Here is a 262,314-nt window from a genome sequence, read left to right on the forward strand (position 1 = left end):
GTACCTAAAAATGACAGTTTTATTATCTGCTTTTGTCTCTTAAGTAATATTTTCTCGTCACTTTAAGATTCTTTATTATCATAATTTGAAATGAGGCATCATATTATCTTATGTATACACTGCCACTTATATAACTTTTAAGAGATGATATAACAATGCTAGACTTTCCCAGGAAATTTAGTGCTGCAAGATAAAGTAATAAAAGGCAAGCAACATTTGTTTGAGGACCTATTATTTGTACTCTTCTGAGTGCATCACATGTATTAACTTAATCCTCACATAGCTCTACGAAGTAGGTGCTATTATTATCCCCATGTGATATAAACACAACCTGGGGCCCACAAGAGAAGAGTAACTAGCTAAGAGGAACACAGGTAGTGAGTGGCAAAGCTGAACTTTGAACCCAGGCATTATAGCTCTAGAGTCTGTGCTCATAACTACTGTAAACTAGCCAGTCCAGATAAAATGCAACCATTAACACACTTTATAATCTATTATACTATATACAATAACATTTTTCAGCCAAGGGAAGTGTCCTTGGGATCTAATACATGCCTTGTAGTTGGTTTACACCCCATGCTCATAACACTGTATCAGCCATAAATAACAGAACTTCCCCAAGGATGTGAAGAATCTTATGGGAAAGAGGATAACAGAAAAAGGCATTTTTGCTTCTCTAGTGTTACTCTGTACATACCAATTATACTGGAACTACTGCTTGTAAATTTACAACTTAATTAGGAGAGAAATTGTCCAACAAGAAAGTAATTGCAATATTAAACACGACTTATTTTCTCTTCTGTATCTTAAAAACCTCCCCACTTCCCCATCCAGATGGTTTCAGATTCAGCATTTTTCAGCTCTGGCTCAGCATTCCCATCATCAAAATACTGATGTGGGTGTGGGCTTTGGTCAGGGTCAAGTATCCATCCTCTCTTGTGTGCAGAACTCCCTCCAATAACAGCAGTTGACATGCCTAGATAAATTCATCACTGTGCATTCCCAGAAGTTCTGATCCCCTGGATATCACTCTGGTGTCTCCAACCATGATAGTGTTTTACAATTTTCTCTGTACTGCTCTGCACTTGTTCATCATCTCCCACCTTAGGCCTCTTCCGGGTCTGGCTCACCTTGGAAAGTACGTCTTTCAAGAGAAGGATCTTCCTCAGAGGGAGCCTGCCGTGGAGCTTTTGCTGAGGAGGGGGCACTAGCCTGAATCCTCACACGCCAAGGAAGAATGGGATTTTTTTCTTTCTCACTTTTCTTCAGTTGAGGATGCCTATTTTTCCCCACATTTCTTCCCATACTTGCAGCAGAAGAGTTGCCCTGAACGCCAGTCTGAACTGGACCTGTGGTTGTAAACGATGCCCATGCTTGTACTGTCAGAGGCCAAGGGCCAGCAAAGTCGCTCTTCTCTGTTCTATTTCTACTATTGCAACTACTTTCCTGCCCTATGTTTCTCTCACTGTTAGCAGTGAGGGGAGCACCCTCCAATGTAGCTTGGCTCAGAGCCACAGCTGATCTTGGGACACCAGCCTGGGTGCTCTGACATGAAGTAACAGTGAACTTGTCATTTGTCTCACACTTCTGACTCCTGCGTCTCTGCCACACGTTGGCTTTATTGATAGAAGACGGTGAAGCCCTTGCAAAAGGTGTCTGTACCTTAGCTGGGCCTGTGAAAGATACCCAAGCCTGTACTGTCAGGGGCCAAGGACTATCCACAATCTTTTTGTCCTTTTGGTTTCTCTCTTTATGGCTGCTTGTCTGCCCTCCTATTATCTCCTCATTGGCTGCTGGAGAGGACCCCTCAGAAGAGGGCTGAAATGGGCTTGGTGCTAGCCCAAGAGCACAAGCAGGTGCCAAGCAAGGCTTACTGAAAATTGATATATTTCCCTTCTCATCATGCCCCACATTGACTCCAGTAACACAAGAGCAATCCAGAACAGGGGCTGCAGAAGATGCCCGAGTCCGGAGTGTCAGAGGCCAAGGAACATGCACATTTTCTTTCTCTTTTACATTCCTCCTTTTGCGACTGTCTTTATTTCTTACATTTCTCTTGCTGTCAGCCCCCTGCAATGCAGCATGAATGGGAGTCACACGTGGGCATAGGGCATCAGCCTCTGCACTCAGACACAAACTAAGAACAGATGTTTCTTCCACCTCATCACTCCCTGCTTGACCCACGCTTTTCTGCCCCATATTTTCCCCATTATTTTCAGGGAGAATAGCATCTTTAGGTGGAGTCTGAACTGCAGGTGGGGGTCCCGTGGGTGCTGCAGCTGAATCTGCATCACTTGCCTGGGTCGTCAGAGCCTCCATGTCAGCTAAAATGTCTTTTTCCATGTTGCTTTTCCCCCCTCCAACTTTTCTTGGCTTTTGTTTCTGGATCGGGTATTTACCTGCAGCAAAGAGAACAGAAGTAATCCAAGAGGCAAATGTAAACCAAGACTGAAAAAACGTTCCTTCTGGAAAGAGAGTATAAGGCTTCAGGCCTGGGACTAAAATTGAGATAGACCCTAAGGATACTTGAAACAATTTAGGAACAGAGCAGATAGAAGAAGTGATGAACAAGGTTCAGGTGTCCTCAAACACCTGATCTCATTGGCAGCTGGCTCATTCATGCAGTGCTAGATTCATCACAACCTCCCACTAAATGCTCAACGCCTAGTATAGTACATCTACAGGTGACAATGACCCTGGATGTCCACCGTATATTGATAGGTGGAACAATTTCCGGTTTTCATCAGCCTTTGATATCAGCCTTATTTTCTTTGAAAGCAGAGAACAACACTGAAATACAAAACAAAACCCAACACAAAGATATTTGGATAAATGTTTCCGTGTGCACTTAAGGAGTGTAGTGACATCTGTTAATGGTCAGGTATAGACATTATTATTGTTGGTGTTACCTTTTGAAACTTTAGAGAGCCTCAAGTGTTCAAAGTCCTAGGAAAGAACTCTGAGGTTGAGTCTATAAAATCAAAGAAAGAAAGCATCATCAAAGTCAGCCTAACCAAGTGCCCCTGCCTGCCAGTCTGAGCAGACTCTTACCTGGCAATCCTAGAAATGTTCTGTCAGAGTTTCTTCTTAAGCTCTTCTTTTTTTGGTCCAAGGTGGAAAAAAATTGGTATCCACACCAATAACTCAGAGAGTCCACCTAATTTTGTAACATAACATCTTTATCAACTGATGAAGGGATTCTGTTCAGTAAAGTATTAGCATTTTGTTCTTCTTTACTGATTTCCGATTCTTTGCAAATTGAAAATTCAGATCTGGGCTGAGGCTCTCATTCCATTAGCCAGTACAACTCACTCTTCATGCATTTTAGATAAGCAGAGCTAAAGAGACAGTTCCTATTTCTCAAATTTATAAACTTTCCAGTTCTGTTGCAAATCCCAGTTCTTTTAAAGCTTTCTCCTGTACTATATGTGTGTGTGACATAATCTTGGAATGGGCTAATTATTTACATAATATCCTTTCTCTCTGAGCAAACTTTTTTTGTTGATCTTTTGACCAAAAAAAATAAATAAATAAGAAAAAATTAAGGAGGGATCAAATTCCCTTTCTCTAGTTATGACTGACACAGAGAGCTCAATGCAGCCCCTGTGTTTTCCTTTGATAAGAAAGTGTGATCACACAACAGAACAAAATGAGGTCTGGCATTGATCTAGTAGGGTTAGAAATGGGAAACTTGTTTTTATTTTTTATCTGGAATATGTTTTTATCTAGAACAAGAGATGTGCCAGTTTCTGTGTGAATGCAGTGTTCCCAGTGGAGATGGGGGAGTGCCCTCTGGACCTTCATTTGGGTGCTACAGAAGGCCTAGAACTATTTTTGCCTACACAATATTTGCACTCAATTCCCTTTCCCCCAATGTAAGATCGTAAAAAAAAAAAAAAAAAAGGAATGACACAGCAAAAATGCCATACACAGATTATCTGGTGTGGTTTCTACTCTTTAAACATCTGCCCCGATGCAAAGGTTGTCTTTTTCACAGCTCAGTACATAGGTTAAACTAGTTGCAATGTGAAGGCTAGCTTAGTGCATGACAAATGCAAACATTTTCACTAGATGAAAGCAAGCTGTGGCTGCCAAGATGCCCTAGAAGGTGAAATTTACCTTGTTCAATGAGTAGAGTCCAAGGTCAAGAGCCCACACTGGGATTGGGTCTGTATTCCAGCGGTGGATGTACATTAACCAAGCACACAGAGCCAGGTCTCTACACCTCTGTTGTCTCCACTGGCACATCTGTTTTCCTAACTTTGCCTTTATCAATGTAAGATAACCTGTTCCTTGAACCTCGTGTGCAGGATGACCACCTATGTCAACCTCCTTAGATTTCCCTCTGGCATGTTGACCCCTCTGTTCACACATTAATTCATTCATTCAGCCATATTTACTGACACTGTTATGTGTCAAGCATGAGGCTAGACTAGGTGCAGGAGGGCACTGTATATATTTAGCTTTCAGGTTACTTAATTACAATCACATTCCTTTTTGGTTTTTCTGCATTGACTACCTTGATTGGAATTTTACATGTTTCCAAACCTTAAGTCACATATTCACAGCATTCTCTTGCTTGGCTCTCATAAACAGCTAATGACATTCCTTGTGTGGGTATTGAACTAGTTTAATTATAAAAGGCCAACATAATTATTTACCCCTTTTCCAGGTTATTGTAGCCTCCACAACTTTTGCCCCCTTACCGTTAATAAATATCTCTGGCTTTTGGATAGCAAGAGAATAACTTCCAGTACCATACTTCTGCATTGTATAATTGTCACTTTGTTTTCAACTTTTCAGTTAAGGGGCAACAACTGTTTGATACCTGTTTAGCTGTGTGTTACATAAAAGTCCAATTTACACATGTTGTGGTATAACAATTGTCGGATGTCCCTACTTTGATTTGCAGAAACTGATCACAGTAAGGACGCTGTGAGGGGACGTGCAGAACTCAGGTCGTGTCTTTGCAACTTTGATTCCCTTTTCTCAGCCTACAGTTATTTCAAAGTTAAAAGTGTTTTATGTAGTATGTAAACGTGCAGCTGAATAGGGTGGTCCTGGTTGCAGGTTATATCTTTGTTTGCTGGACTTCCATGCACTTTGATTTTCTGGAACTTATGGTTGTTTCTAGTTTTGAGGTAATTGTATTCCTTCTCAGTTGTGGAGGGAGACGCCGCATGTCTGTCTATGCCTCCATCTTGGCCAGAAGTCCTCCTAGTGAATATTTTAATTGAATTATTATATTCTTCAATTCCTGAAGTTCTGTTTTTTAAGATACTTTCATTTTGTTCATGCATCATTTTCCTGATTTTCCTTAGTTGTCTGTTTTCTCTCGAAGTTCATTGAACTTATTTAAGATGGTCGTTTTTATTTTTGTCTCATAATTATTAGGTCTTCATTTCTTTAAGGTTGTTTCTGTGCTGGCTTAGGGGAGGGGCTCTCATGGGTGAAATAATTTTTTTAACCATTTTAATGTAGCTGGTTTTGGCTTTGCACTTTTCTGGGATATTATGACTTTTTAACTGGTTTCTGGAGTTCTCTTAAAGCGTTTTTAGACAGTATATTGTTAAGTTCGTGTCTCTGTGGAAGAACAAAGTGTGGGGCTTCCTATTTTTCTAAAGGATTGGGCTGGCCTGGCAGAGGGTCTCTGGTTTATTCTTTGGGTGTTCTAGAGGGAACAGGCTATGAGGCAGAAGCCTGTCATTCTTCCAAAGTTGTGTAGTTTTTATATTTTATGCTGTTTTAGTTTGTAACTAGCCCTATAGAAATAAGGTGATTAAAACAGGGGGAAATGATAGCAGGGCCCAGGTGTTAGAGTTTAGCCTTAATTGATAGGCTTAAGTAATTGAAGCTGTGACTGGATAGACTTTCTTTATCACCAAACCTTTGCTTCTGGAATTTTGCCTAGAGGGTGGCGGCAGGCAGCAGGACCCCAAATTGCTTTTCGGTAGCATAACTACTATTGAATCAAGATTAAAGCATTTCCATCTCCCTAAAAATTATCCTGTGTCTTGTTGTATCATCCTTTCCTCTAGCCCCATAGCCCAAGGCAACCAGTGATCTACTTTCTGTCTCTATAATTTTGCATTTTCTAGAACTTCATGTAGACTTTTATGCTTTGCTTCTTTCACTTAGCGTAATGCTTTTTGAGATTCATTTGTGTTGTTTTGTGTATCAGTATTTTGATCTTTTTATTGCTGTGGATGTCTGTGACGTGATATTCTAGCGTCCGCATCGTTTAGAGCTGCGACTCAGAACATGGCGCGTTCCTAGAAGCCGCTTTCGGCATCAGTGGGCGGCGGCGCGTGGACTTGCAAGCGTGGGGCGCGGGACCAACCGACGCCACTTCGTGTTGGACAGTGGAAGCTGGAGAACCGGGCTATTCGGACTGAGCCAATTGGTTTCCATGGATCTCAATAGTGCCAGCACTATTGTTCTTCAAGTCTTAACTCAGGCCACCAGTCAGGATACTGCTGTGTTAAAGCCAGCTGAGGAGCAGTTGAAACAGTGGGAAACACAGCCAGGTTTTTATTCAGTGTTGCTGGTAAGTTGCTTAAAAATAGTTATTATTTTTAATAAAATGAGACACTATTCTATTGTTTTAAAAACCTACTTGTGTTGGTGGTTTACTTAGTGAAACTGATCCAAATGTTTGGCTGCCATTGCACTGCCATTTACTAATTCGAGGCATGGCACTTGGAGGACATTTAAGAGATGTTTATTGTTGGGTGAGTATACCCAAGCAGGGTATTGGTAGTATCTGCTTAAAAGGTTACACTGCCAGTTTTCTATTTTAGCCTGTAAATGCTGCCCTCAAGACTGTAAAGGAGGAAAGAGGAAGGGCATCTCTAAAATCAGAGAAGGAAAACTCTGATTCCAAAAAACCTCCGCTGCCTTGCGGCATACCTCTTCAGGGGAAAGGCTAAGGGAGTAAACCCCGACAGAAAATCCGGAGCCGGAGTCCCTAAGGCGGTTTGACATTGTAGTCAACACCGGCAACTCCTGCGGCGCACCTGAAGCCAAGCTGTATTGACTTTGTCTTTCCCTTGGACCCTTCAGCTGCGAAGAGAGGGGGGGTCTGCTGCATGGGCAACAGCAGACCCTCCATATCACCCTGCCCAGGCTCTGTAGCTTCAGTTTCACTGGAGAGGACACTCCAGCGTCATCGCAAGATGTCGATTCAACACGGGAGGAGACAGATACCGGTTATAAGCTCATCCGATTGGCGAAGGAAACGAGCGCCAGGGGTCTCCTCTGACGGTGGGAGAGGTCATCGCACCTCACTGGACAGCTACCGTCTCGCCATGGCTCGCCTGCCCCACTGGGTGCGTGGGGATCAGAGAGGCGCCTCTCGAAAAGTGGGCCACAAAACACCCGCACCAGTTAATTCCAAGCAAACAACAAGAAAGAAGCCTCCGGCTCTTCGCCTCGCTAGCTGGAACATCAGGACCATGTGCCCCGGACTTACTGCAGACCTTCCGTGGATCAAGGGTGCCAGGAAAACTGCTGTCATCGATAGGGAACTGGCACGACTAAACATCGACATTGCGGCTCTACAGGAGACCCGGTTGGCCGACAACGGAACTATCAGAGAAACCAACTACACCTTCTACTGGCAAGGGAAGTCTCCGGACCAACCAAGACAGCACGGTGTTGGGTTCGCTGTGAAGAACACGCTTGTTAACTCCATAGAGCCACCCACAGGAGGCACAGAGAGATTACTTACCCTCCGACTGTCAACAATTTTCGGCCCAGTCAGCATTCTTAGCGCGTACGCCCCAACCCTCTGCGCCACCACCGAAGAGAAAGAACAGTTCTACCATGCACTGGACGAAGCGTTATCCAAGATTCCCAGAAGTAACGCTCTCTATCTCCTTGGAGACTTCAACGCAAGAGTAGGAGCCGACCACATGGCCTGGCCCACCTGCCTTGGAAACTTTGGGAGAGGAAAGATCAATGAGAATGGTCAGCGACTGCTTGAGCTTTTGTGTCACCACGGCCTGTGCGTGACAAACACATTCTTCAAGTGCAAAGAGATCCACCAGGTGTCATGGAGGCACCCCCGCTCCCGTCATTGGCACCAGCTTGACCTCGTCATCACCAGAAGAACGGATATTGGCAGCACCCTCCTCACCCGCAGCTACCACAGTGCAGACTGCGACATGGACCATGCCCTCGTGGTAAGCAAGGTGCGCATAATGCCGAAGAGGTTGCACCACTCCAAGATGAAGGGTCGCCCACGCATCAACACCAGTTGTGCCAGCAACCCAGTTAAGACCCAGCAATTCATCAACAAGATGGAAGATGCACTCGGCGAGGGAGTGGCGGCAGATGACATTATCGAATCCAATTGGCCACGTCTCCGCGACGCCATATACAACTCCGCCATTATTGCTTACGGGAAGAAAGAGCGGAAGAACGCTGACTGGTACGAGGCTCACTGGGAAGAAATGGAACCCGTAATCGAGGCTAAGAGGAAGGCCCTACTGGCTTACAAGGCCACGCCCACTCCCAGTACACTTCAAGCTCTACGGGCTGCCAGGAACAAAGTCCAGAAGACCGCCCGCCACTGTGCCAACACCTATTGGCTAAACCTGTGCAGAAGCATTCAGGAAGCCGCCGATATAGGCAACGCATGAGGAAGGTATGAGGGTATCAAGAAGGCAACAGGCCCAATCCCCTCCAAGATCGCCCCCCTTAAGTCCAAGACAGGTGAGGTCATCACTGACCAGGAACAGCAAATGCGGCGGTGGACCGACCACTACCTCGAGCTGTACGCAACGAAGAACACCGTAACAGACACTGCTCTTAAAGCCATCCCAGACCTACCAGTCATGGAGGAGCTAGACACCCCACCTACTGCGGCAGAGCTCGGCAAAGCCATCGACCGCCTTGCTTGCGGGAAAGCACCAGGAAGCGACGGAATCCCTCCAGAAATCCTAAAGAGCGGGAAACCAGTCCTGCTACAGCCGCTCCACCATCTACTCTGTCTCTGCTGGAAGGAGGGTTACATCCCCCAGGATATGAGAGACGCCAACATTATCACCATGTACAAGAACAAAGGAGACCGCAGCGACTGCAACAACTACCGGGGCATCTCTCTCCTCAGCGTCGTTGGCAAAGTATTCGCCCGGGTCGCTCTTGCCCGCCTGCAGACCCTTGCTTCCCGCGTCTACCCAGAGTCCCAGTGTGGCTTCAGAGCTGGCCGATCAACAGTGGACATGATCTTCTCCCTACGCCAGCTGCAGGAGAAGTGTCACGAGCAGCATAAACCACTCTACCTCGCCTTTATTGACCTCACGAAGGCGTTTGATCTGGTCAGTCGAAGCGGACTCTTCAGCTTGCTACGGAAGATTGGCTGTCCACCACATCTGCTTGCTGTGGTCATGTCCTTTCACGACAACATGCACAGCACGGTGTCCTACAACGGCACAACCTCTGAGGCCTTCCCAGTCAGCAGCGGAGTAAAGCAGGGCTGCGTCCTCGCGCCTACGCTGTTCGGAATCTTCTTCTCCATGCTCCTCCAATACGCCTTTAAGGACTGCAGCGAGGGTGTCTTCATTCACACCAGATCCGATGGCAAGCTCTACAACCTGGCCCGTCTACGAGCCAAGACCAAAGTCAAAGAGGTGCTCATCCGTGAGATGCTCTTCGCCGACGACGCAGCTTTGACATCACACTCCAAAGAGGGACTCCAGCAGCTAGTCACTTGCCTTTCCCACGCATGCAAGGAGTTCGGACTAGCCATCAGCCTGACGAAGACGAATGTTATGGCTCAAGGCACGGGGACTCCCCCATGCATCACCATCGACGGATACACCCTGGAGGTTGTCAACGACTTCACTTACCTCGGGTCCACCATCTCGAGCTCTCTGTCAGTCGACTTGGAGGTCAACCGGAGAATCGCCAGGGCAGCCACAGTTATGGCCAGACTGAACTGGCGAGCGTGGAACAATTCCAGCCTCACTGAGAAAACCAGACTGCGCATCTACCAAGCCTGCGTACTCAGCACTCTCCTCTATGGCAGCGAGACGTGGACCACCTATGCAAGGCACGAAAGGAAACTCAACAGCTTCCACATGAGGTGCCTGCGACGCGTCCTGCATGTCGCCTGGCAGGATAAGGTCCCCAACACCGAGGTGCTGAAGCGAGCCAATATGAGCAGTTTGCATGCAGTTCTTAGCAAGAGATGCCTCAGGTGGCTCGGCCATGTCAAAAGAATGGATGCAGGCCGTATCCCCAAAGACCTCCTCTACGGCGAGCTAGCAGAAGGCAAGAGGATGACAGGGCGCCCAAAACTGCGGTTCAAAGACATCTGCAAAAAGGACATGACACAATGCTCCATCAATCTCAACACATGGGAAGTTCAAGCAGATGACCGCCTAGCCTGGAGGCTCGCGGTCAGGCAAGGTACGTCACGCGCGGAGGCTGCGCGCAACGAGGAGGAGGTCCAGAAAAGATCGAGGCGGAAGCAGCGTCAGCAGCAGCAAAAACAGCCATCTGCCTTCACCTGTACCAAGTGCGGCAGGGATTGTCACTCCCGAATCGGACTGCACAGCCATTCTCGGCGGTGCAGATAGACTCTCAGGAAGCTACGCCATCGTCTCTCGAGACGGACGGCTGCCGACGACGACGACGACGATCACAGTAGGCCTAACAGTCAGGGTCCTGTGAGGGACAAAGATTTGAAATCATATCCTAAGGGGGTCGAGGCCAGGAAAAACACACATATCATTTATGATTCTTTCATTCCAAGCATAAAAAGAAAAGATCCAAACTGGCAATTTATAGCTCACTATAAGATTCAATGTTCAGTGGTAGGGTCAACATCATGCATGGCTTAATCCAAAACGCAAATTATTTCACCAAGAGCCATCAAGAGATCATTCCGCTGAGTTGAGTTTTCCTTTACAGGATCTTTCTGGAAACCCTGGTACCTTCAGTCTCATAATGTTTAATTCAGCAGTAGCATTTGCTTTCCTGGTAGAACAATAGAAGCCCCTAAATTAAGTCTTATTTGTACTAATTGGCCTGAAATGGGTCATGTGTCCATCACTGAACTAATTGTGGATTAATGTCCAAATACTGGGTCTCATCAAAGTGCAGAGGGGAGCTGGAAAGTAAGAATGAAGTACATAATTAGAGATGGTTGAGAAGACAGGGAAGGTAAAGAATCAAGCACAGGGAAGTAAAACAAAACAAACAAAACAAACCTAAAGCAGTTTCTGAGTAGGAATTTAGGCACATACATTGACTTTTTAAAAATAGGTTTATCGCTCACTGGATTGATCACCGACCTGTGAACCAAAGAGCCACCAGTTCAATTCCCAGTCAGGGCACATGCCTGGGTTGCAGACCAGGTCCCCAGCGAGGGGCGCACAAGAGGCAACCACACATTGATGTTTCTCTTCCTCTCTTTCTCCCTTTCCCTTTCTCTAAAAATAAATAAATAAAATCTTTTAAATAACTTAAAAATAGGTTTATTGATATATATTTCACATACCACAAAATCGATCTTTTAAAGTGTTTTCTACTATATTCATAGAGTTGTGCACTGATCATCACTACCTAATACGGGAACGTATCCATCATCCCAAAAAGAAACCCCATGTCTATTAGCAGTCATGCCCTATTATCCCCCCTCTCCTCACCTCAGCCTCTGGCAACCACTCATCTCTTCTGTTTTTATAGATTTGCCTATTCTGGACATTTTATATAAATAAAATCATATAATATGTGCCATTTTATATCTGGCTTTTTTTCACATAGCAAACCATTTTCAAGGTTCACCTACATTGTAACATGTATCAGTACTTCATTCTTTTCTATGGTCAATTAATATTCTGTTATATGAATGTATCACATTTTGTTTATCAATTCATTAGTTTATGGACATTTGGCTTATTCTGACTTTTGGCTTTTACGAATAGTGCTGCTATAAAGATTTGTGTACAGGGTTTTGGATGGGCTTATGATTTTGATTCTGTTGGGTATATATTTGTCATGAAATGGCTGAGTTATATGATAACTTGATGTTTAACCATTTGTGTGGTTGTGCATGGGAGAGGCTGGAGTGTGTTCCAAGGCCAGTTTCCACCAGCACTGTGCCCAAGGGTAGGTCAGCAGAAGGCCCAAGTCACCCCATGATCTGCTTCCACCCACCTCTGCCTGTTGAATTCCTGTTAGGCCCACTGAGAAAGCCTCCAGTTGTAGGTGAGTTCCATGAGGAAAGTTCTCAGTGAGTCACTAGGTAGGTGCTAATGGTGTTCACTAGACTGATGAATATTCAAAATCAGTGCCAATGTTGGGTCTGAGGCAACTCATAAAGATTCCCAGTGTACACCAGGGATGCTGCCACCCACTGGGTGCCCTCTGGCCTTTGTTGTGAAGTGGGGTCTTAGGGAGTTGTCAGGGTGAGGACAAGAGAATTCATTAGTCCCAAACGGACCAAGATTTCTCTGTGTGAAGGGAGGTCTCTGCACAAGAACAGTGGTACCAGTCAGGTATGCAAAGGAAAAATGGCCCCCTCCCTAAAGCCACACAACTCAGTCTGTTCACAATTCTGGCCAGACCCCCGTCACAGCCCTAGCTTGGCAGGGCAGGGTCAGGCCACCAAGAGTCAGGAAGTTAGGGCTAGAGGATCTCATGGAGGGCTGTGCTAGTAAGGATTGTAGGAAGGAAGAAATGGCCCATGTTCCAGAACCACACAGCTAAGTCTCTGACACCCCCTGAGCCTGCCCAGACCTTTTCACCAGAGAACCAGCCAGCTGATTCATCCTTAGTATGTGAATTTGGCAGGATGGGGCAACAGGGAGATGATAATGTGGGGCTATTACATTCCCCCAGGCTGATGCTGTATGGAAGGGAGTGCTTGACCCAAGAAAGATGGCATCTGTGGTGTGGAGAGAGACTCAGCACAAGGTCCCTGGCAGTTGTCTCTTTTGCTCTCTCCCTATAGCTACACAACCTAGTCTCTCCTCAGACCACTCTAGTCTGCTCCAAGCTGCCCTCCCTCTGTGAGAGGCCGGGCTGAGTGACTGTGAACAATTTATGTGCATTGGCCTTTTAAGAGTGCTCCTGGATTTCTAGCAGACTCCTGTCTTTCCATGGCACACAGATTTCCTGATGACTTTCACAGCCAGATGTTATGTGTGCTCCTTTTCCTGGCTCTAGTGATCTGGGGTGGGGAGTCCAGGATGGGGCTGAGACCCCCATGTATCTCAGGCTGGCACACATGGGTGAAGAGCCAGCCCTTTTTGCATCTCTACCTTTCCTACCAGTCTCAATGTGGCTTCTTCTGTAAATTCTATCATAAGGCTTCTTCTGTTCAGCTAGTCTTCAGTTGGTTACTCAGGTTGACTCTTTTATATTTCAGTTGTAATTCCAGTTAGGTCCTGGTAGGAGGTGAGTGTATTTTCCACCTATTCCACCACTATTTGGACCCTCTCCTGCATGTCTTCTTAAGAGAAATGTCTATTCAAATTCTTTTCCAATTTTTAAATTGAGTTTTCTATCTTGTTATTATTAAATTGTAAGAATACATTGTATATTCTGGATATAAGTCATTATGAGATATGTGGTTTGTAAATATTTTCTCCCATTCTGTGGGTTGTCTGTTCACTTTCTTAAGTGTTCTTTGAAGTTTAAATATTTTTAATATTGATAAAGGACAATATATCTACTTTTTTTTCATTTTCGTGCTTTTATTGTCATATATAAGGAGGGATTACCTAATTCAAAGTCAAGAAAATTCATCCCGATGTTTTCTTTTTTTTTAAGTATATTTTATTGATTATGTTGTTACAGAGGTTCCAATTTTTCCCCTTTTACTCCCCTCCACCCAGTACCCCCTTCCCTCCAGCAATCCCATCCCCCTTAGTTCATGTCCATGGGTCGTGCATATAAGTTCTTTGGCTTCACCCTTTCCTATATTATTTTATTTAATTAATTTATTTGTTTGTTCATTTATTTATTTATTTTTAGAGAGAGGGGAAAGGAAAAAGAGAGGAAGAGAAACATCACTGTGTGGTTGTCTCTCACTCGAGCCCCCAACTGGGGACCTGACGTGCAACCTAGTCATGTGCTCTGACCGGGAATCGAACCAGCGACACTTGGCTCGCAGGCTGACACTCAATCCACTGAGCCACAGCAGCCAGGTTCCTATATTATTCTTAACTTCCCCCTGTCTATTTTGTACCAACAGATTATGCTTCTTACTCCTGCACCATATCTCCATTTCTCCCCTTACTCCCTCCCAGCTGATAACCCTCCAAATGATCCCCATACCTATGATTCTGTTCCTATTCTGGTTTGCTTAGTTGGATTTTGATTTTATTTTTAAGATTCAGTTGTCGGTAATTGCGAGCTTTTTGGTCATTTTAGTGTTCATAGTTTTGATCTTCTTTTTCTTAAATAAGTCCCTTTGACATTTCATATAATAATGGCTTGGTGATGTTGAACTCCTTTAGCTTTACCTTGTCTGGGAAGCACTTCATCTGCCCTTCCATTCCAAATAATGCTGCCTGTCCAGCACTCGCCCCTTTTCCAGGCAATTCTCCCACTTCCGTATAGGACTGGTGCCCCTCTAGCTGTTGCCCTGGCTGTCGTTCCCAGAGTGGGTGGGTCTGCGGACGTTCTAGGACTGTGGGGGCCCTTTAAACAAGTGGACTCTGCTGAGAGATCAGCAGTTTCTGCCTTCACCCCAACCCCCACTGGTCTGCACAGTCAGAAAGAATAAGGCTTGATTTTCCCTGGTGCTGGGACCATGAGCTTCGAGGTCCCGTGAGGAGCTGGGAACGCTCCCCAGGTGTCCCTCCTGATCTTTAAAAACGTGTGACTGTGCTTTCCACTGGCCTGTTGCTGCTGCCGCTGCTGCTGCCACCACTACTGCCACCACACCACGTCCTCTCCACCCCCGCTCCATATCTCCTACCTGTCTGGCTGAGTGTTCCTTCTTTATATTTTTGTTTTCTGGACTTCCATGTAGTTTGATTTTCTGGAACTTCTGGTTGTTCCTAGTTTTGAGGTAGTTGTATTCCTTCTTAGTTGTGGAGGGAGACACAGCGCATCTATGCCTCCATCTTGGCCAGAAGTCTCTTCCCAATGTTTTCTTCTAAGAGTTGCAATTTTAGCTCTTACATTTGGGATTCTGATGCATTTTGTGTTAATTGTTGTATGTGGTGTGAGGTAGGAGTTCCAATTTTATCTTTTTGCATGTGAATGTTGCATTGTCTTAGCACCATGTATAGAAAAGTTTATTCTTTCTTCGGTGAATTGTCTTGTCACCCCTACTAGTAGTTAATGTTCTTGATATATTTAATGGGCTGAAAAAGATTTAACAAAAATGTATATAGTCATGGGATGACTTTCAAGCCAGACATAACATACTTCATGAATTCCCTTCAAAATAATCATTTTGTGAGTAACAGTAATATATGGAGAATAAAGGTGAAAAATCAAAGTGAACTCTAAGTCCAGGATGGGACAAAAGTAGGTTTACAGTTGTTTGTATGGAAAATAATACAATAATACAAGAATAAACTCTGTGTTCTGAGTACTCACAACTGTAAACCTACATTTGCTCTACACTTTATATGACTAGCAAACTGAACTTAGGTGGTATTTCCAAAGAGAGAACTCTAGGAGGCAAAAGTATCAATTAATGAGTATATAACCCTTCAAGAAGACTTTTTAAAGAAAACACTGATTTAGAAGAACAGATTCTGTTCTCAAGAACAGAAGAAAATTGCAAATTTGTGAAAATATGAGATCTGTCCAGAAGGTATCCAGCCATGTAACATGAAAAAAAAAGACATTTATTGAAGAAATTTATACAAGAAACATTGTACATAGGACAATTACACCTCAGTCCCCTTCAAAGTGGACACCTTGGAACTTCACATAGTTCTCCCAATCACCATCAGCTGCCCCATTATACTTTTCTGAATTTCATTGATGGTCTGAAATCTCTTCCCTTTCAAAGGTAATTTTAGTTTTGGGAAAAGCCAGAAGTCACAAGAAACCAAATCTGGGCTGTATGGGGGCTGAGTCACCTGGATGATTTGATGTTTCACCAAAAATCTCTGCAGATGTTCTGCATAAGCAGGTGCGTTGTCATGATGAAACTACCAATCACCAGTTGCCCATAGCTGCAGCCTTCTGAATCATCCAAATAGTTTCTGCAGAGGAATGTTCGAACTTAATGCAAAATTAGATGCAGGTTCATTGCTCACTAGCTCATTCATTTTGAATGCAACAGCCATACAGTACACATGCTCACTCAATAACATCTACTGCCTGCACTGACTAGTACAGTGAAGTCATCATTGCTCATGCATGTGCATTCCAGTCTACTCTTCTTGGCTACCAGGTTACATTGATGTCCCAGAAGCCATTCTCATTATGTTAACAATGGCTGGAGTTTTGAGATAGACCCCATATACCCCAATAGTTATGAGCCTGAGCTTTGGAATCAGGCAACAATGGGTTTGAATCTAGATTCAAAGTTCCTAATTGTGTAAATTAGCTTTCTGATCCTCACTCTCCTCATCTGTAACATAGGATAATAATAGTACCTATCTCATTCTGTAAGTTTTGCTTTGATATACTTTCAAACATATAATTGCTTATATTGTACCCAATCAACTTCATTTACTTTATTTTTTATTTTTATAGCCAGAAAACTTTTTAAAGTATATTTTATTGATTATATTGTTATAATAGTTCCAATTTTTTCCCCTTTGTTCCCCTCGGCCCAGTACCACTCCCCCCCCCAGCAATCCAACCCCCCCCATCCATGCGCATGGATCATACGTACAAGTTTTCTGGTTTCACTCTTTCCTATATTATTCTTTAAAAAAATAATTAATTAATTAATTTTTATAACAATAAAAAATAAAAATCCCTCTCAGATATTAAGACACTTTATAATCTTATAAAGGACAGTGGGCGAAGGTCTCGTGCTCCTCTAACTGCTTCAAGCTGGGCATGGTCGTCATCCTACCTATCCTTGGGTCCAGAAATCCCTAATAAGAGTGGGGGTGTAGCAGGGAGGGTGGCCTTCCTATATGGGGAAGGATCTTGCAGACGCCAGGTCACTTGGCTGTCTCCAGACAACGGCGTGCTTGGTTTAACAGGCTGGCATCCTTGTTGTTGTATTCTGGGGGCAACAGATTTGCAACAGGGTTAAAAGACATCATTCAATCCATAAACACTAGCTGACAAAAGGCAGGTATCAATTTTTCAATGCCCCACATTAGAGAAAAAAGGGGTTTCTTTGGAGAAAGGTGTGCCAGGCACGTCATACCTGTCCAAAACCATTTTGCCCACTATACTTAGTTTGGGCTGAGGGAAATATTTGAGGTTTCCACCTTCTCAGACCTCTGAGCCCTTTCTGTCCAAGCCATTATGATAGAAAAGAGAAACCAGTTCTAAAGTGAAGCTCACACACCACCCCATTCTTCACCAACCCAGCCACTTAGTTCAGCCAAACCGTTGAGTCTCAGGAGGCAGTGATGCAGACAGGATTAAGTGAGGCCTATGCGTACAGACAGTCACTCAGGTAATGAGATCCTAGTCTTATGCCCTTTGAAAACAAAACACACATGTTAATTTATACAACATAACCCACAAACAAGTCTCTAAATCTGTAAGACTGTCTTATTGGAAAGACATCCAGTTGCAAGGCATTGGACATTCTTCATGCCTGTAAATTAAACACCTTTGATGATGTCACAGACATAGTTTAACATTCAAATGAAAACAAACTTTAAATGAAAAAGAAAACTTTAAAGACGGTTAGCTGCATTACTTTATGGTCTACCACTGAGCATTGTGACTTTCCTTGAATCACGATTTTCCTCCTTAAGATTACCCTCCTTGTCATTAAAGGGACTGCATTAAGTCCATTTTTAACTTATCTTGTTTGTTTGCATAAACACAATAAGGGCAGCAAATGATCACTTATTATCTTTAGTTCTACTTTGCTGGAACTTATACAAGGAACATTTAGGGTGACCTTCAGTCTGCCCCTCAGGGCACAGAAGCTGAGCCACATACCTGCCATTAAGCCTTACCTGTCTTTTCCAAGTCCTTCAGGTTTTCCATTGTGCCTTAAGGTCCCTTCCAGCCATCTTTCAGGAAAGCAACCTTCATTCCTTCCCTGGAAAGATTGCCATAGACTGTAAAACAAATCAAGGTACCAAACCTTTTTCTCATGGGATTTTATTACCTTCGAAAGTCAATCCTAGTTCCTCAGGGTTTTTGGGGAACACCAGAGCCCAAGCATGTCCCCTTTAGGCACGACATTCCAGTCAAAGTCTTGGTCAATAAAACCTCTATTAACAATTGTTCTTATTAGTTTTATGCAAAGAAACTTATGTCATTACTTACTTCTTCAGAATGTCAAATTCTGGAAGGATCAGATACAGAGAGAAAATATACACTGTGAAGAAAAATCCTTGTCATTCTAATATTCACTAGAATTGCATTTCCATTTTTTATATGTTCTTTTTTCCCCCAACTAAAAATTTCTCGTTTGTTTTTCTATTACAGTTCTCCCACTTTTTTTCCTATTGCTTCCCCACACCCTGCCCACCCCTTCCCCCACAGTCAGTCCTCACCCAGTGGTCCATGTCTGTGGGTCATTTATACATGTTCTTTGACTAGACCCTTCCTCTTCTTACTCCTTTCTCTCCCTCCCCCCTTGTAACTGTTAGTCTATTTCTTGTTTACATACCTCTGGTTCAATTTTGCTCATTTGTTTGTGTTGTTCATTAGTTTCCTGTAATAGGTGATAGCATAAGGTATTTTTCTTTCATTCCCTGGCTTATTTTGCTAAGAATAATTCTCTCTAGTTCCATTCATGTTGTTGCAAATGGTAGAAGTTTCTTCTTTCTTTCTACTACATAGTATTCCATTGTGTAAATGTACCACAGTTTTTTGGTCCACTCATCTACAGATGGGCACTTAGGCTGTTTCCAGCACTTGGCTATTGTACATAGTGCTGCTATGAACATAGTGGGGCATAGGTTCTTTTGAATTGGTGTTTCAGGACTTTTTGGATACAATCCTGGCAATGGAATTGCTGTTTCAAAAGGCAGTTTCATTTTTAGTTTTTTGAGGAAATTCCAAACAGTTTTCCATAGTGGCTGCACCAGTCTGCATTATCACCAGCAGTGCACCAGGGTTCCCTTTTCTCCGCATCTTCACCAGCACAAGTTGTTTATTGATTTGTTGATGATGGCTATTCTGACTGGTGTGAGGTGGTATCTCATTATGGTTTTTATTTGCATCTCTCTGATGGCTAGTGATGTTGAGCATTCTTTGATATGTCTATGGACCCTCTGTATGTCCTCTTTGGAGAAGTGTTTGTTCAGGTCCTTTGCCCATCTTTTAATTGGGTTGTCTGTCTTCTTGGTATTGCGTTGTATAAGTTCTTTATATATTTTGGAGATCAATCCCTTGTCTGAGGTATCATTGGCAAGTATATTTTCCCATATGGTTGGTTCCCTTTTCATCTTGCTGATGTTTTCTTTTGCTCAGCAGAAACTCTTTAGTTTGATGTAGTCCCATTTCTTTTTTCTTTCCTTTATTTCCCTTGCCTTAGGAGATATATCAGTGAAAATGTTGCTACATGGGATATCTGAAATTTTTTTACCTATGTTTTCCTCTAGGACTTTCATGGTGCCACGGCTTACATTTAAGTCTTTGATCCATCTTGAGTTTACTTTGGTGTATGGTGTAAGTTGGTGGTCTAGTTTCATTTTTTTGCATGTCCCTGTCCAGTTATCCCAACACCATTTGTTGAAGAGGCTCTTTTCACTTCATTTTATGTTCCTTCCCTCTTTGTCAAATAGTAGTTGAGCATATAGACCTTGGTTTATTTCTGGGCTCTCTATTCTGTTCCATTGATCTATATGTCTCTTTTTATGCCAGTACCAGACTGTTTTGATTACCGTGGCCTTGTAGTATACTTTGATATCAGGTATTGTGTTTCCTGCTACTGTGTTCTTCTGTCTCAAGATTGTTGTGGCTATTCAGACTCTTTTTTGGTTCCATATAAATTTTTGAAGTATTTGTTCTAGGTCTGAGAAATATGTCATTGGTATTTTAATAGGGATTTCATTGAATCTATAAATTTTGGGGGGTAGTATAGACATTTTAATGACGTTGATTCTTCCCATTCATGAACATGGTATATGCTTCCATTTATTTGTATCTTCCTTAATTTCTTTCTTCAGTGTTATGTAGTTTTCTGAGTATAGGTCTTTTACCTCCTTGGTTAAGTTTATTCCTAGGTACTTTATCTTCTTTTTTTTATGGCAAAGAGGATTTTTCTTTTAGTTTCTATCTCTGAAATTTTATTGTTGGTGTACAAAAATGCCTTCGATTTCTGAATGTTGAATTTGTACCCTGCTATTTTGCCAAATTCACTTATTAGGTCGAGTAGTTTCATGTCGTCTACAAATAATGACAGTTTTACTTTCTCTTTTCCATCTGGATGCCTTTTATTTCTCTTTCTTGTCTGATTGCTGTGGCTAGAACTTCCAAAACTATGTTGAATAGGAGTGGAGAGAGTGGACATCCTTTGTCTTGTTCCTGACTTCAGGGGTAATGCTCTCAGTTTTTGCCCATTGAGTATGATGTTAGCTTCAGTTTTCTTGTATATGGCCTTTATTATGTTGAGGAATGCCCTTTCCGTTCCCATTTTGCTGAGAGTTTTCATCATAAATGGGTGTTTTACTTCATCAAATGCTTTTTCTGCATCTATTGATATGAACATGTGGTTTTTGTCTTTCGTTTTGTTTATGTGTTGTACTACGTTTACTGATTTGTGAATACTAAACCATCCTTGCATCCCTGAGATGAATCCCACTTAAGCGTGGTGTATGATCTTTCTAATGTTTTTCATTATTTTGTTGAGGATTTTAGGATCTATGTTCATCAGCAATATTGGCCTGTGTTTTTCTTTCTTTGTTGTGTCTTGACCTTGTTTTGGAATTAGGGTAATACTGGCTTCATAGAAGGAGTTTGGGAGTCTTCCCTGTTCTTGGAATTTTTGGAATAGTCTGAGAAGGCTAGAAGTTAGTTCCTCCCTAAATGTTTTGTACAATTCTGTTGTGACGTCATCTGGTCCTGGACTTTTGTGTGCTGGGAGTTTTTTGAATACTGCTTCAATTTTGCTAGTTGTTATTGGTGTGTTCAGGCTTTCTGCTTCTTCTTAATTCAGTTTAGGAAAATTATATGTTTCCAGAAATTTCTCCATTTCATCTAGGTTGTCAAATTTCTTGTGATATAGTTGTTTGTAATAATTTCTTACAATCCTTTGTATTTCTATAGTATCAGTTGTGATTTCTCCTCTTTCATTTCTGATTTTATTTATTTGGGTCCTCTCTCTTTTTTTCTTGATGAGCCTAGTTAAAGGCTTCTCCATTTTGTTTATCTTTTCAAAGAATCAGCTCCCACTTATGTTGATTTTTTGAGTTATTTGATTGGTCTCTATGTCATCCAGTTCTGCTCTGATCTTGATGATTTCCTTCCTTCTACTCTGTGCTTTGCTTGTTCTTCCTCTAGTTCTTCGACCTGTAGGATTAAATTTTATAATTTGAGATTCTTCTGTTTTTGTTAGGTAGGCTTGTATTGCTATGAACTTTCCTCTCATGATGGCTTTTGCTGTATCCCATAGGTTTTGGGTTGTTGTGTGTTCATTATCATTCGTTTCCAGAAACTTTTTGATTTCCTCCTTGATGTCATTGTTAACCCATTCATCACTTAATAGCATGTTATTCATTCTCCATGAGTTTGAATGTTTTTGAGTTTTTTCCTTGAGGTTGATTTCGAATTCTAAGCCATTGTGATCTGGAAAGACGCTTGATGTAAGTTCAATTTTCTTGAGTTTCTTGAGGCTTGTTTTGTGTTCTACCATGTGGTCTATCTTTGAAAATGTTTCATGTGCACTTGAAAAGAATGTATATTTTGTGTCTTTGGTGTGAAAATTTCTATATATATCAACTAAGTCCCTTTGATCTATAGTGTTGTTCAATGACTCAATACCTTTGGTGTTTCTTTGTTTAGAAAATCTGTCCATCGTTGACAATGGGGTGTTAAAACCCCCTACTATGAGTGTGTTGCTGTCTATATCCTTTCTGAAGTCTTTCAAAATTTTTATTACATATTTGCTTGCTCCTAAGTTGGGTGCATATATGTTTATAAGGGTCATATCTTCTTGATGGATTTTTCCCTTAACTATTATGAAATGTCCTTCTGTGTCTCTTTTTATGGCCTTTGCTGTGAAATCTGTTTTGTCTGATATAAGTATTGTTACCCCAGACTTTTTTTCATGTCCATTTGCTTGAAATACTTTTTTCCATTTCTTTACTTTCAGTCTGTGTAGATCGTTTGTTCTAAGGTGCGTCTCTTGTAGACAGCGTAAATGTGGGTCATGTTTTCTAATCCATTCAGCTACCCTATGTCTTTTGATTGGTGCATTTAATCCATTTACATTTAAGGTTATTATTGATAGGTATTTATTCATTGTCATTTCCCCCCTTTGTATTTGTGTTCCTCTCTGTCACTCTCTGTTTCTTCATCTTCTTAAAGTAGACCCTTTAGCAGCTCTTGCAATGCTGGTTTGGTGGAGATGTATCCTTTTGGCCTTTTTATGTCTTGGAAACTCCTTACTTCACCTTCCATTTCGAATGAGAGCCCTGCTGAGTAGAGTATTCTAGGTTGTAGGCCTTTGTTTTTCATTGCTAGGAGTATTTTTCACCTTTCCCTTCTGACTTGTAGTGTTTCTGCTGGGAAATCTGAGGATAGCCTTATTGGAGCTCCCTTGTATGTTATTAGTTGTTTCTTATTTGCTGCTTTTAGGGTTCTCTCTTTGTTTTTGAATGTTGTCATTTTAATTATGATGTGCCTTGAAGTAGGCCTGTTGGGGTTCATCTTCAATGGGACCCTCTGTGCTTCCTGGACTTGTGTGACTCTTTCTCTCCTCATGTTAGGGAATTTTCCTGTCATTAGTTTTTCAAACAGGTTTTTTCTATCCCTTGCTCCTCTTCTTCTCCTTCTGGAATTCCTATGATACGGATATTATTATGTTTCATGCTGTCCTGCAGCTGTCTTAAAACCTCTTTATTCTTGTTCAGTGTTTTTCCATTTTGTTGCACTGTGTGGGAATTTTTTTCTACGTTGTCGTCCAGCTCACTGATATGAACTTCTGCTTCCTCTAGCCTGCTTTTAATTCCTTCTACTGTGTTATTCAATTCAGAAATTGTGTTCTTCATTTCCTCCTGGCTCTTATTGATAGCTTCGATGTCCTTTTTTATGCTGGTGTAATTCTCAGTATGTTCCTTGTCGTTTCCATGGCGTTATTTGTAGTTTTCCTTGAGCTCGTTGAGCTCATTGAACTTCCCCATAATCCGTATTTTGAATTCCATGTCTGATAGTTTGCTTCCCTCTATTTCATTTAGCACTCTTTATGGGGATTCTTCCTTTTCTTTCGATGGGGAGTTGTTTCTCTGTCTGCCCATTTTTTTTACTCTTATTGTTTGTTGCTGCTTCTTAAATTGATCCGCACTTCCTGGATCTGCCCCTGGTGGCATCAGATCATGTACCAGTCTGGGCCTAGGCAGCCTTTTGGAGACTACCAGAGATCTAGCGCCTTTGTCTGTCTCCTTTAGTTGTTAATCTATTCAATTTGTGATTAGCCGTCAGGCTTAAGGACTGAGGGTGGGGCAGCTTAATTCCTGTAGGTGGGGCTTTTGCTTCACCTCAGGCTGACACCACTTGGAGGGGAATGGTCTGCCTGCAGTATTGGAAATGAGTCAGCGCTGGGACCTGGTTGGCTGCTCGCCCAGTTCTCCCCTCAAAGCCACTGCCCCAAATTCTCCCCAAGCATCTGTAGTCCTCTCTGCCTTCCCTCTGCTTGAGCCCAGGGTAAGTGGTGACCAAAATATTTTTATACATGATCTGCTTAAGAGCTCTTTTTCTCCAGCTGTTTCTCTCAGGCTAGTAGAAAACCCTGTGGCTTTTCACTTTTCACAGCTGGATACTATTTTAATTTCCACTCAGTTGCTGTAGGCTGGAAAGCACAGCTGGGCGTTTAGACCCTGCCCTTCTCAGGGGGAACTTCCAGCTACTGAGCTGTTTCTCAGTCCCTTCAGCTGCCACTCATGGGAGCCCAGCCAGCTCTTTCGCATCTCCACCCTTCCTACTGGTCACTTTGTGATGTAGCGGCCTTTTCTGTGTCTTTGTGGTTATAAGACTTCTCTCCAGCTAGTGTTCAGTTGGTTATTCCAGATGATTTCTCCACAATTAAGTTGTAAATCCAGACTAGCCCTGGAAGGAGGTTAGTGTAGCTTCCACTTACTCCTCCACCATCTTGGATCTCCCAGCAAACTTTTTAAAATGTCACATACATTATTCTCAAGGCACATCTGATGATATATTTTATAACACAGTAAGTGCCAAAGTATACTTAACATATTTCTTCAGGATCCCTCCCTTTTCTGAATTCCAAATGGAAGAACTGAAAGTGCAATGTAAAGAGTGGAGAGCCATATTCTCTTTGGCAAGCTTGTACCAGCGATGTTGTAAAATATAATGTTAAAATCTGTAAACTAAGAACTTCTTTAGTTTATGTAACAGCATTCAGGACTGCTGCTTCTTGAGTGTTTTCTTCTTTTAAGGCAATCCTCTTTTCTTCTCCTGGAGTACACTCTAGCTTAAAATTTTTATTGCCAGAAGCACTAGTTGAGCCATTTATTGCCTTTTCTGAAGAATCATGGTTTTCAATTACATGTTTTGCCTAGCCCATTTTCATTAACTGAAGCTCTATCAGGTTCAGTTACTCTGTCCATCAGAACAGCATCTTCATTAGTCCTTCTCTAAGAGATCACCTTCACTAGTTATTACTGTGATGAGTTCTGTTGACATCAGTGTCTGCAATCTGATCTGATTCTATATTATCAAGTAAGCTGTATGGATTGCTATCTGGATCTTTGAGCACAAAACCAATGGAGGATTCAGCACCACAAGGCCTACCATGACCTTGACCCCCTGAAATTCTTCTGCCTCTTCCTCCTGGACATCTCCTACTGTCATGCTGATGTCAGCTTTGTCAATTGTCTTCTGCCAATGACCAATCACTCAGCTCATCTTTACACTCGGATTCTGTTTCAGAGGGGTTAGACAGCTCAGATTTTGTACCATAATCAGAAGTGTTATAGGGTCTTGATGACCTCTGCCTCTTCCACTGTAAGACCTAGAACCGTTCTATCATAGCTGTTTATCAATCTGTAGGGGTTCTATTTTTAGTTGTTCTGCTTCCTTTAGATCAGTTATATAATACTCTAAAAATGTGCACATTTCTGATGCTTTCTTTAGTGTCAACAAATACAAAGGGAACCATCCCATCTTCTCTAGGTATTTTATTTTCTTATCTCCTTCAATTCTCACCTGAATCACACCAGGTTTGTCCACTATTTCTTGAATAACTTTGTCATTTTTCCCAATTACTTTTGCAACAAGGTTCCTAGGAACTTGAATAAAGTCCTCCACAAATTCCAAGAAACATCTAGCCTTTTTTTTACAGCATCAGCACTCTCTCCATAGATTCTAAATGTTCCAGTATCTTCATCTAGTTTAATAGCTGTAATTCTAGGAACCTTATTAACTTGCTGTGTGTTACTACCGTGTTTTCCTATTGCCAAGCCCATTAAATCTTCTCTCACAACAAATTCTTTTTTTTAAAAGTATATTGTATTGATTATGTTGTCAAGGTAGTTCCAATTCTTTTCCCCTTTGCTCCCGTCTGCCCACTACCCGCCTTCCCTCCAGAAATCCCACCTCACTTAGTTCATGTCCACAGGTCATGCATATAAGTTCTTTGACCTCACCCTTTCCTAGATTATTCTTAATTTCCCCACGTCTATTTTGTACCAACAGATTATGCTTCTTAATCCCTTCACCATTTCCCCATTTCTCCCCCTCCCCACTCCCAGCTGATAACCCTCCAAATGATCCTCATACCTATGATACTGTTCCTATTCTGGTTTGCTTAGTTGGATTTTGTTTTTATTTTTTAGATTCAGTTGTTGATAGTTGTGAGTTTGTTGTCATTTTAGTGTTCATAGTTTTGATCTTCTTTTCCTTAAGTAAGTCCCTTTGACATTTCATATAATAATGGCTTGGTGATGCTGAACTCTTTTAGCTTTACATTGTCTGGGAAGCCCTTCATCCACCTTCCATTCTAAATGATAGCTTTGCTGGATAGAGTAATCTTGGTTGTAGGTTGCTTTTCATCACATTGAATACTGCTTGCCAGTCCCTTCTTGCCTGAAAATTGTCTTTTGAGAAATTAGCTGGTAGTCTTATAGGCACCCCTTTGTAGGCAATTCTCCGCTTCTCTCTTGCTGCTTTTAGGATTCTCTCTTTATCTTTCATCTTGGGCATTTTAATCATGATATGTCTTGGTGTGGCCCCCTCTGGGTCCAGCTCGCCTGGGACTCTCCGTGCTTCCTGTACTTGTATGTCTATTTCCTTCACCAAATTTGGGAAGTTTTCTTCCATTATTTTTTCACATAAGTCTTCAATTTCTTGCTCTTCCTCTTCTCCTTCTGGCACCCCCATGATTCAGATGTTGGCATGTTTAAAGTTGTCCCAGAGGTTCCTAAGCCTCTCCTCATTTTTTTTCAATTCTTGTTTCCTCATTCTGTAATGGTTGACTGTTGTTTTCTTCCTTATGTTCCAAATAATTGATTTGGACCCTGGTTTCCTTCCCTTCACCATTGGTTTTGTGTGGATTTTCCTTTGTTTCACTTAGCATAGCCTTCACTTCTTCTCTTATATGTTTGCCATACTCAAGCATACCTGTCAAGCCTGTGAGCATCTTTATCACCAGTGTTTTGAATTCTGCATCTGTTAGGTTGGCTATCTCCTTGCCACTTAGTTCTCCCACTGGAACCTGGATCCATTCCCCTTTTGGGGGCATACTTCTCTGTCTCTTCATCATTACAGGCTCCTGTGTTTATTTGCCTCTGTGTCTTAGGTAGAGCTGTTACTCCTGTTATGTCATAAGGGGCAGAGCCTTAGGGATTAGTCAGTACAGGGTGACCTGTTTCACCACGTTGTGGCTCTGCTGTGGGGGAAGGGTCTGAGAGGCAACAATGCCGCTTGCTCGGCACTCGCCCCTCTCCCAGGCACTCCTCCCACTTCTGTATGGGACTTGTGTCTCTTTAGCTGTTGCCCTGACTGGCATTCCCAGAGCAGGTGAGTATGGGGACATTCTAGGACCGTGGGGGCCCTTTAAACAAGTGGACTCTGCCAAGAGACCAGTAATCTCTGCCTCCACCACAACCCCCACTGGTTTGCACAGTCAGAAGCAATGAGACTCGATCTTCCCCAATGCTGGGACCATGAGCTGCACTATCTGTTGAGGAGCTTGGAATGCTCCCCAGGTGTCCCTCCTGACCTTTTAAAACATGTGACTGTGCTTTCTGCTGGTCTGCTGCTGCTGCTGCTACCACCACAGTGAATCCTCTTTGCTCTGGCTCTACCCCTACTACCCGTCTGGATGAGTATTTCTTCTTTATATCTTTGTTTGCTGGACTTCCATGCAGTTTGACTTTCTGGAACTTCTGGTTGTTTCTAGTTTTGAGGTAGTTGTATTTCTTCTTAGTTGAGGAGGGAGATGCAGCATGTCTGTCTATGCCTCCATCTTGACCGGAAGTCTACAACAAATTCTCTATGAAAACTGCTGCAACTTGTTTTGTGCATTCTAAATGCTTAGTGGCCTCTTCCTTTTTGGACATAAGCATCAACTTTGTACAAATACTTAGCAAATGCATGTCACTTAATCTTTCCACAGTTGTTTCACTGACAGTATCATTAGGTGTGTGGTTTTCGGATGGTAAAAAACTCTGCATGCTCCTACTGTTTTCTTAAAATATTTTTGTGCATTTTCATTACCACATACCTTTCCCAAATCGTCAGAAACATCCACTGCATATTTAAAGAAGATAATTTTTGACAGCTTTATTTTTTTTTCTTTTATTTTTTGGTGTTTTAATTACAGTTGTCCCATTTTTCCCCCATTGCTCTCCCCCACCCAGGCCACCCTTTCTCCCACAATCATATCCCTCCCCATTGTCCATGTCCATGAGTCATTTATAAACATTCCTTGACTAAACCCTTCCCTTACTTATCCCCTTCTCTCCCTCCCCCCTCCCCCCATTGACTGCTATTCTGCTCTTTGTCCTATTTAGTTCATTTGTTTATGTTATTCTTGACAGCTTTATTTTGATGGACAGACCAAAGTTGTTCAAATGTGACTATTTCATTGTAAGTGGCATCACAAACAGCATATTCAATGACATAAAATTCTCCCCTCATCATTCGAAATTTAGCCAGTCACCATCCACAAGGTTCTAAGTCATTTGTTCATGAATATACCTCTACTTTATCTCCTTTGTTAATTTCTTTTTTTTTTTTTTTTAATTTCAGCTGGTGACAGTAATCTAACTTTATTAAATGGAACCTGATATTCTGGTTGCCAATTGTTAAAAAACTTCAGGAAGTTTCATGAACATCTTTGATAAATCCCCTGTAGAAAGCCATGTTGGAACTCTGAATCTACACCATCAGGTCCATCATGTTGGAATTCGACTTCATTTTCTTCATCATTTTCTGTATTTGTGTATATGCCCCCCCAAAGCATTTAAGAGCAAGTTGTAGACATCATGACTCTATATCCTTAAATCTTTCACTGTATACTTTCTAAGAACAAGGACACTTTCTTGTATAACCACAGTACATATATCTAAATCAGGAAATTTAAAATTAACACACTACTGTTGCCTGATCTATCGTACATTTTCATATTTATAGCTATTTTTCCCAATTCAGGATCCCAAACTAGTTCATACATTGAATTTAGTTATTATGTACTATTAATTACCTATAAATTGTATTAGTTCCTCAGTCTTTGTGTTTCCTGACATTGACATATTTCAAAAGTACAGGTCAGATATTTTGCAAAATGTTTCTCAATTTGGGTTTGTCTGTTATTTTATCATCATCAAATTGAGATTATTTATTTTTGGTAAAAGTTCCACTGAAGTTATCTTGTGTCCTTCTCAGTGCATCATATCAGCAGGCACATAATGTCAGATTATCCCCAAATTGGTAGTGTTAACTTTGATCACTTGATAAAGGTGATGCCTGTCAGATTTTTCCACTATATTACTACTTTCCTTTTGCAACTAAGTCTTTTATAGGGAGCTATCAGTTGGTTTGCCTAGGATCAAATGAAATAATATACACTATGTGTTGGACCCAAAGCTTGGCACTTTTAAATGTACAAAAATGTTAGGCATATCTTTGTTATTATTCCTACTATCATCATTGTTTTAAGACCTGGACTTAGAATTCTTACCTTATGTGATGTGAAAAGAGAAGCTAGGAACAAAAAAACAATATAAGTTAGAGAAATTTTGAGTTCAAATATTTGGTGGCATATTGGACAAGATGACTTCTATGACCATCCAGACTTGGGAATTCTAGGTTCTTTATGTTTCCTGAACTACTGACTGATTACAAGAGCCTTGAGGATGGTGCTGATGCAATGTAATTAATTTTACACCCTCACTCCAGGTCATCTTTACTTCTACTATGTTGTACTCCTAGAAATCACATATATGAGAGGGGACTTAAAAAAACAGATTTATCTTCTGGAGGGCAGGCCCCTTGTAATACAGGATTCCCTTGCTAGGTTAGTGTTCTTGGAACCCATCTGTATCAGTGTACCAACTGGCGTTGTTGTGAGAGGCTGCGTTCGGCTTCAGTGAATTTTTTTGAAGACTATTTCAACATGTTTGCCTATTTCATGATGGGTGATTTACAGGTGTATCTATCTGCCCATACTGCACTGAGTGTTCAGCAGTTTTTGACCAAAAACAGCATGACCCCCATGTTCTACCCTCCCTATTCACCAGATCTTGCCCCTAGTGACTTTTTGTTTGTTTGTTTCCACAAATGAAAAAAATCCTCCAAGTGAAATGTTTTGCCAGTGTGGAGGAGGTGAAACCAAAAGTGGCAGTAGCACCAAAAGGCTTCAAAATCGACACAATCAGAAACTGTATTGAGCAAGGGAAAAAAAGTCTTGATAGGTGTATTGCATCAAGTCAAGAGTACTTTGAAGGTGACTGAAGTGTAAACATGTACAAATAAATACACAATTTTTATAAATAAATTTTGGGTTTTTTGTGTCCTCCTTCATAGAAGGGTCATTATAAAGTAGATTAATGAATTTCTATAAGAACAACATCACAATTAGGTTATATGTTTCTGATTAAGCTTGAACTAAATCTTAACTAAGGTGGGCAAAGAAAATATGGAACAATTATAAACTGTATCACTTTTTTATGTAAAAATATTTGTTTAAGTCAAAGCTATGCCCATGTAGTAACAGACCGAACAGTAGAAAATATAATGAGAAACAACAGTCTCAGTAAGTCACATCTTGACCAAAGATACATTTTGTTTAGCTCACATAGTAGTTTTTTCTGCTCTAAGTAGTTGTTAACATTCTAAAATGTAAAGTTTTCATATAAAACCAAAATTCCAGACTCTCTGGAGGTATCGAAATTCATGAACCTGCATGTGCAGCCTGGGTTGGATAGAATCTGCCCTCTCTAGTCAGGCTATGCACTCTCTAGTTCAATGCCATCCTCACCTAATTAGCTTCACACCTTTGCCACCTCCCTGGGTTTTCCAGGAATTTAATTTTGTCAACATATGCTCTAGTTCTTTGTTATCCAAAACAAAGTTTTTCTATTAGCAGAATGGTCAGTACCTGGAAACTTCTTAGAAATGTAGAAACTTGGGCCCAATCTCAGTCTTGCAGAGTCAGAACTGGGATGTCAATGAAACCCACAGGTGATTCATATCCACATGAAAATTTGAGAAGCCCTGTAATAGAAAATATGCTTATATATAACCCAATTATATGATATAATTATATAATTCAATTTCTGATATATCAATTTTATTTATTTTTTTTTAATTTTATTTTTTTTATTCAATTACAGTTGTCCCATTTTTCCCCCATTGCTCCCCCCTCCAAGCCTATCCCTACTCCCACAATTATATCCCTCCCCGTTATCCATGTCCATGAGTCATTCATATACGTTCCTTGACCTGACCCTTCCCTTACTTATCCCCCTTCTCTCCCTCCCCCCTCCCCCCTACTGACTACTATTCTAGTCTTTGCCTATTTAGTTTGTTTGTTTGTGTTGCTCTTTAGTTTCCTGTATTGGGTGATATCATATGGTATTTTGCTTTCTTTGCCTGGCTTATTTCACTAAGCATAATTCTCTCTAATTCCATCCATGTTGTCGCAAATGGCAGGAGTTCCTTCTTTCTTTCTGCTACATAGTATTCCATTGTGTAGATGTACCACTGTTTTTTGATCCACTCATCCACAGACGGGCACCTAGGCTGTTTCCAGCACTTAGCTATTGTAAACAGGGCTGCTACGAACATAGGGGTGCATAAGTTCTCTTGAATTAGGGTTTCAGGATTTTTCGGGTATAATCCTAGTAGTGGAATCACTGGTTCAAATGGCAGTTCCATTTTTAGTTTTTTGAGGTAATTCCATACTGTTTTCCATAGTGGCTGGACCAGTCTGCATTCCCACCAACAGTGCAGTAGGGTTCCTGTTTCTCCACATCCTTGCCAGCATTTGTTGTCTGTTGATTTGTTGATGGTGGCCATTCTGACAGGTATAAGGTGGTATCTCATTGTGGTTTTTACTTGCATCTCTCTGATGGCCAATGATGTTGAGCATTTTTTCATGTGCCTATGGACCTTCTGTATGTCCTCTTCGGAGAAGTGTTTGTTCAGGACCTTTGCCCATTTTTTAATTGGGTTGTTTGTTTTCTTGATGTTGAGTTGTATAAGCTCTTTATATGTTTTGGAGATCAGTCCCCTGTCTGTGATATCATTGGCAAATATGTTTTCCCATATGGTTGGTTTCCTTTTCATCTTGCTGATGTTTTCTTTTACTGAGCAGAAACTTTTTAGTTTGATGTAGTCCCATTTGTTTCTTTTTTCCTTTATTTCTCCTGCCTTGGGAGATGTATCCGTGAAGATATTGTTATGTGTGATATCTGAAATTTTCCTGCCTATGTTTTCCTCTAGGACTTTTATGGTATCACGGCTTACATTTAAGTCTTTAATCCATCTTGAGTTTATTCTCGTGTGTGGTGTAAGTTGGTGGTCTAGTTTCATTTTTTTGCACGTCCCTGTCCAGTTCTCCCAGCACCAGTTGTTAAAGAGGCTCTTCTCACTCCATTTTATGTTCCTTCCTCCTTTATCAAAGATTAGCTGACCATAGAGGCCTGAGTTTATTTCTGGGCTTTCAATTCTGTTCCACTGATCTATAGGTCTGTTCTTATGCCAGTACCAGACTGTTTTGATCACAGTGGCTTTGTAGTATTGTTTGATGTCTGGTATCGTGATTCCTCCTGCTGTGTTCTTCTGTTTCAAGATTGCTTTTGCTATTCGGGGTCTTTTTTGGTTCCATATGAAATTTTGGAGGATTTGTTCTAGGTCAGTGAAATATGTCATTGGTATTTTAATAGGGATTGCATTGAATTTGTAAATTGCTTTGGGTAGTATGGCCATTTTGATGACGTTGATTCCTCCCATCCAAGAACATGGTATTTGCCTCCATTTATTTGTATCTTCCTTAATTTCTTTCTTCAATGTTGCATAATTTTTAGTGTACAGGTCTTTTATCTCTTTGGTTAAGTTTATTCCTAGGTACTTTATTTTTCTTGTTGCTATAGTAAATGGTATTTTCTTTTTGGCTTCTGTCTCTGAGATTTTATTGTTGGTGTACAGAAATGCCTTAGATTTCTGTATATTTATTTTGTACCCTGCTATTTTGCCAAATTCACTTATTATATCAAGTAGTCTTTTAGTGGAGTTTATAGGGTTTTCTAGGTATACTATCATGTCGTCTGCAAATAGTGATAGTTTTACCTCTTCTTTCCCAATTTGGATGCCTTTTATTTCTTTGTCCTGTCTGATTGCTGTGGCTAGCACTTCCAACACTATGTTGAATAGAAGTGGGGAGAGTGGACATCCATGTCTAGTTCCTGATTTCAGGGGGAATGCTTTCAGTTTTTGTCCATTGAGTATGATGTTGTCTTCAGGCTTCTCATATATAGCCTTAATGATGTTAAGGTATGCTCCCTCTATTCCCATTTTGCTGAGTGTTTTCAACATAATTGGTGTTGTACTTTATCAAATGCTTTTTCTGCATCTATAGATATGATCATGTGATTTTTGTCTTTCATTTAGTTTAGGTGATGTATTATATTTATTGATTTGCGAATACTGAACCACCCTTGCATCCCTGGGATGAATCCCACTTGATCATGGTGTATGATCTTTTTGATGTATTGTTGGATCCTGTTGGCCAAAATTTTATTGAGGATTTTAGCATCTATGTTCATCAGTGATATTGGCCTGTAGTTTTCTTTCTTTGCTGTGTCCTGACCTGGTTTTGGGGTTAGGGTAATACTGGCTTCACAGAAGGAGTTTGGGATTCTTCCCTCTTCTTGGATTTTCTGGAATAGTTTGAGGAGGGTAGCAGTTAGTTCTTCCCTAAATGTTTTGTAAAATTCGCCTGTGAAGCCATCTGGTCCAGGGCTTTTGTGTGCCGGGAGATTTTGGATTACTGTTTCAATTTCCTTCTTTGTTATTGGTCTGTTGAGACTTTCTACTTCTTCTTGATTCAGTTTTGGAAGGTTATATGTTTCTAGAAATCTGTCCATTTCTACTAGGTTGTCAAATTTCTTGCCATAGAGTTGTTTGTAGTAATTTCTTATAATTGTTTGTATTTCTGAGGTATCAGTCGTGATTTCTCCTCTTTCATTTCTGATTTTGTTTATTTGGGTCTTCTCTCTTTTTTTCTTAATGAACCTGGCTAGAGGCTTGTCAATTTTGTTTATTTTTTCAAAGAACCAGCTCCTCATTTTGTTGATTTTTTGGATTGTTTGTTTAGTTTCTATGTCGTTTAATTCTGCTTTGATCTTGATGATTTCCTTTCTTCTTTTTGCCCCAGGCTTTGTTTGTTGTTGTTGTTCTAGTTCTTGTAGCTTTATGGTTAGGTTTTTTATTTGAGATTCTTCTAGCCTTTTCAGATATGCCTGTATTGCTATGAACTTCCCTCTTAGGACTGCTTTTGCTGTGTCCCAGAGGTTTTGGGCTGTTGTGTGTTCATTGTCATTAGTTTCTAGAAATTTCTTGATTTCCTCTTTGATGTCATTGTTAACCCATTCGTTATTTAAGAGCATGTTATTCATTCTCCATGAGTTTGGATGTCTTTGATTTTTTCCCCTGAGGTTGATTTTTAGTTTCAAGGCATTGTGGTCTGAAAAGATGCTTGATATGATTTCAATTTTCTTGAATTTGTCGAGACTTGTTTTGTGTCCTATTATGTGGTCTATCTTTGAGAATGTCCCATGTGCCTTTGAAAAGAATGTATATTTTGCTTCTTTAGGGTGAAAAGTTCTATATATATCAGTTAAGTCCATGTGGTTTAGTGTGTTGTTCAATGCCTGTATCTCCTTGGTGTTTCTTTGCTTGGATCATCTGTCTATTGTTGGTAATGGAATGTTGAAGTCCCCTACGATGAGTGTGTTGTTGTTGATATCCTTTTTGTGGTCTTCTAGTATTTGCTTTATGTATTTGGGTGCTCCTTGTGGGTGCATATATGTTTATCAATGTTATATCTTCTTGATGGATTGTTCCTTTAAGTATTATGAAATGTCCTTCTTTGTCTCTTTTTATTGCCCTTGCTTTGAAATCCGTTTTGTCTGATATGAGGACTGCTACCCTGGCTTTTTTTTCTGGTTCGTTTGCTTGGAATATTTTTTTATATCCCTTTACTTTCAGTCTGTGTCAATCTTTTGTTTTCAGGTGTGTTTCTTGTAGACAGCAAATATGTGGGTCCTGTTTTCTTATCCATTCCGTTACCCTATGTCTTTTAATGGGAGCATTTAATCCATTTACATTTAAGGTTATTATTGACATGTATTTATTCATTTCCCTTTTGTATCTCTGTTCCTCTACTCTTTTTTTGTTTTTTTCTTTTCCTTTTTCTTAGAATGTTCCCTTTAGCATCTCTTGCAATGCTGGTTTTGTGGAGATGTATTCTTTTAGTCTTCCTTTGTCTGAGACACTCCTTATTTCACCTTCTATTTTGAATGAGAGCCTTGCTGGGTAGAGTATTCTTGGTTGTAGGCCTTTGTTTTTCATCGCTTGAAATATTTTTGACCATTCCCTTCTGGCTTGTAATGTTTCTGTTGAGAAATCAGTCGATAGCCTTATCGGAGCTCCCTGGTAAGTTATTTGCTGTTTTTCTCTTGCTGCTTTTGGGATTCTCTCTTTGTCTTGGAATGTTGCCATTTTAACTATGATGTGCCTTGGAGTGGGTTTTGGGGGGTTCCTCTTGATTGGAACTCTCAGTGCTTCTTGGACTTGCATAACTTTTTCTCTCATCAGGTTCGGAAAATTTTCTGTCACTATTTCTCCTATCAGTTTTTCAATTCCATGCTCCTTTTCTTCTCCCTCTCTTATTTCTATGATCCTTAAATTATTTTTCTAATGCTATCTTGTAATTCCCTTACATCTTGTTCATATTTTTTCAATCTTTTTTTCATTTTGCTGTGTCATTTGAGAATTATTACCTACATTATCCTCTAACTCACTAATCCGATCCTCTGCTTCGTTTAGTCTGCTTTTGACTGATTCTACTGTGTTTTTCAGTTCAGAGATTGCATTCTTCATTTCTTCCTGGTTCTTGTTGATAGTTTCTATGTCTTTTTTTATGCTGGTGTAGTTCTCTGCAAGTTCCCTGTAATTTTCTTGGAGCTGTTGGTAACTTCCTTGGAGGTTGTCATAGTTGTTTTTGAGGTTTTCGAGCATATTGAGCTTTTTCACCACCATTGTTTTGAATTCCATGTCTGACATTTGGGCTATGTCTATTCCATCTACCTCTCTTTCTGGGGATTCCTCTTTTCTTTTCATTGAGAGGTTGTTTCTGCGTCTTACCATGTTGGATTCTTCTTGTTTGTTTTTGTCATTTGGATTTGTCTGCTTTGCCTTCCCACCTTAGTGGTATGAGATTTTTTATGGTAGATCTGGGGGTTTCAGTGGTGCAGTCTCTTTGATCTCCTGAGCCTGATGTTCTTGGGGTACCTTTTATACCATTTGTTTATGCTGTCTGATTATATTTCAGTTTTTTTTTTGTTGTTGTTGTTAGGATATTTCTTCTGGCTTGTTGATTGAGAGTCACTCTAACCACTTTATCTCGAATTCTTTTGTGGAGATGTCAGTTCAGCCTTCTTGTGTCGTCTTCTTTTTCTGCGTCTACAGCTGGTCTAATGTGATGGGTCAGAGATTCCTATTCCTTGCAGCAGTGGTGTGTGCGAGGTGGCCAGCAGGGCGCAATGCAAGGCAGCCAAGAGCCCACCTCAGGTCTGCCACGCCGCGCTCCAGGAAAGCAGGCCACGCCGCGCTCTGGGGAAGCTGGCAAGGTGTTTTTTATTTTCACTCAAGCATCAGTGCGCTCCCAAAGTGGCTGGGGAACTAAGCTCATGACTGCCGCGCCGCGCTCCTAGAAAGCTGGCCGTGCCGCGCTCTGAGAAAGTCGGCTGCGCTGCGCTCTGGAAAAGCCCTCGAGGTATTTTTTTGGCTTGAGGACCTGTGGGTGCCCAAGGTGTCTGGGGAACTAAGCTCTGGCCTGCTGCACCGCACTCCTAGAGAGCTGGCTGCGCCTCGTTCCGAGGAAGCCGGCTGCACCTCGTTCCGAGGAAGCCGGCCGCGCCACGCTCCGGGAAAGCCCTTGAGGTGTTTTTTGGCTCCAGTGCCGGTGTGCACCCAAGAGGCTGGGGAGCTAGCCTGGGCAAGTGCTCTGCGCTCTGGATTCCGGCCTGGTACTTTGGCCTGGCATCCACTGGGCTGGCCAGGGGCGACTGCACACAGTCTTCTGCGCGTCCAGTGGGCCCTCCCTGCGCCCGTTGGGTCACTGATTTTATGTCTGTTGGCGTGTGTCTGAAGGGCACCTGGACGCGCAGCCCTGCGCACCTGGGCCAGTGAGTGAGAGCACTTCCCTATGCGCGCCCCCGTGACCCAAGTGGAGGGTTGGGGGTAGATGAGTGCACTACTGCGCCTGCACTCCTCAAGAATGGCCTACCACCTCCAAACTTTCCTCCCCTCTCCACTATCCACTAGAGAAAAATATAAAGGAGAATTATGTTCTCACTTGCACGGCAGCATGCTGTCTCCTGTCCTTCAGCGCCAATGCCACTTGGTCGAGTCTGGTCAGACTCTCCTCCCAACACCTCTCCTGGGTAGCCTGCAGTCGCCAAAAAGCCTTTGTTTACTTCCAGCCACAGCTCCGGCAGCCGTCCCAGTCAGGAATCCCATTTCATCCCCTTTTTCTCTTCTATCCTCACTAAACAGGTTGTTCCCAGATGGATTTTCTCTAATCCAGCAGTGCCTTGGCTCGACACCTGCCAGTGTCCAGCTGCTCATTGAGATGTTCTGTCTGCAATTAGACCAAACTGCAGACGGGTCTCCGGAGCCTGAAACCGCAGCCTCTCCTCACTCCTCCGCCATCTTCCCCCCCCCCATATATCAATTTTAAATTATCTAAATCTCTACTACAGAGCATGGGATATGGGGAAGTATAATTTCAAACTCTTAGTTGATGTACATCTTCAGCTTTATTAGATATAACTTGTGCTTCAAATTAGTTTGTACAGATTTTCACTGCCATCCACAGAGTATGAAGTTTCATTTCTCCTTATCCCTGCTAATTCTTGGTGCTGTGGGTCTTTTTAATTTTTATCTAATCTGATGAGTGGTGAGGCAGAGGTGTCTCATTCACCCTAGGCTTGGTTGGAAACTACTCTGTCTAGCAGAGGCTTCATGACCACGGTGGAACAAATTTACCCAGGACACTTTATTATGTCTGAGGGAAGGAAGATGTTTGCTTTCTCTAGTGGAGAACAACCTTTGTCCCTCATGCCTTTTATTGAGAAGGATACACATGGGAGATACAAGGTCAAAATTCATGAATCATTAATAGCTTTTAGGTGTTTGGATTATAGTTGACAATAACAGATTACATGTATCAGTACAGAGGGCACAGTAATCATCCTATATCAGGATCTATCAAACATCTTAATGCCATACTGGCATTAGGTGCAAGGTTTCATACATTTCTTGCTAGAGATTGTTTATGTTACATTAAAAGATAAGCAGAGCAAGTTCTAAAGCATAATAAGCATTCTTTAAATTCAATTCCCACAGAAACCCTCTGAGTGGGTTTCAGTTATATTCCACACACAGCCTTATGTTGAGACTTAAAGACAAGCATGGCTGGGGTGCCAGCGGCAGGTTATGCTCGGCTGGGGCTACAATCCTCTAAATCACAAGGAACTGTTCCCTACAGAGTGGTATCTCAATGCTTTAGTTTGGATTTCCCTGGTGACTAGTGAGGACAAACAACTTTTCAAATGTTGATTGTCTATTTAAATTTTTAGTTTTGTAAATCAACTGTTTATGTGACTGTCCTCCACCTTCCTCTGGGGTTGTTTTAATTTTTTTACAACTATATAGTTTTTTCTGGATACTAATCTCTTCTTAATTATGTGCATTGTAGTTATCTCCTTCCAAGGATTGTCTTTTTATATTATGATTATTTTATTGTATAACAGTTTTAAAATATAATTAATTAAAATGTATCAAGTATTTCTCTTTGCTTTGTGCTTTTTGTATTTGGTTTAAGAAATCCTTCCCTACCTTGAGATAGTAAAGGTATCCTGATGTCTTGAATATGGTGTGATTTAGGATTATTCTTGGCTCTTTTAACATCCTACATTGAGATTACTATCATAACTGCATTGAATTTGTTGATTCATTTGGCGGTATTGCCATCCTTAATATTAAGCTTTCCCATCCATGAACATGGTATTTTTTTCATTTATTCAGGTCTTCCTTTATGCACTTTACTAATGATTTATTTATAATTTTCGCCATGTTATTGTTATATTTATTTTTTAAACTATTTTATTTATTTTTAGAGAGAGAAGGGAAGGAGAAAGAAAGGGAGAGAAACAGCAATGTGAGAGTAAAATGTTGATCAGTTGCCTTTTGTATGCACCCAGACTGGAGACTGAACTCACAACCCAGGCATGTGCCCTTAGCAGGAATCAAACCAGCAACCTTTAGTTTTGCGGGATGACATCCAACCAACTGAGCCACTCAGGTCAGTGCTGTTTTATTTCTATTGATCTTCTATCCAACATTTGTCCACCTCTCTTTTAAGTTCTAATTGTCTATAAATGTCTTGGATCTTCTACTTTAGCCAATTATATCATCTACAAATAACGGTTTTGTATCACCCTTTCTGATACTTGTACATTATTTCTTTGCTTAACTTATGGCTGCCATCTGAGCATCCACCACCACGTGGAATAGAAGCAAAACTAGCAGTTATCTTTGTCTTATTTTTTATTTTAATGGGAAGGCCTCTAAAATTATACCATTCAGTATGATATTTTCTTTAGGTTATGGATTGATATTCTATATCAAGTTAAATAAAAGTTCACTCCTACACCTAGTTTGCATGAAGTATTTTTAAATCATAAGTAGGTGTTAAACTTTATTAAATATTTTTTCTAAATCTATTGAAATCATCATATATTTATCCTTTATCTGTTAATGTGGTGATTAAGCTGCTATATTTTTTAATATTAAAACAGTCTTAATCCTTGTAAAGAATTCCACTAGCTCATGGTTTCTTAAAATACTCTGCTGAAATAGACATGCCAATATTTTATTTTGGATTTTTACACTTATATTTGGGTGTTTGACCTATAATATTTCTTGTATTGTTCTTTCTTCGTTTTGGTATTGAGACTATAATAGATTCATAAGGTGGGTTTTTGAATCCTTTCATCTTGAACAGTTATGGTAAAATACACACAAAGTTATTGGGGCCTGCAGTATATTTGTTGGGGAGATTGTGATTTGAATTATTTAATGGTTATTGTTTAATTTAAATGTCAGTATTATTTTTAGGTCTATTTTGGTAATTTATATTTTTCTTAAAAAGAGATCATTTATCTGTCTTCATATTTATTTTTACAAACTTATTTATATTTATCTCTTTGTGCATTTTTACCTATTCTACTCTTTTTTCATAAAAATAACAGAAAGCAGAACAGCACTAACTTCACAGCATCAATCCTTGAAACCTGGAGACAATGTAGCAATACCTTCAAATCTCTGAAAGAAAATTATTTTCATCCTCTATTTCTATACTCAGTGTATTTAGACTAAAGTCACTTTCATCATGCCTGCCTATGAAAGTGTAGGGGCACCAAATAGTCCCTGTAAAAAGTTTCAATATGTAAGTACATAAGGGCTTTAAATGTTCTTTGTAAGAAGTAGCAAGGACTTGCTAAAAGGCCTTGGAAAAAGGAATGTAAGAAGGAGTGTTATAGCAATTAGTGATTTACAAGCTAAAAGGACTTCAGCCTCTATCACCTCCCATTTGCTTGCTTGTGTCTGGTTTATAGCATTTGTGAAGGTTGTGCTTTGCAGAATGTCTAGCCCTTTGAAAATAAATTGCTTCACAGGGAGTTCTCCCTGGCTGAAAAGCTGTGTTGCTGTCGAAGATAACCTTTAGCCTTGCGAATTTCTGTTCCTGTTACTGCCAAGACATTCCTGCAGTCCAGCCCAGCCCCCTTTTCCTAAGGCTGTTTCCCGCCCAAGAAGAAACAAAGAGACTGCACCAGTATAAAAACCCAGCGTTTAGACTCCATTGTAGGTTGGAGCATGTTAGAGACCTGCTCAGGGTCTGCCCAACTCCTGGCCATTATTAAAATCCTTTGCTTAACTTTATACACCGCTTCAAAGTGTTCAATCTCGCCTATGTAGCTGTAACAAAAGGACATTATTTTTGCCTCATATTCACCATCTGACTTGAGGCTACAAGGTGTTCTTCAGCAAAATGAGGTAGTAAAACAAGAAAGAAGACATGAGGTCCAGTAATCAATGGCACCAGCACTCTAAGGAAGTGAAGGGAACTCCCAGGATGATCTGTGCAACAGGCCTAGAGAACAATCAGTTCAGTTTAGAGCAGCTAAATGAGAAGAGAGGCAGCTCTGAGAAAGAAATTTCCAGTAAGTGAAATGGAATTGTTATATTATCTGTTACACCTAGGGAATTGTAAAAACAATTAGTAGGCATTTGAGTGATCTGATGAAGCATTTTGATAGGTATATAGAACCTAAGGAAATGGAAAAAACACTAGAAATACTAGGAAGAAAAAAAAGGGTACACAAGAAAGGAAATACAATCATAGAATCTACTTGCTTCAACAACAAAAATGAAAGATATTTACATTGTCATAATAATTAAATATTGAGCTATGATTTAACAGAAATTAGTTGGTAGGGTAGGTGATACATTCAGGTATCAAAATAAGGCAATAGATAGTACAAAAATGATAAACAAATAGCAATATAAATTTACAGATTACATATAGAAGTATGTATGCAAATATAAGAGCCCAGTCACAAATGTTGAAAGTGGTTGTCCCTGAGAAGTGAGACTGGGTGATGAGGAAGAGAAAGAGGTGAGTACTATCTTATTATTTTAATTTCTTTATTGTTTGTTTATATCAGTACCGACTCAGGGCTTCCTATTTTACCCAGAGGTTCTAATCTCTTACTATTATTTATTTATTTTTAAATAAAAGTTTTAATGTTGATATATTTTTAGATTCATATGCAGTTATAAGAAATAATACAGACATTTCTTGCACTCTTTACCCAATTACCCTCAGTGGTAACATCTCGCAAATCTATAATACAATATCACAAGTAGGATATTGACATCAATACAGCAAGATACAGAACACTTCCATTTCCCTCATGTTGCTGGTTTATAGCTTTACTCATTTTCTTCCTGCCCCCAACCCACACTGTAGCCTTTGGCAATCACTAGACTGTTCTTTATTTCTATAATTTTTGTCATTTCAAGAATGTTATTTAAATAGAATTGTATAGCATGTGACCTTTTCAGCAAAACTTTTTTTCATTCAGCATAATTTTCTGGATATTAGTCTAGGTTGTTGTGTGTATTAATAGTTTGTTCCTATAAGTAAGGGAAGGGTCCAGTCAGGGAATGTGTATGAGTGACTCATGGACATGGACAACAGGGAGGGATATGATTGTGAGAGAGGGGATGGGCTGGGAGGGAGGAGCAATGGGGGAAAATGGGACAACTGTAATTGAAAAACCAAAAAATAAAATTAAAAAAAATAGTTTGTTCCTTTTTATTCCTGAGTAGTATTCCATGATATGGACATATCACATTGTTTAACCATTCATTTGTTGAAGGGCATCTGCATTGTTTCCAGCTCTGACTTACTATAAATAAAGCTGCTATAAACATTCACCTATACGTTTTTGTGTGAATGAATATATCTTCATTTATTTGGAATAAATGCCTAGGAGTGCAACTGCTGGGTCATATGGCAGAATTATAATTAGTTTTATAAGAAACTGCTAAAATGTTTTCCAGAGTGCTTTTACCACTTCATTCCCACCAACAATGTATGAGTGATCCATTTTCTCTACTTCCTCACCAGCATTTGATGTTGTCACAATTTATTATAATCATTCTGATAGGTGTGTGGAAATATCTCATTCTGATTTTAATTTTCCCTTGCCTAATGTCTAGTGATGTTAAACATCGTTTCAGGTGTTTATTTATCAATGGTGTATTCTCTGGTGAAGTGTCTGCTCATGATTTAGCCCATTTTTAAATTGGATTGTTTACTTTTTTACTGTTTAGTTTTATAAGCTCTTTATATAGGCTAGACACTGGGTCCTTGTCAAATGTGTGGTTTACATATATTTTCTACTATTCTGTAACTAGTCTTTGATCCTTTTCACAGGGTCTTTTGCAGAGCAAAAGTTTACAGTTTTGATGAACTTAACAATTTTTATGTTTATGGATCATGTTTTTGGTTTCAAGTCCAAGAACTTTTTGTTTGGCCCTATAGCCCAAAGATTTTCTCCTGTTTTCTTCTAAAAGTTTTGTAGGTTTATATTTTGAATTTAAATCTGGTTCCATTTTGAGTTAACTTTTGTGTAGGGTGTGAGACATAGGTTGAGGTTTTTTTTTTTTATATTTAGTTGCTCCAGCACCATTTACTGAAAAGGCTATCTTTTCTCCATTGAATTGTTTTTGCACCTTTGTCAAAAATCAATTTGGGGCATATACTGGGTTCTCTGTTCTGTTTCTTCTCTTTTTATTTTTCAAATAACCAGACACAAAAGTTCTTAAGTTAATTAAGACTCCCATGAAAAATCTGCATAATCAACATAGTCACTGAAGAATCTTTATTCCCTCTGTTGTCCAATCTCCAGATCACTGCCAGACACTTCATTTCTTTTTGCCAGTGCCAACATTGGCCTTTGCAGTCCCCCTGACTTTCTTCATTTTTTCTTGTGTTCCTTTCTCTGTTTTCTTGAGGTCTTCCTCTCATATAGGCTGTGTCTTGCAAGTCTATGTTTGGGTTCACTTTTCTTTGTATAATCCAAGGAAACACAAATGATGCCAAAGCGAGTTGTCTTGCGACCACCACGATGAGTTCCGAATCCAAACACAAAGATGACATTTGGTGTGGTCTTATACATTTTTCCTAGTTTTTCCCAAATTTCTGTCTTGGGTACTGTTGCCTTGCCATGGTGAAGAACATCAATGACCATTTGTTTCTGCTGAAGTAGTCTGTTGGTCATGACCCTCCTAGTCTGGATGGTCACTCTGTCATTCATAATGGCAGCTAATCTTCAAGCAGCAAGGAAGGAAAAAGTGTTCTGTTTCTTTGATGGGTGTCTATCCTTCTACAAATATCATATAGTCTTGAACTACTGTAGTCTATAGGCTGAGTAATGGCCCCTCACAGATGTCTACATCCTAACCTGTGACTATGTTACCTCACATGGTAAAAGGGACTTTGCAGATGTGGTTAAATTAAGGATCTTGAGATGGGAATATTATTTGGGAATATATTCTGGATTATCCTGGTGGCAGGAGGATCAGAGTCAGAAAGAAGAGATTTAGTGATAGAAGCAGAGATGAGAGCAATTGCCATTGTGGTTTCTCAATGACCACAAGCCAAGGAATGTCAGGGGCCCCTAGAAAATTGAAAAGGCAGAGAAATAAATTCTCTTCTAGAACATCTGAAAGGAACACGGTCTGGTTAATGCCTTGGCTTTAACCCACTGAGATCAGTTTATGTCTTCGAATCATGAAAATGATAAAATGATAAATTTGTATTATTTAAAACCACTAAATTATGCTAATCTGTTCCAGCAGCAACAGGAAACTAATACAATAAGTCTTGAAGTTGGATAGAGTGATTCCTCCCATTATATACTTCTTTTTCAAAATTATTTTATCTATTCTAATTCCTTTGCCTTGCTATATAAAATTTAGATTAAACATGCTTATATATATTAAAAAATTTCTGGGGAGACCTAGACAGACATGCTGCATTTCCTTCCACAATTAAGAAGGAATACAACTATCTCAAAACTAGAGACAACCAGAAGTTCCAGAAACTCGAGCTGCATCTAAGTCTAACAAACAAAGATATAAAGAAGAAATACTCATCCAGACAGGTAGGAGGGGTGGAACCAGGATGGAGAGGAAGCAGTGTGGTTGCAGCAGCAGCAGGTTGGCAGAAAGCGCAGTCACATGTTTTAAAAGGTAGGGAAGGACACCTGAGGAGCACTCTCAGCACCAGACCAGACTGCAAATCTCATGGTCCCAGTGCCAGGGAAAATAAAGCCTTATTGCTTCTGACTGTGAAAACCAATGGGGGTTGGGGCAGAGGAAGAAACTGCCAGTTTCTCATCAGAGTCTCTTTGTTTAAAGAGCCCCCATGGTCCTAGAACATCCGCAGATCCATCCACTCTGGGAATGATGGCCAGGGCATCAGCTAAAGGGGTTCCAGTTCTACACAGGAAGCGGGAGAAGTGCCTGGAAAAGGGGCGAGTGCTGAGCAAGCATCATTGTTCCCCCTCAGATCCCTTCCCCACACATAGCACCACAACCAAGTGAAACGTGTCACCCTGTGATGAAAAATACCTAAGGCTCTGCCCCTTACAACTTAACAGGCACAACAGCCCTACCTAAGACAGAGAGGCAGAAAAACACAGGCGCCTGTCAAGATGAGGAGAAAGAGAATTATGGCCCAAAAGAGGGAATGAATTAAGGTTCCAGTGGGAGAACTAAGTGACAAGGAGATAGCCAACCTAACAGACCCAGAGTTCAAAACACTGGTGATAAAGATGCTCACAGACTTGACAGATATGCTTTAGTATGACAAATGCATAAGGGAAGAAGTGAAGGCTATGCTAAATGAAACAAATTGAAATCCACACTAAGCCAATAGTGAAGGGAAGGACACTAGGGTTCAAATCAATGATTTGAAATGTAAGAAAGGAAAAAACAGTCAACCAGTACAAAATGAGGAAGCAAGAATTGAAAAAAAAATGAGGAGAGGCTTAGAAACCTCTGGGACAACTTTAAACACGCCAACATCCGAATCATATGGGGTACCAGAAGGAGAAGAGGAAGAGCAAAAATTTAAAGCTTATGTGAAAAAATAATGAAGGAAAACTTCCCAACTTTGCTAAAGGAAATAGACATACAAGTCCAGGAAGCACAGAGAGTCCCAAACAAGCTAGACCCAAGGAGGACCACACCAAGACACATCATAATTAAAATGCCAAAAGATAAAGATAGAGAGAGAATCTTAAAAGCAGCAAGAGAAGCAGAGAGTTACTTACAAAGGGTTGCCTATAAGACTATCAGCTGATTTCTCAAAAGAGACTTTGCAGGCAAGAATGGATGGGCAAAAAGTATTCAATGTGAAGAAAAGCAAGGACCTACAATCAAGACTACTCTATCCAGCAAAGCTATCATTTACAATGGAAGGGCAGATAAACTGCTTCCCAGACAAGGTAAAGCTAAAGGAGTTCATCATCACCAAGTCCTTATTTTATGAAATGTTAAAGGGACTTATTTAAGAAAAAGAAAATAAAAACTATGAACATTAAAATGGCAACAAACTCACAATTATGAACAACTGAATCTAAAAAAATAAAAACAAAAACAAACTAAGAAAACAACCAGAACAGGAATAGAATCATAGGTATGGGGATCATTTGGAGGGTTACCAGCTTGGGAGGGGGAAGGGGAAGAAATGAGGAAATGCAGGGACTAAGAAGCATAATTAATAGGTACAAAATAGATAGGGGGAAGTTAAGAATAATATAGGAAATGGTGAAGCCAAAGAACTTATATGCACATCCCATGGACATGAACTAAGGTGGGGGGTGGGATTGCTGGAGGGAAGGGGGGTACTGGGAAGAGGGGAGCAAAGAGAAAAGAAATTGGGACAACTGTAACAACAAAATCAATAAAATATACTTTTAAAAGTTTTCTGGGATTTTGATAGGCATTTCATTAAACCTGTATATCAATTTGGGGTGAACTGGCATCTTTACAGTTTTGAGTCTTCCAATCCAAAAATACTGTAGGTCTCTCCATTTATTTAGATTTTATACTTTTGACTTTTTATCCTTTTTATTGCATTTTTCCATTACCATTTAGTCCCTTTATACCCTTCTCCCTTGCAATCACCATACTGTTGTCCATGTCCATGAGTTCTTTTTCCTTTTCCCTGAATGCCTCTACCCCCTCCCCTACCCCTCCCTTAGCTGTCATCCTGCTCTTTATCTATGAGTCTGACTCTATTTTGCTTGTTACTTAGATTTTCTTTTATATCTTTATTGGTGTTGTATAGTTTTAGAATACATGTACTGTACATATTTTATTAGATTAATACCTAAGTTTTTTTCCTAGTGCAATTATAAATGTCATTGTATTTTTAATTTTGTTGTCCATGTGTTTAGTGATAGTACATACAAATAAAATAGATTTTTTTGATATGTGTACTGTATCCTGTATTCTGTGAACTTGTTGAACTCCTCTATTGGTTTTAACAGGTTTTTCTTTTTTTTTGTAGGTTTCTCAGGATTTTCTGTTAGACACCATGCCATCTACAAATACTGGTAGTTTTATTTCTTCCATTCTAATCTGTATGAGTTGTGGTACATTGTGATTTTTAAAGAATTGGTACATTCCATCTAAGTTGTCAAATTTATGTGTGTAGAATTGTTTCTATTATTCCCTTATTATCCCGATGTCTGCAGGGTCTGCAGTAATATCCTCTGTTTGATTTCTGATACTGGTAATTTTTATCTTCTTTTTCTTTGTCATTCTTGCTAGAAGTTTGTCAGTTTTATTGATCTTTTCAAAGAACTGGGTCTTTGTTTCATTGATTTTCTTGACTTTATTTCTGTTTTTAATGTCATTGATTTTTTGCTTTTAACTTCGTTACTTCCTTCTTTGTGATAGTTTCGTGTTTGTTTTGCTTTTATTTTTTCTAGGTTATTGAGGTGGGAATTCAGATCATTGATTTGAGATTTTTCCTCTTTTCAAATGTAAACATGTACTGTTATAAATATCTTTCTCAGGACTGCTTAACCTATGCTCCACAGATTTTAATATATTGTATTTTCATTTTGATTCAATTCCATGTGTTCTTAAAATTTCTTTGAGACTTCTTGTTTGACTCATGGATTGTTTAGAGGTGTGTTGTTTAATTTCTAAGTGTTTGAAAATTTCCCTATTGAATTCTACTTTGTTTCACTGTGATTAGAGAACACTTTCTTTGTGGTTTCAATTCTTTTTAAAATTTGTTGTTTGTTTCACAGTTCAGAATACAGTATATCTTGTTATGTGTCCTGTAGGTACTTGAAAAAAATGCATATTATTGTGTGCAGTGTTCCACAAATGTCAGCTAGATTTTATTGATGGTGTTTTTGAATTCTTTTATATTTTTGCTGATTTTGTCTAATTATTCTATCAGTTGTTGAAGTGGGATGCTGAAGTCTCCAACTATAATTGTGTTTTTATTTCTCCATTAAGTTCTATCACTTTTTGCTTCACATATTTTGGAGCTACTTTTAATGCATGCATATTTTGGATTATTATACTTCTTAGCAGCTGATCTATTATCATTTTATAATTTTCTTTTATATCTCTGACCATTTTATTTGCTCTGAAGTCTACTTAGTCTGATATTAATAGAGTGAATCTTACTTTCCTTAAAGTTTGCATCATATGACTTTTTTCATTCTTTAACTTTCAACCTGCTCATATTGTTATATTTGAAGTGAGGTTATTTTTGATAGCATATCACTGGGTCATATTTTTAATCCATTCTACCAATCTGTGTCTTTTAATTGGTGTATTTAGGCAATATAAATTTCATTATTGATATGGTTTAATTATTGAAATGGCTTAAGTATGTCATTTAATATTTCTACGTGCTTTCTGTTTGTTCTCTTTGTTTTTCCTCTTTCTGCTTTCTGTTTCTATATTCTGGTGGGTTACTTGAACGTTTATTAGAATTCATTTTGATTATCTGTAGTGTGGCATGGTGTATCTTTTTGTGTGTGTGTATATATATATATATATATATATATATATATATATAGTGGTTGGTATAGTTTTTACATTATATGTACATAACATATAATGTCCTCCTGGAGTTGTTATTTTACCAGTCTGAGTGGAGTGTAGAAACTTTGTGTTAAATACTTCCTCTACATCCATTTAGAATCACATCAGATAATATATTTATTTTGTTTCCACTATTAAATGTAATTCAGAAAACTGAAGAGGAGAAAGAAAGTTTATTGTATTTACCCATGTTATTTTGCTTACTCGGTTTTTCCTTCCTGATATATCAAGATTCCTTTCTTCATCATTTCTTTTTTGTTTAGAAAACATCTGATAATCATTATTTTAGGGTAGGGTCTGATAGCAACACATACTCTTACTTTTCTCACATCTAAAAGCATTTTATTTTTTAGATTTTATAATTTTATTAAATTATTTTATCTGAACAACAGATAAATCTATTTGGGTGACATTGATTCACAAAGCCATACAGGTTTCAAGTGTACCACTCAACAAAACATCTTGATTCCCCTTCATTCCTTGAGGATATTTTTTTCTGAATATTGGATTCTGGGTTAACAATTCTATTCTTTCAAAAAATGTGCTGCTTCTCTCTGGCACCCACAGATTCTGATGAGAAATCAGTTGTCATTGAAGTTGTTTTTTCTCATAGGTAAGGAGGGTTTTTTTTTTCTTTTTTCTGGCTGCTTTCAAGAATTATCCTTTGTTTTTAGTTTTCATAAATGTAATGACTACATGTCTTTGCGTGGGTTTCATTTCAGTTTATTTTGTTTGTGTCTGTTCAGCTTCTTGAATCTGATCTGTAGGTTTATGTCTCTAGCAAAATTTTGGGCGTTTTCCATCTTCTTGAGTACATTTTAGCCTTGATTACATTCTAGTCTCTTTCTGGTACTCTGATGGCATGGAGGTTAGATCTTTTGTTATAGGTCCATAGATCATTGTGTGTCTTTTCTTTGTGTTTTAGGTCTATTTTCTCTCTGTTGTTCAGATTGGATAATTTCTTTTGTTGTTTCTTCCAGTTCATAATTTCTCTTTCCCCTGCATTCCACTATTGTACCCATCCACTGAGCTTTGTACCTTGATTTTTGTATTGCTAAGTTCTAAAACATCTATTTGTTTATATAGTTATTTGTGTCCTCTTTTTTCTCCTGATGGCTTCTATTTTTTATTTAAGTGTATTTGTAATTGCTCATTGAAGCATTTTTATTATAGCTGCTTTAAAATATTTGGTAATTCTAACATCCTTTTCATCTTAATGTTAGCATCTATTAATTATCTTTTTTCATTCAATTTGAGCTTATCCTGGTTCTTGAGGAATTATCTTAGATCAAAACCTGGACATGTTTATGTATTATTATACATTACAACTCCTCTAAACATTGTTTTTGTTGACTTTCTCTGATACCCCTCTGGTAGGGCAAGGACTAGGGTGCCTTCATTACTTTCAGGTGGAAGTAGAGAGCCAGGATTTCCATTAGGCTTCTGTTGACACCTGAGGTGGGGGCTCCTCATTACTGCCACATGAGGGTGGAAGTTATGGCACCCCATAATAGTCTCCACTGGATGTTGGAGGAAAGACCTTTACTGGCCAACTAAGATGAAAGTTTGGGCTCCCTATTTCACCTTATTTGACATACCTAGGTGGGAATGTATAACTACCTCATTACAGCCTGGTAAGGAGGTAAGTGTAAGCTTGCCAGTCAACCTTTGTGGCATGAGTGGGAATGAGGGTCACATTTTTTTCTGTGGTGTTTGGCTGGCATAGAGTAGTATTGTTTAAGTTTTCTGTTTTGCTAGGCTGCTTCTTTCCTTGTTTTTTGGCTAAAGAGAAAAGACTTCATCTCTTAGATTTTTTTCTGTACCTATTGGTGTTTCTGGGTTTCCAGCTTCTCTAGCTTCAAGGATGTGAGACAAAGGGAATATTCAGGTAAATCACCATTGTATCATTTCTTGGTTCCTGAAGTCCCTAGTTAATCTATCTGCTTTCTTCTTTTGACATTTCAAAGTCTTCCTATTTTTTTTTTTTTTGCTTCATATATAATATGTAGGGTTTTTAGTTGTACTTAGTGGAAGAAGTAGGAAAATGTATATCAACTCCACTCCAAGAAACAGAGTCTTCTATTTTGTTTTTGTAACTATGACCATACATATTTTTATCTATCTCTATCTATCTATCTATCTATCTATCTATCTATCTATCTATCTATCAATCATCTATCTATTATTTATCCATCTATTTATCTGATGAGAACCACCTAATGGAGCTATAGCTAGTCTTTTTTCCTCCCTTTATGAATTAGAGATATTATATAATAATCAGTGCATTTGCTTTATAGCCGTGCTCAAATCACTAAAGCAGGTGCTCAATATACCTTCGTTTGAGTCTAATGGTGTTTCTACCATTAAATTTACCTTTAAAGCCCTGGCTGCTGTGGCTCAGTGGCTTGAGTGTTGGCCTGCGAGCCAAGTGTTGCTGGTTCAATTCCCAGTCAGGGCACATGACTAGGTTGCACATCAGGTCCCCAGTTTGGGGCACAAGTGAGAGGCAACCACACAATGATGTTTCTCTCCCTCTCTTTCTCCTTTCCCCTCTCCCTAAAAATAAATAAACAAACAAATAAATAATTTTTTAAAAAAGATTTAAAAAATTTACTTTCTAAGATACAAAATGACTAATATTTCTCTCCTACATTTTCTCATGTTGTCAGATGTGGTTGAAGAGAAAAATAACCTAGATGAGGTTGCTATATGGTATCTGCAAAAATACTGGATACATTGGTTAAGTATAATATATGGAGCCCTAATTTGAAAAGACATGATATAGAAAAGTTATGGATAAAATCTCTAGATCTTATTACATTTCACTGGTTATGTGTATTCAAGGTCTGCTATATCATAACGATATGATTTATTTAATTGGAGAAAAAATAGTCATATGTCTCATATTTATATAGTGGACCACAAGCTCAAATGCCAGACTGTCTTTGTCAAAACCAGGTCCCTAGAAATCCCAGAACCTCGCTAGGGGGAACCAGATCCACTGAAACAAAGTAGGAAATCTGGGAGGTTTCCAGAAAGTTAAATTCAGTAAGAATTTATTGTACAGCAAGAGGACATTTGGACCAGATTGATAAAAGTTTAACAACAGGCACCAAGTAAACAAATCATTGGCAACAGAGAGCTCACTACGGACTGTAGGTATGTCCTCCAGTAGCCTGCAAAAGCTCACAGATAGAAACATTTGGCTATAAAAAAACACTGGGATGGACATGGGTATCAGGAAACAAGTAGAGGAGACTGAAGTTGAAGCAGAGATGACAGAGAGAGGAATGGGAGGGCTCCAAGTCTAGAGGAATTAGGATTGTGAAACAACTAGGTCTGGTAAGCAGAAAAAGGAGAGCAAGGTGAAGAGCAGTTAAAAGAAACAAGGCAAGAGTTTAATTATCAAAATCTAGGTACTTGAGCCACTTTACATGAGCCCTTATACCAACTCACTTGAGCTTGTGCTATGATTGCATGAAAAAAAAGTGGAAGGCTTCTCACTCATTTTGTCTCTAGGATTTCTTTATGTTTTATGCCATTCACTCAACTATCCCTTACTTCTTATGTTTTTGTTGCTGTTTGTTTGCATTTATTTAACTTTGTTTTGCCCTTATTGTTACTCCAGACTTGAACACTGGCACTGTATTGAACATATTGGACTGTTGCCTCTGTAGTTCTACATACTGCCTTGGCTTTGATTTATGGCAGTGTCCAGGATACCTGGAAGGCCTGACACTCTCAGGCTTCTCACACTATAGTCACAGGAAACTGTGCTCTGTTCTTGTTCTGTAGCATTTTCAATAATATAGCTAGGACTTGCCTACCATCCCAAGAAGATTTTCAATAGTAAACTCTCCCATATAAGAATACTATCTATATTAATTTTCTACTGGCCCAAACATTGTCCAAGAGGCTGATTCTGACTCAAAGATCTGAAACAAAGTCACAGATGTCCTCCAATGTTTATTGTCTCTTCACTCTGGAGTATTCATAAATATCAGGACTACTTCCCATGACCTACATTTGTGACATAGATGGCATTAGGAAAGGGGTCATTCAAAAGAATGGGACTCAGGAAGGTGAGTCAACACAAAAAATGGATTAGAACTCAAAAGAGGCAAGGTTTGAGAGCTCAATGCGATATACAGATGATATGTTATAGAATTGTATGCCTGAAACATTTATAATTTTATTAACCAATTCCCCCCAATAAATACCACAAAAAAGAGAGAAAATAAGGAAGGGTGCCAAATCTTGAAATAAATTGGAAGAGCAGTGACTATGGGTACCTCATAACCTACATATGCCTCAGTTTTATTACCTGTAAATCAATTGAATTAGATTAGTCAAGTGTTACGTGGTGAACTATTTTCTACAAGAAGATATGTTAAAATCCTAACTACTAGTATCTGAGAACATACCTTTATATGGAAATACAGTCATTGTAGATGTAATTAGCTAATATGAGGTCATACTGGAGTGGGGTGGACCCTTAATTCAATACCACTGGTATCTTCTTAAGAAGAGGACCTCTGGGCAAGATGGAGGCCTAGACTGACATGCTCCATCTCCTTCCACAACTAAGAAGGACTACAACTACTGCAAAACCAGAAATAACCAGAAGTTCCAGAAAATAAAGCTACATGGAAGTACAACATATGAAGTTATAAATAAATGGTGCTTGTCTGGACAGGTAGGAGGGGAGAAGCCAGGGTGGAGAGGTCGAGCTGTGCTGGCGGTGGAAGCAGTGGTAAGCACAGACATTCGTATTTAAGGGGAGGTGAGAGGTGCCTGGGGAGAACTCCTGGCTGCAGACCAAACCCGTCAGCTCGCGATTCCAATGCCAGGGAAGGCAGATCCCCGTTGCCTCGGACTCTGAGGGCTGGAGGGTGTGGGGATGGAGGAGGAGGCTCCTGGTTTCTCAGTGGAGAGTGAATGGCAGAAATCCATCTTGAACCCCCGCCCCCACACAAAGTGCCACAATGTGGTGAGAAGGGTCGCCCAGTAGTGATGAGTGCACAGGGCTTCACCCACTATAGCATAGGAGGTGTGACAGTCCCACCCAGGAAGCAAAGGTAAACACGAAACTGTCAGGATGGCAGGGATCATGATAGAGATCCCAATCATGCAGCTGACCAGACAGCAAATATATGATCTATCGGACCAGCAGATAGAAAATCTTTCTGAGGCTCAGTTCACAGCTCTGGTTCTAAGAAAGCTTACAGACTTAACAGCGGATCTTAAACAAGATGGGGAAGGAGTAAAGGCTAGTCCTGCTGAAATGAACAAAAACACATATGAAGCAAGTGGTGAGGGAAGGAAAACCAGGGATCAAATCAACAAATTAGAACATAGGGAAGGAACTAACAGTCAACCAGTGCAGAAAAGGAAATGAAAAGTGAGGAAAATGGGGAGAGGCTCAGAAACCTATGGGGCAGCTATAAGTGGGCCAGCATCTGAATCATAGCATTGCCAGAAGGTGAAGAAGAACTAAAAATTGAAAAATTATGTGAAAAAATAATGAAGCACAACTTCCCTAACATGGGGAAGGAAATAGACTTACAGGTCCAGGAAGCACAGAGAGTTCCAAAACAACTAGACCCAGGGAGAACCACACCAAGACACATTATAATCAAAATGTGAAAAATTAAAGATAAAGAGAGAATCTTAAAAGCAGCAAGAGAGAAGAAGAGAATTACATACAAAGGGGTCCCAATAAGACTATCAGCTGATTTCTCAAAGGAGACCCTGCAGGCAAGAAGGGACTGGCAAGAAATATTCAAAGTAATGAAAAGAAAAAACCTACAGCCACGATTACTCTATCCAGTGAAGCTGTCATTCAGAATCAAAGGGCAGAGAAAGTGCTTCCAGGACAAAGTAAATCTGAAGGAGTTCATCAGATCCAAACCACTGTTATGTGAAATGTTAAAGGGACTTGTTTAGGAAAAAGAGGATCCGAACTATGAACATTAAAATGAAAACTATATCACAACAACCAACAACAAAAGCTAAGGAATCGAAACAAAGTCAAACTAAGTAGGCAAAGAGAGTGGAAAAAGAATTATAGGTATGGGGAACATATTGGGGGGAAGTCAGTGGGGAGGGGGAAGAAGGGAAAGGGAGGGAGATAGTACAGGAATTAAGAAGCATAGTAGGAGGGAGTGGAGTAGACAGGAAGATGTTGAGAAGAACTATATGCACAACCAATGGGCATGAACTAAGGGGGGCAGACAACTGGAGGGAAGGGAGTCACTGGGTGGAGGGGAACAAAGGAAAAAGCAATTGGGGCAACTGTAACAGCATAATTAATAAAGCATATTTAAAAAAACACAGGGAGCACTCCATGCAAAGATGGAAACAGAGATTAGGATTATGAAGTTACAAGTCAAGCAATGCCTGGGGCTCCCAGAGATAAGGAATATATTTTCCTAGGGGCTTTGGAGAGTTTTTTTAGTTTCCAGCCATTTTACTTTGTGTTACTTTTTTACAGAAGACCTAAGAAATCAATGGTCAACATCTAGGTTATTGTTTCTTGCTGATGCTTTTTGGTTCTGGTAGATATTATAGTTTAATAGTATTAGGCATGTTTAATGTCCAGTGAAATGCAGATGGATGTTCCAGGTTGCCAAGTAAAATTTATGTTGATCATAAGTGTTTAAAGCTCATTTTGGAGAAATCCACATCTTGCCTAAAAAGTGATATTTTATTCAGATCCACATGGAAAAACCAACGCTTCCAGACTTAGATGTTATGCTGGAAGATAACATGCCTGTTACAAGTCCACGAAATTAATGCTTTTCCAAAATGTGGTAAGAAAGGAAATGTAGGGTAAGAAAGGAAAGTAAACATTTGTATGGTGTCTCCAGTTGAAGTCAAATACAAATCAAGAGTGGGAGGAACCTAAGTCTGCAGTCATGAAAAATAAATTGGAAGAGCTAAGAACAGACTCCTTTTTACTTGAGTCATTATGTAATCCCTCAAAAGACCAAAGTCAGGGTCAAGAGTGGCAAGGTATAGTATGGAATGTGTACAGATACAAATAGGGAAAAAAATAAGTCATCATCCTCTATTCTGATTCTTTTTTTTTTTTTTTTTTTTTTTGGAGCCAGGGGAACCAGTTTTATTTACGATGGCAACATACAAGACTCCAAGCTTAGGTTTGCGGGCGAGATAAAGCCTGGGCCCAGGCCTTATGCTTCTCCTCAGGACTCCTGGAGGTGAACTTCTCCTGCAGTTTCTTCCACATGCTTTTTATTCATTTCCTTGAACTCTCCCAGGATATCTGTGGAGAGGATAAATTTGTACTCTTCCAAGGACAGGCCACTGAAGCTGGTGTCTCTGGGGCGAGGGTACTTGTGTTTGTAATAGTTTGAATGGATTCGTGCTAAACTCTGGTACATCTGATCGCAGGCCTCAGGCTCTGCAATCTGGGTGTTCTCTCCCTCCCGAAAGGCCTGTGCTACCCGCTGCCAAAGGTAAGCGCCCCGTTTGGTGTCGTCCACGGGCCATTCCTCACAGAGCTTAAGAAAACGTCGATAGCAGCTGGTGGCCATGTTGAGCCCTGCTTCTCCCCGCTCTATTCTGATTCTTAATAGTAATTGATGATGATGATTTTTTGTGAAAAGTCACCTGCCATAGTCCCTGCACACTCTTGCTGGGTATGCCAATAATGCAAAGCCCTGATTGCTTTTTACCTAGGCCATTTCTCAAAATTGTGTTTTCAACACACAACCGTGAGAGATGAAGCAACAGTTCCTGGCAAAGAGCAAGCTTGTTTACTGCTTCCTGTAAAATCTATGAATTCCCCAAGGTCACTGGTCTTTGACAATGATGCAAACCCACTGTGTGCTCAACATCTCCCTGGGTTCCCAGTTCTCATTCCTGTAGGAATCGAGAGCAAAGGGAACCAATGTACACATGTAGTTGCTCATGTTGCTTGCTGCAAAATTTTCTATGCCTGAACCAGCAGTCTCATGTCTTCTGCCAGCATCCATGTACCTGCAGCAAGCTAGTTTGCTAGCTTGCAAGTAAAATAAAACCCTAGACCCAAACAATGATAAGATAAGCTGTTTCCATCTACTATGGTTAATATAGTAATAGATAATAATAATTTTAAAAATAATAATGATACCATTTATTGAGGACTTACTATGTACTAGGCACTACTTTATGCACTTTATATAAATTATTTCATGTCATGCTTATGACAATATACTAAGAAGTCAAATGGCTGGCCCAAGGTGGCATACTTTCAAGGTGTCCTGACTGTTGTCATTACTGTTCTTTCTTTCTTTCTAACATCCTTCTTTATTCCTTGTTTCTACCTTCTTACTGTAATTTCCATTCTCACAATCAGAAAGACTATCTTATAAAAATAATGCAAAACTAACTTCCCCAGAAAACATTTTCGTATACCACCTTTCTTCTCAGCATGGTTTTACAAGGTCAGACTCCAGAGCTAGTTTTCCTTTGCCAGCTGGGTGACCTTAGGGAAAATTATTTAATCTACCTGTGTCTCAATTTTCTCATTTTTAAAATGGAGGATCCTAACAGTACTTACCTCATAGGGTTATTGTGACTTTCAAGTGGGTTAATATATGTAAAGGGTCTACAATAGTACCAAGCAATAGTAGTAATAGCTTGATTAAAATTAGCCATTTCTTTTCATTCTGTCTTCTTTTCTGAAGGCAGAATACCCCTGTATCATCTTTTCTACCATATAAATTCCTCATTGATAGTGATTATAGTAATCATCTTCAACTGATTGCAAGGTAGATACTATGTTTACATCAGAACAGTATTCCATTTAAATCAAAGAATTTTTCCTATCAGGGACCTAACATTGCTAGATGCGATAGAGACTACAAAACAAGTTTGAGGCAATGCCCTGGGTCTAAAAAACCTTACAATCTCTCTGACCAGTTGAAATTAACACACATGAAATCATTAGATTGGTATGATACTGCTCATAAAACTCATATAAGCACAATCTGAAGTTAGAGAAGGGTGACAACAGTGTGGCTAATGCAGGCAAAGACGCTTTCACGTGGTACAAATGAGAATCGTGTTGAATCTTAAAGTGTGGACATTTACTCCGGCAGAAGGGGAAAAACTGAAGACTATATTTAACACTTTCTAGTTTTCACAGTTCTTTCTCATATATAGACTCATTTTATTGTTGTGGCAAGCCCATAGAGTAAACAGAGGATGCATTCTTACTCTAGCCTATAGGTGGATCCTGATGCACAGAGTGGTAAGTAACTTGCCCAAGGTCTAGATCCAGTAAGTAGAGGTCACTCGCCACTCCAGCTCCTGCAGAACCTCTGCCTACAAAGAGTTTGCACACCTCTTAATCATGACTCTTACACAGATATAAAAAGGACATGTGTTAAATATTTTTATTTAATTAATTGTTAATGAGAGGACTGGTAAGATGCTACAACCAGTTCAAAGGAGTTGTCAAAGAAATACATATTTATATGGAGTAAACAAATATTGAAATAAATTTTAAAATAAATGGGAAACTTGGTTTTTCTGTGGTAGGAGGAGCAAAGTCAATTGATACTCTGCCAGACAGAATTTATTTTCATGTGTATAGACAAGAATTATTTTTTATTGCTACCAATGATCTACAACTTGCAGAGTTTTAAAACACTTCAAAGAAAATGAAGGACTGAAATCAAATAACCCAGAATAATCAGCTCTAAACAGTGCATAGTTTCCATTGGAGACACCCAGTAATATTTTTTGCTTATTATACAAGTTCCCCTATTTACCTGAGTTAGAGACATAAATAGAATAAACATGAAGTAATAGCAAATGGTACAAGGCCACAGGGTTGGAGATGGGGGTTAGGAATACCCTAGCACCATACCTTGACCTCACTCACAGATGGTCTAGAGTTTCTTAGAACCTAATCAAGGGTGAGGAGAGCAGTTCGTGTTAAGAAGAGTTATTCAGAGAAGTCTGCTCTACGTCAAGTTAGTTTTGAGTTCAAGGGAAACTGGAAGGTGGGTTTCTAAGTTGCTAAGTGGCAGATGGTGGTGGGTGTATTCCAAGCTGGCCAATTTTATAGCACCTAGACTCAAAGATGCAGATCGCCATTTAATTAAGTTTATATCTAGCATAGCTTTTTTTTTTTTTAAAGAAAGTAGTAATTAATTTTATGAGATGAACATAGATACACTTTCCTTACTGCCAAAAACTAAGACTACCAGGTGAACAAGGAAGATGTTTTATTGATGTACTAATGAGGGGTTTGCCTAGACATGGACTTATGAAAGTTGATTCATATCCATATATGTGAATATATAGCTCATCCATAAAAATATAATTATGTACTTATACAAGGTGATGCAAATATTAACACATAGCCTTAGACCTATATGGAGAGAGCCACCTACATGGTGTGATCTAAAGGGTGATTAAAAAGTCTCCTTGCTCCCAGATGTCCCCCTAGTGATCTGACTTAATTTATGACATTCCCACAATTGACCTTACCTCTTTGGAGAAAGAGTTACTTTCAGTAGGCACATGTTAAAATGCAACAGGAATTTTCAAAGAGGACTAACAAAAGAGTGGAAAGAAAAAGGTCTAGAACGCAGGCAGACAGGGCATGCCTGAGAAGGATGCCATTAGGGCAGCTCTGGTAAGTGCCACTGGAGGTACTCTGAGATCTCTAGGCCCCCAGACAAGATAAGTGACAAGGAAGGCAGAAAGGAAAAATGAGAAGCATTACATGACAGAATTGACCATACCACAGAGTTGTGATGGCCCTGTAACGCTATCCAACAATACAAACATATGTTGTTGAAAGTATTTGGCTGAGAACTGATATGCTGGGGAAAACTTGCACATCAGGTATTACCAGAAAACAAGAGTGAAAGTGGGAAAACTGGTTTATCATCCAAATGCTTAAATGCAAATTACAAGAGAGATATATTTTTTTAAGATTTTATTTTTTAGAGAGAGGGGAAGGAAGGGAGAAGACAGGGACAGAAATATCGATGTGTAAGTTGCTTTGCATGCCCCCAACTGGGGACCTGGTCCACAACCTAAGCATGTGTCCTTACTGGGAATCAAGCCCATGACTTTTAAGTTTGCAGGCCAGTGATCAGCCCCCTGAGTCACACTAGCCAGAGCCAAGAAAAATATCTTTTCTAAAAATATATATTTTATTGATTATGCTGTTACAGTTGTCCCAATTTCTTTTCCCTCTGCTCCCCTCCTTAGTCCATGCCCATTGGTTGTGCATATAGTTCTTCACAACATCTTCCTGTCTACTCCATTCCCTCCTACTATGCTTCTTAATACCTATACCATCTCCCTTCCTTTTCCCCTTCCCCCTCCCTGCTGACCTCCCCACAATATGTTCCCCACACCTATGATTCCTTTTCCGCTCTCATTGCCTACTTAGTTTGCCTTTGTTTCAGTTCCCTAGCTTCTGTTGTTGGTTGTTGTGATATAGTTTTCATTTTAATGTTTATAGTTTTGATCCTCCTTCTTCTAAACAAGTCCCTTTAACATCTCATATAACAGTGGTTTGGATCTAACGAACTCCTTCAGTTTTACTTTGTCCTGGAAGTACTTTCTCTGCCCTTCTATCCTGAATGACAGCTTCGCTGGATAGAGTAATCGTGGCTGTAGGTTTTTGCTTTTCATTGCTTTGAATATTTCTTGCCAGTCCCTTCTTGCCTGCAGGGTCTCCTTTGAGAAATCAACTGCTAGTCTAATTGGGACCCCTTTGTACATAATTCTCTTCTTCTCTCTTGCTGCTTTTAAGATTCTCTTTATCTTTAATTTTTGACATTTTGACTATAACGTGTCTTGGTGTGGTTCTCCCTGGGTCTAGTTTATCTGGAACTCTTTGTGCTTCCTGGACCTATAAGTCTATTTCCTTACCCACGTTAGGGAAGTTGTGCTTCATTATTTTTTCACATAATTTTTCAATTTCTAGTTCTTCCTCTTCACCCTCTGGCAACCCTATAATTCAAATGTTCATTCACTTATAGCTGTCCCAGAGGTTTCTGAGCCTCTCCTCATATTCCTCACTTTTTGTTTCCTCTTTCTGCACTGGTTGACTGTTAGTTCCTTTCCTATGTTCTGATTTGTTGATTTTATCTCTAGTTTTCCTTTCCTCACCACTTGTCTCATATATATTTTTGTTCATTTCAGCAGGACTAGCATTCATTTCTTCCCTGTCTTGATTAAGTCCTGCTGTTAGGTCTGTAAGCTGCCTTATGACTATAGCTCTGAACTGAGCCTCAGAAAGATTTTCTATTTGTTCATCGGTTAATTCACGTATTTGCTTTTTGGTGAGCTGCGTGATTGGTATTTCAATCATGATTCCTGCCATCCTGACAGTTTTATGTCTACCTTTCCTTCTTGGGTGGGGCTGTCACCCCTCCTATGCCATCAGGGGCAGAGCCCTGTGCACTCATCACTACCGGGTGACCCTTCTCACCACACTGTGGCACTTTGTGTGTGGGCAAGGGTCCAAGATGGATTCCTGCCATTAGCTCTGCATTGAGAGACTGGGAGCCTCCTCCTCTATCCCCACACCCTCTGGGCCTCACAGTCTGAGATAAAGGGGGTCTGCTTTCCCCGGCATTGGAATTGCGAGCTGATGGGTCTGATCTGCAACCAGGGTTGGTTCCCAGGCGCTTCTCTCCTCCCCTTAAATACGGGTGTCTGTGCTTACCAGGTCCCGTCGCTCATTGCCACTGGTGCCGCCACCAGCACAGCTTGATCTCTCCACCGCAGCTTCGCCCCTTCTACCCATCTGGTCGAGCACCACTTGTTTATAACTTCATACGCTGGACTTCCATGTAGCTTTATTTTCTGGAACTTCTGGTTATTTCTGGTTTTGCAGTAGTTGTAGTCCTTCTTAATTGTGGAGGGAGATGGAGCGTGTCAGTCTAGGCCTCCATCTTGGCCAGAAGTCTGAGAAATATCTTTAGGGCCATCTGCATCCTCATCGTCTTTGGCATCAAAGTAGTTGTTAAATACCTATTGGTGCACTAAACTGTTGCAAATGAGTAAGCACATGATCCCCTGGCCTCATGGGATTTATAATAGTGTAAACAACTCCATGGCAGAATTACAGTAAATAAGTTGAGAACTTGAAAAATTAATGACTTAAATTAACTTAACAAATTTTATATTGTCACTGAAAGCAAATAAGAAGGTAAGTGCATTTATCAAACAGTTGTAAAAAGGAGATTAAATTGGGAATTACTGCCTCTTTCTAAAGACTTGTTTGGTGGAGAAAGATTTTCAAAAGCTGTTTAAAGATTTCACTTATTTTTATTTTTTTAGAGAAAGAAGAAACATCAGTATGCAAAAGAAACATTGACTTGGTTGCCTCTCACACACCCCCAATCAGGGACCTGGCCCACAACCCAGGCATGTGCCCTGACCAGGAATCAAACCAGCAATATTTTGGTTGGCAAGCCAGCACTCAATCCACTGAGCCACACCAGCCAGGGCTCAATAGATGTTTACATGATGGGGAAAATGAAGCTCATATAATGGGTTGGGTGCATTTTAGAATATTCTGAGGTTTCAATTAAATGAATGGATAAATGATACATGTTAGGGGAAACTCCATTCCCTTAACTTTAAATTTCCTTGAGGGAATATGTAATACACTAGAAGGACACCCATGGTCTCTCTCCTTGACCCACCATTTTCCCCTAACCAAGTGAATAAAGACTTACCTAAGTAATCAGTTTTTGAGAATAAATCAAGAATGCTCTACTCCCACATTTCCAGGTCTTCCATATAAGGGTTTTAGTGTGGTCTGCTCTCCCTTATTGGAGAAGGCCTGAGCTTGTCCCATTTAACCAGTGACTGGGTGGATGAGACACCCTAATTCAGGGGTGTGGGGAAAGTAATAGAAAACAGTTGAAATCTCACACTTCAGCTCTGTCCTCCAGTCCAGTTTTGTAGCTGGTACTTTGATATCTGACTTTGGTGTCTGTGTCTCAGTAGCTTTTAAATTAGCAAGAGGAAAAAGGTTATTATTGATTGTTCTCTTAAAACCTAGCAGAGAAATAGGTAAATTTATCAGGGAGAAGTGGAGAGGGCTGATAATAAAGACAGAAAATTTTCACAAACTTCATGTAGAAGCTCAAATTTCACTGTCTTCCTTTTTTTTTACAATGGTCATCATGAAGATATGCTATTTAATCCAGTGCTTTTCAAAGTACCTATAGTGAAAGACCAGTGTCTCTTTTCTTTTTAAAACAATTTCAATCACTATGGGGTATTTATACAATATAATACTACTGAGCCATAAAAAAGAAGAAAATTTAACCCTTTGTGACAGCATGCATGGACCTGGAGAGCATTATGCTAAGTGAAATAAGTCAGTCAGAGAAAGACAAACACCATATGATCTCACTCTTATGTGGAATCTAATGAACACACTGAACTAACAAGCAAAATAGAGACAGGCTCATAGATCGAGAGCAGGCTGACAGCTCAGGTGGTGGTGGGGTTAGGGGTGGAGGGATTGAGCAAATAGGAAAAAGGACTCATGGACATGGACAACAGTGTATTGATTGTGGGTGGGGAGGGGGAGTATAAGAAACTGTATAGTAATGGAAAAGAAAACAATTTTAATTTATCATAGGCTGATGCTTTTAAAAAATTCTATAAGAATGAATTGCTGTAAAATGATATTAAATAAAAACCAAAACATCCAAAATACAAGCCCCAATTTTTAAATAATTGGGTTCAAATGACATAAAAATACTGTTACATTGCAATAAATGTTTGTAAAAGCTAAATCTCAATTTGTGACTTATTTCATCACAAACCATTAACAAACAGTTCACAGAGCAGTATTGATCTACAGCCCACACTTTTTAGTAGCATTGATCTAGTTGCCTTCGGTTCACAGAATCCTTATCACCCTCCTTTCAAAATAACATACAGTGTAATGTAGTGGTTAAGAGTGCAGGGTCTTGTAACAGACTTCCAGTTCCCAGTGAATGAGTGGTAGGGTCAGTATTAATACCTTCCACATAAAGTTGGTATGAGAATTAAATGGGAATTTGCATTAAGCACTTAACTGTGTAGAGCGTCTTATAAATGTTCAATAAATATTATTCTTGAACAATATCCATGTTGGATGGTAGACTTCTGCTTAATGATTTGGAAGAGGCCTAAATGGGTATAAATAAATATCCCCACAATTCATTCTTTGAATAAGTCTAACTATATTATCTTCTAATAATTGTGTAATTGGGTCTTTGTATTTTCTTTTGCCCAGAGGCTGACAAAATCTGTGCAAGTGGGTCAAGGTGCTTAAATATTGGCTCTCAAGGCTACATTGGTTCATCCTTGAGATATAAATGTTGTAACAGAGTGAAATGATTGGTCTCTCTGACTTGTCTTGTTTAAGCCTGCTTTGTTCCCATGGGATTCAGACTAATAGATACTGTTGTGTCATATGTATAGACATGCTAATCATTAGAGGAGTTCTGATTGTGGTTTGAGGAGATAAGGGAAGTATGTGTAATCTACCAAAGATTTATAGGAACTTCTTGACTTGACTCACATCAATATACAAAATCATCCTTGGACCACTGTGTGCATGTGGGTGTGCATACGTGTGTGTGTGTGTGTGTTGTTAAAAATTAATTTAAAAACAAATGCTTTTAAGTATTGGGTAGTCTAAGATTCTCAGAACTATAGAAACAAACTCAAAGGGTTCTCATAACCACGTGATCTGAGAAAATAAACTAAAGTTCATTTTGAGTTTGGTTTGGTTGAATAGGTTATGATATTTCTGTTGCAAAATGGGTCAGCAAGAAAAATAAATGTAAGTAGGAAAAAGTTTCTTTTAAGTTGAAAATGGTTTTCTAAATCTCTTTGGTAAATTTGGAACTTTAAAATTTTGTTAGTTAAATTAGATGATGAATATTTGTTGAATAGCTAAGTCACTACCAAATAAGAATCCTGGGAAAGAAAGTTTTATGTTAAGTCAGGGTTATTAAGATAAAAATAAATTTAATAAAGTAACAGAATTTGAATGTCTAAAGTAAGCTGATGCAAAATTAGAATTAGATTTTCTCTCCTGTTAAAAAGATCTATTGGTCTGCTACTGATACTGTAATATTGTCTTAATCAGGTACTTGATTACTTAAGAAAAATGGAATCTCCTCTTTTGGTATATTTTACAAAACTTCCCAAAATTAAAATTATAAATAGAGTCTTGACCTGTAAATAACTGAGGTATTTCAGAGGGGCCCCTGAAACACCTCAAAAGACTTGTTTTCCCTTCTTACAAAAGAGAAATATTAAACTAATTAGACTTATTTTGGAGTGTTGGAATTACATGAGAAGCATTGTTAAATAAAAAATAACATTGAACCGTCTTTATATTGTATTTATACAAGTGTATGTTATAAATGTTCCAGAAATATATGTAAAATTGCTGGAAATCTGAGATATCCTGATATAAGACATCTGTCATCAAAACTTGAGGGACACACTTAAAACGACTGAACCTGAGTATCAGAGTATGGCACATGTGGATCAATCAAGTCCATTCTGTTTTTGCAAAAATGACTTCTTCTTGCCAGACCTTTGCCATCCTGATGTTCTTGTAACATGGCAACAGTCTGTTGCTGAATCAGAGAAATTAAGATGGGTAAACAATGACTATAAATTAAATGAATGTTTGGGGCTATGGGAAACCCACGACGGCTGTTATGTTTTTTCAGGCACCCTGGTATTTTTTCAGTTTTGCATGCCTTCATCCACCATAATACATTTAAGCTGCACTTCATTCAACTTCCACTTATTTTGGGTTATCAACATGTGTTTTGTTTTTATATGTATGTTTTGTGAATGTGTTGAAGCTTTTCTCTTAAGACAAGGCTGATGCCTAGAAAATGTGTTTCCCACTTTGGGTATACCGTCAACAATTCTAGTGACTGGGACACCCACTTCACTGAGAAAATCATGTAAGCCTTGAAAAACAGCCTTGCAAACTGCTTATAATTATTACTGGCCCTATCACCCTCGATTATCAGGCAAAGTCTAGAGAACTAATGAAAAACCTGATTTCAAGTAGAGAAAGTTTAATTACACAGTACTGATGAACTGATGAAAGTGGTTTTAATTTTTATGACTTTTTTGTTTGAGAGCGCTAATTTTCTAATCATTTTGTTTTTCCAGATAAAAGGAAACTGGTTTACCTATGACTTAGTGATTTGGTAAATTATGCCTCCGTAAGCAGAATTGAAACATTTAATTTTTTCTCTAGCAGTGAGTCTTTTTATTTTCATGGCAATGTGATTGTTTGCATAAGTTCAATTAGAATCTGTTTAACTGGTTTATTACCAGGACTTTGACTGGAATGTCATGTTTAAGAGAGACATGCCTAGACTTGGATATGGCCAGAAAGCTCTGAGGAGTTAAGAATTACTTTGGAAGCCAATAAAAGCCCCTTTGATAAAACAGCCTGGTACCTTGCTTACATGGTTCCCAGCAGAATTTGCAGGTAAGGATCAAAGGTTGCTTCCTGGGAGTTCCAAAGAAAACTTCAGGTTATACTGGCGAGCTTGAAAACAGAGAAATTCGCCATCTCCGGATATTCCAGGCAAAGTCTATTGGCAAGTATATGGCTTGGCATCTTAGCCTTGAGAGCCTATTTAAAGTTCAATCTGAATACTTCTTAGGAAAACTCCAGCAATGCAGATATAAAGGTGCCTCTATGGTTAATTGCTATTTTTTCCTGGGCATATACAAATCATCAGGTCAATTCTATTGAAATTAGACATATTTTGCAGATAAATTCATCTTAATTTGCCTATCTTTGGTAAAAATAGAAGTGACTATAGATAGAAAACTATATTTCAATAGGCACTGTAATATACTTTTGTGGATATTAGATTCTAGTGTTATTTGTTATCTTTTGAATTTTGTTGTTTCACATGATATAAATTTCAGAGAAATTAACACAACAGCTCATAGTTAAATAACCTCAGTGACTGATGCTGTATACACCACACAGAAAGTTTACCTGAGCATCTGATACAAACTAAATCTTATGGACTTTAAGCCATATAGTCAGCCATTTGGCCGATTCTACTGTTCAAGATCTAAGACTCCAACAGACCACCTTAGTCCTTGGCACATGAGCCCTTAGACAATATGGTTGTTTCAGATTACCTGTAGGCTGAACAAGCAAGTGTTTGTGCAGTGTCCAGGTCATTGTGGTTTGGGTCCAGGGGTGCATAATAACGAAAGTTACTCTTTATTTTTTGTCTCTGTGAACACCCAGAATACCCCTTCTAAGCCTCAGGGACCATCATGGAAGAAGTGGGTGAATGATATTGTAAGAGTCAGATAAGAGTGAAATAATGGGCAGAGAAATGTGACCCTATCTTAAAAGCTACTCCTCTCTCTTAATTGAATCTATACCTAGTTACCCTATTTTCCTCAAGACTGTGGGATAAACAGCAAAAAGGGAGTAATTATTACAGGGTGGAATGCTTGGCTTCTCTGACTCCTTCTTGATCAAGCCTGCTTTGTTCCCATGGCTTTCAGGCTAATAGCTTCTGCTTAGTCTTGTAGGTAGACATGATCATCACAAGAATTCTGCTTGCAGATTGAGGAGATAAGGGAAGTACGTGCTATTTATCAAAGATTTGCAGGAATCTCATGACTAGACTCACATCAACTAGCACAATTTTCTATGAACTCCTGCTGGCACCCAGATGCCTGTGGTGGTTGATCACCTCTTGTCCCTATCATTTCTCCTTCCTTTGATATAAAAGAAGACTGAATTCTGTGAATTTTTAGGATGGATTTGAGGAACCAGTAAGTCTCCGGTCTTCTCAATTGGCACTTTCTCAATCAATAAACCTGCCCTTACTCTGAGCCCTGAAATTTTGAGTTTTGCCCTTTTCAAGCAACAGGCACATGGACTTTGGATTGGTAACAATGTGGCTTTCTTGGGTAAGTTCTAGATAAATAGTCTTGTCTAAATCATAGTTATAAATGGCTATAAATGGTCATAGTTAAAGATCTAGCCTCAGTGGATCACTGTGAATGTCTGTGGAAACATGTCCAATGTTTGCTAGTGTTGCCCAATGTTGTCCCCTAAAATATTGGTTCTATCGCCTATAAAAAAAAAAAAATAAAAAAAAAAAGCCAGAAAAGGATTCAAGGAACTGGAACAGGAGGGTACAGTTGGGGAGGCCCTGGAGCCTATAATGTACCTGACTGAGTTGGCCTTGTAACAGGGTCACACAGAAACTTATGCTTGTTATACAAGCAGCTGACTGTTCCAATCCCTTCCCCCTTGGCATTTCCTCTTCTAGAGATTTCCGTTGCCAGCTAAATCCTTCATTAGAAAAAAGTAATAACAATGCTACACCTGAATGGCATAGAACATTAACTGATTGTAACCCCATATGAAACAAGCAAATGTGCTTTTTCAGAAAGGTAGAGCTAACGAAAATCTAATTTGTTCTCACTGTTCTGGTCTGTTCAGTCTGTAGGGTCAAATTTGGGGTGTCTGGGGTAATGGGAGCTGTTTAGAGCACGTCTTTGTGATGAAATGTCTCCTGCTCTGTGGTAAAATAAACTGACTTTACTTTTTTCAGTTTGGTAAAAGCTACAAATTTCAAGTTCTAAATTTACTTTGAGGCATCGCAAAGTTGATTCTTGTGTGGTATAAAAGCAATAATATCTATCGAGATAGATAAACCAAAAATCTCAGATTAAATTTGGTTTTCAGCAGAGGAAATAGACTCAATGACAATTCTGGGTGGGACGGTGAGGGGGCATTGTAATTTTAGGGCTTCAGCAGGTCATATGTTGTGTTCATCTCTGAATTTAATGATTATGAAGCCACAGGAATTCTCACTGATGGCAGGGAAAAGGGTCTAAGGACTACCAAAATGGGAGAAAAATATTCACATTGTTATATTAAAGAGAGAGCTGTGTGGTAAGTAAAACACTTACCCCCAGAAACCAGACCATCTGGCAAGTGCTTGGAAAAACCGAAAATAAACAAAGAATGTTAATTATGAAATTCTTTTTCAAAATTAAAAGCAATTCTTGTTCCTTATCTAATGAGTAAAAATGGTGCATATTTACATGAAATATAAACTGCAAATACTTGTCTAACTGTCCTTGAATTTTTTGAAATGAGTAGGCAGAATTGCTATTTTAACAATTAAAATAAACTTACTCTCCTGCTGCTCTCACCCTCTCGCTGGGTGGTTTGTTGTGTATGTACTTAGAACTGGTCACCTTCTTGGTCAGAAGCCTCACCTGGGAAATTGTGCTCTCTGTAGCCACATATTCAAATTCAATTAGGGAGACAATGAGAAATAATAGAAGAGTCATTGAGTCAAGTCAGTCTTTTGATAAGATAGCACTGTAGAGCCTCCCACAGGAGGCCTCACATTTCCTTGTGTCGTTTTCTAAAAAGACATAGTATAAAGCAGCCAGTAAGTGAATGAGAACACCTTGGTTTTCATCCAATGGAGTCCTTGGATGGCTCAAGCCACAGTGGCTAAAAATATCCTTGCAGCCTAGAGCTGCCAAGCACACTATAAATGCCACTAATGTTCCCATGACATTTAGTCCCCACCTACACCCCAAATTCCATATGCCACAAATGATTTATCTAACTGTGTTCCTCCCACCATTTGAACCAATTTTTGTTTCATTGATTTATACTTAATATTAAGTGGCATTTAGTTGTGTGAGAGTCCTCTTTGGTTAACAAGTGATAATCTTCTGAAAACATTCTTGTCTTTATTTCTTTATTTTTGGCTGAGTAAACCTACTCGGCAAGGAAGAGTCACTGGTTTTCACATTCCTCTCTGTTGGCTCTTTTTGGTCTGGACCTCCTGAAGTCCTTTGAATGCTGATTCAGACCTCCAACCAGATTCTTGAATAGTCACTGCTTTTCTTATGTCATTGTTAATGGTGAACCAGATATTAAACCTCAGTCCTTTAGTTCTAAGAAAGAATTCAGAGCCAAGACTCAAAAACAAGTGAAATTTTATTTAGAAAGCCGCAGTGGTAGAAGTGAGCAATGGAAGAAGTGAGCCAACTGGGCTACATGGACTAAGGAAACTACTTACAGAGTCAAAAGTAGGGCCCTTGGAACTTAGGATAGAGAAAGCAAAGGTAGGTGCCTTAAGGAAAGAAAAGGGGAAGAAAAACATGGGTTTGGTCTAGAGAGCCACCTGAGGAAAAAGGGGGTGGGGAAAGGTGAGAGAGAGAGAGAGAGAGAGAGAGAGAGAGAGAGAGAGAGAGAGAGAGAGAGAAGGAGCATGCAGGAGATCTTAGGGGAGGATCGGCTTTTCAGCTGTGTCCTTTCAGGTTCATGGTCTCTACTGATTGGTCAGCACCAAGGCAGGGGTCATTAGTCATTGCAGCTGGACCTGATGTCAGCCATGGAGTCACTTGTCTGGTTTGCTGCTTTCTGGGCCTGGAGCTGAAACACAATTAAGGCCTAGATGTCATCTCCAATTTGACCAAAACTCTGTCTCTGTGATCAACAGACCTGAGGCTTTATTCCTAACATTATCTGATGGGGATCAGAGCCTCACTGACTTGAGGACTTAATGCTGAAGGGAGTGGTCATGCAAGGGCTTGTATGGGAGTACATGAGGCTTTTCTCTGACCCCCCTTGTTCCTCATCTAAGGAGGCCTACCACATGACTATCTATATACCAGGGAGGAAAGGTCAGGGAAGCATTTGAACCACATCAAAATCTGGAAAGTCGACATTCCTGCTATATGTCACTACCAGAATCAATAAGTAGAGACAAAGACTGAATCTTTAGGGGTGGTTTATTCGGATGGTTTGCAATCTGAGAAGATGGTGGGTTATGTACCCTAAAAACCATCTTAATATCTCATCTCAAGCTGACCTTTTTTATAAGGAGAAGAAAAGGGTAGTAGGTAAGTGGTTTGGAATTCAGGGGAAAAGGTTAGTCAGATAAAAGTAGCAGTCCAGCAATATTTCTAGCACCCCAGCAATTCTTTATCTGCATATTGGTCAGTGGACGTTCACTCCCCGAAGCGCAATGGCTCAGATACCATCATGATTGCCTGCAGTCCTCCTGGGGCACAGAGGTTGATTTTCTTGCAGGCCTCTTCGAATCAGGGTAAGTCTGGTCATGCATTCCAGTTCTTCTGAGAACAACAGCTTTCTATATGCATTAGTCACTAAGCCTATTAACTATAACATAAAGTTAACATGTTTTCAGTTCTTGAGTTTCCCCATCATTTTGACTAGTGGTATGAAAGGCCAGGGTGTCTAAATCACAAGCTCAGCAATATACTAGGGGAGAAAAAGTCATCCTGGGGGGCAAGGTCCCACCCTGCAATACTTGCTTTCCCAGTTTGTCTCTGGTGACCTTCTATACCTGTTCTATCATTCCTTCTCTGCTCATGTCTGCCTAACTGCCTACTCTACCATCCTTATGATTCTTGAACTGACAAAATTCAGGGTGAACCCTCTAGATACCATCACTGTTAGAAAGGGTTTCTAATCTTCACTTGACTTTCAGAGGAAATCCAAGTTCCTTTTAAGCCATTCTTAGACCCAAGGATTTGAGATGAGTGTACTTAGTGATCTAAAGATAGTTTTGGGGTATCAAGTCTAACCATCTTGTTATGGGGATATAGAAAGAAGTGTTAATTATACTGAACACTTGTATAATGCTTTTTAGTTTTCGGTGTGTTTTCACATTATTTCATTAAATCCTCCCAACCTATGAGGTCAGGGAGTTGATATTCCCATTAGAAAACTGAAGTCAGAAGGGTAAGTAACTTCCCTAAATACACTCATTCAACTGCGAGGGTAACTTTAGCACAAAAGAGCGTTTATTTGTTCACATAACTGCATGGTACTTGGCAGAATTGAAGGGAGAAAAAGTTGCCAGTATCCAGGCCTCAGAGATTAAAATAAAAACTCAACAATGCCAGAATTTTTTCTCCACTCATCTTCATTTCTTCTTGTCTCTGCTGGGATTCATTCCATAGACAGGATTTCTTTATATTGTGGGAAAGATGGTAAGCAGCAGCCCCAATAATATACCCTACAACTCATGATCAAAGTGAGGACAATCCTTACTTAAGACAACTTTGAGTAAGGATTTCAATTCACACAGCTTAGGTCATGTGCCCTCTCCCTTGGATATGCATTGCTATGATTGTGCTAGGCCTGGATCATGTGCCCACTCTTGTAGGACTACAGTATTTGGTGTGAAGGTGGAGCAGCACTATGATTGACAACTTCACCAGGAAGACAAAAATAATAGGGAGAGAGATCTTGAAAGGGAGGGGATAATGTTACTGGTGAAGAAGAATGGCAAAGTGTGGGGGATAGACAAAAGCCACAACTATAACTGCCTATTTTACCAAAATTCTAGAAAATCTAGGCAACAGGTTCCAAAATACTATTCTAGGAGAGAGTGAAAAGAAATAAACTGGTTGAACACACAGGAAAGTGTTTAAGAAATTTTAGGGTATTTTAGAGTCCTTAGTCTTTATTTCTGAGAAGTCATGAAGTAGAATAGACTTAGAGATATGAAAAAGTCTGCATACAGCCCATAACTGAAGAGGAAACTTTTCTTGATAAGAGTGATGTTTGGAAAGTTAAGAGAGCAGAAGTTCTCAAATATTTTGATCTGAAGTAATTCTTACACTCCTAAACATTATTGAGAACTCCAAAGATCTTTTGTTTATTTGATTTATAGCTTATCTATAGTCATCAAAGTAGAAATTAAAACTAAGACATTTAATTGCATGTTAACAAAGATAGCATTTTAATGAAAACTAAATATAATTTCTACTGCTTCATCAATGACATTCTTAAGCAAAATGGCATTTCTTTTTCTGCAAGTTCATGGTAGTAAAGAATACAATGACTAGTGGTATAATTTGATGTCTCTGCCTTGATTCATGCTTAAGCAACAGTAATTTTACCCACCACTGTTTTTTCACCATAAGCACAAATGTCAACACTCCAAAACAAACAAACAAACAATATTTTTGTATTATTAGAAAAGTAATTTTGACCTCTCCAACACCTTCCAAGGATCATGGGAACCCCCAAACAGTTTTAGACTGTTTTGAAAACCAGAAGTGCTGCAATAGGGGAGATCATCAAATAATCACTCCATTTACTCCTCTAGACTAGCATAAAGTACTGGATATCAAGTCATTCCATGACATTCTAATTCGTCTCTTTTATAGAAAAGTAGGCCAAGGAGTTAAGAGTGAAACAGTATCCTTGTAATGAAATAAATTTGAAACTCCTTAGAAGTCTTGTTAAGTTTTCACAGCCATCAGTTTCAAAAAGCATTTGCTAAGTTTGCAGTTCCCTAGAACAGATCCCTCTTTGTCCTAAGGGTTTAAAATGTAAACTAGAATATATTGACAGAGTTCACCATGGGAATAAATGTATAAGAGAAGCAGGTAGCAAAACTTTTTTATAAGATGAGCTCAGATTTAAACAACTGAATTTATATGTCAAATACTCAGATCTAATTTATTGTCAGTCTTGCCCATGATACCATCCTCAATAGCAAGTCATGAAGACTTTTTCAATATGAACAGCACAAAGGCAATGCCTGTCTGAAAGCCCCTCCCCCAAAGAAAGACTTTTAGTGGCTCCTTATTAACCTGAAAGTTCTGTGAAACATGTTTCACAGGCTGAGTGCTTATGATGATCTATCAAATCAACCTATGATTCCAAAAAGAGACAGACTGAATAATATATTTGCATATAGTTCTAACCACAGAATTTGGTTAAATTGGACTGCATCCTAGAAACAGGCCAGGTAATTTTTTAAAAATGTATCAGCCCACTGGATAGAGTTTTGGGGCATAGAAGTTCTAGAGGCAGAGTTTTGTTATTATAGATTTATTTGTGTTTGTTTAATATCTACTTTTCTCACTACATTTTCCACAGAGCCTGGTGTAATGTTCAATAAATATTTAATGAATAAATAAACAACTGATTGCTACTACGTGGTCCTTCATGGTCTGACCTCTACCCACCTTCCCAGCCCCATTTCCCACCATGCTCCACCAGGCACTTCAGAACTTACATCATACTGACCTTATTTTAATTCCTTGAATGCACCATACTTGCTACCATCAAAGAGCTTATGATATTGTCTCCTTAGAATGGCTTCCCACCCCATTCTGTAATTATTACTCATTTGTCAGATATCAGCTCCAGTTTTAGGTTTAGATTCCTGAAGAAAGCCTACCTTGAGCTCCATAACTACAGCAAACCTCCTCTTATAAGTTTTGGCAGGACCTCGCATAGGTGCATTTCATTTGTCTGTGTGGTTATTTGACTGATGTTGGTCCTTTCCCTACCTGACTGGATAGTAAGTTACATGGAGGATGGCACTAGGTATGTTTTCACTCAGCATTGTATGTCACAGCACAATACCTGGGGCATGGTAAGTGCGTAACCATTATGGGTTAAATGAAGGAGAGAGTAAATGGACCTTGCTGTTTCCCTGTCATGTAAGGCATCTAATACCATTTAGGATTGAGAGGGGACACTGGAGGAGTCATTGCTTATTCTCCAATTACTTCAATTCTTCTTACTCCCTTTATTCCCCTCCCCAGTTTGCTTTTGCTGGTTACTCAGCTGAAGTGGCCATTGGAACCCTGATAGGGTAGGATAATTACAGTATTTAGAGCTGGAGTGGGCAAACTATTGCACTTGGACCAAATCTGGCCTAAAGCCTGCTTTTGTAAATAAAGGTTTATTGGAGCACAGCTATGCCCATTCATTTGTATATTACCTGACTGCTTCTGCTACACAGCAGCAGAGTTGAGAAATTGCAACAGAAACCGTGTGCCCTGCGAAGTCTAAAATACCTTCCATCTGGCCCTTTACAGAGGAAGTTTGCCGACCTTTGTTTTGTTTTTTGTTTGTTTGTTTGTTTGTTTTACAGAAATGCATGTCTTTTTTGAAAGCCTGTATCTTAGTTAAATTTCCCATTGATTGCTGGACTTTCTACTTACACAGTTACAAAGATCACTGTGTATGAGGGCTTGACACAGAAGGGTATTAGGCAACTAATAGTCTTTCCACACAGTCTTTACAAAAGAAGATGTTCTTTTATTTGTAACCAGAGTTACTCCTTTATATAGCCTGCAAATTTTGAGTTCCTTGTACAATAATAGCTAATATTTATTGAACACTCTCAATGAATCAAGCTCAGTTCTAAGCACCTTACATAGGATTATCTTGTTTATTCCTCAAAAAAACTCTATGGTTCACACATCATCATCATCATCATCATCATCATCATCATTTCTGCTTTACAGATGAGAAGAGTAGGGCACAGAGAGATTATGCAACATGCCAATGTCACACAACTTGTGAAAGTACTTGAGCAATAATTTGATGTGGAGGACTCTGACTCCAGATAGAACCTGGGCTTTTAAGCACTTCACCATTCTGCCTCTCTGAATCATTTTCTCCACTCTATTTATGATTTCCAAATATGAAGACAGTTTATATGCTATTGTTTCCAAGTGGAAACAATTAAAATTTTGAGGTTTGGAGAGAAAATATGGAAAGGCTTTTAAAATCCCAAGGCTTAGCAGAGTTCCAGACACATAAAATTCAATCAATAAATCTCCTTATTATTGTTGTTGATGAGATGACGTTGAAGAGGTACAGGAAAAAGATAAAGAATTCTGTACTAGGAGTTTCACTTTAACCTAGGTCATTGCCAGTGAATGAGTAGTTCCAAGTATTGGATTTACTGCTTAGGGGTCTGGTGACTTCTGAGCATGTGAGAGGAAGGAATATCTCAATACTTGGATTATTTCTTCCTTGTAAATGAAAAGGAAGACAGAAGCAATCAGTAATTAATTAACTATAGTATTGAATTAATAAGCCATACTCTATAAGTTTTAAAATTATTAGGACATAGATACAGAGAACATATTGTTGGTTGCCAGAGGGGAAAAGGGAGTAAGCTACATAGGTGAAGGGGGTCAAAGATACAAGCTTCCAGTTATAAAATCAGTAAGTCATGGAGATGTATAGCCTGGTGACTATAGTCAAGAATACAATATTCCATATTTGAAAACTGCCAAGAGCGTACATCTTAAACATTCTCATCACAAGAAAAAAATGTTGTAATTATGTATGGAAATGATGGTAACTAGACTTATTGTGGTGACCATTTGACAGTATATACAAATATCAAATCATCATGTTGTATACTTAAAACTAATCCAATATTATATGTCAATTATACCTCAATTTTTAAAAAATGATAACACATTTCATTAAATGAAATGTGACTACAAAATCTAGCCTATATCATTTAGTTTTCTTTTTAGAAATCAAATCATGTATTTATTCTTTCAGGTAGTTGAGTAATATTTCCAAACTAAAAGAATATTTTTTAGGTATGTCCTTAGCAGCACACCCTATTTTTTAAAATATGTTTTCTTGATCATGCTGTTACAATTGTCCAAATTTCTTTTCCCTCTGCTCCCCTCCACCCGGTGACACCCCCTCCTTCCTGTTGTCCCCCCTCCTTAGTCCATGCCCATTGGTTGTGCATATAGTTCTTCTCAACGTCTTCCTGTCTACTCCATTCTCTCCTACTATGCTTCTTAATTCCTGCATCATCTCCCTCCCTTTTCCCTCTTCCCCCCTTTCTGCTGACCTCCCCACAATATGTTCCCCATACCTATAATTCTTTTCCCACTCTCATTGCCTACTTAGTTTGCCTTTGTTTTGATTCTCTAGCTTCTATTGCTGGTTGTTGTGATACAGTTTTCATCTTAATGTTCATAGTTTTGGTCCTTCTTCTTCTAAACAAGTCCCTTTAACATCTCATATAACAGTGGTTTGGTTCTAATGAACTCCTTCAGTTTTACTTTGTCCTGGAAGCACTTTCTCTGCCCTTCTGTTCTGAATGACAGCTTCACTGGATAGAGTAATCGTGGCTGTAGGTTTTTTATTTTCATTACTTTGAATATTTCTTGCCAGTTGCTTCTTGCCTGCAGAGTTTCTTTTGAGGAATCAGCTGATAGTCCAATGGGGATCCCTTTGTATATAATTCTTTTCTTCTCTCTTGTTGCTTTTAAGATTCTCTCTTTATCTTTAACTTCTGACATTTTGATTATAATGTGTCTTGGTGTGTTTCTCCCTGGGTTCAGTTTTTCTGTATATCTCTATGCTTCCTGGATCTGTAAGTCTATTTCCTTCCCCAAGTTAGGGAAGTTCTGTTTCATTATTTTTTTAACATAATTTTTCAATTTCTAGTTCTTCTTCTTCACCCTCTGGCAATCCTATAACTTGGATGTTCATTCGCTTATAGCTGTCCCAAAGATTTCTGAGCCTCTCCTCATATTCCTCACTTTTTGTTTCCTCTTTCTGCACTGATTGACTGTTCGTTCCTTCTCTATGTTCCGATTTGTTGATTTGATTCTTGGTTTTCCTTTCTTCACCACTTGTCTCATGTGTGTTATCGTTCATTTCAGCATGACTAGCCTTCATTCCTTCCCTGTCTTCTTCAATATCTTTTGTTAATTCTGTTAGCTGCCTTATGACTATAGCTCTGAACTGAGTCTCAGAAAGATTATCTATTTGTTCATCAGTTAATTCATGTATTTGCTTCTTGGTGAGCTGTGTGATTGGTATTTCAATCATGATTCCTGCCATCCTAAGTATTTTCATTTATCTTTTCTTCTTGGGCAGGGCTGTCACCCCTCCTACACTATCGGGGGCAGAGCCCTGTGCACTTGTCACTATCGGGTGACCCTTCTCACCACACTGTGGCACTTTGTGTGGGGGTGGGTGTCTAAGATGGATTCCTGCTGTTACTCTCCGCTGAGATACCGGGACCCTCCTCCTCCATCTCCACGCCCTTTGGGCTTCACAGTCTGAGGCAATGGGGGGTCTGCCTTCCCTGGCGTTGGAATGGCGAGCTGACGGGTCTGGACTGCAGCCAGGGGTGCTCCCCAGGTACTTCTCCTCTCCCCTTAAATATGGGTGTCTGTGCTTATCGCAGCTGCTCGTTGCCACTGCTGCTTCTACCAGCACAGGTTGATCTCTCCACCCCGGCTTCACCCCTCCTACCCTTCCAGACGAGCACCACTTGTTTATAACTTCATACGTTGGACTTCCATGGAGCTTTATTTTCTGGAACGTCTGGTTATTTATGGTTTTGCAGTAGTTGTAGTCCTTCTTAATTGTGGAGGGAGACAGAGCCTGTCAGTCTAAGCCTCCATCTTGGCCGGAAGTCTCATTTACCTTTCTGATATGACTTAACAGACTTCATTAAAACAGTACTGTCATGACTACCATCACAATCAATGCTTGGCTCCTTTTTTTTTTTTTTTTTCCTATATATTGTTCATTGTTCTTATGGAGCTCTGGTTATTTCAGTGATGCACTGTGACAGATCATCCTCTCCTCCCATAAAGTGGTCGTATCATCTCATATATGGACCATTTAAAGAACAGAAGCTCAAATTCCAACAAAAGTGAGATTCCCCTCACCAAAAGATAGGCCATATTGTACTTCAGTTTGTGCATAAAAAAAAAACAAAAAAAAAACTTTGCTTCTGCCTTCTGTGATAATAACTGTGCTATTTGGGGTCAGCAGTAGCAGCAATACATTTTGGTGTCCTCTATTCTCTTGTTGGTGTGGCAACAAATTAACATTGTTTCAATGCCAGTACCCTTGTTGTATTCCAGGACTTGTTTATTGGTGATTCTATCCTGACAGTTAATGCAAATTACAGCTGATAGCTGACCCCAGCACACTTAATTTGGTAAGGTAACAAGTCTCAGAGATACCTAGATGAGATGTCCAATTCCCACTAACAGGCCCATGCTGTTTTGTGTTGGGGAACTCGTGAACCAACTAGAATTTTTAAGGCATCCAGATTTATTCAAAAGTTGCTATAGCCCAGTTCTGTTGAAGGCATTAAGGTCAAAATACCATGTGTGATCTTAACGTTCCTCCCCACATTTTTGCAAAATCAGCCAAATGATCATGCTCAACAGAAGCATCTTGCTGCTTAATATTTCATTCTAATTCATTGAATTCATGGTTTTGAGGTGCTGTATTAGGAAGAATTTTTCCAACCAAAGGAGCAATAGGAATATCTTCTTTCATTCTCCCATTCAACAGCTATTTATTGTTTGCTTACTATGTGCCAGACTACAGTCTAAGTGCTAAGGATACAGCAGTGCAACAAAACAGACCAGAATCCCCTGCTCTCAGGGAGTTCACATTCTTGCTTGGAGGGAAACGGAAAAATTCAGGATGTCAAGTGGTTATAAATGCTATGAAGAATAATAAAATTAAGAGGAAGGCAGGAGGGAGGTAAAAGGGCAGAAAGAGAGAAGTGGGGAAGGGAGAGGAGGAGAGGGAAGGGGAGGAGAGGAGGAAGAGGAAAGGAGAGGAAAGTAGAGGAGAGGAAGTGTTAGGGGTGTGTGCTACTTCAGGTAGGGTAGTTAAATAGGGTAGTTAGGGAATGCTTCCCTATTCATGGAGACCTGACTGAAATGAGGGCTGTAGGAGAGAATTGCATTCTGAGTAGGAGCAATGCAAGGCCTCGGGGCAAGATAGTGCTTGGGTTGATTATTCAAGAGACAGCAAGGAGGCTTTTACTAAAAGGTTAAAAACAGAGTGAGGGAAAAAGGGGAATGGTACAAGCTGAAGTCAAAGAAATAAGAAGTAGATAATGTAAGGTCTACTAGGCTAAGGCAACACTTTAGAGCTCATATTATGATAAAAACTAATGGTTTTACATTTGAAGTTTCCATTTGCAAACTGGACAATTGATTAATATAATGATGCTTTATTTAGATATTTTGATATTTAGTCACAGTGGTAGAAAAAGCCATATCTAAGGGTCGCGGACCTCCGACCAGCAGGGTTCACAGGCATTATGGATGAGATGAATAAATGCACATGGACTGCAAGAATCCTGTGGAGAAGAGGGGACAAAACTTGCCACTCTCTGAAGGAGAAAGGACGGTTTACCCCTGTCTGAACAGGCTTTTATTAACTCTTTAGGTGGATTACATCCAAGAAAGTTATAAATCATTGTGCCAATTATTGCCTTATATGATTATTACTTTTATATAACAGAGAAAAGAATGTTATACATGCATGGATGATAAAGATAACTGATCTAGCCACATCCTGTCCTTGAAAATCAGCTCAGAATAAATCCTAAGAAACTGCTTCAAGGTTACATGCTGAACATCTGTTGTTCTCAGCCCAGGATGCGGGAGCCCTTTAGCAGAAAGCATACATTTAAGCTATTATAGAAACGCAGGCCTGGATCCCCATGGGAAAACCGGTGTGTGGAGTGGGTCCTGTGTTCTTCCACGCTCCCAATGGTTTTCCAAATCTGGGGCTGAGCTACATTTGCCACCACTGAGAACCCCGCCTTCCCATATCTAAGTAGCTCAGAAGCCTTTATTTTCAAATGAAACATAATTTTGAAAAAAGACAACACAGGTATAATGCACCAACACTATGTCTAACTCAAGGCAGTCTAGTTCTTAGTGGATGGCTTACTTTTTGGCATAATAAATGCCTGACATTTTCAAAATGCTTTCAGATCTGTGATCTCATCAGACTCTCATAACCCCAAGAGATAAGGAGGACGGGTGGTATTTACTGATACAGAAATAAAGGAGTTGATATGCTTTACCCCAAGGACACCCAGCATGAGTCAGTATCAGAGATGGAGACTCCTGACTCTGAACATACCACCCCCTCATTGCCTGCTTAAAGGGTCATTGAGTAACTTTCTGACTCAGAGGTCAAAATGTCGAATCAACCAAATTACTAGCTTCTTCCCTTGCAACTCTCAAGGGAATAAAAATATGCACTAGAAAATTGAGTAAGGGAGGGGGAAAACTTCTGTCTCTGTCTTTCTCCCATAGCAAGGTCATTCACCAGAAGCCTATGTACTTTGATAGCATAGCTCTACTTTCGCAGAATGGCTGAGCATGTAGAACCCCACTACCCTGAACGTCACAACAGTACAGGGGCTGTCCTTGTCCTCCTCTGACAGAAAACACTCTGGAAGTGTACAGCAGATATCTCTGAGTCCCATGTGTCTACAAATAAGGCTCAATATTTTACCAACTTAAATTTCTATCATCATATTCTCAATTTAACAGTATATTTACTAGCATGTTACTAATAATATTTGGTAAAAAGTAAAAGTACACCCTCATAAAAAATGGCACAATCCCTTCAACAAGTGGAATGCTGATTTTAAAAGCGGAGAGTTAGTTTTTGAACATTATCAAATAATTGAGTGGCAAGCAAAAAAAGTAATTCAGGATTTCTGAATTCCAGAAGTAAAGAGATAATCCATGTGCTGTCACAGCTATTTTTCATTGCAAAGATTGACTTTTTCTGAAGCCCAGTTATTTCCAATCTCACTCTATACTCTCCTTGGACAAGCTCACCCACATTCACAGAGTAATTAGCACGTGCACGCAAATGAGTTTCCTGGTTTACATTTCCAGCTCAGACCTTTGAGGATCTTCAGACCAGTATATTTAAATGCCTACTGGACCTCTCCTCAAGGATATCCCAAGGGCCCCTCAAACTCAACTTGCTCCTGAAACTTGGTCCTCTTCTAGCCTTCCTCATTTCATGGATTGTCCTACCATTTTATCTAGTTGTACTTAGGGAACTTTTTAAAAATATCATTTTTATTGCTGTACTATTACAGTTGTCCCAATTTTCCCCCGTTGCTCTCCGATGCCCCGCCCCGCCCAATTCCCGCAGTCAATCCCCACCCTGTTGTCCATGTCCATGGGTCATTTATACTAGTTCCTTAATTATAACTTTCCCCTTCTGCCTCCCTGTTCCTCCCCCACTTTGAACTCTGGTTTTCTTGGGGTTTTACGGTCTAATTTTGTTTATTTTACTTCATAGAAGAATCTCCAAAATCCATCCATTTTTTTTTCCATCTCCATTATCACCATTCTACCACCGCTTCTTTCCTAGACTACTGCAATAGCTCCTAATCTACTCATATTCACCCTGGTTCCCCTTTAATCTGCTCCCTTGATTGCGGCCAGAATGGTCTTTGCATAAGAAACTCCATGTTAGCCCTGGCTGGTGTGGCTCAGTGGATTGAGTAATCATCTATGGACTGAAAGGTCGCTGGTTTGATTCCCCATTAGGGCACATGCCTGGGTTGCGAGCCAGGACCCCAGTTAGGGGCGTGCAAAGGGCAACCAGTCAATATTTCTCTCACACATCTTTGTTTCTCTCCTCCTCTTTCTCCCTTATCTCTAAAAATAAATAAATAAAATATTAAAAAAAAATAAATAGGAAGCTATATTTAAAAATAATTCCATATTATTTTCATGCTTAAAAGCTTTATGGCTTCCCATCACTCTTATAATAAAAACAAAATTTCTTAATATAGCCTACAAGGCCCTGCATGATCTGGCACTTACTTATTTCTCCAGCCTCATCTCGAACCCTCTCACTCTCTGCACTACAACCACATTTGTCTTTAAGTTCTTCAAGCCACCATGCTCCCTCCTGCTATGGGGCCTTGGCATATTTTCATTTCTTTGATTCATTTATTGTTCCTTTCTTTGTCTCTTCTTAATCATTCTTCAGCTTTCATTTTGAGTAACTCCCTCAGGGTAGCTTTCTTTAATCCCAGAGTAGGTCAACTACAATTGTTACAAGGTGTCATAGCACTGTGTACTTGTTCGTTCTTTTTGACATCTGATAATGTGAATACTTCATTATTGATTGTTAGTTCCTTGAGAGCAAGAACTTAGTGTTCCTAGTACCTAGCACACACCATGTGTCTGGCACTTAGTAGACACTTAATAAATACTTGCTGAATCAATGACTAAGTGTGTTTAAGTACTTTGGGTCAGTACCTCTTTCCCTGGAGAAAAAAAAATACTAGATCTTTTCAATTTTTTACATTCCTTAAGTTACTGACTGGATTCCATAGCCATGCCCAAGTTTGAATAGTTGCCTGTGTTTTGAAATAGTACATTCAAGGATGGCAAAAATAGCTCTGGTTATGGCTCCCATAAATTTAAATACCAGTGAAATGAAAGGAGTAGAGTTTTGCAAGTGAAATTGCTAATGTAACCATTAAAGAGAATACCACCTTATTAGTACTTCTAGAAAAATTTAATTTTTAAACAATTTATCCATTGAGGGTTTTTTTTACCTTTTAAATAGACTTTATTTTTAGAGCAATTTTAGGTTCATAGCAAAATTGAGCAGAAAGTACTGAGAGTTCCCATATACTCCATGCTCCAACATACTCACTATCTCTCCCACTATCAACATCTTGAACCACAGTGGTACATGTGTTACAATTGATGAACCTACACTGACACAACATTGTCACCCAAAGTCCATAGTTAACATTAGGTCTACTCTTGGTGTTGTACATTCTATGGGTTTTGATAAATGTATAATGACATGTATTCATCATTACAGCATCTTACAGAGTATTTTCACTGCCCTAAAAATACTCTGTCCCTCACTTATTCATCCCCTGCCCACCCTTGGAAACTACTGAACTTTTTACTGTGTTGATAGTTTTATCTTTTCCAGAATATAGTTGGAACCATATAGTATGTAGCCTTTACATTGGTTTCTTTCACTTGGCAATATGCATTTAAGATTCTTCCATATTGTTTAATACCTTGATAGCTCATTTCTTTTTAGCATTGAATAAACTCCATTGTCTGGATGTACCACCATTTATTTGTCTATTCACCCACTGAAGGATCATTGGTTGGTTTCAGGTTTTGGCAACTATAAATAAAGCTGCTATAAGCATTTATGTGCAGATTTTTGTGTAGAGAGGTTTTTAACTCATTTGGATAAATACCAGTGAGTGTGAATGCCCAATCATACATTCAGTGTATGTTCAGTTTTGTAAGAAACTGCCAAACTGTCTTCCAAAGCAACTTACTGTTTTGCATTCCTACCAACAATGACTGAGAGTTACTATTGTTCCACATCCTCACCAGCATTTACTGTTTTCAATGTTCTGTATTTTTGCTATTGAAATAGGTATGTTGTAGTAGCTCATTGCTGTTTTAATTAGCTTTTTCCTGATGATATATGATATGAAGCATCTTTTAATATACTTATTTGCCATCTGTATATCTTTTCTGGTAAGGTATCTGTTCAGGTTCATTTCACTTAGCCTAGCCTTCCCTTTTTCCCTTCTTCCCTTCTCATTTTCTGTACTCAAGCATGTCTGTCAAGTCTGTGAGCATCTTTATCACCAGTGTTTTGAACCATGAATCTGTTAGGTTGGCTATATCCTCGTCCCTTATTTCTTGCACTGGAACCTCAATCTGTTCCCTCTTTCTGGGCCATACTTCTCTGTGTCTTCATCTTGACAGCTTTCTGTGTTTGCCTCTGTGTCTTAGGTAAAGCTGTTGAACCTGTTACATTATAAGGGGCAGAGCCTTAGGTATTTGTCAGTATGGGGTGACCATTTTCACCATGTTTGGCGCTATATGTGGGGAAGGGGTCTGAGAGGGAACAATGCTGATTGCTCAGCATTCACCCCTTTTCCAGGCACCTCTCCTGCTTCCTGTATGGGGCTGGCACCTCTGTAGCTAAAAGTGGGGTTCTGTAGATGTTCTAGGACCATGGGGGCCCTCTAAACAAATGGAAAGAGCAGTAGTTTCTTTCTCTACCCCAACCCCCACTTGTTTTCACAGTCAGAAGCAATGAGGCTTTATTTTTCCTGGCACTGGAACCCTGAGCTGTGCAGTCTGGTCTGGTGCTGGGAGTGAGGAGCACTCAAATCTTGTATGAATTGCATATTAACTGTGAAGCAGACTAGAAGTGTACTCAGAAACTACTTTCCAAGCTCCTTGTTGGGTCATTAGTCCCTGTTGCCAGAAATAAAAATGAACCTACCTTCTTCTACTTCCATAATGATAGAGAATTTTCAGGATACTAATATCAATAATATAAGTGGCTGTATTATTATGAAAACTTAAATGGATCTCATATGAATCCTAGCAACAAGACATGTGGCAAAGATCCAGGAAAAACTGTGCTAAATCTTTTGTCGGTTGATAATATAGTCTAGAAATCTTGGTGTTCACTGATTTTTTTTTTTTGTATCTGTCACAACACAAAGAGCATGAAAGTCTGTTATTTCATGTTGACTGAAAAGTTCAGAGAAAGTGAGAAAAGGAGTAAAATAATGTTATATTTATCCAAGAGTTACAGCAGTCTGGATTTTCAGCCAAGTAATGGCTTGAAGAGACCCACTTTCATGAAACAGAAACATTGGTCATTGAAAAAAAGCAAGTACCCTGGCTGCTGTGGCTCAGTGGATTGACCGTTGGCCTGCGAGCCAAGTGTCGCTGGTTCGATACCCAGTCAGGGCAAATGACTAGGTTGCACGTCAGGTCCCCAGTTGGGGGCACGAGTGAGAGGCAACCACACAGTGATGTTTCTCTCCCTCTCTTTCTCCTTTCCCCTCTCTCTATAAATAAATAAATAAATAAATAAATAAATAAATAAATAAATAAATAAAATTATTTTTTTTTAAAAAGCAAGTTGCTCCCAGTGGGAAGTGTTTGTAAAAGAATATTTAGAGCTTCCCAAGGGAGATAAAATATAAATCAAAATTAGGAGGAGTGTCCTTGTTGATTTAAGAGACTACCTGAAGAAAACTAGTCCTAGGGAATGTACAGAGGATGTGAGCTACAGCCAGTTACTATGATATTAGATGAGATAGCTCCAAGGTCTCTCATGGAAACTGCAACAGAATTCCTTTAGATTTAGGAAGGAAATGATGGCTTAGGCTTGGAGCAGTATTCTTCTACAATGGAGGTTAGCTTAAGAAATTCAGGTTATTATTAGAACTGAGGCCTACACAACAAGAATTAAGTAATGCAAATATCCTGGATTTTTCCATACGATGAAATGAGATATCGTGAACACTATTATCCAAATTTCATCAGCCACAAGGCCCTGCCTGCTCACAGAGGAATTTCATCCTTTTCCAAAGACTCTCCAGTTGTTCTTCAGCAAGGGGAATATGCTTATAACAAGCTCACTCATGTTTTTATAACCCAGACTACTAGTCAAGGAACCTCATCACTACATCTCTTGCTGATTTCCTTTGTGCAAATAGCACTGAACTTCCTTCCAGTCCTTGAGGTACTGAGAACTGGGACCCTCACTCAACTGTATATTAATTTTGTCACTTGGGCCCTAAATAGCATTATTTAACTGCAGAATCATATAAGACCCTTCATGAAATTATTCCTTCAGTTTCTGGCTCTATGTTCCCCAAATGGCCTTGAATCCAAAGGGCTAGTTAGAGCACCAACACTATTTTAACCCCTATTCTTTCCAGCTCTGTCTCTCTCTCTCTCTCTCTCTCTCTCTCTCTCTCTCTCTCTCTCTCTCTCTCTCTCTCCTTCTTCTTCTTCTTCTTCTTCTTCTTCTTCTTCTGTGTGCTCCAGGAAAAAAAAATAACAACAAACAAAAAACCGACTTTTCACTCCTTCTTCAACTCAGACCCCAAAGGCTCCACTCATAGAGAGATACGCTAATAGGTAAAGGAAGGAATAGAAGGGAGCATCACCTGATTTCTTTCAGACACAAGTTCTAGCACAATCTTTAGCCCAGCTAAGATACTTATGCAAATAATAAAAACATAGGCTATGTTTCTATTAGGACCTGGGCGGGAATAGGACAACATATCAGAGGAAAGAAACTGGTATAAAAGGAACTACCACTTTAGAAAGAGAATTAAATCTTGAAAGAGTTGATGACTCTGTTGAGTTTAGCAGCCCTCTTTGCCTTAAATCATTTCTATTTTATATTCAGATCTGAAGCCTTCCATTCCATAAATCAGTGTAGTATTTTTCCAGGCAAAGGATCCTTAATATGAAGATAATATCACTATCAAACTATTGTTACTGTAACAGTAAAGAGATGCAGGTAGACTTTTTTAATTAGTCATCTCGCTATGCTGTAAAAAATAAACAAATAGTTGAAGTATTATCCTATGTCTTGAAGTAGAAGAATTTAAATATTTGACTTGTTAGATACTGTTACCTATGAGATAAATGACAATTAACCCATGTCAACTGGTATGCTATGAATTTCCAGACAAAAGTGAAGAGGAGGAAAGTTCTAGAAGTTGTGTGTGAGGGCTTATGAGACCTTAACATCATAAGAAAAATTCTTATATATCAAGAATTGCTGACAACATAGAGAAGGACTTGGAGTTGCTAAAATATTATAAGGGGTGCAAAGTACTATAAGGAAAACAAGTGATTAGATTGACCTAGAGAAGTGGTTCTCAACTAGGGGGAATTTTGCCCCCTAGGGGACGTTTGGCACTGTCTGCAGTTTGTTTGTTTGTTTTTAAATAAACTTTTAGAGTAACAAAAAAGTTGCAAACATAGTACAGAGACTTCTGAATATCTCTATTTAGTTTCTCCTGTTGTTAACACTTCACATTAGTATGATACATTGTTACAACTAAAGAAACAATTTGACACTTTGTTATTAACTAAAGTCTATACTTTATTTAGATTTCTTTTTTAAAAATATTTTTTACTTATTTAGTTTTTTTAGAGAGAGGGGAATGGAGAGAGAAATAGAGGGAGAGAAACATCAATGTGTGGTTGCCTCTCATGTGCCCCCAACTGGGGACCTGGCCCACAACCCAAGCATGTGCCCTGACTGGGCATCAAACCAGCAACCTTTTGGTTCACAGGCCGGTGCTCAATTTACTGAGTCACACCAGCCAGGGCTATTTAGATTTCTTCAGTTGTTATCTAATACCCCCCCTTTTTTTTGTTTCAGGATCCCATCAAGGAAACCATATTACAATTTAGTTGTCACATCTCCTTAAGCTTCTCTTGACTGTGACAGTTTCTCAGACTTTCCTTGCTTTTAAATTTATTTATTATATGAGAGAGTGGATGGGAGAGAAATAGTAATTTTTTACTCAATAAAGAGCCACTCTGGAAGACAGCGTAGTTGTTTCTTGCAAAATTAAATATACTCTTACCATAAGATCAAACAACCAGGCTCTTTGGAATTTATCAAAAGGAGTTGAAAACATATGTTCACACAAAATCTTGCACACCAGTGTTTTATTTAAAATTTCCAAAACTTGTGAGCAACCAAGATATCCTTCAGTACATGAATGAATAAATAAACTGTGATGTATCCAGACAATGAAATATTATGCAGCATTAAAAAGAAATGAACTATCAAACCATGAAAAGCCATAGAGGACACTTAAATGCATATTACTAAGAGAAAGGAGCCAATCTATAAAAGCTATATACAGTATGATACCAATTATATGATATTCTGTAAAAGACAAAACTATGGAGACAATAAAAGTATCAGTGGTTGTCACAGGTGGGGAGGTAAAAAGGGGTAGTTAAATAGGCAGAGTGGAGGGGATATTTAGGGCAGTGAAAAAACTCTGTATATTATAATAATGGATATATTATTATACTTTTGTCCAAACCCATATACAGTTGGCTCTTGAATAACACAGGTCTGAGCTTTGTATGTGGATTTTTTTTCTTTTGTATAGGTGGGGATTGCATTCACAGAGTCAACCAACCTCTGATCAAAAATGGTACTTTTCCATTCCCAACCACAATTTCACAACCATGAATTACCAACTGAGGAATAAAAGTATTGTTTTTGATTTGTGGTTGGTTGAATCTGTGGATGTGGAGAGCTGACTGTACAGTCATAAGTTATCTGGGACATTCTCCTATGTGATGTTGATGCCACTAACAGCCTGCCGACCCTGTTTTTCAAGGTCCAACTTGTGCAACAGTAAGAGTAAACCCTAAGGTAAAGTATTCTGGTGAGTGATGTTGATAATGAGGGAGGCTATGCATGCAAGGTGGTAGGAGGTATAAGGGAAGTCTCTGTACCTTCCTCTCAGTTGTGTTATAAACCAAAAACTGTTCTAAAAATGTCTTTAAAAAGACAGAACTCAATGGAGACTCACTTCAGTCTTCTGATGCTCTATCCTCCATTTCCCCAGGCTACCTACCTCTTTATCCCTTCACTGTTTTCTCTGGGTCGTTTTAGTGATGCTCCTTAGGCCCCTGAATGCTTTCATTTCATGAATGTCTTTTTTTTTTTTTTTGCCACAATTGCCTTAACACTTCTTAAACTTGAATCAAACCAACCACGTGCTTTCTCCTGGTTGCTGAGGGCCATTGGAAAAGTCTTGGTGTTCTGTTTTGATCCAACTCTAGTATAAATTTGTGATTACATATGTCTGTCTGCTGGTTATATAATGCATTAACTTCTAATAATGCACACCTAATCAGTTCTCTTTTCCATTTTCTAAACTTGTTCCCTTCACTCTTCATGATCCTCAGCCCATCCTACCCTTTTACTTGATCATTGACTTGGCTTTTCACTTTCTGAAAACAAAAACAAAACAAAACTTCCCCAGTTTCTTTCCTTCTACCTTTACACCTTTTTTTCCACTTCAAATTCCCATTAATTCCTTGTTGCCTGTATTTCCTCTAAAACTTTATTGAAATTTCTTCACATTCAACTGTGCCATATTTTCCAAAACCAGTATCTTCAGTTTTCATCCTATGGTATCTCTTTATAACATCTCCTTTGTTCCCCAAATTTTCTTTTCACTTGGTTCCAGGGACTCGACTCCACTGTTTTCCTTTTCCCCCACATTTGCCTGCTTCTTTTCCAATCTTTTACATTGCCCCCTTTTCCTTTTTAAATGTGGGTGCCTTCATGTTCTGTCCTTCCCCCTTGCTCCTAAGGCCATACTTTTATCTTAGATGATTTCATCTATGAAGGTCTGATGGCTCCCAATCTACAGTTCTTGTGACAGAATTCAAGGATCCAACTGACATATTTATTTGGATGTCCAAGACCCTTAAGTACCTAAGCTCAATATGTTTCCAAATGAAATCATTATTCACACTTATTCATTCTCTCTGTTTTTAGCATTGCTATCCATCATGCTACCCAATCTAGATATTTTAGAGTATTCTTCCCTTTCCTCTTTATTGATTTAATTGGCTACTAAGTGTTAGGGTTTTTTAAATCATGTTTTCTGCAGAACTCAACATTTACGAAATCTTTTGATGTTTTTGCAATAGTTTTCTAATACTTTGGCTCTACCTATTCCCTCCTAGTCATTGTCCTCTTCTTCCAGAATGATTTATCTAAAATAACGCCCTGGTCATATTATCTCCCTGTGCTGGCTTGAAAAATTTTTATGATTTTCTATGGCCCATTGGATGGAGTCTCAAGTCTTTAGCATGCCTTTACTAATTTTCCTCCAATCTACCTTTCTCTTTTCATCCATCACCTTCTATTTGTGGCTCCCTTTCTCTAGAATGCTCTTCTATACTTTAAAAAAATGCCACTAATCTTTCATGGAAGGAACAGCTCTTTTCTTTGTTATCTTGATGCATTTCTTCACACTGTTAGCATAGTACTTAGTTGCAAATATGTTTTTTGCTAATAGATTCAGAACCTAAGGGCCATAATTATTCGGCTTCCAATAGGCTTGTAGTTTCTAGCACATATTGGGCCCTCAATCACTATTTGTTGAATTGAAATTAATTCCATGAAAGTTGATGAACAATCATTCTCTACATATATATTAGAAAAAAATAATTTAAGGTATTACATGAAGGATTTTGTTTAGATAGTAGGCAGGATATAGGCAGAAAAAATACCTTCTGAATGACTGAGTCAAACTTACTCTTTTGAATACCTAAAGTGTTTATGTGCTGAGGTCAAGTGAGTGCTGCTAGATTATTTTCCTTTTGGTTTTCATATTCTCTTCTGATCTAACCAGGTGATAAATCGTATGCTCTAAGGTAACATGGGAACAGTAACAGAACTTACATATAGTGGGTATTCACTAAAGCTTGTAGATTGACTAAATGAATATGATTTCTAAGAAAACATAGTCCACCAATTTAGAGACCAAATTCCTTGAAGTTCCTAAAATATATTTGATCTTGTGCATTGACTTGTGTTTTTTTAAATATGTTTTATTGAATATGTTGTTACAGTAGTACCACTTTTTTCCCTTTGCTCCTTTCTGCCCAGTACCCCTCTTCTCTCCAGCAATCCCACCCCCCTTAGTTCATGTCCATGGATCATGCATATAAGTTATTTGGCTTCACCCTTTCCTATATTATTCTTAACTTCCCCTTGTCTATTTTGTGTCAGCCAATTATGCTTCTTAGTCCCTGCACCATTTCTCCATTTCCCCCCCTTCCTTCTCCCAGCTGATAACCCTCCAAATGATTCCCATACCTATGATCCTGTTCCTATTCTGGTTTGCTTAGTTGGATTTTGTTTTTATTTTTTAGATTCAGTTGTTGATGGTTGTGAGTTTGTTGTCATTTTAATGTTCATAACTTTGATCTTCTTTTTCTTAAGTAAGTTCCTTTGATATTTCACATAATAATGGCTTGGTGATGAGCTCCTTTAGCTTTACCTTATCTGGGAAGCACTTCATCTGCTCTTCCATTCTAAATGATAGCTTTGCTGGATAGAGGAATCTTGGTTGTAAGTCTTTGCTTTTCATCACATTGAATACTTCTTGCCAGTCTCTTCTTGCCTGCAAAGTTTCTTTTGAGAAATCAGCGGACAGTCTTATAGGCACCCCTTTGTAGGTAACTCTCTGCTCTTCTCTTGCTGCTTTTAAGATTCTCTTTTTATCTTTCACCTTTGGCATTTTAATTATGTTATGTCTTGGTGTGATCCTCTTTGGGTCTAGCTTGTTTTGGATTCTCTATTCTTCCTGGACTTGTATGTCTATTTCTTTTGCCAAATCTGGAAAGTTTTTCTTCATTATTTTTTCACATAAACTTTCAATTTCTTGCTCTTCCTCCTTTCCTTCTGGCACTCCTATGATTCCAATGTTGGCATATTTAAAGTTGTTCCTGAGGTTCCTAAGCCTCTCCTCCTTTTTTTCAATTCTTGTTTCCTCATTCTGTACTGGTTGACTGTTTTCTTCTTTCTTCTGTTCCAAATCATTGATTTGAACTCTGGTTTCCTTTCCTTGACCATTGGTTTTATGTGGATTTTTCTTCATTTCATTTAACATAGGCTTCACTTCTTCCCTTATGCATTTGCCATACTTAAGCATATCTGTCAAGCCTGTGAGCACCTTTATCACCAGTGTTTTGAACTCTACATCTGGTAGGCTGGCTATTTCCTCATCTGTTAGGTTGGCTCTCTCCTTGTTGCTTAGTTCTCCTACTGGAACCTTGATTCATTCCCTCTTTTGGGTCATACCTCTCTGTCTCCTTATCTGGACAGGATCCTGTGTTTGTTTGCCTGTGTCTTAGGTAGAGGTGTTGTACCTGTTATGTTGTAAGGGGCAGAAACTTAGGTATTCATCAGTATGGGCAACCCACTTCACCAAATTGTGGCGCTGTATGTGGGGGAGGGGTCTGAGAGGGAACAATGTCACTCGCTCAACACTCACCCCTTTTCCAGGCACTTCTCCCACTTCCCATATGGACTGGCACTTCTCTAGCTGTTGCCTTGGCCGTCATTCCAAGAGTGGGTGGGTCTGCGAACATTCTAGGACTGTGGGGGCCCTTTAAATAAGTGGACTCTACTGAGAGACTGGCAATTTCTTCTTCTGCCCCAACCCCCACTGGTTTGCACAGTCAGAAGCAATGAGGTTTTATTTTTCACCTGCACTGGAACTGTGAGCTGCATGGTCTGGTCTGGTGCTGGGAGTGCTCTCCAGGTGTCTTTCCCTACTTTTTAAAATTTGTGACTGCACTTTTGGCTGGCCTGTCACTGCCGCTGCTGCTGCTCCCCCCACACTGTGTCCTCTCCACCCTGGCTCCGCCCCTCCTACCTGTCTGGATGAGTGTTTTTTCTTTGTATCTTTTTTTGTTGGACTTTCATGCAGTCGATTTTCTGAAACTTCTGGTTGTCTCTAGTTTTGAGGTAGTTATATTCCTCCTTAGTTGTGGAGGGAGATGCAGAGTGTCTGTCTAGGCTTCTCTCTTGGCTGGAAGTCTGGACTTGTGTTTTTTGTTTTAGCTATTTAAAACTTATTAATTGTTAATCTGAAATTTTCCATTTAATATTTGTGAAGTGCAGTTGACCACAGTTAAAGAAACTATGGAAAGCAAAACTGCAATTAAGGGGGGGACTACTGTACCTGCACACAATCACCAGGTAACAACTATTTTATCAGTAGGAAAAAGAGAGTATTCCATTATCCATTACAGGTTCCTAAGGTCTGGCTCAGCTAACATAATACGAAGTACAGAGAGCATAACAACAACAACAAAAAAAGATATTCTCTGTCCATCTTCACAAGTATCTGTTTTCCAAAACTACAGTCTTCAATGATTTGAAGAGTTACAGCTGAACAATCTTGTTTCTCAAAAGCATGTGATATAATCACTGAAAAGTTGTTAAGTATTCTCTTCCTGAACTTAATACTCCCTGAGGATATGGTTCTCAGCTAAAATGGAATGCTTTTTACTTTTTTTGTTTATTGTGTTCTTTTCCTTTATTATTTTCCTTTATACACCCCCCCACCCAATCACTGCACTGTTGTTCGTGTCCTTGAGTCCTTTTTCCTTTTTGCTTCATCCCTTCCCTGACTCACCCCACCCCTTCCCCTAATGCCCCTGCCCATAGCTATGAACGTGCTCTCTATTAGTCTGTCTTTATTTTGCTTATTAAGGCAGTTTTTTCATTAGATTCCACATATGAGTGAAATCCTATGGTATTTGTCTTTCTCTGACTGGTTTACTTCCTTAGCATGATATTCTCCAGGTCCATTGATACTGTCACAAAGGGTAAATTTTTCTTCTTTTTTTACGGCCGAGTAGTATTCCATTGTGTAAATGTCCCATAGTTGTTTTATCTGCCCATCTACTGATGGGATCTTGGGCTGTTTCTATATCTTGGGAGTTGTAAATAACATTGTAATGAACACAGGGGTGATTATGTTCTTTTGAGTTAGTGTTTTGGGTCCCTTTGGATATATTCCCAGGGATGGCATGGCTGGGTCAAAAGGCAGTTCCACTTTTAATTTTTTGAGGTATCTCCATACTGCTTTCCACAGTGGCTGCACCAATCTGCATTCCCACCAATCATGCAAAAAGGGTTCCCCTTTCTCCACATCCTCACCAGCACTTGCTGTTTGTTGATCTGTTGATGATAGCCATTCTGACAGGTGTGAGGTGATATCTCCTTGTGATTTTAATTTGCATTTCTTTGTTGATTAGTAACATTGAGCATCTTTTCATCTGTCTATTAGCCATTTGTATGTTCTCCTTGGAGAAGTGCCTATTCAGGTCCTTTGCCCATTTTAAAATTGTATTGTTTGTTTTTCGGTGTTGAGTTTTGTAAGTACTTATAAATTTTGCATATTAACCCCTTATCAGATGTATTGGTGAATATGTTCTCCAATTCTGTGGGCTGTCTTTTAATTTTGTTGATGGCTTTCTCTGCTATGCACATAGTTTCTAGTTTGAGGTAGTCCATTTGTTTATTTCTTCGTTTCCCTTGCCTGAGGAGATAGATCAGATGAAATATTGCTACAAGCAATGTCTGAGGTTTCACTGCCTATGTTTTCTTCTAGAATTTTTATGGTTTTAGCCTGTCATTTAAGTCTTTAATCCATTTTCAATTTACTCTTGTATGCAGCATAAGAAGGTGGATTAGTTTAATCTTTCTGCACATATCTGTCTTATTTTCCCAACACAATTTATTGAATAAACTATCTTCAGCCCATTGTATGTGCTTGCTTCCTCTGTCAAACATTAATTGACTATAAAGGGGTAGATTTATATCTAGTCTCTATTCTGTTCCATTGATCTATGTGTCTTTTTATGCCAGTACCATAATGTTACACTTAGCGAGCTAAGTGTCGCTGGTTCGATCTTCCAGTCAGGGCTCACCAGAGAAGGAAAACTCTGACTCCAAAAAACCTCCGCTGCCTTGCGGCATACCTCTTCAGGGGAAAGGCTAAGGAGAAGGGAAACTCTGACTCCAAACCTCCGCTGCCTTGCGGCATACCTCCTCAGGGGAAAGGCTAAGGGAGTAAACCCGGACAGAAAATCCGGAGCCGGAGTCCCTAAGGCGGTTTGACGTTGTAGTCAACACCGACAACTCCTGCGGCGCACCTGAAGCCAAGCTGTATTGACTCTGTCTTTCCCCTTGGATCCTTCAGCTGCGAAGAGAGGGGGGCTCTGCTGCATGGGCAACAGCTGGCCCTCCATATCACCCTGCCCAGGCTTTGTAGCTTCACTGGAGAGGACACTCCAGCGTCATCGCAAGATGTCGACTCAACACGGGAGGAGACAGTTACCGGTTATAAGCTCATCCGACTGGCGAAGGAAACGAGCGCCAGGGGTCTCCTCTGACGGTGGGAGAGGTCATCGCACCTCACTGGACAGCTACCGCCCGCCTCAAGCTGGGCAGCCCCCAGCCAATTAGGTGCCGTCTCGCCATGGCTCGCCTGCCCCACTGGGTGCGTGGGGATCAGAGAGGCGTCTCTCGAAAAGTGGGCCACAAAACACTCGCACCAGGCAATTCCAAGCAAACAACAAGAAAGAAGCCTCCAGCTCCTCGCCTCGCTAGCTGGAACATCAGGACCATGTGTCCTGGACTTACTGCAGACCTTCCGTGGATCAATGGTGCCAGGAAAACCGCCGTCATCGACAGGGAACTGGCACGACTAAACATCGACATTGCGGCTCTACAGGAGACCCGGTTGGCCAACAACGGAACTATCAGAGAAACCAACTACACCTTCTACTGGCAAGGGAAGTCTCCGGACCAACCAAGACAGCACGGTGTTGGGTTCGCTGTGAAGAACACGCTTGTTAACTCCATAGAGCCACCCACAGGAGGCACAGAGAGATTACTTACCCTCCGATTGTCAACAACTTTCGGCCCAGTCAGCATTCTTAGCGCGTATGCCCCAACCCTCTGCGCCACCACTGAAGAGAAAGAACAGTTCTACCATGCACTGGACGAAGCGTTATCCAAGATCCCCAGAAGTAATGCTCTTTATCTCCTTGGAGACTTCAACGCAAGAGTAGGAGCCGACCACATGGCCTGGCCCACCTGCCTCGGAAACTTTGGGAGAGGAAAGATCAATGAGAATGGTCAGCGACTGCTTGAGCTTTTGTGTCACCATGGCCTGTGCGTGACAAACACATTCTTCAAGTGCAAAGAGATCCACCAGGTGTCATGGAGGCACCCCCGCTCCCGCCACTGGCACCAGCTTGACCTCGTCATCACCAGAAGAACAGATATTGGCAGCACCCTCCTCACCCGCAGCTACCACAGTGCAGACTGCGACACGGACCATGCCCTCGTGGTAAGCAAGGTGCGCATAATGCCGAAGAGGTTGCACCACTCCAAGATGAAGGGTCGCCCACGCATCAACACCAGTTGTGCCAGCAACCCAGTTAAGACCCAGCAATTCATCAACAGGATGGAAGATGCACTCGGCGAGGGAATGGCGGCAGATGACATTATCGAATCCAATTGGCCACGTCTCCGCGACGCCATATACAACTCCGCCATTATTGCTTACGGGAAGAAAGAGCAGAAGAACGCTGACTGGTACGAGGCTCACTGGGAAGAAATGGAACCCGTGATCGAGGCTAAGAGGAAGGCCCTACTGGCTTACAAGGCCACGCCCACTCCCAGTACACTTCAAGCTCTACGGGCTGCCAGGAACAAAGTCCAGAAGACCGCCCGCCACTGTGCCAACACCTATTGGCTAAACCTGTGCAGAACCATCCAGGAAGCCGCCGATATAGGCAACGCATGAGGAAGGTATGAGGGTATCAAGAAGGCAACAGGCCCAATCCCCTCCAAGATCGCCCCCCTTAAGTCCAAGACAGGTGAGGTCATCACTGACCAGGAACAGCAAATGCGGCGGTGGACCGAGCACTACCTCGAGCTGTACGCGACGAGGAACACCGTAACAGACACTGCTCTTAACGCCATCCCAGACCTGCCAGTCATGGAGGTGCTAGACACCCCACCTACTGCGGCAGAGCTCGGCAAAGCCATCGACCGCCTCGCTTGCGGGAAAGCACCAGGAAGCGACGGAATCCCTCCAGAAATCCTAAAGAGCGGGAAACCAGTCCTGCTACAGCCGCTCCACCATCTACTCTGTCTCTGCTGGAAGGAGGGTTACATCCCCCAGGATATGAGAGACGCCAACATTATCACCATGTACAAGAACAAAGGAGACCGCAGCGACTGCAACAACTACCGGGGCATCTCTCTCCTCAGCGTCGTTGGCAAAGTATTCGCCCGGGTCGCTCTTGCCCGCCTGCAGACCCTTGCTTCCCGCGTCTACCCAGAGTCCCAGTGTGGCTTCAGAGCTGGCCGATCAACAGTGGACATGATCTTCTCCCTACGTCAGCTGCAGGAGAAGTGTCACGAGCAGCATAAACCACTCTACCTCGCCTTTATCGACCTCACGAAGGCGTTTGATCTGGTCAGTCGAAGCGAACTCTTCAGCTTGCTACGGAAGATTGGCTGTCCACCACATCTGCTTGCTGTGGTCATGTCCTTTCACGACAACATGCACAGCACGGTGTCCTACAACGGCACAACCTCTGAGGCCTTCCCAGTCAGCAGCGGAGTAAAGCAGGGCTGCGTCCTCGCGCCTACGCTGTTCGGAATCTTCTTCTCCATGCTCCTCCAATACGCCTTTAAGGACTGCAGCGAGGGTGTCTTCATTCACACCAGATCCGATGGCAAGCTCTACAACCTGGCCCGTCTACGAGCCAAGACCAAAGTCAAAGAGGTGCTCATCCGTGAGATGCTCTTCGCCGACGACGCAGCCTTGACATCACACTCCGAAGAGGGACTCCAGCAGTTAGTCACTTGCCTTTCCCACGCATGCAAGGAGTTCGGACTAGCCATCAGCCTGACGAAGACGAACGTTATGGCTCAAGGCACGGGGACTCCCCCATGCATCACCATCGACGGATACACCCTGGAGGTTGTCAACGACTTCACTTACCTCGGGTCCACCATCTCGAGCTCTCTGTCAGTTGACTTGGAGGTCAACCGGAGAATCGCCAGGGCAGCCACAGTTATGGCCAAACTGAACCGGCGAGTGTGGAACAATTCCAGCCTCACTGAGAAAACCAGACTGCGCATCTACCAAGCCTGCGTACTCAGCACTCTCCTCTATGGCAGCGAGACATGGACCACCTACGCAAGGCACGAAAGGAAACTCAACAGCTTCCAGATGAGGTGCCTGCGACGCGTCCTGCATGTCACCTGGCAGGATAAGGTTCCCAACACCAAGGTGCTGAAGCGAGCCAACATGAGCAGTTTGCATGCAGTTCTTAGTGAGAGACGCCTCAGGTGGCTCGGCCATGTCAAAAGAATGGATGCAGGCCGTATGCCCAAAGACCTCCTCTACGGCGAGCTAGCAGAAGACCAGAGGATGACAGGGCGCCCTAAACTGCGGTTCAAAGACATCTGCAAAAAGGACATGGCACAATGCTCCATCAATCTCAACACATGGGAAGTTCAAGCAGACGACCGCCTAGCCTGGAGGCTCTCAGTCAGACAAGGTACGTTACGCGCAGAGGCTGCGGGCAACGAGGAGGCGGTCCAGAAAAGATCGAGGCGGAAGCCGCGTCAACAGCAGCAACAACAGCCATCTGCCTTCACCTGTAACAAGTGCGGCAGGGATTGTCACTCCCGAGTCGGACTGCACAGCCATTCTCGGCGGTGCAGATAGACTCTCAGGAAGCTACGCCATCGTCTCTCGAGACGGACAGCTGCCGATGATGATGATGGATGGGAGAGAAAAAGAGAGGGAGAGAAACATGGATGTGTGAGAGAAACATCAATCGGTTGCCTGTGATATGCACCCTGACCAGGACTGAACCTGCAACCCAGGCACATGTCCTGACCAGGAATTGAACTTGGACCTTTTGCCTTGCAGGATGACAAGCAACCAACTGAGCCACACCTGTTACAGCACCTTGCTTTTTTTTTTTTTTTTTTTGACTTTGACAATGTTGAGGAATATAGGTCAGATATTTTGTAGAATGTCCCTCAATTGGGTTTTATCTGATGTTATTCCCATAATTAGACTAGGGTTATGTGTTTTTAAGGGGAAGGACAATAGTGGTGAAGTGCCATTCTTATCATATCATATCTAGGGCTCTCAACATGACTTATCACTGATGGTGTTAATCTTGACCACCTGTTCAAGATAGTGTTTGTGACGATTTCTCCACTGTAAAGTTATGCCCTTCCCCAACACATTCAATACTCTAGTCTTTGGAAGCAAGTCACTATGTACAGCCCTCACTTGCATGGTGAGTAGCTATGTTACAGAACCCCTGGGCTTTTCCAATTGAAACAGAACCCACGAGCTGTTTAGTTAGGGACCTGATTGCCTGCCGCCAGACTTATTTATAACTCTCATACCAGAGTTTAGTGAAAAGAAAAAGAATTGTTTATTTAATAGTTATATAGATTTAGATTATTTGTGGATTTCTGCCGTTAAGTCTTATGTTCCTTAAAACACCCACAAACACATATTTCTGCCTCTCCCTACCAAACCAGTCTGGTTTTAGAAAAGTTAGAGAAACCATTTCCCTACTTCCTAGACACAGTTCAGTTTTACCGGTATCTGCCAATCATTCAATTCTGATTGGGAAGGTATTTCTGTGTTGTGCTGTCCGCCAGCTTTTAATCCAGAGCCGTGTGAATTCCCAGCCTTTCCTTTCCAAAACCACAAAGGTATTCCCCCTTCTCCAAGTCGCAAGGTGTGTCTCAAAGCTGCATGGTGTTCCCTGTTTCTAATCCGCATGGGGAGCACCTCTGCCCTCCTTGCAAACTGCATGGAGAACCCTTCTTTTCAAAGCAGCATGGTGTGTGTGGTTCTCAAAACCACATGGTGTGTTCCGTTAAAATGTCTGCTGCTTATTTTTAAGCCCCTGTCAGCATGGTCCCCAGTTCTGATCATTCACAGAACCTCAGGCAGGCTCTGTGTGTTTTTTCCATACCATCCCCTCCCTCCAAGACCCATCCCATTTTCGGGCCTTGGATGCATTAAATCAATTTGCAAAACAAAGACACTAGCCCCTAGCCTCAGGCATGTGAAGGCCTCCTGAAAGCTGCTTCCTTCTCCCCATCCCCCAGCCGCAAGCTCTGGGGGTTTTTGGACAGCCCCCTTCTGTAACAGTTTTGCTCTATCTCCTTGTGGAGGGGAGTAGATACATAAAATTTTTGGAATTCTGTATGGGAGATTTGTCTCTTCTCCCACATTTATTTATTCATCATTTATTTACATTCATATGGACTCCAGGATACTTATTGCAGACATTTACATTTTTGTAGGGGATCTGGGTTAGATACTTATGGCACTTAGTGGCAAAGAGCAGGGATGCTGGTCCTATAATGCACAGGACAGATCCCCACAACAGCAGTTATCTGATCTGAACCCAAATGTCAATAGCACCAAGGCTGAGAAACCCTGCACTAGAGCTTTTGATGTTCTACTCTGTTAGGTGCTGCATATAGAAGTGCAGCTCTAATTTTATAATTGAAGTCAGATAAGTTTGTTGGAATGCATAAACTGAATACTTCTTTTGGCTTTATGTAGACATAAAATAGGATGTTCAATCTCTCTAGGGCTCTATATAAAAAAAATGAGCTGAGAAGTTGGGGCAGCTACCCAGACTATTCAAATCCAGTGGTATCCTCCACCTAACACTCTGTGATTGAAGAAAAATATTGGCTCAGTATGTACACATTGGTCACCTGCATTGAATTAATTTTATGAATATTTACTTAGCACCAGTGTACGAGTTTCAGGAATTAAGCAAGGCTTTGAAATGAGCCTAGAGGTGTGAAAGATGAGATTAAAAAGAAAATGCTATTTCCTTCAAAGTTGGCCTCTTGTACATGGCAACTTTGCATTTCTTTGCCTTGAACTGAAACAATGGTACTGAACCAAGGTCAATTTTGCACTCCCTGCAAGACATTTGGTAATATCAGAAGAGCTTTGGTGATGGGTGTCACCACATTGGGAGAAGAGTGTTACTGGCATCTGGGGGATAGAGACCGGGATTGCTGTTAAACATGCTATAATTCACAAGACAGCTCCTCAAATTAAGAATTATCCAGCGCCAAATGCCAATAGTGATGGGTTTGAGAAACTCTGAACCAGAGGGGAAGAGAATGATCTCCCAGGTGAATCAAATTAATTTTTCACAATGAGAGAGATATAGTTGTCTTTGTATTCCCCTTTTAGTGTGCATGTGCACACACGTGTGTGTGTGTGTGTGTGTGTGTATGTGTATGTGACAAACCTCCTTTTAGCCACAATACTGTTGAGGTTGAAAGACATTCCAGAGCATAGTATACTTGAGTAAAATCAGACTACTTACCCTCGTTTATAAAATCACGAAAAACAGGCTCTCCCCACCTTTCTGTCTTCTTTCCATGCCTCTCTGCCCTTGGCTAGCTTGATCCATCCAGTTGTACAAGGCCCAAGCCCCAGCTGGCTTTATGGCCTTTGCACTTGATGATCCTTCTGCCTGGACCACTGTTTCCCTAAACCTGGATATTACTGGCTCCCTTTCATCATTCCCATCTCAGCTCAAATGTCACCTCCTCAGCAAAGCATTTTCTAACACCCTATCTAAAGATCACCTTCACACAAAGCATACTCTTGATCTCATATTTTTCCGTTCTTCATAGCACTTAACACTTTCTGGAGTTATCTTATTTGACTGTCTTTTACATTAGCATACATGCTCCCTAGGAGCAAGGACTAAGTCTCTATGGTTCAGCTTCTATCTGTATACCTTACATCCAGTCTGGCACAGAATCACAGTTAAACAAATATTTGTTGAATGACTGAGTGGATGGATGAATGAATGACTTTGGAATAAAGATGTAATTTTTTTAAGAAATTCTAAATTTGCAGAAATTTTTTGTGCTTTTTTAAACAAAATTTTATTTCATTATTTTTAGAGAGAAGTGAATGGAGGGAAAAAGATAAGGAGAGAAACATCAATGTGTGGCTGCCTCTTGAGCACCCCCAGCTGGGGACCTGGCCTGCAACCCAGGCACATGCCCTGACAGGGAATCAAACTGGAGACCCTTTGGTTTGCAGGTCGGTGCTCAACTCACTGAGCCATACCAGCCAGGGCTTTCTGTGCTTTTTAAGCTTAAGAAAAAAAAAATTGGGAAGTAACATTTTAAAATATGGAATACTTCAGAAGAACCATCTGTAGCTTGACTGCTTCATCACTTAGGAACACACTACATAGTATGTAAATTTTTGTTAGAGCATAAAATGGTTATATTTTTTATATTGCATGTAAATGAAGAATTTATTCACATAATTATGAATTTATATAGAATTTTAAAATACTAAATTTTTATTTCTAGATTTTCCTCATTTAACAGAAGCAGAAAAACCCTTGAAGACAGATTAAAGACATCAATGCTGAAGGTTTTAGGACTTAGGGCCTATGCAGATGTAGAAAACATTCTAAGAGTGAATGTTTTCTACATCTCTGCACCCAACCCTTGAGACTCTCACATTTTCTGCAACACTGGAAAGTTGTTTTCTGATATTGGTTCTTATAGGCCTTGAATATTTGCTTAGATAGTTAAATGAAATAACAGGAATATCATAAAAGTATAAACAGGAAATAAGGAAGGCAGTGGTATACGGGGTAAGGTGACTCTGAACTCTGTGTACCCACTAGGTAAGAAGGAGGTTGCAACCTGGAGTGGACCTTTGTAGAGTAGATTGAACACATGAAGATAATTGAAAGATGTATTGGAAAAGTTTGCTTTTTCTTTAAAAAATTAGGTAAAGGAGAAAAAATCATTGTTCTTCTCAAAATTTCTACTGCTTTCTTAAACATGTTCCAGATAAATTGAACAGACCATATTTTCCTGTTTCCCTTAGATATTCCTGATATTTTTTTATCCTAGAAATTCAGAGCACTTTAATAAGTGTGGTTATTGTAATTGTGTTTATGATTAAATTGCCAAACCTCTGGGAAATTTATATGATGTAGGTGCTGTGACAAAGTAGGGTGAGTTTTGAGCCAAGAGTCGGGAGATCTGTGTTCCAGTCACCAATTCTGAAATAACAAGTTTTGTAACCTTGGATAAATTACCTAACCTCTTGGAGCCCTAGTTTACTCATTTATAAATAAATGAATGAGTGGACTCTAGATTAACTTTAAAGTCCTTTACAGCTCTAAAATTCTATTTGAGAAGTTTATATGTTATGTAAAGAAATTAAAACTATTGCCTCAGTTTAAACCTGTACCAGAAGAACAAGTTAAAAAGGAAAAAAATGGTCCAGGGACAGACTTTCAAGTTCTGAGGCCGTGTTCCTCTTTGTGTACTGGCCAAGTGCCTAGGAGCATTTGTATGTGTGATATCTGCCCTCTGCCCCGAGGTTTCTTAATCTACGTTTTGCAATGTGTGGTCCTATATGTTTGTTTATCAAATGGAGTACAACTGGCTCAGACAGGACACAGCATGATATCCTAGTCAGTAACTAAGATGCTTCTCAGCTCCTGAACTTTTCCAGTCTTAAAGTTTACAACTTCTCTGACCTCAGATGAGGACACCTTGACTTTCAACGTATTTTATTTTCTGAGAGAAGATACTGTGTTTTGAAACTTTTCTCCCTTTTCACTTGTAGGAAAAGTTATAATAAATGTAAAGCGATTCTGCTCTGCCACCATAGGGGATTCCCTTCAGGCCTTCTAAACAGGACCCAGGGAGCTCTGAGTCATCTCATTGCTGGGAGATTATAATTGGCAACTCTAGGCCCTGAAGAAGAGTCAAGAACTTAAGATCTATTGTATCTGGGAAAGATGTTAAATTTAGGTATAACATAGCATGAGCTTGTTGATAATGATAATCTTGGGATTAAAATACAAAGCCAATGAAAAAGGTGAAGCTGATCATCTCAGATGAAAGAGCTGATAGGGTCTTTGTGTTGGTATTTATTTCCAATTTTGGAGGTTTTCCTAATGTTTAAAAACTGCAGTATATAAAATAAAGGTTTTATCAAAATTTATGATTACAGAAGTTTCTCATGGAGTTGATCTGATATGCATCATCTAAAGACCTGTTTTTGATAATTTTTATAACCTCGGCCTTTCCTTTTATGTTAATTTACAGGTGTATGTTGCACCAGTGCTTTCCTTGGGTTTCCGTATTTAGTCTTTCTTTTAGCCCTAGGTCAGCTTGTTTACTTACAAAAAAGCAGCAGCTTCTGCAAAATGCTGGGAAACAGGGTAGAGTAGAGGTGTGGGAGAGGGAGGTGTGACTGGAGCTAAAAAAATGTTTAAGGTTCTGTTCTGTTAAACTCTCCTTATTTTCCCCCCCGGTAGAGTGTTAAAATATTGTACTCCTGCCAAAAACTTACCCAAACTGAAATATTAAACAAAGGAAACAACTTGTCTATCCTGAATTAAACACAATTTTGTGTTTAATTCATTATACTTAATTTAATTTAACATAACCTTTGTGATTCTACAGCAGAGCAGTGCATGCACTTGTTTTCTTACTGGGCCCTATTTATCAATGGCACTATTACTACAAATTAATTGTTTGTAATTTCTTTTGAAAATCAGAGAAAAAAGTGCTTTGGTGATATGAGTCAATTACCTTGTAATATATCATTTGATTCAGCAAGTTTACAGGTAGGAGTTGTTTTAAGAAACTAATTTGAGAGAAATGCAAATTTCTAATCAAGAATGTTTATAACAGCATCATTTATAGTACTGTATACATTTTGAAACTATCCTAAATGTCCCACAAACAATAGGGACTGGTTAAATAAATTATGTGACACCTATATACTAGAATATTATGCATTCCTAAACATAGTTTTTAAAGAATTTTTAATAACATGGAGAGGAGCTCATGTTAAATGTCAAGGGAAAAAAACCACACAATACTATATATATAAAATGGTTCCAATTTTGGGAAAAATATGCATAAGAATAAACTAGTAAAAATAGATAAATATATTAATACTGGCTCTCCAAGGACAGCAGATGTGAATTTTAAAAGCATTCTTTGGTATTTTTGGCACTTTTCATATTTTCTATGTAATAGTTATTACTTTTAGAAAAAGGTATTAAAAGTTATCAAACATTCTAATAAAAGTAAATTAAATAACAATGAGATATCACTGTCTATTGGATTGGCAAGAGTTTTAAAATTATTAATCTTCAATGTTTTCAAGAATATGAGCAAAATGGCACTAATACTCTAAGTAGGAGTATAAATTCATTTGGCCCTTTTAAAAGACAATTTGACAAATCTTTTAAAATTTTAAATGCACATATTCTTTGACCCAGCGTCATTTCCACTTATAGAGCTCCCCTATATAGTCGTTTGAACAAATTCAAAAAGATATATGCATAGAGATATTAGTTGGAGTATTTTGAAAAAATAAGGGGAAATCCTGAATATTCAATAGGGATATGATTAATATAGCATGGTATACCCATACTATGTAATACTGCGTAATAGTAAAAGAAAAAATGAATTATAATTTTTAAAATATCTCTGTACAAACATAATGACAAGAAATGATGTTTCTGATATATTAAATGAATAAAAGCCATTTGTAGAGGAATATGTATAATCTATTCTTTTTTGAAAAAATAAGTATATGTGCATGACAAACATTTGGAAAGATATATACCAGATGGTTCACAGTTATCTCTGTGGTGTGGGGTCAAAGATTCTTTTATTTTATGTACTTACATTTCAACAAAGGAAGTGAACATGTACTTCTTTTGTAATAAAAAAAATAAAGAGACAATCAGTGGAAAAGTAAGACTTACTGTGTGAAAATGTGCTTTGTAAATAGTCTTTCAGGAATATATTAGTCCATGTACAGTGATGCACAGTTACAAAGAGTTTAGAGACTTTTACATAAAGCCTAATTTGTGCCATGGCTCAATAAAGAGAAAGAATAGTCACAGGGAGGAAGTTATTCATAAGCTGATCTAGATTGTCACACCTAAATTTTGCCCAGAGGCAACAAAATCAGAAATTTATGATTTCATAAATACCATCGAAAAGAATTTGCAGAAAGTTGAGGTTAGCCACCAATCCTGAAAGCTACCTGTATAGATGATATGGATATATATATATATCATGGCTAAGAGTGATTTTCAAAATCTATGAGTTTACCTTCAAGGTATTTGCTTTAAATGTCTTTTCATAGGAAGGTTCTCCCTGGGTCTAATATAGAAGTAGGATTTTCCAAAATGAGATTTTGTTTCTCTTCTAGATGGGTTTATGTGATAATGAGATGGACATGTGAAACATCATTTACTCAGCCATATGTACATTTTCTTTTGAAATAATAACAACTACCTCATAGGCTTATTGTATGGTTAAAATGAAATAATATATGCAAAGTGTTTGGAACAATGTTGGTGGTGGTTGTAGAACACTTCTAAAGGAAGTTAGTTCTTAGCTTTAAAGAATGGCACTCAATAAAGAGGAGAATCTGGAGAAAGACTTGTGTGATACAATAGAAGCATATGAGTTTTGGTTCTAGCCTCCCTTTTCTTTCAACTGTAAAATGAGGAGATTGGATTTGGTAATTAGCAGTCACCATTTACTATACACTTCCCATAAGCCAGGCATTTTATGAGCATGCTTTCATTTAATCCTCCCTCAGAAGAGCCTTATGAATGAAGTAGCATTATTATCCCAAACTTACAGATGAGGAAGCTGAGGCTCTGAAGCAGTTATGTAAAGTGGTCTGAAGTGGTCCAAGTTCAAAGCCTATATAGTTCCTATCCTGCTACTCTCCCTCTATGTGACTTCCAGACTCTAACAGTTAGTGATTCAGAATAAGGGACAATTTTTTGTATGTTTTATTGATCATGCTGTTACAGTTGTTCTAATCTCTTCTCCTTTCACTCCCCTATGCCAAGTACCCCCCTCCCTCCATCAGTCCCTCCCCCTTAGTTCATGTCCATGGGTCATGCATATAAGTTCTTTGACTTTACCCTTTCCTACATTATTCTTAACACCCCCCTGTCCATTCTGCATCCTCCTACTATACTTCTTAATTCCTGCACCATTTCCCTCCCTCTACCCTCTTCCCCTTCCCAGCTGACCTCCCCCCCACCATGTTCCCCATACCTATGATTCTGTTCCCACTATGGTTGTCTGCTTAGTTTGCCTTTGTTTCCATTCCCTAGCTTCTGTTGTTTATAGTTGTGATAGTGTTTTCACTTTAATGTTCATAGTTTTGATCTTCTTTTTCTTAAATAAGTCCCTTTAACATTTCATATAATAATGGCCTCATGATGATGAACTCCTTCAGCTTTACCTTGTCTGGGAAGCAGTTTCTCTGCCCTTCCATTCTAAGTGATAGCTTTGCTGGATAGAGTAATCTTGGTTGTATGTCCTTGCTTTTCATCATTTTGAATATTTCCTGCTAGTTCCTTCTTGCCTGCAAAGTTTCTTTTGTGAAATCAACTGAGAGTCTTATAGGCACCCCTTTGTAGGTAATTTCCTTCTTTTCTCTTGCTGCTTTTAAGATTCTTTATCCTTAACCTTTGGCATTTTGATTATGATGTGTCTTGGTGTGGTCCTCCCTGGGTATAGTTTGTTTGGGATTCTCTGTGCTTCCTGGACTTGTATGTCAATTTCCTTTCCCAAATTAGGGAAGTTTTCCTTCATTATATTTTCACATAGTTTTTCAATTTCTTGTTCTTCCTCTTATCCTTCTGGCACACCTATGATTCAGGTGTTAGCACGTTTAAAGCTATTCCAGAGGTTTCCAAGCCTCTCCTCATTTTAAAAAAATTCTTGTTTCCTCCTTCTGTATTGGTTGACTGTTTCTTTCTTCCTTGTGTTCCAAATTTTTTATTTGAGGCTTGGTTTTCTTTCCTTCACCACTAGTTTTGTGTGGATTTTCCTTCATTTCACTTAGTATAGCTTCCTTTTATTCCCGGTCCTGTTTAATCTTTTCTGTCAGGTCTGTTAGCATCTTTATCATCAGTACTTTGAACTGTGCATCTATTAAATTGGCTGTCTCCTCGTCTGTTAGGTTGGCTATCTCCTCACCTGTTAGGTTTGCTATTTTCTTATAGCTTAGGTCTCTCACTGGAACCTTGATCTAACCTCCCTTTTGGGCCATACTCCTCTGTCTCCTCATCTTGACAGCTTTCTGTGTTTGCCTCTGTGTCTTGGTAGAGTTGTCACACTTTTCTGGTTGAATATTTCTTCTTTATTTCTTTGCTGAACTTCCCTGTAGTTTTGATTTTCTGGATTTTCTGGGTCTTTTTCATTTTGAAGTGGTTTCTTCTTAGTTGTGCAAGAGACGCAGTGTGTCTATTTACACCTCCATCTTTGAATAAGGGACAATTTTGAATTTTGTTATTATTTGACTTGCTTTTTAATAATGGGAGATGAAATAGAATCTTCTTGAATGTGAAAGGGAAAGAAAAATAAAGAGAGATTTAAGGTGAGTTATGACATTGATGAATTTTTCCCCTAACTTAGGCTAGAATAGCTACAAAGTGGGTGAAAATATACCAAAGGTGACTTTCTTGCAGATGTTTTGACAGCCACAGCCCATTTCATTTGCCTCTGGCCTTATGGATAATATGAATATTTTGTGCTTTCTTTTTCTTTTTGGGGAGGTTGGTAAAACACTTCACAATAATACTGCAGACTATTTATTTAGAGGGGATACAAATCTTATTTTTTTAAAAATTAAATTCGTCGGGGTGACATGGGTTAATAAAATTCAATAACACATCATTTGCACGAAGCACTGTTTGCTCACCACCCAAAGTCAAGTCTCTTTCACTTAAAAAAAATCAAACAGTGAATTAGTGAGAGACACTGAAATTAAGTTCCATTAAAACCCTTCTGAGACTTTGATTTGGACTGCATTGACCTTATAGATTAATTTGGGAAGAACAGACTCTTTACAATACTCTCTTTTCCCATCTAGACGCATTAGATGTTTTTCCATTTGTTTTGGTTTTTCAACTAATTAAAAACACTGTAAAAGGTACTGGAATAAAAAGAAATGGTTATTTGAAAAAATAAAAGAATAATTTCTCAAAAAAAGAATATTTAGATCTAACTACTATGCCTTTGACCATTTTTTAAAGGAGTAGCTTGGGCTATTATTTATGCTCACAGTGAGATAATCTTCTGTCTAGGTTTCTGATTTCACCAGTTGTTTCAGACACGCCATTGAAAACAATATTTGGCCTGGTTACTGGGTCTGAAAAAAAATAAAGTCTTATTAATGACAAAACATAACTGGACTGTGTAAATATGATTATGAAGTCCTGCTGCTAATAAATTCCTCCACATGAGGGGATTATTATTTTACAAACCTGTGACATATGTTTAACGTGCAAAGGTTTGTTCCTCCATCAATGAAGAACTGTTGTTTTCTGCCCTTCCATAAATAACTAATGCCAGGCTATCTGTTTCAGCTTCTTATTACAGGAGAGTAAAATGGGCAAGGCCTAAATATCAGTACCTTCTTACAGAGCTGTTCTGTTCAATTCTGTTTGGCTTCCAGTTTAATTTTCATGCTTTCAATGCTTTTTATATTGTATTTTGAATTTGCCAATTGCACTGTACAAGTTCCTAACTCTTCAATTTCTATATGTTTTTCTCTTCTGTTTCTAATTGGATTGGTGGTTCTGGGGAGTTTTTATTACCCAGGAAGCCTGATGTAGTGGCAAATACCCGGGTCTAGGAGTAATCAGAACTGTGGTAGGAAATCCAGGCTCTGCTACTGGTTAGTTGTGTGACTGGACAAGTCATTCAACCTGCATCTGGTTCTCCATCTGTAAAATAAGGATAATAATCCTGTCTTCCTAACTAGTAAACAGTGGTGCAAATGTTCTCTTTAGAATGTCAGACAGCTGGCAGGGGGAATGTTTTGCTCCTGCGTAGTAGTTCTGGAGGAATTCTGATGACGAGAAATTAAACAAGGTTTACAGTAGTCCCTCTCTATATCGCAGTTCACTTATTGCGGCTTCACTGCATCGGGGGCTTTTAAAAAATATTATATTTAATTATTTATCGCGGAATTTTTGCTATATTGCGGGATTTTGCGGTACTGTATACATATATTGTTAAAGTTACATAGGTTTAAGAGTGTAGAATATGTTTAAGAACATAAGTAGTGTTTATAAAAGTGTGGAAAATGTTAATAAGGGAGTGGGAAAGGTTAATAAGGGACCGGGAATGGTTTATAAGTGTGTGGAAAGGGTTTATAAAGCTTTAAAATATATATAAATACTAAAATAAATGTAAGGTTCCTACTTCTCCAATTTGCACCTATCGCGGGGGTGTCTAGAATGTAATACCTGCGATAAGTGAGGGAATACTGTATTTTGATCCTGAAAAAAGTGAAAAAGGAAAAGCTGGAAATAGTGTGGATACACTGTAGAGGGAAAAGTGAGCTATGGTAGGTAATAAAAAGCCAGCAATTTGCCCTGGCTGCTGTGGCTCAGTGGATTGAGCACCAGCCTGCAAACCCGAAAGCTACTGGTTTGATCCCCAGTTGGGGGCCTGCCAGGGATAACTGTTCCCTTTGGTCTTTCTTTCCCTCTATTTCTTCCTTCCTTCCTCTCTCTGTAAAAATAAATAAATAAAATCATTCTTAAAAAGCCAGGACTGTCAGCATTAATGAATAGGTTAAGTGATAAAGATCTTGAAAATTCAAGTAGTTTCTTGGTCTGATAAATGTGTCTATATTATACACACATGCATACACATAGGTATGAATGCACAAATACATACAAACAAAAACTGAGAGCTTCAGGATATTTCCTTGGTACATTGTAGAGTTGGAGGAACTCCGGTAAACTGAGGAGTCAGTGTCCAGAGGAAATTACGTGATTGAAAAGGACTGGGCTAAGTGACTGATAGTAAAGGAAATTGACAAAAGTACTCTTTATTTACAAGTTCTTTTTCATCCTGGTGCAATAGATTGATGTGTTGTAGTGGATCAGTACTGGGTCTGTGTTTTAATGTCACAGTTAGGCACTAAGTTCATTGAGGGCAGGGATCATCATTTCTTTGATTTCATTTGTGCTAACCTGAGTATAGATGACAGTGCTCTCTGTATGGTGTCTTCACTTAACTTCATCAATAATAGGTTCTGCGACTGTAAATGAAAATGAGGAAAGCAATTTTACCGAAGGCTAATTGATATAAATGAGAGTTAAGTTCCCATGCATCTCATCAACATTATAATGAAAAGACATTGAACAAACCATGTTATTCCAGAAACTGCTGCACATTATAGGTACTCAGTGAATTATATAGTTGACAAATGATTACTTATTTTTGGTATTACAACGAGATATCGTAAAATAAACATAATGATTAAAATTGTTGTTTGAAGTCCTGAACTTTCTAGGTCAATGGAAAAAGGAAGTTACAGGACTGCCGTAGCAATAATTATAGGCATGCTATATATAAGTGGGATGGGCTTGTTGGAAAGTGGATGAGTTATCCCACTTCAGAGTAGTAACATATAAAAGCTATAACTCCATGCTCTCTAATTGTGAGCCTCCAACCACCTACAGTGTTACCTACAAGGCTTATTAAAAATTCAAATTTCTCAGCTCCACTCCGATCTGAATTACAATACTTGGGGGTTGTAGCTCCAGGTACCCATATTTTAACCAGCACCCCGGATGATTCAGATACAAACTAAAGTTTTAGAACGACTCTAGCTTGTAATCTGAGATGGTGAGACACACACACACACGCACATTGTTGTCTTTGGTAACATGAAACCGAAAAATAGCAAGTGAAATGAAATGTTCATTACTATCAGGAAGAGGAAGCTAGTCCTCCAGATGCGTCAGGGAACCATAATGTTGGCGCTTTTGTTGTTGTTGTTATCATTTTGGGGGGGGGAGTGATAAATTCTTGGCAGTTTGTCGTAGCTCACTTGAAATCATGGCCTGTCCCTTTTGTAGTTCGGAGACAGTTTCCCGTAATTTTATTTTTAACAGCCATTTCTTGAATTTCTTGCGAACAGTATTTGTAGGACTAGCTCATAAGCAACGATCAGGTCCAGAAAGTTGTCACAGCGTTGCGGTGACATTTCCTTATCAGTTGTGGACTCTCTTGCCATTACACCATCGTGTATATGGAAGGCATAAAAAGAAATCCCTGCATCCTTGTGACATTTTATTAGCGGGAGGGAGCGGGGGGTGGGGGGGTGGGTCTTATCGCAGTCAGAGGCGAGATAAATGGAAGATAGGGGCATGTAGCTCAGGTTTGGTGGAGCAAGGTGTCTCTAATCAGATCGATAGTATCTCTCTCCAAAGGAAGGGGAGTGAAATCCAAAGATAAATTAATCTTTAAATGGCACCTGGAAGATGACCTGTGGGGAACTTTACTTCTGGGAAGCTAGCACAGGTGGGGCGTGGGTCGGTTTTGCACCTCGCTGAAATCAGACAGGCATAGATCTTGAAACCATGCTGGATAACGAGGCGAGCCAGCCCAGCAAAGGCAGCTCGGAAGCGGGAGCTAGACCCTGCGGCGAGCCTGGGAGGCGCCGTTAGCTTACCCGGCTCTGCCGCAGCACCCCTCCCTCGCAGCTCTTTGCCCGCTGGGCCCCGCCTTTTCAGCTGACGTCCAGGGTTAGCGGAGGCGGGAGCGTGGGTGGGCAGAGCCGTGGGCCGCCGGCGATTCGGCGGGCTCAGCCACACCACCTCGCGCCCCCCCTCCGCCCGCCCCTCCAGGCGCGTCTTTTTCCGGGCTCGCGCCACACCGCTCCTCGCCCCGCCTCCGCAGGTCGTTGGGGTGCGCGCGCCGCTGCGTTTTTTTTTCTCCGGCCTTTCAGGCGCGCCCCTCCTAGCCCCAGAGCTAGCGGACACGCGGCTCCCTTCCGCCAGCTTCCTGAAGGCCAGGCGCTGGCAGGCTGCAGGGACTCCGTGGACAACGCCTCTGGTGAGTAACCCCGGCTGGTTAGGCTGCGGCCCTGGCGCCCGTGCCCTGTCGCATATCGGCCCCAGTTCCAGCGGCGCCACTGTCCCACACCTGAGCCCCGAGGCAGTTGAGAGAACGTTACCATTCCCGGAACTGGCTCGCTTTCTTCTTGAGCCCGAGCGATCTACCCGCCCTCCTCCCCCGGTGCTGGGAAGATCCCTGAGATCTCTACATTTTCCGTTTACTGAAGTCTGGGGTCCTCGACACCCTGGCCTGCCTCTTCTGCCGCATATCGTCCCCAGAGAGCCAGAAGCATCTCTCCGAGGGGGGTGATACTCTTTTCCGTGATATTTTCCAAAGGGAGTAATCGAGAGCCTGCCAGGCTTCCTCATGACCTTTAGGGCAGGCACCCCTATACCTCAGCCCCATTTTGTCCACTCTTTATCCGAGCGTAAGCAGGTCTCTCTTACCCTAAAAGCATCGGCCCTTCTAATATGAGGGATGCCCTGGGTTTCGATATCCTCTTAGCTTCCATATCTTTACATCTGTTAGAAAACAGCTGGATTTTAGCAGAAGGACGGTCTTATTTTTTCCTGTTCTATCGATATCTCTGTCCTGAGTGGATGCTGTAATATATATTTAGCATTAGTTTTACTCACTTCCTTTTCCTCTCATTTCACTGCCGTACAAAAAGAACTGTCGCTGATGTTTATAGCACATAGAAAAATCGAGAATATGATTCATCGCCTAACCCCCATCAAGGGGTTACATATTTTAAATAAAACGTCATTTCTCCTCTTCACTCCAACATCTCCTCCTTCAAAGGCATTTTCTTCACCGTCTTGTAATGAATTTGCTCTATTTGCTCTTTGACCTTAAAGAAATCAATCATCACTGCGAAGAGATGCAGAATAAGGGGAAAATGGCATTTAAATTAATCCCTTTGAAAAAGTAAGCAGTCTGCTTTATTGTTTAATTAACCATTTCCCAATAGTTGCTCGTCACTATTAGTTTTTCTTTTCTTTTACCGCTAACAGATAGTTTTAACTGTTCTTGGTACATAAGGCTGGTGCCAAGTGGAGATTCAATTACAGTAAGGTGAATGAGCATATCGTGAAGCCTCTTCCTTGAATTGTAAAATAACTCATGTTTTCCTTTGAAGCCACTCAAGTGTAAGATATGTAAGACTCCTGTAAGAATTAACATCCTATTTGCCATTTAGGTGGAGGATGAAACATTAAACTGTTAGTATGATAACTTGCACCATAGAATAACGTACTTTTGCTGTTCTGATGTGAGAAGTAATTTGACACCTAAAAGTCCACAGAAGGTGTAATGCCACAGTAAAAAGCTTGAGCAAATTCAGGTTTTTACCCCCTATAAACCCCATTAAAAAAATTAACCATTTATATTAAGATTTTTGTTTTGGGTAGGGGAAGAAAGGATAGTGTTGTCCAGTTCAGTGAGAAAGGAATTGGGATGCTGGACAGGCTCACATTCAGTTCCAGCTCTAGCTTATTGTATAACCTTGAACAAGTCACTTTTCCTCTCAGTTTTTGCTTCTGTAAAAGCATCTTGATGATTGAAAGAATGATCCATAAGTCTCCCAGTTTGAATTCTTTGTTCTTATACTGAAAAAATATGTTATCTATCTATGTATCTATCGGATGCAGTTTGCATCAAGGCACTGCCATATATAATTAGCTATTTCAGTTGTTCAGAATGCTTTTTTTCTAAGATTTGCATATACTTATTCCAGTTTATATATACATAATTCCTAATTCATTCTTATCAAGTGATTATACTCTATGTGGAAATCTATAAATTGGGAAGCATTTTACAAAAGTCAGGCATTGCTAGTTTCTGTTCGCAAGTAAAATGTGTGCATACACATTTTAAAATGTTCATGGCTTTTAGAAATTTGTAAGGGGTTGTATAAGTACTACCATGTAACTGTAATTGACTAATAACTTTGAAAGAATATACAGGTATCTCATTCATTTATTCGTTCATTTAATTTATCTTGTTCCTTCATCTGTCACTTATTTTGTGCCAGACCACCGGGATATGATGTGTAAAACAAGCCCTACCACGCATTTAGTCTGAGGTGGTAGTGATAGTGATGGGGTTGTGGAGGGATAGTTGCATGGACAGTTTATTTTTATTAATAACAACAGTGAAATCATGGATATAAAGTCCTGAGGATATTGAGCTTTACAGGGGAGGAGAAGGTGAATGACTGTATTAATTGTAGCCTGTAGACTCTCTTCTTGGCATTCCTTTTTTGTTGTTCCTTAACTTTCGATTGCTGAGACTTTAGCAAAAATAAAAGCATTTTTTCCCCACTCCTTATACTGGCTAGTCTTATATACTCTTTTCTTCTTTTCTTTTTTTTTTCTTTTCTTTCTTTGTTTTTTTAAAAGATTTTATTTATTTACTTTTACAGAGAAGGGAAGGAAGGAAGAAAGAGGGAGAGAAACATCAGTATGATTGGTTGCCTCTCACACACTCCCAAGTGGGGACCTGGCCCGCAACCCAAGCATGTGCCCTGACCAGGAATTGAACTGCCAACCTTTGGGTTTGCAGGCTGGCACTCAATCCACTGAGTCACACCAGCCAGGGCTCTCTCTCTCTTTTTAAATTAATTTATTTTTAATTTTATTTATTAATTTATATATTTATTGCTTAAGCTGTTACAGTTCCCATTTTTCTCCCCTTCCTCTCCCTCTATACTCTTTTTCTTTTTTAACTGTTTATTTTGAGATGTAGATTTGTAAACAATTGTCAAGAAATAATATATTTTATCTAATTTTCCCCATTGGTAGCATCTTGCATAACTGTGGTATAATATCACAAGAAATTAAAATAGATACAATCTATCTACTTGATTCAGAGATCATCAGTTTTACATACACTAATTTGCATGTGTGTATTTAGTTCTATGCAGTGTTATCACATGGTTAAATTCATGTAACCACCACCACAGTCAAGATACAGAACTGTTCTTCACCATTTTGTAGTTACAGCCATCTCCCTTCCTCACTCCCTCCCTGACCCCTGTCAACCACTAATCTGTTTTCCATGCCTATACTTTTGCCATTTCAAGAATCCTATATAAATGGCATCACACAGTATGTAACTATTTGAGATTGGCTTCCCCCCCCCCCCCACTCATTGTAATTCCCTGAAGATTCATGCAGGGAATGTATCTTGTATTGATAACTCCTTTTCATTGTTGAGTCATAGTCCATGGTGTGGATGTACTAGTTTGTTTAAAGAGTCACCCTTTGAAGGACCTCTAGCTGTTTCCTGTTTTTATTTTTAAACCTATTATGAATAAAGCTCCTATAAACAATCATGTACTGGTTTTTATGTGAACACAAATTTCCATTTCTTTGAGATAGATGCCCAAGTGCAGTTGCTTAGTTGTATGTTAGTTGCATGTTTAATTTTATGAAGAACTGCCAAACTGTTTGCCAGAATGGCTTACCATTTTACATTCCCACCAGCAACATATGAATGCTCCTTATCCTTGCTAGCATTTGGTAGCATTACTGTTTTCTATTTTAGCCATTTCTGATAGATGTCTAGTGATATCTTGTCATAGTTTTAATTTGCATTTCCCCGATGGCTAATGATGTTGAAGATCTTTGCATATGCTCATTTGCCATCTCTGTATCCTCTTTAGTGAAAATGTATGATCATGTCTTTTGTAAATTTTCTAGTTGGTTTTATTTTTTAGTGTCGAGTTCTGAGAATTCTTTATATTTTCTAAATACTAGTCCTTTGTTGGATATGTGATTCAGAAATATATTCTCCCAGTCTGTAGCTGATCTTTTCATCCTCTTCACATGGATTTTTATAGAACAAAAATATTTAATTTTGATAAGTTCCAGTTTATTAATTTTTAAAAATCTATCAGTCTTTGGTGTCAAGTGGTCTTATATACTATTGTTATTTAGTTTATTCCTTGCTGTTCTGTAATCCAGTATTTCTGTAAGCAGTGTGAACATTTTTCACAATCCTGAAGTTCAAATGTATCCTGTGAACAAGTGGTCTTTTTTTTAAAAGTATATTTTATTGATTATGTTATTACTGTTGTCCCAGTTTTTTCTCTTTGCTCCCCTTTGCCTTGTACCCTGCTTCTTCCCTCCAGCAATCCCCCCTTTGTTCATGTCCATGAGTTGTGTATATAAGTGCTTTGGCTTCTCCATTTCCTTTACTATTCTTTTTTTTTTTTTTTTTAGAATTTTTTTTTTTCAATTGCAGTTGTCCCATTTTTCCTTTACTATTCTTAACATCCCCCTGTTTTGTACCTAACAATTAGGCTTCTTAATCCCTATAGTTTTTTCCCTTTCCCTTCTGCTCCCCTCTGATAACCTTTCATATGATCTCCCTATTTATGATTCTGTTCCTGTTCTAGTTGTTTGCTTAATTTGTTTTTGTTTTTTAGATTCAGTTGTTGATAGTTGTAGGTTTGTTGTCATTTTACTGTTCATAATTTTGATCTTCTTTTTCTTAAATAAGTCTCTTTAACATTTCATATAATAATGACTTGGTGATGATGAACTCTTTTAGCTTTACCTTGTCTGGGAAGCACTTCATCTGCCTTTCCATTCTAAATTATAGCTTTGCTGGATAGAGTAATCTTGGTTGTAGGTCCTTGCTTTTCATCACTTTGAATACTTCTTGCCAGTCCCTTCTTGCTTGCAAAGTTTCTTTTGAGAAATCAGCCTATAGTCTTATGGGAACTCCTTTGTAGGTAACTCTTCTTTTCTTTTGCTGCTTTTAAGATTCTCTCTTTATCTTTAACTATTGAATTTTAATTATGATGTGTCTTGGTGTAGTCTAAATTGTTTGGGACTCTCTGTGCTTCCTGGACTTGTATGTCTTTTTCCTTCACTAAATTAGGGAAGTTTTCTTTCATTATTTTTTCAAATAAGCATTTAGTTTCTTGCCCTTCCTCATCTCCTTCTGGCACCCCTATGATTTGGATGTTGGCACTTTTGGAGATGTCCCAGAGTCTTCTTATTCTCTCCTTGTGTTTTTTTTTTTTTTTTCATTCTTGTTACTTCATTCTGTACTGGTTGACTGTTTATTTCTTCCTTATGTCCCCAGCTTCCTTCTCTTCACTAATGGTTCCCCATGGATTTTTCTTTATTTCATTTGATGTAGCTTCATTTTTCCTCTTATTTGTTTGCTATACTCTGTGAGTTCTGAGCTTCTTTATCACCAGTGTTTTGATTTCTGTATCTGATAGGTTGGCCGTCTCCATTTCGCTTAGCTCTTTTTCTGGGGTTTTGTTCTGTTCTTTCATTTGGGTGATATTTCTTTGTCTCCTCAATTTGTCAGCCTCCCTGTGTTTGTTTCTTTGTATTAGGCAGAGCTGCTTTGACTCCCTGTCTTGACACACCTGTTACGTTGTAAGCAGTGTAGCCTTAGGTATACTAGGGTGGTGTGACCTGTTTCACCACTTCCTGGTGCCATCTGGATGAATATTTCTTTTTTAAATCCTTGGTTGTTGGACTTCCATCCAGTTTGATTTTCTGGCAGTTCTGGTTGTTTTTTGTTTTGAGGTTAGTTACGATCCTTCTTATGGTTGTATGAGGAGGCAAAATGTGTCTACCTACACCTCCAATTGGCCTCAAGTCCACAAGTGATCTTGATGGCTTAGAGTGTGAATACATACTCACACATGTTCGTGCTATATTAAAATGGCTTCTATCCTTTTGTGCCTTAAATATATAATTTCTGCCTTACTAGGCTGTCAAGTAAAATGCTAAAATTAATATTTTAAAATTAAATAGGGACACAGTGTGCCAAGGGTATTTTGGGTTTCACTTTCTAAATTAAAAATATTTTGGCAAAACTGTTTTTTAATCAAGATTTCTGGTAAATAATGCAAAGAAAAAATTTGTATTGTCACTTAAATGTAGTTTGGAAGTTTACTTCTGCATTTTCAGTGGTGAAGTTGTGAATCAGGACCATGTACTTAGTAGGCTTTTTATACTCAATATCCATTATCAGAATAATGAATGAAAGACTCTTAAATTTGTATGTCTAGAATATATATTTTCCTTTTATAGTAGATACTTAATGTTCATTTTAAGTATCTTTAAAATAAACATTAGCTTTAAGGGAAATTGCAATTTTATCTTTGGAAAAATGTATGTGCTCATATTATGAAAAGTTACAGGAAAAGGTTAGTGATTAACTTTGAGAGTATTCGTTTCTCTAATATGGCACTGAAATTATTACTTGTCCCTTCAGAATAACCATATTTGCTTAAAATATGTGCATAACTAAGGTAGTGGGTTGCTATTTGAAAAAACCAATCATTGGTATAATGCAAGAACCAGCAAAATACTACCCTCCACCTGCTTTTGTTTAAAACAAACAAACAAACCTTCTGTTGCAACATAGCCACAGCATTTCATTTATTCATTATGTATTGTCTGGCTGCATACACAATACAATTATCATAGTTGAAACAGAGAACTTACGGCCCTAAAAGCTGATTTAATCCCCAGTGCATTACAGAAGAAGTTTGCCTAGGGACAAATCAGCCTTACAAATCATTGAGTCTTTATGTTACAAAGGAAATTTAATGAAGTGTACTTCAGCTTTTAGTACTTTTTAGTTATGTTTCCATGGAAAATAGTGCTTGGGAAGAGTGTATTCATTTTCTTTACTAAGTCCACAAGGCACTGTTGTTTAGGAGCAGCATTAAGGAATGGATGGAGAGGGCTGATTTTGTTGTCCAGTGTGCGGTGTTTCACTGTGAAAGTAAATTTACAGGTATGACAACTAGTGAGATTCAGAAAGAGGCCTCTGTGGTCCTGATGTCCTTTGGTGGTTCTGTTGTTGCTAGAGTGGTAACGAGAAACTCAGGGATGGCAGTATTGTTGCTCCTGCTCCCCAAACTGCTATGTGAGTTTTAAGTACATAGTAGTTTGAGCCTATCAGGCTGAGCTTAGACTGTTGCTTTATTATTTTTTTACATAGCTTTCTTTTGTAAGTTAAAAGTTGACACTTTAGTTCTTTTACATGCCTATGTGTGATATTGAAAATGGAAATTGAGTTAGGACATTTGGCTATACATTTGGCAAGAAATTGATTCCCACCTCATGTCATACACAAAAATAAATTAATGATATATTTTTAAAAACATCTGGAAAGCATAAGACAACTATAACAAACTTAAAAAGGTAAATGACTGACTGGGGAAAATAGCTTCTGTATATGCAGTAGAATATTTAATTGACTTCCACTTAACTGGCTCACCACATTAAAAGATGCCCTTTATTTCCTTTGTAAAATAAGCTGTGCAGTGAACACTTGCTATTTAGTAAGCTGGTCTCCAGTATGCCAGTATGCTTGTGTACCCATCAGTAGAACAGATGCTTTTATCACTAAACCTATGTATGCTGGTTGCTCTCGATTTTGTAAATATGTAATTTATTATCATATTTTGTAATGTAAAATATAAGTGGGGGCAATTGAAGTTCTTACTGAAAAATTTACAGATGAAATGATGTGATGTCTGGGATTCGCTTTAAATGATATGAGGGGTGGTGGAGGTGTGGGGTGTGTAGAGATATAAAAATCAAATACAGCATATATGGATAATTTTTGAAGCTGGGTGATAGTTACATTAGGTTCATGTTTTTATACAAAAAAAATTTGAGTGTTTTGGAAAGAGTTGGTAAAAGCAAGTTATTGCTGCCCAATTAGGGTAAGACAATAAATAATTTGTAAAATAAATATAAAAATCTAAAAGTGTTCTTCATTCTGTTCCTTGCAAGTGTCTTTTAAGTTCTTTGAAGTTTTGTGTCGTCTTAAGAGTCATGTTTAAATTTGTTTACACTCACTTGGTCTTGGGTAAAGAAAAGTGTTTTTGGCTTCTTGGCCCTATATCAAAAGTTTGATGAATGAATGTACATTTACTACTGATAAAGGAAATGTTTGTCATGCATTTTATGATTGACCTTTTCAATTAACTAATCAACTGTTCCAAATAACATTAGATTAAAAGTCTTCTACTTCATAATATATGAAGAGCTCTTACAAATCCATTAATAAGAAAAACGGCGGACTTCCAGCCAAGATGGAAGCATAGACTGACACGCTCTGTCTCCCTCTACAACTAAGAAGGATTATAACTACCGCAAAACCAGAAATAACCAGAAGTTCCAGAAAATAAAGCTACATGGAAGTCCAGCGTATGCAGTCATAAACAAGTGGTGCTCGTCCGGATGGGTAGGAAGTGCGAAACTGCGGCTGAAAGATCGAACTGTGCTGGAGGCGGCAGCCGCAGCAGTGAACAGCGGGACCCAGTAAGCAGACACCCATGTTTGGGGGGAGGAGAGAAGCACCTGGGAGTCAGCCCCGGCTGCAGACCAGCCCCATCGGCTCGCGATTCCAACGCCGGGGAAGGCAGACCCCATTGGGAGGAGGACCACTGTTCCTCAGCAGAGAGTAACAACAGCAAGAACCCATCTTGGACCCCCGCACCCACACAAAGCGCCACAGTGTGGCGAGAAAGGTCGCCAGGTTGTGATGAGTACAGGGGGCTCTGCCCAATATAGCGTAGGAGGGGGTGACAGCGCCCCGCCCAAGAGGGAAAGATAAACAAAACGGTCAGAATGGCAGAATTAATGATTGAAATACCAATCACACAGCTAACAAAAAAACAAATAAAAGCCTTGACCGATGAACAAATAGCGAATCTTTCTGAGGCTCAGTTCAGAGCTATAGTCATAAGGCAGCTTACAGACCTAACAGCGGGGCTGAATCAAGACGGGAAGGAATGAAGGCTAGTCATGCTGAAATTAACAAAAATGCCATAAAAGACAAGTGGTGAGGAAGGGAAAGCCATGGATCAAATCAATAAATCGGAACATAGGGAGGGAACAGTCAACCAGTGCAGAAAGAGGAAACAAAAAGTGAGAAATATGAGGAGAGACTCAGAAACCTCTGGGACAGCTATAAGCGAATGAACATTCAAATTATAGGATTGCCAGAGGGTGAAGAAGAAGAACTAGAAATTGAAAAATTATGTGAAAAAATAATGAAGCAGAACTTCCCTAACTTGGAGAAGGAAATGAGCTTACAGGTCCAGGAAGCACAGAGAGTTCTGGATAGGCTGGACCCAGGGAGGACCACACCAAGACACATAATCAGAATGTCAAAAATTAAAGATAAAGAGAGAATCTTAAAATCAGCAAGAGAGAAGAGAAGAATTATGTACAAAGGGGTCCCAATTAGACTATCAGCAGATTTCTCAAAGGAGACTTTACAGGCAAGAAGGGACTGGCAAGAAATATTCAAAGTAATGAAAATCAAAAACCTACAGCCATGACTACTCTATCCAGCAAAGCTGTCATTCAGGATAGAAGGGCAGAGAAAGTGTTTACAGGACAAAGTAAAACTGAAGAAGTTCGTTAGATCAAAACCACTGTTATATGAGATGTTAAAGGGATTTGTTTAGAAGAAGGAGGATCAAAACTATGAACATTAAAATGAAAACTGTATCACAGCAACCAACAGCAGAAGCTAGGGAATTGAAACAAAGGCAAACTAAGTAGGCAACAAGAAGGGAAAAAGAATTATAGGTACAGGGAACATATTGGGAGGAGGTCGGTGGGGAGGGGGAAGGAGGAAAAGGGAGGGAGATGATACAGGAATTAAGAAGCATAGTAGGAGGGAGTGGAGTAGACAGGAAGATGTTGAGAAGAACTATATGCACAACCAATGGGCATGGAGTAAGGCAGGGGGACAACTGGAGGGAGGGCGGAGCAGGGGGGAAAGAAATTGGGACAACTGTAACAGCATAATCAATAATAATAAAAAGAAAAAAGCGCTCATTAGAAAAAAAATTAAAATGAATAGAAAGGGAAATGAAACCATTGTTAAAGAACAAAATCAAATCTAGTAAACTTGAACTATAAATGGCTTTATTAAGCAATTTATGCATCAGGCAGACTCCCTTCTCGCAATTAGTAGGGTGTTCTGACAGGTTGCACAAAATAGAAGGTATTTATAGGAAGAAGGGTGTGACAGGAGTGTGATTAATAAAAGAAAAGAAGATTATTTGGGGGCAGAAGGGAATGGTAAAGATTCTATCATAGAGATTCCGTCACTGGTATTGATCAGGAAATTTCAGACTGATTGGTTTGAATTTCCACTCCTGGGAAAGACTTAGGTGAGTTATTAAGTTTTAGTTTGGTGAAAGGTCTAAGCAAAAGTCACTCCATTTTGGCTGCTGTTTCCTTTTTTTTTTTAAAACATTTTCACCAAATACATTGGCAAAAACTATTATGTTCACTTTTAGAAAGAACTTGCACACTGTTAATGAGAGTGCAAGTTGTTTTTGATAAAGAATACCAAAATTGTCTCTTTTTTAAATGTACATTTATTTCAACCCAGCAATTCTGTTAGGAACCTATTCTAGGGAAATATCTGCACATGTGTATAAAGATATATGTAGGACTTTACTATAGTGAAAACTTGGAAGTAACCTAAATGTCCATCAATAGGAGAATGGTTTCAATAAAAATATGCTGTTCTATGGAATATCATAGAGCATTTAGAGGAAAGAAACCCCTTGGTCCTATATAAACTGACATAGGAGCTCCTAAGTATTGTTAAAGGGGTGAGGGGTGGAAGAGGGAGTTATAGGGCAGTCCATATACCATTGTTCCACTTACCTAAAAAAAAAAAAAGGGACCTTATCATGTGTATGGATAAAACAAAAAGTTGATACATACTGCAAGTAGTTAACTCTAGAGGAAAAGGGAGTGGTGGTAGAGGAAGGCAGTTTAAGGATACTTTTTATCCTATACAATTCTACAGTGTATTTCTAAATTTATGAGTAATGTTTTGGTAGTAACTATACAGGTTAATAATATAAAATATTTACACACTGGAAGGCACTTGCAATCTGATTTCTTCATTGTGTATTATACAATGACACTGTGCTAGAAATGTAGTGCCTTGTACTTAATGAGCACTTGGGTATTTTTTAAAAATACTTTTCTCCCGGGAGGGAGAGGAGCGGGGTAAGTAGGGGAAAGGTTTAGTAAAGGTACTACTATAAATAACCCATGGACATGGACAATGGGGTGGGGATTGACTGTGGGAGAAGGGGTGGGCTGGTTGGGGGGAAGAAATGGGGGAAAAAGTGGGACAAATGTAATAGAAAAACAATAAGTATATCACAAATTGAAAAAATACTTTTCTCCCTTTGTTAAAATGCTATATGTATTTTCTAAATTTTCTACATCAAAAATATAAAAAAATAAAAACACCTAATCCCATATCCAGAGAGATCTCTGATCAACTCTGAGTATATATGCTTGTGCACATATGTTTGTGTACACACATGCATGGACACTTGCATGCCCGTGTGCCAACGTGTATCTTTCTGCAAAATGGGTTCTTACTGTACACAATTACTTGTAACTTGCTTCCTTTAACTTGACACTATATTGTGAGCATCTTTCACGATTGATAACTCTTAAGTGAAAAAGACACCTTGGTGAGAACAGAATAACGGGGTGCAATGTAAATATAGTGTCTTTTATTTTTTTAATTGTTAGCATTTATTTATTTGTTTGTTTATTTACTTATTTATTTTTAGAGAGAGGGGAAAGGAGAAAGAGAGGGAGAGAAACATCACTGTGTGGCTGCCTCACTCACGCCCTCAACTGGGGACCTGACGTGCAACCTAGACATGTGCCCTGACTGGGAATCGAACCAACGACAGCGTTCTATTCTGATTAAAATAACTGGTTTCTAGAAAAAAACTATGTAATCTTTAAAAATAAGGCCATGGTCACCAAAAGTAAATAGCCAAGGAGTTTTTAAATTCCTCAATGTTAAACCAGTTCAGTTCTGATTTGAATTTAACTATGCACATGTTATTTAAATTGTAGTTATTAGTAATGATGAATAAGTGCAACATATTAAAATGTCATTAGGAATATTTTTGGGGTGAAGTTTGGTTTTAATGAAGATTTTAAAACTGAGCTTGAACACTTGGTTCAAGGAAAACGCAACTGCTCTAATTTTTGGTAAAGGTGTGGCCTTAGTTGTATTGTTTTACAATTTATGAAAGTAAAGAAAATCTAAGTATCTATAACAACATGGATCTATCCTACCTCAGGCTATGGTATATAAAATTGAATATTAAGAGAACTATTGGACAACCAGGTTTGATTTGGGCAAGTATGTATGTATTCTGCTCTCTCATGTCATCTAGAAACATTTATTAAGCACATCTGCTGAAGACTCTGTATAAAATCTTTAGATTTATACTGTGAGTCTTAAGGGAGAAATAATTTACATTATACTGAAGACGTTTTGGTACTTGGATCATTTTCCAAGGATTCAATAGAGTCTTTTATAAAAGAGGAGTCTACCATGTAAACAGTGGTGTTAATGTGAAGGCCAGTGTAGCTGCTCGTGTTTTTGCTATGGCAATTGAAACTGTAACCCTGATTTCCAAGGATGGTGCTGCTTGGCCTTTCTGGAATTGATTTCACAGCATGAGGATTTTTCTCTTAAAGGTACTGTCAAAATACAGATTTTACAGGGGAGTCGGGGTACAGGTTCCCTATTTCTTACTTGATTAATGAGAGGGGCAAATGAGATTAAACTATTAAGAGAGATGTTGTAAACATTAATGGTGGATTCTAGTGGTTATGAAGTTAATGCAGTGGAGGAAATGGTGAAATACCTGTTTTCTCTTAAGTATTCTGTTTATTACCTATGGGCTTAAAGTATTTTTATACTGTAAAATATGATAGCATTTTGAAGGACTACTTCCCTGGAAGTACCTGAGTGATGGGTCATCAAAGAAAACATGAAGAAATGGGCTGAGCTGCTACCGCTGAAATGGTTATTAGTCATTCTGTTCAAAATACAGGTTTCACTCGCTATCCCAAAGTAGAGCATTCTTACGAAACCTTCCTTAAGCCAAAATGGTATAAAGTGAAGAAGCAATTACCTCAGGACACATTTTGCTAACAGATGCACAGAATAATCGAGATGAAGCAGAGATGCTCACACATTTCCAAGTCCTGTCCACTTGATGCTGAGTGCATTTCCCAGGAAGGAACTGGACTGTGTTGCTCTTGCTGTTGGGGAGCATACTGCCTTTGTAGGGGCTCACTGCAAAACAAGCACTGAACGGCACTATTTTGCATTTTGCCCTTTTTCTTAAAAGCAGAAATCTTTTTTGGGATTTCTGTTAGCAAAACAGATATTAACGTAGCTCTTTTGTAAAAGTGAATTGGCATAAAGCGAACTTTTTAAAAGTGGGGGACACCTGAATATTAGTCATTTCTGCTTCTCCAATGAACCGAAAGCTGAAAATTTCCCTCAGAGAGGAAACAGGAACTTGGTGAATGAGCTCAAAATTCAGCCTTGGCTTGGAAAGCACAAGAGGAAATAGAACTAGCACTAATGGCTCATGGGATGAATCCATGTGAAAAGATGGGCAATGTTCCACATGACCACTGAAGATAAAGTTGAGAAGTAGTTTAAAAGACTGGTTGGCAAATCATAACTTGACTGATAGGTAGAACTGGGAAGAATGTTATAAACAGTTGGCAGATGAATGTGTTTCAAACAAACAGAATAACAACAACAAAACAAATAGACCAGAGGTCATGGTATTCTTATACACAGAACCACAGAAACCTTCAGGATTTGGTCAAGAGCAAGATTAGTCTCAGATGGTTTACAGTAGAATATTTGGGATTCACCCTGTGCCCAGGCAAGTCCCTACAGCAGTAGGTTAGAATTTCTGCAAAGCAAGTTGTTTCCATAATGTGAAAACTAGAAAATAGAAAAGGCAAGTTTCAGGCTTCTGCTAGTGAATTATAGCAACCTGCTGATGGGAGCCTATGTAGTGTTTATTTCTCCCAAATAAAAAGAAATATCATACATATTCATTAAAATGAATAGGTTACACGCCTTTAAGCAAAATGACTGAACTTGTAAGAATGTTATAAAACTCAAACACATTACCCCCAATTTTTGGATACCATTACCTTTATTTTGTTTTTAGTGTGAAGTATAAAGGTTGGGATCTTTATGTGAAAATATTTTTAATTTATACACATGTTTACATTAATTTTAAAATTATCCTGACCATCAAGAGATTGTTGAGTATTAAAATATTTGTAAGGTAGTAGCTTTGCTTAGGAAATATTACCCCTACACCCAAATTGGCTTCTTCATAGGTAGTATCCTTTAAAGTAATTTTAGAAAAGGCAGCTGCAAAATTGAAACCCTCGTGGTGAAACTCCCACCTTTTTAATTTCTGTTTTGAAATGGAGTTTCCCACATCACTTTTACAGCATTTCTTTTGGGACTGAGTGGGTAGAACTGAATAAGGGATGACTCATGACCTCAGGAGTAGCAAGTATTCAGTGGGGATAAAAAGAACCTTGCACCAACCCTGCTAGCTGCCATGAACCCTAGCTTCGTTGAGATCACCCTGGAGCTGCTGGAAGCATAAGTGCTCTACCAGATTGGCGCCTCTGGCCCTTGGGAGAACACTCCAGTGCTTACATAGCCCCCCAATCCCTGTCTTATCTCCGCAATGCCATGCATTTAGGCCATTGTTCTTTGGTTACATGACATATTGTTGCTGTGGAGTGATTGGTTTGTGGTTGCAATGATAACCTTTGGTAAAATGGGAGATTTGTTCCTAACACAATTTTCAGATAGCTGATCTTTTACTCATAAAACCCCCAACTGTAAAGATTATAGTTTATTTTCAAACCTTTTTACAGAGAAAACTCTTGCTTACGATCTTGTTTTTAATTCACCTGAACTGATGAGGCCCCTTGACCAGCTCCTTCCTGCTTTTGTTTGAAAGTACATGTTGCTTAGGGTACTTCTGGCAGGAAAGAGAAGGTGGATACTATGTTAGGGCATTACCAAAGGAGGAGTGGGTGGCAGGGAATTTATGTTCTATAGCCAGAGTGGACCCTGAGTTTCAAAAACCAGGAATTTCAATTCCAGTTTGTACTTTAGAGACATTTAAAAAATAAGTTATAGTCTATAGGGTTCCTTAAGCTAAGTGTATAGCAGGTCCTCAGATGACGTCATTTAGTTCAATGTTGTTTCATTATTATGTGAGTTGCTGTTGGAACTTAACTCTTACCAATCATCCTATGATAACATTGGATTTATTTATACATGGTTTTACTTAAAGTTGCAGGACCTATAGAGATGTTAAGTGAGGATGTACTGTATATGTAGTGAGAAGCCCTGCAGTGTTTAATGATAACAGTCTCCAGTGGAAATCTGCAATATTGAGTCAAAACTCTACTTGGAGTTCTCAAAGGTGGCATTATTGTTATATAACACATATATATTACTTTAATGACTTTAACAGATGCAAACTACTCATTTTGAAGCAGCTAATTTGGTTGAAAGAATTGTCTTTGAACCTGTTGATTTCTTTTATTTTGTATCATTCTTAGCTAATGTAACACTGAGGTCATTTTTTTCCCATTCACTTTAGAAGTCATAACATTTTCTCATGGATTATTCCTTTTTGCATTGGGAGGAGAGATTATGAATTTGTTTAGGCTGGAGTTCCATACTTGGCCAGATCTGGGGCCAGGTCCTGCTATTGCTAGACCTTTTTTTTTTTTTTTTTTTTTTTTTTTTTAACAGACAAACATTTTCTTGCTTTTTTAGCAGCACTGTTCCGTTGCTGTTGAAAGGCCAGGATGTTGCCTGAACTTGGCACCAGGCACTGAACCTCAATGCCTTTCCCCTCTACTTCCAAACATACCAGCCCAGGAAACCATAAATGGAGGTGTTGGAAGCATTTTGATAATACCTTAAGACAGCAATTTTCAACCAATGTGCTGCAACAATTTTTAAAACATGCAATACCTGACTATTTAGTCAGGGGCACTGACCTCTTTCCCCTTACTTTGTCAAATAAAAAAAATGACAACAGTCTCCCTGTCTGGTGTTTCTCAGTTGGTTGAAGCATCGTCCTGTAAACTGAAAGGTCGCAGGTTTGATTCCCAGTCAGGGTACATGCTTGGGTTGTGGGTTTGGTCCCAGGCTGGGAGCATATGAGAGGCAATTGGTCGATTATTCTTTCTCACATTGATGTTTCTCTCCCTCTGTTCCTCCCTTCCCCTCTTTCTAAAATCAATAAGTATGTCCTCAGGTGAGTATTTAAAAAAATAATGTCGATAGCCAACACAACAATAGCCATCCAGTGTGAATGAATCAAAATTATACCTATTTTTGTCAGATTGGCAAAAAATATAATAAACAGAATGTTAATAATTAGTTTATGTGTGCCATGAGATGAAACAAGTTTAAGATCACCACCTTAAAACACTGTCACATAACCATCAGACCTTGAGATGTATGGCAAGAGAAAACTTCTGCTTTCAAAACTTCATGTTGACCTTAGTTTTGCTTTTGAAGAATAAGGAGCAGATTGCCCCTTAGACATGAGACAGCAAACCACCTTCTTAGCTTTTACTGCTGCTCACATTGGTTGCTGTTACTTTAAGGAGGGTTGAATTATAATCTAAAGATGATATGTTTTAGATTAAATATTCACAGAAATAACTGCAAAAAGTACCTTTTAAGTTTTATTATTTGTTTATTTTTAGAGAGGGTAGAAGAAATGTGTGATTGTCTTTCATCTGTTCCCCTCTGTGGATCTGGTTTACAACCCAGGCATGTGCCCTGACTGGGAATCAAACTGGCAACCATTTGGGTTGCAGGCCAGCACTCAATCCACTGAGCCACACCAGCCAGGGTTGCAAAGAAGTATCTTAAAGGCAAATTACATTGCAGATGCAGCAGAAGTTTAATACTTCAGGGATAAATGGCCAATGTCTACTAGTAGGAAAAAGCAACACTGTTGAAACTGTAGCAAGTTTCTTGGCTGACCTTTGTGCAGAATATTAACCCCTTCCTGAAACAGTATTTCACTGAGATGGGAAAAGACTCCTGCTCTGCTTGGCAGTTTTTAGTACTTAGGTGCTTCTCTTAAATCTGTTCTTGCAATTCTTGTTTTGGATCTCATCCTAAGCAAAAGTACCTCCCTGAATCATTTAAAATATTTAAGTAGTAAAATGTCCAAATAATGAAACCTTCATTGGGTGTGTTCCACAGTGGAATTATCCTATTCCAAATTTTACACTTAAAATAACCAGTAGGCAGTGTTGTTCGTAAGAGCAGCAAGTAGTCCACAAATGAAATTGATCAAGTCAGTTTAGATTTCTGACTGTATTTTATAGCTCTGTATATGTTCACTTTCCCCAATATTTGAAGGATGTTTTAAAAACAATTCATGTTTAGGCAAGTCAGCTGATACCTAAGCAGTAACAGGTATAACTGGATAATCCCAGAGGGTAGCTGTTATTATTAGCTTTTTAAAAATATATAATTGCCTGTTTGGGTGCATTATTATTATAGGGTTGAGGGTTGCCTCAGGGGTGACCCTCCTTTCCGATCCTACCTATATGTCTGCTCTCTGTGTTAGTCTAATGTTCACTTAAAGTATTAGCTGTTGAATAGTGAACTCCACAAAGATGACACAATATATGGTCACTGAATATTTCTTAGACAAATGCATGTACCTGCATTTCTCACTGTCCAGGATTTGGGACACTGGATTTTTTGGAAAAGGGTTGGTACTGGCTATACTTACTTTTAATTTCTTTCCTCAAATAAAAATGTTATTTTGGTAGTTTGTCTTCAGGAATGATGTTTACAAAACCAAATAAAATAGAGACTTAATCATTTGTTATTTGCTTCAATGAGTCTGTGCCCAGTAGTGTGACATCACTTTCATGTTTTGGAGAGGCCATATTCTGTAACAGTCTTAGAGCTTTCTATTGTCATGCTAGAAAGTCTAGTGACTTATTACCAGAGAAATTTTATTTCAACATATTGTTTATATATAGGGATCTCTTAACCAAATGGATTCTTTTAGATTTTTAAAATGTGTTCTTAACACATGGCTTATTTTTTTTAAAATGAATACTTCATTATGTAATAACTTTAGATTTACAGCAAGTTTGTAAAGATAGTCTAGAGGTCCTACATATATTTACCCAGAACCCTGAATATTAACATTTATATAACAAAACATTGGTGCAGTACTGTTAAACTATAGAATTTATTTGGATTTCCCTAGTTTTTCTATCAAAGGCTTTTTTTATTTTTCTGTTCCAGGGTCTAAAATTGTTATACATGTTTATTTTAGAAAACATATATATATGAAAAGATAAAACAAAGTGCAATTCCCCTACCCAGAAACAACTACTGAAATTTTTAGTATAGCTCCTCTATTTTTTTCTATAGAGAATATGAATCCACTCTCCAAAAAATTATTTGGATTTTTCTAAAAGGTTAGAAATGTGTTTTATATACTGCATGTTTTTGTAATTTACTTTCTAAAAAGGATTTTATTTATTTATTTTCAGAGAGAGGGGAAGACAGGGAGAGAAACAGCAATAAATGGTTGCCTCTTACATGCCCCCAACTGGGGACCTGGCCCACAAACCAGGTGTGTGTGTGCTGACTGGGAATAAAACTGGTGACCCTTCAGTTTACAGGCAGCGCTCAATCCACTGAGCCACACCAGCCAGGGCTGTAATTTACTTTTTGTACACTTAGATGGCATTTATATTTTTTCTGACTGTCATCCCATGTCTGCTGTTTTAAATGTAGTTATAATTTGTTCTCTATCCTTAGGTATTTTGTTTCCATTTCTTTGCTTAATTAATGCTTCATTATTTAAGGTCAAACTGTGCAGGTGATCTCAGTCTTTTCCCCCCTAACAAACCGGAAAATATGACACACTCTTATCAGTAATAGTAACTCACTAAGTCAGCGATTCTAAATATGTGTGTATTAGGTTGAACCCTTTGAAATTGCTGTTTTCTGTATGTAACAGATTTGTGACTATTGGCAGTTTTATATGATTCAATCTTACAGTTTGGAATATCTTTCTAGGTTGTTCTGATCTCTTTTGCCACCTTCTCACTCCACTGAGAATTCCTGCATTTTAGAATGGTGAGCCGACTCTGAAACAGACACACACCTCTCAGGTGGCTCTGAAAACCACAACATCCTTAAGACCTGTGCCCGTGTCAATGACATGTGCAGAGAACTTGAACTCTACTGAATTGCATCTGCCCAACAGTGTATTGAAAATAGACTTCTGAACGTTCAACCAAAGCTCTACAAGGTAGTCCAACAGCTGTCTCCTGGTTCCATATCTCTATTGGCTAACCGGGGCACTGGTGCCACCCAGTGGTAATTTATAGATGAACTGCTGATGTCGCTGTACTACTGTCCTAACATTTGAAATACTTCTACTTCCTTTCTTTTATATTCTTTCATGTTCATGGTCTCACCTTCCCTTTCTCCCCATCTATGCCAATGGCACTTAAGGGTTTCATTTAGCCCAGCTGATAGTATTTAGGAAGATATACTAGCCATATAATTTTGCTGTGATATACTTATTTAAATAAAACCTATGGAATATGAGACATAAATTAAGTTTAAACACACTGAATCAACTGCTATTTCTCTGCTTTGAAGCCATGATTCCTACGAAAAATGGGTGTAATTTTTTTACTCTCAGAATATGGCACTTCTCATGTTTAATTTCAAGCTTCTCAATATATGAGAGGAAGTACTTCTATATATCTCAGATGTGAAGAGGCATAAACTTCTACCTAAAGTGAAATATTTAACTCAGAAGACATTCTTTGGTTTCCTTTCTCCTGAGTATGATTTGTTATTTCATTCCATGTTCATTCAACAATTGTTTAGTAAGCACCTACTGTGTTCCTATACTGTGCTAAGTTCTGAAGGTAATAGTGGCAATCAGGACAGATTTGGCTTTTGCCTTGAGTGGGCTGACAGCCCAGCAGGGGAACAAAAACTTGAACAAGTTTTAAGTTCTATACCATATGGGTACTTGGAGAGCAAATAGCAGAGGCACCTGACATTACATGGCGAGGTCAAGGAAGGCTTTTTAGAAGTGTCATTTAAACTAAGATCTAAAGGAAGCCAGAAAAAGGGAAGAGAATGTTCTTGGCAGAGGGAAAAGTGTGTGCCAGATGCAGAGGTTAGAGGTTAAACTTGGTGCTTTTGAGAAACTTATGGTGACTGGAGCCATGAGACCAATCATTGAAGCCTCACAAGAGTCCTCGTAGGTATTACTATTATTATTCCTTCCATTTTAGAGTTGTGGCAAATGAGGCAAAGAGGTCAGATGACTTGCCCAAGGTCATCAAACTCTAGGAAGTACCACAGCCAGGAATTGGACCCAGGCCACTTGGCTCCAGGATGTTGGCCCCTAACTTCCAAAGTAGACTGCCTCTTGGCAGGGCATTGTGTTATGTTGGAGATTCATTGGCCAACTCTTTATTATTTTTTAAAGATTTTATTTATATTTAGAGAGAGGGGAAGGGAGGGAGGAAGAGAGGGAGAGAAACATCAATGTGTGGGAGAAACATCGATCACTTGCCTCTCACACATCCTTAACCGGAGATCTGGCCCACAACCCAGGCATATGCCTTGACCTGGAATTGAACTGCTTTGCAGAATGATGACAAACCCCCTGAGCCACACCAGTCAGGGCACTGGCCATCTCTTTAAGAGTCCAATGAAGCCTAATATCTTCTCCTGTTAATCTGTGGTCTTTTTCTTTTTTCATGATGGGCCAAGTTAAATAAAATCTTTCTTAGTACACTTTATTAGTCACAGACTATTCCAAGAGCTGGAATTTAGGAATATGAAAAATCTCTTAAGCTTATAGTTAGTATCTGGGTTAGCCCAGAAAACCTCCAGTTTGCTTTAGTCTTTTATCACTGATTGGAAATCAAATACCTCATTTGATATACAACCCTTAAGTTTGCTAACTGGTATTTTCCAGAAAAAAATCATAGATGGGAAGTTATAATTGGTGGATTTTGTTTGTTTGTTTGCAAAAAATTGACTATAAAATATGTACTCCCCGCAAGGCTAGAAGTTTTGTTTAGAATGCTCAAGTTAACTTGGGCATATCCTTTTCTCTGACTTTTAAAGTTAAAGGGTAGCCCTGGCTGGTGTGGCTCAGTGGATTGAGGACTGGCCTGCGAGCCAAAGGGTTGCAGGTTCGATTCCCAATCAGGACATATGCCTTGGTTACAGGCCAGATTCCCAGTTGGGGGCATGTGAGAGACAACCAAGACATTGATATTTCTCTCCCTCTCCCTTCCCTCCCCTCTCTCTAAAAGTAAATAAATAAAATCTTAAAACCAAAAGTTAAAGGGAAAATACAAATTCTTAAATAGGGCTATAAACTTTAAAAGTCATATGAATTAGAAGTATGTACCTGGAGGTACTTTCTTACAGTGGATATGATTTTATCCTTTATGTACCTAAAATACAAGTGTGTGTTTTGTAAGGTTAGGAATTGACTTGAGTTTTTTTTTTTTAAGTATATTTTAATGATTATATTGTTACAATAGTTCCAATTTTTTCCCCTTTGCTCCCCTCTGCCCAGCACCCCCCTCCCCTACCAATACCCTCCAAGTCCATGCCCATGGGTCGTACATACAAGCTCTCCTGCCTCACTCTTTCATATATTCTTCTTCTTTAAAAAAAAATTAATTAATTATTTTAACAATAAAAATTAACAATCCCTCCCTCTCAGACTTAAGACCCTTTATAATCTTATAAAGGACAGTGGGCGAAGGTCTTGAGCTCCTCTAGCTGCTTCAAGCTGGACATGGTCGTCATCCTACCTACCCTTGGGTCCAGAAATCCCTAATAAGAGTGGGGGTGTGTAGGGGAAGGTGGCCTTCCCACATGGGAAAGGATTGTGCAGACTCCAGGTTTGTTGGTTGTCCCTGGACAATGGCATGCTTGATTTAACAGGCTGACATCCTTGTTGTATTCTGGGGGCAACAGATTTGGCAACAGAGTTAAAAGACATCATTCAATCCATAAGCACTAGATGACAAAAGGCAGGTATTAATTTTTCAATGTCCCACATTAGGGAAAAGAAGGGCTTCTTTGGAGGAAGGTGTGCCAGGTACATCTCACCTGTCCAAAACCCTTTTGCTCATTATACTTAGTTTGGGCTGAGGGAAAAAATTTAGGTTCCCCCCCCTCAGACCTCTGGGCTCTTTCTGTCCAAGCCATTAGGATAGAAAAGAGAAACCAGTTTTAAAGTGAAGCCCACAGACCACCCCATTTTTCACCAACCCAGCCACTTAGTTCAGCCAAATCATTGAGTCTCAGGAGGCAGATATGAAGACAGGATTAAGTGAGGCCTATGCGTACAGACAATCAATCAGGTAATGAGATCATAGGCTTATGCTCTTTGAAAACAGAAAACACATGTTAATTTATGTAACATAGCTCAAATACAAGTCTTTAAATCTGTAAGACTGTCCTATTGGAAAGACATCCAGTTGCAAGGCATTTGACATTCTTCTTGCCTGTAAATTGAACATCTTTGATAATACCACAGACATAGTTTAACTTTCAAATGAAAACAAATTTTAAATGAAAAGAAACTTTAAAGATGGTTAGCTGCACTACTTTATAGTCTACCACTGAGCATTGTGATTTTCCTTGAATCACGATTTTTCTCCCTAAGATTACCCTCCTTGTCATTAAAGGGGCTGCATTAAGTTCATTTTTAATTTATCCTGTTAATTTGCATAAACACAATAAGGGCAGCAAATGATCACTTATAATCTTTAGTTCTGCTTTGCTGGAACGTACACAAGGAACATTTAGGGTGACCTTCAGTCTGCCCTTCAGAGTACAGAAGCTGAGCAGTCAGCCTTGCCTGTAAACACCTGTCTTTTCCAAGTCCTTCTGGTTTTCCATTGTGCCTTAAGGTCCCTTCTAGCCATCTTTCAGGAAAACAACCTTCATTCCTTCCCTGGAAAGATTGCTGTGGACCGCACAACTAACCAAGATACCAGGCCTTTTATCTTGTGGGCTTTTATTACCTTCGAAAATCAATCCCAGTTCCTCAGGGCTTTTTGGTAACAACCAGAGCCCAAGCATGTCTCCTTTAGGCATGACATTCCAGTTAAAGTCTTAGTCAAAAAACCCTCTATTAACAACTGGTCTTATTAGTTTTATGGAAAGAAGCTTATGTCATTACTTACTTCTTTAGAATGCCAAACTCTGGAGTGATCACATAGGGAGAAAAATTTACAGTGTGAAAGAAAATCCTTGCCCTTCTAATATTCACTGAACTTGTATTTCCATTCTTTATATTTTCATTTTTTCCCCACTAAAAACTTTTTTGTTTGTTTTTCCAATACAGTTGTCTCACTTTTTTCCCCCTCTTGCTTCCCCACACCCGGCCCCCCCTTCTCCCACATTCGGTCCCCACCCAGTTGTCAATGTCCGTGGGTCATTTATACATGTTCTTTGACTAGACCTTTCCCCTTCTTACCTCCTTCTCTCCCTCCCATCTCCCCCTTTGTTACTGTTAATTTATTCCTTGTTTACATACCTCTGATTCAGTTTTGCTCATTTGTTTGTGTGTTCATTAGCTTCTTGTAATAGGTGATAGCATAAGGTATTTTTCTTTCATTGCCTGGCTTATTTCGCTAAACATAATTCTCTCTAGTTCCATCCCTGTTGTTGCAAATGGTAGAAGTTCCTTCTTTCTTTCTGCTACATAGTACTCCATTGTGTAAATGTACCAGTTTTCTGATCCACTCATCTACAGATGGACACTTAGGTTGTTTCCAGCACTTGGCTATTGTAAATAGTGCTGCTTAAAGCAGACCCTTTTGCATCTCTTGCAATGCTGGTTTGGTGGAGTGACTTCAGTTTTAAGTTATCAGTCAAGGTTTTACCCTAGATTTTAGAAGTTGGATGTTCAGCTGTACATAAACTACTTAAGCTTGTCATGATTTGGTATTGGAAGTGGAAACCTGGAATAGAGGGGTGTGTGTGTGTAAAATGGCACAAAGCTGGTGCTTTCATTTACTTGCCCATTTATATATGACTGTGGATTCAATCTGGGAGAACTAACTTCTGAAGTCCCCTCCTTTCATGATCCCTGTAATTACCTGAGTGGAAAGCACAGAACTGATACTCATTTGGTGCATTTTGGCTTGTGATACCTTCCGGTGGCAGGTCTCGCTTACCATAAGGGGGCTGATTCTGGTCAGCTGAAAAACATTCCTTTTGGAGAAGAGTGCAAGTATGTTTATTGAATTTTATGCAGATATCATTTGGCCATGGCAGTTGAGTTCCTGTCTGTTTAAATAGGAAAAGTGAGTGGAATTCTGAGCTTTAAAAAATTATATTTCCATCTATGGAGAACCCCTCATAATTGTCTGGCTGTTTGATATTGTCTCTTCACTTGCTAGTAGTAGTCAAACTTCGTTAGTCACATTTTGACATAAGCAACCACAAGGAAAAAGCATATTTTAGTTATAGTCAGAAAAAAGAAACTTACTGGTAATTTTATTTAGCTTCATATATGACAGTACACGAGAAAAATAAGTTTATTTTCCTTTGAGTTTAAAAACAAAAGTGTCCAATCTTTTTCTGTAGCAAGTTAGTCAACTTGTTGCTCCTTTTACACTGTCACTTTGCCACTTGAGTAAAGCCACAAAGTCATTTGCATTGTCACTTATCAACATATACACAGATGCACACTAGAATTAATTGAAAGACTGGTGCTATATTTTCTATTTATTTATTAAATGGTGAAAGTAATATATTCACTATAGAAGTTTTAGAAATTTTAAGGAAAATATAAGGATAAAACTAAAAATCACCTGTAATTCTACAACCCAGAGATGAACATTTTGTCTTATAGCCTGCATATATTTCAAGAAGCTAATAATGTACTTTAAGTTTCACGTTAAACCAATTTCGGTTCATATATTTTCTCATATCCTTTAATATTTTTGGGGAATGTTGCATTTGATGACTGCAGTATTTAATCATATGGATACATCATTATTTTACCAATCTCCTTTTGGGCATTTGAAATTATTCCTCATTTTTCTGTTATTTATGTTACAATGATGACTATTGCCTACATTTTTGTGTGTGCATCTCTGATTATTTCCTTAGGATATTCCTAGAAGTAGAAAGTGAAATTACTAGGCTATGAAGTATGACTTAAGGCCTCTTGATGCATACTGCCAATTGCTTTCTATAAAGCTTGTACCAATTTACACTTCTGTCAACAGTATACAAAGTGCCTTTTTGTATATATTTGGCAACACTGAGTAATTTCTTTGTTCTTAGTTGACACAACTTTGATGAAACCCCAGTGCATTCCTGTCTGTTTTAGTAAATAAAATTATTTCTGGCAGAAATGAAAGTGGGTTGTAATAGTATAAACAGTAGTACTGTTTCTAGTAATAATAATTATGCTGGAACAATAGGTTTAAACCAGGGGACAGACCTTGGCAAGGTGGGAAATGTGATCGCCCTCCAATTCATACAGGGATCAAATTTGTGAATTTAGCTTCAGAAGTATTGGCTCAACCCAGCTGAGGAACTGGTGGTCCCAGACACTTTGAGAATCATCAAAACAGGCTGTATTTCAGCTTTAAGAGTCTGTGTTTCTAAAAAAGTATTTTTCTTTCCTCAAATGGTTCATCAACCTTAGCTTTAATGTAATGGAAAGTGTTAATTTTTTCTCCTAAAATTATTGTTCCATGAGTATTTATTTTTCATTATATTAGTCCTTTCTGTGCATATATTTTTGACTCATATTTTGTTGTCTATAAAAACAAAATGTAACTTCTGCCAAAATTGCACAAATTTTCCAAGCGTATTGATTGTTACATAGGAGTACTTTCTGGTCATGATCACTTAAAGAAACAAACACTTCTTTCAAGTATTGTTCAGGTCTTTATCATTTCAATGAATGCCTTGTAAATTCAGAACCATCCAAGTTTCAACACACTTCTTGAATAAACTGGGAAGGAAGATATTTGGTAAGTCCAATGTTTGATATTATGCAATCTATTTATCCAAAATATTTTTTAAAAATCAGTATCATAAGATTGTTGGTCCTGATTTAAGAATTACCCACATAACAGCAATTTTCCTCTATTAAAAGATTCCCCCAAGTGGTTGTTTCATAACAATTAAACTATGTCTTAGGCAAACCTTACAAGTAGGATTTATTAATGTTCATTACTTACAAAAAATATTATTTAAATGAAGTTGATATATTGAGAGTTTTTTAAGAGAATGTATTTTTCTCTCAATATTGTTGTTAATTTAATCCTAGGTAATGGAAAGAATAGGAATAGTACACTTTTTTGTTTTCTAATATTCTGACATTTATCATAAGTGTAAAACTAATCAATATTGATTAGAAAGAAATTCTTAATTTTACTGTATAGGGAAGCACATAAGATCCTAATGATACAGAAAGTAGACCTATTTTAGCTTCTGTGTTTTTTGGAGAGAAAGGGAGAAGAGCTCCTTTTTATAGACCAGTTCATTAGTCTCATTATAAAGCCTATTTTGGCTCTGAAAGCTTAAAACTTTGTAAGTAAGGAATGGAATAAATTTGTGTGTGGTTTATCTTCCTGTCCCAGGTGAAGCCTGGTACTTACATTGTAGATTAGGTACTCATATTTTTTTTCAATTTTAAAATATATTTTATTGATCATGCTATTACAGTTCCAATTTTTCTCCCTTTGCCCCTCTCTGCCCGGCACCCCCATTCCCTCCAGCAATCCCCCACCCTTAGTTCATGTCCATAGGTCAGGCATATCAGTTCTTTGGTTACTCCATTTCCTATACTGTTCTTAATTTCCCCCTGTCTATTTTATACCTACCAATTCGTACTTCTTAATCCCTGTACCTTTCACCCCATTTCCCCCCTTCCCACTCCCAGCTGATAGCCCTCCAAATGATATCTATATCTATGATTCTGTTCCTGTTCTGGTTGTTTGCTTAGTTTGTTTTTTAGATTCAGTTGTTGATAGTTGTGAATTTGTTGCCGTTTTAATGTTCATAGTTTTGACCTTCTTTTTCTTATATAGTTCCCTTTAACATTTCACATAATAATAGCTTGGTGATGATGAGCTCCTTTAGTTTTACCTTGTCTGGGAACACTTTATCTGCCTTTCAATTCTAAATTATAGCTTTGCTGAATAGAGTAATCTAGGTTGTAGGTCCTTGCTTTTTATCACTTTGAATACTTCTTGCCAGTCCATTCTTGCCTGCTAAATTTTTTTTGAGAAATCAACTGACAGTGTTATGGGAAATCTTTTGTGGTAACTATCTGCTTTTATCTTGTTACTTTCAAGATTCTCTCTTCATCTTTAACTTTTGGTATTTTAATTTTGATATATTTTGGTGTGGTCCTCTTAGAGCCCATTTTGTTTGGGACTCTATGTGCTTCCTGGACTTGTATGTCTATTGCCTTCACCATATTAGGGAAGTTTTTCCTTCATTATTTTTTCAAATAAGTGTTCAATTTACTTCTCTTCCTCTTCTTCTTCTGGCACCCCTATGATTCAGATGTTGGTATGTTTGGAGATGTCCCAGAGGCTCCTTAGTCTATCCTAATTTTTTTGGATTTTTTTTCTTCTTGCTGTTCTGATTGAATTTTTTTTTTTTCTTTATGTTCCAAAGTGTTGATTTGATTCTCGGCTTCATCCCCTCCACTATTGTTTTCTGGTAGATTTTTCTTTATTTCATTCAATATAACCTTCATTTCTGCCTGTGTCTTTTTTATGCTATTGCACTACCCAATGATTTCTTTCAGCATCCTGATAACCAGTGTTTTGAACTTTGCATCTGATAGGTTGCTTATCCCCATTTTGTTTAGTTCTTTTTCTAGAGCTTTGGTCTGTTCTTTCATTTGGGCCATATTTCTTTGTCTCCTCATTTTGGCAGCCTCCCTGTGTTTGTTTCTGTGTATTAGGTACAGCTGCTTTGACACCCTCACTTATTAGGGTGGCCTATTATAAAAAAACACACCTGTAAATTGTGTAGGACAGAGGCTTAGGTAATCTCCAGGGTGGGGCAACCCATTTCATTGCTTTGTGGCTCTGTGTGGGTTGGGGCTCAGGGAGGGGACAATGTACTTCCTGGCTTCTGGAGCTTTGTCCAAGAGAAGCTGTCTCCTAACACTTGTCCTGTTACTAGTCACTTCACTTTCTCCCTGTATGCCACTTGTGCCCTTGCTGGTCTGATCTGGGGCTGGGATCCCTCACTCCTGAGGTATCCTTCCTAATTTTTATCCACCACATGTGAATGTGGGACCACCTGTTTTGCCGCCTCTCCATTCCACTCTGCATCTCTGTGCCTCTCTACCTCTGTGTGCTTCTCTGCATCTCCACCCTTGCTACTCATCTGGGTGAATGTAACTTCTTTAAATCCTTGGTTGTTGGACTTCCACAGAGCTTGATTTTCTGCTGAATCTGGGTGATATTTGTTTTGTAATAGCTGGAGTTTTTGCTGTAGTTGTGTGAAGAGGTGAAACATGTTTATCAAGTCTTCATCTTGACCAGAAGTGTGTATTTTTATACTTATACACAATTTATGTATACAACACCTGTCTGGACAAAGTTCAGCCATTGCTAATATAACGAGAACAGTTTGCACGACATCAGTGTAACCTGGCAGCCAAGGAGAATGGACTGTAATGTGCATGTGTGAATGATGATGACTTCATTGTACTAGTCAGTGGGAGTATAAACACTGTTGAGTGAGCGTGTGTCCTGTGTGGCCCTCACATTTAAAATGACTGAGCAGGTAGAGCAACGAATCTGCATCAGATTTCTCATTAAGCTTGAACATTCCTCCGTGGAAACTATTCAGATGACTCAGAAGGCCACAGCTATGAGCAACTGGTGATTGGCAGCTTCATCACGACAACATGCCTGCTCATGCATCACATCTTGTGCAGAGTTTTTTGGCAACACATCAAATTACCCAGGTGACTCAGCCCCCGTACAGCCCAGATTTGATGCCTTGCATCTCTGGCTTTTCCCCAAACTAAAATCACCTTTGAAAGGGAAGAGATTTCAGACTGTCAATGACATTCAGGAAAATATGACGGGGCAGCTGATGGTGATGGGGAGAACCGTGAGGTCCCAAGGTGCCTACTTTGAAGGGGACTGAGGTGTCATTGTCCTGTGTACAATGTTTCTTGTATCTTGCATCTTCTTCGGTTAATGTCTCTATTTTTCATATTACATGGCTGGGTACCTTCTGGACAGACCTCATATCTATGTGTGTGTATGTATGTATGAGTGTGTGTATCTATTATCTATATAAAATTTATCACACTAATGGTAAAGTTTATCAACAAAAGGTTACTGCCACCAATCTAATGCCAATAGTAGTCTCTAATCTGGGGTGGGGAAAGCGGAGAAACCTTTACTCAGATAAAGAGTTTGCAAAATGGGGAAAGGCAACTTCTGGTGGAAATGGAAAGTGCACTCCACCCAGACAAATCAGAGGCCACCTTTCAAAGAGAATTTCCTACCCTGGGTCCCAATTAGTCCATTTTATGCAAATGAGGGATCAAATTTGCACAGTCTGATTGGGCCAAATAGAACTTTCCTGTTTGGTCAGCTTTGCACATTCTGATTAGTTGTTAGGGAGCCACTCTCATTGGTCAGTCTAGATGCAAATTAGGATATAACTGTGCAGTTCTGATTGGACAGGCAGGTCTCAGTCCTATAAGTCTAAAAATGATGCCAGGAACTACCTTATAAGGGCTGACTCAGGCAGGAATATAGTGTAGGAGGCTGGCAGTTCAATCTGGCTTTCTCCTGAAGTGCAGAGTGTATAAGATGCTTCTGTAGCAATGGCTGCTACACTCTGGTTATGAATTTGGACCCAGTTAACTATGAGTAGTCCTTTTTGGAAGATATATTCCTTCTTGGGGCTCACAAACAGAGAGAGAGAGAAAGAGAATTTACCATGCTAATTTATAAGTGAAGAAGTTATATAATGATATGGATAAAAACAATTCTTAGCTAGATTTGGAATGTTTCTCTTGGTATTCAAACTAACTCTGTCTTTGAGGTCAGGTAAAGACAATGGGTGTAGTATTAATTACCCCAGAATACTGCAGTTTTAACTATGCAAAGAAATATCCATAGTTGTCATGCAATTTATATGTTTTAGCACCGAAAATGAGCTTTGACTTATGAGTAGAACCAAGGATTTTGTTTGGCTAAAATGGGTTATCATTTTTCTAAAATATAATGGCAGCTTTTTGTTTTAAGTACTTTCCTAAAATGTCTCCTGAAGATGATTAAAAAAAAAAAAAATCCAGCAAGGCAGTTTGGTTGTTCTTTGGAGCAGTTTCATTCTTTTGCTTTGTGAATGCTTCTTTTTGGGCGGCATAAGCAATTTGACAGTCCAAGAAGTGGCCTAAGACTTTGGCACTGGGTGAGAGAAAATGGCCAGAACCAAGTAGGCTGCTCACAAATTCATGGGTGGGAAAGCTTCCTGCAAACAACTGGCCACTAAAGCTGTCAGGGAAAGTGCCCCCCTCTACTGCAGGGTTTAAAAACCTCATCACTACAGTCCAGGACCATTATGCTTCAAGAAATCTATCCTTACCAGAAATCACCAAGCTTCTGATCTAGAAGTTGCCTTTCCATGGGTTGTTAAGGTAGATTGCCCAGGATTTCAAAACTAACTGAGGTTTCAGAGTCCTGCCATCTGTGCACTGCAGGAGGCTAGGAATGCACACCTGGTGGGTCCATTTGAAGATACTAATCTGTGTGCCATCCATACTGAGAGTCACCATCATGCCCAAAGACATCCCCTTGACTTGCTGGAGATAGGGAAAGAGCTTAAGTGATGGCAGTTTTTAGGATGGTGTATTAAATTTTGTAAAATACTTCGGTTTACTTTGTGACTTTTTAAAATAAGAAATTGTTTATATAATATGTTGCACTGTACTTAAGTCATTCCATCTTTTACTCAGGATGAATGCAAAACGTGATTGTTCACAGACCTCAGTGATGTGAGCATTGTTGTTTAGGAGTGACAACTTGCTGATATGCAGAGGCATGGGCGATACTTCTTGTTTCTCCTGTTTCTGTATGTTGATGACTTGTTGGGTCGCTGTTAAGGTACCAGAATCGATCAGTGTGTACAGGGGCCTTTTGCAATAAAACTGGTTATGACTTGATCCAAGTGTTTAACAATTGGGGCTGTATATCTGACCATGCCATCACCATGATAGAATGTGAGCTCTTTTAAGGGTGAGGATGTAAGTCTCAACCATTGTTTAACTTATAGTTTCCTTAAAAAAAGAGTAACCTGGCAGCTACAGAATACACTATGTGCATTTTTAGTAGCTGTTTTATATGTAGTAGTGTTAACATTGTTAAATTAAATGTTTTATTTATTTATTTATTTGTTTGTTTATTTTTAGAGAGACAGGAAAGGAGAAAGAGAGGGAGAGAAACATTACTGTGTGGTTGCCTTTCACTTGCATCCCCAACTAGGGATCTGATGTGCAACCTAGTCATGTGCCCTGACTGGGAATCGAACCAGCGACACTTGATTCGCAGGCCGATGCTCAATCCACAGAGCCACAGCAGCCAGGGCTAAATTAAATGTTTTATATTCACATGTGGGGATTCTTGTCATTAAGGTGTGTGTAATTTAGGGTACAGTTATTTTTCCCAAACTAGGCTGCACTTGTTTCCATAGTAGTAAAACGCTTTGAAAATTATACCTTGCATAACTCCTCATTCTGCCACACATTAACTAACCCTCTAGCTGATAATGCAAACACCGATGGGGGAATTTTATATGGGTTCTAGAATGCAAGTTATTCATACCAGCATCATCTGTTGCTAGTATTCTGAGATAGTTAGTGCAGCTTTTCTTTGTGTTGTGGTTGGTCTCATAACTAGGTCGAGTTTTTCTCTACCAAGAGGAAACAATACCAAAGTTCTTTCCCTTGTGGAATTTGTATTATAATAACCCTTAGAGTAAACTTGTTGTTGGGGAGGAGCATATAGTTTCTGCTTATTGAACCTCTGCTAGTTAAGAAGGCATCCAATTAGGTTACATCTGGTATGTGGTCCAGGGTATATCACTATATAGCAGCAATTTTCAACTGGTGTGCTGCAAGAATTTTTAAAACACGTAACACCTGACTATTTAGTCAGGGGCACTGACCTCTTTTCCCTTAGATTGTCAAATAAAAAATTGACAACAGCCAGCACAACAATAGCTGCCTGGTGTGGATGAATCAAAAATATACCTATTTTTGTCAGATAAGCAAAAAAATTAATCTATTTTTTGGTGTGCCACAGAATTTTAGCAATTAGTTCATGTGTGCCATGAGATGAAAAAGATTGAAAATTTCTGCTTTATAGAGATGGTCTTCCAAGGGGTTTTTAAATTTATCCTTCTATTAAAGTTTTTAGGTCAGTTATACATGCTGACTGAATTTAACTTGTTTATCCAAAAAGTTGTAGCTTAAAAATTATTACAAACAAATGAAGTGAAGGCTGATTTTAACTTTGAAGGAAAAAAATGACAAAGTAAGCCATATTCTCTGACAACTTATTTTTCTCACCCATTCCAACAAATATATTTTTTAAGATTTTATTCATTTATTTTTAGAAAGAGGGAAAGGGTGGGAGAAAGAAAGGGAGAGAAACATCAATGTGTGGTTGCCTCTTGCATGCACCCAACTGGAGACTTGGCCTGCAACACAGGCATGTGCCCGGATTGGGAATCGAACCAGTGAGCCTTTGGGTCACAGGCTGGCAGTCAGTTCACTGAGCCACACCAGCCAGGGCTCCAACAAATATTTGCTGCTATTTCCAAGTTAAAGTGGGATTCAGAGATAATAGCACAGAGTCCTTGCCTTGAATGAGCTTACAGTTTAGATAAATGATTAAGGTAAATTTATAACTAATGCAAAGTAATATAATTTAATTTTAGAGCCATTAGGGGAAGAGCTCTATAGAAGTTCAAAAGAAGGTTAGACATTTTGCTCCATATTATTGAAGGTACCCCAGAAAAAAGTGGCTTTTAAGCAGAATCTAGGTAGAAAGAAGAACATGAATAAAGTTTCTGAAGCAAGAGAACCTCAGAAAAAATGTGAATGACAGTGTTTGAAGATAATAAGTGGTTTATTTTGAGTGGAATACAGGTAGTAAAGTAGATACTTTCCCTGGCTGGTGTGGCTCAGTGGATTGAGTGCTGGCCTGAAAACTGAAAAGCTGCTGGTTCGATTCCCAGTCAGGGCACAGGCCTGCATGTGAGAGGCAACCAGTGTTTATCTCCCACACTGATGTTTCTCTCCCTTTTCCTCTATCTAAAAATAAATAAAAATAAAATCTTTAAAAAATAAATTAATGCAGTTATTTTATAGTAAAATATTTAATGCTGATGGGAATATAAATAGGTACAGCTACTTTAGAAAGTATTTTGTAGTGTATATTAAGAGCTTCCTTTCCCAGCCCCACCCTTCTATACACAACCTCCCCAAAAGTATCTATCTTAGACTTAGTAATCATACTTTTAGGAAATACGAGGGAATACTTTTTATAATCTTGAAGTGGAAAAATGACCCAGAAGCTACAAAGGAGACTATTGATGATATTTAATTACTTATAACTTAGAAAGCAATACATATTTGGTCCAAAGCACCCCCACCAGAAAAAGCTATACTGGGAAAAGTATTTGTAATACATCAGAAAAAGGCTTCTTTTCCTTAATAGACAAAGGACTTTTATAGATCAATAAGGAAAAATAAATGACTAAGTGAAAAATGAGCAAAAGACTTGAACAAGTCACTTTTGTAAAAAATTCAGATTATAGTTAAATGTTTTTATGTGTTCCTTGAAAATTAAGCCAGTGTTTTTGGTACCTGTCAAACAAAGCTCAGACTAATGGTGAAGGGGATATAGGGATGAACACTCTGGGCAGGACTGTGAAATGATATATTCTTTTTTAGAGGGCATTACATTTTTCTTTTAGAAATAAATTTTAGACTTTTAAAAAAGTTGCAAAAACAGTACGTACACCATTTCCATGGATCTTTCACCTAGCTCCCCTTAATGTTAACATCTTATATAATTATGTTATACTACAATTACCAAAACAAAGGAATTAACATTGGTACAATACTATTAATTAAACTATAGACTTTATTCAAATTTTATTAGTGTTTCAAATAACATCTTTTTCTGTCCTGGACCCAATCCAGGATCCCACATTATATTTAGTTGTCATGTCTTCCTAGTTTTCTTAAATCCATGACAGGTCCCCAGCCTTTGCCTTTCATGACCTTGACAACTTTGAAGAATACTGGTTGGTTACTTTGTAGAATGTCCCTAATTTGGGTATATCTAATGAATTTTCATGGTTAGATTGAGGTTGAGCAATTTGGGCAAGAATTCAACACAAGCAAAGTTGTGTCATTTTCAGTATCATGTACACACTGGTAATCTTGATCACCTGGTTAAAGTGATGTTAACTGTGTTTTACTATATTGAAGCTACACTTTTTTATTAATAATTGCATTATATATAATACTTATTTGGGGGAGATGCTTTGAGAACATTAATGTATCCAGTTCAACTTTAAACTTTTAGTCACCACTGTGAGCACCCACCTGTAGCAATTATTACTGTGGTGTACTAATGGCAATTTTATATTTCTTTTATTCCTTCCATGTGTTTTAATTAGAATTCTCTGTAAGGAACATTGGTCCATTCTCCCTCAATTATTTATTTATTCAGTCAGTCATTTATTTATATTGGTATTGACCTGTGGCTATTTATTTTTTTCTTTGGTATATAATCTAATACCATCATTTATTTTGCTCAAATTGTTCCAGCTTTTGACCATTGGGAGCTCTTTTAGGTTGGTGCTTGTGTCCTTCTGACATGTCCCCATTTTTTAAAAGCACTTTCTTACTTTCTGTTCTGGTACCAGAAGAAACTAGGCTCAACTTGTAATTTTCCTGCCCTGCCTCTGGAATCAACTAGTTCTCTAATGTACTTTCTTTTTCTTTTAATTGGAGAATGGTAATTGGAAACCCAAGATCTGGGTGCTCAGTATGATCATTGCCCCTAGGGTGTCTCTGTTTCTAGACCTGGAGGGCAATTTTAATAGACTAATATCTCAAATAGTCATATCTTTTTGATCCAGCAATTTTTTTCTGTCTCCTACAGAAGCACTGGCATAACTATATTACTAAGGATATTCATTGCTGTATATCTAATGAGAAATTAGAAAAATCCAATATGTCCATCAATAGGGAAATTGGTTAGAATGAATTTTGATATGATCATACAGTGGAATACCATAGAACTGTTAAAAATTAATAGATAGATCCATGTGTTTGGGCATGTAGGGACATATAAGAGAGGCATTTTTTAAAAAGAAATTCACAAACCTGTGTGTATATAGTAAAATCTGCTTTTAAAAGTCCCCAAGGTTAACCGTCAAACTATTAAAAGCTGTTATTCCTAGGTGATTGAATAAAAAAGATAATTTCACTTTGTATTTTATATTTTATAATGTTTCAATTTTTTAACAGTTTTGTCGAGATATGGGTGTTTTAAAAACACTTTTTGTTTTAGGTTACCTTACTTTTCCATGCAGCAACATTCTAGTCTGTGACAATTTGGAATTATCTCCATACTGTTTACACTATACACAATAGATATTGGATTGTTTTACTTAGGTTATGATACTTAATACATTTTAATGTTTATGAATCAAGTGATTCAAAATCTTATGGCCATTTAAGGCTTCTGAACCATGTATACTCATGTAGATTCTTAAGGGGAAAAGAAAAGATTCTGCTCTAGCTAAAATTCTGAGAAATAACCTCCAGTAGGTATTTTGGATTATGACAGTCCTATAGGCCTGTTTTAAATGTCATTTCCTTGTTCCTTTGTGATTTTTAAATCAAATTTTAAGTAAAAATTTTTTATTTATGGAAATTTTGGAAGATAATAAATCAGCACAAGGAATACAAAATACAAAAACATACCTGTAATTCTACCACACAGCAATATCATCATCATCATCATCGGCAGCCGTCCGTCTCGAGAGACGATGGTGTAGCTTCTTAAGAGTCTATCTGCACCGCCGAGAATGGCTGTGCAGTCCGACTCGGGAGTGACACGGTATCTGTCTCCTCCCGTGTTGAATCGACATCTTGCGATGAAGCTACAGAGCCTGGGCAGGGTGATATGGAGGGTCTGCTGTTGCCCATGCAGCAGACCCCCCCTCTCTTCGCAGCTGAAGGATCCAAGGGAAAGACGGAGTCAATACAGCTTGGCTTCAGGTGCGCCGCAGGAGTTGCCGGTGTTGACTACAACGTCAAACCGCCTTAGGGACTCCGGCTCCGGATTTTCTGTCGGGGTTTACTCCCTTAGCCTTTCCCCTGAAGAGGTATGCCGCAAGGCAGCGGAGGTTTTTTGGAGTCAGAGTTTTCCTTCTCTGATGTGCCCTGACTGGAAGATCGAACCAGCGACACCTAGCTCGCAGGCCGACGCTCAATCCACTGAGCCAAACCAGCCAGGGTTACACAGCAATAAGTAGCATTAATATTTGGTGGATATCTTGCTAATTTTTCTATGAATATGTACCTACTCAAATATATGTGTATATAATAGAGTCACACATACCTTTTTGTACCTATGTTATTTCTTGATTTCAACATTTCTAATCTTTGAGCTATATTATAGAATGGCAGTTTTCATCTACTACTACTTGCCAACATATAACATATATATTTATCTAAAACAAGACAAAATTGGATGGTGTATACAGTGTACAAATGATGTGCTGTAGAATTGTGCATCAGAAACCTGTATAATTTTGTTAACCAGTATCACCCCAATAAATTCAAAAGAAGACCTATAAAAGGCCATTGCTTAGGGACATATTTTATTAGGGATTCACCAGAATTTTCTTTTACATTTGAACACTAAGTGCTTAAAGCTTTGTTGATATTTTCTACTCTTTTCTAAAACATTTGTTTTTACATTTACTAAGATTGGTCGTTGACATTAAGTACAGGAGGAAGATTCATCATGCTTGAAATATTCCCAACAGATGCTATCACAAGTTTAGTATTTACTTCTAGAAGAATGGTTTTCAAATATTGGTTGACAGACTAACTTATTTGCAGAGAGAGCAAAAACTAAGCACATTAATGGTTTGTCTTTAATTTTGTCTCAAAATATGAGGATTGTCTGAAGTTGAACACCACCACCTTGGACTTACATAGATTTTTCCTTAGTCACTCTGTTAGCTGAATGGATGCAGTTTTGCTCCCTGGTATTTATTCAGTGAGGAAGGCTTTCTCAGTGCTGCCTCATTCGCTAATTGAAAGATGATAAACTCTAGATGCTGTATTGTCTCTTTTTTCACACCATCAGCTGATTGTTAAGTAGAAATGAACCATATTACAAGCTTCAGTGTATTAAATTTGCTATGCTAAAGATGTCCAACTTTCTTATATTACAAAAACTTGTATATTCGTGAAAGTAAAAAGTATGACTAAAATTTTCATTATAATTTTAGCATGATTATCCCTCTTCCCCACAAACTGTAAGTAGAACCACATGGTGATAATCTGCTTAGTTCTTTTATTAAGTTATTTCTTCAGTTTATTTGAGTAGGATGACTAAAAGGTGGGTGCTATTTTGTAGGGGGAGGCTAGGAGAGAGGCAGGTGTAGGGTTGGATTTTATCTTGCGTAGAAGAGCTTAATTAGGCTAGGTTAGAAAATGTGTTTTGTTTCTCTTTTATCTACTTGGAAGCTAATGCTTTCTCTCTTTTTATGATGAAAGAAATGTCCTTTAAGGTTACAGGCACTGAGAAAAATTGTCTTTTCTTTTGTATTAAAGGACTTCTGAGTTACTTCATTCTTCCCAATTGATGAGAGCTATGAGACTGGCAATGAGAAGGCTGAAGCTGGGGCTCTCATCCAGCTGAGAGAATTCTCTGACACTTTTGATTATCCTCTTAAACTTCTCCATAGTACCACTTACCAAGTGTTAACCATCCTTTGCAAATATTTACTAATGAAATTATTTTTCAAATTAAGCAAACTAGTGGGTAGTTTATTTTTTATTTTATCTTTTAGTTTTTTATTTTTTAAAATAATTTGTTTATTTTTTTAGAGAGAGGGGAAAGGAGAAAGAGAGGGAGGGAAACATCACTGTGTGGTTGCCTCTCACTTGCGCCCCCAACTGAAGACCTGACATGAAACCTAATCATGTGCCCTGACTGGGAATCAAACCAGCGACACTTGACTCGCAGGCCGACACTCAATCCACCACCTATAGGTTTTTAAATGATTTTATAGAAAGTTTATTTTGGTGTTTATCAGTTACCTGAATTAATCTGTGTGTGGGGGGTGGGAGTATATACATTTATATGTAGAAATACTAAGAGGTACATTTTTTTTTTAGTTCATTGGACTTTATTTTAATATGTACAGTCATGCTCCGTTTAATGACAGGGCTTTGTTCTGTCATTAGGTGATTTCATCATTGTTGGAACATCACAGAATGCCTTACTATGCTCCTGGGCTATGTGGCATAGCAACAGCTCTTAGGCTGCAAGCCTGTACAGCATGTTACTATAAAAAAAAAAGAGAGAGAGAGAGATTAAATCAAGTGCAAGAGAAATGATGCACTCAAGAGATGTGTAATCACAAGATGTATGAGGTTGCTGCCAGTGTAACACAGCATACTGTTTTACAGCAAACTTTCTTTGTAAATAGAAAGGGTACACTTTAAAATAATTATTAAAAGTATAGTATAGTAAATACATAAACCAGTGATATGGTCATTTATTATCATTATCAAGTATGTACTGTACATAATTGCATGTGCTGTACTTTTTTATGACTGGCAGTGCAGTAGATTTATTTACACCAGCATCACCATAAACATGAGAGTAATGTGTTGTGCTGTGATGTCATGGTGTTACATTACTAAGCAATAGGAATATTTCAGCTCTAGTATAATCTTATGGGGCCACTATGGTATATGTGGTCCATTGTTGACCATAATGTCATTAAATGCAGCACATCACTGTATATGAAGTTACCCTATCTTTGTGTTAATATCAAATGTTAGCCCTCTGGGAGAAAAATAAGAAAATGTTAAATAGCTTTTTTTCTGTTTATAAACAGTCTAAACCATTTGTATTCACAATGTACTAATGTAACAGAACCCCTGGGCTGCTCCGACTGAAACAGAACCCACGGGCTGTTTAGTTAGGGGCCCGATTGCCCCGCGCCAGAATTATAATTCTCAATACCAGAGTTTGGTGAAAAGAAAAAAGAATTGTTTATTTGCACATAGTTCTGCCTCCCCCTCCCAGACCTGGCCAGTCTTAGGAAAGTCAGAAACACTGTTTCCCTACTTCCTAGGCACAGTTCAGCTTTACCAGTAGCTGCCAATCACTCACATCTGATTGGGGAGGTCCTTTCTGTGCTGTGGTGCCCTCCAGCTCTCAATGCAGAACCGCCTGGATTCTCAACCTCCTTGTAAACTGCCTTCTTCCTGCAAACTGCGTGGATCTCCTCTCCTCAAAGCAGCCTGGAGGCCCCCTCCTCTAAGCCACATGGAGGGAGCACTTCTTAAAGCAGCCTGGAGGGACCTGCTCCTCCAGGCGACATGGAGGGAGCACACCCTAAAATGTCCGCAGCTGCTTATATATCCCTGACTGCATCCTCTGACGCAGTGGGTGTTGCAAGCAGTTCTCACCATTCACAGAACCCTAATTCAGCTCTGTAGGCTTCTTCCGTACCATACCACAGTCCAAGACCACTCCCATCTTCCTGAGCCTTGGAAGTTTCAAAGCCGATCTTTATGCAACAAAGTTTCCAGCCACTAGCCGGGGCATGCAAAGGCATCCTGAAAGCTGCTTCCTTTTCCCTGTCTCCCAGCGGCAAACTCTGGGGTTTGTTTTTGGACTCCCCTGTTTCTTTAACACTAATACTGTAGCCAGCATCCCCTCCACATAAGTAGATTGTAGATAGTAACCTGATGTTGAAAAGTACTGTATTTTTTGCTCCATAAGGCACACTTTTCCCCCCAAAGAGTCAGCGGGGTGGGGTGGGAGGAATGTCTGTGTGTCTTATGGAGTGAATATTGCGTCACGGACCGTGATGTGTATTACCTGACCTGTCAGCGGTGGCAATAGCTGTTAGAAGAGGAAGCAGTGGGCCCACGTGAAGCCCCTGGGGACGCTTAAATGTCCCACTTTACTGCTGAATCCCAGGGCATCTGGTCAGTTGCCGTTTACCTCTGCCCATCACCTGGGACCTGGCAGAGTGCAGAGAGCTGCCTGACACTCCGAGCTACAACCGCCGACCTGTCTAATCAGCTAAGGCCAATAACGGGTATGAGGCATAGTGCCAGTTGCCAATTGTCTTTAACACTGGGTGGAGTCTGTGTCAGTAGAACTGCCTCCAATCACCAATCACTGTGTCTTAAGCTCTGCCAATCACAAGAGGCAGATGGGTGGAGCTGAAGTAATAATGTTCTCAGCTGGCTTCTGGCTCCGTTAGATGCTTTAGCTATCTCGTCTACCTCCATACTGTTTCCAGTGCACAGCAGATTTCTGTTTGAGGCCAGCAGTAACTGGGTGAGCAGCCATAAATGCTGAAGTTTGTAGTATATAAAGGGAGTTATGATGGGGTCACTATTCTAGTAGTAACACAGGCCCTGAGGGGATTAAGGAGTATCACCAGCTGTAACAGGCACTGGGGTTAGTCCGCCAGAACCTGTAACTAGGACAGTGATACTCTCAGTGACTGTTACAGCTAGTGATACCTCTTAACTCCCTCATTGCCTGTTATTAAAGGTCCCCATAAATTCTGACACTAGCGATAATGAGTTCTTGGGGTTCCCAGGAAACTAGAAGAGTACTTGAACCTTAAAGTCTCTCCTCATTTGTTGATGACAGTGGTGATGGTTCTTAATACTGCTGTTGACTGCTGTTCACTTTACATGGTTGAAATATTATTCTGTTATATTTTATTAAATATTTTAGTATACCATTTAGTTCAGAGTATGTTTTTCTTGTTTTCCTCCTCTAAACTTAGGTGTGTCTTATGGTCAGGTGTGTCTTATAGTGCAAAAAATACAGTAGTTCTTTTAAACAAAAAACAAAAGGCATACTCAGTTAGTGATAGGCCTAGGTATAAATAATTCTTTCCTTCATACTTCTAATGGTAGCAAAGGAGAAAATTAACTGTCTTAATTAATACCAGCCAGTGTGGTGATTAGTTACATGGATGTTTGTTTTATGACTTCCATTGAGCTATATAGATTTTAAAAAATTGAAGGGTTATTCTCATAATCATATGCAAGTAGTACTGAGTACTACTGACTGGAAATAAAAGCTTAGCTCTTCAGAATCATAATATCATGCCCAGGACACCCCAGGGGGGTTGAAATATAAGTAAGCAATATCAAGTTACCGAAGGGCCTTATTTTACTGTTCTGAGTATTTAGATGGTAAGTATTATAGTTTTCTCCTGCATATTCCAAAATGGGTTAATCCTTAACTGTAAACTGACTTGTACACCCTAGTATATATATTTTGAAGAACATCACAAATCTGGTCTGTATATTCCTTGATGCGGGGAGATGAAAATATCTCATTTTTCATTTTAATGGGAAAATAGGTGCTTGCAGGCATTTGTGGGTGGGAGTGTCTGACTAGTTTCCTGCGGCCAGCCTTTGTCTCTGTCTCTGAACTTGGCTCCTGTCCTTACTGTGGAGGAATAAGAGGTACAAATTTGTTGAGAACATGACTACAGATTCTTGCATTTTCTTTTTAATTTTTATTGAGATAACATTGTGTAAATTTAACATATACACTGTGTTACTTTGTTACATTTAGCTAACACCTCCATCATGTCACATAAATGTCATTTATTTTTTTTAAATTTTATTTATTTAATTTTAGAGAGAGGGGAAGGGAGGGAGAAAGAGAAGGAGAGAAACATCAGTGTGTGGTTGCCTCTCGTGCTCCCCCAATGGGGGACCTGGTCTGCAACCCAGGCATGTGCCCTGACTGGGAATCAAACCATCAACACTTTGGTTCGAAGGCCAGTGCTCAATTCACTGAGCCATGTCAGCCAGGGCTCATTTATTTTTTGTAGTGAGGACATTTAAGATCTAGTCTTGTAGCAGTTTTGAAGAATATAACATAGTATTGTTGACTATAATCACTATGATGTATATTAGATCTCCAAACCTATTAATCTTTTAGTTGCAAATTTGTACCCTTTAACAAGATGTTAAACAAGATTTCCCCTTATGCCTCAGCCCCTAGGCACCACCATTCTACTCTGTTTCTATGCCTTCAGCTTTTTCAGATTCCACATGTAAGTGATATTGTACAATATTTGTCTTTCTCTGTCTGGCTTATCTCATTAAGTATAATGCCCCCAACATCCATATATGTTGTCGCAAATGGCAGGATTTCCTTCTTTCTCATTTCTGAACAATATTGCTTTGTATATCTATACCAGATCGTCTTTATCTATGCATCTGTTGGCAGACACTTAGGTTGTTTTAATTTCTTTGCTATTGTGAGTCAATGCTGCAATGAGCATGGGGGGGGTGCAGATAACTTTTTGATATCCTGTTTTCATTTCCCATAGATATATACCCAGAAGTGGGATTGCTGAATCATATGGTAGATCTATTTTTAGTATTTTGAGGAACCTCCATGCTATGTTTCATAGTGGCTGTACCAATTCACATTTCCACCAATAATACACAATGGTTCCCATATCTCCACATCCTCTCCAACCCTTATTATCTCTTGTCTTGTTGATAATAGTTGTTATAACAAGTATGAGGTACTATCTCATTGTGTTTTTGATTTGCATTTCCCTGGTGGTTAGTGATGTTGAACATCTTTCATCTACCTATTAGCTATCTCTATGTCTTCTTTGGAAAAATGTCTTTTAGTCCCTCTGCTTATTTTTTTAATCTTGTCATTTGCTCATAGAATTTGAACTGCTGTTTCTTAGAGTCAGGCTCAATTACTTTTCTGAGATCCTAGTAACAGTAGTTCTTGTTAGACACTCATCTCTAGTCATTTCTTGTTTTTCCTTTGGTACATGTCTCGTCATGAGCTAAGGTGCACAGGCAATGTGAAACAGCACTTCAGTTTTTTAAAAAGGGGCTCTTTTTTCATGTCATCGTACCCATAAATGTTGTCTCTTATTGCAGATTGAAATCGCGAAAGATAATACGTGTTCTCCTTAAAAGAGGAAATCTGTAAGTATTTGTCCTTTAAAAACTCTAAACTTGTAATTTTATCAGATTTTGGAGAAAATTAACTGCCCATAATAATAGGCATCTTCACTCTTTTTACAGTGGAGAAACCCTGCCAATATTTATGTTATTTGGAAAAGTAATAGGAAAATTTTTCCGTATGCCACTCCTAAGATTTAAACTGTCTGTCAGTCATTTTAAAAGGGGGAAGTGATAATTAAAATCTAAATAAAATCTTTTTCTTTGAGAAATAAAAAAACGGAGTTGCAGGTATGAGTTCCAATCTACTGAAGTTTACAGGTTGTGTATGTCTCAGCAAGATATTTAGCTTTCCTTTGTCTCAATTTCCTCATCTATAAAATGGGCTTAATAGTAAGTGTTGAGTGAATGGTTAATTATTATTGATGAAGTTAAATCTGTAGTAGTGTACACTTTTTCACAATAAATTCAAGCTTATTCTAATTATTATTTCTTAAATGTTTTTAAATATATTTTTGATATTCAAAAATTTAAGTATTAGCACTCTGCTTCACAGAGGCACCCGTTCTAGACAATAATATACAATAAAAGAAATATTTACAACAGAACACCTAAAATTACAATCATAGTGTTTGAGCCTTGGACCTTGAAAATTACCTAGTCTGTTATTTCCCAAACATTGATCTTTAGAACAGTGCTGGTCAGTGAAGTTTTTGTACTGGTCCATGGTAAAGTGTGGAAAATAAGGACAATAGGCCGTGAGCATTTTAAAGTTACATTTTTTTCCATTTAAATGTTTGCTTCTTATTATAAGATATATTCTTCTAATTTTGGGGCATTAAACATGTTCTGTAATTTATGAAATGATTGTGATGGTAAGTGGTAGTTTTTTTTTTTTTTTTTTTTTTTAATGTTCATACCTGGCAAAAAGTTGACAGTCATATTATTCCCCTCACCATCCTTCTTTCTTTGTAAATCTTTTACTGGTTTGTGATATCTTAGAATCTGAATCCAAATTTCTCATTTTACAGATGAGGAAACAGATTAGAAGTTATTTGTTTCACATTGTATAGCTCAGCAAGCTGCTGAACCAGGGTCAAAACACTATACAGTGCTGCCTCTTGTATTTCTGGTCTTCTGAGAATTGCTTTCATTATAATAGGTTATAACGTTGACACAGAAAATCTAGGAGTTTGTATGTGCTGGTAACTAATTTTGAATTCCAAGTAAAAGAAATCTGAAAGACTTAATGTTCTTGTATTGCTAAGTACTAAAGTCTACGGATTAGCTTGCATTAGAAAAATCTTTAACATGGCCGAAGATTTTTATCAGCAGGCCAGAATTAACTGTCTCTGAATTCAGCTATTTAGGCAGCATGCTACCACATGATTGACAAAGGAGGTACAGTATCAATAAGGTTAGCACTTCCTCTGGGAAAGAGAAAATGGTGTCTTTATGAGGGCCGTAGTATTTAGGTTTCTAAAGTTAACTTATTTACCCACAGAGAATCATCTTGCTTCCTTGTGCATTTGCTCGCTCGCTCTCTCTCCCTCCCTCCTCTCTCTCTCTCTCTCTCTCTCTCTCTCTCTCTCTCTCTCTCTCTCTCTCTCTCTCTCTCTCTCTCTCTCTCTCTCTCTCTCTCTCTCTCTCTCTCTCTCTCTCCCCGTCTCTCACTTCCCTTCCCCCACTACAGGGACAAACATCTATAGTAGTTCGCCTGCAACTCATCTACATGTATAAGAGAAAACTACCAAGGTAAAGAGTGAGAGTTAGCAGAAGCATTAGCAGGAACATCTGTGCCAGTGTTTTCAGTTTATAGTGTCTGTGACACTTTAGAGACTCCATTGGTATAGCTTTGCCTTGGCTATCCCAAAATACACTTCAAGGCAAAAACACTTAGTTCCTTTATCGCCCTTTACTCACTCATCTTAATGAAGCATGCCTAGGCCAGGTAAATGAATAAACAGGAAGAGAGAGAAGAGAATGGAAAATATCTCCCTATTCCTAACATGGAGACATTAACTCTAGGAGTCCTTTTTCATGGCTACTTATATTTGGCTTCATGTGGCTTCCTTCTTTAGTTAAGAATTTTCTCGCCCCAATAAATTTAATTAAAAATGAATGCTTTAATTTCTGAAACATCAAACATGCCCAAAATGAAATGTTAAGAATAAAAATATATTTCGAGTTATCTGCAGCCTTTGGAATATCTGTGTTTTTCTTTACTAGTGCTAATATTTAAGGATTGACTGAATGACCATACAATTTCCATCTTTAGCAGATCTATCAGTCTTTGAGTCCTTTTATTAGTCTCATTTATAAGGTATATATAATAGTGAAGGGCAGAGTAAGCTTTTTTTTTTTTTTTAAACCATGATACAGTTTCACATTATGGTGGCCAAGTACCTGACTTACTCGTTTTAGTGACTTACTAGGGTCATTTTATAAGAATGGTTTAAGAATACATGGTTGTCTGATTTTTAACAGTGTGAAAGACCAGGAAATAACATTAACAAAAAGCTGACTTATTAAACTGTTTCCTCCTCTAGCAAATATAGAGGATAGGTCATGTAACACAAAGATACAGTTGTATAAGTTCTCCCTGTAACAGAAAGATATTCCCGTTGGTAAGTGTTACTGCTAGTGACAGATTTTTTTTTTTACCTGCACTCATGTTTGGCAGCCCATGGTTTTATTACTGTATTATAATAAATAGGTAAGATGACAGGAAACATATATATATATATATATATATATATATATATATATATATATATGTAGTCTGCACAGTAGTCCTACCTTATCCATGGGAGATATATATTCTAAGATCCCCACTGGATGTCTGAAACTGCAGATAGTACCAAACCCTATAAATACTATTTTTTTATATATCCATATCAGTGATAAACTTTAATTTATCAGTTATACACAGTAAGAGATTAACAACTATAATCATAAAATAGAAAATTATAACAGTAAAATAAGTGTTACTTGAACACAAGCACTGATACTGCAATAGTAGTTCTGATGGCCAAAATGGCTACTAGGTGACTAATGGGTGGGGAGCATACACTGCTTAATATGCTGGACAAAGGGATGATTCACATCCTGGCTGGGATGGAGCAAGAAGATATGAGATTTTATCATGCTATTTAGAATGGCACACAATTTAAAACATATGAATTGTTTATTTTTAGCATTCTCCATTGAATATTTTTACACCATACTTGACCATGGGTAACTGAAACTTAAGAAGGTGAGACTACAGATAAGGGAGGACTACTATATATCCATTACTGGGACAAAACAATTATTATAACAATGAGTTAATTTTAAAGTTAGTTCTGTAACAATTCTTTTTGATTAACTTATATTAAAATCATAACTGTGTTCCCATAGAGAGAGACCTAGTAAATGGGAGACTTTATGAACAAAATTAAAGTCTATACCATGGTACAATGGTCCATCTTAATTTAGCAGCAAGATTTTGTCTGCAGGGACTTGTAGCAGCTACTTCTTAGTAACAGCCATTGAATGTTGAAATTGTCATTGTGCTATCTGCTCCCCTTCTACAGCATTGAATCCTTAATATTTCTCTCCAGACATATAAATTCCAAAACTTAGTTTCCTCCCTTTTCATGTCTAATAAAGTTGGATTGTAATATCACGCTTTGTCAGTATGTACAACTTGTAGCATGATTTATCCTCCAAATCCCTTAAATACAAGCTTTGGATTAAATTATATACAATTAACTCCCAATTTTAGAAAGCTGCATATTTTAAAATCATGTGTGATTGCTGAAGTGAAGAAATAGATGTACACAGTGTACCCCAAGTATACAGATAGCATCACTGTCTTCTATATATCTTGATTTCAACACATAAATATAGGATTATTATTACAGCATTCTGTGACCTAGAAAAAACATTATCTGATGCATACATGCTGGGGATGTTCTTAAAGGCATTATGGGAGGGAACTTGAAAGAGTATCCTCAACATGGCAGCTGAGGTGCTTTCTTTGCTGGGGAAAGCTGGGAAGAGACTGGCAGAATGGCGACTTCAGCAGTTAATACATCTTCAGGTGAAGAAGTAAACATGTTTGGCTAATCTTGTTAGTGAGCTGCACCCCAATATTAGTCATAGTTGTGAGATACTTCTAGTGAAAATAGCTAGGCACAGGTGCAATGTGTTGGTGTAGGGTATCTATATTATTTACCCTAGGTTTTTGTTTTGTTTTATTTTCAAAAATGTATTTATTAGAATTTATAATAATATAATTAATGTGTTTATTATGATTTTCAAATTTATTATAATTACTGGGGTTAAAGTTTTATTGTACAAGCTATTTCATATTGATTAGATCATTCTACCAATTTGAGTCTGATGAGACTTAGAAGGGTCAGACTGGTGTATTTCACATGATTATTCAGTCTTGTAGACTGATAGCAAAATATCCTGCTAGTTACCCATAATACCTTTTATTCTCTTAAAATATTAAGTACTTAAGTTTTAATATTAATATAAAGTTAATTATATTGTAACATAGCTCCTGTAAAGTTTGATTTTATGAACAAAATGCAGCCGTTCTTTTTTTTTAACATAGTATTTGAGCTTTCTCCAGTATGTTTTAAAATCATTTGGAACTTTTTACTAATATGTGAAAGAAAATAGGATTTTTTAAGAAGCACTCCACCCATTACAAAAGTCTTGATGGTGCAACATCTATGTAGAAATATGGTCTTTTAAACTGTAATAGGTATGGTTATCTGTTTAATCTCTTGAAACTTTTATAATTGTTTTCTGATTTAATATTTAGTAGACACAGCTCATCTTTTTCAGAAGGTGAATTATCTCCCTATCATTTACCCTTAAATTATGTGATTTGAAAAATGATTTCTTAAAGTAGCACTTACATAGTTAATCACTGATTTTCAAATTACTATTTTTAAAAAAAAATTTGTATAAGGTTTTCCGTCAAGGGCAGATCAGTTTAATTTGTCCTCACTGTGTGTTTCAACTTTGCAGATGCATGGAACTTTGTTTGGTTTAGTCCATTTTCTAAAACTTCTGAAAAAATTGTCTTGGCCTTATATGTCTTCAGTCTATTAGTTTCTCTCTTTCATACTTAAATTGATGATGTGTTTGTCACATGCTTCTGGGGGATGATGATTTCTTCTTTTAAATTCAGACTTTTATCAGTATGTAGTATTTGTTTCCTATGTATACTAGAGCTTAATGTATCACTAATGCTTCTTATGTTCAGCCTGACTATCTCAGAGCATTTGACATAACTGGAATGAAATTGTTATCATTAAACTTGGTCTCAAAACAAAAATATAAAATAAAATTGCATTTGATTCTCACTAAAACTTCTAGGACTTACTAGAAACCTAAAGGACTTACTTTCCCCTATAAAAATGCATTTGTATGTAGGACAGATCAGTGTTCAAAATTGTTGCCAGGATTTCTTTATGCACAAACTTTATCACTCACCAATTTAGGTTATACCAGTATGACCAGAGTCATAGACAATGTTGCTGAAAGCATGGACTTTAAAATCAGATAGAGTGGGTCAAAAATGCCTACTTAGCTATGTTTTCTTGGGCAAATTATTGAATCTCTCTGAGACTATGACATCAGCAGTAAAATGAGAATACTATCTTAAAGGGGTTTTCTGAAGGATTAAATAAAATAATGTATCTAAAGGATTGAGCACAGTACCGATCCCATAGTAAATGTTCAATAAGTATTTATTCATAATGCTTTCCGTATGGAATAGTAAACATCAACACGAACAATCAGCTTTTCCATGACTGAAGATGATGTCCTGCTTCTTTCCAGCTGATGCAGAAATAAATGCATTATTTCATGTCAGGGAAGCACAACTCAGAGTTCATGTACTACCAATGGTGGAACAGTAGTGTCCCTTTTCATACATGGAAAGACAGCATACCTTTGTGAAAGGCATCCATAAAAAAGTGCATATTACCAACTATAGCCCTCATGCTTCTATACCACTAATCCTCTCTCTCTGTGCAACAGTTTGTTTAATTTTATTTTTTTATTAAGCACCTAAAAACATGTTCAAATTTATTTTAAGTACCAGGGATTTTAAGAGTAAATAATTTCCTACAGTGTTGGCATAGACAAGTGATTGTTATTTAAGATGAATAAAGTTGGTTATCTTTAGGCTATTGTCTTGCATACATTTTATTTTATAGTTTCAGAGCAATTCCATGTACATTCTTATTTCAGTCAACAAATTTATTGGACAGCTAACACAGAGGTACTGTTGTAATTGCTGAAGATTCAGCATCGAACAATAAACTCTACCTCAAGGATCTTGTGTTCTAGTGAGGACATTGATGTGAACATGAAAAATGAAGCATATGATGGATTAGTGGTAAGTGCTAAGGAGAAAAATAAAGCAAGAAAATGATTGGAATGCTGGCATGAAATTTTATAGAGAGTGGCTGGGAAAGGCCTCACTGAGAAGGTGTTTTTTGAGTAAAGATAGAAAGGAGGTGAAAAAAGACGCTGTAGAGCCTTCTTGGAAGAACACTCCAGTTAGACAGAATAGCATGTATGAACGCCCTGAGGCAGGATGGTATGTTCCAGAAATAGCTAGGAACAAGTGACTATAGCAGAATGAATTAGGGGAAAGTATATTAGAAGTTGAAGTCAGGCACTTAAGAACTATGGGAAGGATTTGTAGTGTCATAATTCATGGTAAAGACTTGTTTTTCTTCTTGAGTGAGCCATATGAGGATTCTTTGAAAGGTTTTGAGCAGCGGAACGACATAATCTAACTTATATTTTAACTGGGGTGCTCTGACTGCTGAGTTTAGAATTTTATTATAAAGATGGGGGCAGGGAAATTAGATTGACCATTGCATTTATCCAGGTAAAAGATGCTAGTGATGGTAGTGGCTCGAACTAGGATAGTAGTAGTGAAGGTGGTTAGAAGTAGTCAGATTTGATATCTGTTTTGTAAGTAGAGCCAGTAAGATTTGCTGATGAATTTCGTATGAAATTTATGAGAAAGAGGAGTGAAAGAGTGAATATAAGTCAAAGCAACTGTAAATTACAGCAGTGGGCAAGACTGGTTGGAAAAGGTTTGTAAAGGATGATCAGTGGCTCAGTTTTGAACGTAATAAATTTGAGGTACTTAAATGAAACCTAAATGGATTTGTTGAGGAAACAATTGGATATACAAATCTGGTATTAAAGGCAAACCTCCAGGCTAGGGAGTCATCACCGTAAACCTGCTACTTAAAGCTGTGAGAATAAATGAGATCACCATGGGAGTGAGTGTAGATAAAAAAGGACTGAGTACTGTGGCTGTTACAGGTCAAGGAAATGGGGAAGAAGCAGCAAAAAAAAAAAAAAAATTGAAACAGAATGTCTAGGGAAGTAGGAAGAAAACTTGAATATGATTTTTGGAAGCCAAGTGGAAAAGTCTTAAGCAGGAAAAGAGGGGCCAACTGTGTTAAAGGTTCCTGGTGGGCCAAGGGAAATGAGGACTGAGTTTTAATTGACCTTGGAATCTGACAACATGGTAGTCATTGATGACTTTAATCTCAGCAATTTTGTGGAGTGTTGGGTGGCAAAAGCCTTGAGTGTAGTAGGTTCAAGACAAAGTAGGGGGAGAGAACTGGGAGACAGCACACACATCTTTTAAGGAGTTCTAAAGAGAAGGACAATAAGGTGCAAGAGAAAAAATGGTGGTGTTTTTGTGTTGCTTTTTTTTTTGAAGAGGGGGCGCTCAAACTGATCTTTATAAAACAAATCTGATAATGTTACTCCTTTCATTACAAAATTCAGTGGTTTGCTACCGACTCCCTATCAAGGCATATTGGCTTGCTGATTTTCTTCTCAGTTCAGTCTCCATCAGCTCTTAGGGAATGGTTTTTAAGATGAAAGAAATAATAGCCCATTATTACTTTGACCTTATAGTATAGTTTGATATTAGGTAGCATGATTCCTCCAACTTTGTTCTTTCTCAGGGTCGCTATTGCTATGCTGGGACTCTTGTGATTCCATATAAATTTTTGAAATATTCTAGTTCTATGAAATATGTCATTGGAATCTTGATAGGAATTGTGTTGAATCGATAACTTGCTTTGGGTAGTATGGACATTTTAATGACATTAATTCTTCCTATCCATGAACATGGTGTGTGCTCCCACTTATTTGTATCTTCTAATTCTTCAGTGTCTATAAGTTTCTGAGTACAAGTCTTTTACATCCTTCATTAGGTTTATTCCTAAGTATTTTATTCTTTTGAAGCAATGGTGAATGGTATGGTTGTCTTAATTACCGTTTCTGATAGTTCATTATTGGCATATAAAAATGCAACTGATTTCTGGATATTAATTTTGTATCCTACTTTGCTAAATTCATTTCAGCATCAGTTCTAGTAGTTTCTTGGTGGAATCTTTGGGATTCTCTATGTACAGTATCATGTCATCTGCAAATAAAGACAGTTTTACTTCTTCCCTTCTAATTTGGATACCTTTTATTTCTTCTTGTCTGATTACTGTGGCTAGAACTTCCAGTACTATGTTGAATAAAAGAGGTGAAAGTGGACATCCTTGTCTTGTTCCTGATCTTAAGGGGGGCAACACTTGTAGTTTTTGCCCATTGAGTATGATTATGGCAGTGGGTTTGTCATATATGACCTTTATTATGTTTAGGTATGCTCCCTCTATTCCCACCTTGCTATGAGTTTTTATCATGAATGGGTGCTAGATTTTATCATATGGTTTTTCTGCATCTATTGATATGATTATGTGGTTTTCTTCTTTCATTTTGTTTTGTGGTGAATCACATTCGTTTATTTGCGAATGTTGTACCAACCTTGCATTCCTGGAATAAATCCCACTCGATCATGGTGTATGACCTTTTTGATGCATTGCTGTATTTGGTTTGCTAATACTTTATTGATAATTTTAGCATCTATGTTAATCAGGGATATTTGCTTATAATTTTCTTTCTTTGTAGTGTCTTTATCTGGTTTTGGAATTAGGATAATGCTGTCCTCATAAAATGACTTTGGGAGACTTCCCTCCTCTTAGATTTTATGAAATAGTTTGAGAAGGAGAGGTATCAGTTCTTCTTGGAATGTTTCATAAAATTCAACTGTGAAGCCATCTGGTCCAGGGCTTTTTTTGTTGGTAGTTTTTGTTTTTGTTTTTTAATTACTGCTTCAGTTTCATTAGGTATAATCTATCTATAAAGATTCTCTTCTTCCTGATATAGTTTTGAAAGACTGTATGTTTCTAGGAATTTATCCATTTCATTCACGTTGTCTAGTTTATTGGCATATGATATTTTCCACAATCCTTTGTATTTCTTTGTGTCAATTGTTGTTTCTCCTCTTTCATTTCTGATTCTATTTATTTGGGTCCTTTCTCTTTTTTTCTTGATGAGTCTGGTTAAAGGTTTGTCAATCTTGTTTATCTGCTCAGAGAACCAGCTCTTGGATTCATTGATCTTTTGTATTGTTTTATTAGACGCTACGTTGTTTATTTCTGCTCTTGTGTACATTATTTCATTCATTCCACTTACCTTGGGCTCTGTTTGTTATTCTTTTTCAAGTTTCTTTAAATGTAAAGATAGATTGTTTATTTGATCTTTTTCTTGTTTTTTTTTTTTTTATTTTTGTTCTTTTGAGATAAGCCTGTAATGCTATGAATTTCCCTCTTAGGATTGCTTTCCCAGTGTCTCTCAAATTTTGGATTGTTGTGCCTCATTTTCATTGGTTTCAAGGTATCTTTTGATTTCTTCCTTGATATTGTTGTTGATCCATTCATTGTTTAATAACATGTTATTTACCTTCCATGTCTTTGTGTGTTTTTCAGTGTTCTTGTGATTGATTTCTAGTTTCATAGCAGTGTGGTCAGAGAAGATGCTCGATATGATTTCAATCTTCTTAAATTTACAGAAACTTGTTTTATGTCCTCACTTGTGGTCTATCCTAGAAAATGTTCCCTGTGTACTTGAAAAGTATGTATATTCTGCTGCTTTGGGGTGAAATGTTCTGAAGATAGCAATTAAGTTCATTTGATCTAATGCCGGTGTCTCCTTGTTGATTTTCTACCTGGAAGATATATCTATCCCTTGAAGTCCATGAGGTGTTAAAATGTTGCTCTCTCCCTTTATGTCCATCAAGATTCCCTTCACATATTTAGGTACTTCTATGTTGGGTGCATAAATGTTTACTAGGGTTATATCCTCTTGTTGGATTGTTCCCTGTATCATTATGTAGTGTCATTTGCCTCTTACTGTAGCCTTGGTTTGAAAGTCTCTTTTGTCAGATATAAGTACTGATACCTCAGCTTTTTTTCTTTTTAATTTTCATGAAATATCTTTTTTCAACCCTTTACTTTTAGTCCGTGTATATGTTTCGATCTGAGGTGGGTCTCTTGGAGGCAGCATATACAGCATGGGACTGGCATAAAAACAGACACATAGATCAATGGAACAGAATAGAGAGCCCAGAAATTTATACTCAATTACTATTTGACAGAGGAAGCAAGCACATACAATGGGGTAAATATAGTTTATTTATTAAATGATGTTGGGAAAATTGGACAGATACGTGCAGAAAAATGAAACTAGACCACCTTCTTATGCCACACACAGGAATAAATTAAGAATAGACCAAAGACTTAAATGTTAGACCTGAAACCATAAAAATCCTAGAAGATGTATAGGCAGCAAAATCTCAGACATTGCTCATAGCAATTTTTTATTGGCTGTATCCAGGCAAGAGAAACAAAAGAAAAAAAATAAACAAATAGGACTTCACCAAACAAAAGTTTTTGCATAGCAAAGGAAATTATCAACAAAATAAAAAGACAACCCACAGAATGGGAGAGCATATTCGCTGATACATCTGATAAGAAGTGAATATCCAAAATTTATAAAGTACTTACAAAGCTCAACCAGAAAAGCAAAAAAACCAATTAAAAAATGGGCAAATGATCTGAATAGACATTTCTCCAAAGAAGACATACAGATGGCTCATAGACATATGAAAAGATGCTCAATGTCACTAATCATCAGAGAAAAGCAAATTTAAACCATAATGAGATCACCTCACACCTGTCAGAATGGCTATCATCAGTAAATCAACAAACAACAAGTACTGGCAAGGTTGTGGAGAAAGGGGAAACCTTCTGCATTGTTGGTGGGAATGCAGACTCGTGCAGCCACTGTGGAAAGCAGTATGGAATTACCTCAAAAAATTAAAAATGGATCTGCCTTTTAACCCAGCAACCCCACTTCTGGGAATATATCCAAAGAAACCCAAAACATTAATTCAAAAGAACATAAGCACCCCTCTGTTCATTGCAGCGTTATTTACTGTTGCCAAGATATGGAAGCAGCTCAAGTGTCCATCAATAGATGAGTGGATAAAACAACTATGGGACATTTGCACAATGGAATACTACTTGTCCATCAAAAAGAAAAATTGTTACCCTTTGTGACAGCATGAATGGACCTGGAGAACGTTATGCTAAGTGAAATGAGCCAGTCAGAGAAAGACAAATATCATATGATCTCACTCATATGTGGAGTCTAATGAATGAACTGAACTAATAAGGAAGATGGGGACAGACTCATAGATGGAGAACAGATGACAGCTAGTGGGGGTGGTGAGGGGTGGAGGGATTGAGCAAAAAGAAAAGAGAACTCATGGACATAGACAACAGTGTGGTGATTGCGGGGGGATGGTAAGGGGACAAATAATGGAAAATACAATAAAAATATGAAAAACTAAAAAAATAATGTGCAAAAATATAGATTAATGAAAGGTAAAAAATATAGCCCATTATAATGCTGATTATAATGGAATGATTCAGTAGAGCAGGAAACATTAATGAGCCAGGAGAGCAAGGAAAAATAGGTAGAGCAGCACCTCCAGGTTTTCATTGTATAGTCAAGGTGCCCTGCATGAATAAAGGGGTTGGCCTTACCTGGGAGCATCTCCAGTTCATCCATAGTCACAGGAGTGAAAAGAATGTGGCCACATATGCTAGTAGATGGGTAGATGCAGTGGTGGGAATCTGGAATTTCTCTTCAGACTTTTTCAGTTTTCTCAGCAAAATAGTAAGCCAGGTTGGCAGTTAAGAGTCAGGGTAGAGGGGGAATATTGGTAGTGTAGGGAGAAAGAAGAAGGCATGAAACCCTGGAGAGTGGCCAGTGCATGGACTAGTGCAGTGCAGTGCAGTATGGCCCACTTGAGGGTGCAATCACAGATTTAAAGGGGGACAGTCAGGTTTTTCTCCAGATAAATTGAGCTGTGTGGATACAGGTGCTGATTGGGTGGAGAATTGGGTTTAACCAAATTGTGATTAGCTGAGGAAGTACAACAAAGTCAGAGAGAGGCAAAAGTGTTAAGAGTACAAGGTCTATCTGGAAAAAGTCCAGCCATTGTTAATATAACTAGAATGGTTTGCATGACATCGATGTAACCTGGCAGTCAAGGAGAGTGGACTGGAATGCTCATGTGTAAACAATGACGACTTCACTGTATTAATCAGTGGCGGCAGTAGACATCAAGTGAGCACGTGTACTGTGTGGCCGTCGCATTCAAAATAACTGATCAAGCAGAGCAATGAATCTGCATCAAAGTTTGCATTAAGCTTGAGCATTCCTCTGCAGAAACTGTTCAGATGACTCAGAAGGCCGCAGCTATGGGCAACTGGTGATTGGCAGCTTCATCACAACAATGTGCCCGCTCATGCATCACATCTCGTGCAGAGTTTTTTGGTGAAACATCAAATCACCCAGGTGACTCAGCCTCCCTACAGCCCATATTTGGCACCCTGTGACCTCTGGCTTTTCCCAAAACTAAAATCACCTTTGAAAGGGAAGAGATTTCAGACCATCGATGAAATTCAGAAAAATACAACAGGGCAGCTGATGGTGATTGGGAGAACTGTGTGAGGTCCCAAGGTGCCTACTTTAAAGGGGACTGAGGTGTTATTGTCCTATGTACAATGTTATTTGTATCTTGTATCTTCTTCAATAAATATCTCTATATTTCATATTACATGGCTGGATACCTTTTGGACAGACCTGCATGTTCCAGGAACTTATTATTATTGTCTATGGAATTTAGCCTGGATAAAAGGAAGGATTTCACCAACAATACCATGTAGTAGCTACAAGCATTATTCCTATTTTACATAAGGTGCCACTGGTACAGAGCTTTTCAGTGAGAGGTCATATAACTCTTTCAAAGTTACATTTCATAGTAGACACTGAGGTTAGAACCCATATCTCCTTACTAAGTTTAGCCCATTTACCACCCAGGATGATATCAAATGTTCTCTCTTTAGAGAAGAATTCATTTTCCCTTAATACAATTGCAGCGTGTTTAATCTTGAGTCACCAAATTGTCTTATGCATGTGTCTCAGTATAGTTGTTATCTAGTAAAGTTGCCTGAAATAATTCAATTTTCCCCGTGCTTTGGATCATCAAAGTGGAGTGGCACTTTACACAGAGAGCATTAAAGCATTTGCTATACTACTTGCTGTTTTTCTGATACATCCTGCACTGTTCTGCCACATTCAATTGCTCATCCATTATTCTGTCTAATAGGATTGTCCTCATTTCCCAAACTATGCCCTGTTCTGTTGAAAACATAGGCATCCTTCACACCCACCTCCAATGCTATGGTTTATTTTCTGTGAAACCTTTCTAGATGGCTCTACTTCCTCCCTCATCTTGTTTTCCCCCAAACTGGATGCAATCACCCCACTTTTGAATACCTTTAGCATTTTGTTCTTGTTCCTCTTACGGGATTTATCACATTCTATCTTATACATTTGAACTGATGTTTCTGTCCACTCCCATATATGTGAACACATGTGCATGCATACAAGTAACAAATAATGCAGGGTGTGTTTTACTCATCTTTGTATTAAGTGCTCAGAAGTGTTCAAATCTAACTTTAAATGAATTGATCAGTAGGCATGATGATAGGCAACACTGGCCCGAGGCTTGCTGATGTGCTTAAAACAGCACCAGATTTGGAGATGGGCCTCTTATTTGCTTTTCTGTGAAATAAGGGATGAGACAATATTAGTGGTTAAAATACTCAGCTGAACTAGGGGTTCCAAGGAGTCACTTCAGGAGATGTCACAGGCTCCCCTGCCAAAGCAGCTCTGCTTTTTGCTTTTATCTATACTTGTAATTCTTTTTATGCTCATCTGAGGACATGCTTATTGATTTTTAAAAGATTTTATTTTAGTTTTAGAGAGAGGGAAGGAGAAAGAGAGGAAGAGAAATATCAATGTGTGGTTGCCTCTTGCACGCCCCTAACCGGGGACCTTGCCAGCAGCCCAGGCATGTGCCCTGATTGGGAATTGAACCAGTGACCCTACCTCTAAGACTTAAGGCAAATGTGTAAAAGATTAAGTGTATATAACAACATGAATGACTAAAAGAACGTACAGTACAGTTTAAATCCAACTAGACTGTAAAGCCCTTCTAAAGCTGTCTTCTACTTTATATTTCTTCAACAAGTGATGTAGGAAATTAAAGAATGGAAAGATTTGTGGATTTGGATAGTCATGAAATGTTTGGTATAAGAGAGGATTGTTTGAGGGGCTTTTGCATATTGAGGACAGGGCAATGTGATAGATACTTGACATACCTTGTCTGAAGAAATAAATGGCCAAACTTGTCAGAGAGACTGAGAAAGCAATTTTTACATAGGATAAATCATAACATTTGAAGTAATAATGGCCCTGGGAAATCATCTAGGCCAGAAATTTAGTTCAGGGTTGGTGTCACCCTCTGGGGTTCATGGATGCATTTCAGAGAACTCATGAATTCCCTGAAATTGAGTGTAATATTTTGCATATCTTTCTTTGGGGAATTGGGTTCATAGTTCTCTCTGGATTCTTAAAGGGACCCATTACTTCTAAGTATAGGCTACTGATCTAGTCTGAGATTAAGCTCAAATTGATGGCTTTATTCTAGGTTACACAGCCATTTAGTGAACAAGATGAGGACTAAAACCCAGGTCTTTTCACTTGTAGTTTCTTATTCATTCACCACACTCAGTTGAAGGACATGAACAAAAGCAGAGGCAGAATTAAGCTACCATTTTATAGTAATTGGTGTAAAAAAAACTATCCTGGGGTCAGTAGTCTGCCTCTCTTATTTTCACAAAATTTAGAGAAAGGAGGGCTTCAATTGGTCTCCTCCAAGTGAACTAGCATTTTAACTTTTATGGTTAAAATATAGTGCCGCTCACCAAACTAGCTTTCTCAGCTGAAGGCACACTCCCTGAGAGATAGGATCCTACAGGCTGTTTCTGCATTTCCTTTCCAGTTAACACGGTTCTTATGACCTGCAGGGGCCTCTGGTTTCCTGCCTAGTTGAATCAAAACTGCTTTGCCTTATTTGTCAGATCCTGTACCATTGTAGCCTGTTTAGCCAATGAGCACTCTGTGCCTCAGTCAGGCTAATGTCCTTATTATTTGCCCTGTCTATTCTCCCAAAGTCCTTCCATTCCTACCTCTCTTTCTTCACGTTATTCTCCTACCCTGAATGCCCTTCATCCGTTCTGCTTCATTACCAGATCCCCAGCATAAGATCCAGCTTAAGTCCAATTTCCACATATCCTCCACTAGTTACTCTTGGCCATTTTGTACTTCCTCTGAACTCCTATGGCATTTATTGCTTTTCCTCCACACCATAGCACTTACATATTCCTGTAGGGCTTTTCATTAGGAATGCTTCAATGGTCACCTTTGGAATGGGTTTCTGGGAAGTTTGGGTGGGATTCTGGATACCCCCAATTCTTGCTTCAGCCAGAGCAATTCCACTTTAATTTTATATAAGGGCAGTCTGCAGGAGCTTTTATTTTTTGAAGAAGTGGTTAACTGCCCCCTACTCTAAAAGAGTTTGAAAAAATGCTGGATCTATCTGGTGTGCTGATTACCTCGTAACTGTTAACTTGTAATGGGCAAGGGCCAGGACTTACAGTACTTCAGATTTAATACTACTCCCAGGGAATTGGTGCAATTTTGAGCACAAAGTGGACACTTAGGAAATGGTTTAATGATTGTATTGCTCTAATTTTTGGCATAGGAAATAGTGAATAGCATTATCTCTGAAATTTACCTCACTGAAGAACTCAGAATAAGATTTCTGGATCGATGTTTGAGACATAAAACTAAAATGGTGGATTGGTTTTCCCTTTTGGATACAAAACCAAACCTGATTTAAAGTTGTCTGGTTTACAGATATGTATATAAGAGTAACTCATTGGCATCCCTACTCTGCCAAAGTTTCAAAACTTAAATATCATATTCATGCATTCATGTAAGTATTCAAGTAGTGTTACTAAACCAACTTGCAGAATGACATGCAGAGTATCAGTATATCTAAAAACCGAGAAAAGATTAAATTCAGAAGTTTATGGCAATAATGATTAAAATGGGAAATGCCAGTCTTTCAGACCAGTTATTTCCTCTTTCTATAACAAATCAATTATATAAACTAATAAAGACCTGAGTATTTAAATCAATGGTTCTATCAACTTGTTAATACTCTTTTGTTTTGTTTTTGTCTTTTTTTTTTCCTGCTCTCTGCCTGGCTCATTGTCTTCACCTACAGGTGTACTTTATTGTCGGCTTCCAAAGATTACTAACTTTTATCTGTATCATTAAAATTGAACTTCCTTGGCTATACTGCTACTCTTGCTGCTGCTTCCATTATTGCCTTCTTCAGCAAAATAAGGCTCTCCAAAGCCAAAGAATAACAAGAAATAAACAGCATTTTAGAAGCCTTGCTACTATGAAACTTAAGCTAAATGTGCCCACCATTATTTTGCTGCCTGTCCACTTGTTAATAACAATATACAGTGCCCTTGTATTTATTCCATGGTATTTTCTTACCAATGCCAAGAAGAAAAACGCTATGGCAAAGAGAATAAAAGCTAAACCCACTTCAGACAAACCTGGAAGTCCATATCGTTCTGTCACGCACTTCGACTCACTAGCTGTCATAGACATCCCTGGAGCAGACACTCTTGATAAACTATTTGATCATGCCGTATCCAAGTTTGGGAAGAAGGACAGCCTTGGGACCAGGGAAATCCTAAGTGAAGAAAATGAAATGCAGCCAAATGGAAAGGTTTTTAAGAAGGTAAAATATTTTTGTGCTTTTAATTTTTTTAAAGGGGGAGGATACATTTTACTTTATCACAAATCATATGCATTTTAAGTACCCTTGCATTCTATTACATTCCTGTGTAACTGATTCTCAGAATATACCCAAAGCTTCTGTATATACACTTAAGGGTCATTTTAGAGTTTCACATTTTGAATAGTTTTTTTAATTGCTTGTTTGAATAAGTGTACTAATATTAAAGAATGTCTCACATTAACAGTTAATTCTTGGGAATTATAAATGGATGAATTACCTTGAAGTGAACTGCAGAGTGAATAACTTTGGTAGTGGACTCACTGCATTGGGGTTAAAACCGAAGAGCACTATTGCCATTTTCTGTGAGACCAGGGCTGAATGGATGATTGCAGCACAGACCTGCTTTAAGTACAACTTTCCTCGTAAGTGCCTTGTGTTTTTGGAGAGGGAGAGAGGATTTTGCTAACATGTGAAATTGTCCTGAGATCTTTGAGTTTTCAAATTAGGTATTCTTTAGTCATTTATCTGCATAAATTATGTTTAAAAACAGTGTATAATGTGGTTAAAAGATACCTGATAACTTCTGTTAAAGATAACTTCTAAGAGCTAATATGGCATTTGGCAGCTCAATGGATAGACTTTAGAATTTTATTTTTTAATTGCATGTGAATTGTAATTGAAAGTTTGGGGGCTTGGGGACATTTTTTAGGAAGTGACCCACAAAATAATCACAAAAAATTATTGCTTAAGATAATTTTAGTTCCTTGCTCCATATATGTGTGTGAGTGTGTGTGTCTGTATCTGTGTGTGTATAAATATATATATAAAAGATCTCTTATTTTAGTTTTTCCATTGTACATATGAAATAAGCATGTCACAGCTTCAACTGCCATTAGATACCTTGGCCAGAAAATAAAATTGGGTCTGTTTTTTTAACCATTGTGCAATAAATGATTTTTAAAAATTAATAGTTCAGAACAATCCCTGTAACATACTAATAAGCACTTGGTTTTTTGTTGAATGAAATAGAACACTATAAGTGTGGTGTAGGAATCAAGGGTTGGCATTTCTAACACACAAAAATAGATAATATTAAAATAATCACCTATACATGCATCACCCAACTTTTAACAATCAACAGCTTGTGAAAGGTGGCTGTTTTTGACCATGTTGCTGTTTTGGTTACCAGCCTAGAGCTGAATTTCCAAACCTATCTAAGTTTAGCAGATGTCCTCTGATTCTAACTGATCTGGGTTTCAGTTTATGTTTTCTTTGTCTGTTAAATCCTAATGGGTAGATCTCCTTGTCCACTCCAGTTTAGACTTGGAAGTCACTAATCAGAATGAACATGAGACCCACTACAAAGCTTCTTAGAAAAAGTGAGACCATGATTCATGGCCAGTTTTCTGACTTGAGATCCTCAAAATGTGATTATTCTCAAGGACTCATCCTTTCTTTGTCACTATCCCTAATGGAAGTGTGTGTCACAGAGGAGCCCTTGCTGGGATAGCTCTGACTTGAGTTGAGAGTTCAGCCAGACCATAAAAAATAAGGCAAGCTCACCAGTGTGACAGCATGGATGACCTAGAGGGTATTATGCTACATGAAATAAGCCAGTCAGAGAAAGACAAATACCATGTGATCTCACTCATATATAGAATCTAATGAACAATATAAACAAACAAACAAAACAGAAACAGACTCATAGGTACAGAGAGCAGACTGATAGCTGCCAGAGGGGAGGGGGGTTGAGGGACTGGACAAAAAAGGTGAAGGGATTGAGAAGTACAGATTGGTAGTTTCAGAATAGTCCTGGGGATGTAAAGTACAGCATAGGGAATATATTAAATAATATTGTAATACGGAACAACTATGTATGGTGCCAGTTGGTTACTGGAAATATGGGGGGAAATTCTTTGTAAAGTGTATGATTGTCTAACCACTCCACTGTGTACCTTAAACTAATACAAAATAATATTGAATATAAACTGTAATTGAAAAAATTTAAAATAACACAGGTTAAAAAAAAAAAAAAACCTTCAGCCAGAAGCTATTGACCTTGACAGTCTTAACTGACTGATTTTTGATCAGTTATGGCACTTCCTGTATTTCTGGGTTTCTTCAGGTTTAGAAAGTTAGAATCCTGAGAATCTGTGAGGAAAATTTTGGACTACCAAGAAATCTGAGGTGAGGTTGAAGGATAATATAGCAGAGACTGAAATGAAATTATAAAATGTCTTTGCATCTGTGAGTATACCTTTCATTAAAGGTTGATTTTAATAATATACTGAATGAATGTTTATCATTTGACACTTGTGTTTATTTTTGTATTACATAGTTGTGACTTTATATGCCACACTTGGCAAAGACGCTGTAGTTCATGGGTTAAATGAATCTGAAGCTGCCTATCTGATTACTAGTGTTGAACTTCTGGAAAGTAAACTTAAGGTAAGTACGAAATTTTCTTTTAATTCATGGTAGTGTTATCTTACAGGATGTAAAAATGTTCAGTAATTGAGTTTACTGCAGGCTCATATTTAATAACTGGATTTTCTTTCTGCTCAACAGACTGCATTGTTAGACATCAGTTGTGTTAAACATATCATTTATGTGGACAATAAAGCAATCAATAAAACAGAATATCCTGAAGGATTTGAGATTCACAGCATGCAATCAGTAGAAGAATTGGGATCCAAGCCAGAAAACTGTAAGTAAAGCAGTTAAAACAAATATATTCATCATTCAAAGTTATTTCAGTACGTTAGGAATGAAGTGGAATGAGTGATAAGTGTAAAGTTCTTTGATTAAAAAGTTGTAAAATATTTAAAAACTATCAAAACCATATATATTAAAGTTTTTCCTCCCTTTTTCCTCTAAAAGATAACTACTATTTTAAAATTTACTAAGAAGTAGAGATGTACGCAATAGATGAGATTTATGGCAGTTGCTGCCTAAATTCTCTTCTTTCAGATAACCTACTATAACCTTCCAATTTGGACTTCACATAAGAAAAAGGTCTCAGGCCTTCCATTTAGTAAACTTTTTAAATAAATGCTTAATTATAGTGATCTTAACAGTGTCTTAGGTGATGCAAAGATGTTGCCAATGTCCATGCTGGGATTTATTTTATTTATTTTCATTTTTTCTCATTTTAAAATCATTTTTCATTTTCAATTACAGTTGGCATGCATTATTATATTAGTTTCATGTGTACACCCCAGTGATTAGACATTATATAATTTACTAAGTGATCATCCCAATGAATCTTGCACCCATCTGAAAACATACGTAGTTATTAGAGTATTATTAACCATATTTACCCTGGCTGGTTTGGCTCAGTGGATTGAGCGTCGGCCTGCGAGCTAAGTGTCGCTGGTTCGATCTTCCAGTCAGGGCACATCAGAGAAGGAAAACTCTGACTCCAAAAAACCTCCACTGCCTTGCGGCATACCCCTTCAGGGGAAAGGCTAAGGGAGTAAACCCCGACAGAAAATCCGGAGCTGGAGTCCCTAAGGCGGTTTGACATTGTAGTCAACACCGGCAACTCCTGCGGCGCACCTGAAGCCAAGCTGTATTGACTCCGTCTTTCCCTTGGATCCTTCAGCTGCGAAGAGAGGGAGGGTTTGCTGCATGGGCAACAGCAGACCCTCCATATCACCCTGCCCAGGCTCTGTAGCTTCAGCTTCACTGGAGAGGACACTCCAGCGTCATCGCAAGATGTCGATTCAACTCCTGATGGTGTACATTCTATGGATTTGGGCAAATGTATAATGACATATATCCACTATTATAGTAGCATACAGAGTATAAACTGATTTTTAAAGATCTAAGAATCTTGTTAAACTTTTATTTAATTTGGTAATATATCTTGGACATCTTGGTATATTCTGGGATGGAAAGTAGGTTACTAAGTTAGCATAATACACTGTCTTAAAGTTCTGCTATTTAAAACTTAGCATGTTAGAATTTTAAAGTTGAAGTCATGTTAAAGATCAAGTTAACAACAACAACAACAGCAACAACAACAGAACCCAAGGAAACTCAGGGAGGTATCCTGATTGTGGTAATAGTATCACAGGTGTTTTTGTGTGTTCAAATCACTTATGTGGTACTTTTTCATTCATTTAGCAAGCATTCCTCCAAATAGACCAGCTCCTTCAGACATGGCTATCGTCATGTATACCAGCGGTTCTACTGGCCGGCCTAAGGGGGTGATGATGCATCATAGCAATTTGATAGCTGGAATGGCAGGCCAGTGTGAGAGAATTCCTGGCCTGGGGTAAGACAGAATTATTCAATTTCTTTTTTTTTTTTAGAAATCAGAGCTCATGTTGGCATTCTCTAAACTCAGTCTATATTAAAATGATGTTTATTGAGATTTCTAATTTAATATTGGCTAAAATGTTTCTCTTATTTTGTTTTAGACCAAAGGACACATATATTGGCTACCTGCCTTTGGCTCATGTCCTAGAATTGACAGCAGAGATATCTTGCTTTACCTATGGCTGTAGGATTGGATATTCGTCTCCACTTACACTCTCTGACCAGGTGACAAGCTTTTCAGTATATTGGCATGATCATATCAAGTTCCATTGTTTGACTGAGGACATATTACTCAAACATGAGATATTTTCATTCAGCTAAAACTTTTTCCATGACTTTAAAAATAGTTCCCTTGAGCAATGTGTGGCTATAGTAAATAAAATTGTTCTATACATTGCTTTATCTACATATTTTTAAATTATTTTGAAACTTATCATTTTGTTCATCTTATCTTTCTCTATTAGGTTTTCATTTCAGAGAGATAGGATAGAGAGTATAAATACACTGAGCTTTTATTGACATATAACTCATGAAAATTGGTGGAATTTGGGAAAGATATGGTGGTAGAAATTTGGCCCAGTTTTGTTCTCAGTTTTCTCTAGAGTAGTGCTGTCCAATGCAGTAGCTGCTAGCTACACATTGAAATACAGATTAATTAAAATTAAGTAAGAAAAAAAATTCAGTTTTTCCATTTCTTTAGCCACATTTCAAGTTCTCAGTAGCTACATATGACTTGTGGCCACCATATGGATCACACAGATAGTGAACATTTCAACATTGTGGAAAGCTCTATTGGACAGCATTGCAGCATGTCCAAAGGCAACCCTGAGACTTCTGCCTTGAGTCAGGCTTCTCCCTTCTCCCTATTGTTCATAGCAGGAAGTCCAATAATGGGTAGGGCTAATTCATGTATTTTAAGCCCATTTGAAAAAGCTTCAATCAGACATTGGAAGAAAAAAGAGCTTTTCAGGAAGCTGTGGAGTTTAGAATGCTGAAAGATAAGTAAGTGTAGGTAAGAATGACTTGATTTTCTGTGTGGGTTCTGCTATTCCCATCACTGGAGGCCCAGCTGTCATTTTTCAGAACGCCAGGCCTTTTATTTGGGAGTCTTGATGGAGCATGCATTGATAAGATGTGCCCTTGTAGTTCACAGAAGTTTTAATACTTTCAAGTATTTTTTTTTTTGTTACAAATACCATTTTAGGTAGAGATTAGGTAGGTTGTATAATATTAAGAAGAAAAGGTAGATTTTTTTTGATATTTGAAATTGTAACTATCTTTTTCTGTTTTGGGGAGCTTGATTTTAGCTATAAACATAAGGTGCAAAAATCATAAGAGTACTGCTTGATTAAATTTAATATACACATACATATATAGACTTCTGTGATGACCACCATCTGGATCAAAGGAGGAAAAAAGAACATTTCTAGACCCCAGAATGTCCCTTGTATCCCTACATGGTCATTATTACTACTCTACCTCCAAGGATAATCCAACCATCTTTTCAGTGGCTTTACTATGTGAAAATGTTCTATATTCCAAATAATTACCTACTATATACTATAAGGACCATAACTTCTTTGTAAGATGGAGAATTTTCTTTATTTCACCAAACCACTCAGCTAAAAATTCACATTTAAAATCTTCTAGAGTAGTAATTGATAAAATAAGTAAACTATCAAATAAACTGATAAACAGGACTTGGTCTAATGAAGTCATAATAGACCTATGAATGAGACTGGGGCTTAAATTATTTTTAAAATTAAAAGACAAATCTGTGATGATTATATTTGATGCATTTTAGTGAGTTTTATTATGTCTGGAGATGTTTTAAAAAATGTAAAAGTCATTTCATTAAGCTTTGAGTATGATTTCCCCCAGAGTAGGGAAGTACAGGAAGCCCTTGCTTTCACTGCCTTTCTGAAATCAATATGCTCAGTGTGAGGAAGGGGGCCAGTTGGAGTCTGTTGTTGGTCTGACTTTCATTCTTGCTGTCTCTCAGGTCAAGTAGAACATTAGAAACCTGTTAGAAAACTGTCAGGAGCATTCATACCTACCTTTTAAATAAACTTTATTATAGAGTCTCCAGCTGACCAGGAATATAAAATCCAAGAGTCTCCCTTATGTAGGAAATCAGAAAAAGGTCAGAGACCAGAGGTACCACCTTGGAAGCCTGCAGATGATAGTGATGTTGCCCAAACTAGGCTTACTGTGATCATAATAAAGATGAGAACTGAAATATTACTAAGAAAGATAAAGAAAGCCAGGAAGGACTCCTTGTGGCTACTGATATCCTGGAACTGCTCTCTGTAGCAAAAACTGGTCAGCAGCACATGAAGATCAGCTTGGACTTGAAGGACACAAGAGCCCATCTTCCTCTCTATGGAGCAGCCCTCTGTATGTGGTGTGCATGTGCAGGTGTAGATTTCCACTCACAGACGTACACACATTTGCACATATGTGAGACACAAGATTATTTTATTTCCTTTATTTGTCTCACAGAAAAGTATTTGTCTCAAAGAAAAGTAGGACAAAATATATTTCTATTTGGCAGAGATGGTCATACCAGAGGATCCCACTGCTTCTTAAGAGCTGGTTTTCTTTTTGCCTGTGTTGCACACAGCTAACACATACAGCTAAACTTCCAGGATTACCACATTATAGCAGATTCTTATTTTTATCTACCTCCTTCAGTGGGTGACTCAGCTTTTTTCTGCCTACTGCTCTGAAATCTGAAAACCCAGATAGTATTTATGTGTGTAAGAATGAAAAGAAAAGAATTGAAAAGAAGAACATACACACGTTTACAAATGTATGTGCATATCACCACATGGTCACTGGTAGTGTCTTCAGTATTCTGTCAACCAAAATGTTATCAGATTAGTATTTCTGTATGTTCATTGATGTTTATAGTGGTGACTTTGAGATGGTGGTTTTGCCTTTTAGCTAATCAAAGAAAGTTAAAATTATCTTCAACTTGATTTTAGTGTTTGATCTACCTTAGTTGAGGGGTTTTGTTTTGTTGAAAATGGATAGTCAGTGCTGTGTTTGATAATAATGTTATTAATAAGAAAGCTTGCTTTACCAAAATATCCCTTTCTCCTTTCTTCTGCATCTTAGTTTATCCTCTAAGGAATGCTGAAATGTGCTAGAAGAAATAATATATAGGATAAAGCACTAAAGCACTTATACTTCAGAGTTAGAGGTTATGATAGTTCTAAGCAATAACTCACAGAGCAGAAGATCAAACTCCATGTGTAAATGTCTGCCTTTGTTATTTTTAACACTTGAATTATAACATTCTTTTTACTAATGTTAGTTGCCCTAATCCTATTTACTTTGTCTTTAATATAGTCCAGCAAAATTAAAAAAGGAAGTAAAGGAGACTGTACTGTACTGAAACCTACACTCATGGCAGCTGTTCCAGTAAGTGCAGAGCATAAATGTCATTTATTGCTTGTACTTGGACTTTTTGAAAAGTAATATTCTTAAGCATTTGTATATATATTAACATAACTTTTCTTTGTGGACATTATGGCAAATGTGTTCCTTAAAATTTTAGGTAAATATTGGGAAAGATGAAACGGCAAGCTTCTGAAATGTATAAGTGGTATTTGCTGATACTTGAAAATTAGGTGATGAAAATGGCTAAGTTCAAATTACCCAGAGTGAGGATTGATCATAATACTTTAAAGGTAGAAAATACTGTAAAGATCATTTTGTATCGTATAGTCACTTAATTTAAAAAATGGGAAAATCTAGGCTGTCCTGGAGGACAGAGGCAGCATATCCAAGGTTACAGAGCTGGTGAGTGATAGAGCTAAGTCTAGAACCCAAGCCTTGGGACCTTTATGGTGACTTAGAAAGCTATCATTTGAGAGTTCACAAAGAAAAAAGTGTTTTCTTCTTATTCAAAATCCTTATGTGAAATACCACCTTTTATAATAATGTTACATTTTATTGCCTTACAATGACAAATTATGAAATATTTAATGCAATGTTTCAAACTTGGATGATCAAACACATTCTGCTGCTTTTAGGCTTTGGAGACTACAGTGGACTGGGTATCAGTACTACTTATATTATTATCAGACTTTAAATCTTATCCCAGTATCTTTCACAGAATTATTTTTGCACATGGATAGTCTGAGATTAGATATGAAGTGCTCAGTGTAAGTTTTTCTAAAAATTAGAGATAGAAGATACTTTGTTTTGTTTTGTTTTTTTAGCTTCTAATTATAAAATTACCAAATAACCGAAGAATTAGAATAAATCAGAGTAGCATTTCCCTTTTTATTTAGACATGCTATAGAATTCAGCAAGCTTACAAACTAAAATGTTGCTGGTAATAGGCAGGGCAGTACTTACTGTGTCCCAGGCACTGTGCTAAGTACTTTATTTAGGTAACCTTTCTCACTTCTCCCTAAGACTTTGCTAGGTGGGTCTTGTTATCCTCATTTTGTAAAGAAAAATACTTGCCTAATACAGCCCATAGGTTGCACAGTTAAAGTTTGAACTCTATCAGTCTGACTCCAGAGCCTTCTTAACCACTAAAGCTGTCCATTTAAGATGGTTTTTGTTGTTTCATTTTGAGAAGTATTGTTAGCCTTATTATCTAAAGTATAGGAGTCCCTAGTAAACCCTATCACAGAATATAGTTAGGGAGTGGGGAATGGCTGAGACATCTAGAAGTAATGTCTGAATTTAGGCTAGGATTAACAGGAGTTAGCTGATATGCTGTGTATTTTCCAGTTGCCCATTGTCCATTCTTCTTCTTTTTTTTTTAATGTTTTTTATTGATTATATTGTTACAACAGTTCCAATTTTCTCCCCCTTGTTCCGCTCCCCCCAGCACACCCCTCCCCCAACAATCCCCCCCAAGTCCATACCCTGGTTCGTAAAAATTAACTGTCCCCCCCCTCTCAAATATTAGGACCCTTTGTAATCTTGTAAAGGACAATGGGCGAAGGTCTCAAGCTCCTCTAGCTGCTTCAAGCTGGACATGGTCGTCGCCCTACCTACCCTTGGGTCCAGAAAACCCTAATAAGAGTGGGGGTGTGGAGGGGAGGGTGGCCTTCCCACATGGGGAAGGATCGTGCAGACTCCAGGTCAGTTGGCTGCCTCCGGTCAACGGCGTGCTTGGTTCAACAGGCTGGTGTCCTTGTTGTGTTCTGAGGGCAACAGATTTGGCGAAAAGGGTTAAAAGACATCATTCAATCCATAACTACTAGATGACAAAAGGCAGGGATTAATTTTTCAATGTTCCATATTAGGGGAAAAAAAAATGGCTTCTTTGTAAGAAGGTGTGCTAGGCACATCTCGCCTGTCCAAAACCCTTTTGCCCATTATACTTAGTTTGGGCTGAGGTAAATAGTTTAGGTTTTTCCCCCTCTCAGACCTCTGGGCCTTTTCTGTCCAAGCCATTAGGATAGAAAAGAGAAACCCGTTTTAAAGTGAAGCCCACAGACCACCCCATTCTTCCCCAACCCAGCCATTTAGTTCAGCCAAACCGTTGAGTCAGGAGGCAGCGCTGCAGAGAGGATTAAGTGAGGCTTATGCATACAGATAATCACTCAGGTAATGCGATCATTGGCTTATGTCCTTTGAAAACAAAAAACACGTGTTAATTTATGTAACATAACCCGCAAACAAGTCTCTAAGTCTGGAGAAGAAACTTTTAAGACGGTTAGTTGCTCTGTTTTATACTCTACTACTGATCATTGTGATTTTCCTTGAATAATAATTTTTCTCCCTAAGGTTACCCTCCTTGTCTTTAAAGGGACTACATTAAGTCCATTTTTAATTTATCCTGTTTGTTTGCATAAACATAACAAGAGCAGCAAATGATCACTTATGATCTTTAGTTCTGCTTTGCTGGAACTTACCCAAGGAATATTTGGGGTGACCTTCAGTCTGTTCTTCAGGGCACAGAAGCTGTGCCACATATCTGGCATTCATCCTTGCCTGTACACACCTGTTTTTTCCAAGTCTTTCTGGTCTTTCCTTGTGCCTTAAGGTCCCTTCTAGCCATCTTTCAGGAAAACAACCTTCGTTCCTTCCCTGGAAAGATTGCTGTGGACCCCACAACCAACCATGGTACCAGGCCTTTTATCTCACGGGCTTTTATTACCTTTGAAAGTCATTCCCAGTTCCTCAGGGCTTTCTGGTAACAATCTGAGCCCAAGTATGTTTCCTTTAGGCTTGACATTCCAGTCAAAGACTTGGTCAAAAAAAAAGAACCTCTGTTGACAACTGGTCTTATTAGTTCTATGCAAAGGAACTTATGTCATTATTTACTTGTTTAGAATGCCAAACTCTGGAGGGATCAAATAGGGAGAAAAATATACAACGTGAAGGAAAATCTTTGTCCTAATATTCACTGAACTGGCATTTCCATTCTTCATATTTTCATTTTTCCCCCATTAAAAAATTTTGGTTTGTTTTTCCATTACAGTTGTCTCACTTTTTTAGCCCTCTTGTTTCCCTGCACCCTGTCCCTCCCCTCCCCCACATTTAGTCCCCACTCAGTTGCACCTGTCTGTGGGTCATTCATATATATATATATTTTTGAACTTGACCCATCCCCTTACACCTTTCTTTTCCTCCCCCCCGCCCCCCTTGTTACTGTTAGTCTACTTCTTGTTTACATACCTCTGGTTCAATTTTGCTCATTTGTTTGTGTTGTTCATTAGTTTCCTGTAATAGGTGACAGCATAAGGTATTTTTCTTTTGTTGCCTGGGTTATTTCACTAAGCATAATTTTCTCTAGTTCCATCCATGTTGTTGCAAATGGTAGAAGTTCCTTCTTTCTTTCTGCTACATAGAATTCCATTGTGTAAATGTACCATAGTTTTTTGATCCACTCATATACAGATGGGCACTTAGGTTGTTTCTAGCACTTGGCTATTGTAAATAGTGCTGCTATGAACATTGGAGTGCATAGGTTCTTTTGAATTGGTGTTTCGGGATTTTTTGGATATAATCCTAGCAATGGAATTGCTGGTTCAAAAGGCAGTTCCATTTTTAGTTTTTTAAGGAAATTCCAAACTGTTTTCCACAGTGGCTGCACCAGTCTGCATTCCCACCAGCAATGCACCAGGGTTCCCGTTTCTCCGCATCCTCTCCAGCACAAGTTGTTTGTTGATTTGTTGATGATTGCCATTTTGACTGGTGTGAGGTGGTATCTCATTGTGGTTTTAATTTGCATCTCTCTGATGGCTAGTGATGTTGAGCATACTTTCATATGTCTATGGGCCCTCTGTATGTCTTCTTTGGAGAAGTGTTTGTTCAGGTCCTTTGCCCATTTTTTAATTGGGTTGTCTGTCTTCTTGGTGTTGAGTCGTATGAGTTCTTTATATATTTTGGAGATCAATCCCTTGTCTGAGATGTCATTGGCGAATATATTTTCCCATATGGTTGGTTTCCTTTGCATCTTGCTGATGTTTTCTTTAGCTGAGCAGAAACTTTTTAGTTTGATGTAGTCCCATTTGTTTATTCTTTCCTTTATTTCCCTTGCCTTAGGAGATATATCAGTGAAAATGTTGCTACGTGGGATATCTGAAATTTTCCTGCCTATTTTTTCCTCTAGGACTTTTATGGTGTCACGGCTTACATTTAAGTCTTTGATCCATTTTGAGTTTATTCTGGTGTATGGTGTGAGCTGGTGGTCTAGTTTCATTTTTTTGCATGTCCCTGCCCAGTTCTCCCAACACCATTTGTTGAAGAGGCTCTTTTCACTCCATTTGATGTTCTTTCCCCCTTTGTCAAATATTAGTTGACCATATGAACCTGGGCTTATTTCTGGGCTCTCTATTCTGTTCCATTGATCTATATGTCTGTTTTTATGCCAGTACCAGACTGTTTTGATTACCGTGGCCTTGTAGTATAGTTTGATATCGGGTATTGTGATTCCTCCTACTGTGTTCTGCCTCAAAATTGTTGTGGCTATTCGGGCTCTTTTTTGGTTCCATATAAATTTTTGAAGTATTTGTTCTAGGTCTGTGAGATATGTTGCTGGTATTTTAATAGGGATTGCATTGAATCTATAAATTGCTTTGGGTAGTATGAACATTTTAATGATGTTGATTCTTCCCATCCATGAGCATGGTATACGCTTCCATTTATTTGTATCTTCTTTAATTTCTTTCTTCAGTGTTATGTAGTTTTCTGTGTACAGGTCTTTTACCTCTTTGGTTAAGTTTATTCCTAGGTATTTTATTTTTCTTGTTGCTATGGTAAATGGAATTTTTCTTTCAGTTTCTATCTCTGAGTTTTTATTGTTGGTGTATAAAAATGCCTTTGATTTCTTAATATTGACTTTGTATCCTGCTATTTTGCCGAATTCACTTATTAGATTGAGTAGTTTTTTTGTGGAGTCTAAAGGATTTTCTATGTACACTATCATGTCATCTGCAAATAATGACAGTTTTACTTCCTCTTTTCCAATTTGGATGCCTTTTATTTCTCTTTCTTGTCTGATTGCTGTGGCTAGAACTTCCAAGACTATGTTGAATAGGAGTGGAGAGAGCGGACATCCTTGTCTTGTTCCTGATCTCAGGGGGAATGCTCTCAGTTTTTGCCCATTGAGTATGATGTTGGCTTCAGGTTTCTAATATATGGCCTTTATTATGTTGAGGTATGCTCCCTCTATTCCCATTTTGCTGAGAGTTTTTATCATAAATGGGTGTTGTACTTTATCAAATGCTTTTTCCGCATCTATTGATATGATCATGTGGTTTTTGTCTTTCATTTTGTTTATGTGCTGTATCACGTTTATTGATTTGCGAATATTAAACCATCCTTGCATCCCTGGGATGAATCCTACTTGATCGTGGTGTATGATCTTTCTAATGTGTTGCTGGATCCGGTTTGCCAATATTTTGTTGAGGATTTTAGCATCTATGTTCATCCCCGATATTGGTCTGTAGTTTTCTTTCTTTGTTGTGTCTTGACCTGGTTTTGGAATTAGGGTTATACTGGCTTCATAGAACGAGTTTGGGAGTCTTCCCTCTTCTTGTATCTTTTGGAATAGTCTGAGGAGGATAGGAGTTAGTTCTTTCCTAAATGTTTTGTAGAATTCACTTGTGACGCCATCTGGTCCTGGGCTTTTGTGTGCTGGGAGTTTTTTGATTACTGCTTCAATTTCGCTAGCTGTTATTGGTCTATTCAGACTTTCTGCTTCTTCTTGATTCAGTTTGGGAAGACTATAGTTTTCCAGGAATCTGTCCATTTCCTCTAGGTTGTCAAATTTCTTGCCATACAGTTGTTCGTAATAATTTCTTATAATTCTTTGTATTTCTGTGGTATCAGTTGTGATTTCTCCTCTTTCATTTCTGATTTTATTTATTTGGGTTCTCTCTCTTTTTTTCTTGATGAGCCTGGCTAAAGGCTTGTCAATTTTGTTTATCTTTTCAAAGAACCAGCTCCTACTCTTGTTGATCTTTTGAATTGTTACTTTAGACTCTATGTCATTTAATTCTGCTCTGATCTTGATGATTTCCTTCCTTCTATTTGATCTGGGTTTTGCTTGTTGTTCTTCCTCTAGTTCTTGTAGCTGTAGGGTTAAATTTTTTATTAGGGATTCTTCTAGCTTTTTTAGGTAGGCTTGTATTGCTATGAACTTTCCTCTTAAGACTGCTTTCGCTGTATCCCATAGGTTTTGGGTTGTTGTGTGTTCATTATCATTGGTTTCCAGGAACTTTTTGATTTCTTCCTTGATGTCATTGTTAACCCATTCATTATTTAATAGCATGTTATTCATTCTCCATGAGTTTGAATGTTTTTGAGTTTTTTCCTTGAGGTTGATTTCCAATTTTAAGGCATTGTGATCTGAGAAGATGCTTGATATAATTTCAATTTTCTTGAATTTATTGAGGCTTGTTTTGTGTCCTACCATGTGGTCTATCTTTGAAAATGTTCCATGTGCACTTGAGAAATATGTATATTTTGCTTCTTTGGGGTGTAAACTTCTATATATATCGACTAAGTCCATTTGATCTAAAGTGTTGTTCAGTGCCTCAATATCTTTGGTGTTTCTTTGCTTTGAAGATCTGTCCATTGTTGACAATGGGGTGTTAAAGTCCCCTACGATGAGTGTGTTGCTGCCTATATCTTTCTTGGAGTCTTTCAAAATTTTCCTTACATATTTGGGTGCTCCTAAGTTGGGTGCATATATATTTATAAGGGTTATATCTTCTTGATGGATTTTTCCCTTAAGTATTATGAAATGCCCTTCTTTGTCTCTTTTTATGGCCTTTGCTGTGAAATCTGTTTTGTCTGATATAAGTATTGCTACCCCGGCTTTTTTTTCATGTCCGTTTGCTTGGAATACATTTTTCCATCCCTTTACTTTCAGTCTGTGTAGATCTTTTGTTCTAAGGTGGGTCTCTTGTAGACAGCATATATGTGGGTCATTCTTTCTAATCCATTCAGCTACCCTATGTCTTTTAATTGGAGCGTTTAATCCATTTACGTTTAAGGTTATTACTGATAAGTACTTATTCATTGTCATTTTCCCCCTTTGTACTCGTGTTCTTCTCTGTTTCTCTCTGTTTCTTTATCTTTTTAGAGCAGACCCTTTAGCATCTCTTGCATTGCTGGTTTGGTGGAGATGTATTCTTTTAGTCTTCCTTTGTCTGAGAAACTCCTTATTTCGCCTTCCATTTTGAATGAGAGCCTTGCTGGGTAGAGTATTCTTGGTTGTAGGCCTTTGTTTTTCATTGCTTGGAATATTTTTTGCCATTCCCTTCTTGCTTGTAGTGTTTCTGCTGAGAAATCTGAGGATAGCCTTATTGGAGCTCCCTTGTATGTTATTAGTTGTTTCCCTCTTGCTGCTTTTAGGATTCTCTCTTTGTCTTTGGATGTTGCCATTTTAATTATGATGTGTCTTGAGGTGGGCCTGTTGGGGTTCATCTTCATTGGGACCCTCTGTGCTTCCTGGAATTGCGTGACTCTTTCTCTCCTCATGTGAGGGAAGTTTCCTGTCATTAGTTTTTCAAAGAGGTTTTCTATCCCTTGCTCTTCTTCTTCTCCTTCTGGAATTCCAATGATACGGATATTGTTACGTTTCATGTTGTCCTGCAGCTGTCTTAGAACCTCTTCAGTCTTGTTCAGTCTTTTTTCATTTTGTTGCATTGTCTGGGAGTTTTTGTGTACGTTGTCCTCCAGCTCGCTGATCCGATCTTCTGCTTCCTCTAGCCTGCTTTTAATTCCTTCTACTGTGTTCTTCAATTCAGAGATTGTATTCTTCATTTCCTCCTGGCTCTTATTGATAGCTTCCATGTCCTTTTTGATGCTGGTATAAATCTCAGTAAGTTCCTTATAGTTCTTCTGGAGTTCACTGTAGTTTTTCTGGAGTTCTTTGTAGTTTCCGCTGAGCTCATTTAGCTTCTCCATAATCCATGTTTTAAATTCTGTATCTGATATGTTGCTCCCCTCTATTTCATTTAGCACTCTTTCTGGGGATTCTACCTTTCCTTTTGATGGGGGGTTGTTTCTCTGTCTTCCCATTTTTGTGATTCCTTTTGTTTGTTGGTGCTTCTTAGAATGATCAGTTCTTCCTGGATCTGCCTCTGGTAGCGTCAGATCATGTACCAGACTGGCCCTAGGCAGCCTGTTGGAGACTTCCAGGGATCTATTGCCTTTGTCTCTCTTCTTTAGTTGTTACTATACTCAATCTGTGATCAGCTGTCAGGCTTAAGGACCGTGGGTGTGGCAACTTAATTCCTGTAGGCAGGGCTTTTATTTCCCCTTACTATGACACCACTTGGAGGGGGATGGTCTGTCTGCTGTAATGGGGCTGAGTCAGCACTGGCTGGTCCTGGGAGGGGGTTAGTGTAGCTTCCACTTACTCCTCCGCCCTCCTGGATCTCCGTCTGTGTTGTCCTTGATGATATTTCTTTAATCTGTCTGGTTGTATTTCAGCTACTTTTTGGTGCATCTTTTTCTCTGGTTAGTTGATTGAGAGTCACTCTGCCCACCTTGTCTTGAGATCTTTTGTGAAGGTGCTGCTAAAACATAATTACACAACCCAGGCAAGAAACCCACACCCTCCAATGTCTCCCCCAAATACAATCCCACTATAGGCTGCAAATGAGCCCGTGTTAATATACTTGTGGAGATACTGGGACTCTTATTTCGTAGGAGAAACAGAAAGGAGTTGTTTTAAATGAAGGAAGGGTAATTTTTGAGCTGGAAGTTGATAGATTATTAATATTAGCAATTGGGATCAAGGTTATGTAAGAGAGCAATTAACACTTACACTGTCTGTTTGAAAAGGAGGGGAGGGTTACAGTGTGGAGAGAGAAAGTGGAAGTGTATAGTATTAGGATTATATAATCGGTATATACTATATGATTAGCGTGGGAGGTAGGGTAGACACAACAGACATCCAGGTAGACAGACAGCCAGAAATTGAAAGAGAGGGCTGGGGAGGTTAGAAGGTAGGAAATAGATTGAGAGAGAATTTTTTAAGGATAAAAATACAGAGTAGAAAATAGCAAGACAGGAGGGGAGAGAGGAAAGAGAGAGAGAAAGTAGAGAAGAGAAGGGTAGGAGAGAGAACAAAAGAAGAAGGGGAGGTAGAAGAGAGGGGACTGGATTAAAATTCTTTTTTAAATTATATGTTATAAAAAAGATTAGGAGATTAAAACATGATATAAAGTTGCAAGATAGAGAGAAAAGGTGAATATAGAGAGAGAGGAATAGGAGATAGGAAAGCAAGAGGATTTGGGAGGAAAAGAGCTCAGAGGAGGGAAGGAAATCAGAAGGAAGAGGAGATATTAGGGAGGGGAGGATTGAAATTGAAGAGTTGGCAAAAGATAGGATGAAGGAGAGAAATACAAGAGGTAGGGAAAGAAGTGGGGGGGGTGGGGTAGAAAAAGAGAAGGGGTAAGAATAGGAGAGTAAAGGGAGAGGGGGATAGATTAGAATTATAATTTGAATATTAAGAGATTAGAATATAAAGTGTAATAGGGAGAGAGAGAGATTATGTATAGGGAGAGAAGGAAAATAAGGACAAGAGATGAAAGAAAAATGAATGTAGACTGAAGGGGGACAAAATAAAGAAAGAAATTTAATAAAGTTGAAGGTGTGTAGCGCAGAGAAAGGAGAGGGTGAGAAAGGGAGAGAACTTAAAATTATAAAATTAACTGAGAATAGGATGCAGGGGAGAATGCTAAGGGGAGAGAAGGGGGGGAAGGGGAGGGGAGAAAAGGAGCGAGAATAAGAAGGGACTGACGGTAGGGGTAGTTAGAGAGAGAGTGAGAGATAAAAGAATGAGGATTTTAACTCAATTCAACTTTTATGCAGTCTCTGGGTATTTTTGGTTTGTTTGTTTTTTGGTTTTTCCTTGCTTCCTTCCTGAGTCTGCTCCTATTCAAAATTCCATGAGTTTCAAATCTTTTCTGGTTGGTTGGCTGGCTGTGGGAGGGTTCTGCTTGATTCTGGGGTTGCTAGTCTTTTTTTCGTGGGCCTACCACCGCTCTGCTGTGAGCTGAGTATAGTTGTCCCCTCCTGAGACACCCTCAGCCCTCCTCAGGCTTGTCCAGCTACTCCTTCCCTCTGTTGGTCCAGCCTGTGCCTGCGAGCAATCCCCGCCCTGCCTCCAGTCCTGTCTCTATTCCCAGGCTACAGCTTCTGCTCTCTTCCCTGTCTATATGCCTGCGCACCCTATCTCTCTCCCTGTCTCAATATTGTCCTTTTGTTCTGCAGGACTCTGGCACTGTCGGTCAAAGTGCCGGGCCCAGTGGCCCTTTCCTGCCCAGGGCCTCTCCCCTAGTCTGGAGCTTTGCAGTGGCTTTCCTGCCTGTGCTCTTCTCCTTGCCCCCAAACTTTCTCTATTCCGAGCTACCACTTCCGCTGGCTTCCCTGTCTATCGGCCTGCGCGCTCTATCTTTCTTCCTGCCACAGCACCGTCCCTTTGTGCTGTGGGACTCTAGTGTGGTCGGTCAGCGCAGCACTCTCCTTCCCCGGAGCTCTCTGCCGGGCAGCAGCCCCTCCCTGCGGGCCCTTCTCTTTGCCCTAAAACCGTCTCCCCTCCAGAACCTCCACCTCCGCTCTCTTCCCTACTTACACACCCTGCACGTCCTATTTCTCTTTTAGCCCCAAACCTGCCTTTTGTTCTGTGGGATTCTAGCGCGACTAAAGAGCAAACACTGATTTCAAGAACACAGTTCTCCCCCGGTCCGGAGTTCCGCAGCAGCTTTTCTGTGCGGCCCGTCTCCTAGCCCCAAAACTGCTCCTTTGTTCTGTAGGGCCCTAGCGCAAGTGCTGGGCGCGCCCGGGATGCCGAGCTTTCCGTCGGAGGTTGCAGCTGAGGATGTTTCTCTCTAGACTCAGATCACAGTTTCTCCCAGTCCTGGTTGTTCACTGTTCTCTCCCTCCTCTGTCTTTTTCAGCCAAATCCTCTCCCTAACTCCCTACAAGAATTCACTCCCGGCTAGTGAGCTCTCCAGCTTGATACTGCAAACGCATGGAGTCTCAGGATGACTCAGCCTGCAGTTTGTGATAAACCCCTCCACCCCCCTCCACGCTGCTCCCACGATCTCCTCCCCGTTCACGTTATCAGATATTCCCACTCACTCAGTCATTCCTCCCCGAGTTTGTTCCTCCTGGATTGTCTCCTTAACAGGAGAGAGCTGAGAACACTGTTCCTACTCCGCGGCCATCTTGGTCCCCCCTCCCCATTCTTCTTTACTTTGTGTCTGGGGAGGCTAACTTCTCTGAATGAATTATGAGGGCTTGCCTGTCTTCTGGTTTCTGGGTGAGTTCAGCCAATTGTGGGCACTCACGAGAGATCAGAGGGTAGGTGGAGTGAGAGAGAGGTCCACATACTGCATTTGCTTTTTTCCTGCAGGGCTGCAATTTGGGGGAGTTGTAAGACACCCATTGGTTACAGCCTCTTTCCCATTGTCTGTGACCAGGTCTTTCCCATGGCTACAGTCCTTTTTCAGGCTTCAATAACACTTCTCTCCTTGTACGTCTTCAGGCCTAGGAAAAGTAAATGATCTCCCACATTGCTAGTCCTTTGATGCTTCACCAAACTTATTGTTTCCCTTAGCTCCTCACACGCTTCTATAAATAGGCTTTAAAGATATTTTATTGAGAATTATTTTTGGTAGGTTCTATTTTCTAGACTTGTTCTTTTCCTGGGCCAGAATAAAAGATCCATTTAGTAATGTAATATTCACATTGTGAGAATTCAGAATAAATTGCTACTTCTTATAAGCAGTGACTCAATTGAACATTATGTAATTAGGTTGAGGTAAAATAGTAACTGTGTGTTCCTTACTCATTGATGTCTTTCTGTGCTTGCGATTGGTAGCTAGTGTTGAAAGGAGCAGTAGAAGTGGTTTTCACACCTCTCTCTCCTCTCACATGTTTTTAACCTCTCCATCCCATACACTTTTGAAAGAGGGATAATTATAGGATGTTAAAGCTCTTTTGGGGAACTTTTGAAATTTCTCAGTCACAGATCTAGACAAATATTTTAGTTATACAATAATTATTCCTTTTGTGGAAGTGGAGAAAACAACATTGTAGTATGTTTGATTGCCACAGTAGCCTCCAGCTTCACTGAGGTATAATCAACATATAACATGATATTAGTTTAACATGCACAACATGATGGTTTGATATATGTGTATATTGTGAATTGATTACCACAATTAGGTTAGTTAACACATTGATCACCTCACATAGTTAACCATTTGTGTATGTACATGTGTGTGTATATTGTATGTGTTGTGAGAACATTTTAAGATTTACTCAGTCAACTGTCAAGTATTGTCAGCATGCTGTACATTATACCCCCAGAACTTACTCATCTTCTAACTGGAAGCTTGTACCCTTTAATCAACATCTCTCCATTTACCCCAACCTCTAGCTCCTGGCAATTACCAATATATTCTCTGTTGCTATAAGTCTGGCTTTTTTAGAAGCCACATATAAATGAGATCATGCAGTATTTGTCTACCTCCTCTGACTTACTTCACTTAGCATAATGCCGAGGGATGGTTCTGCTGTCTTCATTTGTGAAGTGCTTTTTATCTTTGTCCCTCCTTTTATTAAGAGCCATTCATAAAATAGCATGACTGAATTTATACTAACTGCTACTTTCAATATTTAAAACTAGGTATTTATAAATAAGTGTGCTTTATACAATAGTTCTGTTAATGTATGCTAAGTAATTTTAAGAAAACACCACTTAGTGATAGTCTGGGATTTTTGTTTTATTTTTATATTTTTGTTTTGTATGTATTAGCATGGTAGTCAGTATATCACAAGTCTTACTTCTAATTTTCCAAGGAGCTGTGACCAAGAGACCTGTTCTTTTTTGTTATCTGAGCTTCTATTAAAGTAAAATAGAAATGCCTGAATTATAGGGACCTAAGAATTTTAAGAAACTTTCTCTCTGCCATCCTGTAAGAGTCACAACGTAGTAGTAAAAAGGAGAAAAACATTAGGATAGAGTCAATATAATTCGGTGTTTTGGCACTATTTGAAAATAAGTTAATATATTTGAAAGAACACATTTTTGAAAAAATTACCTTTATGTGAGTTGAATATTTTTTTTAAATTTTTGATAAATTTAGTGTATAGAATTGAAGAGACTCCTATACTTGTCCTTAGTCTTTCTGAAACAGTAAACAATCAGTGAAATTAATGATATAATGAAGTAAATATATTTATTATGCTGAAGACATTCACATTAGATTTTGTAAATAAAATATCTTTGACTAAAGACTGTCTCAGTATTGGTGTAATTTTTTCTGATTATTGGATATTTTGCTTACCTTATAGGAAATCATGGATCGAATTTATAAGAATGTTATGAGCAAAGTCCAAGAGATGAATTACATTCAGAAAACTCTGTTCAAGATAGGGTATGACTACAAATTGGAACAGATCAAAAAGGGATATGATGCACCACTCTGCAATCTGTAAGTACATTTTATAGACTGTATTTTGAGTCTTTAGGTCTTTTTATGTTTTTACATCTGGAATATAAGTACGTAAATGGCAACTTAATTTAATTTAAGCATCACCACTGTGATCATAAAGTTGAAAATTTCTTTTATTGCTGATACAGCAAGCAGAGGACCCTGAATTCTGATCTTGGCAACCTAACATTTTAATAATTGAGTAAATATTTAAGATTTAATTATAAATTTTGGTCTCGTAAATAAAAAGTAGAATAGACTTTTAAATCAAGACATTTGGATTTAAAAAATGACATTTCTAACTTTTAAAAAGTGATTTTCAAGACTTATTCTACACATAGGTTTCTGATTTATTGTTTTCATAAAATAGCATGGTAAGTATATGAATAAAACAGTTATTTTAAATACAGTACTGTGGCTTGGAGGTGGGGAAGTGGTTTTCACTGGAAGGGAGGTAAGATAGATGACTAAATGTGCCAAAGATAACTTAAAATATCTTTTTTTTGACATCATCATTTTATTTACTGATTAAAGCAATTTACTGAGACTGCACTTTTTTGTGTGTTTTTTAAAAGTATGTGGCAGTTTTTCAAAGTGTTACTACTTCTTGCTCTGTTAACCTCTCATTATCGCCATGGTTTTGAAATTTAGATGTCTCAACCAAAGCCAAGAAATCTTTCCCAGAGCTTATAAATTAGTGTGTTTTCAAGAATAATATATGCATGTGCTGTAATAATTTATCCCTCCTTTTATTAAGGATACTATTTAAAAAGGTGAAGGCTCTGCTAGGAGGGAATGTTCGTATGATGCTGTCTGGTGGAGCACCGTTGTCACCTCAGACACATCGATTCATGAATGTCTGCTTCTGTTGCCCAGTTGGTCAGGGTTATGGATTGACAGAATCGTGTGGTGCTGGGACAGTTACTGAAGGTAAGCATTTTTAACATGGAAATTCTGTATCAGTCACTACTCATAAAGCCTGTTTGCATTACCTTAGGAACCACTGTCATATTATACCTCTTAAGTAATATCAGGATTCAATGCAAACTTACATGGTTTTAATTTAAGAAACTTTTAGTTCAGTGTCATATGCACCCTTATTTATAAGCCTTGTAAAAAAAAAAAGCATAAATACAGGGGTGGGCACAAGGAGGTTTACATCTGTGAGTACGTGAAACACAGTTTATTCTTGTATTATTATTCATTAATAATTGTATTATTTTCCATATGAACAACTATAAACCTACTTTTGCCCACCCCTTTATTTATGCCACATTGTCAGTCCTCAAAATTCAGTCATACTGGTCCTATAACCTTTTCTCTCTAAATTATCTCTTCTTTGGAGAACTGCACTCACAGAATAAAGTATTACTATTTTTGCTCCCCCTCGAGTCTATAATCCTGCCCTGACTTCATGTTTGTTTTCTCTTCTGTTATTTTCAACAGCCTATAGCAGGTTTCTCAACTTGGGCACTATTGAAATTTTGAACCAGATAATTCTTTATTGTTGGGGGTTCTCCTGTGAATTGTAGGATGTTTAACAGATAGATAGTAATAGTAACCTACTCTCCCAAATTGTGAAAGTGAAATATGTCCAAACATTGCCAAATATCCACTAAAGGGCAAAATCACCCTAGGTTGTGAAACAATGGGTATGTAATTTTTGTGGATTGTCCCACTTTCACTTTAAGTTCATTGTGTCCAGAATTGGACACAATGTCCAGATGCCATTACCCTAAACTGTCTGTCCATTACCAAATTGTTTGTGATAGTGGTGTTACCATCCTTCAAGCCACTCAGGGTATTAGCTTTGAAGTCCTCTGATTATTTTTAAAATCTTTAAATTATATTAGCTCTTCCCATTTCTTCATTGATCAGGCCCTTCCCTACATGTGACCTTTGGCCTCCAAGCTTTTATTACTTCAGAGTACTCTGAGGTAACAGCCTCTCAGTGCTGCCTTTCAATATCTGTATCTGCCTCTAATATATAAATTCTCATATTCCTATATACCTCTGTCAGACACATCCACCTACAGTACTGCTTCACACCTGGTGAGCCTAGCTTTCAAGCCATCTTTAATCTGACACCATTTTACCTAGCCATTATTCTTTTCCATTTTCCCCCAAATGTTTACATACCTGGCTCTTCTCTCCAGTCAAGCTAGTCTTCTCACCATGTCTCATACAGGCATTCTTGTTTCTACCTCTCTGTATTTTCTCTTCCCTTTTCTTGGAATGCCCTTTTTCTTAGCCAGTCATAGCCATCTCCTAATGTACAACTCTTCAATTAAGTCTACCCCAGCTATTTTATTTTACATAGATCTTTCTAGTCTCTATGGTACTATTGTGATCATCATTAGTAGCATGTACTTTAGTATTTAAATAGGCTCTAAATTGTTTCATATGTATTTCTTCCCAGGTGGTTTGTTTGTAGGCTCATTGAGGGCAAGGTCTTCTTATCCTTACATTGTCCTCACAGCATTTACTCTAATACTAGTTATATAATAGGCTGTCAATAAACTTGATATTACTAATAATAATCACAAATTACAAAAGGATAATATAAACATCTTGGATAATAGCAGCTAAGATTTATTGAACTAGTAGTAATTTTTGCCAAGAATTGTTAAGCACTGCCCACATATTATCTCATTTAATTGTCACATCGTATTTCTATATGAAATAGGTTCTGTTACTCTCCCAATTTAATAGGTGAGGACATGGGGGCTTAGGGGAGTTAAATAACTTGCCTAAGTCATATAGACCATCGGCGAATGTTAGAGAGGGAATTCCAATCCAAATTGGTCTTACCAGAATCCACATAGATAGTGGTGGAGCCAGCTTTTCTTCTTTAACAGATTTTTGTACTTAATTATCTGAAATATAGCCATGAGAAGCAAAAATGATGTAACAATATTGGAATCAATTGCACTGTTGAAATGAAGTTGACATATCAAAAAACGATCACACTTGGTACTCCTCTCAGTATGTTCTCTCCTTTTGCCATCTTTCAGAATCTGGCTCTAGCTCCAATATTCCTGTTACCATATTGGTGCGAGTCTGGAATATGGTATGCTAATATCTTTGTTGCTTTTTCCCCTTATAGTTACTGACTATACTACTGGCAGAGTTGGAGCCCCTCTCATTTGCTGTGAAATTAAACTAAAAGACTGGCAGGAAGGTAAGAATTTTATGACATGCTAGTGATTATAGTTATGCTGAAAACCACTGTGAGCCTCAAGACTTATATTTCTTTCAAGTGTTAGGCTGTCTGTTATTGCTTATTCCTGGTGCTTTCTCTTTGCCTTTAAGTTTTATTTTCTGACTTCCTGGATTTGTGCTTCAATGTCAGTTTTGGGAAGTGGGTCCATATTTGTATATGTATGTATTTGGAGTTTTCTTTCTATGAGGGAACATTTGCTTTAATGTAATAGGCATGAACTTAATGTTTTATATGCAATGGATTTCATCTTGAAATATTGAATAGTTTTCATTTTAAAGAGCATCTAACAGCTGAAGGGAATACTGCTTTTAATCCTTTTATGACATAAAATCTAATTAGCATGTAAATTTATAAATTCATATTTTTGTATATTTTCTAAGCTTTATTCAGTAGTAAACACATAATGAATAGTGATTAAATATTTTAATAGTCATTGTCAATTAATTTAGTGTTTTAATTTTTAAAGTTATGACTGGCCATAGGCAAAGTGAAGAAAATAAAATTTCCCTCCTGGTTCCCATAAGCTTCCCTTTCTTAATGGTGTTACCTTTGGCACGCACTTATTATCTGTTACCATTGATAAAAACCTTAAGAAAAAATCTGAAATGCATTGCTATCAACCTATTATTAATTTACTTATAATAGCTTCCAGTGTTACCCTTCTTGGGAATAATTTATCTTAACAGAGCTCTATGAACCGTAAGCTTTAATGATGTTCTAAGTGTGAGATTTTATGGTCATGGGAAGGTTTGGGGTGGGTAGTGGTTGGTGATTATCATTGAGCCTGGTACTCTTGAAATCACAGTCACCCACTATCATTACATAAGTCTGAGTAAATACAAACTAATATTCTCCCATAAAATGATGTTCAATTTGGCTAGAAGGAAAGGATTTGCAGAGGAGCTTGAAGAATTAATGTGACTATCATCTCATTTAATCTGCCCCACTAATTTGCTTTAATGACTTCCAGGCGGTTATACAATTCATGACAAGCCAAACCCCAGAGGCGAAATTGTAATTGGTGGACAGAATATCTCTATGGGATATTTTAAAAATGAAGAGAAAACGGCAGAGGATTATTCTGTGGATGAAAATGGCCAAAGGTGGTTTTGCACTGGTGACATTGGAGAATTCCATCCTGATGGGTGTTTACAGATTATTGGTCAGTGCATTTCCGTTTTGGGAGTTTTCTTTAGTTTTTACAACCTCAACATATATGAATAGTAACATGGGTTAAGTCATTACTAGGGTTGACGGTTCCATTGGTTTTAAACTTTGGGTAAGTTAATTAACTTATGTCTGTGCTTCTCCATCTGTAAAAGAGGGACACAGGTACTGACCTGGTACGGCTTTTGTTAGGATTAAATGAGTTGATACATGTGAAATGTTTAAAGCAGGGCAGTGCCTGCATCTAAGTAAATGGTAGCAGCAGCAGCATTAGGCATGGGGAGGATGGTCAAGAAAATAGCATATGAGTAATAAGAAAACAAAAATTGTTTAGACGCGGTATTTTATTGGTCAGCTGCATGTGGTTCTGTATAACCATTTATGGTAACATCCCCTATTCTAGTCCTTCCTCGCCATCTACCTCCCCACCCAAGAGGCAGTATGGACACATTTTCCCTAGTGGCCATTTATATGGCTCTAACTAAGTCCCAAACCTTAGAAAATTATATCATCAATCCTCAACATTAATCTGTTCTTCTGAGAATGCCAGTTGGTTTGGCACTATTCTTTTTGAGCCTACAGAAATAGACTTGTAAGTTCAAAAAGCCACTCTAAATGGCCCTTATGCTAGTCACTTTTTTGTAGGCCAAAGTTAAAATAAAAATATGACTAGCTGGTAAGGACCATTCTGTAGGGTCCTTGGCAGATCCTTTTAAAGCCGTAAAATTTCCTCAGTCATAGTTCTAATGATCCATTTAACTCTATTTCTGGAACCATATCTGACCTGAATATAGTTAAAGATTTCTGGGGAAATTTGATTTTTTTTATCTAGAATTGACCTGCTGGGGATATTTCCCGGAAACATGGTTCAATCTAGAACCAATAACCCCACCCTCTTTCTTGACCCTTAATTGCACTGGAATCAAAGATTATTTCTGTTCGCATGTAGAATGGGTTCCCAGGCTATGGATAAGCAAGCCAACGCTCACATGAAGGTCATAAGGCAACCTGATGATTATTCCTGTTGTGCCATCCTGTGCCTTCATATTCTTAGAGCACTGTTGTTTTAACAAGATAATGTCATATATGGAAAATGGGGAGGTACCATGTATTAACCATGTTCTCTATGCCAGACACTGTACTACTACATGTATGTCTGAGATGGGCATCATTACCACTCATAAAATTGAGGGTTGGAGAGGTCCCTTGATGTGCCCAGGATCACATAGCTAGACACTGGCAAAGCTACCATTCGAGTCTAATGCTCCAAAGTTCTGTTCATTCAATTCACTTCATTATAATGTTTAAAATGACAAGATACTAAAGCTTTCAGTATAGTGTATAACATTTTAGCTAGTATTTTATTTTAACTAGGCATTTTCTTAACTGATGTGTGTAGGCAAGCATTAAGTATGAAAAGATTTTAGAAGAAGTATCTTTGTTTTTTATTTATTTATTTATTTTTCTTTTATTTTTTGGTTTTTCAATTACAGTTGTCCCATTTTTCCCCCATTTCTCCCCACCACCCAGCCCACCCCTTGTCCCGCAATCATATCTCTCCCCGTTGTCCATGTCCATGAGTCATTTATGCAGGTTCTTTGACTAGACCCTTCCCTTACTTATCCCCCTTCTCTCCCTCCCCCCTCCCCCCTATTGACTACTATTCTACTCTTTGCCTATTTAGTTCGTTTGTTTGTGTTGCTCTTTAGTTTCTTGTATTAGGTGATATCATACGGTATTTTGCTTTCTTTGCCTGGCTTATTTCACTAAGCATAATTCTCTCCAGTTACATCCATGTTGTCGCAAATGGCAGGATTCCTTCTTTCTTTCTGCTACATAGTATTCCATTGTGTAAATGTACCACAGTTTTTTGATCCACTCATCTACAGATGGGCATTTAGGCTGTTTCTAGTACTTAGCTATTGTAAACAGGGCTGCTATGAACATAGGGGTGCATAAGTTCTTTTAAATTAGGGTTTTAGGACTTTTCGGGTATAATCCTAGCAGTGGAATCACTGGTTCAAAAGGCAGTTCCATTTTTAGTTTTTTGAGGTAATTCCATACTGTTTTCCATACTGGCTGCACCAGTCTGCATTCCCACCAATAGTGCAGTAGGGTTCCTGTTTCTCCACATCCTCGCCAGCATTCGTTGTTTGCAGATTTGTTGATGATGGCCATTCTGACAGGTGTAAAGTGGTATCTCATTGTGGTTTTTATTTGCGTCTCTCTGATGGCCAGTGATGTTGAGCATTTTTTCATGTGTGTATGGACTTTCTGTATGTCCTCTTCAGAGAAGTGTTTGTTCAGGTCCTTTGCCCATTTTTTAATTGGGTTGTTTGTTTTCTTGATGTTGAGTCATATAAGCTCTTTATATATTTTGGAGATCAGTCCCCTGTTTGTGATATCATTGGCAAATATGTTTTCCCATATGGTTGGTTTCCTTTTCATCTTGCTGATGTTTTCTTTTGCTGAGCAAAAACTCTTTAGTTTGATGTAGTCCCATTTGTGTATTTTTTTCCTTTATTTCTCTTGCCTTAGGAGATGTGTCCGTGAAGATATTGTTACGTGGGATATCTGAAATTTTCCTGCCTATGTTTTCCTCTCGGACTTTTATGGTGTCACGGCTTACATTTAAGTCTTTAATCCATCTTGAGTTTATTCTGGTGTGTGGTGCAAGTTGGTGGTCTAGTTTCATTTTTTTGCACATCCCTGTCCAGTTCTCCCAGCACCATTTGTTAAAGAGGCACTTCTCACTCCATTTTATGTTCCTTCCTCTTTTATCAAATATTAGTTGACCGTATATTCCTAGATTTATTTCTGGGCTCTCTGTTCTGTTCCAGTGATCTATATGTCTGTTCTTATGCCAGTACCAGACTGTTTTGATCATAGTGGCTTTGTAGTATTGTTTGATATCTGGTATCATGATTCCTCCTGCTTTGTTCTTCTGTTTCAAGATTCCTTTTGCTATTCGGGGTCTTTTTTGGTTCCATATGAAATTTTGGAGTATTTGTTCTAGGTCAGTGAAATATGTCATTGGTATTTTAATAGGGATTGCATTGAATCTGTAAATTGCTTTGGGTAGTATGGCCATTTTGATGATGTTGATTCTTCCCATCCAAGAACATGGTATTTGCTTCCATTTATTTGTATCTTCCTTAATTTCTTTCTTCAATGTTGCGTAATTTTCAGTGTACAGGTCTTTTATCTCTTTGGTTAAGTTTATTCCTAGGTATTTTATTTTTTTGTTGCTATAGTAAATGGTATTTTCTTTTTTGCTTCTGTCTCCGATATTTTATTGTTGGTGTACAGAAATGCCTTCGATTTCTGTATATTTATTTTGTACCCTGCTATTTTGCCAAATTCACTTATTATATCGAGTAGTCTTTTAGTGGAGTTCATAGGGTTTTCTAGGTATACTATCATGTCATCTGCATATAATGATAGTTTTACTTCTTCTTTCCCAATTTGGATGCCTTTCATTTCTTTTTCTTGTCTGATTGCTGTGCCTAGGACTTCCAACACTATGTTGAATAGAAGTGGAGAGAGTGGACAGCCTTGTCTAGTTCCTGATTTCAGGGGGAATGCTTTCAGTTTTTGTCCATTGAGTATGATATTGGCTTCAGGCTTCTCATATATAGCTGTAATTATGTTAAGGTATGCTCCCTCTATTCCCATTTTGCTGAGTGTTTTCATCATAAATGGGTGTTGTACTTTATCAAATGCTTTTTCTGCATCTATTGATATGATCATGTGACTTTCGTCTTTCATTTTGTTTAGATTATGTATTATATTTATTGATTTGTGAATATTAAACCATCCTTGCATCCCTGGGATGAATCCCACTTGGTCGTGGTGTATGATTGCCAATATTTTGTTGAGGATTTTAGCATCTATGTTCATCAGTGATATTGGCCTGTAGTTTTCTTTTTTTGTTGTGTCTTGACCTGGTTTTTGGATTTGGGTAATACTGACTTCATAGAATGAGTTTGGGATTTTTCCCTCCTTTTGGATTTTTTGGAATAGTTTGAGAAGGGTAGGAGTTAGTTCTTCCCTAAATGTTTTGTAGAATTCACCTGTGAAGCCCTCTGGTCCGGGGCTTTTGTGTGCAGGGAGATTTTTGATTACTGTTTCAATTTCCTTCTTTGTTATTGGTCTGTTGAGACTTTCTACGTCTTCTTGATTCAGTTTTGGGAGGTTATATGTTTCTAGAAATTTGTCCATTTCTTCTAGGTTGTCAAATTTCTTGCCATACAGTTGTTTATAGTAATTTCTTACAATTGTTTGTATTTCTATGGTGTCAGTCGTGATTTCTCCTCTTTCCTTTCTGGTTTTATTTATTTGGGTAGTCTCTCTTTTTTTCTTGATGAGCTTGGCTAGAGGCTTGTTGATTTTATTTTTTCGAAGAACCAGCTCCTAGTTTTGTTGATCTTTTGGATTGTTTGTTTAGTCTCTATGTCATTTAGTTCTGCTCTGATCTTGATGATTTCATTCCTTCTTCTTGCCCTAGGCTTTGTTTGTTGTTGTTGTTCTAGTTCTTGTAGTTTTAGGATTAGATTTTTTCTTTGAGATTCTTCTAGTCTTTTCAGATATGCCTGTATTGCTATGAACTTCCCTCTTAGGACTGCTTTTGCTGTGTCCCATAGGTTTTGGGCTGTTGTGTGTTCATTGTCATTAGTTTCTAGAAATTTCTTGATTTCCTCTTTGATGTCACTGTTGACCCATTCATTATTTAATAGCGTGTTATTCATTCTCCATGAGTTTGGGTGTCTTTGGTTTTTTTCACTGAGGTTGATTTTTAGTTTCAAGGCATTGTGGTCTGAAAAGATGCTTGATATGATTTCAATTTTCTTGAATTTGTTGAGGCTTGTTTTGTGTCCTATTATGTGGTCTATCTTTGAAAATGTCTCATGTGCCTTTGAAAAGAATGTATGTTTTGCTTCTTTGGGGTGAAAAGTTCTATATATATCAGTTAAGTCCATGTGGTTTAGTGTGTTGTTCGGTGCCTGTATATCCTTGGTGTTTCTTTGCTTCGATGGTCTGTCTATTGTTGATAATGGAGTGTTGAAGTCCCCTACTATGAGTGTGTTGTTGTTAATATTCTTCTTGTGGTCCTCTAGTATTTGCTTTATGTATTTGGGTGCTCCTTGTGGGTGCATATATATGTTTATCAGTGTTATATCTTCTTGATGGATTGTTCCCTTAAGTATTATGAAATGTCCTTCTTTGTCTCTTTTTATTGCCCTTGCTTTGAAATCCGTTGTCTGATATGAGGACTGCTACCTACCCCAGCTTTTTTTTCAGGTCTTGTTTGCTTGAAATATTTTTTTGTATCCTCTTACTTTCAGTCTATGTAAATCTTTTGTTTTGAAGTGTGTTTCTTGTAGACAGCAAATATGTGGGTCCTGTTTCCTGATCCATTCCGTTACCCTGTGTCTTTTAATTGGAGCATTTAATCCATTTACATTTAAGGTTATTATTGACATGTATTTATTCATTTCCCTTTGTACTCTGTTCCTCTACTCCTTTTTTCTATTCCTTTTTCTTAGAATATTCCCTTTAGCATCTCTTGCAATGCTGGTTTGGTGGAGATGTATTCTTTTAGTCTTCCTTTTTCTGAGAAACTCCTTATTTTGCCTTCCATTTCTAATGAGAGCCTTGCTGGGTAGAGTATTCTTGGTCGTAGGCCTTTGTTTTTCATTGCTTGAAATATTTTTGACCATTCCCTTCTGGCTTGTAGTGTTTCTGTTGAGAAATCGGTCGATAGCCTTATTGGAGCTCCCTTGTAAGTTATTTTTCTGTTTTTCTCTTGCTGCTTTTAGGATTCTCTCTTTGTCTTGGAATGTTGCCATTTTAACTATGATGTGCCTTGGAGTGGATTTTTGGGGGTTCCTCTTCACTGGAACTCTCTGTGCTTCCTGGACTTGCATAACTTTTTCTCTCATCAGGTTTGGAAAATTTTCTATCACTATTTCTCCTATCAGTTTATCTATTCCTTGTTCTTCTGATCCCTCTTTAACTCCATTTACTCTTATATTGTTCTTCCTTATGCTATCCTGTAATTCCCTTACCTCTTCTTCATACTTTTTCAATCTTTTTTTCATTTTGCTGTATTGTCTGAGAATTTTTTTCTACATTATCTTCTAACTCACTATTCCTATCCTCTGCTTCGTTTTGTCTGCTTTTGACTGATTCTACTGTGTTTTTCAGTTCAGAGATTGCATTCTTCATTTCTTCCTGTTTTTTTTTTTTCAGATTTAATGTGTTTTATTGATTAAAATATTACATTTGTGCCAATTTCCCTTCCCTCTTCTCCCCTCCACCCGGTGGCCCCCCTCCCTCCAGTTGTCCCCCCCTTTTAGATTATGTCCATTAGTTGTGCATACAGTTCCTCCCAACCTCTCTCCGTCTATTTCATTCCCTCCTACCATGATCCCCAATTCCTATATCATCTCCCTCCCTCTCCCCACTCCCCCTCCCTGTTGACCTCCCCCCAATATGCTTCCCGTACCCACAGTTCCTTTTCCACTCTCGTTGCCTGTTTAGTTTGCCTTTGTTTCATCTCCCTAGCTTCTGTTTTTTAAACCAGTCCCTTAAACATCTCATATAACAGTGGTTTGGATCTAATGAACTCTTTCAGTTTTATTTTGTCCTGGAAACACTTTCTCTGTCCTTCTATTCTGAATGACAATTTCGCTGGATAGAGTATTCGTGGTTGTAGGTTTTGGATTTTCATTACTTTGAATATTTCTTGCCAGTCCCTTCTTGCCTGTAGGGTCTCCCTTGAGAAGTCAGCTGATAGTCTAATTGGGACCCCTTTGTACATAATTCTTTTCTTCTCTCTTGCTGCTTTTAAGATTCTCTCTTTATCTTTAATTTTTGACATTTTGATTATAATGTGTCTTGGAGTGGTTCTCCCTGGGTCCAGTCTCTTGGGAACTCTCCTTGCTTCCTGGACCTGCAAGTCTATTCCCTTCCCCAAGTCTGGGAAGTTCTCCTTTATTATATTTTCACTCAATTTTTCAAGTTCTAGTTCATCTTCCTCACTCTCTGGCAAACCAATGATTCTTATGTTGGGCCTTTTATAGCTGTCCCAGAGGTTTCTGATCCTCTGATTGTTGCTTCCCATTTCCTCTCTCTGCATTGGTTGACTGCTTATTCCTTCTCCATATTCCAGTTTGTTGAAATGAACTTTGGATTTTTTTTCCTCACCATCTGTCTCGTATGTGGTTTTGTTCCTTTCGTTATGAATGTTTTTCGCTTCTTTCTTATCTTTTTCCTGCTCTTTTGTGAATTCTGTAAGCCACCTGATAACAATGGCCCAGAACTGAGCCTCTGACAGGTTTCTTATCTGTTCATCTGTCAGGTTCTCTATCTGTTGCCTGGTGAGCTGTGCCACCGGGATTTCTATAGTTGTCTGCCTCATTTTGACAGATGCGTTTTGTTTTCTTGGGCCCGCTGTAGGGGGCAGTGCCTGTGTACGCGTCACAATTCAGCGACCGGCGCCTGTCCGCGACCTATTTCGCAGCCCTGTGGTGCTTTCTTTGGGGGCGGGGGTCCAAGATGGATTCACACAGTTATTCAGCTAGGAGACCGGGATCCGTCCTCCCGCCCCCCTGGGCCTCACTGTTCAAGGCGATGCGGTGGCTGCTTTCCCCAGCGCTGGGGTCGCGCACTGCCAGGGGCTTGACTGCCTCCGGGCTTTTTCGCCGCCCCGCCACTGTCCCAGGTGCGACCGCAAACAGCGCTGCCCTCTTTAACTCTTACCTGCCCAAATGGCACCGCTGGTTTATAACTTCATATGTTGGGCTTCCGTGTAGTTTTATTTTCTGGAATTTCTAGTTATCCTTTGTGTTGAAGTAGTTGTATTCCTCTCTAGTTGTAAAGGGAGACCTAGCGTGTCCGTCTAAGCCTCCATCTTGGCCGGAAGTCCTCTTCCTGTTTTTTTGTTGATAGTTTCTATGTCTCTTTTTATGCTGATGTAGTTCTCTACAAGTTTCTTGTAATTTTCTTGGAGCTGTTGGTAACTTCCTTGTAGGTTGTCATAGTTGTTTTTAAGGTTGTCGAGTATATTGAGCTTCATCACCACCATAGTTTTGAATTCCATGTCTGAGATTTGGGCTATGTCTATTCCATCTACCTCTCTTTCTGGGGATTCCTCTTTTCTTTTCATTGAGAGGTTATTTCTGTCTTACCATGTTGGATTCTTCTTGTTTGTTTTTGTTATTTGGATTTATCTGCTCTGCCTTCCCACCTTTGTGGTATGAGATTCTATGTGGGAAATCTGGGGATTTCAGTGGTGCAGTCTCTTTGATCTCCTGAGCCTGATGTTCTTGGGATACCCTTTATGCCGTTTGTTTATGCTGTCTGGTTATATTTCAGATGTTCTTTGTTAGGATCTTCCTTCTGGCTAGTTGATTAAGAGTCACTCTATCCACTTTGTCTTTAGTTCTTTTGTGGAGATGCTGTTAAGAACATAAACACACAGCCCCGGCAGGAGACCCGCATCCTCAAAAATATCCCCAACCCTCTATCCTGCTATCGTCAGCCATTGAGCCAGTATTAATATAAATGTAGAGAGATTAGAGCTTTTATAGTATAGGAAGGATAGATAAGAGTTGTTTTAGGGGAGGAAAAATATGATTTTTAAGAGAGGGGATAATAGATTAGTAATAGTTGAGACTGTGCAAGACAGTAGGTACTATTTACATTGTATGTTAATAACTATAGAAGAAAAAGAGGGAAGAGTGCAGAATATAGTAGGAAAGTGGAATTGTATAGTATTGGATTCATATAGTAGTTATATTCTATTTATTTATAGTGAAAGGGAGGCTAAACTAGACCCACAAACAAATAAACAACAATTAAGGAAGAAGGATAAGAAGGAAAGATTATATGAAACAAATTAGAGATATAGTTTTTTTTTTTCCCCCTTCCTTCCCTTCCTCCCTCCTCCCCTCCTCTTTTAGGAAGAAAAGAAAAAGGAAAAAGAGAAAAAGAAAGAAAAAGGAATGTTTTTATTCAGTTCAGCCTTTGTGTGTGGTCTTCTTTTTCTGCGTCCACAGCTGGTCTAATGTGGCGGGTCAGAGGTTCCTATTCCTTGCAGCAGCTGTGTGCGCGAGGTGGCCAGCAGGGCGCAATGCAAGGCGCCCGAAAGCCCACCTCAGGCCTGCGGCGCCGCGTTCCAGGAGTTGGTCTCTCGCTTGCCAGTGCTGGGCCCCAGACACTCGTGCGCAGTGGAAGTGAGCGATTGACGCCTATTGAAGCCGGCGAGGTGTTTTTGCGCTCGCGTGCCTGTGCGCGCCCAAGGTGGCTGGGGAGCTAGCCTCAGGCCTGCCGCGCCGGGTTCCGGGAGTTGGTCTCTGCCTGTTAGGTCAGGGCCCCAGACACTTGTGTTCAGTAGAAGTGAGTGTCTGTGAGTCGCTGCTGCCTGCTGTTCCCACGCCTCAGCCGCCCACCGTTCCCTCCAGTATCTTTGTAAATAAAGGTGAAGGCAATGAGACTGAAAGAAAATCAGACTTGTTCAGACCTTAATAAAATTGACTATGGATAACTTAACATTCTTCATGACTTACAGATCGTAAGAAAGATCTGGTGAAGTTACAAGCAGGGGAATATGTATCTCTTGGGAAAGTCGAAGCTGCCTTGAAGAACTGTCCACTTATTGACAACATCTGTGCTTTTGCCAAAAGGTAATTTTAAAAGTTACATTTCTGTTTCATATACTTGCAGTAAAAGGATAATTGGAAAGTTTTTGATTATTTATAATCATAAGGGAAACAAGAAATTTTCATCAGAGTTGTGAAATGTCATACATTTCTCAAAGTTTTTGAATTCGACGGCTTGAAAATTATTTGAGATAACCCAGATATTTTAACTTTTTATTAGACTCCTACTATGTCTGGCTAAATACATAGCTATGCCACAAAACTTATTTCATTTAACTGTCATAACAACTGAGACTTAGCATAAGTAATTTTCCCAAGAAGCTAACACAGCTAGTACAAGTTTTCTAAATAAAAAACCTGAGAGAGTAAACTATTTTCTTTGTAGTTTAATATGGTTTGTTTTTATAGGCTTTGTTACTTCCTTTAAAAATTTAATTCTAGGTCCTTGGTTAGAGTGTTGTTCCTTTACGCTAATGTTGTGGTCTCGATCCCATCAGGGCACATACAAGAATGAACCAATGAATGCATCAATAAGTGAAACAACAAATCAATGTTTTTTTCTCTCTCCCCCCTTCCTCTCTCTCTCTAAAAATAAGTAAAAATAAAAATTTGTAAAAGTATTTGAAAAAATTAATTCTAAAATACACACGGCAAAACTTAGCATCTTAACTGATACCAAGTATACAGTTCAATAGTGTTAAGTATATTCACACCGTTGTGCAACTAATCTACAGCACTTTTCATCTTAGAAAATGGAAATTCTGTATCCATTAAACAATCCCCATTTCCCTCTCCCCACAGCTCTTGCCCTTTGTACTTTCCATTTCTGTGAATTTGACTTAGATTCTAGATACCACCTATAAACAGAATCATATACAGTATTTGTCTTTTTGTGACTGGCTTATTTCACTTAGCATACATAATGTCCTCAAAATTGTAGCATGTGTCAGAATTTCCTTCCCTTTTAAGGCTTAATTATTGCATTGTAGTATAGAAACCAATTTTTTTTGTCTAAGAATCTATTTCATTTCCAAGAAACAGAATTATGCCTCACTGTGACCCTTCTTGATGAAATTGCTGTTTCATTAATGCTTGATTTAAATTGTAGACTAGTATTGGGCCCATCTCAGTCTTTTGGATGTTGGTATTCCTGATAATTCAGATATTGCAATAATAAGAAATTATTATGGCAGATTTTTTAAGTATATTTTATTGATTATGTTGTTATAGTAGCTCCAATTTTTTCCCCTTTGCTCCCCTCTGCCCAGTACGTCCCTTCCCTCCAGCAATCCTACCCGCCTTAGTTCATGTCCATGGGTCGTGCATATAGGTTCTTTGGCTTCACTCTTTCCTATATTATTCTTAACTTCCCCCTGTCTATTTTGTACCAATTGATTATGCTTCTTAATCCCTGCACCATATCCACATTTCTCCGCCTCCCCCCTCCCAGCTGATAACCCTCCAAATGATCCCCATACCTATGATTCTGTTCCTATTCTGGTTCGCTTAGTTAGATTTTGTTTTTATTTTTTAGATTCAGGTGTTGATAGTTGTGAGTTTGTTGTCATTTTAGTGTTCATAATTTTGATCTTTTTCTTAAGTAAGTCCCTTTGATATTTAATGTAATAATGGCTTGGTGACGATGAACTCCTTTAGCTTTACATTGTCTGGAAAGTACTTCATCTGCCCTTCCATTCCAAATGATAGCCTTGCTGGATAGAGTAGTTCTGGTTCCAGGTTGCCTTTCATCACATTGAATACTGCTTGCCAGATACTTCCTGCCTGCAAAGTGTCCTCTGAGAAATCAGCTGATAGTCCTATAGGCGCCGCCCTGTAGGCAACTCTCTGCCTCTCTCTTGCTGCCCTCAGGACTCTCTCTTTATCTTTCAACTTTGGCATCTCAATCATGATGCGTCCTGGTGTGGTCCCCTCTGGGTCCAGCTCGCCCAGGACCCTCCGTGCTTCCCAGACCTGTATATCCATCTCCTTCACAAAATTTGGGAAGTTTTCATCATTTTTTTCAATTCTTGCTTCCTCATTCTGCACTGGTTGACTGTTTTTTTCTTATGTTCCAAATCATTGATTTGAACCTGTTTCCTTCCCTTCACCATTGATTTTGTGTGGATTTTCCTTTGTTTCACTTATCATAGCCTTCACTTCTTCCCTTATGTGTTTGCCATACTCAAGCATATCTGTCAAGCCTGTGGGCATCTTTATCACCAGTGTTTTGAATTCTGCATCTGTTAGGTTATCTATCTCCTCATCTGTTATGTTGGCTATCTCCTTGTTGCTTAGTTCTCCCACTGGAACCTTGATCCATTCCCCCTTTTGGGCCATACTTCTCTGTCTCCTCATTCTGACAGGCTCCTGTGTTTGTTGGCCTCTGCATCTCAGGTAGAGCTGTCACTCCTGTTACATTGTAAGGAGCGGAGCCTTAGGGATTCGTCAGTATAGGGCGACCTGTTTCACCATGTTGTGGTGCTGTATGTGGGGGAAGGGTCCGAGAAGGAACAGTGACACCTGCCCAGCATTCACCCCCTTTCCAGACACCTCTCCCATTTCCACACCGGACTGGCACCCCTCTAGTTGCTGCCTTGGCCATCATTCCCAGAGTGGGTGGGTCTGCGAACATTCTAGGGCTGTTGGGGCCCTTTAAACAAGCAGGCTCTGCTGAGAGACCAGCAGTTTCTGCCTTCACCCCAACCCCCGCTGGTCTGCACAGTCAGAAGCAATGAGGCTTGATTTTCCCTGGTGCTGGGACTGTGAGCTGTGAGGTCCAGTGCGGAGCTGGAAACGCTCCCCAGGTTTCCTTCCTGACTTTAAAACATGTGACTGTGCTTTCTGCTGGTCTGCTGCTGCCCCCACCATACCGCATCCTCTCCGCCCTGGCTGCGCCCCTCCTACCTGTCTGGATGAGTATTTATTCTTTATATTTTTGTTTGTTGGACATCCATGCAGTCTAATTTTTTGGAACTCTTGGTTGTCTCTAGTTTTGAGGTAGTTGTATTCCTTCTTAGTTTTGGAGGGAGATGCAGAGTGTCTGTCTACGCCTCCATCTTGGCTGGAAGTAGAGACCAAAGTTTGTTTAGCCGTTCATCCATCAATGGACAACTTGGATTGCTCCACCTCTTGACTGTTGTGAATATACTGCTGTGAACATGGATATGCAAATATCTCTTCAAGATCCTACTCTCAGTGTTTTTGGATATTCGAGGTCTGTCCGGGAAAAGTCCAATCATTATTGATATAATGGGAGTTTCTCTCCCTCTTTCTCCCTCTCTTCCCCTCTCTAAATATAAAATAAATAAAATCTGAAAGAAAAAAAAAAAGATTCCACATTTGTGTTACCATGCAGCATTTATCTTTCTTTGCCTGGTTTATCTCACTTAGCATACTGCCCTCACAGTGCATCCATGTTGTTGTAAATGGTCCTATTTCCTTCTTTCTTATGGCTGAGCTTTTTAGTTAGCTATAGTCCCACTTGCTTATTTTTGCTTTTTTGTCTTTGCTTTTTACATTAAATCTAAAAAATCATTTCCAGCACCCATATCAAGTACCTTATCCCTATATTTTCTTGTAGGAGTTTTATGGTTTCAGGTCTTTGTCCATTTTATAATTGGGTTTTTTTGTAGGCATTTTTATATATTCTAGAAATCAATCCCTTATCCAGATACATGATTCACAAATATTTCACACTCTGTTGACTATTATTTGACATACAGAATTTTTAAAAAAAATTGTTGTATTCTCATTTCTCTTTTTTTTGTTGTTGTTGTTATTGCCTATGCTTTTGGTGTTGTAGCCAAGAAAGCATTGTCAGCTCCAATGTTATGAATTGATTCCCCTATGTTTTCTTCTAGGTGTTTTATAGTTTTAGCTCTTACATGTTTAGGTCTTTGATTAATTTTTGTATGTAGTACATGGTAAAGGTCCAAGTTTATTCCTTTCCATGTGGATATCTAGTTCTCTCAATGCCATTTGTTGTTGAGACTGTTCTTTACTCATTGGGTTGGTTGTGGCACCATTGTTGAAGATCATTTGATAATATGTACAAGAGCTAATCTTTGGGCTGTCCATTCTGTTTAACTGGTTTAGATGATCTGTCTTTATGTTAGTACAATGGACTTTTTTACTTCTTAATGAAACTAACAAAAATATGTATTTAAAATTATCTTGTAATATACTGTTCATTGTTAAGTTTATGAATACTTGTTCTTGATGTTTTAATGTCTATGTTGTTTTATTTTCTAATTTTTTAGTGACCAGTCCTATGTGATTAGTTTTGTCGTTCCTAATCAGAAAAGGTTGACACTTTTGGCACAACAGAAAGGGGTGGAAGGAACTTGGGTTGATATCTGCAATAACCCTGCGATGGAAGCTGAAATATTGAAAGAAATTAGAGAAGCTGCTAATGCCAGTAAGTAAGAGATTGCTTGACTTATAGTCCCTTAAAGTCACTTAATGGTGTCTTGTGCACTAGGATCTCCAAGATGTCTGTTTATTTTATTTTTTAATAATAAATAGATGGTTAGAAAACCTGTTTCTTAAAGATGCATAATGAATTTCTATATTGGAGGGGTTCTTAAATGTTATATAGGAGAATAACCTACCTAGTTATTTATTGCATATAACAAGATCCCTGCTAATTGATCATCTAGCCTGTGTTTGGAATGGTCTATCTTTGTTCTGATAATTCATAATGATGTGTCTTTGTGAGGATCTTTTATTATGTATGTTTATCATTGTGTATACTTACTTGGTGTGGGCCCTTTCATCTAGACATCTCTCTCTTTCAGTTCTGGGAAATATCTGTGTATATATTTTTGTTTGCTGGCTTTTCTTTCAGTCTTCCTCTCCTAATTCTGTGTTTGTGTTTTTATGTGGGACCATTTTTATCTGGATGTAGGACCTCTAGCTTTAATCCTCTAATCTTATTCTTTTTTCTTTTGTTTTCTATATCATTCTTTTTGTTTGTACCCTGGCAATGTCCTTAACATTATCATCTTTTGACTTTTGAATATACAATATCAGAATTTTAGTTTCCAGAGCTCTTTCCTGCTTTCTCAGTGTTCTTTCAATAGCATCCTGTTGTTCTTTCATGGGTACAGCCAGTATGTCATCTCTTATTCCTATGAGGATTTTAAAGGGACTCCTTTTAGGATGTTTTCTTTTGTTATTGCCTCTTTCCTCCAAGTTCCACTGTCTGCTTGCTTTGGTCATGGTCTCTCATATGTCTGATCCTTGTCTGTCCATTCACATTTGAAAATGAGGTGTTAAAGACTTGTTTATAAACTTTACTGGGCTTCACTTAAAAAGTTATTCAAATATTAGTGTCTTGGGTCATTCCATTACTCCAAAGATGACTTCTCCAGTCTCTTGCCTGGTTTATTAACCTGACTGCCAGTATTCTGGTAGCCAAATAGATGAAATGGAAAAGGGCTCGGGTGGAGTGAGTCTTAATCTCACTGAAGCCGTTTGTTTCCACCTTTAGTTCCTCCCTCTACTGTACCTACGTCCTTGAGTTCAGTGTCTCTTGTTGAGTTTTTTCAAAAAGTAAACCTGTCCCCAGTCTGGTTGGGGAAGAGCCGGGTGAGGGACAACTCTCCTGTGAACAGTGTACTGCCCATCATTGTCTTTAGGAAGTCGTTTGCTGCTTATTGGCAGTTAGCTATTAGCTCTCTTGACTCCCAGTCAGTGACTGCTAGTCCATTTGCTTTTGGTTTTCTAAAATTTTGTTTAATTCTCTCACTCAGTGTCCTCTTTCTTCTATTTCAGTTTATTTTCCTTGTGGTTAATGCCTTCTTAATTTTTAAAATTATTTTAAATTGTTTAAGTAATTTCCTAGGGGACCAGAGATGAGCTGTCATTTTTATGTTTAATTGGAGTCTGTTAACCTAATTTTAACCTGTTGCTTTCCCTCCTAAAAAATAAAAGTATTTTTTGGTCAAGATGGAGGCATAGGTAAACATGGCTCACCTCCTCGTACAACCACATCAAAATGACAACTAAATTATAGAACAACCATCACTCAGAACTATTAGAAATTGAGTTAAGTGGAAGTCTGACAACTATGGAATTAAAGAAACCACATCCATCCAGACTGGTAGGAGGGGTGGAGATGCAGAATGGGCTGCTCCCACATCTGTGTGTGGTGGATAAAAATTCGGGAGGGATATTTTGGGAGTGAGAAGTCCCAGCCCCACACCAGACACCCTTGTCCAGGGATCCAGTGCCAGGAAAAAAAGCCCCCATATCTTCTGGCTGCAAAAAACAGTGAGGTTTCAGTCGTTGAAAAGAACTACTGGATTCCCAAGAAGTGCCCCTTAAAGGGCCTGTATGCTGACTTACTCAGACTCATTCCCTCTCAACTCTAGCACTGGGGTAGCAGCTTGAAAAGCACCAGTGGCAGATAGGGAGGGACTGAAGTGTCTGGCATCATGGTGAGAGCTGGGCGACAGCTTTCTCCAAGACAGAAGTCCTGGCAGAGACCATTGTTCCTTTTTTGAGTACTCATCCCAGAGAGCCACAGAACAGTAGGGACCCTATATTCTGAGTCTCTATCAACCTGGCTCACACAGTTGCTCCACCCTGGGGAAACCCTGAGACTGTGCCCCACCCAAATTACAGCGCACCCAAGCTGTTAACAGTGGGTTTTCCATATGAATGGCTGATTCCTGCTCAGGCTTCACATCTTCCTAAATCCTTTTGAACAAGCAACAACCAGTCTCAGAAAGTCCCTAAGCCCCATACCATTGGCTAAGCAGCTCCAGACCTGGCATTAGCAGCAGCCAACTTTGGATTACAGTCTGGCTCCAGCACAAGTAGCAGCCATTTGAAGATTGCTTTGTAGCTCATGCTGGGTGGCCCTGGGCAGAACACAGGTGATGACTGATCAGGCCTGCACTACACAGGAAACCCAAGAGCCTGCACTCCCAGTGAACAGCTATAGACCATGTCAGACCACCACCACCCTACCCCTGCACAGCTGATCCTCCACAGAGGACAGAGGTTGGTGATCAGTGGTCACAGCCAGTCCTTGCAGCTCACTGGCCTGGGTAAATCCCTCCCATTGACCTCCCAACAGCAACCAAGGGCCAACTACAAGAGGAGGGTGCACTCAGCCCACACTGAGGTTGCAGTTCGAGGAACCAGCTAGGGTGATGGGGGGCTGTGCCACCATACCCTTCAGGACACCTACTAAATTAGGCCATGCTACCAAGACAGGTAGTCTTGGCAGCTCTATCTAATACATAGAAACAAACACAGGGAGGCTACCAAAATGAGGAGACAAAGAAACATGGTCCAGTGCCCATCTGTAGATGAGTGGATTAAAAAACTGGTACATTTATACAATGGAATACTGTGCAGCAGAAAGAAAGAAGGAACTCCTGCCATTTGCGACAACATAGATGGAACTAGAGAGAATTATGCTTGGTGAAATAAGTCAGGCAATGAAAGAAAAATACCGTATGATATCGCCTGATAAAGGAGACTAATGAACAATGCAAACAAAATTGAACAAGGAACAGAAAATAACAGTTATCAGGGTGGAGGGGGAGGGAGAAAAGAGCGGTAAGTAAGGGAAGGGTCTAGTCAAAGAAGATGTATAAATGACACACGGACATGGACAACGGGATGGGGAATGACTGGGAGAAGGGGTGGGCTGGGTGGGTGGGAGCAATGGGGGAAAAATGGGACAACTGTAATAGAAAAACAACTTAAAAAATTAGTAAGAATAAGAAACCTCCAAATTCACACACACACACACACGAAAGAAACATGGTTCAAATGAAAGAACAGAACAAAACTCCAGAAAAATAACTAAATAAAATGGAAATGAACAATTTATTAAATGCACAATTCAAAACACTCATTATAAGGATGCTCAAGGAATTTAGTTCAGGAGCATAGAAATGGCCCAGGCAGAAATGAAGGATACACTAATAGAAATAAAGAACAATTTACAGGGAATCAACAGTAGAATGGATGAAGTCAAGAATCAAGTCAATGATACGGAACATAAGGAAACAAAAAATAATCGGAACAACAAGAAGAAATAAGAATCCCCACCCCCAAAATTACCAAAAAACGAGGATATATGTAAGGAGAGTCTTGGACAACTTCAAGCATTCCAACATTTGCATCAAAGGGATGCCAGAAGGAGAAGAGAAAGAGCAAGAAATTGGAAATCTATTTGAAAAAATAATGAAAGAAAACTTTTTTATTTTGGTGAAGGAAATAGACATGCAAGTCCAAGAAGCATAGAGAGTTCCAAACAAGATGGATGCAAATAGACCAACACTGAGTCACATCGTAATGCAAATGCTAAAGGTTAAAGATAAGGAGAGAATCTTAAAAGCAGCAACAGAAAACAAGTTAGTTACCTACAGGGGAGTTCCCATAAGACTATAAGCTGATTTCTCAAAAGAAACTTTGCAGGTAAGAAGGGACTGGCAAGAAGTATTCAAAGTGATGAAAAGCAAGGACCTACAGCCAAGATTGCTCTACTCAGCAAAGATATCATTTAGAATTGAAGGGCAGATAAAGTGCTTCCCAGACAAGAAAAAAACTAAAGGAGTTCATCATCACCAAACCATTATTAGATGTTAAAAGAGGGCCTTATTTAGGAAAAAGAATAAGTTAAAAACTATAAACAATGAAATGGCAATAAACACATATCTGTTAACAATTGAATCTAAAAACCAAACTAAGCAAACAGGAACTGAGACAGAATCATGGATACAGAGTGTGTTTTGATGGTTGCCAGATTGGAGAAGAGCTTGGGGGAATGGGTGAAGAAGTGAGGGGATTAAGGAGTACAAATAGGTGGTCATAGAATAAGCATGGCGATATAAAGTACAGTATAGGAAATGGAGAAACCAAAGAACTTATACGCATGACCCATGGACATGAATTAATGGTGTGGGGATTGCCTGAGGGAGTGGGGGGTGCTGGGTGGAGGGCGGCAAAGGGGAAAAATTGGGACAACTGTAACATCATAATCAATAAAATATAATTTAAAAGAAAAATAAAATAACAGTAAAAAGTATAGTAAATACCTAAAAAAATAAAAGTATAATTTTTCTGATTGTAAGTTTTACATATTCATTATAAATATTGGACAACGTAGAAAATTGTAAAGGAGGGAGTAAAAAATCACTAATAGTTATCTTTAGGTGGTGGCATGACATTCTGGTATATATACCTATCAACCTCATTGATACCTAAGCCAGTAGATATAGGCTTGCATTATAATTTTTAATAACTAAATAGTATTCCAGTCTAAGCATATCTACTGAAGTTTCTGTTGTTGGACTCTGAGGGTGAGTTTAACTTTTTGTCCCTGACTGTAAACAAATATGACACATATCCTCAGATATTTTCTTAGTATGAACCTTTAAAAATGGAATTTCTGAGTCAAAGAAAATGTGTATTTTAAGAGTTTTCCTATGTTGCCAAATAACTCCCATTTCCCCAGAAAAACTGGACTTGTTTAAACTCCTATACAAGCACATCTATTTTCCTAACCAGGCTACAATCATTTATTTTTTAAATTAACTGCTCAGGCTCCATTTAGCTTTCAAAATAGAAGTAGTAATATTAGTTAAAAAATTGATGTTGAAAATTATTTTTCCTCAAGAAGAACATTCTTACAGTCAACTCTGGACACTGTAAAGTTATTTAGAGACTTCCGGCCAAGATGGAGGCTTAGACGGACACGCTAGGTCACCCTCCACAACTAGAGAGGAATATAACTACTTCAAAACAAAAGATAACTAGAAATTCCAGAAAATAAAACTACATGGAAGCCCAACGTACAAAGTTATAAACCAGCAGCGCCCTTTGGGCAGGTAAGAAGAGCTAAAGGGGGCGGAGCTGTTTGCGGTAGCACCAGGGACAGCGGCAGGGAGAGCAGTCTCAGCTGCAGTCTAACCCCGGCAGCTTGCGACCCCAACGCTGGGAAAAGCAACCACCACATTGCCCCGAACAGTGAGGCCCAGAGGGCAGGAGGACGGATCCCAGTCTCCTAGCAGAATAACTGTGTGAATCCATCTTGGACCCCCGCCCCCACACAAAGCGCCACAGGGCTGCGAAATAGGTTGCGGGTAGCCACTGGTTGCTGGGCAGTGACGACAAAGTGCCACAGCGCGGCGAGAAAGGTTGCTGGACCACCGCCAGTCGCTGGGTTGTGACGACAAAGGGCCACAGCGTGGCAAAAAAGGTTGCGGATCGCCACAGGTCACTGGGTCGTGACGAGTACACAGGCACTGCCCCCTATAGCCGGCCCAAGAAAACAAAACGCATCTGTCAAAATGAGGCAGACAACTATAGAAATCCCGGTGGCGCAGCTCACCAGGCAACAGATGAAGAACCTGACAGATGAACAAATAAGAAACCTGTCAGAGGCTCAGTTCAGGGCCATTGTTATCAGGTGGCTTACAGAATTAACAAAAGATCTGGAAAAAGATGAGAAAGAATTGAAAAACACATACTGAAAGGAACAAAACCTCATACAAGACAGATGGTGAGGAAATAAAATCCAGAGTTCAAATCAACAAACCAGAAGATAGAGAAGGAACAAACAGTCAACCAGTGCAGAGAGAGGAAACGGGAAGCAAGGATGAGAGGATCAGAAACCTCTGGGACAGCTATAAGAGATCCAACATACGGGTTGTCGGATTGCCAGAGGGCGAAGAAGAAGAACTAGAAATTGAAAAATTAAGTGAAAATATAATAAAGCAGAACTTCCCAAACTTGGGGAAGGAAATAGACTTACAGGTCCAGGAAGCACAGAGAGTTCCAAAACAACTGGACCCAGGGAGAACCACTCCAAGACACATTATAATCAAAATGTCAAAAGTTAAAGATAAAGAGAGAATCTTAAAAGCAACAAGAGAGAAGAAAAGAATCATGTACAAAGGGGTCCCAATTAGACTATCAGCCGACTTCTCAAGGGAGACCCTGCAGGCAAGAAGGGACTGGCAAGAAATATTCAAAGCATGAAAATCCAAAACCTACAACCACGAGTACTTTATCCAGCGAAGCTGTCATTCAGAATAGAAGGGCAGAGAAAGTGTTTCCAGGACAAAATAAAACTGAAAGAGTTCATTAGATCCAAACCACTGTTATATGAGATGTTAAAAGAACTGGTTTAGAAAAAGGAGAATCAAAACTATGAACACTAAAATGAAAACTGCATCACAAACAACAACAGAAGCTAGGGAATTGAAGCAAAGGCAAACTAAATAGGCATTGAGAGTGGAAAAAGAACTATAGATATGGGGAGCATATTGGGGGGGAGGTCAGCAGGGAAGGGGGAGAGGGAGGGAGATGGTATAGGGAGATGGTATAGACAGAGGTTGAGAAGAACTGTATGTACAACCAATGGACATAGACTTAAAAGGGGGGGACAAGGGGAAGGAGGGGGGCCACCGGGTGGAGGGGAGCAGAGGGAAGGGAAATTGGAACAAATGTAACACTGTAATCAATAAAACACATTAAAAAAAACTTATTTAAATAACAGTTGCCTATTATAACTGTAAAGAGAGTGACCGCTTTTTTTTCTCTTAATTATGGTATAAGTAATGTAGCACACTTTTAAAAATATTTTATTTATTTTTAGAGAGAGGGGAAGGGAGGGAGAAAGAGAGGGAGAGAAACATCAGTGTGTGGTTGTCTCTCACACGCCCGCAACTGAGGACCTGGACGACAATCCAGGTGTGTGCCCTGATTGGGAATTGAACTGGTGACTCTTTGGTTCACAGGCTGGTGCTCATCCACACCTGCCAGGGCAACACACTTTATATTAATATCATCTGGCTACCAGACTTTTATTGATACAAATCCTGATTTTTTTTCCTTTAAATGTATTTCAAAAAGTATTTCAGCTGATAGGCTGCTATACTTAGTCACTCTTTTAATGTACTAATGGAGTAGAATTTTAATTTTTAAAAAGATGTCATTTTTTAGACAGAGGGGAAGGGAGGGAGAAAGAGGGAGAAAAACATCAATTGGTTTCCTCTCGCTTGCCCCCAAGTAGGGACCTGGCCTGCAACACAGGCATGTGCCCTGACCGGGAATTGAACCAGCAACATTTTGGTTTGCAGTCTAGCGCTCAGCTGAGCCGCACCAGTCAGGGCTGGAGTAGAATTTGACTTGAATAATTTGTCATTGCATTTGTAACCGTGAAAATCAATAATATGAAAAGTTACAATCAGGTGGAAAATGGAGTAAAGTTCTAGGACCCGCTAGGCCTCCATAACTTTGCTGAAATAAAGAATGAAATTGAAAACTCATGTCTTAGATAATGAACTAAACATGACTGAAATGTAATCGTCGGCGGCGGCAGCCATCCGTCTCGAGAGACGATGGTGTAGCTTCTTAAGAGTCTATCTGCACCGCCGAGAATGGCTGTGCAGTCCGACTCGGGAGTGACACGGTATCTGTCTCCTCCCGTGTTGAATCGACATCTTGCGATGACGCTGGAGTGTCCTCTCCAGTGAAGCTGAAGCTACAGAGCCTGGGCAGGGTGATATGGAGGGTCTGCTGTTGCCCATGCAGCAGACCCCCCCTCTCTTCGCAGCTGAAGGGTCCAAGGGAAAGACGGAGTCAATACAGCTTGGCTTCAGGTGCGCCGCAGGAGTTGCCGGTGTTGACTACAATGTCAAACCGCCTTAGGGACTCCGGCTCTGGATTTTCTGTCGGGGTTTACTCCCTTAGCCTTTCCCCTGAAGAGGTATGCCGCAAGGCAGCGGAGGTTTTTTGGAATCAGAGTTTTCCTTCTCTGATGTGCCCTGACTGGAAGATCGAACCAGCGACACTTAGCTCGCAGGCCGACGCTCAATCCACTGAGCCAAACCAGCCAGGGCCAAGTGAAATGTAATAATCATAAGCTTTTGTGTCACAAAGAGTTCTCTTGCCAGCCTTTTGCTTGAAATTATAATTTCATAACTTATGCCAAAAAGTATAGAATAGTCTTGATTGTATTCAGCTATATATATTTCATAGCATTCTTTTTCATGTTTTAAATATAAGTGAGATATATGTAGTATTGTAAGAATACAAAGTATGGCATTGTTTTGGGGATGATTTGGCAACTACCAGTAGCTAGCAAAATTGCCCTTTGCTGCCATCTGCCAGCCACATTTCATAGTGGTCTAGGTAATTTACATAAAAATGTCACATGTGACATCATTTTTGTTTTCCCACTAATCTTTCCTACTTGTTGACAATTCATTCTGTTTATAGGAACTGTGTGATTGCTCTTTGCTCTCTATACCCTGTGGTACTAGATAATATTTAGGAGTTCCAAAAATGAAACCCCTAATGGAACCTTTTTTTTTCTTTTCTTTCTTTCTTTCTTTCTTTTCTTTCTTTCTCCCCTTCTCTCTCTCTTTCTTTTTGCTTTGAACAGAAATTTAGTTAATAAAAATTAAATATTGGAACTTTTATAAATGTGCTGAATTTGCTTGTGTGCAACTGAAGTAATGTGCCTGCCTTGTCCCAATTTTGTCAGTGTTTCTGGAATAAAACCTGTGTAAGCAGGGGCAGTAATATTGAAATAAAAGGTTTTGGAGCCAAATCTATAGTTGAGAATTTAACTGTTGCCTTGAGATTCAAATGTGACCTTGGGAGCAGATAGGCTTATTTCAGGCAGCCTTGCATAACTAAGCTATAATATATTTAAAAAGTAGACATGTTTAATTTGAGCAAGTTTTTGTTTCTTTACTACTTGTGCAGGCATTACTTTTAGGAAGTTGGTTCTAAGTAATTTGAAAGATTATTTTTCACACTTAGCTTTATATTTTTCTCTCATTTTAATGAGAAACTCGCTAACTTACCCAAGCTTTTTTAAAACTCAGACTTGTATTAGAACAAAAACTTCCATGAATTTGAGTTCTTTTTTTCTTGTCACTGAAATGAAGTTGTTTCTAAAAGTCACCTAGGCTGTTAGCAGTAGTTTTTAAACTTGCAGATGCTTCTTTAAAACCGCTATTTTAAATAATTGCATATAAGATAAAGTTCATCTGTAGGTTCTCATTACTGTTAATGGACCTTCAGAATTTTAAGGATGAGCTTGTATTAATAATAAGTAACTTAATGAAATGTCATTTATTGAATTTAAAATTATTGAATACTATATTGATTCCTTCTATGTCCTTATTTTCTTATATTTCTTTCAACATGTTGAATTGTCTATCTCAAATAATATGTACTGCATCTTATACCATTTAAAAATATGAAATTCACAACCCCCTTTTTGATTCTGATTTGGACATGTAATAGAGCTTACAGAAAACAGTTTTCTACAGGCTTAATTTTCTGTAGAATGAATTTATAGATAGATAGATAGATAGATAGATAGATAGATAGATAGATAGATAGATATAGATGGCAGTGAACAATACAAAGACCCTGCTTTTGTGAAGCTTATAATTATAAAAGGTAAGACAAGTGTATACTATGTTGGGTGGTAAGTTTTTGTTTTTTTATTAAAGGAATGTAAGAGGATATAGAGAGACAAAGGGAGTTCTATTTTGTTATGAGTGGTCAGGGAAGTCCACTCTGAGGAGGCAGCATTTGAGTGGACACCTGGATGAAGTAAGGAAGCAAGTGGAGAAGACCATCCCAAGGCAGAGGGTAGAAAGACTCTGAAGAGAGAGGATGTCTACATATATATTAGAATAAAGGCTGCATAGGCCAAACTATCCAACTGAAGCAATTTATATATGCTTTGAGAAATATAAAATGGAAGTATAAGATAGTGGTATCATTAGTTAACTAACATACAATTAAATAAGTTTGCCTCATTACCTGCACCATCTAGTTAAATCCTGCAAAATTAATGTTTTATTGTTTCTCTCCAACTCTCCCCTGTTCCTCCCCTACCTGTCCCCTTCTCATTTCAGTGAAGTTGGAGCGTTTTGAAATTCCAATAAAGGTTCGCTTAAGCCCAGAGCCATGGACCCCTGAAACTGGTTTGGTCACTGATGCTTTCAAGCTGAAAAGGAAGGAACTGAAGAACCATTACCTCAAAGACATTGAGCGAATGTATGGGGGCAAATAAAATGCTGTTTGCTCTCTTTACAGTTGTGCAGGAGGGGGCCTGGTGGTTTTTCAGTTCTAGAGTTTTAAGCCTTGTTGAGCTATCTGTTAGAATGTAAAGTATATCCTTCTAAAGACATGGTAATAAAAAACCAAAAGTGATTAAAGTAATTGTTGAGTCAAATTTAACTTAGTTTTGCATAATTCTAGTGAAGCTGAATTGAAAAGTTGCTTCCCTTTAGCTGTGTTGTTCTTAATTTTAGAGTAAAAATTCTCTTTTTTAAAAATTAGCCTAAGATACTTGTTTCTATGAGAAAAATATTTAATGTGGAATAAAATAAATTGGAGTTGGAATAGAATGTAGTTTGAGGAAATTTGCAGCTTCCAATGTCTGTTGTTGTCCTAGTTGAGAAGAAGTTTAAAAATAATAAGCATGACAAAAATATGTATTAACACTACTCAATGCAGACGTGCTGCAGGCCTTTAAAATTCTCTTCCAACTGTTTATCCTGAAGGGAAAATTCAATCATAATATAACATAGATAATCAAATAACACCTTAGAAACCATTTTAGGATTCATAATTGTTCCATAGGTTAGACATATTGTGAATAATTACAGTGCCTGCAGTAAGAATAAAGTAATATAAACACACCAAAAATACCTATTAATGTATTTAAAGAGAAATTGAACTGCTTTTTTTGTAACTTGGAGGTCTAAAATCAGTAACTGTAATTATCTGAATGACATAAGAGTACTTAAGTACGTTTGAAAAAATGTTGAAAATTGCCTTTCTCTGTTCAAAATGTAGGATTGAGACCAAGAGTAAAATGACAGAAAGTCAATCAAATTTTAACAGGAAGCATTTTCTCTGTTTGAAAAGGTGAGGAAGTCATGTTTAGAGTTATGACCTTTGCACAACATTGAACCTGAGAAAGAATTTAGACTGAATTTATCTTTAATAACAGGGACTGATTTTAAAATGTGCTTATATTAGATTACACCTGTAATTTAAGGTCTGCTTGCAGTTGCTGATTGGATTCTTGAGCACTAGTTTGTATTTCAGAAAGCCTTTCATTTTACTTTAATTTTAGCAATGCGGGTTATGATGGATGACTTCCCCAATATCTTGTTTGAACCTATGAATGATGAATTAACTTGAATGAATTTGGGGAAGTTAAAGGGAAGAACATACTTTTACCACTTTTTTCCTGTTTGTGGAAAGAGTTTAGAAACTGGAAAATGCTATATTCGGAAGAAGGAAAGTTACGCAGTAAGGGACTGATACTTGTGCAGTAACTTGGCGTGTGGGCTTCTTTTTGAATCTTTAATTAAAATTAGGGATTATATATCCCTGATAGATATTCACACTTGAACCATAGTTACTGTAAACAGCAAAAATTCTCAATACTGTTACTCTTTGCACTTTTTTCTTAATCATTATATATACACACACACACACACACAAGATATATAGCTTATATTGTTTTGTACAGATGTGGGCCACCACTGCAACAAAATACATTCTTTTTGCTCTAAGATATTTATAAGGGAAATATTTAAATGTTATGTATATGGTGGTAAAAAGAAAAATTCATCAGGTCTTCTATAAGCAAGAATGAAGGTTTTTGTAAAGATTTCTGTTCAGTGTTCTGCCATGTAAAATTCAAGGCAAGTTCTCCATGCAGCTATGTATATGTGAGTATTCTCATTCTTTTCAACTTGCCTTTGAAGAGTGATGAACTGTTATTATCAAGTAGACTACTATTCAGCTTCTACTGTTCCTGGCCTACTGTTGATCCTTTAAGGATGATTTCTTTAGACTTTTTCAATATGTGACATTTTCCCCCATTTGCAATGGTGATTTTAAATGTGGAAGTGCATGCATATTCAGATATTTGCACCCCACCCACTTCCATCTCCCGAAAGCTAGAACACTGCCAACTAATCTGTTGTATAGGTCCTTTAGAAACACGTTATTAAACACTTAATGTTGGGTGCTGCTAATTCTTTGCGAAAATCCAAATATTGTTAAGGGACCAGGGAGATGCCACTAGCCCCTGAATTTTCATTAGGAAATATATATGTTTATGTAGACAGATCTTTCCATATTCATAGTGACTTTTCAAGTAATTGAACATAAAGATTTTGATCTTACATTTTTATACCTGTTTAAATCGTTCACTGTTGTTACTACATGTCAGCCATTTAAATAAATTGTGCTTTAAAAATTTACTACAGTTATGTACCTTTCTAAGTCAAACACTTGTGATCTTTGCTTTAATTACACAAAAGTATCTTGCCTCCTTGATATTTGTATTGATTCATTTCTAGAGTGGAGGTATACTTGTATGGCTTTTCAGAACTGAGATACCGGTGAATGATTTTAAAAAGTCAGAAGTTAAGGGAAGTCCTGTGTTTTTGGTCACAAAGACAGATTATTATTCCTTCCTATATTTTCTTGATAGCATAGGACAAATGTTTCTGAGGTAAGATGAAAACGGGTTAAAGATTGTATGGTATTTGGGATTTGGAAAGAAATATTTTAATTTTCAAATGTAGTTACAAATTAGAATATATTCATATGTGTACTTTCTGTTTAAATGCATGATTGCAGGATTGTTACTTCAATTTCTGTGTTTATTCTTGATGAAAAACTCTGTTCTTGTTTTTAAGTTTGTACTTTATCTTAAGAAATAAATTCACCCATGTTATCAAGCTAATTTGTGCTTAATTATGCATTGAGATCAAATGCAAGTTTGAAAAATATTAACCAAACTTTTAAATACATATGTTTAAAGTCCTCAATTTAAGTTTACAGAATTGCATTAAGCAGTTAACCTGGATTTTATAAGATCCATCCACATTCCAGTTTGTAGTATTTGAATCCAAAGCTGTTACTTTGATGCAGTTATTAAGGTAGAACCCCTTTAACATTGATAATATGGGACAAAATACAGTAATGTTGTTTGGATTATTAGTAGGTGCTAATAACTTGCATTTCATCTAACTTAAAAATTTTTTATATTTTATTTATTTATTTTTAGAGAGAGGGAAGGGGAGTGAGAAAGAGGGAGAGAAACATCAATCGGGTGGTGTGCCCTGACTGAGAATCAAACCACCGGCGACATTTCACTTTACAGGACAGCACCCAACCAACTGAACTACACCAGTCAGGCTTGTATAATTGAAATTTATGGAGAAATTAATTTATCTGAGTTACATGAGGGTATATATAAAATAGTGTTAGAGCTCTGGAACTGGACTCCCTCAGTCTATTTCCTGGCTTTGCCATTTAGTAGCTAAGTGACTTATCATCCCTCAGCTTCATTTCTCCATCTGGGAAAGTGGAGTTGACTGATAATAAGATCTGGCTCATCGAATGGTTATGAGGTAACATGAGTCCATCCACAGAAATTGTTTAAAACATAACAAGCTTATGTTAGCTGTCACCATTGTCGTTGTGTCCAGACAGCGTTCATCAGTCAGGTTGTTTAATGTATTGACTAGCACACTCAGGGCCTTAAAGGATTGACTGCCTGTCCCTGAAGACTATAGAAAGAGTTCAGGTTTTAGAGGAGCAATCCTGGGCTCATTCTACCACTAGCTTTGTAGCCATGGACAAATCTCATAACACCTTCTAACCCTCTTAACTTTAGTTTCTTCCTTTTTGTTAAAAAAAGACTGGACTTCAAAAAATAAGTCCTTTGCAAAAAGGGGAAGATGAATGGCAAAGACATAAGTTCCATAATCACTAGCTTTCATATTGTAATTTAGCTGTCTCAAGGTGTTTTTGTTTTAAATGATGTTCTGTGTCCCAAGTTGTTTGGGGAAGGGGTTGTTTTTGTATTCATCATGCATAAACCAGCTTTTCTGCTTCAGTCTTCTGCTGAGGTGAGAGGTGGGTGGTATGGATGAGGGAAGTAGTTGATGGATATGTGTGTGTGTGTGTGTGTGTTTTTAAACAGCTGCCTCAGTCTCTGCCCTGCTATAACAATACCATAGACTGTGAGGCTTAAACAACATTTATCTCTCACAGTTCTGGAGGCACTAAGTCTTGAAATCAGGGTACCAATATTTTCAGGTTCTTGGTGAGAGCCTACTTTCCGAGTTACAGACAGCTAATCTTGCTGTATCTCACATGGCAGAGAGCAGAGAAAATGAAGTCTTGTGTCTCCTATAAGGGTACTTAATCCCATCATGAGGACTCAACCATCATGACCTAATTACCTCACAAAGGCCTCAACTCCTAATCACATTGGGAATTAAAACTTCAACATATGAATTTTGGGGAGATACAGTCCATAAGAAAAGCTTTCAGACAGTCCTTCGGCTTTAGCCCCTTTGCCTCCACCTGTAGAAGTACCTGGTCCTGCCATTTCCAGAGCCTTTGGACATAGTACACAATATAAATAGGTTGGTTCTGCTTTTCCTCACTGCCCATTTAGGATTCTGTTAAGATTTGACTTTACATGAGCCTTCTGGCTTCCCAGAATAATTATTGTTTTCATTCCTATTTTCCCATGTCCTTTTGGGATTACACCTTTACAAAATTTATTTACTGTAGTTTTAGTGAACTTTTTTTCTGTTGGAACTCCTTTTTTCTTTACCCAGAAATTGTCCCAATGTTTACTTATTAAATATGATGAGGTCTGTATCTAAATTATTAAAGACATGCTTAGCTACTCAGCAGAAAAGCTAAACTTAATAAAACTGCCAATACTAAGTGATGGTGAGAACATGAAATGAAGCATGTCAACTCTCATACGTTACTGGAGGGCATGGAAATCGGTGCAGCCATTTTCGAAAGCTGTTCCACTATTCATAAAGATAAATATACATTCAACCAGTGATCTAGCCATCCCTAGTCCAAGTATACACCCAGGAGAAATGAGTACAGTGAGTTCTCAGTGTTGTCAATAGGTTCTGCAACTTTTAGGTGAAATGATGTACAATGAAACCAATTTTACCATAGACTCATTGAAATAAACAAGAGTTAAGCTCCTGTGGCATCTCATCAACATTATGAAACATCGAATGAAATGATGCTGTTTGAAGACCTGCTGTACTTCTGTCCACATGCAAGAATGTTTATAGCAGCACTACTCATAGTGACCCCAAAGTGAAAACTAAAACGACCATCAACAGAATGGATGAAGTGTTATATCTATACAAAGAAATACTACCTAGCATAAGAATTTAACTATAGCTATACACAAAAACATAGGTAAATCTCACAGATAATTATGTCATACAAAAGAGTACATTATAATTCCATTTATATGAAGTTCAAGAACAGGCAAAACATTTGTGGTAATAGAATATAGAAAACAGTTTTCTCTGAAGAAGGTGGTGTTACTGCCTGGAAAGGGGTATGTGGGAACCTTCTGGCTTGCTGGAAATGTCTTATACCTTGTTCATAGGAGCATCCGGAGTAGGGTCAGACATGTTTGGCCTTGGCAGGTAAGATTGGTAATATAGAGGAGAAACTGAAAGATGGCTTATTTGGGTGTGTTGGAGGAGAAGACAGTGAACCAATTAGGTTCATCATATTTTGTCCAGCATATGTTAAAACTCAAACTGATCAGTCTTTGGAATATGTGTGTTTAAATAAGAGTGCAGAAGGGCCTTATAGACCCATATGTTGAGGAGCATTTTTGTGGGTCTGACTGGGTCTAAGCAGATGTAGGCAGCTATGAAATAAGAAACCCAGGTGAACTTAAAATACCCAAATGTAGGTCAGTATATTTCAATATTTGCGCCCACTTGTAGTCTCAGTTGGGCTTAGTTTTTGAGACATGATATCTTGATGTACCTAAAAGTCCATCTCTTACTCTCTTGCCACTATTAGCACCCTAGATGACCCCCTCACTCCTTTTCACCAAAAATTATACAGATCCGCTAACAAGTTTATTGGTAGTATATTCCACCTTGTGCTTAAATCTGCCAAACTTACCTTCCTAAAATACCACCTTGTTGATGCTATTTGTATTCTAATCAAAATGTCAGCTTGGTATTCAAGTTCCTGAATCAAATATCTCTTTACCTACCCTACCTCATCTCCAGCAGGAACTTTCCATTCCATTTCACTTCTGTATTTTCCAGTATGCCAAGCTCATTCTCCCAAGTAGTTCCTTGCCCTGGATGAACTTAGGAATCATGTGGGAAAGTTAACATCAACAAAAACCAGAACAAACAAACAAACAAAAAAACAGTACCCATGCCTGATTTTCTCTCACTGGCCAACACTGGCTTTCCTGCCAGATCTGTAAATTCCTTTATTAGCACCTCTCTTTAGCATTCACAAAATCACAAAAGAGGGCAGTCTTCACAGGTTACCAAGGAAGGAGGATCCTAGTTAACTGTTGGCTCCCTTAAACTACTGTTTGCATGGGATAAATTTTTATTTTGCTTTGGCAGATTAGCTATTCCCCTCAAAACCTGAGAAATTCTGAAAGAATGAATATAAATCCAGGACATTTCTTAGAAGACACTCCTAAGTGTATCAAGAATCAGAAATGGGCTCTAGTAGTGAAGCCACTTGGAGGTGTTAAACATCAAGTTAACCTAATCTGAATTTTTGCCTTGGGGTTGTAAGAAATCAGAAAATGGAAAAGGAAAAATAAGACAGGATGTATTGATCCATTCATGTGTCTCTCCAGTGTGACTTTTTCAGCAGAAATTGGAAAATTATTCTTTTGAGGTCAGATATTCATTTTTGTGCCAGCTCTTTGCTAGCCTATAAGTTATAAGAAGCTCAGAATCAGGTATACATACATATATGTTACAGGCATGTGCACATATTTTCTTCTTTTATGACCATCAGCTCTACCTTAACTGTATCTTCAACATTCCTTAGAACAGGGCACCCCAATGTCCACATTCACTTTGGGATGGTGAACAGCACACATTCACACAGGAAAGTAGAAATGTGGCTCCCCAAGAGTGGTTGAAGGACAGGGCCAGAAAGGGAACTCAGGAAGCCTTCCTGCACAGTGACTGAAGTATGAACTACCTGAGGAAGCAATGCAGAAAAATGAGTTAAAATCTGTTAGATATAATCCCCAGACTTCCTTGAAGTCACATCATTCCTAATCCAAATATACACTTAATTAGCCATCAGGATTCATGATAGTGAGAGAATTAACCTTTCTAAGTGAATCTAAGTGAAATAAAGGATATGGATTCTTCTATTTAATTTCAGGAGTCTTTCTTTTCTCTGCAAGGGGCCCTTTGGACTCTATTGTAAATTTTTCCCTTTTGGAAGGCAGCTATGCTCACCACCATACCACCAACGCAATTTTTCCCTTTTGCTTGTGATATAAACAATAGCTCTCAACCCCATCTCCTGGGGTTATGGGATATCTTGGTGAACCTTTGCTTTTGCTCAGAGAAGAAAAACTCCAACCTGGCCTGGAGCTGCAGGAATTCAGCAAACCCTCTCCAGGAGGAAGGCAGTATGACTTTCATTCTCTTACAACATGGGGACTTAAACTTTTTCAGGTTGTTAAATATGGGTTGGACACTGGATTTTTCTTTCATAGTAAAGCCATTTCTGTTTTAAGGCTCTCTTAAGTTCCAATAAGGTTTCTTTTGTCTCACAGCATGATAATAAGAAGTACTTCTGAAATTTTTCTTGTTTAGTGTTACTAGATGCTATAGGGGAGAAAAAATAGGTCCTATGCTGTCAGCACACAATATGGTAAGTCCTCACTTAATGCCCTTGATAGGTTCTGCAACTTTATGTGGAAGGACATGTGATGGGACCAATTTCACCATAGGACAACTGATATAAATGAGTGAATTTCCTGTGGCATCTCGTCAATGTGATAATGAAAGGACATTGAACCAAATGACATTATTTGAGTACCTGCTATATCAGACGGGGTGAATTAGAACTAAGCTGAACTGTGAGCTAAAGACTCTAAAGTATGTAAAAATTTGGCAAACAGAAATCCTTTTAGACTTCAGTTGTCTTGGAAGGCTTCCTTGGAGCCACTAATCCTAGCCTAACGCTGAAGAGGCAAGAGGGAGTCTTACCAACTTCTAGTTAATAACAGAGTGTATGCACCTGCAGCAGAATTCCTTCTGTGCCCATTAACCTAAAGGGACAAAGTAGGATGAGAGCAACAGCAATATCATGGCCCATAGCTTGAGATTCTAGAGCCATGATCTCCAGAGATTGCAGATGTGCCTGAGATATTGATGCCCATTGTCCTCGGGGTGGCCAGGGCTCCCTAGTAGGTTGCTTCCTTATTCATTTATTCCAAGGGGATCATAAATATTTATGTGTGCTATGTGGTGAGAACTATTGGAAAGGACTAATCTAGATATATCTCTCTTCTTGGAAAGCATTGGTAACACATGGTCACAAATTTTTGTTTTCATGTCTGTATTCCTAGACAGACTGTTAGCTCTCTGAAGGTAGACAGACTGTCTTTCTTGTTCACTGTTAAATCTCCAATGCCTGCCACTGTTCCTGGCACAGAGTAAGTTTGCAGAAAATACTTCATGCAACTCCTAAGCTCAATGAGATATCACACCATGTGTGTAGAATGGCTATTTTCAAGAGACAAAAAATAAGTGTTGGTGAAGATGTGGGGAAAACAGAACCCTTGTGCACTCTCAGTGGGAACTTAAATTAGTACAACCACAATGAAAAACAGTATGGAGGTGTCTCAAAAAATTAAAAATAGAACTACCATATGACCCAGTAAATTCCACTTCTGAGTATTCACTCAAAAGAAGTGAAAACATTAATTTAAAAAGATGCATGTACCTCCATGATCATTGCAGCATTATTTATAATGCCCAAGATACACACACACACACACACAAAATGGAATATTACTTAACCATAAAAGGGAAGTCTTTCCATTTGCAACAACATGGGTGAACCTTAAAGGCACTATGCTAAGTTAAATAAGTCATACACAGAAAGACAAATACATGGGTGAACCTTGAAGGGACTATGCTAAGTTAAATAAGTCATACACAGAAAGACAAATACCATATGATCTCACTTATATGTGAGATATAAAAAGAAAACAAGCTCATAGGTACAGAACACAGGTTGGTTTCATGGTTGCAGTGATGGGAGGCAGCAAAGTGTGTGAAGGGGGTCAAAATGTATAACATTTCAGTTATAAAATAAATAAGTCATGGGATGTACTGTACAACATGGTGACTATAGTTAATAATACTGTGCTGCGTATTTGGAATTTGCTAAGTGGGTAGATTTTAAAAGTTCTTATCACAAGAAAAAAGTTTGTAACTATATATGAGGATAGATGTTAACTAGAATTATTATGGTGATCAATTCACAATATATACAAATATCAATTCATAATGCTGTATACCTGAAACTAGTAGTGTTATATGTCAATTACACCTCAAATTTTTTTAAAAATAAAATATTTCATGAATAAATAAATGAAGAGAGTCTAAAAGTTGAAGGATGAGTAATATTTGGATAATGTGGAAGGGTTAAAGGTTTGCAGGGAAGAATAATGTGAGTAAAGTCAGATATGATCATGGTGTGTGCCAGGCACAGTTTGGGGGGCAGCTGAGAGGCCCAGAACTGTTCATATTTTAATAATTTTTAAATTACGGTTGATATACAATATTATATTAGTTTAATGTGCACACCCTGGTGATTAGACATTATATAACTTTCTAAGAGATTATCTGAATAAATTTCATACCCTTCTGACACCATACATAATTATTAGAGTATTATTGACTGTATTTCCTATGCTGTACTTTACATCCCCATGACTATTCTGTAACAATGAACTTGTACTTCTTAATCCCATCTCCCAACCCCCCTCCCATCTGGCAATCATCAAAAGGTTCTCTGTATCTATGAGTCTGTTTTTTTTCTGCTTGTTCTTTTTTCACCTTTTCATTGAATTTATTGGGGTGACACTGGTTAACAAAATTATACAGGTTTCAGATACATAATTCTACATGCATAATCAATACACTGTATTGCATGTTCACTACCCTTAGTCAAGTCTCCTTCCATCACTATTTGTCCCCCCTATAACATCCTCCACCTCACCTCACTCCTCTCCCCCCAGCAATCACCTCATGCTGTCCACGTCCATGAGTTTTTTCTTTTTTTTTTCTCAATCCCTCCACCCCTCCTATGCAGAACCCGCCACCCTGGACAGCTGTCACCCTTTTCTCTATGATTCTGTCTCTATTTTGCTTGTTAGGTCATTTTGTTCATTAGATTCCACATATGAGTGAAATCATAAGGTACAGTGTCTCTTTGACTGGCTGATTTCACTTAGCATAATGCCCTCCAGGTCCATACGTGCTGTTGCAAAGGGTAACATTTCCTTCTTTTTATGGCCAAGTAGTATTCCATTGTGTAAAGGTACTACAGCTTTTTTATACACTCATCTACTTACTGATGGACACGTAAGCAGCTTCCAAATTTTGGTATTGTAAATAATGCTTCAGTGAACATAGGGATGCATATATTCTTCTGAATTAGTGTTTCAGGTTTTTTCAGATAAATTCCCAGAAGTGGAATCAGTGGGTCATGAAGCAGTTCCATTTTTTGTTTTTTGAGGTAACTTCATACTGTTCTTGACTGTGGCTGCACCACTCTGCATTCCCACCAATAGTGCATGAAGGTTCCCTTTTCTCCACATCATCATCAACACTTGTTTGTTGATTTATTGATAGCCATTTCTGACAAGTGTGAAGTGATATCTCATTGTGGCTTTCACTTGCATTTCTCTGATGGTAAGGACATTAAGCATCTTTTCATATGACTATTGGCCATCTGTATGTCCTCTTTGAAGAAGTGTCTATTCAGGTATTTTGCCCATTTTTTAATTGGAAGTTTTTTGGTGTTGATTTTTATGAGTTATTTACAGATTTAGGATATTAACCCCTTATCAGATGTATCATGGAGAATATGTTCTTCCATTCAGTGGTTGTCTTTTCATTTTGTTGATGGTTTCCTTTGCTGTGCAAAAAAAAATTTAGTTTGATGTAGTCACATTTGTTTATTTTTTTCTTTTGTTTCCTTTGCCTGAGGAGATATGTTGCAGAAAAAATTGGTATGAAAAATGTCCCAGATTTTACTGCCTATATTTTCTTCTAGGGTTTTTATGGTTTTGAGGCTTACATTCAAATCTTTAATCCATTTTGAGTTTATTCTTGTGTGTGGCATAAGAAGGTAGTCATTTCATTTTTCTGCACATGTCTGTTCAATTTTCCCAACAACATTTATTGAATAAACTATCTTTAGCCCACTGTTTGTGCTTACCAACTCTGTCAAATATTAGTTGATTATAAAGGTATGGGTTTATTTCTGGGATCTCTGTTCTGTTCCATTGACCTATGTATCTGTTTTTCTGCCAGTACCATGCTGCTTTAATTACAATAGTCTTGTAGTGTAGTTTGATATCTAGTAACACGATACTTCTAACTTTGTTCTTCTTTCTCAAGATTTCTGTGGCTATTCAGAGGCCTTTGTGGTTCCATATAAAATTTTGGATTAATTGATCTAGTTCTGTGAAAAAACACCATAGTTTTTTTTTTTATGGAAATTGCCTTAAATCTATAGATTGTTTTGGATAGTATGAATGAGGGGAGGTAAATCCTCTTATTTTCTTTACCCATATGTTGTTGATATAGCTTTCCACATGGAGAAAACATCCAAGTATTTATTTATAAAATATCTCAAGTATAATATCCTTAGGGAGAGCTGCTCTGAGCTCTCTAAGGTTGAGTTAAATGCCTCTCTTCTGGGTCTTATAGCACTGCCTTCTTATTGTTAATGATAAAATAACCACAGCTGATATTATAGAGCATTTAATATGTTCAAGGCATTATGCTAGGTGCTTTACAAGCATTATCATATTCAATTCTTTCTACGGAAACCCTATAATAAGCACTTTTATTATCTCTGTTTCACAGAAGAAGGAACTGCAGCACAGAGAAGTTGAGTGACTCTGCTCAAGGTAACACAGCTGGTAGTTGGCCAAGGCAGAACTAAAATGCAAGTTTGTTTAAAGCTGGAGCTGCTGCTCATAAGCACCATGCTCTATGATGTTCCTCTAATACTATCTTTATCACATGGTATTGTAATGATATGGGTAGGCCCCAACCCCTAGAATGTTCGCCCCATCACTGCAGAAGAAATTCTCATGTCCATCCCAACCTAGAAAAACATTATGAATGAAGAGAAATGAAAACCCTAGACTTCCACCAGATGGCATTGTGGGAGTCCAAGAGAAAAATGCCCTCAAGATTTTTTTTGTTCCCACTCCTATCCCATAGAACACCCCAAGTATCCAAATGTTTTCTTTCCCTTTCCAGAGAAGGCTGAGTGGGTGGGGGAGAAGTTTTCAAGATAACGTTTAAGCATGAATTGACACAAATTTTACAATTTAATTTATGACCTTATGTTTTGGCCCAAAACTTTTATTTTTATTTTTTCTTTATTTTTATTGTTGACACTATTACAGATATCCCCATTCCACCCTCCCACCCCACCCCCAACACCTCCCACTCCTTCTTCCACCCAGTTTCTGCCCTCTATTTCCACTGTCTTCACTGCATTGTTGTCTGTGTCTGTGGGTGGCCCAAAACCCTTTTAGCTTCATGCCCTTCTTTCAAAGATCTCAAAATTATTCTCAAATTATTGCCACCATTTAAAAGCTAGAATTAAAATCTGAACTGCCCAAAGCATTGAAGGAGGCTGTGCAGTGGAGTGGGAAGGTTTTCTGATTGGGAGTCAGGAGAAGTGGATTTTGATGGCTTTGCTATTAACTAATGGGGGACTTAGATCAGATCTTCTCTTTTCTGAGCCACCATAACCTCAGCCAGAAAATAAGGGGGTCAGATGAGTCTTACAACACAGAAGCTGTTTGTTTGTTGTTTTTATGCTAGAATCTGTACAAAGGACATCATACAGAAGCATTATAAAGTGGTGGTAATAAAAATTACGGAATCTTGATCAAGTCTCAGCTTGGACACCTGCAAACTACATGACTTTGGGCAAGTTACCTAACCTCTCTGGGCCTCAGTTTCCTCATCTGTATAATATGAATCATATTGTACCTACTTCACAACCTTCTCGTAAAGATTATGATAATGCATATGAAGTGCTAACACAGCTCTTGGTACACGTAAGCTTTCAGTAAAAGCTATTATCACATAAAGCTGGTGCTCACTTTTAACAACATTATCTAGAGTTTGGTTGTGCATTTAATAGCAAAATAGGAGGGAAGCTTTAGGTAATAAACGTCAGTCAGGCTTTCCTGTTTTATAAATATAAGGGTAAATATTTCATGGGTACAAGATAAGGCTAGGTATGCAATTGAAGTAGAGAGCTGCAAAAGTAACTACAAGCAACTGGAAACCTCAGACATTGTTGGTGGAAGTCCAAAAAGATCCTGCCACATTAAAAAAGGTCTGGCAGCTTCTTATAAAACTAAACTACATCTTCCCAGTGACCCTGCATTCCCACTCCTATGTATTTACCCAAGAAAAAGGAAAACACATCCCCAAAAGGTTCTGTATGAGAACATTCATAGCAGCTTTATTTTTAATAGCCAGAAACCAAATGTCTGTAGGCAATAAAATGGATAATATAATAAATGAACGAACTGTGGTATTATCATACAACGAAGTACTACTCAGCAATTAAAAGCAACAAACTGTTAATACTTGCAGTGACATGGATGATTCTTAAAGACATTAGGCTGAGTAAAAGAAGTCTTATACAAAAGAGTTCATACTATATGATTCCATTTATGTTAATTTCTATGACAGACAAAATTAATCAATGATGAAAAAATTCAGAACAGTGGTTGTCTGTAGGGGTGAAGGGAGAAGATTGCCTGGGAACGGAGAAGAAGAAACTTCATTAAGTGGTGATAATGTTTTACATCTTAGTAAGTGTTTAAGTTACACAGTTATATATGTCAACACTGAGCAAATGTACAACTTATGGTTGTGTATTTCATGGTACATATATTTTACATCAAAAGAAAAAATAAAAAGGAGATACTGAGCTCTAGTTAAGGATAGGTCTGGAGAAAGTGCTTAGGAATGAAATTACTGATGTCTGCAACTTTAAAAAGAAAAAAGACAATGAATAGGTAGATGGATGGAGAGTGTAGGAAAATATTAGTGGTAGAATCTAGCTAGCAAGTAACAAGGTGTTCACTATAAAATTCTTTCAACTTTATCTTTGGTATTTTATATAATAAAAATTTGAGGAAAATGTAACAACGAAGTTCCACATCTTGCACAAAACAAATGTTTTTCTAACTTGAAAGGCTTCATTGAAGCAAGACAGACCACAGACCTAGGTAAATACAGTATTCCCTCACTTATCGTGGGTATTACATTCCAGACCTCCCCGTAATAGGTTAAAATCCGAGAAGTAGGAACCTTACATTTATTTTAGTGTTTATATATATTTTAAGGCTTTATAAACCCTTCCCACACACTTATAAACCATTCCAAGTCCCTTATTAACCTTTTCCACACTTTTATAAACACTACTTCTGTTCTTAAACGTATTCTACACTCTTAAACCTATGTAACTTTAACAACATATGTATACAGTACTGTAAAATTTTATGTGGGTACTCACCAGTGAAGTATACTATAACTTGAATGATGAAGATGATGAATTAGCTGTGCAGTACTGATGACAATGAAGGTGATGAAGATGAGATGAATGTACTGCACAGCAAAGAAGAGCATTATAGCTCTTCTAAAGGCACTACTTCATCAGGTACTTCTTCAGGTGGTGCAATAGTATCTTCGGCCTCGTTCATAACTTTTACTTCCGCTAAAGGTGTAGGCATAACCGACATCTTTGTTCAAGTGATGAACATAGTTATGGGGAGTTGCTGCTGCTGCTTCTTCTGATTGAAAATGTTTTTGTAAACTGACATGGCGCTGTCGATTGAATTTGCAAACTGCAATGAAAGAACCATATGGGGGTCCCATTGTTCAGCCAATCATTGAAGTTCTTTGGTCATTCTGACCATGGTTTCAAGACGATCAAGCGTTGGGCCAACCTCCTCCTCTTCTTCAACCCGTTTTCTGTCTTGTTCCTCATCCTCTTCTTCACTTGCTGACTTAGTCAGCTCCTTCAGGTCTTTGTCCATCAATGGTTGAGAGTGCACATTGATCAGGGTATTTACGTCTTCAGTAGTCATGTCACTGTGAAGCCCTCTCCTCCCAGTATTTTTGCCAGTTTCACAGCCTTATACACCTCAGAGTGATGAATTTCATCAGGAGAGAATCCCTTGTAACCATGGACCACTTCTGGCCACAGTTTTTTCCAGCTGGCATTCAAAGTCTCACTCTTCATCTCCTTTATGGCCTTTTGAATATTTTGGAGACATGATGCAATTGTGTACTCATGCCAGTACATCTTTAGCAAGAAGTCTTCATCTGAGTCCATAGCTTCAGTGAGGTTTTGCAGGGCCTTTCGGGTGTAGAGCGCCTTAAAAGCACGAATAACACCTTGATCCATTGGCTGAATGAGCGATGTGGTGTTCGGCGGCAAGCAGTATATCTGGATGCCATCATATGTCAGGTCGACAGCATGGCCTCCAGCATTGCCCATTATCAGAAACACTTTGAAATCAAGGTCTTTCTCTGCCAGATAAACCTTAACCTCTGGGATAAAACATTGATGAAATTGATCAGTTGTGAGGAGTTTCTTGATCCAAGCCTTAGGGTTGTGCATCCAGTACACAGGCAACATATTCTTATTTTTGTTTTTTAGGGCCCTTGGGTTCTTGGAATTATAAATAAGCCCTGACTTTATCATAAAGCCTGCATCATTCTCACACATGATTAAAGTTACCCTATCTTTTTGGGCCTTGAAACCAGGGGCTTTTGCTTCTTCCTTCATAATGAAAGAGCGAGACGGTATCCGTTTCCAGAATAAGCCCGTTTCATCCATATTGAAAACTTGTTTGGGCTTATAGCTTCCTTCCTCAATGATGTCTCTGAGCGTGTTGTTCATGTACTCCTTGGCTCTGGCTTTATCCTCAGAGGCAGCCTCTCTGTGCAGAGAAATGCTCTTGAGTCCAAAGTGTTTCTGAAATTTGTCAAACCAGCCTTTGCTGGCACCAAATGGGGTTGGTCTGGTTGGAGAAGCACTCGAAGGTCCTGCTTCAGCATTGTTGTCCTCTTCTTCATTCTCATCACCATCATGATCATCCCTTTTTGCTGCTAAATGATCATACAGTTGCTAGGCCTTAGCCCAGATGGTGTTCGTATACAGCGAGATATTCTTTTTTCTGCAATCGTTTATCCACACACCTAATGTAGACTCCATCTTCACAGTGATCTCATTGTGGGAAGTAACCACCCTTTTTGCTGTTCTGTTGAAATTCACTGATGCCATAGACCTGATATTCTTCTTGTCCTTTATATAGCAAACCGTAGACTTGTTGATCCTGTAATGGTGGCCAACAGACACATAGCCTCTCCCTTCCTTCAACATGTCGAGAAGTTCCACCTTCTCTTTTATAATAAGCATCTTCCTCTGGCGCTTGGGTTCACTGCCAGAATCCTTAGAAGATGAAAAATGTTTGGGTGGCATCATAGCGCTTGCAATAAATTCAGTCTTTAAGGAAAATTTCACAAAACACAACACCGCAGAGAAAAACTACGCGCAGCGATCAGAGGTAGGAGTGAAGTGGACAAGGCGAGATGCTGAACATATATGCGCACAGTGTGGGATAGCATACAGACTGATGCTATGGTTACTAAGCCAATCAGCACCCAGGATACACAAAACAATGCTCTGATTGGTTGCCTTCCATCAATCAGCCAGTTGTGTGCCATTTATAGTCTCACGTAGGCAAACAAGCTCGAGCGTACATCTCATTTTCAGCGTAACGTATGTGTTCATTTGCAAAAAAAAAAAAATACATACTATAAACAGTGTGCAGTATTTTATTCCAATTTAATACTTATTTAATATTAGAATCATTTATTGTATTTTTAAATATATTTTTTGAAAATTTTTAGGCAAAAATCACTAAAATCATAAATACCACGCATATAAATACGTATACAGTACTGCAAAATCCCGCGATTTAGCGAAAAATCCGCGATAAATAATTAAATACAATATTTTTTTAAATCCCGCAATACAGTGAGGCCATGATAAGTGAACTGCAATATAGAGAGGGACTACTGTATTTCCTGATAACCTACTGTAAGTCAGGTACTGTATCAAGCTAGGTGGAAGATATAAAGATAAGAACACAACACTTGCCCTCAAAGGGATTGTAAGGACCATCTGAGAAGCACACCTCTATCACTGTTATCTTATGTTGTGAGGTTGCTAAGGAAAGTGAAATTTCTTCTAGTTGAAAGTATCTTAATTGTCTCACTACAAAAAACAAATGATAATTATGTGACAAAATAGAGGTGTTAGCTAATGCTATGGTGATAATCATATTGCCATATATAAATATCAACATATACATCTAAAACTTACACAATGTTATATGTCAATTATATCTCGATAAAAATAATTTGTAAAAAAATGTGTCTGGAATTGAAGACATGCTGTGTAGTTACTGTTGCAAATATGATCAGAAGACATCTTCAAGTGAAATCAGTGTCTTGAAGGCCACACTAAGGTGATACCTTGGTCTGCTCACTCAAGAATTTTGAGCCAACAAGTGACAACCTTAAGAAATCGCTGGGAGAGAAGGTGGCTGCAATACATATCATTGCTTTAGAGGGATTTCCCGGCAAAGGAACTTCTCACTTAACTGCAGTGAGCATAAGAGAGAGGTGGAAGCATCTGTAAGGAGGAGGGACATTCCAAATGACCCAGGATAGCTCAGCAGCTTAAGGAGATAAGATATTGAGTTAATCGTCTGGGAAATAAGATGCTGCTTAGTCTGTGCCACTCTCCTACTTCTTCGCCCCATGATGCTGTGACTCCATAAGGCTATATTGTTAACAGCCAGCATCTATTCTCACTGGTCCACAAGACATATTGCTGTCAAATATATTTATATCAACCCTACCTAACTCAATGGGTTGTCATAAAGTTAATTACTATAATGTACATAACATACCTAACACATGCTAAGTATTTGATAAATGAGATCAGGGACCATATTTGATGTTTCAGTATGCAGTCTAGGTATAGGGTGACTTCATCACAAGTCCACCAAGAACCCCAACTCTCTAAGGTAGGTACTTGAAGTCTCCAAGGTCCATTCCAACCCACAAATATTGTAATCTTTAGCAACCCCCAGTCTCTTCAAAATACTGCACATATTCCTGTGGAACAAATGAGAAGACCAAGTTGGACCCAGGAAATGTCCCATTTATGCTTTTCTCCCATTTGAGAACGGAGTTACTCAGGTGGCTTGTGGCAGCCCACACTCAAGATGGTGCTGTTCAGAGCAGGTAGGGTATTTTGCAACAACAATGAACTCAGTCTACTTGGGATCATCCTCTTTTAAACAAGGCTTTAGACTCTAGTGTTTAAAGCTTGAGTCCAGGGTCAAAATTCTCTCCAAACCAGAATGCTAGTTGGCCTTTATGCCCACTGCTCAGCCTGCAGATCCTGGTGCACCCTGTTTTTTCCCAGTTCACAAAGAAGTGATTGTGGGAGTTAAAAGGCACAGGTAGTTCACCAATGGGACTTGTTAACCAATGTCTCTAGGACGCAGCACAGTGCTTTGCACAGTGTCACATTCAATAAATATGTGTTAAATAAATGAATGAATGGATGACTCTTTCTCAGTCTGTAGTTAATGCTTCATAACCCTCCTTCCTCCCCTCTCTCAGAGCCCATTGTGGCTTTGCCAGTGTCCTGGACTCCAATAGTGCTTACCATCTGTGCCCGTCCTTTGGCAACCAGCCCAGCTCAACTTAGTTCAATTCAACCCACTTCCATGGAGCTCCACTATTGGCAGGAAGCATTCACAGTTTCAAGGAATGGTGAAAGCATTTCCTAGCTTGTGGCACCTCAATTGTACTTTGAAGACAACCTTGGCATGGAACAGAAATTTTTCCAAGACATTTTGAAAGTCTAAATACATTATTATAAATTATGTTCCTTTGTTAACACACTTGATCACCATTCAGGAAAAAAATGAGTTCTGAGGATGGGTAAACAGATAATTATTTGATAGGTATGGGGCAGGTGTAGAAGGGGGGTGGATGGGCAGAGGGGAACGAGATTCAATCCTTGTCTGATGGATTGGCAGTTACATTAAGTGTGGTGTGGCCTGGGACTCGGATTTGAAGGGACACCCAGCATCCCCTTGCATGAAAAGAAAGCCGGAATACCCATACACACACTTGTTTTTTCCTGAGGGTTGGGACTTTCTAAATTTTATACCTATTCTCCATTCTTGTTTCCACTCCCTTCTGCACATCTCCCACTCCCCATGCCAGTATTCTGTAAATTAGAAATATGCTTTCTCTCTGGTATTACTCCTTTTATTGGAATAAGTGTTAGCCTTGTATGTATTCATTAAAGCATTATTATTAATAGCAAGATCCCAGAAATAATAAAAAAATCTTACAATAAGAGGTAATTTAAATATATAATGGTAGGTCCATAGTCTGGAATACTGTGTAGACAATAAAATAAAGTTATAAAAAATAATTGAAGTAGAAAAAATTCACAATATGTTATTAAGTGAAAAAATAAGCTATCAAATCGTGTGAGCTCTGTGTGTGTGTGTGTGTGTGTGTGTGTGTGTGTATGAATGCAACACGTGTGCAGTACTGGTAATTTTTTTCTTGATGTTTTTCTATTTTTCCAAATTTTCTGCATTGAATGCTGCAGGCTCAGTTGGGCACTACCAGGAGGGGTGAAACTCTGAGAACATGAAAAAATTTTAAGTCAAGGCTTCCTTCAGTCAGTGAATTTTGAAGAAAGCAAAAGGCACAGAGTATAGGAAAGGAACTCCAGGAATATGCTGTTTTTCAAGTGCAAAGGGGAGGAGATGATGCCTATTGGTGGTGAAGACTTAAGGTCCACCAAAGATGGGATTCCATTAAATAAGCAACGCAGAACATCTCTGGGTTTCTGAACAACAGGCAAATTGATGGAAGTGGTGTTGGAGGAGAATTATTCTAACCATAGCAGAGTAGATTGGGTTGTAGGCAAGGAGATCTGCCAGGAGACTCTCAGTCTGCATATTTGACCTGAGGTAATGAGAGCTTGGATTAAGCTTGTGGTAATAAAACCAGAAAGGAAGGAGCAGATGGATCTGAAAGATTTACCAAGGAAGGAACAGAGCTAGAGATTCAAATTTGCCTAAATATATGGCAGGTATAAGTTGAAACCATGTAAGGTGACACTTCCCAAGGAAATGGATGTTAAGAGAAAATAGCTGAGGATTGAGTCTTCAGGAATTCCAACAGTTAATGGGAGGAGGAAAGAAAATGAGCCAGGAAGGGTACAGAGAATGATGGGTTAGAGAGATAAGAAGACAACTGAGAATGCAAAGTCTTGAGAGCTGATGGCAGGACAGTTACAGGAAGGAGTAGGGGGTTGATGGTATCAAATTCATCATTAAGGTAAAAGTAAATAAATAAATAAATAAATAAATAAACTGAGCAGAGACCCTTGAATTTAGCCAGGAGGTTTGTTACTGAGTTTATTGACAGAGAGAAGTTTTGGCCAAAAGTTTTGGACTCTAGAACGTTCCAGAGAAGAAAGAGGTAGGAAAATATAGGCAGCTCAGAGTAATGTGTTAGGACTGGGAAGAACAAGGTCAAACTTTATCATTCTAGGCCTGCTACTTAACCACTCGAACTTGCTTCCTCTTCTGAAAACAGGAATAATCCCACTAGTTCATAAGCTGTTAAAACTATAATACAAGTTTAAGTGATCATTTTATGCTACAGTGAAGGGGTTTCTTCTTCCACATAACCCCCTCCCTAAATCTCTAACAATTTCTAGGCATGTTTTAATACATAAAAAGGAGTCTTTTAACTTAACAGTCCTGTCCCTAGGTTGGTATTGCTTTGAGAATTTCCTGTGTCCTCTGTTATTTGTCACGACAAATTACTTTAACAATTCTTCCCCAAACCCTTCCAAAGTGAGGATGTTGAGGCAAGGTGATTAGGAGGGAGCCAATAACTGGGTCATGTCTCTGAGACCTATGCAGAGGCTGTTAAGCAAGGAAAGCTCTGTTTGAGATCCTAGATATAGTTTGTGCCAACCACACACTCCAGCAAGATAAGGCTGTAGCCCCTAAGAAAATGGTAGGAGGAAGCACCAGAACACTTCCTTTATAAACCATGGCACCTGCAGATTGAATGGCCCCTGGACTACATGGTCTGAAACAACCAGATCTAACCATAACTACTTCATTTTTTTCCTACTTACTGTCTACAAATTAATGCTTTAAGGATTTTCCCTTGTGAAGCTAAATCCATTTCCAGTTTCACATACTGTGGATTCATCTTTGTTTTCATGCCTCGTTTCCCCATAAAAGAAGATTCCCTCTGAGAAAAAAAAGGCTGCCACACAAGCTAGCAGAGCCTACACCCATCACCTAGTCCTGGAGACAAGCAGAGCTGGGTGCTGGCCTAACTGGATGGGAGTGTGGGGGTGAGTGTATTTTCTAGAACTAGTACTTTTCAGACTCTAAGACATCTAGAGAGTGTAGTCAAAGGGCCTTTTTAATGTCCCTGCTTTTTTTAATGGAAGAACTTGGTTTCCTTTCTGGGAAGATGGCTTACCTTGGAAAAATGGGGTCACGTCCTGGATGATGCACTCACAAGCTAAGATGTGTGGGCACCTCTAAAAATGTGACAGGAGATCAGAGCAGAGGTACTTCCAAGGAGGCTGGTATATTATTAGAAACCTACCTGGATGACCAGGAAATTCTACTCTGCTTTCATCTTCTTGCAAACGCCTAAGTATTCAGTCACCAAGTTTGGTCCGAGCATCTTCTGAATAATACGTTCTCCTTGGCTGAAGGAAGGATTGAGGACCAAAAAATTAGGCCAGGGTCCTTGTCTATAAGAGTAATTGCCATAAGATGAGGACAAACGGTCCCCACTCCCACTAATGCTTTACTGAAGAGCTGAACTAACCCCAAGGGGGCCAGATGCTATATCTGGGCCAAAGCCGGGCCTGCTGAGCAGGTGGCCAGAACTTGGAAGGAATTCTGTTCCGAAGCCCAGAGTCCAAACTTGGTCCCAGCAAGCTATTACGACAGCCTCTGTTGCCTGGGGCCTCACGCATTCCAAGCTCCCGCTCCCTCTGCCCCTCTCCCGGATTCGCCCCCACCCTATCCGCTTCTTCCCCCACCAGCTGTCCTTTTTCCCCCGGGATAGGCGGGACCGCTGGAGCCAGGGAGGAGGCGGTCTGTGGAGGGAGGGGGAGTGGTAGGAAAGGAGAGGAGGGGCAGAGTTGCGGGGATAAGGAGGCTTCGGCGGCCGGCTCCCCCATCTGCTGCGTAGTCTTGGGGAGAGCTGGGTGCCATCGCCGTCTCTCACTTGCTTCCGCTCGTCTAGGGGGAGAGGTCACCAGCGTCCTGAAGTCTCCTTGTCACTCCCCGACAGCCTGCGACTGCGAACTCTCCTGAGCCGCCTGCTGCTGGAACTGCATCACCGGGGCAATGACAATAGCCTGGGCGCCGGCCCCGGACAAAACGTGGGCTTGGGGGTCGTCTCTGACCCCTTCCTGGGCCGTGAGGCGACCAGCGCTAAGGGCGACATCACCTATCTTTACATTCTGCTCATAATGGTCTTCTACGCCTGCCTGGCCGGAGGCCTTATCCTGGCTTACACCCGCTCCCACAAGCTCGTCGAGGCCAAGGATGAACCAACCCAGGCTTGCCCTGAACACCAGTGGGCTGCGGGAGGTGCCTTGGCAGCCGCCCCTGAGACTGCCGCCCTACTGCCAGCTGATGGCTGCTGCCAGCTTGTTCCTGGGGGGCTACCCACCCTCGCCCAGGGCATCCAGGAGGTCTAGAACCACAGCAGCAGCTGGCTCGAACCTTCGTCATCTCCCTTACCCCTGGGTGCAATCCCTGCCTTTTCCTTTCCTCCCCTTCCAGGGTTCGCCTCACCTGAGGCCCAGACAGTAATGAGGGTCCAGGAGACCTTGTCTGGGAGGAGCATCACCTTACCTACTCCCAGCCAGTTTCTCACACTTCTCCCTCCTCTCCCCTTTGCCTCCATGTCATCCCACACATCCAACTGCATTAAACTGCCTCTTCTTTCTTGTCTTCAGATAGCCCACGCTCCAGCCCTCTGGGAACTGAATCCAAGACGCCCAACACTTGGCATTGTACTGCAGCAGTGACATCTATCAGAACTCTGGGCCGTCTAACTGACAACTGCTCCAGGGGCTCATTCTGCAGAGCCAGTGGACTTGCCATCTGCAGCAGCAGCTGCAACAGCTCCAGTCTTCTGTTGTCTTAGGGACAGAGACAAAGAAAATGAAGGGACCTCAGACATTATTTCCCTCCCTCCCTTTTTCAGCAGAGAGCTAGCAGGACACTAGAACCAGCTTATGGGACAGAATGGACATAATGGGGACTGAAGAGAGAGAGGGGCACAACGTGGAAGGGAAAACCTATGATCCAGCTGTATGGTTTTCTTGCACCCACTTGTCACCTCAAAGGTAACTTGCTTGATTTTTAGTAGCTTTGTCATCCATCCTCTGCCATGAGCAATCATTGCTGGGTGCATCACTCCAATACCTCTAAATGCTTTTTATCTGTTGATTCAGTGCTTATGGCAGCTGTCTGCTTCATTCATAGAACACAAAGCTCAGATGTCCCCTGCTTTGTAACCTGGGGAATGTCAGAGGCAGGTAATAAAAGTTATTTAAACAATAACCTAAGACTCTTCTGTCAGAGATCCCAGCCTTGAGGCCCAGTACTATTTAGAGGAGGATTTTTAAATTTGTGTTGGAAATGATGTTTAAGTCTGGGGGTTGGATTATGGTGATATTTATATTTACATATTCAGTTCCAATAGAATAGATCTGATTGTGGGTGAAGAAAAGCATTGTATGGCTAAATGGATTATTTTTTAAAGTGTTTCAAAAGTTAGAATGACTTTATTACTTCTCTTTTTTCCTTAGTACTGAAGCACTTTCAGATATCACAATACTAAGGATTTCCCACTTTCCTTTTTCAGTTTTTCAGGGTACACTTGAACAAAAACCTCTCATGCCTATCATAGCTATTGTAAAAGTTAATTTTTATAAGGCACTTTCGTAACTCTCAAAAAAGTGACTTATTAAAAGAGAAAAAGCCACCAAATGGTGTAATTCTTAAGTCAGAGGAATGATACTTGAATTAAGCAATCTTAGCCAATGATGAGTAAAGTGAGAGGTATATGTTTATTGATTTATTACCTTTGTCTCAGGGCCATCAGAAACTTCCCTGCTGAGCGCTTAAATGCTTATACCTGATTATCGCTGTTTGGGCTTCACCAAGCACACCAAATCACCTGTTAGCACTAAGCCAACTTACTTAAATTTTGCTGGTTTCTCAGCAATAGCAGGACAAAGATATTATGGGTTGCTTCGATGCACTGGAAATACACAAACCTCATCCAAGGCATTGATTTTGACTTTGTAGCACATCTGATATTTTACTGGAGCTATTAATAAATTAAATGAACTCACTTTTATTCCCAGGATCCACTTCTTGAAGATATACTGGCTTTGCCCCATTGGTTCCCTCCAGTCCTAGTTTCAGCCCTAAGATAGCCCCCTGTCCTTGCAGGTGGGGAACAAAGATTGGACAGCAGTCCCAGACAATGATGGGAATAGAGGGGATGCTGTGAAACCATTTCCAGGCCAGTCAGGTAGGCCTGAGTAGGTTGTGGATGGAGCGCACATATATTTAGCAATGCTGGTGCAGAGTGGGGGTCATTCCCCAGCAATGTATTTCAAGCACAACAGTGCCCCTCATTTATCTCGCATAATTGGAGAAACTAGATTGTTTTATTAATGAAGTATAACCACTGATTTAGGTGGTGAAACTTTGTAAACATTTGTACCATTTTCTCATAGATATTTTAAAAATGTATTATAACAAATAAAGGAAGGAAGGAAGGAAGGAAACTGGGAGCCCATAATAAACATTAATGTGCCAGCTGTGGAAAACAGATTTCCCAGCAAAAAATATTCCTGTTTTTAAAAACATTTTAAGCTTTTCATGATTAGATTACCCATTAAGAACATGCACCAAGAATAGTTGCAGAATTCTCCCAGTGAAAAAAGTAAACTACTATGGGAAGAGTGATTTTTTTTTTATTGCCAGTTGCTTTCTTCACACACTTTCAGGATTTGTAACTGATGAAATTTCCCAGAAGTCTGGACACTCTACCACCCAGTGGGAGTATCAACAGCATTGAAATGATCAAATGGTCATGTTGTGATCAGCAAAAGCTAATGAGAAGAAAGAAAAACCAGGTGTTTAGCCAACCACCAGATTTGATCATGTATTCCTCTACCAATAGCGAAATGTTAGCCTTCTTCTTCTTTTTAAGTATATTTTATTGATTGTATTGTTACAATAGTTCCAATTTTTTCCCCTTTGCTCCCCTCCACCCAGCACCCCATCTCCCCCAGCAACCCCTCGCAAAGTCCATGCCCATGGGTTGTACATACAAGCTCTCCCACTTCACCTTTTCATATATTCTTCTTCTTCCTCTTCTTTTTTAAATAATTAATTAGCTAATTAATTATTTTAACAATAAAAATAACAATCCCTCAGACTTAAGGTCTTGAGCTCCTCTAGCTGCTTCAAGCTGGACATGGTCGTTGTCCTGCCTATCCTTGGGTCCAGAAATCCCTAATAGTGGAGGTGTGGAGGGGAGGGTGGCCTTCCCACATGGGGAAGGATCGGGCAGATTCCAGGTCAGTTGGCTGTCCCCAGACAACAGCGTGCTTGGTTTAACAGACTGGCATCCTTGTTCTGTTCTGGAGGCAACAGATTTGGCAACAGGGTTAAAAGACATCATTGAATCCATAACCACTAGATGATAAAAGGCAGGGATTAATTTTTTAATGTCCTATATTAGGAAATAAAAAGGGCTTCTTTGGAGGAAGGTGTGCTAGGCACATCTCACCTGTCCGAAACCCTTTTGCTCATTACATTAGTTTGGGCTGAGGGGAATATTTTAGGTTTTCCCCCCTCTCAGACCTCTGGACTCTTTCTGTCCAAGCCATTAGGATAGAAAAGAGAAACCAGTTTTAAAGTGAAGCCCACAGACCACCCCGTTCTTCAACAACCCAGCCACTTAGTTCAGACAAACCGTTGGGTCTCAGGAAGCAGCAATGCAGACAGGATTGAGTGAGGCCTATATGTACAATCACTCAGGTAATGCGGTCATAGGCTTATGCCCTTTGAAAACAGAAAACACATGTTAATTTATGTAACATAACCCACAAACAAGTCTCTAAATCTCTAAGACTGTCTTATTGGAAAGACATCCAGTTGCAAGGCATTTGACATTCTTCTTGCCTGTAAATTAAACATCTTTGATGATACCACAGACATAGTTTAACTTTCAAATGAAAACAAATTTTAAATGAAAAGAAACTCTAAAGATGGTTAGCTGCACTACTTTATGGTCTACCACTGAGCACTGTGAATTTTCCTTGAATGATGATTTTTCTCCCTAAGATTACCCTCCTTGTCATTAAAGGAACTGCATTAAGTTCATTTTTAATTTATTCTGTTCATTTGCATAAATACAACAAGAGGAGCAAATGATCACTTACGATCTCTAATTCTGCTTTGCTGGAACGTACGCAAGGAACATTTAGGGTGACCTTCAGTCTGCCCTTCAGAGCACAGAAGCTGAGCAGTCAGCCTTGCCTCTAAACACCTGTCTTTTCCAAGTCCTTCTGGTTTTCCATTGTGCCTTAAGGTCCCTTCTAACCATCTTTCAGGAAAACAACCTTCACTCCTTCCCTGGAAAGATTGCTGTGGACCGCAAAACTCACCAAGGTACCAGACCTTTTATCTCGTGGGCTTTTATTACCTTCGAAAGTCAATCCCAGTTCCTCAGGGCTTTTTGGGTAACAACCGGAGCCCAAGCATGTCTCCTTTAGGCATGACATTCCAGTAAAAGTCTTGGTCAAAAATACCTCTATTAACAACTATTCTTATTAGTTTCATGCAAAGAACTTTATGTCATTACTTACTTCTTTAAAATGCCAAACTCTGGAGGGATCAGATAGGGAGAAAATTTTACAGTGTGAAGGAAAATCCTTGTCCTCCTAATATTCACTGAACCTGCATTTTCATTCCTTATATTTTCATTTTTTCCTCGACTAAAAATATTTTTGTTTGTTTTTCCATTACAGTGGTCCCACTTTTTTCCCCCTCTTGCTTCCCCGCACCCTGCCCCCCCTTCTACGGAGTCAGTCACCACCCAGTTATCCATGTCTGTGTGTCATTTATACATGTTCTTTGACTAGACCCTTCCCCTTCTTACCCCCTTCTCTCCCCACCACCTACCTCCTTGTTACTGTTAGTTTATTCCTTGTTTGCATACTTCTGGTTCAATTTTGCTCATTTGTTTATGTGTTCATTAGTTTCCTGTAATAGGTGATAGCATAAGGTATTTTTCTTTCATTCCTTGGCTTACTTGGCTAAGCATTATTCTCTCTAGTTCCATCCCTGTTGTTGCAAATGGTAGAAGTTTCTTCTTTCTTTCTGCTACATAGTACTCCATTGTGTAAATGTACCACAGTTTTTTGGTCCACTCATCTACAGATGGACACTTAGGTTGTTTCCAGCACTTGGCTATTGTAAATAATGCTGCTATGAACATAGGGATGCATAGTTTTTTTTGAATTGGTGTTTCAGATTTTTCAGATATAATCCTAGCACTGGAATTGCTGGTTCAAAACGCAGTTCCATTTTTAGTTTTTTGAGGAAATTCCAAACTGTTTTCCATAGTGGCTGCACCAGTCTGCATTCCCACCAGCAATGAACCAGGATTCCCATTTCTCCACATTCTTGCCAGCACAAGTTGTTTGTTGATTTGTTGATGATGGCCATTCTGACTGGTGTGAGGTGGTATCTCATTGTGGTTTTTATTTGCATCTCTCTGATGGCTAGTGATGTTGAGCATTCTTTGATATGTCTATGGGCCCTCTGTATGTCCTCTTTGGAGAAGTGTTTGTTCAGGTCCTTTGCCCATCTTTTAATTGGGTTGTCTGTCTTCTTGGTATTGAGTTGTACAACTTCTTTATATATTTTGGCGATCAGTCCCTTGTCTGAGGTATCATTGGCAAGTATATTTTCCCATATGGTTGGTTCCCTTTTCATCTTGCTGATGTTTTCTTTTGCTGAGCAGAAACTCTTTAGTTTGATGTAGTCCCATTTCTTTTTTCTTTCCCTTATTTTGCTTGCCTTAAGAGATATATCAGTGAAAATGTTGTTAGGCAGGATATCTGAAAATTTTCTGCCTCTGTTTTCCTCTAGGACTTTTATGGTGCCACAGCTTACATTTAAGTCTTTGATCCATCTTGAGTTTATTCTGGTGTATGGTGTAAGTTGGTGGTCTAGTTTCATTTTTTGCATGTCGCTGTCCAGTTCTCCCAACACCATTTGTTAAAGAGGCTCTTTTCACTCCATTTTATCTTCCTTCCATCTTTGTCAAGTATTAGATGACCATATAGACCTGGGTTTATTTCTACGCTCTCTACTCTGTTCCATTGATCTATGGATCTGTTCTTATGCCAGTACCAGACTTTTTTGATTACCGTGGCCTTGTAGTATAGTTTGATATCAGGTATTGTGATTCCTCCTACTGTGTTCTTCTTTCTCAAAATTGCTGTGGCTATTCGGGCTCTTTTTTGGTTCCATATAAATTTTTGAAGTATTTGTTCTCGGTCTGTGAAAAAATGTCATTGGTATTTTAATAGGGATTACATTGAATCTATAAATTGCTTTGGGTAGTATGGACATTTTAGTGATGTTGATTCTTCCCATCCATGAACACGGTATCTGCTTCCATTTATTTGTATCTTCCTTAATTTCTTTCTTCAGTGTTATGTAGTTTTCTGAGTACAGGTCTTTTACCTTCTCAGTTAAGTTTATTCCTAAGTACTTTATTTTTCTTGTTGCTATGGTAAGCAGGATTTTTCTTTTAGTTTCTATCTCTGAGATTTTATTGTTGGTGTACAGAAAAGCCTTCGATTTCTGAATATTAATTTTGTACCCTGCTATTTTGCCAAGTTCACTTATTAGGTCTAGTAGTTTTTTCATGGAGTCTATAGGGTTTTCTATGTACACTATCATGTCATCTGCAAATAATGACAGTTTTACTTTCTCTTTTCCAATTTGGATGCCTTTTATTTCTCTTTCTTGTCTGATTGCTGTGGCTAGAACTTCCAAGACTATGTTGAATAGGAGTGGAGAGAGTGGACATCCTTTGTCTTGTTCCTGACCTCAGGGGGAATGCTCTCAGTTTTTCCCATTGAGTATGATGTTGGCTTCAGGTTTCTCATATATGGCCTTTATTATGTTGAGGTATGCTATCTCTATTCCCACTTTTCTGAGAGTTTTCATCGTAAATGGGTGTTGTATTTTATCAAATGTTTGTTCTGCATCTGTTAATATGATCATGTGGTTTTTGTCTTTCGTTTTTTTTTCTTTATTGTGGTGTATTAGGTTTATTGATTTGTGAATATTAAACCATCCTTGCATCCCTGGGATGAATCCCACTTGATCGTGGTGTATGATCTTTCTAATGTGTTTCTGGATCCTGTTTGCCCATATTTTGTTGAGGATTTTAGCATCTATGTTCATCAGCGATATTGGCCTGTAACTTTCTTTCTTTGTTGTGTCTTGACCTGGTTTTGGAATTAGGGTAATACTAGCTTCATAGAATGAGTTTGGGAGTCTTCTCTCTTCTTGGATTTTTTGGAATAATCTGAGAAAGACAGGAGTTAGTTCTTTCCTAAATGTTTTGTAGAATTCACCTGTGAAGCCATCTGGTCCAGGGCTTTTGTGTGCTGGGAGTGTTTTGATTACTGCTTCAATATCACTAGCTGTTATTGGTCTTTTCAGGCTTTCTGCTTCTTCTTGATTCTGTTTTGGAAGATTATATGTTTCCAGGAATTTGTCCATTTCCTCTAGGTTGTCAAATTTCTTGCCATGCAGTTGTTTGTAATGATTTCTTACAATCCTTTGTATTTCTGTGGTATCGGTTGAGAGATCTTCTCTTTCTTTTCTTATTTTATTTATTTGGGTCCTCTCTCTTTTTTTCTTGATGAGCCTGGTTAAAGGATTGTCAGTTCTGTTTATCTTTTCAAAGAACCAGCTCCTACTTTTGTTGATCTTTTGAATTGTTAGTTCTGTCTCTATGTCATTTAATTCTGCTCTGATCTTGATGATTTCCTTCCTTCTACTCGCTCTGGGCTTTGCTTGCTGTTCTTCCTCTAGTTCTTGTAGTTGTAAGGTTAAATTTTTTATTAGAGATTCTTCTAGCTTTTTTAGGTAGGCCTGTATTGCTATGAACTTTCCTCTCAGGACTGCTTTCGCTGTATTCCATAGGTTTTGGGTTGTTGTGTGTTCATTATCATAAGTTTCCAGAAACTTTTTGATTACTTCCTTGATGTCATTGTTAACCCATTCCGTATTTAATAGCACGTTATTCATTCTCTACGAATTTGAATATTTTTGAGTTTTTTCCTTGAAGTTGATTTCCAATTTTAATTTATTGTGATCTGAGAAGATGCTTGATATAATTTCAATTTTCTTGAATTTGTTGAGGCTTGTTTTTTGTCCTATCATGTGGTCTATATTTGAAAATGTTCCATGTGCACCTGAAAACAATGTATATTTTGCTTCTTTGGGGAGAAAAGTTCTATATATATCGACTAAGTCCATTAGATCTACAGAGTTGTACAATGTCTCAATATCTTCGGTGTTTCTTTGCTTCGAAGATCTGTCCATCGTTGACAATGGTGTGTTAATGTCCCCTACTATGAATGTGTTGCTGTCTATATCTTTCCTGGAGTCTTTCAAAATTTCCCTTACATATTTAGGTGCTCCTAAGTTGGGAGCATATATGTTTACAAGGGTTATATCTTCTTGATGGACTTTTCCCTTAAGTATTATGAAATGTCCTTCTTTGTCTATTTTTATGGCCTTTGCTGTGAAATCTGTTTTGTCTGATATAAGTATTGCTACCCCAGCTTTTTTTTCATGTCCATTTGCATGAAATACTTTTTTCCATCCCTTCACTTTCAGTCTGTGTACATCTTTTGTTCTAAAGTGGGTCTCTTGTAGACAGCATATGTGGGTCATGTTTTCTGATCCATTCAGCTACCTTATGTCTTTTGATTGGAGCACTCAATCCACTTACATTTAAGGTTATTACCGATAAGTACTTATTCATTGTCATTTTCCCCCTTTGTACTCGTGTTTCTCTCTGTTTCTTCATCTTCTTAAAGCAGACCCTTTAGCATCTCTTGCAATGCTAGTTTGGTGGAGATGTATTCCTTTAGCCTTCTTTTGTCTTGGAAACTCTTATTTCACCTTCCATTTTGAATGAGAGCCCTTCTGGGTAGAGTATTCTTGGTTTTAGACCTTTGTTTTTCATTGCTTGGAATATTTTTTGTCATTCCCTTCTGGCTTGTAGTGTTTCTGCTGAGAAATCTGATGATAGCCTTATTGGAGCTCCCTTGTATGTTATTAGTTGTTTCTCTCTTGATGCTTTTAGGATTCTCTAGTTGTCTTTGAATGTTGCCATTTTAACTATGATGTGTCTTAAAGTGGGCCTGTTGGGGTTCATCTTCATTGGGACCCTCTGTGCTTCCTGGACTTCTGTGACTCTCTCTTCATATTAGGGAAGTTTTCTGTCATTAGTTTTTCAAAGAGGTTTTCTAACCCTTGCTCCTCTTCTTCTCCTTCTGGAATTCCTATGATACAGATATTATTACGTTTCATGTTGTCCTGCAGCTGTCTTAGAACCTCTTTATTCTTGTTCAGCCATTTTTCATTTTGTTTCACTGTCTGGGAGTTTTTGTCTACATTGTCTTCCAGCTCGCTGATCCGATCTTCTGCTTCCTCTAGCCTGCTTTTAATTTCTTCTACTGTGTTCTCCAATTCAGAGATTGTATTCTTCATTTCTTCCTGGCTCTTTCTGATAGCTTCTATGTCCTTTTTCATGCTGGTGTAATTCTCAGTAAGTTCCTTGTAGTTTTTCTGGAGTTCCTTGTAGTTTCCCTGGAGTTCTTTGTAGTTTCTGCTGAGCTCATTGAGCTTCTCCATAATTCATGTTTTGAATTCCATATCTGATAATTGGCTCCCCTCTATTTCATTTAGCGCTCTTTCTGGGGATTCTACCTTTCCTTTCGATGCAGGTTGTTTCATTGTCTCCCCATTTTTGTGACTCTTATTATTTATTGCTGCTTCTTAGGTTGATCTGCACTTCCTGGATCTGCCCCTGGTGGCGTCAGATCATGTACCAGTCCGGTCCTAGGCAGCCTGTTGGAGACTTCCAGGGATCTACTGCCTCTGCTGACTTCTTTAGTTGTTAATCTATTCAATGTGTGATTAGCCATAGGGCTTATGGACCGAGGGTGTGGCAGCTTAATTCTTGTAGGCAGGGCTTTTGCTTCCCCTCAGGCTGATGCCACTAGGAGGGTAATAGTCTGCCTGCAGCACTGGTGATGAGTCAGCACTGGGACCCGGTTGGCTGCTCCCCGACTTCTCCCCTCAAAGCCAAACTTTCCCCAAACGTCTCTAGTCCTCTCTGCCTTCCCTCTGCTTGAGCCCAGGGTAAGTGGGGGCCAAAATATTTTTGTATGTGATCCGCTTAAGAGCTCTTTTTCTCTAGCTATTTCTCTCTGGCTAGCAAGAAACCCTGTGGATTTTTGCTTTTTGTTTTTCACAGCTGGATACTATTTTACTTTCCACTCTGTTGCTGTAGGCTGGGAAGCTCAGCTGGGTTTTAGACCCTGCCCTTCTCAGTGGGAACCCCCAGCTGCTGAGCTGTTTCTCAGTCTCTTTAGCTGCTACCTGTGGGAGCCCAGCGAGCCCTTCCATGTCTCCGCACTCCCTACTGGTCACGTTGTTATGTAGTGGCCTTTTCTGTCTCTCCATGGTTATAAGACTTCTCTCCAGCTAGTGTTCGGTTGGTTATTCCAGATGATTTCTCCACAATTAAGTTGTAAATCCAGACTGGTCCTGGGAGGAAGTTAGTGTAGCTTCCACTTACTCCTCCACCATCTTGGATCCCTAGCCTTCTTCTTAATGTGATTCTAATAAATTAAAGTGATTATTTTGTCCAACCCACATAGCAGTCTACTCCTTTCTGTGTAAGCAGATCTTGTTTCACTTCAGGTTCAGATTTTTGCTCCATAATATTAATGAAGAAGAATACCCAAGCTTCTTGTAACCTGAGACTTTCAACAAAACAACTAGAAGCTGTTCCAATGTCTGGAAGTGCTCATAGACAGTGCAAAAAAAAATCGACACGCTTTTCTCATTATAGACATACTTCCGTGTTATTGATTCACTTATCTAGAGGGACATAAATGGGGTCTTTCATTTGTTTGTTTATCATCTTTGTTCCAATTTGCCATCTCTTTTACAAACCAAAGTTCTGCACATGATTGTATCAACAAACGTTTTTCAAACCATCTTGCCTAAAGGCTAAAGCAAATGTGCCAAGGTGTTGAAGAAAGCACAGGACCAGAATCAGGAGAACCGGGGTCCAGCACTAGCTTTGCTTAAAAATTGACTTTGTTCTCAGAATGAATTGCTTAGCCTTTCTAGACCCATCTCCACAGTGATGGGGATTTGAGGATCAAGTGAGATAACATATAGGAAAGGGGTAGGGAAAGTACAGCAGCTATAGAAGCATAAAGTGTTCAGTTTATATTTTCATTTTCATTCTTTGGGGAAGTGTCTTCTGGCCGTTGTGTGGAGAAAGAGGAAAAGAGAAAATTCCTCACTACATAAAGTTTACTCTCATTGCTTAAGGAAGAGGACTGCAGAGATTTAGCCACTAGTCCCCAAATTTCTGAGCTTATTTTCCTTATGCTCAGAATTTTGGAAGACTAGGAATCTGTGCATAACTATCTCACTATTTTATTCTACTCACCTTTACCTTTACCATGGTGCCTTTAACAAATAATGACAATAATACTGTATTTTCAGAGCTCCACCAGGACTGGAGTCTCAACTTTGAAGACACAGGTCAATGACTGAGAGAGGACATAAGAGAAAAGAATGAATGGAAAGAATAACAGGCTGCAGGCTTTAGCATGGAGGTAGGAAGAAGAGCAATCTAGAATGTTCTGTGAAGGTAAAGGAGCATGACTGAGGGTCACCAAGGGTGAATAGGTTAGAGTGGTCAATAGTCAACCCTAGGTGAACTTGAACCATCCATCAAAATGGCTTTAAGAGAAGAGGGTGGGTGGGAAGTCACTTTCAACTCTTTTTATTATTTGGCACAACCTACAGCCTATCCAGGAAGACAAATAATGTGATTAATGCAACTCTTGTTTCTGTGCAAGATCTTAGGACATGGGACCAGTTAACTTCATCAGTCCATGATCAGCTGTAATTTGAAGAGGGGGCAGGGTCTTGGTGGCCTTGGCTTCTTCCTCTGAAAAGAGTGCAGACAGAGAGATATCATATATATATTTAAATTGTGGTAAATACACACAATGTAAAATTTACCATCTTAGCCATTTTTAAAAGTGTACAGTTTAGTTGTGTTAAGTACATTCAGGTGTGGTGCCACAGTGCCCTTTTAAGTCACAGAAAATGGCAAGCATTGAATTACTTTATATAGAAGCAGCAGGGCCTAACCGTTGCTTCAGATGACTCCTTTTCTAGGGTATTCATATTTTATACTAGATCACTCAGTACAATCTAAGAGTGAAATCCAAGAAAAGAATCTGTAGTTGTAGATTTCAGTGGAATCTGGAAGGAGAGATATCTTGAAATGTTTATGTGTTGGTGTGTACTGTACTTTTCACAGCTTCTCAAGTCACCTCCTACTCTTACTACCAAATGCTCATAGAACTCTGGGGAGGACTGGAATGTCCATGAATGACTGCATTTCAGTAGGAATCTGCTAAATTCCTATATATATATATATATATATATATATATATATATATATATGACCCACAATATATCCATTCATGGAAACACCTCAAGTCCCTGGAAAAACAGGGAGTCTTCCTGGCTTGGCTCTTTTTAGGATCTATCTATAGATGTGTTCTAGCAGGGGTTGCAGCTCCAGCAAGCCTGGAAAAGAAAGAATGGAGACAATGGGCATGTTAATTTTGCTCTTCTGCTCATGGGACTACACCAGACCCTGGCAGAACTATTGGATTGGTATTTCTCTCACTTTTCCCCTCTGTGTTTCAAGCTTCCCCCCTGCCATTCCTAGTCCCAGGTGTCCAAAACTGTTCCTTACTTATTGCCAGAGTCTAATGATTTCATTCATTTGAATTTAATCTGCTATTCATTCTAGTGATGATCCAAGGAATGCATCTTTAATTGTGACTTTAAGATACTGGGTAAGGGAGAGAGGTATGAAGGGGAACCTTGTCCTAAGACTCAAAAATGACATAGGTAAAGCTGCTCTGGCAGCCACGCCATTGTGATAAGCTCAAGAACAGAACTTTGGCTTTTCTTATCCCCACTACTTCTGTGGGTGTTGGGAAGACTGCAACCTTCAGCCATCTAGGAGAGCATCTGCATTTCCATGTGATTAACCTAGATTGGAGGGTGGGATGGGAGGTGAAGATAGGAGTAACTGGGACAGGCAGAAGAGGAAAGAAGCTCTTGGTTTGCTTCCCAGTTAGGACACTGGAGGGGAATTGTTGACGTGAATGAGGAAAGAAATATTAGGATGGATTCCCCGAGGACTATAAGGATGGAATAGTTATCATTTTCCTGACATCTCCTTATACAATTCAACCAAAACAAGATCATAGCCAAATGTCAAGCCCTGCTTTGGAGGAAGCTTCTCTAGAATCAGCTTGGGTTAGTCTCCATCCCATGTCGCAAATGACTGGCAACATCTCTTGGAGGTTTTGGCTTTTCCTCTAGCAAAGCCACAGGGTTGATCAGTTCAAGAAACCTCCATATTTTGACTTCCTCTATTATTCACTAAAGCAGAATATTGTAGTACATAGGGCATGGGCTCTAGAACCAGACTTCCTGGGTCAAAATCTGTGATCTGCCTTTCATCAGCTGAGTAATATCAGGAACATTACTTAACCTTCTCCAAGCCTCCTTTTGCCATCTGTAAGTTGGATGTAAGAAATAGTACTGTCACTACCTCTCAGGGTTGTTGTGAAGATTGAGTTGTTAACATGGTGCCTGGCTCAGGGTAAATGTTCAGTAAGGTAGCTTCCAATCTTGCTGCAATCCATTGCAATAAGGTTGCCATCTACACCAAACCCTAAAAACTGCTTTGTCATGGTCAACAATGACCTGCATATTGTGCTCAGTTCTCAGTCCTCATTTTCTATGACTACTTAGCAGAATTTAATGCAGTTGGTCATTCTTTTCTTGAAACTTTTCTTTTGACTTCCATAACACCTCAGTATCCTGGTTTGCCTCCTTCTTCACCGGTCCTTTTTCTTTTTAGTCTACTTTGTTGATTCCTTCTCATCTCCTCAATATTTCAATGTTGAATGCTCCATTCTGGGACCCCTTATTACATCTATGCTCTACCTTGGTGATGTCGACTAGTCTCAACATGCAAAATATCATCTTCATATATAAATACCATCTTTACAATAATGATTCCCAAATTTATATATTTTTTAACCTTGAAACTCCTACTGTGAACTCCAGGCTCACATACCTGACTGTCTACTTAACATGTCTACTTGGGTATCTAAACCTGTCTCAAGGTTAACATATCCAAATCAGAGTTTTAGAGTCCCTTCCCCCAAAATTCGCTCTTCAACTTGAGAAAGAAAAAGCAGCTGGTAACTAGTCTGACATTTACATCTAAGCTTCATTGTTGGTAAGAAGTTGGCCTTGTGTTCACAGGTAGGCCATGTTATACTATTGGATATGAACCATCTCACAGAACACCAACATCAGACTAGTCTAATGACAAGAAATATCTCTGTGACCATGATGCAGTGAGACAGAAGACCATTTTATGTTACACAAGTACAGAGAAAAACAAGGTTACTGTGAAACTCACAAAATACCTAGCTAATGTGATGACTGATACTTCTCTATCCATTCAGCTTTAGTTTCATTCTAGCTTTCTTTCATTCTACATAAGATTTATTAAAATACCCATATACTTACCCTCACTTCCCAATAGCATCCAATCCAGAGCGAACACTTGCTTCCTTGGACCCTCCCTAAAATCACCTAAGTTCCAATTCCATAATAAATCCTTTCTAACACCTCTTGCGTTGACATCTATGGTTCTCCATGGCATGAAATCTCCCTTGCTGCCATGAATAATATATTCAACTTGTTCAACTACAGGTCTGTTCCTGTTGATCATTGGCTAGAGGGTATTGACACAGTAATCTTCCCCATTTTTTTGTAAATAGTTAAGCCAAAACAGGTGTCATATTGATTATACTCTTTCCCTCACCCTTCTACATTCAATTTAGGAGGCAAGTCTTTTCACTCTGTCTCCAAAAGGGATTCTGCATATGACCACTTCTCATGATCTCTATTTCTACCACCCTCGATATACCCCTTCATCATCTTTAACTAGCATACACACCCTAACTAGTCTTCTTTACTTATCCCACCTCTGCAGTCAGTTCTTTATACAATAGACAGAGTAATATTAAAGCATAAAGCTGATTGTGTCCCATTTTTACCTAAGGCCCTCCATTGGAGTTATCATGCAGTTAGAATACAATCCCAACTTCTTACCATGGTCTACAAGACCCCACATGATCTAACCCTTGCTGACTTCTCTAAACCTCATCTCCTGATACCATTTCCTCTTGTTCAATAAACTCAAGTTAGGCTGATCTTGTTTTTCCTTGAACACATTAGGCTGATTTATGCCTCAGAGCATTTGCATGTTGTTTCCTCTGCCTGGGATATTGTTCCTCCACATCTTTTCATGGCTCTTTCCTTATCATTAAGGTCTCAGTTCAAATGCCACTTCCCCAGAGGCGTTCTTAGGCCATCTTAGTTGCTCTTTTCTCTCTTCCTCCATCTTATTCTCTATCTCAATTTATTTTTATAAATTTTTTGAGGTCTAGTTAACATAAGAAAGTGCACACACTTAAAATACATAATGATTGATGTTCACATATGTAAACACCTGTGAAATCGTCACCAAAATCAAGTTAATAACCATATCCAACACTAGCAGTTTCCTTTTGATCTTTTGTGCCTCTTTCCTACTGGCCCAGACAATTAATGATCTGCTTTTTGTTGCTATAGATTAATTTGCATTTTCTCAAATTTTATGTAAATATAATCATGCAGTATGTATTTTACTCAACATACTAATTTTGAGATTAATCTATGTCTTTGCATGTATCAATATTTCTTTTCTCTTTATTACTGAGTAATTGTAGGGATGTACTACATTTGTTTGTTTGTCCATTCACCTGTTGAAGGATAGATATCTGGATGGTTTCTAGTGTTTCACAACGATAAACGAAGCTTATATGAGCATTTGTGTGCAAGTCCTTATGGAGGATATATGATGAATGCAGGGATTTTTTTGTTTGG

The 262,314-nt window shown here is 38.8% G+C and overlaps 2 protein-coding genes and 2 pseudogenes across 5 annotated transcripts; 2 read left to right on the forward strand and 2 right to left on the reverse strand.

The window, feature by feature from the left end:
* Nucleotides 1-24,637: 24,637 nt before the first annotated feature.
* Nucleotides 24,638-28,653, reverse strand: LOC149990977 (RNA-binding protein FXR1-like; annotated as a pseudogene).
* Nucleotides 28,654-55,869: 27,216 nt separating this feature from the next.
* LOC149990978 (ubiquinol-cytochrome c reductase complex assembly factor 2 pseudogene) lies at nt 55,870-56,315 on the reverse strand (annotated as a pseudogene).
* Nucleotides 56,316-112,689: 56,374 nt separating this feature from the next.
* On the forward strand, nt 112,690-224,217 carry ACSL4 (acyl-CoA synthetase long chain family member 4). Of its 4 annotated transcripts, none has more exons than XM_090264653.1 (16): nt 112,758-112,822; nt 156,054-156,101; nt 173,017-173,256; nt 173,501-173,678; nt 175,595-175,704; nt 175,825-175,963; nt 177,385-177,535; nt 177,681-177,804; nt 180,934-181,005; nt 194,380-194,519; nt 195,277-195,449; nt 197,626-197,700; nt 198,713-198,904; nt 208,484-208,598; nt 212,834-212,991; nt 223,484-224,217. In XM_090264653.1, the coding sequence occupies exons 3-16, from the start codon at nt 173,029-173,031 to the stop codon at nt 223,639-223,641; spliced, it is 2,013 nt and encodes a 670-aa protein (XP_090120779.1). In that variant the 5' UTR covers nt 112,758-112,822; nt 156,054-156,101; nt 173,017-173,028; the 3' UTR covers nt 223,642-224,217. The 4 variants fall into 4 exon arrangements, with proteins under 4 accessions (XP_090120781.1, XP_090120779.1, XP_090120780.1 ...); XM_090264654.1 differs by having other exon boundaries at nt 173,020-173,256; XM_090264655.1 differs by lacking the exon at nt 156,054-156,101 and having other exon boundaries at nt 112,690-112,822; nt 172,726-173,256.
* A 19,946-nt stretch (nt 224,218-244,163) lies between these two features.
* KCNE5 (potassium voltage-gated channel subfamily E regulatory subunit 5) lies at nt 244,164-246,614 on the forward strand. Its single transcript, XM_090264054.1, has 2 exons — nt 244,164-244,186; nt 246,137-246,614. Exons 1-2 carry the CDS (start codon nt 244,164-244,166, stop codon nt 246,594-246,596), a joined length of 483 nt encoding a protein of 160 aa, XP_090120180.1. The 3' UTR covers nt 246,597-246,614.
* The last annotated feature ends 15,700 nt before the right edge of the window (nt 246,615-262,314 follow it).

Source organism: Furipterus horrens, unplaced genomic scaffold (genome assembly GCF_987537825.1).
Source record: "Furipterus horrens unplaced genomic scaffold, mFurHor1.1.pri manual_scaffold_17, whole genome shotgun sequence".
Taxonomy (NCBI): Eukaryota; Metazoa; Chordata; class Mammalia; order Chiroptera; family Furipteridae; genus Furipterus; species Furipterus horrens.

Excerpts from the sequence above, each read along its gene's own strand:
- ACSL4 (XM_090264655.1), top strand. The coding sequence starts at position 172,906 with ATGAAACTTAAGCTAAATGTGCCCACCATTATTTTGCTGCCTGTCCAC. Across the intron at positions 173,257-173,500 it reads ATGGAAAGGTTTTTAAGAAG|TTAATTCTTGGGAATTATAA; the intron begins GTAAAATATTTT and ends TCACATTAACAG. Across the intron at positions 197,701-198,712 it reads ACTAAAAGACTGGCAGGAAG|GCGGTTATACAATTCATGAC; the intron begins GTAAGAATTTTA and ends AATGACTTCCAG.
- KCNE5 (XM_090264054.1), top strand. The coding sequence starts at position 244,164 with ATGGTATCAAATTCATCATTAAG. Across the intron at positions 244,187-246,136 it reads GTATCAAATTCATCATTAAG|GGGGAGAGGTCACCAGCGTC; the intron begins GTAAAAGTAAAT and ends CCGCTCGTCTAG.